The sequence below is a fragment of the Delphinapterus leucas genome, chromosome 1 (genome assembly GCF_059928025.1).
Source record: "Delphinapterus leucas isolate spDelLeu-1000000601 "Yukka" chromosome 1, BTC_Dleu_Yukka2, whole genome shotgun sequence".
In the NCBI taxonomy this organism is placed as follows: Eukaryota; Metazoa; Chordata; class Mammalia; order Artiodactyla; family Monodontidae; genus Delphinapterus; species Delphinapterus leucas.
The window spans coordinates 55718569-55960109 of record NC_143129.1 but is presented as its reverse complement, the minus strand read 5'-3'; the positions used below and the strand labels follow the sequence as shown (position 1 = coordinate 55960109).

General features: G+C 37.7%; 1 protein-coding gene across 9 annotated transcripts; it reads right to left on the bottom strand.

Moving 5' to 3' along the window:
- Positions 1–8480: 8480 nt before the first annotated feature.
- Positions 8481–232493, bottom strand: ACBD6 (acyl-CoA binding domain containing 6). Of its 9 annotated transcripts, XR_016392982.1 has the most exons (10): positions 231961–232491; positions 225213–225277; positions 216317–216413; positions 165987–166069; positions 149698–149803; positions 147607–147636; positions 144117–144169; positions 135171–135260; positions 36518–36548; positions 8688–8768 (listed from the first exon to the last, which is right to left on the bottom strand). XR_016392982.1 is itself a non-coding variant. In XM_022556601.3 (9 exons), the coding sequence occupies exons 1-9, from the start codon at positions 232180–232182 to the stop codon at positions 8614–8616; spliced, it is 879 nt and encodes a 292-aa protein (XP_022412309.3). In that variant the 5' UTR covers positions 232183–232486; the 3' UTR covers positions 8481–8613. The 9 variants fall into 9 exon arrangements, 6 of the variants coding, with proteins under 6 accessions (XP_022412309.3, XP_089766569.1, XP_022412310.3 ...); XM_022556601.3 differs by lacking the exon at positions 144117–144169 and having other exon boundaries at positions 8481–8768; positions 231961–232486; XM_089910461.1 differs by lacking the exon at positions 36518–36548 and having other exon boundaries at positions 8677–8768; positions 231961–232493.
- Between the last annotated feature and the right edge of the window lie 9048 nt (positions 232494–241541).

Genomic DNA, 241541 nt, shown 5'->3' with positions numbered 1-241541 from the left:
TGTGCCCTATGCACCATGTCTCTAGTCTGGTGTTCTCAAACCCCTCATCGCCAGCCTGTTTATGTTGAGTCTTTGCTTTCCATACACTAACAATTGTTTTGAGTGTATCAGGCTGACAATTCATTGGACCATTTCCACTTTGTGCTCTAGTGTACACAGTTCCCACCACAATGGTAATCTAGTAACTTTTTGGAATTATGAAATGTGTTCTCAGCTCACAAAGGACGGAGAGGGAGGATGTGGTCCTTTTTAAGTTTTCCTTTGGTTTGGTCACTACAGACCAGCTCCTGAGCAGTGTGATTCTCCTGACAGTGGCTTTGCAAAAGGACAGTTGTTTAAAGACAAATAAAGGAAAGAAATCACTGGCTAGAAAGAATGAAATAAGACGCAAACTCAGGAGATCAAAGGCTCAACAGTCAGCGTTTTCCACCTCTTTCCCAGCTATACAGCTCAAATCAGAAAAGGATGAAAAGCAATCAAAGGCAAGTCAGTATGTTGTAAATTTTAACCAATTGCCAAACTACAAGTAAAATCGTGAGAGGTGATCCTCAGTGTATCTGAATGTATCTTCTCAGATTTGATATTTGAGACATAGTTTAAAAATTGTCCTTTACAGTCTAAATGGAAAATTGTTGCATCCCTTTGCCAAGCCTCCTAGAAAGGCTATTTCGGTTTTATCATTTGGAACTCCTGGTGCCTCTCCTCATTATGGCTGTGCTGTGAGCGGGGAGGGATGGAGCTGGGTCTGGATGCTTATTTGGGTCGTGACTGCCTCAGGGAAATAAGCAATGGTCAGCCACTGCTGCTGGGGAGACCCTGTGAGTTAGGAGGGAGGAAAGAACCCCACAAAGTTTATAAAATGGGGCCAAATCATTAGGAAAGAGGGAACTTTTTATTTTCATAATTCTAAAAGAAGTAATAAAAATAACCCATCCAAACTATTAAATTAAGTCTTCTAAATGATCATCTGCTGCCCTAGGAGAGTGTATTACATCCTGTCAGAGAAAGGGGGTATGGCTTCTGCATGTAACGTTTGTCCCTTTGTCACTCTTTCATTTTCTTCTCTGGTTTTTGTCCAATGTGACTTCAGGATTTTCCTTTAAAACCCTTTCCTTTGGTGATTCTTCCTTTGGCCATCTCCCCTGTTAAACACAAAGACTGAATTTAGGTATGTTATTAACTGGTATGTTATTCTGTAATTAAACGGACCAGTCACAGGCCATCCCTGACAGAACCCATGTTTTCCCTTCTCATGGAAGGGGCTCCTAGGAGAAAAAGGTTGCCTCGTGACTTATTCATCCTTCAGGTTGTCTAGCAGACCACTGAAATGGTCAGAACTTCCAAGGCTGACACAGGCGAGGCTGCCTCTAGAGTTGGGGGAGAGTTTTTTGGGTTTTTTTTTGTTTTGTTCGTTTGCTAAGATTTATGTTTCTCTCACTTGCTTGCCAACCCTGGACCAGGATCTCCTGTTGGTTGGGAGGGGCTTGGGGATTTTGGAAAGGCTGGTTATTGCTTCCTGAAAGATATAATATAAACCCCCAAAAGTGGTCTTGGCACACACCTGGAGTTGGAAATAAGCAGTATTTTTTCCCAAAGGCCATTAAAATGGTAAATAGGTTTCAACAGATGGCTTCAGCACAGCAGTGGAAAGCCCAGGCAAGGACTTTGGGGTTAAATCTCATTATTTTAGTCACCTGGGACTGGCATATTATTCCAGAAAAACCAACATTTATAAAGTTGACAGCTCTCTCCTCATCTCTAAAATAGAGACGGTGAAGGTTGTCTTCTCACTGGCAAGCTGATGGGGGGGCTGCCTGTGACCTAGGGAATTGAATGTCACGTTTTTTGACACTTGTCAAACTACAGCTCACTCAGTCTACAGGAATATGGTAACCAAGAACCTGTATTACTGATGGGCCAGGACTTTTATACTCAATATGTTGCTGGCTTTATTATTTTTTTCAGAATCATTTTAACATTTAATGCTTCTCAATTAAAGTGATTTCCTGGAGTGGATGCCAAGCTTCGTTTAGAATGCGCATTAACCACTTTCTGTATCGGTAGTTAAAGGCACTGAGGGATTTAAACAGCAATCCACAAGTCTGTTCAGTCAAGGTTTGGCGGAATAAAGCAGATTATAAACAATAATATATGTCTTTCTCTTCTTTTTTTGGAAGGGTTCCAAACTCACAAACAGAGCTAAAGTGCTATAAACATATCCAGGACTAAGCTTTGGGCTCTGCAAATGTACTCCGTGAAAGCCACGGGCACTGGCGGTGCCACTTTTTATCCTGTGTGTGTACGTGTGCACGTACTTTAAAAGAGCTTTTTATTACACAAAGTGTCCATCAACTGAACTTACCTTCTAAACATTAAAATGGGAACCGGGATTGCTACACAAGTGAGAGGAAAAATAAACCCTGGCTGAGCGTGGATGATGAATTTGCTGCTGCTGCTGCTGCCCAGGGCAGCCCACTGAAAGGCACCTCTCTATTCCTTAATGCCCTCACAGTCCTTTAAGTTCAGCCACTGCATCCAGTAGTTTTAGGTTCAAATGGTCTTTTTCCACCTATAAGAGAAACTCACACACTGAGTGCCTAGAGTTCTACCACGAGGCAGATGCGTGTTATAGGGGCAGGTCCTTGGATGTTTCCCTTCTGGTTTTAACCTCAGTGTTCTAGTTGAGAACTCATGTTCATTCCTTCTAAGACATGTAGGAAGGAAACAAGGACGATTCTGTCCTGAGTGTAAACGAGCATGTACCTTGTGAACATCCTGATCTGGTTTTTAGGGCTGGGGGCTCTCTATTGCTGGAAGAAGGAATACTGCCCTCAGAAATGACTCCAGTTCATGAATTTCCAAAAGAAGAGAGAGCAAAATTGTAAAACAATCACTTATTTTATAACTGTGCGAAGAAAAAGTGATGTAACAAAACCCAGGAAAGAAAAAATTGAATAATTTATATATAAAAGTAAAAACAGTAATAAATAAAAAACTATGAATTCCTAATAACTATGATGATCCGTACAAGGATTAAGCCATTAAGTTCTGTTTTTCAAGTAGGAGCATGACAACAATATTTCAAGGGTAAGTGAATAAAGATGAGATCAAATAGCTTTTCCTGTTCAATCCTTTAGTGTAATGCCAATTAATGCATATTTGAAAAATTGATCATACTTGGTGCATAATAAACTTTACACGATAAGTATAACAGGGAAGCTTTTTTTTTCTTCAGTCTGATAATCACTATACTTTGACCTAAACCCCTCTGATTAAGTAGCTGTGTATGGTTACTGAAATAATTAAAGATGCTCAAGGTAAAGCTCCAGTAATGATCATAATAATTTTTCAAATCACATGATTATAAAAGACTGCATTGAAGGCTTTTTATGCTATAAGGAGGAAGTCCAATATGTATACATAAAATCCATGAAGAGGCCTTATAAGGCCCCTCTGAGTGTGGTTGCTTTTGTTTTCATTTTCACTCATCCTGATAATGTGGTACAGGGAAAACTTTCGGACTTGGTATTACAGGTTTGGAAAATCGCCTTGATTCTGGAAAAATAAGATCATGTATATTGAAGTGTTTTATATTTATATAATAAAGCTTATATAAAGATGGGCATTTCTACTGTTTCTATTTGTATAACCTTGGACACTTTCCCTAACAATTCTGAGTTTCAATTTCCTCATTTGTAAAATAGAGAAAATACCAATTATTTCTACTTTTATAATTATTCTGAGGTTCAGATAAGATGCTTGTGTATAAAGTCCTATACAAGGTAAGATGTGATTACGGTTAACATCATTGAAGTTAAGATGTATTGACTATAAGATACATTAGTTTATGCATTACTAAGAAAAAAAATGCTGCCAATTCAACTATAGCATTGTTTGTAAAAGACATCCAATTTTGGATACTTTAAAATGTGAAAAAACGTGCATCTTAAAAGTCATCAAATATAGTATTACGACTACTATTGAAACATCTGACACAAAACGCCTTAGGGGTTGGGATTTAAAATTCACTCAATAAATATTTAAACTTGATATTTTCATTACTGAATTGTTGGTGGGTTACATACCTTTTTGTGATAAACATTTACTTATGAAGGGCATTTTTAGGGACCTGAAGTTTGATGAAAGCCTTCATGTTTCAACTGTTAAATGCTAAATAAGCATTTGAAAGTCTTCATGTTCAGCTGAAGCATGTATTAGCCTGGGTACTAACCCTTCTGCAACCCAAGCTCAGCTCTGTTCCCATCACACACCTTGTTCATTAATCCTCAGAGATGCCATATTGTACACGGAATAATAACCCATAGCCGAGTAGTTAAGCCTGGCAGGAAGCTAAGAAATACCTATTTAATGGAAAGGTTCACTGGATTATGGCAACCCTTTAGCTGGAAAATGCTGAAACATTAAAAAAAAGCTATAATAGATATGATTCTAGATATTATACTTTGGTTGTTACCCTTCTACCTAACAAGCATTAGAGATAACAGTATGTGTTCAGTTGGCTGACTTCTTATCTCTTTATTAGAGACATAGTTATAGTAGGTTTAAAAGATTTACTTTTTGATTAACTTATTAATTTCTATGAGACTTTTCAAGATATCTTATGCTATATCTTGAGATAACATCATATAAGTACTTCTAAATTTCCATGATAATGGGAAAAGGGAATGACAGTGGCCTAGAACAGTGCCTGTCATTTAGAAGGCTCTCAAGGAATATTTGTGGATTGAATGGAGGAGGAGCTTCAAAACTTCACATGAATTTTGTGGTCTAATAAAGGGCTGAGATTCAGCAGACTTGGTCCTAACTGTGGCTCTACTACTAGTCTGAGACTTTGGGCAATTTAAGTAACCTGTTAATGTCTCAGATTCATCCTCTTAAGTGGCCTTAAGAGCCCTTGCACTACCTACTCTACAGGGTTACTGTGGAGGGATGACAGATTAGATAATGCCCGTGAAAGCATTCTGAAAAGTCAAAAGAGCTAAATGCGTATAAAAAGCCATCATTACTCACACAGAACTGAACATGTGGGCTCATTTCTGCCCTGCAGCAGAACCAGAGGTCAAATAGGTCAGGGTCCAACTTTTTGGCCAGGGCCTCTTTAAAAATTTCCAATCGTGGTGATCAGTGATAAAACTGTATGTGTATTGTTGGAATGTTGACCAATGGTTTAAAAAAAAGATGCACTTCTCTCATTCTTTCAAATAGGCACAGCAAGACCCCATACATCATCCGGTAGAAGCACTTAAAACTGTGAAAATTGGTTCAGTCAACATATTACTGTATTTCATTCAAGAATAAAATACTGTAACAAGAAGCCAGAAAAAAGGGGTTCTATATGGGACTCACAGACCACCGTGGAGTTCAGAGATGGGCTTCAGGAGATCCTCAAAATTCCATGCGCAACACTGTGTTCTAGGGGGAGAGTGATCTGGAACTCCGCAAGAGTTAACACTGATTTAGCTGACTCAAGCAAGAGTTCTGAAGGTAACAGTGATTCCGATGCTTTTCTTTGCCTCCTCTGTAATGTTTGTTTACATGATTCTCTTTTTATTCCTTGTTTTTCACTAGTGTGTATCAAGACTACTGTGAAGGCAATCAGGGCCTCTTAGATCAGTTGATAGAGGGCAAAGTAAATGACAGCATTGAATAAATATTAAATACAGAAAGCCATTAGCGTTGTTCTGATCACAGTATCTCCAGGAAAGAAAAAGAAGAAAAAGCAACAAATTTCCTTTTTCACTTTATTAAGGGCATAGGAAAATGGGGTTAGGTATGTTTTTATGTGTAGACACACGTCTATAGAGGTGGCTGGAGGACAAGACAATAGAATAAATGTGGAACCGAGAAGGAGGTTAAAGTAGAAAGGTAAAATATAAATAGTCTGGAAAATGCAAGTTGTAAAGTAGCAAAAAGCAACTATTCACAACACTGACAAACGTCTTTAGTTACCCACTACCTAAAGATGCCTCCAAGCCAACTGGTTTCCAGTTTGGGAACACAATGGAGACTCAATTTTTAAAATTCTCATGTACACTAAAAATAGCAAATCAGAGAGTTTGAACCAAGGATGAGGTAAACAAAATCCCAATCCCAGTAAACATTAAAAAAAAAAAAAGGCTGAACAGTTATTCTGAAGTTCTAGTTGAATCATGACTAGAAATGAACCTTCAGGGAATTCCCTGGTGGTCCAGTGGTTAGGGAATTCCTTTCACTGCCGAAGGCATGGGTTCAATCCCTGATCGGGGTTGAACCCATGCCATGCAGCTTGTGGGATCTTTGTGTTCTTTGCTTGGTGGTAACCGCTGCAGCTGTGGCAATGGAACTCATGATCTGGCTGAAGTGTGATGCACTTCATAATAGTTCAGTAATTTAAGGGGAATGAAAACAAACCAAGATCCGGTTTTCTCCGACATTTATGAATGAAATCTTCCCCTTAATAAGGCACAGGGAGATGATCCATAGATTGTTATATACGACAGTAAGGTTTTTGAAAATTCAGATACGGGCAACAAAAGTATAGATTTTGGAACCTGATTTTAAAATGCACTTGAAAATGTTAAGTTGATGACTTTTTTTTTTTTTTTTTTGCGGTATGCGGGCCTCTCACTGTTGTGGCCTCTCCCGTTGCGGAGCACAGGCTCCGGACGCGCAGGCTCAGCGGCCATGGCTCACGGGCCCAGCCGCTCCGCGGCACGTGGGATCTTCCTGGACCGGGGCGCCAACCCGTGTCCCCTGCATCGGCAGCCGGACTCTCAACCACTGAGCCACCAGGGAAGCCCGATGACTGTTTTTAGTGATAGCTTTCAATGCAAATGTGAAACCTTAAAATAAAATGAATAAAAACCAAATTACATTCTTTATTTAAAAACCTGTTTTAGATGTGGCAAAACAGCTTATTAAAAACTTGTCTAATACATACCCAGGTCGAATTACAAAAGAGAAATGAAAAAAGGAGTTCCTTGATAGCTTCTTGCTCAGATAACTACCCTGTAAATTGGAAATGAATAAACACTTTTTGATTTGCTAATGTCCGAAAAATGCACAAAGTAATATCAGTTAAAAGCTTCATGCAACATCTTGGTCACTTTTACTGTAACTAATGAATAATGTTACTTAAAACACATTCAATTAATGTGCAACATGAGAGAATTTAGCTGAACAGTAGGTTGCCATGTAGCTGGGACTGTGGGAAAAGAACAGATAACGAAGAGAAAGCTCTGCTAGAATTACAGTAACCTTTCAGTATGTACTAACGTGCTCATCACTTCCACAGATAATTAAGAAGTCATTTAAAAAATGAATAACCTTGGTGAGTGGTTTTGGTTTACATCTCAGAAAATAAGAGGTTAGAAAAATCACAAAATAAGCAGCATTAGTAATATGCCTCATTTCTGCTCTGGAGGGGCTTGTTCCAGAAGGACAGGTTAGCTTGAGCTAATGAAACTCTTGTCCATTGTTGAGGGCTCCACTAAACAAGTTTATTACTTGCTATCTTAGGAGTGACACGTTAGAAAAATTATCTTTTAAATGGTCATCTTGGCATCTCAACTTGTTTCTTCATTTCTCTTCCTATGACAACTATCTACTTTCCTCACATAATAAGAAATGTCAAGGAATTTCCCAGATGGAGTTCTTGAGGCTTAGAGGGGGAAATGTAGGGAGCCAGTTTCACCAGTGGCATACTTGTCTATCCTTTAAATAAAACCTGTGGCGTACTTGTCTATGTTTTTAATAAAAAACAGAAGTGCTCCAGAAATAACTTCAGTCACACCTAAGTACTGGGGCATTACGGCTGTTTCATATTAGACCCAAACAGGCCTAACAGTTCAGGCCTGAGCCAGTTACAGAGACTGCTGCCATATGCGACAGGAACGTGATAGCCAATTAAAAGGGCCCTAGGGAGGTTCCTCCCTGTTTTGTAAAGGTGAGTTTAAGGAATCCTGACCTAACCAGTGCATTCTTCTAGAATCTGTGTTTCCGTCCTAAAATGTCCAAGATTCGGAGGTTTTTCCGTAAATCTAGTTGTTCCTCTGATTTCTATATCCCTTACGTGACAAAACTCTGCCCTTTCTCTCTTTTGCTTTCTTAACAGCCCTCTTCTTTCCTATCTTCCCAATTCTGTCTGACAAAAGAATAGATGTTTTAGCTACTTATTCAGACCAGCTGTACCAAATGCCACGAGACCGTGTGAGCTCCACCATATTGGGATTTCATGGAACTTTCCCTGTCAGTGTAGTACTGCCGGTTCTCCTTCCCTTCTCTATGTTTTTTAAAAGAGCAGTCATGTTTAATATTGTGAAATACGATGCATCTCCTCCTCTCCCAGCCTCTAGAACAGTGATAAATTTCAGAGCGCGTTCAGCGGAATTGGATTGTATTATGCACAGAACACATGTTCATCACCAAACGGTACTCGCTGGAATATATGTAAGTAGAAGGAATTGCTGAGACTTCAAAACCCCAGTTTCTCACAACTGATTTTATTAGCCAGTGTATACCAAAGAGGGGTGGCAAAAGAAGTGTTATTTTTGAAGTTTTCTTTCACCACCGAAGCCCTGTGCTGTTATAGACTGTGGGTTTCCAGTCTTTTGATTAAACCTTGCCAGTCGTGTGCTGCTGTAACATCAAAGTGACCGCTCTGCACCCTGTCGCCTCCTCCGGCAGGCAGCCATCCTGGTCTCGGACTGTGGGGTCGGCGCCGGACTGGAGCAGCAGCTCAACAATGTCCAAAAACTCACAGGCAGCAGCTGACAGGAAAATCGACAAATACGAAAACCAAGTTACCATGAGACACAGAGTACTAGACTTCAGCAGGAAAGGCAAGTGCTGAGCAATAAGGAATCCTGAACAGTGGGCGATGGGACAGTGGCTGGGGGTGACGAGGCCTTGTAACGGAACTGCGCCGTGACGGTGGGTTTGCCGGTGTTAGGAAAATCAAATTTGCCTTTGTGGTTGCCCAGAAGCTAACAAACAAATACATTTTTTTAAATTGTGAGGCTTCTGGACTCTATTCTTCAGGATGGGATGAAGGGAAGGAACAAAAATAGTTTAAGTATTTCATTTGCTTTGATCAAAATGATAGGTTTGTAGGCTAAGTCAAAAGGCTCAAAATACTGTAAATGTCGAAGAAAGGATTTTGTTTTGTCTTTGAAGAGGGGATAACTGGGTAACTAACTGAACTTTAAAATTCGTAAATGAAGAAAGAAAAAAAGGTGGACTAGTAATCAGACAATCCTTCTAAAGCAACCTTAAAAAAACGGCACCAATCACACAAGACACAGGAAGAGGAAAAGGGCCTACAGATATCAAGACTTATTATGAGGATGGTATGGTACTGCCCCCAGGATGGACAAACAGACCAAAGGGCTAGAAGAGAGAGCCATCCATTCTTTTGCACACGTACAGAAACTTGATTGTGACAATGCTGGCATTGAAGATCAGCGAGGAAACAAAGCTCCATTAATTAGATGGCACTGAGACAACTGGGCTAAAGTCAAAAGTAGGCATTTCACACAAGATAAAACATAAATAGCAACAAACATATGAAAAGATGAGCAACCACATTAGTAATCACGGAAATAAAAATTAAAACCAGGAGATACCATTTCACATCCACTAGATAATTGAAAACTAAAAACTGAGACAATACCAAGTGTGGAGGAGGCCAGGAGCAAGGGAGACTCCCCTCTGGACTGTGGAGAGTGTACACTGTGCATCACATTGGACAACACTTTGGACAACAAGTTGGCATTACACGTTAAACCTAAACAAATGCCTACCCTTGGACCCAGCAATTCTACTCCTAGTTATACTCTCTAGAAACCTTTGCATGTGTTCTCCAGGAGACATCTACAAGAATGTACATATAGTAGCCCTGTTTGTGATAGACCCCAAATGTAGACAACTCAAATGCCCATTAAGAATAACATGTAAAAATAAAATATTGTTTACATATACAATGAAATCCCTTACCAAAATGAAAACTAATGACCTATAGGTTCATATAACATGAGTTTATCTCTAGAACAATGTTGAAGGGAAAAAGCAAATTAGAAGAATACATACAGTATGTTTCCATTTAAACACAATTTTAAAAACAGGCAAGACTAAACACCATTGTTCAGAGACACAAATACGAAGTGAAACTCTAAGGGAAAATAGTGGTATGAAATTTTGGATAGTGCTAATCTGGGGTGGGGGGTGGTATAGGGAAGGCCATATAATTAGATAGGCACACACACAGGGGGTTTCAAAGATACTGGCAATGTTCTCTTTCTTAAACTACGTGGTAGGTATACAATTTTTTAAAGGTACATTTTAAATTCTTCATATACATTTTATATACAATTTTGTAGTGTGATATATTACACAACAGCAACAACAAAAGGTTTTTAAAAGAAAGGGAGAGCAAGAAGGGTAAGTAGTTTGATTCATTGAGTATTTTACTGAATACATACCATACCAGTCCTATCAAGGATACAGGTAAGATTCCTGCTCTAAGGAACTTCGAAGGATGAGTAAACACTGTGGCAGGTGGGGACACACACACACACACACACACACACCTGCAAAGGTGAGAGGGATGGGGAGAGGAGGAGGAAGCTAAGGAATCAGGAAAAATACTACAAGTAGGTGGTATGTAAGCTGAGCTTTGAGGACAGAGTAAAATTCCAGGTAAACTTAGAAGAAAAGGCATGCAGAGTGACAACATTAAGAGAAGCAGGAGAGCACAGGGAATGCTGAGAGAACTGTCTGCTGGCTCAGAGAAGCAATATAGAGCGTCAAAAGCAGAGGCTGGATTTAAGTTAAACTATACAAAGCCTTGAAAGCCATACTAAGAAGTTGGGCATTTATGAGGAGGGGAGTAGCATAATTTGACCTCTGTGTTAGGATGATAATTCTAGAGTGACTTGTAGAACCTAGGCATTTGTGGCAGTTAAGAGACTGTGGTAGTCCTTTTGGGGGGCTTGATATTAGCTAGTGTTGGCAGGAGTATAAAGAAGGGACTGATAAATAAATGCTGGAGAGGGTGTGGAGAGAAGGGAACCCTCTTGTACTGCTGGTGGGAATGTAAATTGATACAGCCACTATGGAGAACAGTATGGAGGTTCCTTAAAAAACTAAAAATAGAACTACCATATGACCCAGCAGTCCCACTACTGGGCATATACCCTGAGAAAACCATAATTCAAAAAGAGTCACATACCACAATGTTCATTGCAGCTCTATTTACAATAGCCAGGACATGGAAGCAACCTATAAAGATGTGGCACGTATATAAAATGGAATATTACTCAGCCATAAAAAGAAACAAAATTGAGTTCTTTGTAGTGAGGTGGATGGACGTAGGGACTGTCATAGAGAGTGAAGTAAGTCAGAAAGAAAAAAACAAATACCATATGCTAACACATATATATGGAATCTAAAAAAAAAAAAAGGTTCTAAAGAACCTAGGGTTAAGATGGGAATAAAGACACAGACCTACTAGAGCAGGGACTTGAGGATATGGGGAGCGGGAAGGGTAAGCTGTGACGAAGTGAGAGAGTGGCATGGACATATATACACTACCAAACGTAAAATAGATAGCTAGTGGGAAGCAGCCGCATAGCACAGGGAGATCAGCTCGGTGCTTTGTGACCACCTAGAGGGGTGGGATAGGGAGGGTGGGAGGGAGGGAGACGCAAGAGAGAAGAGATATGGGAACATATGTGTATGTCTAACTGATTCACTCTGTTATAAAGCAGAAACTAACACACCACTGTAAAGCAATTATACTCTGATAAAGACGTTAAAAAAAAAGAATAAAGGTAGAATTCTAATTAAAAAAAAAGTTTGTGAACACTAAATTTAATAATTAACGAAACTGATATAATGTCATATTTGTAGACACCTAGCTAAACATTTAATTATTTATATTTTGCAATTTTCTTTTTGTTTTCTGGAGCAAAGATATTTTGTTTCAGATTTCAGGTACTTTTATAGGTTTTTGAAAAGCTCTTAGGCCCAAGGCCTGTGATCGTAATGTTTACTGAATAAAACAGCCTGAGTATTTCTACACTTGATAAAATTACTGATAAATCTGATTATATAGAAACCTAAAACTGATAAATTTGAACACAAATTTAAAACAGCTATACCACACACACAAAAATACTATATACAAAAGTAAACCATAAACTGGGAAACATATTCACCTACATAACACAGATAAGAACTAATATCCTTAATATTAAAACAAAAAAAAAACTTTAACAAATCAATCCAATGGTCAAAAGAATTAGAAGAATCAAAGATGACACCTATGTTTCTAGTCTTGGAGAACACATAGATGCTGGTGACATCTCTAAAATAAGGAACCAGAAGAAGGAAGAGCAAAGTTTTTGGAGGGGAACAGAAGCAGAAAATTATGGAGGGGTAGAAATAATATTGTTTGGGACATGATAAATATGTGGTACTAGGGGATATCTATATTGATAAGCTCAGTAGTAGGGAGGTAAAATTTGAATCTGAAAAAAAAAAACCCACTCACCCCATACACACTACTATCTCCATTTTTACTGTACTGTGTGACTTTCTGAAGACATGTTTTGGGCTCAGGATTTTTAGCAATTTTTCTGGATACTCTTTAAATATATTTATATTACGTGATCACTCTGGCCAAAGAGCTACCTACCTAAGGTGGTTTCCCTTACCATGCTGGAGAAATACATTTGAAAGAGACATACAGATTACTGAAAATTCCTAATGGTGTCCTTACCAGTAGACACATTTATTTGGTTGGGAAATAAAAAGCTTAAGAGGCAAAGACTGTTAATGCCCGTTATTAAATTTTCACTTGTAATTTTTACTACAATTTACATTCATCCACTTTGGTTTTCATTGTTGATCACTAAGCATGTTTTACTAATTATTATTTTACATTATCTCTACTGGGTTTTCTTCTCCCTATAAGCAGGCTTTAAGACTTCACTAGCTCTCTTTTTTTAAAATTAATTTATTTATTCTTGGCTGCGTTAGGTCTTCGTTGCTGCACGCGGGCTTTCTCTAGTTGTGGCGAGCAGGGGCTACTCTACATTGTGGTGTGCAGGCTTCTCATTGCAGTGGCTTCTCTTGTTGCGCAGCATGGGCTCTAGGCGTGCACGCTTCAGTGGTTGTGGCATGTGGGCTCAGTAGTTGTGGCCCATGGGCTCTCGAGTGCAGGCTCAGTAGTTGTGGCTCACTGGCTTAGCTGCTCTGCAGCATGTGGGATCTTCCTGGACCAGGGCTCAAACCCATGTCCCCTTCAGTGGCAGGTGGATTAACCACTGTGCCACCAGGGAAGCCCCACCAGAGAAGCCCCACCAGCTCTTTAAAAGCGCCATTATCAAGCCTACTTATAATGATTCTCCTTTGCCACACCTGGCCTTCTCTCTCCACCAGGCTTTCACTAGACTCTACTGCAGTGAGCCTGCATCAGAATCACCTGGAGGGCTTGTTGGACCACAGACTGCAGGGTGCCACCCCCGCAGTTTCTGATTGGTAGGTTTGGAGCAGGACTGAGAATTTACATTTCCTAGCAGGTTCCCAGGTGATGCTGATACTGATGATCTGGGACCTCACTCTGAGACTCGGGGCTCTACCAGCGTGCCTCCTGCCTCATACTATTGGTCAATTTTCACAGCTAGAGCCACTTAACTCACACGTATTGATAATGCCCCACACAGGTAAGAAGGAACACAGGCCTCTCATTGGTTCAGTGCGACGTAACTTTACGTCGGATGTGACGTGGGTAGCAGAGCTGAGCCTTTGCTGAGTTTTCCAGCTCCCGTACTTCATCCTCTCCTGGATTCTTTGCTGAATACGCTATTTCCTCTGGCACTAGGACGCTTTGATTTCCCTTGCTCCGTTCCTTCTGGAAGCGGAAGATGAGCAGGTAAGTTCACTTCCCACATCTGGGAATATACCTGGTTGCCTTCTGGACATTTGTGACGGTGCTGGTTTGCCTGTGCTGATTTTTTTCCGTTGTTTGTTGTTAAGACTTTGAAGTTTGCCTTTTCTGTGCCAGTGAGTCTAGTGTCCTGGGTCTGGCGTTCCGGGCCTGACTTCAAATACCCCAGGCTACCTTCTTCTCTGCTTTTCAAACAGTTGAACAATGTTGTTGTTATTTCTATGACTGCTGCGCATTCTTTCCCTATCCTGATTTCTGTATGTATTTCCAGACCCCTCAGCCCCGGGCTCCATCTTCCTAATGCTCTGAGACTCAGGTCTGGCTTGGTCTTTTTTCTCTATGAATGATTACTTTTCTGGTAAGATCATGAACCTCGGCTGGAAGGTTTTTTTTTTTTTTGCGGTATGCGGGCCTCTCACCGTGTGGCGTCTCGCGTTGCGGAGCACAGGCTCCAGACGCGCAGGCTCAGCGGCCATGGCTCACGGGCCTAGCCGCTCCGCGGCATGTGGGATCTTCCCGATCCGGGGCACAAACCCGTGTCCCCTGCATCGGCTGGCAGACTCTCAGCCACTGCGCCACCAGGGAAGGCCCGTGGCTGGAAGGTTTTTTTTTTTTTTTGCGATACGCGGGCCTCTCACCTCTGTGGCCTCTCCCGTTGCGGAGCACAGGCTCCGGACGCGCGGGCCCAGCGGCCACGGCCCACGGGCCCAGCCGCTCTGCGGCACTTGGGATACTCCCAGACCGGGGCACGAACCCGTGTTCCCTGCATCGGCAGGCGGACTCTCAACCACTGCGCCACCAGGGAAGCCCGGCTGGAGGGTTTTAATGCCACCTACATGCATGACTTAGAGCCTAGTAAGTCAACTCTATTTTTTCCTTTTTAAACCTGTGTCAAGGAGGTCTATGGGCTTGCCATGCAAAGTGTAGTCTGAGGATCAGTGGCTTTCAGCATATTAGGGGAGCTTGTTAGAAATGCAGAGCTTCAGGCCTCACCTCAGATGTACTGAGTTAGAATTCATGGTGTAACAAGAGCCACAGGTGATTTTCATGCACATTGTAAAGAACTGATGTGTGGTATAGTGCCTATAGGATGAACTGCTCCCACCTGAGACTAATTATTATGACTCTCAACCTTACCAGTCACTACTTTTTCCAACTTCCTTATTGCTACTGATGTAATTCTACAAACCTGTGTTGGGTGAGTTTCCTGATGACAATGTGAACTATGACCTACAACCCATGATTCTGTAGGAACCCAGAGTCTCTCTGTGTATACCTCACATTTGTTGTTTCTTAGTATATCTTTTGCACAAGGCCTTTTCAACTATGTCAACACACCAAAGGAATATTGGCTTTTGGCCATGATCTGATGTGGGCTCGGATGACAGGCAGCCTGAGGGTCTGGGGCGGATAAGAACCACTCAAGTTCAACAGTAAATTTTAGGTGCTTAATGTAATGCTGGCCCACAGAAGGTGACCATCCAAATATCTCTCATCAGTGTTTACTATGGAGAAGGTGTTGAAAGTAGATCAGGCTGAGTGAACTAACCCCACCCTTGGGCTTTGGTGGTGGGCGGGGCCAGCAGTACTGGTCTGGACAGTCACCACTGAATGGCCTTGTTGCCAGAAACCCATCCCTGAAGGAGCAGGACTCCAGCCAGTGACCTAGTCCACAAGTCAGGTCCAACCACTGCAGGGGGGTGGGGCTAGTAAGATATATAGGGAGCGTCAGAACCTCAGTCAAGAATGCCTACATTCAGAATAGGGATACAGCTCCAAAAGGAGGAAACTGCCACATTAACCTGGAGACCCAGGTGGACAGGCCCTCATAAGTAGTGCCACAGAAAGAACGTGGATTCTAGAATCCAAGCTGGGTTTGTGTGACCTTGAGTAACTATCCTCAGATGGTCTTCCTAGGCAAATGAAAATGCATGGCCAGGGTCTACTAGAGGACTCAAATAGTAGATGCTTATTAAATGGTAGCTACTATTATGTTTAGTATAGAGGAAATCACATTCTTATGTGAGCCTATGGACCTCAAGGCTGCTTCAGGTTCTCTGAATTCTGATCCGCCTGGTTGGAGGGCTGGGTAGCTAGTATAGTACCTCATTCAGGATTTGGGCAGAAGGAAACACGTATGCTCAAAGCACAAGTGCTTAGCTAGGTACATTGGAGTATTTTTTTTTTCCCTTTCCTCTTCTGTTCTCTTGTCATTTGATGACTAACTTTAGAGTTGTGTTTGGGTTCTTTTTTCTTTTCTTTTTTTGTGTTTATCTATGGTAGATTTTCGGTTTGCAGTTACCATGAGGTTTTGATATAGCAGTCTATATATAAACAAGATTGTTTTAAGTTGCTGGTCTTTTAATTTCAAATGCATTTCCAATATCCTGTATTTGTACTATCCTCTTCTCACAGTTGCTGGTTTTGATATCATATTTGTGGGTGGATAATTTCCTACCTTTACAGTATGTTCACCTTTACCGGTGAGCTTTCCCATTTGTAATTTTCTTTTTTCTAGTTGTGACCTTTTCTTTTTCATCTAGAGAAGTTTCTTTAGCATTTGTTGCAAAGCTGGCCTGGTGGTGCTAGATTCTCTTAGTTTTTGCTAGTCTGTAAAGCTTTTGATTTCTCCATCAAATTTAAATGAGAGCCTTGCTGGGTAGAGTATTCTTGGTTGTAGATTTTTCCCTTTTATCACTTTAAATATATCATGCCACTCCCTTCTGGCCTGCAGAGTTTCTGCTGAAAAATCTGCTGCTAGCCTTATGGGAGTCTCCTTGTATGTTATTTGTTGCTTTTCCCTTGTTGCTCTTAATATTTTGTCTTTAATTTTTGTCAGTTTGATTACTATGTGTCTTGGTGTGTTAATTCTTGGCTTAATCCTGTATGAGACTCTCTGCGCTTCCTGGACTTGGGTGACAGTTTCCTTTCCCATGTTAGGGAAGTTTTCAGCTATTACCTCTTCAAATATCTTCTCAGGCCCTTTCTCTCTTTCTCCTTCTGAGACCCCTATAATGTGACTGGTAGTGCATGTGATATCCCAGAGGTCTCTTAAACTGTCCTCATTTCTTTTCATTTTTTCTTTATTCTGTTCCATGGCAATGATTTCCACCACTCTGTCTTCAGCTCACTGATTCATTCTTCTACCTCATTTATTCTGCTATTGATTCCTTCTAATGTATTTTTCATCTCATTACTGTATTTGTTAACTCTGTTTGGTTGTTCTTTATATTTTCTCTTTGCTAAGAACTTCTTGATCTATGCATCCATTCTTTTCCTGAGTTCTTGGATCATCTTTATGATCATTACTTGAAACTCTTTCTCGGGTAGATTGCCTATCTCCATTTCACTTAGTTGTCCTTCTGGGGTTTTATCTTGTTACTTCGTCTGCAGCATATTCCTTTGTTGTCTCATTTTGTTTAAATTTCTATTTGTATTTTTGTTTCTGTGGTAGGTTAGTTACATTTCTCAACCTTGGAGAAGTGGTCCTCGTCCCAGCAGTGCATTCCCCTCTCATCACTCAGAGGCAGGGACCAGCTGTTCCCAGGGTAGGTTCTGACCTGAGTTTATGGACTCAGTTCTGCAGGCTGTAGGATCATAGTTTTCCGGTGTTTGTCCCCTGGTGGGTGAGGCTGGTCTGGAGGCTTGTGCAGGCTTTCTGGCAGGAGGGACTGGTGCCTGCCCACTGATGGGTGGAGCTGGGTCTTGGCCCTCTGGTGGGCAGGGCCATGTCAAGGGACTTATCTAGAGGTGGCTGTGTGCTCAGGAAGTCTTTAGGCAACCTATTTGCTGATGGCTGGGGCTGTGTTCCTGCCCTGTTGGTTGTCTGGCCTGAGACGTCCAAGAACTGGAGCCTAAAGGTGGTTGGGTGGGGCCAGGCCTTGGTGCTTATGACCCAGGCAAGATGCCTGCCTTCAGTGAGAGTTCATGTAGATGACACTGTCCAATATTTCTGCCACTGCCACCAGTGTCCATGTTACCAGGGTGAGCTACAGCTGCCCCCCCCCACCTCCCCAGGAGACCCACGAAGACCAGAAGGTAGGTCTGGCCTGGGCTCCTACCAAGTCACTGCTTTTGCCCTGGGTCCTGGTGTATGTGAGACCTTGTGCGCACCCTCCAAGAGTGGAGTCTCTGTTTCGCCCAGTCCTGTGCAGCTCTTGCGATCAAGCCCCTCTGGCCTTCAAAGACAGGTACTCTGGGGGTCCTCCTCCCGATGCCAGACCTCTAGGCTGGGAAGCCTGATGTGGGGCTCAGAACTCTCACTCCTGTGGGAGAACTTCTGCAATATAATTATTCTCCAGTTTGTGGGTCACCCACCTGGGTGGTATGGGAATTGTTTATATCACGAGTTCGCTCCTCCTACTGTTCTGTTGTGGTTTCTTCTTCGTGTCTTTGGATGTAGAATATTTTTGGTAGGTTCCAGTCTTTTTAATCAATGGCTGTTCAGCAGTTAGTTGTGATTTTGGTGTGCATGTGAGAAGAGGTGAGCTGAAGGTCCTTCTACTCCGCCATCCTGTCTGTCCCAGATTCTTCATCCACTTTGGATTGTGCCAGTTAACATACAGAGCAAGATTCCCTGGTTTTTCTCCCTTTTTAAAAAAACTGACGTAATATTCTTCTTAAAAATTTGAATTCTGGCAAATGTGTCTACTTGTGTAGCTACCATTACAATAGAGACATAAGACATGTCCATAACCCCCAAAAGTTCCTCCTGGCCTCTCTGCAGCCAATCCTCTTACCCCCACCCATTGCCCCTGGCAACCACTGATCTGATTTCTGTCCTTAAGTTTTGCCTTTTCCAGAAATGGAAATCATACAGCCTATAGTCTTCTGTGTCTGGCTTCTTTCATTGAGCATGATGCTTTTGAGATCCATCCATGTTGCTGCAGGTATGAGTAGTTCTTTCCCTTTTGTTGCTGACTAGTATTCCATTGTATAAAAGTATGTAGGCATCTGGCTTGTGTCCAGTTTTTGGCCATTATGAATAAGATCCTATGAACACCTGGATACATGTCTTTGTATGGATCTTTTATGTTTTCACATCTTTTGGGTAAATATCTAGAGTGGGACTGCTGAGTCACATGGCAAGTGAACATTAAACTTGAAAAAGAAGCTACCAAACTTCCAAAGTTTGTATTCCCACCAGTATGTATGAATTCTAGTTGCTCTGTATCCTTGTCAGCACTTGTTATTATCATTAAAATTCTTTTTAGCCATTCTAGTCATGTCTCTAGTATGTATAGTATAGGTACTATATAGTATAGTCAGGTCTTCTTATTGTGGTTTTTAATTTACATTTCCCTAATGTCTACTGATGAACATCTTTTTACGTACTTATTTGCCAGTCATCTACCTTTGGTGAGTTATCCAAATCTTTTGTCCACTTATTAATTGGGGTGTCTTTTTAATAAAGTTACAATTATTCTTTATATATTGTTGGATATAAGTTTTTTTCCAAATGTGTTTTATAAATATTTTTTCCCACTCTGTGTCTCGTCTTTTATTAACAGTATCTTTTTTTCTTTTTTTTTGTGGTATGCGGGCCTCTCACTGTTGTGGCCCCTCCCGTTGCGGAGCGCAGGCTCAGTGGCCATGGCTCACAGGCCTAGCTGCTCCGTGGCATGTGGGATCTTCCCGGACCGGGGCACGAACCCGTGTCCCCTGCATCGGCAGGCCGACTCTCAACCACTGCGCCACCAGGGAAGCCCAACAGTATCTTTTGAAGGGTAAAATTTTTAAATTTTGAATGAAGTCCAATTTATTATTTTTCTTTTATGTTTTGTGCTTTTTGTGTCCTATATAAGAAGTCTTTGTCTATCTCAAGATCACAAAGATTTTCTTGCACATTTTCTTCTAGCTCTTTATTTTTTGCTCTTATGTATAGATCTCTGATCCATTTCAAGATAATTTTTGTGGAGGGTATGAGAAAAGGGTTGAGGCTTTTCTTCCCCCCAGTATGTATGTCTATGTCCAACTGTGACAGCACCATTTGTTAAATAGAGTATCCTTTCCTCCATTGACTTACCTTGGCACTTCTATCAAAAATCAATTACCCATGTGTGGTTTGGCCTATTTCTAGGTTATTTATCTTGTTTCATTGATCTATACACCTCACCCTACACCAATATCACACTGTTTTGATTTCTGTATCTTTATAGTAAGTTTGTAGTAAGTAATAATACATTGGTCAAAGAAAAAAATATCAAAGAAATTAAATTATCTTGAACTAAATGAAAATGAAAACACAACTTATCAAAATTTATGGGATGCATCAAAAGCAGTGCTTAGAAGGAAATTTATAGCATTGAATGCATGTATTAGAAAAGAAGAAAGATATAAAATCAATAATCTAAGTTCCCACCTTAGGAAACTGGAAAAAGAAGAGCAAATTAAATCCAAAGTAAGCAGAAAAAAAAAGAAAAAAAAAGAATTACAACAGAAATCAATGAACTTGAAAACAGGAAATCAATAGAGAAAATCAATAAAATCAAAAGGTAGTTCTTTGAAAAGATCAATAAGATCAATAAGCTTCCAGCCAAGCTAAATAAGAAAAGAGAGGACACAAATTACTAATATCAGAAATGAAAGAGGGGACATTACTACAGGTCCAATAGACATTAAAAGGATAAAAAGGAATACTACAAACAATGCTATGCCTACAAATATGATAATCTATATGAGATGGACCAATTCCTTGAAAGACACAATTTGCCAAAATTCACACAAGAAAAAATATACATTCTGAATAGGCCTGTAACTAGTAAAGAAATCGAATAAATGATTAATAACCTTCCAAACTAGAATGTACCAGGCCTAGGTGGGTTCACTGGTGAATTCTACTAAACATTTAAAGAAGAAATTATACCAGATCTCTACAATCTCTTTCAGAAGGCAGAAGTAGAGAAAATATTTCCTAAATCATTCTATGAGGCCGCCATTACTCTAATAACAAAAAACAGACAAAAACATTATAAGAAACGGAAAAAAAACTACAGACTGATATCTCTCGTGGACATAAACGCAAAACCCTCAACAAAATATTAGCAAATTGAACTCAACAATGAATAAAAAGAATTATATACCACAGCCAAGTGGGATTTATCCCAGGTGGGCAAGGCTGGTTCAACACTTGAAAATCAATTAATGTAATTCATCGTATCAATAGGCAAAAAAATAAAATCATATGATCATATCAACAGATGTAGAAAAATAACATGACAAAATCTAACACTCATTTGTGATTTAAAAAAACCTCTCAGTTAACTAGAAATTGAGGGGAACTTCCTCAATTTGAGAAGTTCTCAGCTATTTCTTTAAATAAACTTTCTTCTCCCTTCTCCTTCTATTGCCCTGCTGGGATACCTATTATCCTAATGGTGCCCCTCCTGGAAGAGTGAGATAGGTCTTGCATAATTTCCTCATTTTTAAATGCTATTTCTCTTCCTCCTACTTGTATAAATTTTAGATTTCTATCTTTGAGCTCTCTAATTCTCTCTTCTATGTGGTCTGCTCTGTTTCCAATTTAAAAAAAAAACAAAACATTTACTTTTGGCTGCATTGGGTCTTAGCTGCGGCACATGGGCTCTTCATTGCGGTTTGCAGGCTTCTCTCTAGTTGTGGCATGTGGGCTCTCTAGTTGTGGCGCAGGCTCCAGAGCATGTGGGCTCTGTAGTTGTGGTGCACAGGCTCCACAGTACGTGGGCTCTGTAGCTGCGGCATGCAGGCTCTTTGGTTGTGGCGTGTGGGCTTAGATGACCCGCGGCATGTGGGATCTTAGTTCCCGGACCAGGGATTGAAGCCGCATCCCCTGCATTGGAAGGCGGACTCTCAACCACTGGATCACCAGGGAAGTCCCCTTTCAATGCTTTCTAATGCATTCTTTATCTCATTTATTGAGTTCTTCAGCTCCAAAACTTGTTTGGTTCTTTTTTTAGAGTTTAAATCTCTTTGGCAAAGTATTAGTTCTGTTCATTCATTTTATTCCTGAGCTCACTGAACTGCCTTTCTGAATTTTCTTGTTGTTTGCTGAGTTTCTTCATGTTCACTCTTTTGAATTCTCTATCAGTTAGATCGCAATATTCCATGACTTTAAGTTTGGTTTCTGGAGAACTATCATTTTCTTTCTGTGGCAGTGTTACTCTAGTTCTTCATGGTGCTTGATGAGTTGTTCCTCTGCCAGCACATCTGAAGTAGCAACAGGTCAGAAATCAGAGGCTTTCTGTTTACCAGTAGGTGGCACTATAGCATAAGTTTTTGGTTTCTCTTACCTGAGCTGCCTCTTGTTACATTTGAGAGTTAGCACTTTCTACCCTGTACTGCCCATAACATGTGGCCCCCTGCCCACATTATCAGTTCTTGCATCTCTGGGGTCACTGGTGCCTTCTGCCAGTGTTGTTGGCATCACTACCTGGTGTACCAAGATGGTGGGCTCTCCCTTGTGTCTGGGATCCCCTGAGTCACAGGCTCTGCCACTGCAGGGGGAGAGTAAGGGAAGGGGGGAAAGCAGGAGTTGTGAGGGCACCTCTTCCGTGTCTGGTATTATAAAGTTAGTGGGCTCTGCCGCTGCAGATTCGGGGGGAGGGGGCAGGTGGCTGGAGTGGTGGGCACATCAGTGGCTGGAGGGGTGGGGTCCCAGGCCCCACTACTGCTGTTGCCCAGTTGCCTGTGGCCGCAGGTGTTGTGTAGCTGGAGTCGTGTGCACTGCCTCCCCGGCTGCTACTGGGTTCTCTGGGGCTGTGGGCTCAGCTGCTGTGGTGGGAAGGCCAGGACTACAGGTACCACCTCCGCTGTTTCCTTGGTTCTGCCTCCTATATGTGTTCCAGTCCACTGACCTTTAGATGTACATATGTGTGGAATTCTCTAGCATCCTGGTGTGTTGGGCAGAGCCACCTTTGTTGAGTTATGAATGTTTTACTGGTTGCAGATTGAAAGGGAGAGACAAAGGTAGCTTTTCACTCCACTATGTCGCTGACGTCACTCCTCGGGAACTTCCTCAATGTGATAAAGAACATCTACAAAAAGCCTATAGCTAAAATCATACTTACTGGTGAGAAACTCAAAACTTTCACACTAAGATCCGGTATAAGGCAAGGATATCTGTTCTCACCACTCCTTTTGAACACTGTACTGGAAGTTCTTAGGTAATGCAATAAGACATGAAAGGGAAATAAAAGATATACAGATTAGGGAAGAAGAAATAAAACTGTCTTTGTTTGCAGATGACATGATAATCCATGTGGAAAATCCAAAAGAACTGACAAAAAAACCTCCTGGAACAAATAAGCAATTATAGCAATGTTGCAGAATATAATGTTAATGTACAAAAGTCAATTGCTTTCCAGCAATGGACAAGTGGAATTTGAAATTAAAAACATAATACCATTTACATTAGCACCCCCAAAATGAAATACTGAGGTATAAACCTAACATGATATTTACCAAGATCTATATGAGAAAAACTATAAAGCTCAGAACAAAATCAACAAACTAAATAAATGGACAGATATTCCACATTCGTGGATAGGAAGATTCAGTACTGTCAAGATGTCAGTTCTTTCCAACCAAAATCCCAGCAAGTCAGGCTGTGGATAACAACAAACTGTACAGTTTATATGGAGAGGCAAAAGATCCAGAAGAGCCAACACAATATTGAAGAAGAAGAACAAAGCTGGAAGACAGACACTGTCTGACTTCAAGACTTATGATAATGCTATAATAATTAAGACAGTATGGTATTGGCAAAAGAATAGAAAAACAGATCAATGGAATAGAATAGAGAGCCCAGAAACAGACCAACGTAAATACTGGATATAAATATCATGGAGTAAGTCTCTCCAGGAAGGCAGTAAAGGGTGCTGGGACCCTTCCATTGCCTTAATGCACTAGCTAGAACTTCCAATACAATGTTGAATCAAAGTGGAGAGAGTGGACAGCTCTGCCTTGTTCCCAGTCAGAAGGAAAGCATTCAGCACTTTACCATTAAGGATGATGTTAGCTATTGATTTCTTCAGGCTGAAGAAGTTCCCTCTATTCCTATTTTGCTCTGTTTCTTTTTGTTGTTGTTCTGTTTTTGTTTTTTGTTGTTTTTTCCAAATCATGAAGGAGGTTGAATTTTTCAATGGCTTTTTCTACATATATGGAGATGATCATATGTTTTATTTTTGGTTTTGATTTGTCTGATATGGTGAAATACAATGATTTTCAGCTGCTGAACCAACTAGATTCCTGGGATAAACACATTTGGTTATAATTACCCTTTTTGTATATTGCTATGTTCAATTTGCTAACATTTTATTAAAGATTTTTTGCATCTATATTCATGAGACATATCAGCCTGTAGTTTTCTTTTCCTCTAGGGTCTTCTTCTGGTTTTGGTATTAGGGTAATGTTGTCTCACAGAATTAGTTTGGCAGTGTTCCCTCCTCTTATTTTCTGGAAGAGTTTGTGTGTAGAACCAGTATTATTTCTTCCTTAAATATTTAGTAGAATTCACAGTGAAGCAATCAGGGCCTGGAGATTTTGCTGTGGGAAAGTTTTCAGTAACAATTCTCAGTCTCTTCAATAGATATATGGCTATCTAGGTTCTCTATTTCTTTTTGAGAGAATGTTGTTAGTTTGTGTCTTTAGGAAGTGTGTCCATTTACTCTAAGTTTTCTAATTTATTGGTAAAAAGCTGTTAATAATGTTCCCTTATTTGCTTCATAATACCTGTAGGATCTGTGTTGATGATTCCATTTCTGAAATTAATTTGTTTTTCCTCTTCTAAATTGGTCTGGCTAGAGGTCTATCAGTTTTATTGACCTTTTTAAAGGTTTTCAATGGTTTCATTGATTTTTGGTTTTCTATTTCAATGATTTCTGCTCTGACCTTTATTTTTATTACTAATGCTTATCTTGAGATTACTTTGCTTTTCTTTTTCAAAAAATTTTTAAGGTAGAATCTTAGATCGTTGATTTGAGACCTTTCTTTTTTAATAAAAGATCCAATTTTCCTCTAAGCACTGTTCTAGCTGCATCTCACAACTTTTGGTGGCATGTTTTCATTTCATTCAATTCAAAATATTTTATTTCTCTTGGAATTTCTTCTTTGACCTATGAGTTCTTTAGAAGTGTGTTGAAGTTTCATACAATTAGGAATTTTCCAGATACGTGTCTGTTATTAATTTCTAATTTAATTCAGTGGTGGTCACAGAGCAAACTTTGTATGATTTCTTTTATGCTTGTTAAGGTTAGTTTTATGGCCTAGAATATGGTCTGTCTTGGTAAATGTTCCATGTGTACTTGAAACAATGTATATTGTGTATATTAGGTGTAATGTTCTATAAATGTCAATTAGGTCAAGTTGCTTGATAGTATGGTTCAAGTCTTTCAAATCCTTGCTGAACTTTTATCTAGTTGCTCTATCAATTACTCATTTATTGCTTGAAAAGGGCTGTTGTTTCCGTGCTTTCTTGAATGCAGAACATTGTGTGTAGGAGGACAGAGGAGGCTGAAGTAAATAATACTATTTACACCCAGAAATGGTCATGCCTTTTCTTCTGTCATGCCATCAGTATGGGTGTTGAGTCAATCTAGTCAGCCGTTGAACCGGGTTTGGTTTTGTTGTTACTATGTATAACCTCAGCGCATCACACACTTAAATTCCTCCAGCTGTGGGCTGCTGCTACCTTACGCTTAGTGTGAGGCCCGGGTGCCTGAGGGTGTTTTTTTTTTTTTAGAATTCTCACTCCACCCTCAGCTTTCAGTTGTCTCTGCACATCTACCACAGAGGGAATCTCTCTGTACTTTTTCTCCTCATCCATCGATAAGACTGCTACTGCTTATTACTCAGAGTGAGGCTCATGGTGAGAGTGAGATAGAGTTCTTTGTCCTTTTAGTCTAGTCTCAGTCTTAGGCCCTCAGGGGTGGCAATTTCTCAGTGTTCTTGCATCCTCCCTGCCCCCACAAATGTCAGCCAAATTCTGCCTTGTGTGAAAGAAAACATGTCTTGAGTGGGAACTCCCTGTCCAGCCCCCAGGGGCAAGAGATCTCTGCTTTGTGTCAGCACAGGATCTGGAGCCCAGGGGCTCCCTGTCCTGCCACAGTGGCAGACAGGGTTTGCTTTCACTCCTCCTCCAAAGGCAGTGGATATCTGCCTAGGCCCAGGAACAGGAAGAGAGAATAGAAGAGCTTTCTGCTTTTCCCCCAGTGGCTTAAGGATTTTTCTTTGTATGAAATAAGGGTCTAGGGAAGTGGCAGGATTTCATGCCTGTGTGCCACTGAGGAGGGATCTCTCTGTTCTCAATTTGTCTTACAGCACCCAGTTAATGAAAAAAAGTACATGTGAAAAATCTTTTTGGGTCTGAGGCTCCCAGTTATTCTAAAATGTCACCTTAAGAATTTGTTAATTTTAGCTGTTTTCTTCTTATCTGCTTTTATGGTGGCTGCCTATTCCTTGGGTGCTCTATCAAAGGTGAAACCGTTGGTGTATCTTATAGGGGCTTGTCATTCTTTGGAATTCGGTTTACTTTGCTGACACGCAACTTCTACTATCTGATGGGTTTAAGAAAAGTTACGATTTTGTAGACTATCTAGCATTTTCTTCTTGTTAGTGTGGGAGCAACGTTCTGTTGCAGTTTTCTCTGTCTTAAGTGGAAGCAGAACTCTCCGGGAGTTTCGTCTTAAATGATTTAGTAGTGACGTTTCTTCTTTTGCACTTTGTTGGTACTCATGTATAGATAAAAGAGCTTCTTTCTATGGCTCCCTCGCCTGTCTTCTCTCCCCTGGTGGGTGCTTTCAGCTCAGGGCTCCCTGGCTATATGCTGTGAAGTGGGCATAGAGCCAAGAGCCAAAACCAGGTTGTGATAAGTTACAAATTTGTGACAGCTTTGGTGATTCTTTATATTATCCAGCCTGACAGACTTAGGTACCAAACTCTAATTTATAATAGCACAGACTCAGAGGTGGTTCTAAGGGAACAGTGGTGGAAGGCAGAAATTTTTCTGAGCTAAAATCAGACCATCTGGCAACCCTATCTCTCTGCCTTTAGTGGGATTTCTTAGAAGGCTACTAGAATTATAAATGTTAAATTAATATTTGAATAAGTGAATAGAGAGTAGGAGAAAAAGGTACAGAAAGGCAAATTTGCCTATTCTAATCCTGGGACAGGTGTTAATGGACTGAGATCATGTTTTGGGGTATGCCTTAGATAGGAAGGAAGGCAGAGACAGGATATATTTACCAATAGAGTGTTTAGGATTATAACATCCCTTTGAGAGTTTAAAATCATCTCCCCAAATAATGAACATTTTTATTTTACATTTTTGAAAGGTTTTACCATGAATCACTGTACACCAAGTTAGATTCCAGTGGAAGACAGTCTCAAGTTAGATTCCAATGGAAGACAGTCTCTTAGAAAACATAACAAAGTTAAAGACACATTGCCAATATCAAGTAGCTGTGAATAGAGGATATTTATCCTGTTAAAACTAGCTACATGACATTTATATTTTAAGGAATAATCATTTAACATTCTTGCCACAGCTGTCAGTCTCAACTTGTTATGAGAAACACTTGGTTAGGTTTTAAAATTGGAACTTTTTTTTTTAACATCTTTATTGGAGTATAATTGCTTCACAATGGTGTGTTAGTTTCTGCTCTACAACAAAGTGAATCAGTTGTACATACACATATGTTCCCATATCTCTTCCCTCTTGCATCTCCCTCCCTCCCACCCTCCCTATCCCACCCCTCTAGGTGGTCACAAAGCACCGAGTTGATCTCCCTGTGCCATGCGGCTGCTTCCCACTAGCTAGCTATTTTATGTTTGGTAGTGTATATATGTCCGTGCCACTCTCTCACTTTGTCACAGCTTACCCTTCCCCCTCCCCATATCCTCAAGTCCATTCTCTAGTAGGACTGTGTCTTTATTCCTGTCTTACCCCTAGGTTCTTCATGACATTTTTATTTTTTCTTAGATTCCATATATATGTGTTAGCATATGGTATTTGTCTTTCTCTTTCTGACTTACTTCACTCTGTATGACAGACTCTAGGTCCATACACCTGACTACAAATAACTCAATTTCGTTTCTTTTTATGGCTGAGTAATATTCCATTGTATATATGTGCCACATCTTCTTTATCCATTCATCTGATGATGGACACTTAGGTTGGTTCCATCTTCTGGCTATTGTAAATAGAGCTGCAATGAACATTTTGGTACATGACTCTTTTTTTTTTTTTTTTTTGCGGTACGTGGGCCTCTCACTGTTGTGGCCTCTCCCCTTGCGGAGCATAGGCTCCAGATGTGCAGGTTCAGCAGCCATGGCTCACGGGCCTAGCCGCTCCACGGCATGTGGGATCTTCCTGGACCGGGGGCACAAACCCATGTCCCCTGCATCGGCAGGCGGACTCTCAACCACTGTGCCACCAGGGAAGCCCCCATGACTCTTTTTGAATTATGGTTTTATCAGGGTATATGCCCAGTAGTGGGATTGCTAGGTCATATGGTAGTTCTATTTGTAGTTTTTTAAGGAACCTCCATACTGTTCTCTATAGTGGCTGTACCATAAAATTGGAACTTTTAAAGCAGTATCAGAGGAATGAATTTCCCAGTGTATAAATCTGTGATACACGGTAACAACTACTATGGTCTGTCAGATCACACTTTAGCTCAAATCTAACCCAACACTTGAGACTGCTAAGCATGAAGATCAGGCTAAGTAGCTGTGTATTATGGCTGAAGACACTAAGCTGGCCATCTCAGACAAAGGGGCATTAATTTCATACAAATCTGTATGATGATGTGACTTTTCCAGTAGTGAGATATGGTATAGTCTATGAGTACTAACCCAGGAATGGAGCTTAAATTTTTAAGTTTCACATGCAGAGGACTACTGCCAACCAGCTGAGAAAAGGCTTAACTGGGCTGTATAACAATCCCCTAACCTAACCAATGTAAATGAAATTTTAGCTCAACTGTAACTATAAAGTGAGATTTAAATTTGGAATTTAAGGGTTGCAAAATAGTACCTCAGAGTAAGGGATATGGTACCCACAAAGAAAGGAGTTTTATTAACAAATGCCTGGGTTTATGCAAAGACAGACTGATATGAGAGCAAAAGCAATCAGGAAGTTGTAGTAGAAAAAAAAAGACGGGAAGAGAAAGACTGATTTAAAGGACAAGGGGAAAGCACACAGGTGAATCTTACCCCAGTATGAGGAGGGCATTTGTAGTACCTCTTGAAGAGTCACTGTTGATAGGCATCAATTATGTTTATGTTTAGCATAGAGCCTATGGCAGGTATAGGTGCCCAACAGACAGTTTTTGAAAATATATGCTCTGTGCTCCCAATTAGATGGTGAGCTGCTTGATTATATGCTTTTCTATATTCTCCTCCTCATCTAACACAGTATTAGGGATTAGTATTTGCTCAAAATTCATTAGTTAATTGATTTCTCTGCCTTTGGCATCGTCAGTGAAGCACAGTTCACAAGGCAGAGTCCTCTTTCAGAAATGTATGAGCTGCCCTCCCCCTCAAAATGGACAAAGACAAAGAAGATGACAGCGGGATGAGAAGGAAAGGGTGCTAACATTTTACCAAATTAATGAGGGGATACTGGTGCCCACAATGTGCTGGGAAATACAAAAACAGTCATAAGCCCATCTCGGAAAAGCCTGAGCAAGCCTATAGGGATTAGAACAGTTGCTGAATTTACGGTACCCTGGGAACCTCTATTTGTCAAGTGCCATAGATGCAGCCCTGACACTGGCACAGGTGAAGATGAATTTTCATTCAGAGCAGTGAGCCTTCTGACTCCATTAATCCTCAGGGTTTTGATGATGAATTTCTTTCTTTTTTTATTTTATTTATTTTCACTCTAATGCCTCCTCCCACTGCCCTGTAACAGCGTGCAAGGAACAGAACAGATGGTGCTTTACGTGGAAGACCAAGGGCTCACGAGGATACAAAGCCTGCCCACTCTGAAATCACATGACTGCACGTGCAAGGAAAAGCCCTGATTTCCCCTGGGAGACACAGATGCAATGATGTTAGTATTCCCAGTGGAGGGGGAGGAGGGGAGGGCTAACAGGCCATTTACAAGGAAGCCCACACTTACACTAATATACTCTTCAGCAGGGACCATGTTTAAGTCACAAAATAACGGGAGGACCAATATCTGAAGATTCAGAAACACCAAAGGAAAACAGAGGCGAATGAAGGTTTTAGTATGCTGCTACGCAAAGCGCATGTAGAGCGAACTAGTAAGGACATACAGTAGTAGAACACTGGCCTCTAGTTAACCTGCCATTGGCTCTGACCCAGTTTTAATCGGAAGAAGGCAGGATTTACAACCTGCTTAAGAATGGAGTTTGACAACTGCTATAATCAGAAGAGCTGTCAACACAAGGACAGCTGTCAAGCCAAACTGTAATTCATAAAAAATAATAGCTAAGCCCCCAAGACATCCCCAACATTGTCTGCAATCACTGGATTTAACTATATTTATAGTGTTATGAAAGTTCCAAGAATAGATTAAGGGTCCTAAAATAAAATAAAATCAACAAATAGCTATTGAGTGCCTATTAAATAAAAAGATTAAATAACATTAAATGACCAAATGGATAAAATATGCCCAGCAGATTCCCTGGCATATAGTAGGTGCTTAATAAATGGCAATTATTATTATTGTTATATGCCAAGCTCTGTTTTGACAACCTTAAAATTGGGCAAAAGTCTAGTGACCTAGTAAGAAAATCTAAATTAAAAATTAATCACACCTAAAGTGATCATTAAAGTATTAATTTCACAAAACATTCCTGAGTTGTCAGAATATTTTAGTTTTATATATTTGTAATGCCAAAACCTCTAACTAATGATATTACTGGAATGTTTAATTATCTTGATTATAACATATATGGTATTTGTTTTGTTCTTTCTACAATGAATAATATAATCTGAGAGATAGATAGAAATAGAAATCATTTTACTAGATCAATTTTGGGCAGGATTCCTGAATCAGGGATAATTTTTGATTGTCTAAACTCTCAGTGAACAGAAATAGGAATATGCAGGTGCACAAATGGACACATATATATGTGTTTACTCACAAGTACAGTTTTGAAAAATAGCCTGACCCACTGACCAAGGTGACCAACGATAAAAGACTTTCATTTATTTCTATAAAAGACTATCTTCCACAAAATAATGTGTGCTTTAAAAGGATACTAGGACTGTAATTATTTACAGAGTTATGAAAAGACGACTGGAAGTGGAATCAGAAGACCTGGACAAGTGTCTTGGCTCTGTCACCTACAGCTTGTGTTACCCTGTCAATGTCATTTCACCTATCTGGACTTCAGTTTTTCATCTGCAAATGTAGGAAAACAAGGCCTAGCTCAGACATCTGTTGGAAAGGTTAGGAGATTTTATATATGAAAACAGTAACACCACCATCTTATATCTGCCTAGGTCTGGATTTTTTTTTGTATGTGTCTAAACTTTATTAGAGTATAAAATACATACAGAATAATACCAAAACAATAAACATAAACTTTCTTAAGATAAATTTATCCATGTAACTAGCACACAGATCAAGAATCAGCTCATCATTAGAATCTCAGAAGCACCCCTGCCCTGTTAATCCCTTCCAAATGCCACCTACCCAGTTCCCCAAGGTGACCATTATCCTGTCTGCTAATGCTGGAGATGAGTTTTTCCTGTTTTTGATCTTCATATAAATGGCAGCATATAGTACATACTGAGTTCAGGATGCCAGATACAAAACAGTACGTTCGTGAGATTCATCATTTTACACTCAGTGTCTCTTTTACAATTCCATTGCATTATCTTTCTGTACTGCCTTTTAGAACTACCTTTCAGTTCACCATAATTTTTTTTGTGCCAATTCTGCACTTTAACCTATTCATATTGTAAGATTTCTATATTTTTTCTCTTATTGAAGTTCTATTTGATTCTCTTTCAAATCTGCTTGTTCTTTTTTGGAGTGTCTTGTTCCTGTGTTCTTGATTCCTTGATTTTATACAATCTTTTTCTGATAATTTCTATCCAGTAGTTTTACTTAAATTCCTTAAAGTCTAATCCTGTGGTTTACTATGTCTGCTGACATTCACTCAGGTGTAATCTGTAATTCCGGATTGTGAGCTCATTTTCAGCAGAACTTCTTTGTGTAGGAATTTTGTGCTGCATTGGTTGGGGATGTGTCTCTCAAGAGAAGTTTAGCATTTGCTTCTGCCAGTTCCTTTAGGGGTAACCAGCCTAGTACACTTATGTTAATTTCTCAACTTGAGAATTTCTGAAACAGAGTATAAATTTAAACCCCAAACTTGCATGAGGTGGGGCTTTTCTTCCACCCAGATTCTGGTCTGTGGCAGATAAGCTTGTTTTCTTTCCTTACAACTAGTGGGTCACCTTTTTCTAATCTAATCTAATTTAACTTTTTTTTCCTACCGAGGATGCAGTCCTTTGAAAGTGCTGGCTTACTCTGGATGCAGGTCTCAGTTCCAACTTCCCATTACTCAAGAAGCAACATTTCCAGGGTTTGCTGGCATTGAAACCCAAGCCCACAGTTTCCCCAGATTAGACAGTGTTAACTCACACACTAGCATTATGGTTATCGGGTCCTTGTTTATTGGCTGGGAGGTGAAGGACACCCAATGTCTGGGGACACCTGTTACCTTGAAAAGGATGTTTGGTATATTTTATCCAGCAAGTAGTAGGTGCTCATTAAATATTTGTTGAATGAATGAAATATAATTAAGTTGTATTTATAGTACTAATAGAGCCTATGATATTTAGATTTAAAATAATTTAAATTTGAAATAATTTAAACTGAATCTTCAAATAGATACATGCATACAGTTCCAAACACAGAAGTCATTACAGGGTTTATAGGAAAACACTTTTATCCTGTGCTTGTATTCTAGCGCCACACTTCTTCCCTTAGGCAACCAACATTCACTTTTTGTGTATCGTTCCACTTACTAGCAAATGTGTACAGATATATTCATGGTAGCACAGCATATGCACTGTTCTGCACCTTATTCCTTTCACTTAACAATATATCTTAGAGACTTTTCCATATCAGTACATAAAGAATATACAGCTTATTTTGAAGCCAGTCAGAAAGACCTTTGAGGGACTTTCCTGGCGGTCCAGTGGTTAAGACTTTGTGCTTCTGATGCAGGGGGCGTGGGTTTGATCCCTGGTCAGGGAACTAAGATCCCACATGCCGCACGGTGCAGCCAAAGGGAAAAAAAAAAAAATCCCAACCCTGCTGCTATACAGAAATGAAGTTTACACATATCAAACTTAAATGGACACATTCCCACATCTGTAAAGGCATTCACCCCTAACGGTTAACTAAGGATGACAGAGTGACTCATCTACATTCTCAAGGGCATGTTTAGTCTGGTTTAACTGTTTCTACAGTTTCTGGATGGAGAAATGAAAGGAAAACACAAAACATGCCACAGAGAAGGCACTAAAAAATGTCTAATGAGTGAATGAAAGAAGGAATGAGGGGATGAAAATAAGAACTGATTTAGCACAGCACGTGGTTGCATTGGTGGAGTTGTCTTTCTAAGCCGAGCAGTGAACTCTGGACCTTATGCATGTATATTGAATTAAAAAGTTTGCCTGGCTTCTTGAAGCTAGGCATCAGGAAGAAGGCGCAGCTCTGAATTTTAGGCTGAGGGCCTCACAACCACTGTTGAAGAGTTTCCTTTTTTCCCTTTCAGATTATCTGTGGTTGTTTGACTAATGTCAAGTTCAAACAGCTAGGGAGGTAGCTGAGAAACGTTTTTTCCTGGGTCGAAAATTCGAGTTAAGAGTAGCCAGCATTTGGTGATGTCAGAGGAGCTATCTGACAGAATTCTATAAACACCTTTGCAGAGTGAGAGATGTGAGTGCTGTGGAAGGAGGCAGGGGAAGGCATTTGTTTTTCTCTCCTTTCCTGGTAAATCTAGATATATGGGTTTGAATCTCTGGCTCCCTTAGGTAAGTTTATTAACTTCTTTGAGTTTTGATTTCCTCATTTATAAACTGGGGAAAACAATAATTACTTCGGAGGGCTGTTCATAGAAAGGAGCCTAGTGATTACCTGTATACTGTGATAGATATGCATTCTTTTTTTTTTTTTTTTGGCTGCCTTGGGTCTTTGTTGCTGCACACGGGCTTTCTCTAGTTGCGACGAGTGGGGGCTACTCTTTGTCGCGGTGCACGGGCTTTTCATTGTGGTGGCTTCTCTTGTTGCGGAGCACAGGCTCTAGGCGTGCCAGTTTCAGTAGTTGCAGCACGTGGGCTCAGCAGCTGTGGCTCATGGGCTCTAGGGCACAGGCTCAGTAGTTGTGTAGCACGGGCTTAGCTGCTCCGTGGCATGTGGGATCTTCCCAGACCAGGGATTGAACCCATGTCGCCTGCAATGGCAAGCGGATTCTTAAGCACCGCACCACCAGGGGAGTCCTGGATATGCGCATTTTCAATGGCACACCTTTCAAAGGCATTTGGTAACACAGAATATACATGTATGCATATATGTGTGTATATATATGCAATTTAAAATAACTATTTTAAGTACAGAATACAGAGGATATAAAGGCTAATTAAACAAGTTTTTGGCTATTACAAGTAATGCTACAATACATGTTCTTAATTATGTCTCATTATATACATTTTGGGGAGTATTTCTAGGGAATATACTAGAAGTGAAATTGCTGGATTGTATGGTACGTGTACCTTCAACTTCACTAGACTTTGCCAAATTCATCTCCAAAGTGATTGCAACAGTTGACACTCACAACAGCAATGTACGAGAGTTCTTGTTCCTCTGCATCCTAATGCTAATCTTTGTAAATGTTTACATGTTGCCAATCTGTGTGAAGTTATATCTAAACGTGTTAACCTGCATTCCCTGATTATCGTTGGGAGACAATTCTCCATGGGACTCTCATGTTTCTGCACCCCTTGTGAGCAGAGGTAATGACAGCTTTTATTCTGGACTGTCTTTCCAAAAATGTTTATATAGTGAACAGCCTTCAACAACAGAGGTACTGTTTATTTCCAGAGTGGAAGGCAGGTTTGTTTATTGTCCAGTACAGTAAACATATGTGTTCTCCAGAGCAAAGGTTGAGCAGGTCTTCTGGCAGCTTATTATAAAAGACTAGAGTTCCCTAAGCTTAGGATTTCTAAGCTATGACACATTATGTGTGCAGGACCTACCTGGGCTTTTCTTCATAGCTCCAGTGGGACTCAAGGGGAAATAACACAAACACAAAGCTCATGCTGCTTGCTGTGCTGTGAATAATAGTCTTTTGTCTCTGATCCATGAGTTGTGTGTCTTTTGCCAGCATCCATAAGACTGTACCAAGCTAATTTGTTGGTCTGCAAGCAGAGTACAATATCAGACTGTTCATAGTTCTTGAAAGTTACTGGTGAAGGTGAGCATCTTGTTTATCGGTTATTTGGCTCTTCCCATTTATGAGCTGACTATCTGTTTTTTGGAGTCTATTTTTTCCATTTGATTGTCTTTTTTTTTTTAAATAAATTTATTTATTTAATTTATTTATTTTTGGCTGTGTTGTGTCTTCATTGCTGCACACGGGCTTTCTCTAGTCGTGGTGAGTGGGGGCTACTCTTCGTTGTGGTGAGTGGGCTTCTCATTGCAGTAGCTTCTCTTGTTGTGGAGCATGGGCTCTAGGCGCGGGCTTCAGTAGTTGTGGTGCACGGGCTCAGTAGCTGTGGCTTGTGGGCTCTAGAGCGCAGGCTCAGTAGTTGTGGCACACGGGCTTAGCTGCTCTGCAGCATGTGGGATCTTGCCGGACCAGGGCTCAAACCCGTGTCCCCTGTGTTGGCAGGCAGGTTCTTAACCACTGCGCCACCAGGGAAGCCCTGATTTTCTTCCTTACTGACTGGGAGATGTTCTTGATATATTCTGGTTTAAATATCGATGGCTGTCTTTTATTCAACCATATTCACACCCAAATAGATTAAAAGTAACAACACTTTTTCTGGTACTTTACAGTTTACAAAATACTTCAATATCTTTTACCTCACTGAAATTACCCAGTAGCTCTTTGAGAGCCATATTATTTCCATTACAGATTATCCTCTGTTTTACAGATTACTTAAGTGAAGATTAGTTAACCACGCTAATCAGCTAATGGGGGAAATAAGTTAAAAAATAAAATCTATTTTTCTTCACTTCAACTACATCAAGAAAGCATTTCTTATAGGAGAGATTCTAGCCCCTAAGTGACAGTGATTAGCATCTTACTTGTCACTGACAGTAGCAAGAATGAAATAATAAATTTTCAAAAGGAGACTGGAGGAGCCTCCATTTCTATTGATTGTATAGAAATGCTCAATTTACTGTGAATGTGTCCATAAGAATTTTAACATATCTCCAACTTTACAGGTTATTAATCTGTTTTTTTTCTTTTTTTTTTTTTTTTAGTTATTGTATTTCTGCTAGTGGCTAGGCATTTTTCTAAGCACTATGTTGGGCTGGACAAAATTGAGATAAACAAATAGAAGTCAAATATAATTAGTAATAATTTAAAAGCATCTTACCATAATGTAGAGCTGTTTGACCTTCATTGTCCTATAAAAGAAACAAACAGTATATTTTAGAACCTAAGGTATTGCAAAAGTATGAAGGTACATATGCTACAGCAAATATATATGATATACCAAAGTTCCATAGGTTTAAAAGATACAGAAAGGAAGTCAGTTCTCTGAGCCTCACAGTAACTTTTGACCAAACTCTCCATCTAGGAGAAAAGGAGAATGCTGAATGGTGACTTGTACACTACAGCAGCTACAGTTAGAATGACAGGATGACCAGACCTGCAGTTAGTGGCAGAAAAATGGACTCTGTATATCACTTATCTTGCTAGTATTATAGTGTGTTTTTCTAAGCACATTCCCAAAACCTATCTAAGAAGTCTATGATTTACAGTAAGAGTTAGTAGCTTTTTAATCCCTTTTCAAAGATTCACTGATTCCAGGCTTATAACACTAGGTTTCCCAATCATATCAAATATCATAAATGTGATTTCAAAGCACACAAAGTCCTACAAGTTGTTAAAGTCAAAAGTTCCCACATATACTCAAGAAACTCCAACTGTTCAGTTAATTTTTTTATTCCTTTAAAACCAAGATACTCTAACTACATAAACTGGTTATAGCACAGATAAGTCTTTTTTAGCAATGCTATTTCTTTTAACTTAATTTTAATTTTATATTGGAGTATAGTTGATTTACAATGTTGTTAGTTTCAGGTGTACCGCGAAGTGATTCACTCATACGTATACCTATATCTATTCTTTTTCAGATTCTTTTCCCATATAGGTTATTACAGAATATTGAGTAGAGTTCTCTGTGCTATACAGCAGGTCCTTGTTGGTTATCTATTTTATATATAGTAATGTGTCTATGTTAATTTCAAACTCCTAATTTATCCCTCCCCCCGCCTCTCCCCTTCGGTAAACATAAGTTTTTGAAATCTCTGAGTCTGTTCTGTTTTGTAAATAAGTTCATTTGTATCATTTTTTTGGATTCCACGTATAAGTTACAACATATGATATTTGTCTTTCTCTGACTTCATTTAGTATGATAATCTCTAGGTCCATCCATTTTGTTGCAAATGGCATTATTTCATTCATTTTTTTAAGGCTAATATTCTATTGTATATATGTACTACGTCTTCTATATCCATTCCTCTGTTGATGTACACTTAGGTCGCTTCTACGTCTTAGCTACTGTAAACAGCGCTGCAATGAACACTGGGGTGCACGTATCCTTTCAAACCATGGTTTTCTCCAGATATATGCCCAGGACTGGGATTGCTGGGTCATATGGTAGTTCTGTTCTTAGTTTTTTTAAGGAACCTCCACACTGTTCTCCAGAGTGGTTGTACCAGTTTACATTCCCACCAAAAGTGTAGGAGGGGTTCCCTTTTCTCCACACCCTCTCCAGCATTTATTGTTTGTAGACTTTTTGATGATGGCCATTCTGACTGGTGTGAGGTGATTCCTCATTGTAGTTTTGATTTGCATTTCTCTAATGATTAGCCATGTTGAGCATCTTTTCATGTGCTTTTTGGCCATCTGTATGTCTTTCTTTAGAGAAATGTCTATTTAGATCTTCTGCCCACTTTTTGGTTGGTTTTTTTTTTTTTTTTGATATTGAGCTGAATGAGCTGTTTGTAAATTTTAGAGATTAATCCTTGGTCGGTTGCTTCGTTTGCAAATATTTTCTCCCATCCTATGGGTTGTCTTTTCATTTTTATTATGGCTTTCTTTGCTGTGCAGAAGCTTTGAAGTTTAATTAGGTCCCATTTGTTTATTTTTGTTTTTATTTTCATTACTCTAGGAGGTGGATACAAAAAGATATTGTTGCAGCTTATGTCAAAGAGTGTTCTGCCTACGTTTTCCTCTAAGGGTTTTATAATATCCGGTCTTACATTTAGGTCTTTAATCCATCTTGAGTTTATTTTTGTGTATGGTGTTAGGGAGTGTTTTAATTTCATTCTTTTACATGTAGCTGTCCAGTTTTCCCAGCACCATTTATTGAAGAGATTGTCTTTTCTCCATTGTATATTCTTTCCTCCTTTGTCATAGATTAGTTGACCACAGCTGTGTGGGTTTATTTCTGGGCTTTCTATCCTGTCCCACTGATCTACATTTCTGTTTTTATGCCAGTACCATACTGTTTTGATTACTGTAGCTTTGTAGTACAGTCTGAAGTCAGGGAGCCTGATTCCTCCAGCTCTGTTTTTCTTTCTCAGGATTGCTTTGGCTATTCAGAGTCTTTTGTGTTTCCGTACAAATTTAAAGCTTTTTTGTTCTAGTTCTGTGAAAAATGCTATTGGTAATTTGATTGGGATTGCATTGAATCTGTAGATTGCCTTGGGTAGTATAGTCATTTTCACAATGTTGATTCTTCCAATCCAAGAACATGGTATATCTTTCCATCTAAGCAATGATATTTCTTAAGCTGAGAGCAGGTGATCACATTACATGAGCAACACATAATCATGATTAAGTACAGGTGAAAAGTAGAATTTAGTAGTTTAGTTTATATGCATTTAGTATGTGCATGGCCATTATTAAGCCCCTGGTAATTAAGAATAAATGATTAACCATTATTGTGAATAACTGAGACAGGGTGGTATTATGATTTAAATCAACTACTCTTGGACAAGCCATATCTACCTTTCCCATTTCCTAAAAGCTGAATGTGGCAGTTGGTTCCCAGAAGGTTTTGGGTGTGGTTCTTTCTATTTAATCTCCTAAGAAGAAAAGCAAAAAGCTGCCACAGAGAGCTTATTTTCTGGTTCAGATAGGTAGTAAGAAAAAAGTCATGCCTTAAGGGCTTTTTAACACCTAGAGAAGCTTGGCAGGGATAACAGCTGGTGGGGGTAGAGAAACAACTTTGAGGCAATACAGTTTAATTAAACTGTTTCCTACCAGGGAATAAGAGTTCTCATTGGATTTGGAGGTGGGGGGTGGGTGGGTGGGAGGAGATATGAAAGTAATTTTGAGGAACCCTGTGAGTAGGGTAGACTCGTCTGAGGTGCAACAGTGGCTATGTTTGGGATGCCCATTAAACATCATAAGGATAATAATAAACTCTAAGGGGAGCAGAAGATGGAAAGCAGCATCAAGAAGTCAGGAAGAGATAATTTTTGTCTACTACTTTTTTGTGTTTTTCAATACAGCCCCTACTGTGCTCCCAGCTCCTCTCTGCCTTGCCCTGCCCTTGAGGTTAAGGGCAGGTAGGAGAAGAGAGCTGAGGCAGCTACAGTAAACAGGATTGAAGAGATGATTATGTGGGGCAGCACAACAGTGTGAAGTTGTACTCCAGAGTATTGGACTTGCCTTGCCTGACTATGGCCAAGGGCAGTTTTGAAAGAACTGCACTGCCCATTATGGCTTTAGACTCATATCTGCTTTGCTAGTTTACAGAGTTAATCTGTAAAAGTGTGTGTGTGTGTATATGGGTACACACATTTGATGGGTTTATACATTCACATTTATAGCTTCAATGCCCAGAATCAGAAAGCAATTTCAGAAAGAGTTTAATCTATTGCAGTTTCAGGACTCTAACTCATGCATCCATCATGCCAGGTTATATTTTCCACAATTATCCTCTTTAGAAACTAGTTCTCTTGCTATTTGTGCATAACTTTCTTGTTTAATCACTGTGTTCATATATACTCAAAGTTCAGTTTCATTCTATTTGTAACTGTTTATCTTCACTAGAGAAGTGGAAGGCATAATTAACTTATTTTAGTCACTTTTACCAAGGAATACTAAATCTCTATCTCCACCCCAACTTCCAACTGATTAATTAAAAATGTTTATTAAGCTCCTACTATGGCCCAGGCACTGTTCTAGGTACTGGGAACAAAGAGGTGACAAAAACAGAGAAGGTCTTTCATGTTATAAATCTTACATTCTAGTGATAGGTGAAGTAGTAAGCAAATAAATCTATTCTATAATAGGTAGTGATATGTGCTCTGGAAAAAAAAGGCATAATAGAGTCTAGTGTGATGTGGGATGCTATTTTATTTTTATTTTTTGTTTTGTTTTTTTGCGGTACGCAGGCCTCTCACTTTTGTGGCCTCTCCCGTTGCGGAGCACAGGCTCCGGACGCGCAGGCTCAGCGGCCATGACTCACGGGCCCAGCCGCTCCACAGCATGTGGGATCTTCCCGGACTGAGGCACGAACCCGTGTCCCCTGCATTGGCAGGCAGATTCTCAACCACTGCGCCACCAGGGAAGCCCTGGGATGCTATTTTAGATAGAAAGAACAAGGAAGAGCTTTATGAGAAGATATGTACACACAGACAATTGAGGAAGAGTCTAGGGTAGCCATGGAACACAAGCTGAGCAAATCATAGCATCCATCATCCTCCTGGTCTAAAAGTAAGCAAGTCACTCAAGCCAAATCAATTAGAGTTTTCTCTCAGGATTTAAAAAAATGGAGCTAGGAGACAGAAGTGTGTATGCAGAGAAGGTCTTTTGCTCTCTGGTCAAAAGAAAATGGTGTAGTGAATAAAGACAAATACAAAAAGATAAATATTGTAGCATCTCACTTATATATGAAGTGCTTAGAGTAGTCAAATTCAGAGAGACAGAAATAGAATAGTGGTTACCAGGGGCTGGAGGGAGGGAGGAATGGGGAGTTATTGTTCAGTGGGTACAGATTTTCAGTATGGGATGATGAAAATGTTCTGGAGATGGGTAGTGGTGATGGTTGCACACAATGTGAATATACTTAATGCCACTGACCTGTGCACCTAAAAATGCTTAGTTAATTTTCTCATGTATATCTTAACACAAATTTTTAAAAAAGAAAAAAAAAAGTAAAAGATGTGGGCCAAAAACTTATACAAGTAGCACTGTTCTCCACTTTTTGGAGAAAACTGGTCTGCGGTAGGAGAGAATGAAGTATCCACAAAGAAGAAAGTAGTGGTGAAAAATCCAGAGAGAGTGAGTCTCTGGTTCTTGTCATTCCAGCTACGCCCTTGCCTTTCTTGGTTAGGTGAGCCAACAACGAAATACCCTCTAGGCAAATGTGATTTTTTTGTCACTTGCAAACAAGAGTCCTGACTAATACAGAACTCAAGGCCATTTGTGACCCAAGCCTTGGTCATCTTCCTCCCAATTTTGTGACTGCTGATTCCCAGTAAGAATACCTATCTCGACTCCCACAGCTGTAAATGCTCTTCACTCTGCTTGAAAACTTTCCTCCAACCTTATAGTGTTTTGCTCTTTTCTCCTATTTTAAAAGTCATCTTTGATATATTTAACCATTTTAAGTAGACCTACAGTCCCTAAATTTCTTTTATTTGAGCTCAGGGAGAGGAAGCAGGTGGTGCTACACGTGATGTTTGTGGTGCTGCCTGAGATTTGAGTATTATTGATTGCTTCCTGTGTGCTTTATAATTTTAGACTGTAAATTCATTTTAAGTGGGGTTTTTATCTGTGAAAAATTCTGTGCTGTATTCTCTGGATAGAGATTCTGTCCCTCCAGAATGATTTTGCTTTTGTTTCTGCCAGACACCACGGAGATATTAGCAGTCTGAACACTTTAAGTAGTGTAAATTATTTTTAACATCTTTATAGGAGTATAATTGCTTTACATTGTTGTGTTAGTTGCTGCTAAATAACAAAGTGAATCAGCTATATATATACATACATCCCCATAGGCCCCCCACTTGCGTCTCCCTCCCACCCTCCCTATCCCGTCCCTCTAGGTCACAGAGCACCGAGTTGATCTCCCTGCGCTATGCAGCCGCTTCCCACTACCTATCTAACATTTCGTAGTGTATATATGTCAGTGCCACTCTCACTTTGTCTCAGCTTACCCTTCTCCCTCCCTGTGTCCTCAAGTCCATTCTCTACGTCTGCGTCTTTATTCCTGTCCTGCCCCTAGGTACTTTTTTATTTTTTAGATTCCATATATATGTGTTAGCATATGGTATTTGTTTTTCTCTTTCTGACTTACTTCGCTCTGTATGAGACTCTAGGTCCATCCACCTCACAACAAATAATCCAATTTCTTTTCTTTTTATGGCTGAGTAATATTCCACTGTATATACGTGCCACATCTTCTTTATCCATTCATCTGTTCATGGACACTTAGGTTGCTTCCATGTCCTGGCTATTCTAAGTAGTGCTACAATGATCATTGTCGTACATGACTCTTTTTGAATTACGGTTTTCTCAGGGTATATGCCCAGTAGTGGGATTGCTGGGTCATATGGTAGTTCTGTTTTTAGTTTTTTAAGGAACCTCAATACTGTTATCCATAATGGCTATACCAATTTACATTCCCACCAACAGTACAAGAGGGTTCTCCACACCCTCTCCAGAATTTGTTTGTAGATTTTTTGACGATGGCCATTCTGACTGGTGTGAGATAATATCTCATTGTAGTTTTGATTTGGATTTCTCTAATGATTAATGATGTTGTGCATTCTTTCATGTGTTTGTTGGCTATCTGTATATCTTCTTGGGAGAAATGTCTATTTAGGTCGTCTGCCCCCTTTTGGTTTGGGTTGTTTGTTTTTTTGATATTGAGCTGCATGAGCCGCTTGTATATTTTGGAGACTAATCCTTTGTCAGTTGCTTCGTTTGCAAATATTTTCTCCCATTCTGAGGGTTGTTTTTTCATCTTGCTTATAGTTTCCTTTGCTGTGCAAAAGCTTTTAAGTTTTATTAGGTCCCATTTGTTTATTTTTGTTTTTATTTCCATTCCCCTGGGAGGTGGGTCAAAAAGGATCTTGCTGTGATTTATGTCACAGAGTGTTCTGCCTATGTTTTCCTCTAAGAGTTTGATAGTGTCTGGCCTTACATTTAGGTCTTTAATCCATTTTGAGTTTATTTTTGTGTGTGGTGTTAGGAAGTGTTCTAATTTCATTCTTTTACATGTAGCTGTCCACTTTTCCCAGCACCACTTATTGAAGAGGCTGTCTTTTCTCCATTGTATATTCTTGCCTCCTTTATCAAAGATAAGGTGACCATATGTGCATGGGTTTATCTCTGAGATGTCTATCCTGTTCCATTGATCTATATTTCTGTTTTTGTGCCAGTACCATACTGTCTTGATTACTGTAGCTTTGTAGTACAGTCTGAAGTCAGGGAGCCTGATTCCTCCAGCTCCGTTTTTCTTTCTCAAGATTGCTTTGGCTATTCAGGGTCTTTTGTGTTTCCATACAAGTTGTGAAATTTTTTGTTCTAGTTCTGTGAAAAATGCCATTGGTAGTTTGAAAGGGACTGCACTGAATCTGTAGATTGCTTTGGGTAGTATAGTCATTTTCACAATGTTGATTCTTCCAGTCCAAGAACATGGCATTTCTCTCCATCTGTTGGTATCATCTTTAATTTCTTTCAACGGTGCCTTATAGTTTTCTGTATACAGGTCTTTTGTATCCCTAGGTAGGTTTATTCCTAGGTATTTTATTCTCTTTGTTGCAATAGTAAATGGCAGTGTTTCCTTATTTTCTCTTTCAGATTTTTCATCATTAGTGTATAGGAATGCAAGAGATTTCTGTGCATTAATTTTGTATTCTGCTACTTTACCAAATTCATTGATTAGCTCTAGTAGTTTTCTGATAGCATCTTTAGGATTCTCTATGTATAGTATCATGTCATCTGCAAACAGTGACAGTTTTACTTCTTCTTTTCTGATTTGGATTCCTTTTATTTCTTTTTCTTCTATTATGCTGTAGCTAAAACTTCCAAAACTATGCTGAATAATAGTGGTGAGAGTGGGCAACCTTCTCTTACTCCTGATCTTAGTGGAAATCGTTTCAGTGTTTCACCATTGAGAACAATGTTGGCTGTGCGTTTGTCATATGTGAGCTTTATTATGTTGAGGTAAGTTTTCTCTATGCCTACTTTCTGGAGAGTTTTTAATCATAAATGGGTGTTGAAATTTTTTGAAAGCTTTTTCTGCATCGATTGAGATTATCATATGCTTTCTATCCTTCAATTTGTTAATATGGTGTATCACATTGATTGATTTGCATATATTGAAGAATCCTTGCATTCCTGGGATAAACCCCACTTGATCATGGTGTATGATCCTTTTAATGTGATGCTGGATCCTGTTTGCTAGTATTTTGTTGAGGATTTTTGCATCTGTGTTCCTCAGTGATACTGGCCTGTAGTTTTCTTTTTTTGTAACATCTTGTCTGGTTTTGGTATCAGGGTGATGGTGGCCTCATACAATGACTTTGGGAGTGTTCCTCCCTCTGCTACATTTTGGAAGGGTTTGAGAAGTATAGGTGTTAACTCTTCCGTAAATGTTTGATAGAATTCACCTGTGAATCCATCTGGTCCTGGGCATTTGTATGTTGGAAGATTTTTAATCACAGTTTCAATTTCAGTCCTTGTGATTGGTCTGTTTATATTTTCTTTTTCTTCCTGGTTCAGTCTCAGAAGGTTGTGCTTTTCTAAGAATTTGTCCATTTCTTCCAGGTTGTCCATTTTATTGGCATAGAGTTGCTTGTAGTAATCTCTCATGATCCTTTGTATTTCTGCAGTGTCAGTGGTTACTTCTCCTTTTTCATTTCTAATTCTATTGAGTCTTCTCCCTTTTTTCTTGATGCATCTGGCTAATGGTTTATCAATTTTGTTTATCTTCTCAAAGAACCAGCTTTTAGTTTTATTGATCTTGGCTACTGTTTCCTTCATTTCTTTTTCATTTATTTCTGATCTGATCTTCATGATTTCTTTCCTCTGCTAACTTTGGGGTTTTTTGGTTCTTCTCTAATTGCTTTAGGTGTAAGCTTAGGTTGTTTATTTGAGATTTTTCTTGTTTCTTGAGGTAGGATTGTATTGCTACAAACTTCCCTCTTAGAACTGCTTTTCCTGTATCCCATAGGTTTTGGGCCATCGTGTTTTCATTGTCATTTGTTTCTAGGTATTTTTTTATTTCCTCGGTGATCTCTTGGTTATTTAGTAGCGTATTGTTTAGCCTCCATGTGTTTGTATTTTTTACAGTTTTTCTTTTTCCCTGTAATTGATATCTAGTCTCATAGTGTTGTGGTCGGAAAAGGTACTTGATACATTTTCAATTTTCTTAAATTTACCAAGGCTTGATTTGTAACCCAAGATGTGATCCTGGAGAATGTTCCATGAGCACTTGAGAAGAAAGTGTATCCCGTTGTTCTTGGATGGAATGTCCTATAAATATCAATTAAGTCCATCTTGTTTAATATATCATTTAAAGCTTGTGTTTCCTTATTTTCATTTTGGTTGATCTGTCCATTGGTGAAAGTGGGGTGTTAAAATCTCCTGCTATTATTGTGTTACTCTTGATTTCCCCTTTTATGGCTGTCAGCATTTGCCTTATGCATTGAGGTGCTCCTACGTTGGGTGCATAAATATTTACATTGTTATATCGTCTTCTTGGATTGATCCCTTGATCATTATTTAGTGTCCTTCTTTGTCTCCTGTAATAGTTTTTATTTTAAAGCCTATTTTTTCTGACATGAGAAACTGCTACTCCAGCTTTCGTTTGATTTCCATTTGCATGGAATATCTTTTTCCATCCCCTCACTTTCAGTCTGTATGTGTCCCTAGGTCTGAAGTGGGTCTCTTGTAGACAGCATATATACAGATCTTGTTTTTGTATCCTTTCAGCCAGTCTAGGTCTTTGGTTGGAGCATTTAATCCATTTACATTTAAGGTAATTATCAACATGTATGCTCCTATTACCATTTTCTTAATTGTTTTGGGTTTGTTATTGTAGGTCTTTTCCTTTTTTTGTGTTTCCTGCCTAGAGAAGTTCCTGTAGCATTTGTTGTAAAACTAGTTTGGTGGTGCTTAATTCTCTCAGATTTTGCTTGTCTGTAAAGGTTTTAATTTCTCCATCAAATATGAATGAGATCCTTGCTGGGTAGAGTAATCTTGGTTGTAGGTTTTTCCCCTTCATCACTTTAAGTATGTCCTGCCAGTCCCTTCTGGCTTGCAGAGTTTCTGCTGAAAGATCAGCTGTTAACCTTATGAGGATTCCCTTGTATGTTATTTGTTGCTTTTCCGTTGTTGCTTTTTATGTTTTTTCTTTGTATTTAATTTTTGATAGTTTGATTAATATGTGTCTTGGCGTATTTCTCCTTGGATTTATCCTGTATGGGACTCTCCGTGCTTCCTGTACTTGATTAACTATTTCTTTTCCCATATTAGGGAAGTTTTCACCTATAATCTCTTCAAATATTTTCTCATTCCCTTTCTCTTCGTCTTCTGGGATCCCTATAATTCGAATGTTGGTGTGTTTACTGTTGTCCCAGAGTTCTCAGTGACTGTCCTCAATTCTTTCCATTCTTTTTTCTTTATTCTGCTCTGTGGTAGTTATTTCCACTATTTTATCTTCCAGGTCACTTATCTGTTCTTCTGCCTCAGTTATTCTGCTACTGATTCCTTCTACAGAATTTTTAATTTCATTTATTGTGTTGTTCATCATTGTTCGTTTGCTCTTTAGTTCTTCTGTATCCTTGTTAAACGTTTCTTGTATTTTCTCCATTCTATTTCCAAGATTTTGGATCATCTCTACTATCATTACTCTGAATTATTTTTCAGGTAGGCTGCCTATTTCCTTATCATTTGTTTGGTGTGGTGGGTTTTTACCTTGCTCCTTCATCTCCTGCATATTTCTCTGTCTTCCCATTTTGCTTCACTTACTGTGTTTGGGGTCTCCTTTTCGCTGGCAGCAGGTTCGTAGTTCCCGTTATTTTTGGTGTCTGCCCCCAGTAGTTAAGGTTGGTTCAGTGGGTTGTGTAGGCTTCCTGGTAGAGGGGACTGGTACCTGTGTTCTGGTGGATGAGGCTGGATCTTGTCTTTCTGGTGGGCAAGACCGTGTCCAGTGGTGTGTTTTGGGGTGTCAGCACTGGAGCTTGCTGGTTGTTGAGTGGAGCTGGGTCTTAGCGTTGAGACAGATATCTGTGGGAGAGCTGTCGCCGATTCATATTACATGGGGCCAGGAGGTCTCTGGTGGTCCAGTGTCCTGATTTCGGCTCTCCCACCTCAGAGGCTCAGGCCTGACACCTGGCTGGAGCACCAAGACACTGTCAGCCACACGGCATAGATAAATGTGGTAAAAATCTGACTGGTGTCTTGGATTTCTCTTTGCTGGGAAGATTTATCCAAGCCAGGTTCCCTTTGTCAGAAACACAGCAAGCCAAAATGCTGAGACACCCAAGGTTTGCAGTGAATACAGTGCTTATTCACAAGGCAGCCAAGGAGAAAACAGGAGAACAAATCTCCAATCTGGCTCCTGGAAGACAAGGGGCTAGCGTATTTATGGGATAAAGAATAACGTAGCAGGGCTGTCTGAGGTGTAGCGAGTGTGGGGAGCATGGGGTTATGTGGGGAAAGGTGATTGGGTAAGGTGTGGTAGGTGTGGTAACCCAACAGTGTAAATTTAAAAAGGGCAAAACTCTCTCGATCCCACCTCCCACTACTGGGATTGGAGTACAGGCCAAGAAAAACTCTCCATGTCAACTCTGTGTTGGTGGGCAGAGCTTTAAAGTCTACTTCTTCCTGATGGTGGTTGCTGTTTTTAGAGAGATCTCTACCTCATGGGTACTGAGACTGGCCAATCCTTCCTTTCACGGCAGCCAAGTGTTGGTTTAAACTTACCATTTTCTTTTTAAAGCTTTGGGCTTATTAACAATTTAAGGCTTACTATTGTAGTTTGTTTCTTAGCTGTGTTTGTTTTGGCCCTCCGAGAACTACCCTGTATTTTTGTAAGCTCTGCTATGCATTTAAAGGGATTTTATTCTGCGTTTCTGGGTATTTTCTAGTGGGAGAATCTTCAGATTATTTAGTCTGGAATCTTGTAAGAAAAGGAAATCCCCTCAGTCTTTAAGATTCAGTTCATCTTCTTTAGGAAACCTCCTCGACTCCTTAGGTGGGGTTGGGGCCCCTCTTTTCTACCACTGCAGCATAGCTTACACTATATGTACTTATTTGTCTCTTCCATTAAGACTGTAAACTTCTTGTATGCAAGTACTATGCCTTTCATGCAGTGCCCATCACAGTGCCTTGCGTAACATGTGTGCTCAATAAATGTTCATGAAATGAGAGAATGAATATATTAATCTTTCCTTATTGGTTTATTCTTTAATCTCTTGACTGACCTTTTTTTTTATCTGAACTTAAAAAAGAAGTCCCTACATATTTCCTACAGTGTAGAGCATAATGCCAGATGTAATAATCCTACAAGGGCCCAAACAGTCATGAACAGGAGACTCAGTTTACAGTTAACTCTGAAAAATCTATTACTTTCAGTTTGACTTTCAGATTCCTTTTTCTCCTATGTGAAGAGCACAAGTTGGTCTCTCTTGAATTTATACAGGTTATTTCTTTCCCCACATGTATTCTACACTAATTCTTTCTTACTTTCTTATTTTTAATCATTATCTCCATTTTATCAGTAATTATTTTCTTTAAGGACTAAGTTTTCTCTTCAGATTGGGCATGCTATCAAATATAAGTATGTACATATATATTTAAATTTTATTTACTGTTATTTTTTAATTGAAGTATAGTTGATTTACAATGTATTAATTTCTGCTATATAGCAAAGTGATTCAGTTTTACATATATATATATGTATACACACATTCTTTTTTAAAATATTTTCCATTATGGTTTATCATAGGATATTGAATATAGTTCTCTGTGCTATACAATAGGACTCTGTTGTCCACCCATTCTATATATAAAAGCTTACATTTGCTAACCCCAACCTCCCACTCCATCCCTCTCCCAACCCCCTCCCCATTGGCAACCACTGGTCTGTTCTCTATGTCCATGATTCTATTTCTGTTTCATAGATAGGTTTATTTGTGTCATATTTCAGATTCCACACGTAAGTGATATCATATGGTATTTGTCTTTCTCTTTCTGACTTACTTCACTTAGTATGATAATCTCTAGTTGCTGTAAATGGCATTATTTCATTCCTTTTTATGGCTGAGCAGTATTCCATTGTATATATGCACCACATCTTCTGTATCCATTCATCTATAGATGCACACTTAGATTGTTTCCATGTCTTGGCTATTGTGAACAGTGCTGCTATGAACATTGGGGTGCATGTATCTTTTTGAATTATAGTTTTGCCTGGATATGTGCCCAGGACTGGGATTGCTGGATCATATGGTAATTCTATTTTTAGTTTTCTGAGGAATGACCATACTGTTTTTCACAGTGGCTGTGCCAACTTACATCCCCACCAACAGTGCAGGAGGGTTCCCTTTTCTCTACACCCTCTCCAGCACTTGTTATTTGTAGACTTCTTAATGATGCCCATTCTGACTGGTGTGAGGTGGTACCTCCTTGTAGCTGTGATTTGAATTTCTCTAGTAATTAGCAATGTTGAGCATATTTTCATGTGCCTATTGGACATCTGTATTTCTTCTTTGGAGAAATGTCTGTTTAGGTCTTCTGCCCATTTTTCAATTGGGTTGTTGTTCTTTTGTTGTTGTTGAGCTATATGAGCTGTTTGTATATTTTGGAAATTAAGCTCTTGTCAGTTGCATCATTTGCAAATATTTTCTCCCATTCTGTATTGTCTTTTCATTTTGTTTATGGTTTCCTTTGCTGTGTAGAAGCTTTTAAGTTTAATTAGGTCCCATTTGTTAATTTTTGTTTTTATTTCTACTGCCTTGGGAGACTGACCTAAGAAAACATTGGTGCAGTTTTATGTCAGAATGTTTTGCCTATGATCTCTTCTAGTAGTTTTATGGTGTCATGTCTTATGTTAAAGTCCTTAAGCCACTTTGAGTTTATTTTTGTGTATGGTGTGAGGGTGTGTTCTAACTTCATTGATTTACATGTGGCTGTCCAACTTTCCCAACAACACTTGCTGAAGAGAATTTTCCCCATTGTATATTCTTGACTCCTTTGTCGAAGATTAATTGACCATAGATGTGTGGGTTTATTTCTGGGCTCTTTATTCTGTTCTGTTGATACATATGTCTGTTTTTGTGCCAATACCATGCTGTTCTGATTACTGTAGCTTTGCAGTATTGTCTGACGTTTGGGAGTGTTATGCTTCCTACTTGGTTCTTTTTCTTCAGGATGGCTTTGGCAATTCTGGGTCTTTTATGGTTCCATATGAATTTTAGGATTATTTGTTCTAGTTCTGTGAAAAATGTCATGGGTAATTTGGTAGGGATTGCATTAAATCTGCAGATTGCTTTGGGTAGTATGGCCATTTTAACAATATTAATTACAAGTGTTTTTTTAAGTTCTACCAAATGAAGTATTGATAAAAATATTAATTTATTAAGTCACTGATAATATTGCTGTTTTCTGTACATAAAACTCTGTATCAGCCAAGTCCTGGTTTTTTTCTACTGTTAAATGCATTTTTTTTTTTTTTTTTTTTGCTATACACGGGCCTCTCACTGTTGTGGCCCCTCCTGTTGCGGAGCACAGGCTCCAGATGTGCAGGCTCAGCGGCCATGGCTCACGGGCCCAGCCGCTCTGCGGCACATGGGATCCTCCCGGACGGGGGCACGAACCCGTGTCCCCTGCATCGGCAGGCGGACTCTCAACCACTGCGCCGCTAGGGAAGCCCTGTTAAATGCATTTTATTAAGCTGACTCAAGAGCCTCATTTCCAAGTCTAGATCTATCTGTCTAACTATCCATACACACACACATATATATTTTAGTTATAGAAATAACATGCTTCCTAGATGTTCTCTGTGAGCAGAAAATTCTCCTGAGTGTCACTGGGTTTCCTTTTCTTTTCTGTGAGCATAGTGACATTGATACTCTAATTCAGATCTGATCTACCATCTCTACCAATGTTACTTCTAAAGATACAGTATGCAGCATGAACCATTAAAAGAGTAATAATAGAGCTGCATAGAAGGGACAGATTTTCCAGTGTGACTAATGGGATTTTGTTCTTCTCCAGTAATTTGATATTTAGAATATAAATTCTATTTTAGTATTATTTCAAATGAATATATGATAAGGGAGGCACTCAAAATAGGTTGTGAGGAATTAGAAGTAGTGATAAAAATTCTGAGCTAGTAATAAAATTTTAGATAATTTTTAATATTTCTAAGCTTGGAATGTATTGCCTCTCCTAATATGTGAGATCTGTGACTCTATATTAGAATATGATTAAACTAATCTGACAATTTAGATGTTAGCAAACGTTATTTTATGATTATTTTTCTAAGAATTTTTCTGATGCATGAGTTAAAGCCTTCAGTTGGTTACAGGCATACTCCTTTCTCAAAAAAGAAAAAAGTAGGTATAGTAAACACTTCATTTAACTTGCACCTTTAGAGAGAGAAAAACCTGTCAGCAGTTTTTAAAAATAATTGGAACATTACTCTTTGAGCATGCAAACATTAAAAACACCACCCTTATTAACTTTCCAAGGCATATTCTCCTTTTCACTCTACATGGAGAAGATGGGAGATGATAAAACCTCTTCTTGATGATTCAGATTTATCATAAACTGATGATGTCTCTCAGTGTCTTGCACCAAGTAAATGTCTGGGCATATGAGTGAACAGAAACATTTATTGTACATGTTACTCTATGAATGATGCCTTCACAGGGCATCAAGGTATATAAAGCTCTTTGGTCTTCCACTAAATGGCCCCAGACTACTTTTGCTTATTACTGAGTTTTATTTACTTATTTAAAGCTTTTCCTTAGTCATCGGATTATCCAATATCCTAGACTCCTGATATTTTCTACTTCTGCTGAGGGTTTCTCAAGTTGTGTCTAAAATTAGGAAGTCTCTGAGCCATGGTCTGTGATGGTCTCACAACATGATCTGCTGTATTTTGTCACAGATCTGTGTATTTTATCTTGGTTTTGGGCTATATTCTCCATCAGTGGTTTTCAATGTATGTATATTTTTTACACTACAGAAGCTTTTGTTCATTGGAATCTGGAATGACAAGTAATTGAGGCAAATATGAAGGTGGTACTGCTTTGCCTGAGAAGGGGAGCAACCTGGAGCTGTTCCGCTGCACACTTGCATTCTTGCTTCTCCACCAGAAGGGGCTCCCACTGTGCAGTTTGATCACTTTCTAGAGACTTGAGGAGGCTGAGTAATAAGGCTCTGGTTAAGTTATATGTTATGTCTCACCTGCTCTCTGTCTCTGGACACCCATCTAATCCACCACAAAACAGGGAAACACAATAAGAAAATAACTGAAAGGAAAACAACCAAAGGCAGCACTTACTGATTACTCACTCCTTCTAAGGCAACAAAGCAGATTCACATCTACACAAATGTTCTCAAGAACAAGTTTGCCGGGATTTCCCTGGTGGCCTAGAGGTTAAGACTCCATGCTCCCAATGCAGGGGGCCTGGGTTCGATCCCTGGTCAAGGAACTAGATCCCGCATGCGACAACTCAAAGATTCCACATGCAGCAACTAAAGATCCTGCAGGTGGCAACGAAGATCCTGTGTGCCGCAACTAAGACACAGTGTGGACAAATAAATATTAAAAAAAAAGAACAAATTTGTTTTAGGAACTGAAGCTAAGATGACTTCATTGACTTCAACATGTTATTAAAATTGCTGGAGAGAGAGGAATTGGAGTAAAGTAGGCACAGTATAAGTGAGTAGCTGAAACTAAAGGATGGATAATGTATGTGCTATGCCCACAAGGTGGTCTTCTTAGGTTCATGTAATCATTCAGACTCATAAGACTACTACTGAACACACTTGGCATCAGTTTACTCAGAAGGATGGTTCTGTCTGAACCATCAGAACCAGACAGAAACCATTCAGAACTTGCCATCAGGGCAGTGTCAGACTGGAGTTCTTGCAGTAATTCATGTGACAGCTTGTCCAGCCATCCACGTGCTATCTTCTCTCTAGGAGATATAGCTCAGGGGTGAGGAGATCCATATTGTTAGATGTGGGTCCATCTTGGTTTGGAGAACCTGTTGCTTTATAGGAGCCATTGTATCTTGTAACAGTAGCTTCTAGGGTCACACAATGGATATCCCAATTATAAGAAACTCAGGACAGTCCAAAGTGCAGTGTCACCGTCAGGAATTTATCATTCCTTTGTAGTTCCTTCCATTCCAGATACAACTTACCAATCAGGAGGTCATTTTTATCTTAAGTAATGTTGCTTAGTAATATAAGTGACATCCTTAACCTCATCATGTTACCAGGGAACTTAAGACATTTTTACCTAAAGCCAGCTTTTCATCCAGCAGGGGAAGTTGTAATTAATCTCATAACATGGTTATTAAACTCATATAGCCAGATTTCCTATCTAGAAGTTTAATTTGAAATACTTTGATATCTCACTGGACTTTACCACTTTGATTATGAGAAGTTCTTCCATGGCAAATGTTCTTACTATTTTTACTTTCTTATTGTCTAAGTTCTTTGAATTGGTCTACAATATTATATTTTACTACATTTGATTGTTTATATCAGGAGGATCTGATAGAATAAACCTAAATAATATTAAACAATACTAATAAAGCTAACTTATCTAGAAGAATAAATGCATGAAGATACTTAAGAAAATGGGGGCCTGGCAATTTCACTTCTGGGAATTTATCCCCCAAGGAACATGGTCTCATCCCCAAGTGTTCATGTCATTTGGCTCTACTATTTATCTAGCTTCTCAACTCAGAAATGTGAGTTCCGTCCTTATTTCTCTGTTTCATCACCTGCATCTATTCCATAAGCAACCCTATTGGTTCTACTTCTAAAATACATATATGTCTTCACCTCTCTTCATCCCCATTGCTACCACCTGTTATGAACTGTGTTCCCCCCAAAGACATGTTGAAATCCTAACTCCCAGCACCTCAGAATATGACCTTATTTGGAACTAGATTAGAGTGATGCATCCATAAGCCAAGGAATGCCAAGAATTGTCGGCAAACACTAGAAGCTCCAAGCGGCAAGGAAGGACTCTCCCCTATAGGTTTCAGAGGGAGAGTGACTGTACTGACAATACATTTCTGTTGTTTTAGGCCACCCAGTTTGTGGCACTTTGTTATGCCAGTTCTAGGAAACGCATACACCCTCTCAGTACAAACCTCCATCATTTCTTACCTGGACTGATGCAGTGACTTCATATTTGTCCCCCTCCTCCCCCTCCCACTGTCAGCCTACTACAGTCTATTCTTCAGACAGCAGTGAGAGTAGCCTTTTCAAAAGTTAAGTTAGATCATGTCATTACTTTGGTTTAATGCCCTTCAATGACTTCCTATTGCTCTAAGAATAAAGTCCCAAATGCTTGCTATGGCCTAGGACAACAGTTCTTCACCTTTTTAGTCTCAGGACCCCTTTACAATAAGTCTTCAAAATTACTGAGGACCTCAAAGAGTATTTGTTTATGTAGTTTAAATCTACCAGTACTTACCATATTAGAAATTAAAGTTGAGAAATTTTAAAAACCATTACGTTACTCTAAGTAACTTAATTTCAAAAATGAAAATAAATATATTTTCCAAAAGGTAAGAAAGCATAGAAGAGTGGCATTACTTTACATTTTTGCAAATCTCTTTAAAGTCTGGCTAAACAGAAAATAACTGGATATTCGCTTCTAGTTCTGCATTCAGTCTGTTGTGATACCTGTCATGTGGCCTCTGGAAAATGCCACTGAATGCTCATGAGAGAATGAGTGTGGAAAAGAGTACATAATAATGTCTTAAAATTACTATGAAATAGTAATGACTTTATGGACCCCATGAAAATATCACAAAGACCCCCAGGGGCTCCCAGTCCCTACTTTGAGAACCACTGGGCTAGGAAACCCTGCAACATTTAGCCCCATCTAACTTTCTAATCTGAGCTCATAAAATGTTTTTCCTGCTCTTCACATGCTGGCTCCTACCTCATCCTTCAAGTCCCAGCCTGTCATCTATGTAGAGAAAGTCCTCTTGGACTATTTGCTTCAAAGAGGTCACCTCCTATTGTTACTCTTTAGTTCAATCCCCTCATTGTTTCTTCACTAGCATTTATTACAATTTATAGTTAAAGAATGTACTTATTTTTCATTTGATTATGCGCTCCATAAGGTTAGGAACCATGTGTGATTTTTTTTTAATTTATATTTTTAGATTTACTTATTTTTGGCTGCTTTGGGTCTTCGTTGCTGTGCGCGGGCTTTCTCTAGTTGTGGCAAGCAGGGGCTACTCTTTGTTGAGGTGCGCGGGCTTCTCATTGTGGTGGCTTCTCTTGTTGCAGAACAAGGGCTCTAGGCACGCGGGCTTCAGTAGTTGCACCTTGCGGGCTCTAGACCGCAGGCTCACTAGTTGTGGCGCACGGGCTCAGTTGCTCCGAGGCATGTGGGATCTTCCTGGACCAGGGCTTGAACCCGTGTCCCTTGCATTGGCAGGCGGATTCTTAACCACTGCGTCACCAGGGAAGCCCCCATGTGTGATTTTTCGACTGTTATACTCCTAGCACCTTGCATAGAGTCCGATACGCAGGAAGCACTCAAACATTTTACTGAGTGAATGAATAAATGAATTATGGATTTGTACAAATATTTATCTGCCAAGGATGTTCACTGCTTACATTCACTCATTAACAGTTATTTCCTGAGTACCTACTGTGTGCCAGGCACTGTTCTAAGTGCAATAAATAAAAATAGACAAAAATCTCTACCCTAGTTTTGGAGCAGGGGGATATAGAAAATAAACTAAGTAAGTCAAATACATAATATGTTAGATGATGATAAATGCTATGAGTTTCAAGTTAAAATAAGGTAGTCAGTGTAGGCCTTATTGAAAAGACTACTGAGAGTGAAAAACCTGAAGGAGGCGAGAGAACAAGCTGTATGAATATTTGGGGGAAAAGCAATAGAGGAAGCAAGATGAGCAAGTACCCAGGCCCTGAGATGGTTATGTGCCTGGCATGTTTCAGGAACCAAAAAGAGGCAAGTGTATGGCTGGGGCCAAGTGAGCAAGTTAGATTGGTCATAGAAGATGAGGTATGAGAGGTCTGAGGGTCAGATGGCACAGGGCCTTGTAAGCCATTGTAAGGATTTTGGCTTTTATTCTGAATTCAATGGGAGGTTGCCAGAGGGTTTTGAGCAGAGGAGTAACTTGACTTCATTTATGTGTTAAGAGGATCACTCTGGCTGCCAGGTTGAGAACAGACTGAAGGGGGTAGCTTATTTCAACCATCCAGATAAGATACGGTGGGGACTTGGGCCAAAGTGCTAGCAGAAGATAAGGCGAGAAGTAGTTAGATTCTGGACATATTATGAAGGTAGAAGTAACAGAATTTGCTGATAGATTAGATATTCATGTAAGAACAAGAGAAAAGGTTAAGGATTCCACCAAGAATGTGGCTTGAGCAACAAGGATATAATTGCCATTTACTAAGATGAAAAAGACTTGGGGAGAAGCAGGTTTTGTAGGTAAGGTCAGGAGTTTGGTTTTGGACATAATAATAGTTTGGGATCTCTATCAGGCAGATATAAGAGAGAGGTCAAGCAGGCAGTTAGATATATGGATCTGAAGTTCAGAAGAGAGGTATGGGCTGGAGGTATAAACTTGAGATCCGAAGACAGATATTCAAAGCCCAGAGACTGGAAGAAATCACCAAAGGGTTGAGTATAGAAAAAAGAAGAGATTGGACGATTGAACTCTGGGGCATTTCAAGACAGGAGGACAAGAAAAGGAGCAAGCAAAAGGGACTGAGAAAGAACTACTGATGAAGAATGAGCAAAAGGAACCAAGAAGGCCAGTAAAGCAGTCAGAAAATCAGTGTCCTAGAACACAAGAGAATAACAGAACACAAGAGAATAAAGTATTGAAAGAAAAAGTAATCAGTTGTACCAAATGCTGCTGATAGGTCAGGTATGGTAAGGACTGAAAAGTGGTCACTAGATTTAGCAAAATAGAAGTTACTGACCTTCTGATAAGAACAGAAAGAATGACAGAAGTGAACACCTAATTCACGAGGGTTCAAGAAATAATGGGGAAGGAGGAATTAGAGTATAAACAACTTTCACGGAATTTTGCTGTAAAGAGGAGTGAAATGGGGCAGCAGTCTGACAGTTAAGTGGGGTGGAGAGACAGCAGCATATTTATATCTGAGGGAACCTATACAGAAGATGGAAAACTGATAATGCGAAAAAGGATACATGCAGTAAGGTCTTTCGGTAGGATGGCACCTAGTACATTTGCAGAGGGGCTGGCCTTAGAAGCACAGATAGTTCACACATACTCATAGGAGGGGAAGTGGGCTATGTAAGTACAGATGCAGGCAGGTAGATAGATAAGATGGTAGAACTTGTGGAAGTTCTTTTTTAACGACTCTTGTTTCACTTCAGTTAAATGGGAAGGAAGGTCATCAGCAGAGGATGAGGAAGGAGGTGTTTGAATTTTGAGGAGAGAAGAGAACGTATGAAAGAGTCATCTAACAGAGGGAAGATATAATGGAGTAGGGAAATGTAGTGTCACTGCTTGGGCAGCACTGAAGGCCCACATGAGATTAGTGCTTCTAAGCCTGAAGTGAGCATGGTTATGTATTTTTCTCCTGTCATGTGTAGCTGCATAGGTACAGACATGGAAGAGTAGAAGAATTAATTTAAACACCTATTTTCTGAAAGCCTACTATATATCAGGGACATAGTGATAAATAAACCAGTTATAGTCTTTGCCTTCATGGAGTTTACAATCTAGTTTATATACTGCAAAAGAGAACAACCTAAACATCTAAACAGTGGAATGGCTACAGTATAATATACTTGTAGGATGGAATACTAGGCAGCCATCCTAGAAATTGTGCTGAAGAAGAATGTCTGATATGCATATGAGAAGATATTCATGATAAGTAAATAAAGTAGGATATAAAACTATGTACAGTATGATCCCATTTTTGTTTTTAAAATGTATTATCTACCCATAGAAAAAAGATAAGGAAAGCATCCAAAGTGCTAACAACGGTTATCTCAAGGGTAAGACTATGGATGACTAAAACCTTTTTCTTTATACTTATTATTTGTATTTTATAAAAATTTCTAAAATACATTGATATCACTTTAAAATAAGAAAAAGTTACTGCTCATTTGTCTCTCTCTGAATCTGAATACCATCTATACATTTACAAACATTTTTCAGTGATTATTACTTGGCTATTGCCAATAAATACTGATCAAACCGATTAAAACTATGATCAGTTATAAATGTCTACTTACAGTTACAAGCATGATAGGGTTACCTGCCTGCCTGTACCTCCCCCCACCCCCATCCATTTCTTGTTTGCTATGCTCCTCAGATCACCATGCCTAATTTGGGGCTTTTGAGTTCAGAAGTTGTGGACTGAAGTGTTCTTGTGTTTAATGTGAAATATTGAGATTTTGGATCTTTCAACTTAGTGTCCACCTAGAAATCAATTAGAGCAGGAGCATGAACACGAGAACCTTGACTGCAATCACAGAACTGATTGGCAAGTGGGGAACAGAAAGATAGAGGAGGACAATCAGGTTGTCTTCTAATCCTATTAACTTTTCTGTCTTCCAAGAGTACCAGAGAAAAGGATCAGGCTGTAAAAAGACATAAAAAATTTTCCTCAACTCTGAATTGTTTATATGTCCAAGTACCTTGACATGTCTAAAGAATAGGTATGTGGGTAAAACAAAGAAAAGATGATTATTTAAAATTACTCTCTAACCAAATTGTAGTCTTTAGGGACCCAAATGTAAATTCTTCTTCTTTTATTCATCTTTTGTATGCCTGGCACATAATAAGCACTCAAGAAATGTTCGATCAATAAACTTGATGATTATGACTCACTTAAATAAAGCCTGTTCGGGTTTTAATCATTATTAATAATTATTTTAAATCGACTACTATATTACAATACTCTTAGTATTATGATTATGATCTTTTAATAATACACATCATCTTGTATCTGCAAAATCTTTCTCTCTGTTATTCCTCTTTGTGTGTTAAAGTGGAGTTTGTATTAAAGCATGAATATGACTCCAAACAGTTTTTTCTTGGTAACCTCAAAATAGGATATAGGAACCCAAACCTTAGTCTTTATAAACATTCTGTTTTAAAGTATATTACAAAGAATAAATGGAATTGAATGTCAAGAATGAGTAAGTGAAAGCTTTTACTCATCTGGTTTACAACTTATATCAGCTAATTTTTCTAAATTTAAGTTAATTAAATTTTTTGGTTGTTTCATTTCAAATGACCACACCAGAAGAGGGTTGTTTGTCATGGTTATTTATGCTTTTCCTTTCCACTTTAGCTTAAAGGAAATGTTCAAATTTAATAAATATGGAGTTGTTATAAACAGCAAAAACAATTCAAATAAATTAACATTGGTCATACATTTGAAATCATTATAAGAGATTATACATTAGGGTAAAGTAAAAATACTCAGTTGAATTAAAAATAAAATCATATAATAAAGTTAAAATGTAGAAAAATCCAACCATGCTTAAAAATCAAACTATAAAAGCATAGAAATGTACACCCCCTACACTATACCTACATATCCTTTGTTTCCAAATAAAAATTCATAAGGAACACAAATGAATGACAAAGTAATACAGGGAATTTAAAGACACAGACTCTCAAATAAGAAAAAATGTACCCATGTGACTCCTTACCTAAGTGATTCTTTACCACTATCTTTAAAATGGTAGGGAATCATGAAAGCTCCCCTCCCTCTGACCTGTTCCCCTGTTCTGACGCTTGCGAACTCTAAGCTATCACCCACTACTCTGAGATCGGGTTCACAAGCTGCCACTCTTCTTTATAACTTGAAGTAGAACGTTGAGCCTTCACAATCCATACTTAAAACTTTCCCTCATCCCCCTTCATCTTTTACCTTGTATTATTTATGAATATGCTTGTGTCCTTCTGATCTTTTGAAGGTAGGAGCTATAGCATAGTTTAACTTTACAGACCCCTAGAGTTCCTTCATCCCTTCTGTCTAGCACAAAACTTGGCATAAAATAAAAGTTAAATGAGACAAAAATAAACTACTTGCAGGAAAATCAAATATAGTTATACCTCACTGATCTAGGGGCTTGGTTTTTGGCATTCTCAAGTACCTGGAATAGGGCCCACCGTACAGGGGAAAGATGCTGATAAGAATCATATTAAAAAAGTTGTGACCAGTTGGCTCCTGTATAGAAGGATGCTTCTAGCTGGGTTGACAAGCAACGAAAGGCCAGTCTTTGTCTATGAAATATGAGATGCAACAGGAGGCAGAAGAAACACGGAAAATGAAAAGTGAAGGAAAGCAAGGACTAGAGAGCAGAAACGGTAGGAGGGCCAGCAGAGCCTAATGGTAATTAGAAGAAAGAATGGGGGCAGCAGTAGTAGCAGCCAGCAGAAATCAGAAGCTGTGACAGAGGTGGCAAGTTGCAGACATTTTAGACCACAGAGAATAGCCAGCCATAAAGAGGGCTGGGCTGCATGCCAACCAGTAGATTTTAGCAATCTCAAGAGGGTAAGAGAAGCTTTGGCTCTATGCTTCACCACCTATAAATACCTGTGGTACAGCCAATGATTTAAGAAGGAGGCAATGAAGTATAGAATATATTTTAGAAAAAAAGATTTTATAGAAAAAGTTAAATAAAAAGCAGAATGTAACTGTTCAGCTATTTGAAACCCACACTAATCTAGAATGTTTAACTTTGCAAAGTGTGCTACACAGTTGAGGATTTATTAGAATAAGGAGAGAAAAGGGAACAAACATTGGCTGAATACCTATTGTGTGCTGGAAGCTTTATGAACATCATTTTTTTTTAATCCTCACAACAACCCTTAACATAAACATTATTATTCCCATTTCCAAGCTGGGTAAAATGAGGCTCAGAGAGGTTATATATATAACTTGCCCAAGGCCCAGCATCAAAATACATGTTTTCTCAACTGTACTATGCTACTGAAAAGGAGCAAGGGGAGTCAACACAAACAAATACAATGCACAGAAGAAATGCAGTTAAAATTTTTCTTTTTGTTAAAGACAGCAGGTAGCCTAAATTACAGTCTCATATCTAGCGTGCTTGTGTAATTCTTATTAACCATAATCTCAAAACTGACATATCACATTCAGAGAGTGCATAATCTTACTCTTCAGGACCGCACATTTATTTTTACTTCTCGTTGGTTGATTGCTGTACTTTTTCAAGTATGCGTATTTTGAGAAGCTGTAGCTTAGTCTATATATTTTTAGGTACATGAGGGAACAGAGCCAAACTATTTTCTCTTCTGAAGGGTGTTTTGCTTACTGCATGACTGTTTCTATAATACTATACAGTTAAAGCTCAATATACTTCAGTCTACTCGATTCTAAATCCCTCCTATGGTAAATAATTAGACGTACAGCGGAGAAATCCAAGAAATGATTCTTTCCTACTCATTCACTTTTCACTTTCACAATGAAAAAAGATTTTTTTAATTGAAGTATAGTTGATTTACAACGTTGTATTTCTGCTGTACAGGAAAGTGACTCAATCATACATATATATTTTTTCTTTTTCATATTCTTTTCCATTATGGTTTAACCCAGGACATTGAATATAGTTCCCTGTGCTATACAGTCGGACCTATTGTCCATCCATTCCATATGTAATAGTTTGCATCTACTAACCCCAAACTCGTAGCACATCCCTCCCTCACCAACCCGTTGGCAACCGTAAGTCTGTTCTCTGTGAATCTGTTTCTGCTTCGTAGATAGGTTCATTTGTGTCATATTTTAGATTCCACATGTAAGTGATTTCATATGATTTTGTCTTTCTGACTTAGTTCACTTAGTATGATAATCTCTAGTTGCATCCATGTTGCTGCAAATGGCATCATTTCATTCTTTTTTATGGCTGAGTAGTATTCCATTGTATATATGTACCACGTCTTCTTTATCTATTCCTCTGTTGATGGACATTTAGGTTGTTTCCATGTCTTGGCTACTATGAACAGTGCTCCTATGAACATAGAGGTGTATATGTCTTTTTGAATTAGTTTTGTCCAGATATATGCCCAGGAGTGCGATGGCTGGGTCATATGGTAATTCTATTTTAGTTTTCTGAGGAACCTCCATACTGTTTTCCACAGTGGCTGCACCAATTTACATTCCTACCAACAGTGTAGGAGGGTTCCCTTTTCTCCACACCCTCTCCAGCATTTTATTTGTAGACTTTTAAATGATGGCCATTCTGACTGGTGTCACAATGAAAATTTTCACAGTCTGCTAGGTCCACAAAATAGTTCCATACCCACAGAGGGTGCTATGAAATAGTCACTTTCCTTTTGGTATCTGGGAAATTAGTTAATAACTTCTGCTGTTGTTACTCAAATATAAATCCTTTATCAATTCATATCTGAATGAACAGAATGGTTTCTTCACTGCTATTCTTCCCTGTTGCCTTTCTCCCTAGTAGTAGTACACCATCACTAGATTAATCATTCTAAAAAAATCCATTATGTTACTCCTTTTTTTTTTTTTGCGGTACGCGGGCCTCTCACTGTTGCGGCCCCTCCCGTTGCGGAGCACAGGCCCCGGACGCGCAGGCTCAGCGGCCATGGCTCACGGGCCCAGCCGCTCTGCAGCACATGGGATCCTCCCGGACCAGGGCACGAACCCATGTCCCCTGCATCGGCAGGTGGACTCTCAACCACTGCGCCACCAGGGAAGCCCTATGTTACTCTTTTTAAAAACACACACACGTGCATGCACACACACAGTAGTACAAATTCCTTAATCGAAGCATCCATGCTCTGGATCCACTTTATCCAATTATTCTTCATGAAAAACACATATCTAGATTGAGCTGTTTCTGCTACCTAACCCTATTCCCACCTCAGTGGCCATCAAATAGCACCTAGCTTTTACAGTTCATGATAGGCCACAATTCCCTCTTGAAGATGTCTCTGACTACTGTGGCTAATACTGATTTCTCCATTTTCTTCCCCATTACCTCTCCCAAAGTACTTTCAGAATATCTCATACTATGGCACCTGATTGCATTCTGGCTCCTAATTGCTCTTTTTATTTAATGAGTTTCTTATTGTCTCACTTTTTAAAAAATGCCACTGACTTATTATAGAAAGGGTCCAGTCGTTCAGCAGAATGTCCCATAGTCCAGATTTGCCAGTTTACTTTCTTTTGATGTCATTACATCATTATCACATGTATTTAATAGGTTTTACTAAATCTGGGTTCAACTTTTTTTGGTAAGAATACTTCAAAAATAGTGCTCTGTGCTTCCTATTGAGACAGGGCCTTGAAGAGCACATGGTATTTGAAAGGGTGAGGATGTATGTATGTGTGAGAGGATAAGGGTGAACATTACCGGCAAAGGAAAAACATGTGCAAAGGCACAGATGGAAGTAGGTAAGTATGTGATGTACTATTCAAGGGAGGAAACTATCTACACTGGCTGGAGTAGGTTTTCCATACTGTTCATGGCACTGGATGCACAGGTTTCATCCTATCCAGCCCTGCCGAACCAGGATTTCTAGAGCTAGAGGCTCAGATATCTTTATATTTACAGAGTTCCTAAGGAAATTCAGATGCTTTGCCAGGCCTGAAACCCTCTGGTCTGGGGAACAGCATACATATAAGTAGTCTGCTCTTGGTATGTCAAGCTCATTCCTGTTTCAGGGATTTGGGGCATGACTTACAGCACCTTCTCTCCATTGAAGTCTCTGTTTAACTATTACTTCCTCAGTAAAGTCTTACTTGATCACTCTGTTCAAAGTAACCAACCTACTTCACTTATTTCTTAGTGCTTATCTGATAGCGTCTTATTTATTGTTTTTGGTATATTTCCCTCACTAGAACGTATGCTCCCAAGGAGTGTGGACCTTGTCTGTCTTGTTCATGGTGGTAATTCCAGTGCTTTTTTTTTTTAGTTTTATAAATTTATTTTATTCATTTATTTTTGGCTGCTTTGGGTCTTCGTTGCTGTGAGCGGGGGCTACTCCTTGTTGAGGTGCACGGGCTTCTCATTGCGGTGGCCTCCCCCATTGTGGAGCATGGGCTCTAGACACATGGGCTTCAGTAGTTGTGGCACGCAGGCTCAGTAGTTGTGGTGCACGGGCTGAGCTGCTCCGCGGCATGCAGAATCCTCCCGGACCAGGGCTCGAACCCGTGTCCCCTGCATTGGCAGGCGGATTCTTAACCACTGTGCCACCAGGGAAGCCCAGTTCCAATGCTTAAGAAGAGTCCTGGGTATAAAAGGTGTGTGTTATATACGCAGGATGAATGGATAAAATTGGCAAATTTAGGAAATTCTTTTTGGAACACTCCTACGTAATGTAGATAGAAAGCAATAAAATTATCCTTTAAGCCTATTTTCACTAAGATTGGGGTTGTAAGTACCTTCTTTGAGAATTCCTCTTTGTATTTTGGATATTTTGCTTTATGATAGCTCATTTCACCTTACTGTTTAAAAGGAAAAATTGAGATAGCATTTCATAGAAGGCAACAGCAACCCTGAACATCTGTCTAATCAGTTCAATAATAATTTCCAAATGTACTTAATGGACTATTAAATCAGTAATTAGAAATTAAATTTTGCTAGGCTGCAAAAGATGTCAAAATTATGTATGCTCAGACTATGATATTTTAAAATTAAAATTTTATTTAATTAGCATTCCTCAGAGAAAGATATTTTAAAATTAAAATTTTATTTAATTAGTGTTCCCATAATCTATATTAAAATTTACTTCTACCCTGATGACTTATAAAAATATAGGCAGGGCAGTATAAATACACAGAAAGAGCTCATGGTGGTTAACAAAATTCACTGATATAGAATTGTTAACAACAACCAAAAAAAAAGCCCACAGAAAAAATGATTTAGGGTTTGAGGAGTATGGAAAAAATATGAATAAACTTTTATATAAGCTGTTTTGTGGGGTGTTTGGAAGCATTGCTTCCTTTCACCCACACTTTTGTGAGCTAAAGTTAATGGATTTCTATTGCACTCCTGTTGTCACTACTGCCTAATGCTTTCCTATGGATGAAGCAGGCACCTGGTTATTTAAGAAGGAGGATAAATGGGCCAAGGCAGCTTTCCCTATCCCCAATTCACCAGGGAGCGTTTGAGAATTCCACCTGACATGAGGACAGCACTGTGCTCTTAAACAATCTGCAGTTTGATCCGATTGTTCCCCAGTGGGGGAGGTAGGCCACAGCTCACTCAAGAGTCATTGATTGGATTAACAGCCTAATTCCCAACAGATGAATAGAATACTGATGTCTTGTCAGCCCAGATCACAAAAGGAAAACACAATCTGCTTCTACAGCTCAGAGATTTAACCCCCTATTTCCCCTGAAGCTACAATTTCAGTTTTTCATACTGTAATTTCTTCAGAACTATTTGCCGATAAATATAATCAAATGGTGGCTTTTATCACCATCCACACACTTTCATCCTCTTTTAGAATAATTTTTTAAATCTTTAAAAACATGGAAAGACTTTTACTTCAGTTTTTACTGTCCACATTAGTCCTGATGCCTAAATTCTTTCCTGGGTATCCAAAAGAAATATTACATAAGCTGTTTTCTCGGGACCCAATAAAAAAGGACACAGCCTATGGGAAGAGAGGTAGCAAAATCCACATATTCAAAGATAAAACTATTCTGAGCTGTTTTTCTGGCATAAGTGACTGATTTTATTAAGGGGAATGAATGATTGTATTAAGAGTCTCAATAAATGTTCGCTTTAGTTTATTCCCCTACTCTACCTCTACCTCCCAACTGTAATTTAATAACTTTTGTGTATGGCTGTACAACTAAGAGTCAAATAAAAAGGTATTACTTCTGGTATTGATTTAAAAATAAGAACAAAAGACTTCAAGTCATCTATGAATTAGAATTCTATAATAAAGATATACATGCCTTGTATGAGTAGCAAAACAGACAAAGATGTAGTATTGTGGGCAACTTTAATGATAGTTCATTTTGTATACCTTTCTGCCTATAGCCTGCCAATATAGCAAGAAAGACTGATTTTAGTCAGTTGTGAGTAAAAACAATGATGGTAGTAGCAAATCTGTTTACTGCACTAAGCAATTTATGTGTTCTCTTATGTAATCCACGCAACAACCTCATAAAGTAGGTATTAAGTTATCTCATTTCACAAATGAAGAAACTGAAGCTTAGGCAGGTTAAGTAACTTTGTCTGAGGTCACAGGATTTATAAGGTGCAGAGCCAGAACTTAAATAAGTCTCTGGCTTCAAAGCTTATGCTCTTAAACACTACTGGGGTTGTACGGGTTTCTCTGTATATCTTCATATTTATATGGAGACTTTTCAGTATCTGAGATTTTAAAAAAGATTCAGCCTTCTCTTAGAATCTGTTATTCTTTTGGAAAAACATCTCTGTGTGTACAAATGTTCTCTTTTGGCTTCTCTTTTTCTTTAGGACATTTTAAATGAATTTCAGGATAGCCCCCTAAAGTTAGCCACATCAAAACCAGAAAACTTTTTTGCCTATGGCTTTGGAGTCATATTCAACCTATCCCTTTTCTTTACCTCTTATACTGTCCTTCATCAAGTGAAGTTGATTGAATTCTCCTTCTGTACTGTATCTGATTCTTTCTTTCTCTACAGTAATGGACCATAACCAGGTCCTAACCTTCTAATCCACTAATTCCTACAAGAGCCTCCCTAATAATTTATCTGGTCTCCTATCCCTTTTGCAAGCGCTGTCCTAAGCATGCCATTCTTCTACCTGAAACTTTGAAGCATATTCTAATTGTCTTCAAGTCAGATAAGAATTTCTAACTAAGGATTTCCCTCGCTTTTAATAGAATTTGGCACATTTTTATGGTTTTAAAAATTAACATTGTACATATAGGAAGTTTAGATCAGTTCAAATATGAGAACATATTATACAAAATAGATTGTTTATATTATTCAGTATTATACTATTACATTACAATCTGATTCGTTACGGTAATATATGCTTCCATAATACCTATTATTGAAAAATAACAGTTACAGGAAAGAGAATTCATTTTTTGGAAAGACCAAGGAAAAAGCTCAACTAACACCAATTAAAATGCATTCACAAAATATGTAGAGCGTAAAAGATCTTTATGCTACTCCCACAGATCTTATTTACGTATCTATGTATGTACTTAATTCGGACATGTTTTCTTTCTAAAACAAGTAGTTAGAAGATACAAATATCATGAACACATTCTAAATCAAGACAGGCCCTATTAGAGGTTCCTTAGAAGGCGGAAGACCTTCAGGAGGATGATTCCCAAAGAATTCCTTTCCTAGCTATTGGAAAGAAGGTGCAATAGAGTGCATGAAGAGGCAGAAATGCTGCCTTGCATGTTAAAGACAGAAGCACTTCCATGGTGGCTAGAGACGTGATGCTCCAATGCCACAAAGGATAGTTCATAGCTATTTTTTTTTAATGAAGGATTTTTTGTTCTTTCATACTGTGTGGACTCAAATTTGAAGGAAATTTTGATAGTCCTCAATAATATAAATTGGAAAGGCAGAAATCTCTGTTCTGGATGCCCTGGTCAGGCATAAAGTTAGCTGACAATGCTGGAAACCGTGGTAGGCATGTCCACTAATCAATCTTTAAAATATAATACCCTGAAAGATCTATTGTTTTTTAATAATACCGAGAGGTTTTCACATCCTACAGTCTACAACTTTAGATTCCTATCATGTAATACAAAAACAGCATTTTAGCAGATATTCTAAAATAAGTCATATTAACTTTAGTTATTCTCTCAAACAGTAATGTTAATAATATCAAACAGAAACCAAAAACCAAACCAACCAAAAAACAAATGAATAAAAAAACCCCAAACAATTTCAGTAACAAGGAAAATCAAATCAATGGTGTATCCTTTGTGGTAACAGAGATAGACTTGTCTGATTGTGGAAACCAGGTTAAAGACAAGGGCTTGGACAACTGTGCCCTGAAACAAGCAGACTGCAGGTTTTATAAATACATACAGAAATAATTAAAATATAAGGGGTTTAGAGGGATTAATCTCCTTTAAATAATCTCTGCCACAAAGCCTGTAAAGACACTGCTGGCACCAGGCCCATGTGAGACCAGCTGTCGGATATCAGAGCAGGAGAGAGATTAACTGCTCCCACTTCTGCACTGACCTCCTCTGTGCAGTCTTCTCTGGACTCCATCTTCAGTACTCACTGCACCACAGGGACAGGTCAGCAGAATATACCTGCTACCATGTGGATCATTATCATTTGACTTGATTACCTATCCTTAGCTGAGGAGAAAAACCAAAACAAAAGAGAAGGTTGGTGCTGGAAGGGAATCACAAAATGTAGGCTCAGGACTCTAGGGAAATGCAGGAGGGCTCCAGAAAAGTGCTGATTACCCGATTCCATTCATTTAACCCATGGAAATTTCAGTCACCTTTAATTATTTTCAAACTGAGTTTTAAGTAATGCAGATAGTACCCTTACTCCCAAAGCAACTGATAACTCTTTAAAACAGTAGCATTTGGCGGCTTCCCTGGTGGCGTAGTACGCAGGCCTCTCACTGCTGTGGCCTCTCCCGTTGCGGAGCACAGGTTCCGGACGCACAGCCCCAGCGGCCATGGCTCACGGGCCCAGCCGCTCCGCGGACATGCGGGATCCTCCCGGACCAGGGCACGAACCCGGGTCCCCTGCATCGGCAGGAGGACTCTCAACCACTGCGCCACCAGGGAAGCCCCAACAAATATTTTTAAAAGGTGACAGTGCAATGAATAAAACAAATCAGATAGATTTTGGGGGGCCTCCTCTATATTATATGGTATTTCCATAACTTTAAAAGGAAACCATTAAAAAATAGACAATAGCTTCGCAGATTACATGAATCAATGTTATGTAGAAGTCTTTTTAAAAATATAGTGTTATAAAATAAGATATAAATATTTTATGAAAAAAGATTTGTTTGAATGGAATTTACTTGGACAGATAGAAGAAAATAAAAGTGTGAAACAGAAGAACATTATGAATCACTATAAAGCATTTACACACTGTAAGAACAGATATACATGTACGGATTAGCATACGTATTCTTCCACCAGAAGAAAATGAGACTGAGTGCTGGACTACCTTCTTTAAAAGGGTCTATCTAAGGTTCCTAAGTTTCTTTCTTTCCAGTTTTGCCTCTATGATTTTCAGACACCAACAAATCTCTCTGCTATTATAATTTCTTCTCGTCAAAAGGTGATTATTTTTGGTCTCCTATTTACTTCACAGGTACATTTTAAGGACAAATGAATAAATAGTATCTAACTCTCTAGACTCTTGAGTAAAAGTAGGCTATTAGATCAATTCTAAGTATTTCAGAGGAAATACTGCTGATATAGCTAGAGTGAAATACTCTGGATAACACAATTACCATTATTTCTTACACAAAAATCAAGTTTCAAAGAATCAGAATATCAAATGTAATTTACTTTTTAAAAAAATAGTAAGAAGGTGCTTTGAGTTTTTACATAAAGGGCAGAAGTTCTCATTAAAAAGAAAAATTTAAATATCAGGATACCATAAACAACAGCTTCATTCTACTATCAGGCAATGGGTCATAGAAAACTTATGTTCAGTTTCTATTTTTTTCAGTAACATAGAGCTCCCATACTTTTCTCTCCTGCACTGTCTCTAAAACGAAAGCTCCCTCATCTTTATGTTTTCCCTCCCTTTGTAATGGGTTTTAAAGACTGCCAAAGAGAAGGCCAAATGTCAAACACATGCCTCTCCACTCAAGACTATATTGATGCCCATCAACACATTTTTCACACATCAGAGTGCTCTCAGATGTTAATGACTTTCAGGCTAAGTGATTTGATTCAAATTTTGAACCACTGATCCAGAGGTGAGTATCTTTTCAGATCCCCTAGGCCAGTGGTTCTCCAAGTGTGGGCCTCAGAGGAGCAGTATCAGTTCCACCTGGAAACTTGTGAAAAATGCAAATTGGCTCCACCCCAGACCTATGGAACCAGAAACTTGTTTTAACAAGCCCTGGTGATTCTTATACTAGTCAACATTGGAGGACCACTGCCCTATGCTAGTATATTCTCTGTAAATGAGCACCATCTTTTGGACAAATAGAAGTAAATATCAACAGCAGTGAACAAACTGAATGTAACAAAAAGTTCACTAAATTATTTAAACAATTTATCTTTTCCTTAATTTTTAAATTTAAACATACTTGGCAGGATTTCTTTTCATCTTCCAGGGAAAGGCTGCCCATCAGAAAGACCATTATAGTCTGGTGCACTGTTTTTATAGTTCTATAACATAAACTGACATTTATTGGAGCTTCACATAAGATTTTTCCATCAACGGATGTGTTGGAAGAGCAATAACCAAGTATGCTGTGTTGGGCAAGTACCTACACATCAGGATACTTTTCAAAGCCATCAGGCAAAGGGGGTCAGTTGAATTTTTTTACTGCACAGGCTAATGCTTTAAAAGTGTCTTGATGGAATCAAGGAAATTGGATTGTCCCCCCATTTGCTGGGCTAAAACAAGCCTTTTTTACTTATCCCATTAGAGGAACACAAGAGAAACCTTTTAAATGTCACTAAAAATTTCCCTGCATGGCAGAACCCAGTCAAAAGGGTTTTAATTTTCTCTGAGAATTCTTAAGTAATGCAGTATGTCAAGGTTTAATAAATTGTAGGTGGGGATAGTTTTTGTTACAGGCAACAGGCATCTTTATTTTTTTTAAACAGGTGCTTAGACATCTCTCTATTGAGAGAGGTTAGGGCACTCAAACAGTAGAGAGCTCAACTTCAGTCCAAATAACAAAAAAAATGAACCATGATGGAATCTATAAAATAGCTGAAACAAATTTTTAGGACACTTACAAAAAAGAAAATATTTTAAAATGTACTGAAAGTGATGGTTAATCTTTTTATATGTGATATTTTCGTATTGAGCTTCTTGAAAAATTTCTTGAAGAATTTGGCCTTGAACAAAGCCCAAGGAGAGCACAGAGATCAGGCATTCAACCTTCTCTCAAAAGAAAGAGGTACTGCAGAGCGAAGACTGTGTATTCCCAACCTGTAATGGGGTAAAACCCCACATTATACAACTTTCAAAATACTGCAGAAACATCAATTAATAAAAACAAGTTGATCTATGTTATATGGATTGCACACATCTATAGAAATATATGATATATGAAATATATGAATATCTACCTTCTACGATCATATATTTATTTTGGTGTATTTGTTGAATGGATATAACCATTAAACATTATGGGATATTTTTGTTGTTGATTCTTTCCCTCTTCAATAAAATATTAAAAGTACTTCCAACCATAACATAGAGGGAATGCCAGAATGGCGGACTTAAAAAAAAAGGGGTGGGGGCTATCTATAAATAAGGGTGGTTCCTTTCTGAATCATCACTTTAATAGAAATATTTTTAACCATACTCAAATGAGTATCATACACCTTACTCTGTCCCCTAGCTCCCCACACAAAGAAGAAAAAGAGGAGAAACCATGCCAAAGAGAAAGGATAATATATCTATTATTTTGAAATAAAATTATTAATTAAATTATGTCAACTATTCCTCTATTATTATTACCTGCTTTTAAAAAATACTTTTAGCTCACATCAGGATCAGATGGTATGGGGTTCAAAAACAAAATAGTTCTACAGGGGAATCCCGCATGCTTTACTAACCGCTCATGTTTTGAGTCTACCCTCTGACCACAGCTATTTCAGAGGGAGGCTTAGTGAAGTACCTACCAGCTGACAAAAGAAGGATGTGAAGCAGGTTGGGAAAAAGAAGGATTACCCTTTTGTCATGTCCAATCAGCCATCCCTACAGTTCTGATAAATATGCTTTATTAATTAAAATTTGTACTTAAAAGCTAGTATCCTCTTTAATGGAAACTTCAGCTTTATTAAGTTCTTAACAACTTAATGCATTTCATTATTATTTATTCTATCCTGGATATATAGGGAGAGATAGTTTTCTTTTTTTTTTTAGCTGTTAGCAATAACTCAGAAGCTCTGGATGAAATTCTAAGTTGTTAGGCCTTGAGAGTTGAGTCACTGAATGTCTCCCAAGTCTGTCAACTTTTGTAAAAGAACCATCAATTATAAGAAGAGAAACTAACAAGCAACCAAAGGGAAAAGAAGCTGAAAATGGCAGTAAGGGAGTATATTATGAAATTCTATAACGAATATTTAATCATTAAAAAACCCTGTCATTGGCTTAACTTTACTGTTGCTTTCATAGGAGGACCTTTGCTAATCCCAAATCCTTACATTCATGTGAACAGAAAAGCTGAGAAAATTCAGTGTTCTTTTTGCTGGAATGCAGGAATTCTTATTCTGGATTCTTAGATTCCTAGGACATCCGTGGAAGGGCTTCAGCAAGTATATGAACGTATTAAAACTGTTTGCGAAAATTCTACATCCATATCCTTTGGTGTTCATAGCTCTCCTTATATTCTTCCTAAAAAGGTTAAAGACCACTATTGTAGGGTAGAAGTATAGATTAAAAAGACTGGCCATGAATTGGTAATTGCTGAAACTGGATGATGGGTACATAGACGTTTGGTGGTATATTATTCTCCCTAAGTTTGCACATGGTTGGAGTTTTTGTAATTAAAAGATTATTTTTTAAAACACTTCTGTGAAAGGAATTCATTGTATACAAGCCAATTCTTGATAAAAGGCTGTGGTAAATCTAAGCAAATTGCTAATGTAAGTGATAATTCTATCTCTCCTTACATCATAAGGTAAGTCAAATGAAGGTAAGGGATTTGGAGTTTTATAAAACATAAGTGTAGAAAACATAAGTGTGGAAATGGCAAAACTTTCAATGATGCAAGTTACCTTACTTTTGAAATCATTATTCTATTTCACAAAATGTCAAAATTTGACACAAAATCACGAAAAAAGAGAGAAAAGGTAATTGGTAAAGCAAAGACAAAGGAGGTGGTGGTTTGGTGCTTGAAGGGGAGGGGGAAAACTGAAAGGAATAAAGTGGTGGGTTTAATCAAATCACTTTTAAAAGCTGCAGCCTCTCAGAGTTAACCTTGCCAATCAGAGTAAGCAGAAGCAGAAGCATGTTTGTGCACATTAAACTTTGCCTGTGTCCTTGAACCTATGGTGCACTTCCTCCTCTCAAGCAGCCTGGGAAGGCTTCATAATGCTCACCCTTAGAGAGAACCTTGAATTCCATTAGAAAGCTCCACAGGAAGGAGAAACCCTCAAGCGGCAGCTTGAACCACGTAGACAGCTCATACCCTTTACTGATATTAGAAGTGAGCTCATGGGATTAAGCCTGCAAGTCCTGGAAAATTAAAAAAGTATGAACACACTGACAAATGCCATTATACAAACAAGATATCTTTAAGTCGTCTTTCCTCTTTTTTTTTTACAGAAATGGCAAATATTTCCAATGATAACATAAAAACTGGTTACTAAGTCTACAATGAAACTCTATAACTGGTCTGGCTACAATCTAACTAATATTATAATGGTATTTACATCTGTATCATGCTTTGCTATAAAATCATTCACCCATTTGATGGCCTAGTACATTTTACACACAAACTATACTTTTGAATAAAAGGAAGTATGAAGGTAGATACCTTGTCTTTCATATCACATCTATTAAGTTACTATAGTTCTACTTTGTTCAGTACTATGAGAAAGTATTTTATACAATGTACAGTTTTAGTACTGCATGTAGGCCAACTCAGACTCAAGGTGTAGAAGTTTCTAATAGCTAGAACTTTCTAAAATGGAACAGGCTTTTTACTTTGTGAAGTAAACAGAAATGCTCAAACCGAGGCTAGCTGGCTTAACCACCTTTTGAAAATTTAGCAGAGAGAATTCCTGCATTAGGCTGGAAGTTGAACCAGATGGTCTTTAAATTCCCTTCTACCTTTAAGATTTTACAATTATGCTTTATTCAAGGTCACACAATTAGTAGCAGAATAGAAACTGGAATCTAGGTAACCTGACTCCAAACCTAGTCTTTCTAAACATAAGGTTATAGAACCCTTATATGTCCTCAGGCAGTAAACAGAAGAGTGAGGTTATTAATTGGGTCAGGGAAGCAATAGTGGGGGGTGATGGGAACTGGAGAGCTCAAGGGCTGTCAACAGAGGGCAGTAGCTACTCAGCTCTACCTGATTGTTGTCCTATGGGAATTTGTGCACGATTACCATATTTTCAGATTTTTCAAGAGAATCCTAATATCTGTATTTTATGTGAAATCAACTGACAGTTAATTATAAATAAACTGTGTTGTAACACTATAGGTGCTAAACAAAAATAGATCTTTGGGCTGTATATGACCCATGCCAGTTTGTGACCATGAGACTGTCCTAAAACATTCCATTTCCAAACTACTGATTTTTTGAACTGTTTCTCTAGATTCTTCAAATTTATCAACACCCTTTATGAAATATAAAAGTCTAAGTTTTATGCTTTATATTAACTATAGTCAGCTACATATATAATAGTATTTTGCTCTGGTTTTTTATAGATATTCGTTACTACAGTGGTGGTGTTATGTTGGCTTTTCTAAGAAACACTACGTTGCAGTCTCATTGTTCACCTACTGTCCACAATAACTGCCAAATTTTCTACAGATAACATTTGTGCATAATCAATCTCTATACCTGTGCATATGAATTAGTCCATAAATATTCGATAGCACTTATTTTACAGAAGGATCACCTTTTCTTTAAAGAATCACTTTTTTTTCCTGAATTCTTATTCCCATCTTTCAGGCGTTATTAACCACTCTCGGAGTGTATCAGTTTGATCATCAAAATGGCAAGCTCACCATTTCCAGACCTTATTCTGTTGACTCATTTGGGAGCATTTTGTTACTTTGTGTAACTCCCTCACCTTTAATTCATCCTCATAATGTGACATTTAGAAGAATATTTTAGTCTCAGCAACACTGAGCACAGGGAGATATATTTTATAGAGGCAGGGACAAGATGGCAGAGTGGCAGAGTAGAAGGACGTGAGCTCACCTCTTGCAAAAACACCAAAATCACAGTGCTGAAAAACCACTGACAAAATGCTGGAACCTACCAAAAAAGATACCCTATTATCCAAAGACAAAGAAGAAGCCACAACGAGACAGTAAGAGGGACACAATCACAATAAAATCAAATCCCATACCCACTGGGTGGGTGACCCACAAACTAGAAAATAACTATACCACAGAAGTTCTCCCACAGGAGTGAAAGTTCTGAGTCCACGTCAGGCTCCTCAGCCTGGGGGTCTGGCAATGGGATGAGGAGCCCCTACAGAATTTGGCTTTGAAGGTCAGTGGGGTTTGATTGCAGGAATTACACAGGACTGGGGGAAACAGAAATTCCACTCTTGGAGGGTGCATACAATGTCTTGTGTGCACCAGGAGCCAGGGAAAAAAGCAGTAGCCTCATAAGAGCCTGGGCCAGACTTAACTGCTGGTATTGGAGGGTCTCCTGTGGAGGCGGAGGATGGTTGTGGCTCACTGTGGGGACAAAGACATTGGCGGCAATAGTTCTGGGACTACTCATTGGTATGAGCCCTCCTGGGGGCCACCAATTTCTCACCAAGACCTGGCCCCACCCAGCAGCCTGTAGGCTCCAGTGCTGGGTTGCCTCAGGCCAAACAACAGGGCGGGAACACAGCCCCACCCATCAGCAGACAGGCTACTTAAAGTCTTCCTGAGTGAGTACACAGTTGCCCTCTAAACACACCCCCTGACACAGCCCTGCCCACCAGAGGGACAAGACCCATTCCCTCCTACCAGGAGGCCTGCACAAGTCTCTCAGACAGCCTCATCCACCAGGGGGCAGACAGCAGAAGCAAGAAGAACTACAACCCTGCAACCTGCAGAACAAAAACTGCAATCACAGAAAGTTAGACAAAATGAGACAGAAGACGAGTATGTCCCAGATGAAGGAACAAGATAAACCCCCAGAAGAACAACTAAGTGAAGTGGAGATAGGCAGTCTACCCCAAAAGAATTCAGAGGAATGATAATAAAGATGATCCAAGATCTTGGAAAAAGAATGGAGGCACAGATCGATAAGATACAAGAAATGTTTAACAAAAACCTAGAAGAACTAAAGAACATACAGAGATGAACAATACAATAACTGAAATGAAAAATACACTAGAAGGAATCAATAGCAGAATAAGTGAGGCAGAAGAATGGATAAGTGAGCTGGAAGACAGAATGGTGGAAATCACTGCCATGTAACAGAATAAAGAAAAAAGAATGAAAAAAATGAGGACTGTCCCAAAGACCTCTGGGACAACATTAAACGCAACAACATTCACATTATAGGGGTTCCTGAAGGAGGAGAGAGAGAGAGAGAGAGATAGAAAGAGAGAGAGAGAGAAAGAAAGAGAGAGAGAACCTGGAAAAATATTTGAAAAGATAATAGCTAAAAAATTCCCTAACATGGGGAAGGAAACAGTCACCCAAGTCCAGGAAGCGCAGAGTCCCAGTCAGGATAAACCCAAGGAGGAACACCCTGAGACACATAGTAAGCAAACTGACAAAAATTAAAGGCAAAAAATATTAAAAGCAACAAGAGAAAAGAAACAAATAACATACAAGGAAACGTCCACAAGGTTATCAGCTGATTTCTCAGCAGAAACTCTGCAGGCCAGAAGGGAGTGGCATGATATGTTTAAAGTGATGAAGGGACTTCCCTGGTGGTACAGTGGTAAAGAATCCACCTTCCAATGCAGAGGACACGGGTTTGATCCCTGGGAGGAACTAAGATCCCACATGCCACGGGGCAACTAATCCTGCAGGCCACAACTGCTGAGCTGAGGCACCTCAACTAGAGAGCCCACATGCCACAAACTACAGAGCCCACGCACTCTGGAGCCTGTGCGCCACAACTAGAGAAAAGCCCATGCATCACAACAAAGAGCCTGCGCACTGAAATGAAAGATCCCGCATGCCACAACTAAGACCCGATGCAGCCATAATAAATAAATATTAAAAAAAAATAAAGCGATGAAAGGGAAGAACCTACAACCAAGAATACTCTACCAGCAAGGCTCTCATTTAGATTCGATGGAGAAATCAAAAGCTTTACAGACAAACAAAAGCTAAGAGAATTCAACAACACCAGGCCAGCTCTGCAACAAATGCTGAAGAAATTTCTCTGGGTGAAAAAGAAAAGGCCGCAACTAGAAACAAGAAAATTACAAATGGGAAAGTTCATCAGTAAAGGCAAACATATAGTGAAGGTAGGAAATCATCCACACACAAATATGAAATCAAAAACAGCAATTATATGGGGGCTTCCCTGGTGGCGCAGTGGTTGAGAATCCACCTGCCGATGCAGGGGATGCGGGCTTGTGCCCCGGTCCGGGAAGATCCCACATGCTGCGGAGCGGCTAGGCCCGTGAGCCGTGGCCGCTGAGCCTGCGTGTCCGGAGCCTGTGCTCTGCAATGGGAGAGGCCCGCGTACCGCAAGAAAAAAAAACAATTATAAGAAGAGAGTACAAATGCAGGATATTGGAAATGCATTTGAAATTACAATACCAGCAACTTAAAACAATCTTATTGTTTATATATAAACCGCTATATCAAAACCTCATGGTAGGGACTTCCCCACTGGTCCAGTGGTGAAGAGTCCACCTTCCAATGCAGGAGACGTGGGTTCGATCCCTGGTTGGGGAGCTAGGATCCCACATGCCACGGGGCAACTAAGCCTGCACACCACAACTACTGAGCTCATGCACTTTAACAAGAGAGCCCATGAGCTGCAAACTACAGAGCCCACGTGCTTTGGAGCCCACGTGTCACAACTACAGAGCCCATGCGCCCTGGAGCCCACAAGCCACAACTAGAGAGAGAAAACCCACACACCACAACTAGAGAGAAGCCCGCGTGCCGCAACGAAGACCCAACGCAGCCAAAAAAAAAAAAAAAAAAAAAACCAAAGGAAATACTAAAAAAAATAAGATTAAAAAAAACCCCTCAAGGTAACTGCAAACCGAAAGTCTACCATAAATTCATACACAAGAAAGAAAAAGGAGTCCAAAGACAATGCTTAAGTTAGTCATCAAATCACAAGAGAACAAATGAGGAAGGTAAGAAAAAAGACCTACGAAAACAAATCCAAAACAATTAACAAAATGTAAGTAAGAACATACATATTGATAATTACCTTAAACGTAAATAGATTAAATGTTCCAACCAAAAGACAAAGACTGGCTGAATGGATACAAAAACAAGACCCATATATATGCTGTCTACAAGAGACCCACTTCAGATCTAGGGACACATACAAACTGAAAGTGAGGGGATGGAAAAATATATTCTATGCAAATGGAAATAAAAGGAAAGCTGCAGTAACAATACTTGTATCAGACAAAATAGACTTTAAAGACTGTTATAAGAGACAAAGAACACTACAAAATGATCAAGGGATCAAGACAAGAAGATATAACAAGTGTAAATATATAAGCACCCAACAGAGAAGCACCTCAGTATATATATAAGTATATAAACATACCTCAAGCACCTCAGTATATAACAGCCATAAAAGGAGAAATCGACAGTAACACAATAATAGTGGGGGACTTCATCAATGGACAGATCATCCAGACAGAAAATAAGGAAATAGAGGCCTTAAGTGACACATTAGACCAGATGTACTTAACTGACATTTATAGAGCATTCTATCCTAAAGCAGAATACATCTTCTTCTCAAGTGCACATGAAACATTCTCCAGGATTGATCACATACTGGAGCACAAAGTGAGCCTCGGTAAATTTAAGAAAACTGAAATAATATCAAGCATCTTTTCCGACCACTGCACTATGAGATTAGAAGCCAGCTACAAAAAAAAAAACCTAAAAAACACAAACCCATGGATGCTAAACAATATGCTACTAAACAACCAATGGATAACTGAGGAATTCAAAGAGAAAATAAAAAAATATCTAGAGACAAATGAAAACAAAAGCATGATGATCCAAAACCTGTGAGATGCAGCAAAAGCAGTTCTAAGAGGGAAGTTTATAGCAATGCAATCTTACCTCAGGAAATACTGGGTTGGCCAAAAAGTACTTTCGGTTTTAAAGTAAAAAAGACACGTTTTTCATTTTCACTGAGAACTTTATTGAACAATGTATTCACCCTCTTGTTCCACTCTCTTCTGCCATTTTTCAGGCAACTTCATAATTCCATCTTCCCAAAACTTTTTATCTTTTTGAGCAAAGAACTGTTCCAGGTGCCTTTTACAGTCTTCCAGGGAATTGAAATTTTTTCCATTAAGAGAATTTTGTAAAGACCTAAATAAATGGAAATCTGAAGGTGCAATGTCTGGTGAATACAGCAGATGAATCAGAACTTCCCACCCAAGCTGTAACAGATTTGCCTTGTCGTCAAAGAAACATGCAGTCTTGCGTTACCCTGACGGAAGATTATGCATTTTGTAGAAGTTGACTAATTCTGGTTGCTTTTTGTTGAGTTCTGCTTTCAGTTGGTCTAATTGGGAGCAGTACTTGTTGGAATTAATCGTTTGGGTTTTCCAGAAGGAGCTCATGATAGAGAACTCCCTTCCAATCCTACCATATTCACAATATCACCTTCTTTGGATGAAGACTGGCCTTTGGTGTGGTTGGTGGTGGTTCATTTAGCTTGCCCCACGACCTCTCCACAATCTCTTCCATTCCTTATTATTGTACAGTACCCACTTTTCATCACCCATCACAACGTGTTTTAAAAACGGAACATTTTCATTACGTTTAAGTAGAGAGTTGCATGAGGTAATATGTTAAGAAAGTTTTTTTTGCTTAACTTATACATGGAACCCAAACATCAAAGCAATAAACATAACCAAGCTGGCGCAAATGATTTTCAGTGCTTGATTTGGATATTTTGAGTATATTGGCTATCTCCTGTGTGGTATAACATTGATTGTTCTCAATTAATGTCTCGATTTGCTCACTATCAACTTCTACTGGTCTACCCGACCATGGAGCATCGTCCGGTGAGAAATCTCTAGCATGAAACTTCACAAACCACTTTTGACATGTTCAATCAGTCACAGCACCTTCTCCATACACTGTACAAATCTTTTTTTGCATTTTGGTTGCATTTTTACCTTTCTTGAAATGGTAAAGCATAATATGCCGAAAATGTTGTTTTCTTCCATCTTCAATATTAAAATGGCTACACAAAAATTCACCAATTTTGATGCCTTTCTTTAAATGCTCGCCAATATGACAGCTGTCATATACAGTCTAACAAAACTGTTTCGAATGATGTTAAAGACAACTAAGTCTTTAATGTTAATGACGTTAATGTCTTAATGACGTTAAGACAACTAACTACTGCCATCTTACGGGAAAAAGCAAACCAACCTTTTGGCCAACCCAATAAGAAAAATCTCAAACAACCTAACCTTACACCTAACGCAACAAAGGATCATAAGAGACTACTACAAGCAACTGTATGCCAATAAAATGGACAACCTGGAAAAAATGGACAAATTCTTAGAAAGGTACAATCTCCTAAGACTGAACCAGGAAGAAATAGAAAATATGAACAGACCAATCACAAGTACTGAAATTAAAACTGTGATTTAAAAACTCCCAACAGGGCTTCCCTGGTGGCGCAGTGGTTCAGAGTCCGCCTGCCGATGCAGGGGACATGGGTTCGTGCCCCAGTCTGGGAGGATCCCATATGCCGTGGAGCGGCTGGGCCCGTGAGCCATGGCCACTGAGCCTGCACGTCCGGAGCCTGTGCTCCGCAAAGGGAGAGGCCACAACAGTGAGAGGCCTGCGTACCGGAAAAAAATAAAAAATAATAATAATAAAATAAAAAAATAAAAACTCCCAACAAACCAAAGTCCAGGACCAGATGGCTTCACAGATGAATTCTATCAAATACTTAGAGAAGAGTTAACACCTACCCTTCTGAAACTATTCCAAAAATTGCAGAAGAATGAACACTCCCAAACTCATTCATTGAGGCCACCATGACCCTGATACCAAAACCAGACAAAAATACCACAAAAAAAGAAAACTACAGGCCAGTATCACTGATGAATATAGACGCAAAAATCCTCAACAAAATACTAGCAAAGCAAATCCAACAATACATTAAAAGGATCATACACCATGATCAAGTGGGATTTATCCCAGGGATGCGAGGCTTTTTCAATATCTGCAAATCAATCAGTGTGATACACCACATCAACACACTGAAGCATAAAAACCACATGATCATCTCAACAGATGCAGAAAAAGCACCTGACAAAATTCTACAATAAAAACTTCAGAAAGTGTGCACAGAGGGAACATACCTCAACATAATAAAGGCCATATATGATGAACCTACAGCTAACATCATACTCAGAGGTGAAAAGCTGAAAGCATTTACTCTAAGATCAGGAACAAGACAAGGATGTCCACTCTTGCCATTTTTTACTCAGCATTGTTTTGGAAGTCCTAGCCATGGCAATCAGAAAAGAAAAAGTAATAAAAGGAATTCAAATTGGAAAAGGAGTAAGACTGTCACTGTTTGCAGATGACATGATACTTTACATAGAAAATCCTAAAGACAAAACTAGAAAACTACTAGAGCTCATCAATGAATTTGGTAAAGTTGCAGGATAAAAAAATTAATACACAGAAACCTGCTGCATTTCTATACACTAACAGATGAAAGATCAGAAAGAGAAATAAAGAAAAATCTCATTTACCATCGCATCAAAAAGAATAAAATACCTAGGAATAAACCTACCTAAGGAGGCAAAAGAGCTGTACACTGAAAACTATAAGACACTGATGAAAGAAATCGAAGATGAAACAAACAGATGGGAAGATATACCATGTACTTGGATTGGAAGAATCAATATTTTCAAAATGACTATACGACCTAAGGGAATCTACAGATTCAATGCAATCCCTATCAAATGACCAATGGTATTATTCGTAGAACAAAAAATTTTACAATTTGTATGGAGACACAAAAGACCCTGAATAGCCAAAGCAATCTTGAGAAAGAAAAATGGAGCTGGAGGAAGCAGGCTCCCTAACCTCAGACTATACTACAAAGCTACAGTAATCAAGACAGTATGGTAGTGGCACAAAAATAGAAATACAGATGAATGCAACAGGATAGGAAGCCCAGAAATAAACCCACGCACCAATGGTCAATCTATGACAAAGGAGGCAAGAGTATACAATGGACAAAAGGAGGCAAGAATATACAATGGAGAAAAGACAATCTCTTCAACAAATGGTGCTGGGGAAACTGGAGAGCTACATGGAAAAGAATGAAATTACAACATTCTGTAACACCATACACAAAAATAAACTCAAAATGGATTAAAGAACTAAATGTAAGACGTGATACTATAAAACTCTAAGAGGAAAATATAGGCAGAACACTTTTTTTTTTTTTTTTAATGGTACACGGGCCTCTCACTGTCGTGTGGCCTCTCCGTTGCGGAGCACAGGCTCCGGACGCGCAGGCTCAGCGGCCATGGCTCACGGGCCTAGCCGCTCCGCGGCATGTGGATCTTCCCGGACCGGGGCATGAACCCGTGTCCCCTGCATCGGCAGGCAGACTCTCAACCACTGCACCACCAGGGAAGCCCGGCAGAACACTCTATGACATAAATTGCGTATCTTTTTTGATCCATCCCCTAGAGTACCAGAAATAAAAATAAACAAATGGGACCTAATTAAAATCCAAAGCTTTTGCACAGCAAAAGAAACCATAAACAAAACAAAAAGACAATCCAAAAAATGGGAGGAAATATTTGCAAATGATGCAATTGACAAGGGGTTCATCTCCAAAATACACAAACAGCTCATGCAGCTCAGTATCAAAAAAAACAAACAACCCAATCCAAAAATGGGTGAAGACCTAAATAGACATTTTCCCAAAGAAGACATGAAGATGGCCAACAGGCACATGAAAAGATGCTCAACATCACTATTAGAGAAATGCAAGTCAAAACTACAATGAGGAATCACCTCACACCAGTCAGAATGGCCATCATCAAAAAGTCTACAGACAATAAATGCTGGAGAGGGTGTGGAGAAAAGGGAACCCTCCTACTACACTGTTGGTGGGACTGTAAACTGGTGCAACCACGATGGAGAACAGTGTGCACGTTCCTTAAAAAACTAAGAGCTACCATAAGATCCAGCAATCCGAGTCCTGGGCATAAATCTGGAGGAAACCATGATTTGAAAAGATACATGCACCACAATGTTTACAGCACCATTTACAATAGCCAAGATATAGAAGCAACCTAAATGTTCACTGACAGATGAAAGAAGAAAGAAGATGTGGTACACATATACAATGGAATATTACCCAGCCATTGAAAAGAATGAAATAATGCCAGTTGCAGCAACAGGGATGGACCTGGAGATTATCATACTAAGTGAAGTAAGACAGAGAAAGATAGGAGGAGCTTCAAGATGGCAGAAGAGTAAGACGTGGAGATCACCTTCCTCCCCACAAATACATGAGAAATACATCTACATGTGGAACAACTCCTACAGAACACCTACTGAACGCTGGCAGAAGAACTCAGACATCCCAAAAGGCAAGAAACTCCCCACGTACCTGGGTAGGGCAAAAGAAAAAAGAAAAAACAAAGACAAAAGAATAGGGACGGGACCTGAACCAGTAAGAGGGAGCTGTGCAGGAGGAAAAGTTTCTACACACTAGGAAGCCCCTTCGGGGCGGAGACTGAGGGGGGCAGAAGCTTCGGAGCCATGGAGGAGAGCGCAGCAACAGGGGTGCAGAGGGCAAAGCAGAGAGATTCCTGCACGGAGGATTGGTGCCAACCAGCACTCACCAGCCCGAGAGGCTTGTCTGCTCACCCACCGGGGTGGATGGGCGCAGGGAGCTGAGGCTCTGGCTTCGGAGGTCAGACCCCAGGAAGAGGACTAGGGTTGGTTGTGTGAACACAGTCTGAAGGGGGCTGCTGCACCACAGCTAGCAGGGAGTGTGTCCAGGAAAAGGTCTGGAGCTGCCGAAGAGGCAAGAGATTTTTTCTTGCCTCTTTGTTTTGCGGGGTGTGAGGAGAGGCAATTAAGAGCGCCACCTAAACGAGCTCCAGAGATGGGCACGAGCCACAGCTATCAGCGCGGACCCCAGCGATGGGCATGAGACGCTAAGGCTGCTCCTGCAGCCACCAAGAAGCCTGTGTGCAAGCACAGGTCACTATCCACACCTCCCCTCCGGGGAGCCTGTGCATCCCGCCACTGCCAGGGTCCTGTGATCCAGGGACAACTTCCGCAGGAGAACACACGGTGTGCCTCAGGCTGGTGCAACGGCACACTGGCCTCTGCCACAGCAGGCACACCCCACATTCCGTACCCCTCCATCCCCCGGCCTGAGTGAGCCAGAGCCCCTTAATCAGCTGCTCCTTTAACCCCCTCCTGTCTGGGCGAAGAACAGATGCCAGAGGGCGACCTACACGCAGAGGTGGGGCCAAATCCAAAGCTGAACCCCAGGAGCTGTGCGAACAAAGAAGAGAAAGGGAAATCTCTCCCAGCAGCCCCAGGAGCAGCGGATTAAATCTCCACAATCACCTTGATGTACCCACCATCTGTGGAATACCTGAATAGACAACAAATCATCCCAAATTGAGGAGGTGGACTTTGGGAGCAACGATATATATATATATTTTTTTCCTTCTTCTCTTTTTGTGAGGGTGTATGTGTACACTTCAGTGTGTTATTTTGTCTGTATAGCTTTCCTTTTGCCATTTGTCCTAGGGTTCTATCTGTCCGTTTGGTTTTTTTTTATAGTTTTTAGTGCTTGTTATGATCAGTGGATTTGTCTTTTGGTTTGGTTGCTCTCTTCTTTCTTTCCTTTTTTTATTACTTTCTAAGTTTTTTATTTTTAATAATTATTTTTTATTTTAATAACTTTATTTTTTTAATTTATTTTTTCTTTTTTTCTCCCTTTTATTCTGAGTCGTGTGGATGACAGGGTCTTCATGCTCTGGCCAGGCGTCAGACCTGTGCCTCTGAGGTGGGAGAGCTGAGTTCAGGACACTGGTCCACCAGAGACCTCCCAGTTCCACATAATATCAAACAGTGAAAATCTCCCAGAGATCTCCATTTAAATGCCAAGACCCAGATGCACTCAATGACCAGCAAGCTACAGTGCTGGACACCCTATGCCAAATATCTAGGAAGACAGGAACACCACCCCAAACATTAGCAGAGAGGCTGCCTAAAATCATAGTAAGGTCACAGACACCCCAAAACACACCACAGAACTCAGTCCTGCCCACCAGAAAGACAAGATCCAGCCTCATCCACCAGAACACAGGCACTAGTCCCCTCCACCAGGAAGCCTACACAAGCCACTGAACCAACCTTACCCACTGGGGGCAGACACCAAAAACAACGGGAACTACGAACCTCCAGCCAGTGAAAAGGAGACCCCAAACAGAGTGAGTTAAGCAAAATGAGAAGAAAGAGAAATAAACAGCACATGTAGGAGCAAGGTAAAAACCTACCAGACCAAACAAATGAAGAGGAAATAGGCAGTCTACCTAAAAAAGAATTCAGAATAATGATAGTAAAGATGATCCAAAATCTTGGAAACAGAATGGAGAAAAGACAAGAAATGTTTAACAAGGATATAGAACTAAAGAGCAAACAAACAATGATGAACAACACAATAAATGAAATTAAAAATCCTCTAGAAGGAATCAATAGCAGAAGAACGGATAAGTGACTTGGAAGGTAAAACAGTGGAAATAAATACTGCAGAGCAGAATAAAGAAAAAAGAATGAAAAGAATTGAGGACAGTCACAGGGACCTCTGGGACAACATTAAATGCACCAACGTTCGAATTATAGGGGTCCCAGAAGAGGAAGAGAAAAACAGAGGGACTGAAAAAATATTTGAAGAGATTAGAGTTGAAAACTTCCCTAATATGGGAAAGGAAATAGTTAATCAAGTCCAGGAAGAGCAGAGTCCCATACAGGATAAATCCAAGGAGAAACACGCCAAGACACATATTAATGAAACTATCAAAAATTAAATACAAAGAAAAAATATTAAAAGCAAGGGAAAAGCAACAAATAACATACAAGGGAATCCCTATTAGGTCAACAGCTGATCTTTCAGCAGAAACTCTGCAAGCCAGAAGGGAATGGCAGGACATATTTAAAGTGATGAAAGGGAAAAACCTACAACAAAGATTACTCTACGCAGCAAAGATCTCACTCAGATTCGACAGAGAAATTAAAACCTTCACAGACAAGCAAAAGCTCAGAGAATTCAGCACCACCAAATCAGCTTTACAACGAATGTTAAAGGAACTTTTCTCGGCAGGAAACACAAAAGAATGAAAAAACTTACAATAAGAAACCCAAAACAATTAAGAAAATCGTAACAGGTACATATCGATAATTACCTTAAATGTAAAAGTATTAAATGCTCCAACCAAAGACACAGGCTTGCTGAATGGAAACAAAAACAAGACCCATATATATGCTGTCTACAAGAGACCCACTTCAGACTTAGGAACAAATACAGACTGAAAGTGAGGGGATGGAAAAAGATATTCCATACAAATGGAAATCAAAAGAAAGCTGAAGTAGCAATTCTTGTATCAGACAAAATAAACTTTAAAACAAAGACTATCACAAGAGACAAAGAAGGACACTACATAATGATCAAGGGATCAATCCAAGAAGAGGATATAACAATGGTAAATATTTATGCACATAACACAGGAGCACCTCAATACATGAGGCAAATACTAACAGCCATAAAAGGGGAAATTGACAGTAACACAGTCATAGTAGGGGACTTTTAACACCCCACTTTCACCAATGGACAGATCATCCAAAATGAAAATAGATAAGGAAACAGAAGCTTTAAATGATACATTAAACAAGATGGACTTAATTGATATTTATAGGACATTCCATCCAAAAACAACAGAATACACTTTCTTCTCAAGTGCTCATGGAACATTCTCCAGGATAGATCATATCTTGGGTCACAAATCAAGCCTTGGTAAATTTAAGAATATTGAAACGTATCAAGTATCTTTTCCGACCACAATGCTATGAGACTAGTTATCAATTACAGGAAAAATCTGTAAAAAATACAAACACATGGAGGCGAAAAAAACATACTACTTAATAACCAAGAGATCACTGAAGAAATCAAAGAGGAAATCAAAAAAATACCTAGAAACAAATGACAATGAAAACACGACGACCCAAAACCTGTGGGATGCAGCAAAAGCATTTTTAAGAGGGAAGTTTATAGCAATACAATCCTACCTCAAGAAACAAGAAACATCTCAAACAACCTAACCTTACACCTAAAGCAATTAGAGAAAGAACAAAACACCCCCAAAGTTAGCAGAAGGAAAGAAATCATAAAGATCAGATAAGAAATAAATGAAAAAGAAATGAAGGAAACAATAGCAAATATCAATAAAACTAAAAGCTAGTTCTTTGAGAAGATAAACAAAATGATAAAGCATCAGCCAGACTCATCAAGAAGAAAAAGGGGAAGACTCAATTCAATAGAATTAGAAATGAAAAAGGAGAAGTAACAACTGACACTGCAGAAATACAAAGGATCATGAGAGATTACTACAAGCAACTCTATGCCAATAAAATGGACAACCTGGAAGAAATGGACAGATTCTTAGAAAAGCACAACCTTCTGATACTGAACCAGGAAGAAAAAGAAAATATAAACAGACCAATCACAAGCACTGAAATTGAAACTGATTAAAAATCTTCCAACAAACAAAAGCCCAGGACCAGACGGCTTCACGGGCAAATTCTATCAAACATTTAGAGAAGAGATAACACCTATCCTTCTCAAACTCTTCCAAAATATAGCAGAGGGAAGAACACTCCCAAACTCATTGTATGAGGCCACCATCACCCTGATACCAAAACCAGACAAAGATTTCACAAAGGAAGAAAACTACAGGCCAATATCACTGATGAACATAGATGCAAAAATCCTCAACAAAATACTAGCAAACAGAATCCAACAGCACAATAAAAGAATCATACACCACGATCAAGTGGGGTTTATCCCAGGAATGCAAGGCATCTTCAATATATGCAAATCAATCAATGTGATACACCATATTAACAAACTGAAGAATAAAAACCATATGATAATCTCAGTAGATGCAGAAAAAGCTTCAGAGAAAATTCAACACCCATTTATGGTAAAAACCCTCCAGAAAGTAGACACAGAGGGAACTTACCTCAACATAATAAAGGCCATATATGACAAACCCACAGCCAACATCATCTTCAATGGTGAAAAACTGAAAGCATTTCCACTAAGGTCAGGAACAAGACAAGGTTGCCCATTCTCACCACTGTTATTCAACATTGTTTTGGAAGTTTTAGCCACAGCAATCAGAGAAGAAAAAGAAATAAAAGGAATCCAAATTGGAAAAGAAGAACTAAAGCTGTCACTGTTTGCAGATGACATGATACTATGCATAGAGAATCCTAAAGATGCTACCAGAAAACTACTAGAGCTAATCCTAAAGATGCTACCATAAAACTACTAGAGCTAATCAATGAATTTGGTAAAGTAGCAGGATACAAAATTAATGCACACAAAGCTCTTCCATTCCTATACACTAATGATGAAAAATCTGAAAGTGAAATTAAGGAGACACTCCCATTTACCACTGCAACAAAAAAGAATAAAATACCTAGGAATAAACCTACCTAAGCAGACAAAAGACCTGTATGCAGAAAACTATAAGACACTGATGAAAGAAATTAAAGATGGTATCAACAGATGGAGAGATATACCATGTTCTTGGATTGGAAGAATCAACATTGTGAAAATGACTATACTATCCAAAGCAATCTACAGATTCAATGCAATCCCTATCAAACTACCAATGGCATTTTTCATAGAACTAAAACAAAAAATGTCACAATTTGTATGGAAACACAAAAGCCCCCAAATAGCCAAAGCAATCTTGAGAAAGAAAAACGGAGCTGGAGGAATCAGGCTCCCTGACTTCAGACTATACTACAAAGCTACAGTAATAAAGACAGTATGGTACTGGCACAAAAACAGAAATATCAATGGAACAGGATAGAAAGCCCAGAGGTAAACCCACGCACATATGGTCATCTTATTTTTGATGAAGGATGCAAGAATATACACGGAGAAAAGACAGCCTCTTCAATAAGTGGTGCTGGGAAAAGTGGACAGCTACATGTAAAAGAATGAAATTAGAACACTCCCTAACACCGTACACAAAAATAAACTCAAAATGGATTAAAGACCTAAATGTAAGACCAGACACTATAAAACTCTTAGAGGAAAACATAGGCAGAACACTCTGTGACATATATCACAGCAAGGTCCTTTTTGACACACCTCCTAGAGAAATGGAAATAAAAGTAAACAAATGGGACCTAATGAAACTTAAAAGCTTTTGCACAGCAAAGAAAACCATAAACAAGATGATAAAACAACCCTCTGAATGGGAGAAAATATTTGCAAATGAAGCAACTGACAAAGGATTAGTCTCCAAAATATACAAGCAGCTCATGCAGCTCAATATCAAAAAAACAACCCAATCCAAAAATGGGCAGAAGATTTAAACAGACATTTCTCCAAGGAAGATATACAGATTGCCAACAAACACATGAAAGAATGCTCAACATCATTAATCATTAGAAAAATGCAAATCAAAATTACAATGAGATATCATCTCACACCAATCAGAATGGCCATCATCAAAGAATCTTCAAACAATAAATGCTGGAGAGGGTGTGGAGAAAAGGGCACCCTCTTGCACTGTTGGTGGGAATGTAAATTGATACAGCCACTATGGAAAACAGTATGGAGGTTCCTCAAAAAACTAAAAATAGAACTACCATATGACCCAGCAATCCCACTACTGGGCATATACCCTGAAAAAAACATAATTCTAAAAGAGTCATGCACCAAAATGTTCATTGCAGCTCTATTTACAATAGCCAGGACATGGAAGCAACCTAAGTTTCCATCAACAGATGAATGGATTAAGAAGATGTGGCACATATATAAAGTGGGATATTACTCAGCCATAAAAAGAAATGAAATTGTTATTTGTAGTGAGGTGGATGGACCTAGAGTCTGTCATACAGAGTGAAGTAAGTGAGAAAGAGGAAAACAAATACCATATGCTAACACATATATATGGAATCCAAAAAAAAGAAAAAAGAAAAAATCATGAAGAACCTAGGGGCAGGACGGGAATAAAGACGTAGACCTACTAGAGGATGGACTTGAGGACACAGGGAGGGGGAAGGGTAAGCTGGGAGAAAGTGAGAGGGGGCATGGACATATATACACTACCAAATGTAAAGCAGATAGCTAGTGGGCAGCAGCCACATAGCACAGAGTCATCAGCTCGCTGCTTTGTGAACACCTAGAGGGGTGGGAGGGAGGGAGATACAAGAGGGAAGAGATATGGGGATATATGTATATGTATAGCTGATTCATTTTGTTATAAAGCAGAAACTAACACACCATTGTAAAGCAATTATACTCCAATAAAGATGTTAAAAAAAAAGGACAAATATATGATATCACTTCTATGCAGAATCTAAAAAAAACTGATACAAATGAACTTATTTACAAAACAAACACACAGACTTAGAAAACAAGCTTATGGCTATCAAAGGGGAAAGGTTGGGGGGAGGTATAAATTGGGAGTTTGCGATTGACATATATGCACTACTATATTTAATATAGATAACCAACAAGAGCCTATTGTATAGCACGGGGAACTCCTCTCAATATTCTGTAATAATGTAAATGGGAAAAGAATGTGAAGAAGAATAGATACATGTATATGTATCAGTGAATCACTGCTGTACACCTGAAACTAACACAGCATTGTTAATCAACTGTACCCCAATATAAAATAAAAACTAAAAAAAAGGAAAGGGTAAATTGTAAGGTTCATTAAAAAAACAATAGCAATAAGGGGAGACTTAAGTAACCATATGATAAAAATATACAATAAAGACTCATTAGTTAAAACTGACAGAACCAGTTTTAATTTTTTTTGATATTGAGCTGCACGAGCTGTGTTATCATACATATAGATAGACCAATGATTAAAGTTTAATATACTGTAAGTCCACAAATTGGTAGTAATGCATAAAATACTTAGGTTTCGATAGAGGCGGCATCTCAAATTGTGGGAAACAGATCTGAAATGGCATTTGAGATTTAAATGACATTGTGACAAATTTGAATCTGTCCTAAATATAGATCAGGATAAATTCCAAATGGATCAGAGATTTAAATGTAATAGAAAATGAAACTATAAAAGTAATAGAATAAAATGTAGTACATTTCTTTAAGAAAAAGATTTTATAACATGCATACATTTAATAAATTTCAGAAATCATCAATGAGCCACCATTTCAACACTCAAACTAGTTTTTTTTTTTTTTTAACATCTTCATTGGAGTATAATTGCTTTACAATGGTGTGTTAGTTTCTGCTTTATAACAAAGTGAATCAGCTATACATATACATATATCCCCATATCTCCTCCCTCTTGCGTCTCCCTCCCACCCTCCCTATCCCACCCCTCTAGGTGGTCACAAAGCACTGAGCTGATCTCCCTGTGCTATGCGGCTACTTCCCATTAACCATCTCTTTTACGTTTGGTAGTGTATATATGTCCATGCCACTCTCTCACTTCATCCCAGCTTACCCTTCCCCCTCCCTGTGTCCTCAAGTCCATTCTTCAAGTTAGTTCTTTTAAGGCAAATGATGGATCCATTTCTTGAGTTCAATGAAGAAGAACTGCCTGACTTTTTAAAAAGTTACAAAATTATAGAATTAATCCATATTGAGGGCACAATCAACTTTAAAGTGTACAAAATGTTAAGATTCAGCTGTAGGTAGTAGCTGAGATGTTCAGAAACCGTTACGATAAAGTGGATTGCCTGGGGATAAAAAACCAGTTCTTTTGTTTTCAAGCTTATGAAAGCATAAGATGTCAACAATTTCTGGTTTACAACAACAGCAAGAGAAAATGTAGCCAGGGGGCCATTAAGAAGGAGCAATTTACTATACCAGGTCATAACACTTTGACAGTGTCCTATAATTCAGTTAGATGTAAAAATAAGATGACACTGGGCGTTCTCTGAACTCAAAGTAATTTGAACTTGATTCACACTGTACTGTGAGCCTCAGATACAAACTCCGCAAAAGAAGCGACTATTCGATATAAAAATGACAGAATAACTTATTAAAGAAAATTGTGAGCGGTAAGATTAGAAACACGAATTAAAAGTCACACTAAAGGGGAAAACTGGTGAACAAAATGTCTACATAAAAGAATTTCATTATAAGTAAGAAAATATACGACACGAAGAGCTTATTATAATCCTCATAAAATGCATCAGATGGCTATGAATTCTAAAAAGCACTGAGGCAGTGTGATAACAGTATGACAGCAGCATAACGCAGGGAAAAAGCATGAATGAATCTGCAGTCAAAATACCTAAGTGTGAACTCTAGCTATCCTACTTATTAGCTTTGTACCCTCAAGCTATTCCCATAACCTCTCTGAATTCTCAGTTTAGTGAAATGAGTATAATGCCACACAGGACTCCTGTAAGGATAGAATGAGTTAATATATATAAACATATTTTTAGAATAAAACATGATAAAGATAATTTGGTCTTTAAATACTGGTTTAATTATCCTTGTTCACAATTCTCAGGCTTCTTTTGTATTGACACGTCTTTCTCTGTTAACCCAGAAAACTCTGCCTACATTTTTTGGAGGTGTAGAGATTTCTTTGCATAAGGGGATGAATACATTTGTTTTATTATTCAAAAAATATTCACAAAATGCCTCCAAAGCTCCCAGGACTTAAATAATACTAAAGCCTTGGTACACAGTGAGGACTGACTAGACTTAGTCTCTACCTTCATAATCTATGACAGGGGAACTCTTTTAAAAAACAAAACCTTATTCAGAAGGCTAATCTTAAAACAGGTAAAAGTTGAAGCCGGTGTGTGTGTGTGTGTGTGTGTGTGTGTGTGTGTATTTCTAGGTACCTTTGGGGAGACTGACAGAGCACTTTGAAAACCACCAAGCTGGTAGGTAGGCCTCCCTAACATTTGTGCACCCAGGGCAAGAGTACAAGTGGAGATCTCCAGAACTCCTTCTTTACCCACCCCTGGCTCCATCCTACATCACAAAGGGCCTCACAGACATGAGTATAGGCATAGCTCCCATTTCCAAGCTCAATCCATTCCCTCACCTTCCATTCACTTGCCCCTTAGCCACGCTTCAGGCCTAGGGGCACACATGCTGGCAGCAAGATCTGCCCTTGGTTTGAATCCTGGAAGTAAACTGGGCCATTTGGACTGGTCTCCACATAAGTCAATTGCATCCCTGGTGGAAGATATGATTTAAAAGTACAAAGTGGATGTAAATTTTACATTGTGGGAAAGGGAAAAAGAGAGACGATTATCTTACACCTCACCTCTTTCTTCTTACTACTCTAGTCATAAACACCTTCTACCATAGTTTTAAGAGATTGTCTACAATTCTTTCAATCCACTCACAGTTTTAAAAGGTCAGTTAAAAAAAGAAATTGCATTTATAAAAAATAAAGAATGGTCTGAAAAAGATAACAGCTCCATGAATGAGTCCACTGCCAAGATATGTCAAGTGCAATAAGTAACTTCAACACGGGCACTGTGGTTTCATAATGCATAACCTGCAATTAAGAGTGCATCTACCTTATCTTCAGAACAAACTCTTTAGCATCTACTGCCTTAGAATGGCTACCTGATATATGTTACAACGTATTTGTTTAAGCCTGCCACACTCAAACAATTCTTGCAGAACAAAGCATGTTCACCAGATCTGTCGAGAATGTCATGAAGTATGCATATAACCTTGTTAAGATCAAGTTTTCCTAATCTAATTTCATTCCTTTTATTCTTTCCATAAATTTCTAAAAGACATCATTTCTTTGAGGCATTATTATTTCTATCCTAAATCGTTATTCTTTATCAAAAACACACTAAGTGACATGTCAAGTATTATGTTAGGAGTTGGGAATGTAAAAATATCAAAGTTCCTACTCTCAAGGAGCCTAGAATCTTATGAATGGAGATAATTATAATAAAACATCATATATTCTATGACAGATGTAAAAAAAGTATAGTATAGGAGTGCAAAAGAGGGGGTGTCTAAAGAGAGGTTGTGGTTGGAGAAAAAGGAGGGGGGTTAGGTCAGGGTCTTCCCAAAAGAGGTGATGCTTTAATGAAAAAGGATAGGGAAAAGGATTTTGTGTGTGTCTTTCTGTGCACACTCACAAACATGTGTATGTGTTTCAGGTTTTGTATTTATCTACAAAGGAACAATCATTTTTCAATATTTTATAATATTTACTGAATGTATACTATATGTCAAACATTATGCAAGAGACCACTAGGAATACTAAAGAAAGAGAAAACATGATCCCCTGCACTCAGAGAACTCACAACCAACTGGAGAGACAACACACAGTGGATAGTAAGGTAAACACAATTAATACAATAACACTAGTTCAATAAAACTGCTGGAGAATATTCTATTTATATAGTGTAGTTTTCTTGAGAACTGAGGATCCTTTTCTTTAATTTCACCTTCCTAGGTCAGGAATTTTTCTACCACGCTTTCCTGAACTCAGGATAGATAGTCTCTGACTACATTTGGCTTCCAAATGACTCTTAAAAGACTACACCTGTGTTCTCCCATTTGCCATCAGAGTTGTTGTTGTTTTATTATTTTGGTGCATACATGAACTTATAGAAAATATGGGGTTTCCAAAATGAACAAAGGGAAGAAACTGTAGAAACAGGCTAGAAAATGACCTCATGTTGGACTGCCTTGTTATTTGTTCTGCTTAAAAATATCTTCTCTAAAAAGCCTTGATTTCACTTTATTTTGATAAACTAGCTGAAAATTCACTAATCATAGCTCATTTGTTATTGGAAAACTTGGATCTGAATCTTCACTTTGCAGTAGCTGTGTGACTTTGGATTATTATACAGAAAAATTCATTTCACAGGATTATTATAAGGAAAAACGAGACCAAACATGTAGACATATCTTGCACAGCTATTTGAAAAACAGCAAGTGCTCAGCCAGTAAGATTATGTCTAAATTTGCCTCCCTCCTTTAAAAATGCAACTATATCTGGGAATTCTAACCAGTTGTTAGTGATTCATCATAGGAATGAATTAGTTCAATCTGATTGTTTTTATCCTAACTCCTACTTAAGATTAGGAAGCACTGAAGGACTGGCAGGTGAATAGAGGGTTTAAAATTACAAACCTGGTACTAGAGAATTAGGTGTAGATGTTTATAATTTTGAAATTATCTTCCCAATGCCCCTTACCCCTGATTTACCTACTGAGTAATCATAATTTGTAGAGCTGAGGCTTATTTTTAAAAGATCTATAGTTGATTGTGATGATCCAGGTTTGGGAACCTCTGGGATATACAAAGTGAGCTCACCCACTTCATAAAGTAAAGAACACTAGATAAAACAGTTTAGTCATAGAGATGGGGCTTTGACAGTAACAATAAAAGTTGAGAATTGATTCATAGATAAGAGACCACTGGAAGTATTTTTTATCATGGAATCATTTAGATACTGAAGTAACATTTAGATAATGGCTTTTTTTTTTTTTTTTTTTTTTTTGCGGTACGCGGGCCTCTCACTGCTGTGGCCTCTGCCGTTGCAGAGCACAGGCTCTGGACGTCCAGGCTCAGTGGCCATGGCTCACGGGCCCAGCCGCTCCGCGGCATGCGGGATCCTCCCAGACCGGGGCACAAACCCACGTCCCCTGCATCGGCAGGCGGACTCTCAACCACTGCACCACCAGGGAAGCCCTAGATAATGCCATTTAAGGAAGACTAATCTGTCGTAATTATACAGAATAAAAAAGTGACATTAATAAGTTGCCACAATAATATACACATGAAGGAGTGATAATCTGGACCAGAGAAGTGTCAATGGAAATGGAATATATACTAAGCTCTTCGTACCTTACGAGGCCAACACTTGCAGATCTTAGGAGTCCCTTTCCCACTAAGTAAGATAGTAGTTGAGCCTGAGTGGCAATAGTGTTATTAAATGATGAACGAAATGCCAAAGTTCTGTACTAATTAATTATTATTATTATGGTTAAACAATAATATAATACATAAAATGGTCCAGTTTTTGACAACGAAGTAGAAACTGAAAATATAAATAGAATGGGACAGAGGGAAACTTTTCCTAGTAACACACTAGCCTAATGGTTTTATTGCACATGGTTCTTCTTTGTTATTACTTTTTATTATGAAAATATTTATATATTTAAGAGTAGAGACTCACTACTCATATTTAATCATTGTTAATATTTTGCCATATCTTCTTTTTCGATTTTGTTAAAGCAGGTTAAAGAAATTACAGACATCACTACTCATATTTAATCATTGTTAATATTTTGCCATGTTTTTTTTCTTTTTTGTTAAAGGAGGTTAAAGAAATTATAGACATCATGACATCTTGTCCTTAAATATTTACTGTGCACCTAATAATAAATAAAATTCCTACACAACCACAATACCATTATCACACTTAAAAGAGTTAACACTAACTCCTTAATGGTAATGTAACATGGTCCTCTTAACTTTTACACTTACCTACAAATTAAGACAACACAGGCTTGTATTATGTTCTTCCCCCAAAGTAATTCTAAATACTCTTTTTGAATTATTAATGGGAAAGTTAGCTCTCATGACTGATCAACTTTGCAAATCGTTTGGATCTTACTGGTAATGTGATAGAAACTACTCTCTCATTAAAAAAAAAAGAAAGTATCATTAGAGAATGTACTTTTGATTGCAACAAATAGAAGTCACTTGGAGTTTCATACATGGTGCTTCCACAAGACTTTCAAAGAGTTCTTGAGAGTATTATTTACTTCTTTCCAAGTGTCATGGATATGGACTGAACATTAGCAAGAAGCATGACATGCTCAAGACTTTGCCCTTAACAGAACCAAGAACTCTGGCCACTGTCAGATAATCTGTCACTATAAGCTACTTGTATCCAAGCCAGATATTTATTGCTATTGATCTGCCTGGTCCTAGCAAAAGACTTTTGTTCTCCCAGACTGGGACTTTGACCTCAATTAAGTTATGAATTTCAATCCAATAGACTGCTCCACTTACCCTACTGCTCTCCCTGACTGGATTAATTAGAATTAGCTAGGTCGAGAGTCACCCCAAGCTCCTCATGGATCATGTTATTTTAATAATAAATAAAGGAATAGCAGCAATGTACAAGAAGTATTTTGAAAGATTGCTCATCTAAGAACATCATTCAGAACCTGCCAATACCAATTTCTCTGACTTTGATTACCTCATTTACTTTTTACTTCTTTTCATCCTTTGGAATTCCCCCTTTTATTTCAGCTTTCTAAACAAGTTCTTTGCATAGAGAAATAAAAGTACTTGCATTTTAGCATTTTACTGCTATTTTAGAGTTTCATTAGAGAGTAACTCATCAAAGCAATTGTTTTCAAAAGTGTAACTTAAAACATTGAATAATCTCAGAACACGAAGGAAAAAAACACACCATCATCTATGAAAAATACTAGTTTTTAGCAAAAAGCATTTCTCTATTGCTAGTTAGTGCATTAAAAGCAGAGAGATCAGAATGTCACTGACAAGGCAATAGCCAAGCTTGCAAAAAATAAAAATGTACAAATATAATTATTTTTAATCCATAACCCATTGGGACAGATTACATACTGGCCAATGAGAATTTTAAACCATGTTGATTTCAAGAATAGTGGAATCAGGATTTGCTAAATACACTGTTCTAACTTTATGACTTACCCCCTAAATATAAAAAATTATTTTAAAATGTAAAAAATATAAAAATGTTTGCATTCTGGGATGTAGTGTCTAGTATTTGATACTGAAATCGTAAGATTTTTAGAAAGTATAAAGAGAATCCTAAAAAGCATATACATTATCAATTGGTGTTTTGATAAGTAAACTGCTTTTACTTGTTGATTATTGAAACTTTGAGTTTTCATTGGCTCTAGGGTCCATAAAGAAAAGATTTAATTAGAATGCTAAGTTTAACAGTGAGTTCAATACTAAAAGCAATGCAAAATTAAACCACGAACTCTGCCCTCAAAATGCTAAGAATTCCATGTATATTGGAAGACACATTCTGAGTATAAAAGGTTATACCATAACATTGTAAATCAGTGATTTATCAAGGCTTTAAGAATGAAAATGTTCTTATCAAATAATCTTGGAGGAAAGAAATAGGTACACATGAAAATGATTCTTATAATTAAAAATAAAACAATTATATATTTTTAAAGTATAGCTATTGGATTTAATTTCCATCCCCCGACGTCCCCCTATCACGTACACATTCACTTAGGTTCTGTAGATTATATAAAACTTCATTCATTTTAGAGAATAGTTTTATATTTTCCCATGGAAACATTCTAAGCTCAACTACTAGTAAACATTTCTTCCTCAGCACCCAAAACATGTTAGTAATCTAGGAAGAAAGTAAAACTGGTATGAGAACTGGACTCTTCACAACGTGTGAGAGAATCAAGGATTAAAGTAATAATTTGAAGACTAAGGCTATTTTCATAATGATCTACTCAGCAGGAAAAGAAGATCAAATGACAAAATGTGTTTTGGCAAACAGCGTCTGTTTTCACACCTGACTTTCATTAAGTTGCAGCATATTCTTAAGTGGAATTAAAGCAATTCTCTAGCAAATCATACAGGTGATTTAACACATTAGCCCAGGCTTTTCAAATGACCCCTTAATTAGGGTCACTACTACAATATGTAAGGGAAAACAAAAATTTAACCATTTTATGCCTTCACTTACAGTTGAAATATTTGAAATGTAGACAGTGACTTAATGCCATATAAATGGTATGGGAACTACATTAAAGTAAACAAATTAGAGATCTGAAAGTCTCAAACATTATTTGGAAAGCTCACAAATAGTAAACAGTTTACAGCAACAAAGTAGATAAATATTTAAGAATAAATTTAACTAGAAATGTGCAAAACCTTTAAGAGCAAAAATTTTAAATACTCCTGAAAGATGCAAAAGTAGACTTGATCAAATGGAAAGACATCCCCTGTATTTGGATAGGATAAATCAATATCATGATTATGTCAGTTCTCCCTAATTTATAAATTCAATGAAATCCCAATAAAAACACCAACAAGCTATTTTATGGAGTTACACAAATTGATATTAAAGTTCAGATAAAACAAACAAACATGCAAGAATAGCCAGGAAAACATTTAAAAAGAAAAACTATGAGGGAGAAATAGTTGTTCCAGACTTTAATACCTACTATGAAACCTCTTTTTAAATATTGTTGTATTGGTACTTTTAGACAAATAGACAAATAGATCAGTTTAATACACTAGAAAATCCAGAATTAGACCCAAATATATATGAAAATTCAGTATATGACAAAGCTGGAATCTCATATTACTGGGGAATGGACTTTAAATAAATGATGCTGGGGCAACTGGGAGGCCATTTGGAAAAAGACAAAACTAGGTGCATTTCTCATACAATATATTTAGGGATCTAAATGTAAACTATGAAACCATACAAGTACTAGAAGAAAACATAGGTGAATTACTCTTTAACCTTGGTATAAGAAAAAGCTTTTATCCATGACTTAAAATCCAGAGGCAATAAAAAGGCTGGTAAATCTATGTTAACATTTAAAAAAATTATATGACAAAATATACCATAAGCAAAGCCAAAAGACAACTGAAAAAGCTGGGGGGAAATATCTGCAACATAAGCCACAAACAAAGGGCTAATACCCCTAATACATACAGAATTCTTAAAAATTGAGGTATAATAGGCCAAAAACCTGACAGAAACGTGAACAGACCACACACAAAAAAGGATATAAAAATGGCCCTCAAACATATGAAAAAACATAAAAATTCACACATGCAACTAAAACAAAACTGGGATACCACTTCTCTACCAGACTGGCAAAAATGTAAAAATATGAAGAATACAGTATACTGACAAGACTGTAAGGAAAAAGGCACTCTCATATATTGCTAGTGTGAATGCAATTTGGTACAACCCTTCTGGAGAGAAATTTGGCAACACTTAAAAATACTATGTATGCACTTGCCTTCTGACCCAGTAATTCCACTTATAGGAATCTATCCTGAAGGTACATATCCAACAATATGAAAATACATATGCACAAGGTTATTAGTTGTAGCACTGTAAGCGCAAAATACTGGAAATGACCTAAATGCTCATACACAGGAGAGTGGTTGAATAAACTATGACATATCCACACAAAGAGTACTATGCAGCTACGAAAAAAGGAGAAAGATCTCTATGAAATGATATGGAGTAACTTTCAGGACCTACTGTTAAATGACAGAAATGAAGTGCGGAAGAGTATCTATAGAATGTTACCTTTCATGTAAATTAGAAGAGGATAAGTGAAAATGGTCATGTATCTGCTCATTAGTGCAAAAGAGATATGGGAAGGATAGGTCAGAAACAAAAGAGACTGGTTACCTATACGGAATAGATAAGAAAGTAGTAGAAATGAAATACTTACATGCTGACAACTATAAAACATTAATAAAGGAAATTAAAGAGGATTCAAAGAAATGAAAAGATATCCCATGATCTTGGATTAGAAGGATTAATACCGTTAAAATGGCAATACTATCCAAAGCAATCTACAGATTTAATGTGATCCCTATCAAATTACCCATGACATTTTTCACAGAACTAGAAAAAATAAGCCACAAAATTGTATGGAACCATAAAAGACCCAGAATTGCCAAAGCAATCCTGATGGGAAAAAAACCCAACAACATAGCAGGAGGCATAACCCTCCCAGACTTCAGACAATACTACAAAGCTACAGTAATCAAAATGTGGTACTGGTACAAAAACAGACATATGGATCACTAGAACAGAATAAAGAGCCCAGAAATAAACCTACACACCTATGGTCAATTAATCTTCAACAAAGGAGGCAAGAATATAAAATGGGAAAAAGTTTCTTCAGCAAGTGGTGCTGGGAAAGTTGGACAGCTGCATGTAAATCAATGAAGTTAGAATACACCCTCACACCATGCACAAAAATAAACTCAAAATGGCTTAAAGACTTAAACGTAAGACATGACACCATAAAACTCCTAGAAAAAAGCATAGGCAAAACATTCTCTGACATAAATCGTACCAATGTCTTCTTAGGTCAGTCTCCCAAGGCAATAGAAATAAAAACAAAAATAAACAAATGGGACCTAATCAAACTTACAAGCTTTTGCACAGCAAAGGAAACCATAAAAAAAAAAAAAAAGACAACCTATGAAATGGGAGAAAATATTTGCAAACGATGCAACTGACAAGGGCTTAATCTCCAAAATATACAAACAGCTCATACAACTCAACAACAAAAAAGCAAACAACCCAATCGAAAAATGGGCAGAAGACCTTAACAGACATTTCTCCAAAGAAGACACACAAATGGCCAGTAGGCACATGAAAAGATGCTCAACATCACTAATTATTAGAGAAATGCCGATCAAAACTACAATAAGGTACCACCTCACACCAGTCAGAATGGCCATCATTAAAAAGTCTACAAATAACAAACGCTGGAGAGAGTGTGGAGAAAAGGGAGCCTTCCTACACTGTTGGTGGGAATGTAAGTTGGTGCAGCCACTATGGAAAAGAGTACGGTGGTTCCTCAGAAAACTATTAAAAATACAATTACCATATGATCCAGCAATCCCACTCCTGGGCATATATTTGGACAAAACTATAATTCAAAAAGATACATGCACCCCCATGTTCACAGCAGCACTATTTACAATAGCCAAGACATGGAAACAACCTAAATGTCCATTGACACATGAATGGATAAAGAAGATGTGGTACATATATACAATGGACTACTACTCAGCCATAAAAAAGAATGCAATAATGCCATTTACAACAACATGGATGCAACTAGAGATTATCATAGTGAGTGAAGTAAGTCAGAAAGAGAAAGACAAAATCATATGATATCACTTATATGTGGAATCTAAAATATGACACAAATGAACCTATTTACAAAGCAGGAACAGACTCACAGACATAGAGAAGAGACTTATGGTTGCCAATGGGGCTGGGGGAGGAGAGGGATGGACTGGGAGTTTGAGGTTAGTAGATGCAAACTATTACATTTAGAATGGATAAACAACAAGGTCCTACTGTATAGCATAGGGAACTATATCTAATCTCCTGGGATAAACCATGATGGAAAAGAATGTAAAAAAGAATGTATACATATGTGTAACTGAGTCACTTTGCTGTATGGCAGAAATTAGCAAAACATTGTAATTCAACTATACTTCAATTTTAAAAAGAAAAAAAGAAAGTAGTGGAAAGAAGTAGGCAGGTGGGACTGGGGTAGCTGGGATGAGAAGGAAGGAACAATTCTCTGAGTATATCTTTGTATACCACTGTGACTCTTAGAATGATAGTAATGTTTGATATAACCCCAAAATAAACAAAAAATTACAACCAACTAGTATGTGGGGAAAATCTAAAATGATAGATACACAAACACTGATGAATGAACCCGACCTAAGTAACACAATCATACTGAATGTGGTAGGGAAGAAAACTAACTTAAGTAACTCTAGAAACCAGTATCTTGACTGGATACTCTAAGGCTAGTGGAAAATGAACTATACAAAAATGTTTTAATCTAGTTAGTAAATGTGTTTCACAGACGTACGGGTTAGCAATTGTGAAACTACTTTATGTGTACACTAGAGTTGAACAAAATAATGAGGATGACAGTTTTTTATTGGAGAAAAAAGTAACAAATAAAGGGTAAACTAAACTCTGTAGTGTTGGATTATAATTGAAGCTATCAATAAACACAGTATTCAGGGCTCCCCTGGTGGCGCAGTGGTTGAGAGTCCGCCTGCTGATGCAGGGGACACGAGTTTGTGCCCCAGTCCAGGAAGATTCTCACATGCCGCGGAGAGGCTAGGCCCGTGAGCCATGGCCGCTGAGCCTGTGCGTCCGCAGCCTGTGCTCCGCAACGGGAGAGGCCACAGTGGTGAGAGGCCCACGTATAGCAAAAAAAATTAAAAACTAAAATAAAAAAATAAACACAGTATTCAAAATATATACAGATTGATGCAGAAATACAGTGTACATATAAGCATGGATTAGTATACAAACATATATTTCCTAAATCTACATGTATTTCCTAGCCCTACCTGCTGACTGAACCAAGAAGCAGTGATATTCCAATAGGAATGAGCATACCTGGCGCCCAGATCTTGGTTTCAAAACACCATTCTTAAGTGCCAGGGGGGGTTGGGGGGGGATGAATTGGGAGGTTGGGATTGACATGTATACACTAATATGTATAAAATGGATAACTAAAAGGAACCTGCTGTATTAAAAAAATTAAATTAAAAAAAAAACAGCATTCTTCAATTAAAGGAACCAGAGATCCTTGGAGAAATGGTTGATTTGGGGCTGAGGTAGGGGAAATACAAGATGAGCCTGGAGAAGAGGAAAAGGGTTGGTTCCTCTTTACAGAACTCCAATTAATAATAAAGGCGCAAGGAAAGAGGAAGAGAGAAAATCACCATTAGGCAAACACCACAATAATAATTGTTGCAGACAACATCCACTGATGGATGTTAAAATTAGTGGGCAGAAGTTTGAGGAAAAACAAGATTTGCATAGTCTCAAAGTACCTCTCCCATGAGTATTAACTAAAAAGGACATACAGTACTTTGCAGCAGAGAAACCAGACAGATGCTTCCTTAACAAAGCGCTCACCACTAACATAACAGTGATAAGATATATTGACATTAAGAACCCCTTAATACATGACTGAGAAGGGCATATCACTTTTGTGATATTCTGGTCAAAAATGTACAACATAATTCCAATCAAGAGAAGACATTAGGCAAGTCCAAATCCAAAACAGCTGATCTGTTCTCTTTAAAAGTGTCAAGATCATGAAAGACGTGGAAAGGGTGAAGAACTATTACAGATGGCAGGAAGAAATAATAACTAATACCAAACCGGATAGGACCTTAAAATGGAAAACATTTTCAACACTAGTAGAAAAACTGCTGAAATTCAAATAGGGTCTGTAGTTTAAATAACAATATCATACCAATGTTAATTTCCTGGCTTAGACAACTGTATTATGGATGTGTAAGAAGTTATTGGGGAAATCTTGGTAAGGGCCACACAGAAACTCTGCACTGTTTTTGCAACTTTTAAGCTATAGAGCCTAAAATTATTTCCAAACAAAAAGTTTTTAAAAATCTAGCATAAACTGTTAATGTTGGTGTTGGGAAAGGCAGTCTCATTTGGGCAGTCTTTCGAATCCCCCACTCAGCTGCGGAAGAATGGGCCTTACCAAGAGACAGAAAGCCCATCACAGGGCTCTTATCATCTCGTGTAGAAATATCATTCCTTGTTTCAGGCTCAATAAGTAGTCTTTGATCTCTCCTTTAAGCGTGTATGTTGGCACCTGGATAACCCATTACTGTATCTGTCCTCATTGGGGAGGGGATGGGGTTCCTTCCATTGCAGCTAGAGAGGGGTGTGCATAGGCAAACTGCCATGCATTGGACACCTGGAGAGATCTGCTGGCCATGGGGGACCAACAACCACTACTGAAGCTGATATTGCTCTATCTCTTTGCTATGTAAGCAAAGTATTGTTCCATCCAGTACTTGACTGTGTTGTGACTTGCTTGGTGACTCTGATACCAAGATGCAACGGACAGAAGTGTTTGGATTTCTATTCCTGGTAGGCGGCACAGTGATGACGTTTGCTATCCTCCATGTAGTTGGAGTCCTCCCACGGGATTAGTAATCAGTGCATGGTACCCTACACCCTTGGGATTGATAACCAGTGCACAATACTCTACTCAACAGTTGGATTCAAACAAGAAAGTAACCCTGCCTTGAAGAGGTTTTTTTGGTCATACACACACACACAAAACTATGGAATAATAGTCATTCCTCTCATTTCTATTTTTGTGCCTTTCTTCATAAACAATAATTTTTTGTTTCAATAAGCAATTATAGTCATCTTCCTGAAAATATTTTAGATGGCAATTAAAGCCAACATAACAATGAATGTAATTCAACTGAAGCAACAATATTAACAACTAACTTCATTCAAGCACAGGCAATGACAACTACATTATTTGGTTAACGGTGACTGTAAGATGTATCTCAATTTCAAGATGTTAAAATATTTAAAAAGTCACCTTAGAACTTATTTAATATGACATAATTAGTTTAATGTCATTCCAATAAGAATGCCATGGCCTCTGGGACTTTCCTAGCAGTCCATTAAGACTTCGCCTTCCAATGCAGGGGGTGCAGGTTCGATCCCTGGTTGGGGAGCTGAGATCCCACATGCCTCGTGGCCAAAAAAACCAAAGCGTAAAACAGAAGCAATATTGTAACAAATTCAATAAAAACTTTAAAAATGGTCCCCATCAAAAAAAAAGAATGCCATGGCCTCAAGGTATCTATCACTACCAGTAATTCTGAGACTCAAAATTTAGCTCTTATGATTTATAACTTCTCTCTCTGTATGTCAACTACAGTCAACTACATATATATTTGTAAATGGGTTTATAAATGTATGATAATTTAATAATTTGAAAAAGTAAATAATTTAAATATTCTTTGATTAGTTTACGAAAAGATTACTACCTAAGTCATTTGCTAGTATATTCTACTTTTTCTTAAACGTCTAACTTTTGCAGTCTAATTTAAATATTTGCTTTAATCCTGCAAATAATAATAGTGTCTACATATACAATAAAGAAAAGATAGTAAAAAGGAGAAGGCAAACCTTTTCTATTTCCTAGGGAGAATTTTTTTAAAAAGCAGACAAAAAAGAGAAGATCAATACATGTCTCCTAAAATTAGAAAAAGAAACTACTTAGTGATATTTACATACTTGAATACTGAGAAAAAGAGAAGAAACATAAGTCTAAATTAAAATCTACTTCCTCTTGGGAGAAAAACTTGAAAAACAAGAAAAAGGAGGAATATCTTAAGTGACTGCACGGCCTTGTTGAAAACGTGAAATTTCCTTGAAGTCTTGTTTTATCTAAATAATTTGTGTGCATTTTATATCCTATTCCACAATTATATATCCATGTCTGTTTACGTATCAAATGATTTTTGGAGCTACTTCTGAGTTAAATTGTTTGTATTCCCCAAATCTTCAAGGAAAATGAATAGTCTGGAAAGATGCACCACATTTATCTTATTGTTTCTCATATATTCTTGCACACTATAAGGCCCTCAGTTTGATGAGCTATTAAAAAAAACAGTAACAGGGGCTTCCCTGGTGGCGCAGTGGTTGAGAGTCCGCCTGCCGATGCAGGGGACACGGGTTCGTGCCCCGGTCCAGGAGGATCCCACATGCCGCGGAGCGGCTGGGCCCGTGAGCCATGGCCGCTAAGCCTGCACATCCAGAGCCTGTGCTCCGCAATGGGAGAGGCCACAACAGTCAGAGGCGAGAGGCCCGCGTACTGCAAGCAAAAAAAAAAACATTTTGAAAAATACTGAATGACATGGAAGAATGGTCACTATATAACATTAAGTGAAAAAGAAGTACAAAAACCAAAAGCTGTTTTCTGGTTCCAGGTAGGATGGAGGAAGATACAAGAAAGTAACTTTTCTCAACCCAACAACTAAAAAAGAAGTTGGGTAAATTGAGAAAATTGTATTTCTAAAGCTATTTGAGAGTCATGGAAACAAAAAGGACTGAGTAAACTAAATCAGAGAGCTATTTAAAGGAGAACAGGCTCTCTCCTGCTGCTTTCTGAACTGGGGGCATTTCCTGATTCTCTGCATAGGCTGAGGATGAACGTGGCTCAAAAGAAATGATGACACTCGGGAAAATAAAATCGGCAAAACTTTTGGAGGCTGTGTGGGGTGGCTCAACAATTCAAAAAATTTAAAAGTCCCAAACACAAAATGCTATTCCCCACATGGTTTATTTTCTGAATTCAGGGGTTGCGTGGGAAGCCAGAGTTTCTAAAAAAGCACACAGGAATCTGCTGTCTTGCAATATTTGAGACAAAGTTCTGCTTGAAGAAGGCGGCCTGCCTCAAACAACAAATCTCAGCTTGAACACATATGCCAAAATTTGGAAGCAGTGTGAGGCAGGAAGCTGGAAAAGAAAGCTCAAAGCAGAAAAAAATCAGACTGAATTTTGACCAGTCTTTCAAGACAGGCAGATGCCCATAGGCTCATAAGCAAAATCCCAAAGAATCACCCCCAAGATATGTAGGAAAACAGAGGACTAAGTTCAACCCAGCCCCAGCCTAGCTCAATTCCTCAGTGACCTGGCATGATCAGCCACTCAAATTATATATCTGACAGAGGCTAAGGAGTGCCCTCTCTTGGGGAAAATAACACCAACTTCAGTCTCTATAGTTCTTTATACATAATTTGCAACATACCGTAAAACATTATGAGATACAGCTCTTCTTCTTCCTTTCTTGAACAGTTCAGTTTTGAAGCCGTAAGTTATGGCTGAGTGAGGCAGATGTCTTTGTGGGAGTGGAAAGGTAGAGAAGAGGGGAGTTGTAGTGGTCCAGAGCAAGGTGATCCAGAGCCTAACTGGGATAAGGAGGGTGTCCACCTGGAGTGGTAGCAGCCTAGTGTGAGGTGTCAAAACTCATGCAGGATGAGGAGGATGTACACATAGAAAGACAGTTCAGTACAAAGTGTCAGAGACCAAGTAGAATGAAGAAGATACTCCCACAAAAGGTTGGCATGGTATTAGATGCTGAAGCCTAAGCTGAGTGAGGAAGGCACTGACATGGGAAAGTGACCTGCCTCAGGGTGTCATAACTGAGAGGAGGGCATCCTGTAGAGAAGTGGTCTGAGCAAACTGTCAGAGGCTCAGTATAGTGAGGGTATCCATGCAGGAGACGGCGTGGCAGCAGAATGAGAAACTGGTTACACACTGGGAGACTGATCAAATAAGTAAATATGATAAGATAATGGGAGCCAGGGTCCTCACTGTCAGATAAGAGAGTTACAAATATAGAAAGGAAAAACTTAATGAATCCTGTTTTATTGAACTGGAAGAAGATGTACTGGTGTAAACTTATGGTACACACACACACACAGGAGAAATGAACACAGATTTTAAAGTATATATGTATACATATGAGAGAATCTGGGAAGAATGATAGCCAGTGGTAATGAGCACACCTAATCCTCAGATCTTGGTTTCAAAATACCATTGTCTACTGAGGTGAACTGAGCTCTCTGGAGAAACTGCTATTTCCACGGCTGGAAAAAGGAAAAGTTCAAGATGAACCTGGGACTTGTTATGCCAGAAAGTGAGAAAATTCTCAAAGAATTATGGACACATGTCAACAGGACACAGAGGCCAGATGGAAGTGGCTCCCATTGGCCAAATCTGGAATACTTTGAGCATAAAATTAAATAATGATAATATTATAACACTGAATAAAACATGAAACCATGAATCCAAACTGATGTAAATAAAAGTATGAATAAATTGAAATTTTGATGAGGACAAGTATCTCCACACAAAACAGTAATGAATTACAAAGGGACAAAAGTAATTTTACTATGAAGAATCTGGCCAGGCACCACCTTATTCAAGTGAACAAAATAAACAACGTCAGTAATGGAGTAAATTGGAAGTCTGTGCCATCAGATACAGGTTCCAATGAGAATACAGTATCACTTCTACGATATCCCTGATAAAGATGCACAACATAAACATCATCAGGAGGAAACGTCAGACAAACTCAAATTGAGAAACGTTCTGTAAAACAATTGGTCTGTAATCAAAGTCATAAATGTCAAGGAGAAGCTGTATAACTGTTGCAGACTGAAGGAGATCTTTAGTTTCTTCCTTTAGGCTCTTTTAGACATGATAAATGAATGCAATGTGTGATTCTAAACTGAATCCTTGTTATAAAAGACGTTCTAGGGCCAACTGGCCAAACCTGAATGATGTATAAAGATTAGATGGTTGTAATATATCAGTGATGATATATCTTGATTGTGATGGTTGAATTGTGGTTACATAGTAGAATGTCCTTGTCTGCACAGGGGTGGTAGGGCATAATGTTTGCAAAATACTCTTCTTCAAGGTTTAAGATTCAGACATACTCTTATTGTCTGTATAAATTTGAGGTTGTTTCAAAATGAAAAAAAATTTAATTTAGACATGTGGACAAGTAGGAAATTGTGATCCATAAACAAAAGAAAAAAAGCCAAAAGAAACAGCCTCAAAGATGATTCAGCTATTTGAATTAGAAGGCAAGAACTTTACAATGATCATTATAAATATGTGAAAGAAAATAGAGGAAAAGATGGAAATTTTCAACAGAAAAAGGGAACAGGTGAAATTAATCAAATCAAATCATTCTAGACATATAAAATTACAATATCTGTAATTAAGAACTCAATGTGGAGCCCCAAGCAGAATTTAAGAAACAAACAAACAAAAACACTTAGCCACTGCTGGAAAATGAAATATAGAAAAAATCTTAAATGCAATCAGAGCAAAAAAGACACACTATTCTTAGAGGAACAACAGAAGAATTGTGGCTAACTTCTCAAAACAAAATATGAGAGCTAGAAGACAACAGAATGATAGCTCTAAAGGGCAGGAAAAAATAAACTGGCCAACACAGAATTCTCTTTCAAGCAAAATTACCTTTCTAAACTATAAGTGGAAAAGACATACTCAGACAACTGAAGCTGAGATGATTCATCACTAGAAGTCAATACTATAAGAAATATTAAAGCTCTTCAGGCAAAAGAAAAATGATACCAGATAGAATCAGGAAAGTGCAAGAAGTCAAAGAGCATCAGAAACGGTAAATATGTGAATAAGGGTAAAAGACTATTGACTATTTAATGCAAAAACAGTATCTTCTGAGGAATGCAGCAAATACAGAAGTAAAAATAATATCACAATTACAGCAACACAAGCAGGAAAAAAACTAAACAGAATTAAACCACTTTAAGATTTTTACAGTGCTCAGGGCATGGCAAAAGTATTAATTTAAGGTAGACTTAATAAGTTAAGGGACTATTTTGTAGTTTCTACCATAACCACTAAAAGAATGATTCTAAAAGGAATAACAAACACCCAATAAAAAAGGTAAAATGAAGTAATTAAAAAAATACTCGACAAATACAAAAGACACTGGGAAATGCAAAACAAAGACAAAAAGCAGGTGAGACAAACAAAAATAAAAAACAAAAAGAAAGGTGGTAAAATTAAACAGAACTATACCAGTAATTACATTAAATGTAAAAATATTAAACACTGCAATTAAAAGACAAAGATTATCACACTGGATAAAAACTAAGACTCAACTACATGCTGTTTATAAGAAACGCACTTTAGGAAATTCCCTGGAGATCAAGTGGTTAAGACACAGTGCCTTCACTGCTGTGGGCCCGGGTTTGATCCCTGGTTGGGGAGCTAAGATCCCACAAGCTGCACGGTGCGGCCAAAAAGAAACACACTTTAAATATAAAGACATAATGTTAATAGACTGAATTGTGTCTCCCTCTCCACCCCTCCCCCCCCCAAAAATTCATATGTTTAAGCCCTAACCACCAATGTGACTGTATTTGAAGACAGGGCCTTTAAGGAGGTAAAGTTAAATGAGGTCATAAGAGTGGGGACTTGATCTGATAGGACTTGTGTCCTATAAAAGGAAGAGACATCAGAGATCTCTCTCCACGAGGGCACTGATAGAAAGGTCATGTGAGCCAGCTAGAAGGGTGGGATAGGGAGGGTAGGAGGGAGGGAGATGCAAGAGGGAAGAGATATGGGGCTATATGTATATGTATAACTGATTCATTTTGTTATAAAGCAGAAACTAACATACCACTGTAAAGCAATTATACTCCAATAAAAATGTTTAAAAAAATTGTTAAAATATATTGGGAAAAAAAAAAGAAAGGTCATGTGAGGATACAGTAAAAAGGCAGCTGTCTGTAAGGCACTACAAAGGTCTCACCAGAAATTAACCCTGCGAGTACCTTGATCTTGGACTTGAAGCCCTCAGAGCTGTGAGAAAATGGCTGTTGTTTAAGTCACCCAGTCTGTGGTATTTTGTTATGGAAGCCCAAGAAGACTAACACAGAGATAGAGCAAAAGTAGAAGAACAGAAAAAAATACACAAGGCAAACACTATCCACAGTAAAGCTGATATGGCTATATAGCACTGGACAAAGTACACTTTAAGGCAAGAATGAATACTTTAAAATGGCCATTCCTCAATGATAAAAGGGTCAATTCAACAGTAAGAGAAAACAATTTTAAATTTGTATCTAATAACATAGTTCAAGATATATAAAAATGAACAGAACTAAGAGGTAAAACAGATAAATCATAATTGGAGATTTTAACATAATTCTCAGTAAGTGATAAACAAGCCAACAAAAAACCAGTAAGAATTCAGCACACTCGACTAACACTATCAACCAACCTTCCCTAAATGATATTTGCAGAAGTCTAGAGCAAACAATTGTAAAATACAGTCTTCCCAAGCAAACATGCAACACTCCCCAAAATATACACTATAATGGGCCAAAAAGCAAGTGTTAATTTCAAAATATTGAAACTCTCAAGCATGTTCTCTTATAATAATAGAATCACACTAGAAATGAATATAAAAAGATAACTATAAAATCCCCAAATGTGGGGCAATTAAACACACATCTGATAACCCGTGATTCAAAGAAAGAAACTGCAGTGGAAATTAAAAAATATTTTAACTAGAGGATAATAACAATACGTAAAAATTTACTAAATGCATTTAAAGTAATACATATAGAGAAATTTATACTCCTAAGTACACCTATCAGAACAGTTGAACAATGATCTAAGCTTCCATGTCAAGAAGTCAGAAAAAGAACAGCAAATTAAGTCCAAAGATAGTAGAAGGAAAGAATAAAGAGCAAAAATCAATGACAGACACCAAATATAAAATGGAAACAGTCAACAAAGCTAAAAGCTCATACTTTGAAATGATTAAAGTTGATAAACCCTTAGCAAGAATGGTCAGTAAAAAAACAGATTATCAGTATCAGAAAATTTTTAAAAAGGGATAGCACTATACACCCTAAAGATACTACAATGATAGCAAAATGATATTATGAATAACATCAGGTCAATCTTTTATAACTTAAGATGAAATGGACAAATTCCACCAAAAACCTGCCTTATTAAAACTGACATATGTCAGTATACATATATGTATTAGTCTTTTCCCTTGGAGTGTAGGCCTTTGCTATACAGAATGCTCTAGGTGTATTTCAACATGGTTATTCCCCCCTCCTCCTGCCAGAAATAAGGTTTTTTCCTCAGATCTTCACTGTGAGAACCTGAAGGAGGGTTCCTGAAAGTAAAACTCATGAAAGAGTGTAGGGCACACCTAAGACTGAACCCCCGAGGAGTTACTCCCTCTCAAGCCAGTCCATACTTAGCCTCCAGCAATTCATCAATTACCACTTGTGTTCCTATCAGTTTATGGTTCCAATGGGTTCTGCTCCAGGCGATCTGAGCTGTGATTATTTGTGTCTGTCAGCCTCTTCAGATATCGGGGTGGCACTTATCTGATGTAGCCATTACTTTTCAGTTTGTTCAACTACTGTTGTAAAGACTGTTGTTGTAAGGATAGAATAACAATTTCTGTTCTTTACACGTTGAAGCTGAAACCAGAATTCCCCTCCTCCATCCTTTATAATGTTACTCTCTTAAATTTCCTGACATTGAGCACTACATCAGATGATGTTAACATTTTCGATTCAACGGTCAAATGCAATTTATAAAAGAAATTCATGTTTACCTCTATTTTTTACCCATTCCGTTGTTGTTTCTCTTTGTTGTTTATGTTCCAAGTTTCCTTCTATTATCATTTCCTCTTTATTTAAAGAACTTCCATTTAGCCATTTTTTAAGAGTAGGTCTGCTGGTGACAATTTCTCTTAGTTTTCCTTCATTTGAGAATGCCTTTATTTTACCTTTATTCCTGAAGGATATTTTAACTGGCTATAGAATTATGAGTTGAGAGCTTTTCTTTCAGCACTTGAAGAATGTGGTGACACTTCCTCTGGCCTCCATGAAAAATCATTTGAATCACTGTTCCCTTATAGATAAAATGTATTCTTTCCTACTAGCTGTTTTCAATGTTTTCTTCTCTTTAATTTTCTAAAGTTTGATTTTGAAGTATTTTGGCATAGAGTTTTTCAGGTTTATCTGTTCAGGGTTCACTCAGCTTCTCGAATCTGTAACATCTTTCATCAGACTGGGAAGTTTTCAGCCATTATTTCTTCGAATATTTTTCAGCTTCACACTCTTCCTCTTCTCCTTCTGGGACTCCAATGATGAGAAAGTTAGATTTTTTGGTAATTATCCCACAGGTCCTGGAGATGCTGCTGATTTCTTTTCCATCTACTTTCTCTGTTTTTCCAATTAGGTAATTTCTGTTGATCTGTCTTCAAGTTCACTGATCCTTTTCTTTCTCGTCTCCATTCTGGTATTTAGCTCACTCAGCAAATTTTTATTTCCGTCATTGTATAACATCTTCAGTTCTACAATTTCCATTTAGTTCTTTTTTTATCTTCTATTCCTTTGCTGAGATTTCCTAGTTTTTTTTCATTTCATTTGTTTCAAGAATGTTCATAACTGCTCACTGAAACATTTTTATGATTAAACAACTGTCAGATAATTTTAACATCTGAGTCACCTTGGTGTTGGGTGTGTGTTGGTTGCCTTTTCTCATTCAGGTTGTGATTTTCCTAGTTCTTGGTATGATGAATAATTTTCAATTTGAGTATGCTATGAGAATCTGGATCCTATTTAAATCTATTTTATTTTAGCAGGCAATCTCCCTATATAAGTTTCTCATGCAGGTCCTGTCCTACTTTTATGACTTGTGGGTCCAATGACAATTTAGTTTTCAGAGTCCTTGAAGTGAGATTCTGGTCTGCTTTGTTTTCGTGCTACCTAGAGGTCCATGTGAAAACCTGGGCAGTGTTCCACACTGTAGTTCAGTTTTCAAACCTTTTGTTGTGTTAATTCCAGTCAGTTTAAGGTGTGAGTCACTTTGGGATCTTCCTAGGACTCCATACGTAAGTTTAAAGAACCCCATTCTCCAGCTTCCTCTTCTCTGAAATACCGCCACCCCCACAGCACCACTTTTTATTTGGAAAGGGGGGTAAGTACCATTTTACTACTGCTTTTATTTCTAGAGTGGGGGGGTAGTTGTCCAAGTTTACCACTTGGCTTCCACTGATACCACCCTTGCAGGAGAAGGGAGCACTGCCTGCTACTTTTGTGCAGTAGGTGCAAGTCCAGGATTCCTGCTCAGCCTCTGTTAATACCACCCTGGTGAGGAAGGAAAGCATTGTCTGCTACCAGCCAGGGGATGTCTAGGCTTCCCTCTTGACCTCCAAACATTGCAAAGGGTGGCACATGTCTTTCTGTATGGTGTTTGGCTGGGGTAGGGTGGATACTATAGAAAAGTTCCGTTCTGCTAGACTGCCTCTTTCCCTGTCCTTTGGTGAGAGAAAACAGGTTTTTCTTTTCTATACCTGCTGGCATTTCTGGGATGTGGGTTTCTCGAGAGCCCAGTTCAGGTTACATAGGAAGCAAAAAGAAAACTCAAGAGAAGTCACCACAGTGTCATTCCTCAATTCTCTAGGTCCCCAATCTGATTTTCACAGTTGGGTTTTTACCTGTACTTAGGAGGAAGAATAGGGAGAAATGAGTCTTGCCTGGAACTGAAGACCCCTTACCTAAGATTTAAAGGAATGGCTAATAATAATCCTAAACACATTCTTTCAGATAATAAAGAAGGAATGTTTCCCTTCTAGTTTTATGAGGCTAGTATAACTGATAACAAAACCTGATAGGAACACTACAACGAAAGAAAATTACAGGTCAATCAGTATTCCTTATGGTTACAGATGCAAAAACTCTAAATAAGATATTACCAAACTAAAACCAGCAAGTGAGATTTATTCTAAGAAAGCAAGGCTAGTTTAACAATTAAAAATGGATCACTACCCTGGTGGCACAGTGGTTAAGAATACACCTGCCAATGCAGGGGACACAGGTTCGAGCCCTGGTCCGGAAAGATCCCATATGCCGCGGAGCAACCAAGCTCATACACCACAACTACTGAGCCTGAGCTCTACAGCCCACGAGCCACAACTATGGAGCCTGTGTGCCACAAATGCTGAAGCCCACAACAAGAGAGGCCACTGCAATGAGAAGCCCATGGACCACAAAGAAGAGTATCCCCCACTCGCCGCAAGTAGAGAAAGCCTACGCACAGCAATGAAGACCCAATGCAGCCATAAATAAATAAATAAATAAATATTTTTAAATGGATCAATCCCAACATCATTCTTTTTTATTTTGTGGTACACGGGCCTCTCACTGTTGTGGCCTCTCCAGTTGCGGAGCACAGGCTCTGGACACGCAGGCTCTGGACACGCAGGCCCAGCGGCCATGGCTCACAGGCCTAGCCGCTCCGCGGCATGTGGGATCTTCCTGAACCGGGGCACGAACCCGTGTCCCCTGCATCGGCAGGCGGACTCTCAACCACTGCGCCACCAGGGAAGCCCCCAACATCATTCTTAATGGTGAAAGACTGAATACTTTCCCTATAAGATCAGGAACAACACAGGGATGTCTGCTCTTGCTACTTCTACGCAACATTTTATTGAAGGTTTTAGATAAGGCAAGTACGCCAGAAAATGAAATAAAAGGCATTCAGATATCTTTATTTGTAGATGACATAATCACGTATATAGAACACCCCACACACAACCTATTAGAAATGTGAGTTCATCAAGAATGCAGGATACAAAATCAACACAAAAAAATCAATTGTATTTCCATACACTAACAATTAACAATCACAAAAGAAATTAAGAAAACAATTCTATTTAAAATAGAGGTATAAAGAATAAAATACTTAGGAATAAATTTAACAAAAGAAGTGTAAGACTTCTGCACTAAAAACTACAAAGCACTGAAAGAAATAAAATAAGATCTAAATGAATGGGGAGACACTTCATGTTCATGAATTAGAAGACTTAAAATCTTAAAATGGCACTACTCTCCAAATTGATCTACAAATTCAATGTAATCCCTATAAAAATCTCAGCTGCCTTTATTTTTTTGTGGAAATGAACAAGTTGATTATAAAATTCAAATGGAAATTCAAGGGACCCAGAATAGCCAAAACAATCTTGGAAAAAGAAAAAAAGAACAAAGCTGGAGAACTCACACATCTCAGTTTCAAAACTTACTACAAAGCTATAGTAATCAACACAGTGTGGTACTGGCTTAAGGGTAGAGATATCAATCAATGGAACAGAATTGAAAATCTGGAAATAAACCCTCACATTTATGGTCAACTGATTTTTGACAAGGGTACTACAACAATTCAATGGGGGAAAGAATAGCCTTTTCAATAAATGATGCTGAAACAACTGGATATCCATATTTAAAAGAATGAAGTCAGACTCCTATCTCACATCATACACAATTAATTCAAAATGAATCAAAGACCTAAACATAAGAGATAACACTATAAAGCTATTAGACGAAAAAGGCTTAATCACTGTGATCTCTGATTAGGCAATAGTTTCTTAGAAACACCACCAAAAACACAAACAACAAAATTAAAAAATAGATAAATTAGGTTTTATCAAAATTAAAAATTTTTGTGTTTCAAAGGACACTATCAAGCAAGTGAAAAGACAATCCACTGAATGGAAGAACATATTTATAAATCATATATATATATATATATATATATGTGTGTGTGTATATACACACACACACACACACACACATTTTTTTTTTTTTTGCTGCACCGCACGGCACACAGGGATCCTAGTTCCCCAACCAGGGATCAAACCCCTGCCCCCTGAAATGGAAGTGCAGAGTCCTAACCACTGGACCACCAGGGAATTCCCTATAAATCATGTATTTTGTAAGGGATTTACACTCAAAATATGTAACTCTTACAACTCAATAATAAAAAGACAAATAATTCAATTTTTAAAATGGGCATAGGCACTGTTAGTAACTGTTTGCTCTAGTTGTTCAAGGTACAGAGACCCTTAAGGAATTAGATGAATCCATGAAACTACCCTAGTCCCTGTTCTTTGAAGGGGGGTGGGGGGTGTCTCTCCTAATGGTGGGTAGGGAATTTAGGGTTTTTTTAAAAATGCCAAGAGCAAAATAAAAGGTCTGACTCAGTTAGTCTTCATTCATCCCACTACTAATAACATCACCTAAGCAAAGCTTCCAACCTACTCCCTTGTACTCACACCTTTTAGGCATCTGTTGTGACATATTTTCCCTCTGAGGTCACCAATGGTAGTCCTCAAAGCTGACTTCACCCAGGTAAATATCTCAGACAGATGAGAGGATGGTAACATGAGTCACAAATGATGATTTGCCTCAAAAGGCTGGCTCTGAGTCCATTACATCCCTCAACAGATTTTGCTTCTAGAGAACCTTACTGTGCTTCCTATGTCTTTTTTTTCCCCACCCAATTAAAAATAAAATGGGCACAGGATCTGAATAGACATTTACCTAAAGAACATATAAAGGGACTTCCCTGGTGGCACAGTGGTTAAGAACCCGCCTGCCAATGCAGGGGACATGGGTTCTAGCTTTGGTCTGGGAAGATCCCACATGCTGCGGAGCAGCTAAGCCCGTGCACCACAACTACTGAGTCTACGCTTGAGAGCCCGTGAGCCACAACTACTGAGCCCATGCGCCACAGAAGCCTGCATGCTCTAGGGCCCGCGTGCTGCAACTACTGAGCCCGTGTGCTGCAACTACTGAAGCCCATGCTCCGCAACAAGAGAAGCGACTGCAATGAGAAGCCTGCGCACCACAACAAAGAGTAGCCCCTGCTTGCCGCAACTAGAGAAAGCCCGTGCGCAGCAATGAAGACCCCATGCAGGCAAAAATAAATTAAAAAAATAAATTTATAAATAATCATGAATCATATACTATTAAAAAAAAGAACATATAAAAATGGTCAGTCAGCACATGAAAAGATGCTCAACATCATTAACCACAGGGGAAATGAAATTCAAAACCACGATGAGATATGCTAGGATGGGTGTAATCAAAAAGACTGATAATAACAAATGTTGACAAGGACGTTGAGAAACTGGAACTCTCATACATTGCTGGTGGGAATGTAAAATGGGGAAGCCTCTTTGAAAAACCATAGCAGTTCCCCAAAAGGTTAAACACAGTTATCTTACCACCCAGCAATTCTACTCCTAAGTATATACACAAGAGGAATGGAAATATATGTGTATATGTCCATGTTCAAGAATGTTCACAGGCACTTTATTCACAGTAGCCTAAAACTGCAGGGACAGAAAAAAGCCCCTAAAAACTAAATATCCATCAACAGGAGAATGGATATATTGTGGTATATGCATACAATGAAATGTTACACAGCAATACAAATAAAGGAACAAATGAAATACGTAACAACCTGGATGACTCTTACAACTGTTTTATTGAGCATAATAAGCCTGATCCAAAAGAATATTATTATAATATTCTAAATACCTGAATTTCAAGAAGAGACAGAACTAACTGATGATGATGTAAGTCAGAATAATAGTTACCTCAGAGCGGGGGTGGAAGGATTGATAGTGACAGGAAGTAGCTTATGGAAACAAACCTGCAAGGGGTTCTGGAAGTATTCTAATTTGATATAGATGGCAGTTGCACAGATACACACACACACATATATAACGCATTAGGTTGTATACTTAATTTTTTGTATTATATGTACCTCACTGAATGTATTTTATATCTCAGTATTTTAGATAATTAAGAAAAACTACTGTGTGCAATAATGTACCAACTATCTTTAAAATATGTTATATACATGTAAGCAGAAAAAATAAAGATGAGAAGGAAATGTACTCAAATTTTACAGAGGAGAGGATAAGGGCTTGGGCTTTGGAATCAGAACATGTTCAAGTCTAAACTTTGTCACTTACTAACTCTATGCCTTCTGTTTCTTTATCACGAAAATGCAAATAATATACCTACGTTATCAGATTAATGTGATGACTATACATAAGATGCTTGGTACGTGGCAAATACTAAAAAACTGTTTTATATCCTACCCCCCCCAACACACACACAATAGAATTACAGGTGGTTTTATTTACTGCTTTATATACTTTTCTCTTGCCGCCGCCCCCCCTCCCCCACAACCCATGATAGAGAACTCTGAATTTAAATCTACAGAGTTTGGAATTCATTCTATAAGCAGGGAAGTCATTAAAGAGTTTTGAACAGGTCAGTGACATAATAAACAGCAGTCTTGGGAAGGCTCTACTGGCAGCAATATGCCTGGTGAACTTGGGGAAGAGCAGACTCGGCCAAAGAACAGTAGGCTAGCCCTGAGGTAGAGGAGCTGCTGTCATCATTTTAAGCCCCACAACACCCTGGAGTAATCTAGAATTCTCATTATCCCCATTCTTTTTTTTTTAAATATATATTTCCTACTTATTTCATAAAACTATATCTGCATATAGCATTTCTTCTTTTCAGATTCTTTCATTTCACAAGTATTCTTTATTAAAACTGAGATATAACTGACATATAACATCATATTGGTTTCAGGTATACAACACAATGATTCGATATCTGTATATATTACAAAATGGTCACTGCAATAAATCTAGTTAAATCTCATGTTTTTTGAAATTTTCTATAACACACAGTCATGAAGGTATTCAGTGAGAGGGTATGTAGCTCTGTGCCATTATATAAACCGTAAGTTTATGTAATTTATAAATCACAAAGTCCTTAAACATTTCAGTAACACTCAAAATATTCTTCTTTGGAAGTGCTTAACACCCAGGACACGGTGTAGACATCCAACACCACAGACGCTCCCACTTCTCCCCCAACCTCTCTTATTTCCTTAACACTACTATAAATCTGAGAAGTCTAGCAATAAATCTAGCATTCGGATACTTTAAAATGTGCTTTTAGAGTGGTTTTAATCATTCTCCAGGACTTAAAGATCAAACTTACTCAAGAGGTCTGGTGGGGGTGGGGGTGGGGTGTGTATTTAACCCATATCCTAATCTCAAATGTAGTTAAGGACCTAACTTCCAGAGCTGAACTAAAAATCAATACCAAGCAGTGGAAAAGACAAAACTGTGTCCATAATACTGCCAGATAACAAATGAGATCTATAAGGGATCTTTCTCAGAAATAAAATTAAAAGATCCAATTCCATCAGAGTCACAGAATGCAGAAACTGCAGTGCAATAAAAGTATATATGAGATATACTGAAAGGTAAAAATGACAGGAAAACACAGAGTAGACGTTGACATATCTTTAATTACTACTCCGTTTCAGGCTAATGGTAAAAATTAGTCTTCAGATACTAGATAACATCAGCCTGTCTCTGCTGCGTTAGTACCAAGATCTGTGGCCAAGCAAATACTTCTAATAAAATTGATTTTCCTTTTTGGCAACCAATAGGCCAGTCAATAATAATGTTGTTTCAGAAAGACTGAGTCATGAAGGAGATGAACATTTCCTTCCATTTATTATGTTTGTATTGTTTATATTTGAAAAGAGTTTTCAATAAGGAAACCTAAGAAGAAATTACAAGGGGAAAGCTATTCTGAGAGTTAATCTCCAAAAGCCCTCTGATTTGGAAGCATGTTAGCAACCCAAACTGACAAAGCCAAAAGCATTCCCTTAACTGAAGCTAGATCATATGGATTAGGACTGTCAATAATAAAGGAAAACCAAGGCTAGGGGCAACACAGAGTGGTCATATGAAAACAAAGAGGGCAAGAAAAACACTGGCCAGGCATATAGTCCCAACTGATCCATCCTTAAAACCTACGTGGAACTTTTACTTTGCATTAAAGTTTAGTGTTAGGTAAAGAGCATTCTATAAAGCCACGTACAGCAGTTTTTTGTATTGTTTGTCTTATAATACTCAAACAAATAGAATACAAGAAATCCACCAGCAAAAACTTCAGGCTGAGCCTAAACTAGGGACACTTCCCTCTAAAATACTACCCCCGACAATGCAAACCAAATAAAAGTCATGAGTGCACCAATAAGTTTTTGTTTGTTTTTTAACTTAGTGTTGGTGGTCACTGGGGGAAGTGAGGGTTGGAAAGATGATTTTAAAGTTCACAAAGAAAAATAAACAAGCAAAAATAATAGAGAATATTCTGAATAAGTAATTAAGTAATCTATCCTGCCAGGTATTAAAACATATTTTGAAGCTACAATACTTAAAACAGCATAGCACAAGTACATGAACAGAAAAACAGAGCAACAGAACAGCCGAGAAACACAGTGAAATATGTAGATGAAGTAAGACTATAAAAAGAAGACACTTCAAATCAGTAGAGAAAAGATTATTCAATAAACATTATTGGAACAACTAGCTAATCATCTAGACAAAAGCAAAGCTGGCAACATCTGGACAAAAATAAAATTCCTATTGCATACATGTGACACAAATTAATTCTAGATGGATCACAGAAACCATGAAATGATGAAAGTACTAGAAGAAAAGTTTTAATAATAATTATATCACAATGAAAATGCTAATATTCCTTAAAACATCAAAGTTCTGAAACAAGGATAGGAGAAAGAATTATTTAAAGTTAGTCTTTTGCATTTTTTGAGTTTTCTTTCCTTTGTATATATACAAACTACTAAAAAAAAATCAGTGAAATATATATGGCTTAAGGTTATGAGTTTGACCTATGACTCGAAGCTAGGGAACTGGCTCAAGAAGAATGCACACATGTCTAACAGGGAAAGAAGTATTTATTCTAATAAAATAACAAGGATACCCCAAAGGTTCTGGTAAATGCTTTGGTCTTTTCTGGTTGTCATGATATATTTTTTCTAACATTTTGTCAACTTCTTTATAAGCTGATATTCCTTTGTTCAATATTTACTGAGCACTGACTGTATGTCAGACATACGAGGCACTGGTCATACAACCATACTCTGGTACCTGTATATGGTGGTGCTGAGGACAGACATGTAAACAGTGAATTACAAAACAAGGTGACTGCACTGTGGTAGCTCTTTGATGAGCTTAAGAACAGGGAGCTATATAAGTGGGGGTGTCTATCTGGTCAGAGTGAAGGAAGGCTTCCTGGAGGAAATGATGTGTAAACTGAGGCCTAGGAGGGAGAACAAAGGAGACAGAAAACAGTATCTAAGAAGACCAACAGGAGGACCTTCAAAACAGCAGAAGAGTTAGATGTGGAGATCATCTTCCTCCTCACAAATACATCAAAAATACATTTACATGTGGAAAAACTCCTAGAGAACACCTACTGAATGCTGGCAGGAGGCCTAAGACTTCCCAATAGGCAAAAACTCCCCACGTACATGGGTATGGCAAAAGAAAAAAGAAAAAACAGAGACAAAAGAATAGGGACAGGACCTGCAACTCTGGGAGGGAGCTGTGAAGGAGGAAATGCTTCCACACACTAGGAAGCCCCTTCACTGGCAGAGACGGGGAGTGGGTGGGGGGGAAGCTTCGGAGCCATGGAGGAGAGCGCAGCAAGAGGGGTACAGAGGGCAAAGCGGAGAGATTCCCGCACAGAGGATCGGTGCCGACCAGCACTCACCAGCCCGAGAGGCTTGTCTGCTCACAAGCCGGGGCGGGCGGGGGCTGGGAGCTGAGGCTCGGGCTTCAGAGGTCAGATACCAGGGTGAGGACTGGGATTGGCTGTGTGAACACAGCCTGAAAGGGGCTGATGCACCACAGCTGGCTGAGAGGGAGTTCGGGAAAAAATTCTGGACCTAAGAGGCAAGAGACCATTGTTTCAGGGTGCACGAGGAGAGGGGATTCAGAGCACTGCCTAAATAAGCTTCAGAGATGGGTGCAAGCTGTGGCTATCAGCGTGGACACCAGAGACGGGCATGAAATGCTAAGGCTGCTGCTGCAGCCACCAAGAAGCCTGTGTGCAAGCACAGGTCACTATCCACACCTCCCCACCTGGGAACTGTGCATCCCGTCACTGCCCGGGTCCCGTGATCCAGGGACAACTTCCCCAGGAGAACGCACGGCACACCTCAGGCTGTGGCAATGTCACACCAGCCTCTGCCACTGCAGGCTCACCTCGTATTCTGTACCCCTCCCTCACCCAGGCCTGCGTGAGCCAGAGCCCCCTAATCAGCTTCTCCTTTAACCCCCGCCTTTCTGGGTGAAGAAGAGACACCCTCAGGCAACCTACATAAGAGGCAGGGCCAAAACCAAAGCTGAACCCCAGGAGCTGTGCGAACAAAGAAGAGAAAGGGAAATCTCTCCCAGCAGCCTCAGGAGCAGCAGATTAAATCTCCACAATCAACTTGATCTCCCTGCATCTGTGGAACACTTGAATAGACAATGATCATCCCAAAATTGAGGCAGCGGACTTTGGGAGCAACTGCAGACTTGGGGTTTGCTGTATGAGACTGACTACTTTCTGATTTATATGTTTATCTTAGTTTAGTTTTTAGTGCTTGTTATCATTGGTGGATTTGTTTATTGGTTTGGTTGCTCTCTTTTTTTAATTACTTTTTATTTTTTAATAATTAAAAAAATTTTCATTTTAATACCTTTATTTTATTTTATTCTATTTTTTTCTCCCTCTTCTTCTGAGCCACGTGTCTGACAGGATCTCAGTGCTCCAGCTGGGTGTCAGGCCTGAGCCTCGGAAGTGGGAGAGCCAAGTTCAGGACACTGGACCACCAGAGACCTCCCGGCCCCATGTAATATAAATCGGCGAGAGCTGTCCCAGAGAGCTCCACCTCAACGCTAAGACCCAGCTCCACTCAACGACCAGCAAGCTCCAGTGCTGGACACCCCATGCCAAACAACTAGCAAGACAGGAACACAACCCCAAACATTAGCAGAGAGGCTGCCTAAAATCATAGTAAGTTCACAGACACCCCAAAACACACCACAGAACTCAGTCCTGCCCACCAGAAAGAAAAGATCCAGCCTCATCCACCAGAACACGGGCACTAGTCCCCTCCACCAGGAAGCCTACACAACCCACTGAGCCAACCTTACCTACTGGGGGCAGACACCAAAAACAATGGGAACTACGAACCTGCAGCCTGTGAAAAGGAGACCCCAAACACAGTAAGTTAAGCAAAATGGGAAGACAGAGAAATACGCAGCAGATGAAGGAGCAAGGTAAAACCCACCAGACCAAACAAATGAAGATGAAACAGGCAGTCTACCTGAAAAAGAATTCAGAGTAATGACAGTAAACATAATCCAATATCTTGGAAATAGAATGGAGAAAATACAAGAAATGTTTAACAAGGATATAGAAGAACTAAAGAGCAAACGAACAATGATGAACAACATAATAAATGAAATTAAAAATTCTCTAGAAGGAATCAATAGCAGAATAACTGAGGCAGAAAAACGGATAAGTGACCTGGAAGATAAAATAGTGGAAACAACTACCACAGAGCAGAATAAAGAAAAAAGAATGAAAAGAATTGAGGACAGTCTCAGATACCTCTGGGACAACATTAAACGCACCAACATTCGAATTATAGGGGTCCCAGAAGAAGAGACAAAGAAAGGGGACTGAGAAAATATTTGAAGAGATTATAGTTGAAAACTTCCCTAATATAGGAAAGGAAATAGTCAATCAAGTCGAGGAAGCACAGAGAGTCCCATACAGGATAAATCCAAGGAGAAACACGCCAAGACACATATTAATCAAACTATGAAAAATTAAATACAAAGAAAAAATATTAAAAGCAGCAAGGGAAAAGTAACAAATGACATACAAGGGAATCCCCTTAAGGTTAACAGCTGATCCTTCAGCACAAACTCTGCAAGCCAGAAAGGAGTGACATGACATATTTAAAATGAGGAAAGGGAAAAACCTACAACCAAGATTACTCTACCCAGCAAGGATCTCACTCAGATTTGACAGAGAAATTAAAACCTTTACAGACAAGCAAAAGCTCAGAGAATTCAGCACCACCAAACCAGCTTTACAACAAATGTTAAAGGAACTTCTCTAGGCAGGAAACACAAGAGAAGGAAAGGACCTACAATAACAAACCCAAAACAATTAAGAAAATGGTAAAAGGAACATACATATTGATAATTACCTTAAATATAAATGGTTTAACGCTCCAACTGAAAGACCCAAACAGGCTGAATGGATACAAAAACAAGACCCATATATATGCTGTCTACAAGAGACCCACTTCAACCTAGGGACACATACAGACTGAAAGTGAAGGGATGGAAAAAGATATTCCATGCAAATGGAAATCAAAAGAAAGCTCGAGTAGCAATTCTCGTATCAGACAAAATACACTTTAAAAACTATTACAGGAGACAAAGAAGGACACTAAATAATGATCAAGGAATCAATCCAAGAAAAAAATGTAACAGTTGTAAATATTTACGCACCCAACATAGGAGCACCTCAATACATAAGGCAAAAAATGCTAACAGCCACAAAAGGGGAAATCAAGAGTAACACAATAATAGCAGGGACTTTAACACCCCACTTTCACCAATGGACAGATCAACCAAAATGAAAATTAGTAAGGAAACACAAGCTTTAAATGACACATTAAACAAGATGGAACTAACTGATATTTATAGGACATTCCATTAAAAACAACAGAATACACTTTTTTCTTAAGTGCTCATGAAACATTTTCCAGGATAGATCATATCTTGGGTCACAAATCAAGCCTTGGTAAATCTAAGAAAATTGAAATCGTATCAAGTATCCTTCCCGACCACAACGCTATGAGCCTAGATATCAGTTACAGAAAAAAAAATGTTAAAAAAATAGAGGAGCTTCCCTGGTGGTGCACTGGTTGAGAGTCCGCCTGCCGATGCAGGGGACACGGGTTCGTGCCCCAGTCCGGGAAGATCCCACATGCTGCGCAGCGACTGGGCCCGTGGGCCATGGCCACTGGGCTGGTGCGACCGGAGCCTGTGCTCCGCAATGGGAGGGGCTGGAGCAGTGAGAGGACCGCGTACCACAAAAAAAAAAAAAAAAAAATACAAACACATGGAGGCTAAACAACATGCTACTAAATAACCAAGAGATCACTGAAGAAATCAAAGAGGAAATCAAAAAATACCTAGAAACAAATGACAATGAAAACACGATGACCCAAAACCTATGGGATGCAGCAAAAGCAGTTCTAAGAGGGAAGTTCATAGCAATACAATCCTACCTCAATAAACAAGAAAAATCTCAAACAACCTAACCTTACACCTAAAGCAATTAGAGAAAGAAGACCAAAAAATCCCCAAAGTTAGCAGAAGGAAAGAAATCATAAAGATCAGATCAGAAATAAATGAAAGAGAAATGTAGGCAATGATAGCAAAGATCAATAAAACTAAAAGCTGGTTCTTTGAGAAGATAAACAAAATTGATAAACCATTAGCCAGATGCATGAAGTGAAAAAGGGAGAAGACAAATCAACAGAATTAGAAATGAAAAAGGAGAAGTAACAACTGACACTGCAGAAATACAAAGGACCATGAGAGATTACTAAAAGCATCTATATGCCAATAAAATGGACAGTCTGGAAGAAATGGATATATTAGTAGAAAAGCACAACCTTCCAGGACTGAACCCGGAAGAAATAGGAAATGTAAACAGACCAATCACAAGCACTGAAATTGAAACTGTGATTAAAAATCTTCCAACAAACAAAAGCCCAGGACCAGACGGCTTCACAGGTGAATTCTATCAAACATTTACAAAAGAGTTAAGACCTATTCTTCTCAAACTCTTCCAAAATACAGCAGAGGGAGGAACACTCCCAAAGTCCTTCTACGAGGCCACCATCATGCTGATACCAAAACCAGACAAAAATGTTACAAAAAAAGAAAACTACAGGCCAGTATCACTAATGAACATAGATGTGAAAATCCTCAACAAAATACTAGCAAACAGAATACAGAAGCACATTAAAAGGATCATATACCATGATAAAGTGCGGGTTATCCCAGGAATGCAAGGATTCTTGAATATATGCAAATCAATCAATGTGATACAGCATATTAACAAACTGAAGAATAAAAACCATATGATAATCTCAACAGATGCAGAAAAAGCTTTCAAAAAATTCAACACCCATTTATGATAAAAACTCTCCAAAAGTAGGCATAGAGGGAACTTACCTCAACATTTTATAAAGGCCATATATGACAAACCCACAGCCAACATCACTCTCAATGGTGAAAAACTGAAACCATTTCCACTCTCATCAGGAACAAGACAAGGCTGCCCATTCTCACTACTATTATTCAACATAGTGTTAGAAGTTTTAGCCACAGCAATCAGAGACAAAAAAGAAATAAAAGGAATCCAAATCAGAAAAGAAGACGTGAAACTGTCACTGTTTGCAGATGACATAATACTATACATAGAGAATCCTAAAGATGCTACCAGAAAACTACTAGAGCTAATCAATGAATCTGGTAAAGTAGCAGGATACAAAATTAATGCACAGAAATCTCTCGCATTCCTATACACTAGTGATGAAAAAACTGAAACTGAAATTAAGGAAACACTCCCACTTACCACTGCAACAAAAAGAATAAAAAACCTAGGAATAAACCTACCTAAGCAGACAAAAGACCTGTATGCAGAAAACTATAAGACACTGATGAAAGAAATTAAAGATGATACCAACAGATGGAGAGATATACCATGTTCTTGGATTGCAAGAATCAACATTGTGAAAATGACTCTACTACCCAAAGCAATCTACAGATTCAATGCAATCACTATCAAACTACCAATGGCATTTTTCAGAGGACTAGAACAAAAAAAAGTCACAATTTGTATGGAAACATAAACGACCTCGAACAGCCAAAGCAATCTTGAGAAAGAAAAACGGAGCTGGAGGAATCAGGCTCCCTGACTTTAGACTGTACTACAAAGCTACAGTAATAAAGACAGTATGGTACTGGCACAAAAACAGAAAGATAGGTCAATAGAACAGGATAGACATCTCAGAGATAAACCCATGCACATATGGTCACGTTATCTTTGATAAAGGAGGCAAGAATATATAATGGAGAAAAGACAGCCTCTTGAATAAGTGGTGCTGGGAAAACTGGATAGCTACATGTAAAAGAATGAAATTAGAACACTCCCTAACACCGTACACAAAAATAAACTCAAAATGGATTAAAGACCTAAATGTAAGGCCAGACACTATCAAACTCTTAGAGGAAAACATAGGCAGAACACTCTGTGACATATATCACAGCAAGATCCTTTTTGACCCACCTCCTAGAGAAATGGAAGTAAAAACAAAAATAAACAAATGGGACCCAATGAAACTTAAAAGCTTTTGACAGCAAAGGAAACCATAAACAAGACGAAAAGACAACCCTCAGAATGGGAGAAAATATTTGCAAACAAAGCAACTGACAAAGGATTAATCTCCAAAATATACAAGCAGCTCATGCAGCTCAATATCAAAAAAACAAACAACCCAATGCCAAAATAGGCAGAAGACCTAAATATACATTTCTTCCAAGAAGATATACAGACTGCCAACAAACACATAAAAGGATGCTCAACATCACTAATTAATAGAGAAATGCAAATCAGAACTACAATGAGGTATCACCTCACACCAGTCAGAATGGCCATCATCAAAAAAACCTATAAACAATAAATGCTGGAGAGGGTGTGGAGAAAAGGGAACACTCTTGCACTGTTAGTGGGAATGTAAATTGATACTGTTCTCTATGGAGAACAGTATGGAGGTTCCTTAAAAAACTACAAATAGAATTACCATATCATCCAGCAATCCCACTACTGTGCTTATACCCTGAGAAAACCATAATTCAAAAAGAGTCATGTACCAAAATGTTCATTGCAGCTCTATTTACAATAGCCAGGACATGGAAGCAACCTAAGTGTCCACTGACAGATGAATGGGTAAAGAAGATGTGACTCATATATACAATGGAATATTACTCATCCATAAAAAGAAAGGAAACTGAGTTATTTGTAGTGAGGTGGATGGACCTAGAGTCTGTCATACAGAATGAAATAAGTCAGAAAGAGAAAAACAAATACTGTATTCTAACAGATACATATGGAATCTAAAAAGGTTCTGAAGAACCTAGGGGCAGGACAGGAATAAAGATGCAGACGTAGAAAATAGACTTGAGGACACGGGAAGGGGAAGGATAAGCCGGGACGAAGTGAGAGAGTGGCACTGACATATATACACTATGAAATGTAAAATACATAGCTAGTGGGAAGCAGCTGCATAGAACAGGGAGATCAGGTTGGTGCTTTGTGACCATCTAGAGGGGTGAGATAGGGAGGGTGGGAGGGAGGCTGAAGAGGGAGGGCATATGGGGATATATGTATACATATAGCTGACTCACTTTGTTATACAGCAGAAAGTAACACAACAATGTAAAGCAATTACACTCCTATAAAGATGTTCAAAAAAAAAAAAAGGCGGCCAACAGGTGAGCAGCATGTCAAGTTCTTCAGAACCAGTGGAACTCAGCATACCATAAGCTAGGAGTGTGCTGAGAAATAAGTGGAGAGGTAAGCAAGGTCCAGATCATGAAGGGTTTTATAGGGCAAATTAAATTTAGATTTTACCTTAGAATAATAAAAGTAAACAAGAGAATATTTGAAAATTAGCATTTCATTCTTTTTTCCCCCTATTTATTTATTTATTTTTGGCTGTGTTGGGTCTTCATTGCAGTGCGTGGGCTTCTCATTGCGGTGGCTTCTCTTATTGCGGAGCACGGGCTCTAGGCGCACGGGCTTCAGTAGTTGTGGCTCGCGGGCTCTAGAGCGCAGGCTCAGTAGTTGCAGCGCACGGGCTCAGTTGCTCCGCGGCATGTGGGATCTTCCCGGACCAGGGCTCGAACCCGTGTCCCCTGCATTGGCAGGTGGATTCTCAATCTCTGCGCCACCAGGGAAGCCCCTGAAGATTAGCATTTTAGAAAGAATCTCCAGATGAAAAGTGGGAAATGTATCGAAGGACATCAAGATTAGAAGCAGGGATATAGTTGAGAGCTGCTGAAATAATTTAATAAGCTTAAACTAGTGTGTTGGCAATGCTGAAATAGAGAAGTGGATAGATTTGAGGTACACTTAGCAGGCAGAACCTATAGGACTTCAGTGGTGTGAAAATGAGAGAAGAATAAAGGATGAGTCCTGGAGCACTGGGTGGATGCTGATGCCAATTACGGGGGGGGGGGCGGGCGGGGGCGGTGGCTGTTGAGAGATGGTAAGTTCAGTGTTAGACACTGTGCATTTGAAGTGTCTGAGGGGTGTCCAAGAAATATATGTTGCTGCAGCTACTGGCTGAGAGACAGGCTGGAGATAAAGAGGTCTTCTATTTTGTCTGTGAAATAAGGGAAAATGTGAGAATAAGAAAGACCGTAAGACTTGCCAGTCAAAATTAAAGATGGATACAATGATTTATGATAATATCCAGGCTGAGTAATTTTTTTTTCTAGCTTTGCCCAGACCCAGAGTGTAGCTGTATAGAAGGCAGGCGTTTTGCCAGGTGGCTACCATAGCTGAAAAACAGGGAATGGGAATGAAGGTGAGGATAATTGCATGAGAGTGGACAAAATGAACTAAAATGGGAGAAGGCAGATCAGTCAAGGGACTCAGGATTTCCATAAAGTCAAATAAGAGATTTAGAGTGAAATGAATTGGAGAGTATAATTAGAACTGAAAATTTCAGACTTGATGAAAAGTTCAGGGTGAGCCCAGGAGGCCGAGGGGACTAAAGTGGAAGGGATATGCCAACAAATATTACGTAAAGGAAAAGCATTTTGTATCTATCTTTAGTATAATTTATACTAAATTAAAAAGCAAACTCCTAAATAAGACAAGGATGCCCACTTTTACTACTTTTATTCAACACAGTACTAGAAGGTCTAGTCAGAGCAGTTAGGCAAGAAAATGAAATAAAAGGCATCCAAGTTGGAAAGGAAGAAGTAAAATTATCTCTGTTCATAGAGAACATATCTTATATGTAGAAAACCCTTAAGATTCCACAAAAAGCTGTTAGAACTAATAAGCAAATTCAGCCAAGTTGCAGGATAAAAAAATCAACACACAAAAATCACTTGCATTTCTAAACACTAACAATGAATAATCAAAAAAAGAAATTTAGAAAATAGCTTCATTTACAATAGTGTCAAAAAAGAATAAAATACTCAGGAATAAACTAAACCAAGGAGGCAAACGTACTGTATACTGAAAATTATAAAACAATGCTGAAAGAAATTAGAGACACAAAAAAAGGCCATTCCATGGATTGGAAGACTTACCATTGTTAAGATGACAATACAGGTATCTCGTGCTTTTCAAAAGTCTGCTTTATGCCACTTCACTTTTACTAAAGACCTACATTAGTACCTGTTTTTGCTAACCGAAAGAAATCTGAAGACGATTTTTGCTTTTACAAAAAAAGGTGAAAACCAGTGCTCGCCCTTTGTTTTGCAGCTGGCTACTGTAGAGGCAGCGCGTACCCTGAGCACTAAGAGCAGCACCATCTAGCCCCTTCTTCAGGAACTACACTGTGCATCTCAGCACGAAGCCACCATAACTTTTAACTGTGTGAGCGTCTGTGCATTATCTCAGTTTACTTTGTGCGTTCGTTAGCAAGATGTGTCCTAAGGTAATTGCTTCTTTGCTTTACATCATTTTGGCTTACAAAAGGTTTCGTAGGAATGATTTACTTTCAGAGAGCAAGGGAAACCTGTACTCCCCAAATCGATCTATAGATTCAATGCAACCTCCATCAAAACCCCAATGACTTTTTCGTAGAATTAGAAAAATCCATCCTAAAATTCATATGGAAACTTAAGGGACCCAGAATAGCCAAAACCATCTTGAAAAAGAAAAACAAGTTGGAAGTCTCACACTTCCTGATTTCAAAAATTACTACAAAGCTACAGTAATCAAACCAGGGTAGTAGTGGCATAATGACAGACATATAGACCAATGGAATAGAATAGAGATCCCACACTCTTGCATATATGGTCAAGTGATTTTTGACAAGGGGTGTCAGGACCATTCAGTGAAGAAAAGACAGCCTTTCAATAAATGGCGCTGGGAAAACTGAATATCCACATGCAAAAAAATGAAGCTGGACCCTTACGTTACCTTTTACTTGGGTCAAAAAACAAAGCTAAAATTATAAAGCTCTTAAAGAAAACCTGGGAAAAAGCTTCATGGCGTGGCATTTTGCAATGATTTCTTGGATATGACACCAAAAACACAGGCAACAAAAGGAAAAATACATAAGTTGAACTTCATCAAAATTTTAAACTATTGTGCATCAAAGGACCCTATTATCAGCAGAGTGAAAGAAAACCCAAAGAATGGGAGAAAATATTTGTAAACCATGCATCTGATAAGGGGGTGATATCCAGACTATATAAAGACTTCTTACAGCTTAACAACAAAAAAACCCCAAACAACCCAATTAAAGAATGGGCAAAGGACATGAATAGACATTTCTCCAAAGAAGATATACAAATGGCCAAAACTGATTGTTCAACATTAATAATGTTCAACATCATTAATCATTATGGAAGTGAAATTAAAACCACAATGAGATACCACTTCATACCCACCAGGATGGCTAATATCAGAAATACAGAAAATAACAAGTGTTGGTAAGGATTTGGAGAAACTGGAACAAGTGTGCATTGTTGATGGGAAGGTAGAATGGTGCAGCCACTGTGGAAATGGTATGGTGATTCTTCAAAACATTAAACGAAGAACTACCATATGATCCAGCAATTCCACTTCTGGGTATATACTCAAAAGAAGTGAAAGCAAAGATTCAAACAGATATTTGTTACCCATATTCATAGAAGTATTAATCACAACAGCCAAAAGATGAAAGTCACCTAAGTGTCTGCAGATGGATATCTGGATAAACAAAATATGGTATACACATACAATGCAACATTATTTAGTTTTAAAAAGGAAAGAAATTCTGACACATGCTACATCAGGGACGAACCTTGAAGACATTATGCTAAGCGAAATAAGCCAGTCACAAAAGGACAAATATTGTATGATTCTACTTGTATGAGGTATCTAGAGTAGTCAAATTCATGAAGAGAGAAAGTAGAATGGTGGCTGCCAGGGGCTGAGGGGGTGGGGTGGGGAATGGGGAGCTAGTTATGAGTACAGAGTTTCAATTGGAGAAGATGAAAAGGTTCTAGAGATGAATGGTGGTGATGGTTAAACACCGTAAAAGTAGTTAATGCCACAGAACTGTACACTTAAAATGGTTAAAGTGGTAAATTTTATGTTATATATATTTTGCCACAGTCAGAAAAAAAGAGAGAAAAAGAAAGAAAGAAAATTTCGGGGTAAATCTTAATGACCGTGGATTTGGCAAAGGTTTCTTAGGTATGATGCCAAAAGCACAACCAACAAAAGGAAATAGATACACTGGACTTCATCAAAATTAAAAACTTTACATGCACCAAAGGGCACTATTAAGAAAGCGAAAAGACAGCCCACGAAAAGGGAGAAGATATCTGCAAATCATACATCTGATAATGGTCTAATGTCCAGAATATATATAAAGAATTTTTAGATCTTAAATATAAAAGACAACTCAGTTTAAAAAGGGGTAAAACACTTAAATAGACATTTTTCCAAAGAAGACATATAAACTGTCAACAAGTACATGAAAAGATACTCAGCATCATTAGTCATTAGGGAAATGCAAATCAAATCCATACCATGATGAGATATCACTTCATGCCCATTAGAATGGCTAATGAACAGAAAAATAATGCGTATTGGCGAAGAAGTGGAAAAACTGGAACACTCATGAATTGCTGGTGGGAATGTAAAATGGTGTAGCTCCTGTGGAAAAGTTTGGAGGTTCCTCAAAAAGTTAAACATCAAATTATCATATAACTTAAATTCTCCTCCTAGGTACAGAACCAAAAGAACTGAAAACAAGTGTTTAAACAAAAACATGTACACAAATTGTTCACCGCAATTATTCACAACTGCCAAAGGGTGGAAACAACCCAACTGCTCATCAACTGATGAACTGGTAAAATGTGGTCTATCCATACAACAGAATATTATTTAGCCACAAAAAGGAATGAAGTACTGTTACATGTTACAACATGGATAATCCTTGAAAATATGCCAAGTGAAAGAAGCCAGAAACAAAGGCCACATATTTTATGACTCCATTTATATGAAATATCTAGAAGAGGCAAATCCACTGAGAAAGCAGATTAGTTGTTGCTAAGGTCTGGAGTGAGGGGGAAATAGGGAGTGACCACTTAATGGGTACAAAGCGTACTGCTGGGGTGATGAAAATGCTGCAGGACAAGACAGTAGTGATGGTTGCACATTGTTAAATGCCACTCGACTGTACACTTTAAAATTGTTAATATGGTAAATTTTATCTTATGTGGATTTTACCCCAATTTTTTTAAAAAAGCTCCCTTTTTATCACTCTTACCTGACAGTTAATATCAGCTCTATGTTGTAGCAGGACTGTGACTAGTTCCTTATGTCCTCGATCACAAGCCCAATGGAGTAGAGCTCTGCCCTAAAAACACAGAAAAAGATAAATGAATTTGTTAATCCAGTGTGGGACCATATAAAAGATATAAGGTCTGAAGAAAGACAGAGTAATATGCAAAAATGTAGATTAACTATTCTAAGAATGATTGATATAAAATGTTCTATGGGAAAATCAGCAGACTGGAAATCAATAGAAAGTCCTGAGTTCTACTTCTGGAATCTGTTCTGTACTAGCCCAGTGACTTTCTTCAGCCTGAACAGCTTCCTCACCCACAGCGTGGGGGTAACACTAACAACAATAATACCAATAACATTTGTTGAATGAATGAGTTACAAAATAATGCTTTGTAAATTTTAAAGTACTCTATAAAGGTCAGAGATAGTTTTAAATTATGTCCACTTCTGGTGAAAAAAATCCTATGGATAAAAAAAAAAAGTACTTAAACCTAGGTAGAGATCATAATCTAAATGCAGTTTATCTAAATTTACTCAAGTTTATTCCTTAAAATGTAAGAAAATTTAATCACTTTGAAACTAAGCATTTCCCCTTCATATCCCAAATTTACACCCTGAAATATCCCCAAAACATTAGTAAAGTCTGCTAGTGTTTGTCTTCAAATGCTGACTGTGAAAGCCACTTGTAAAACAGAATAGATATTAACTGTCAGGAGACAAAAGTACTAAATATGAAACATTAATTTTAACTGTTGTCTACCAAGGATGAACGGTTACTCTCAATGTGTTAATTCTTTTCTCCACTGTCAGACATCTTGGTTTAGTTAATGAAAGGAGCCTACTCAGTCCAAAGAATAAACAAAACCCCCAAAGCTAAGGGCTTTTCTGAAGAAATGAGTGATGTATGGCTTAACACTACTTTTTTCAGGGTGGTAGTGATGTCATTTTTTAAAGAATGGAATGTTTTTCCAAATTAAGTTGAAATCCCTGCTTTATGTCATTTTAGAAAAGATTTAAGCAGATATAAGCTGGGACAAAGATGACTTTAAAGTAAAAAGCACTTTTCAAGAAAGCTTTTCTAAACTCACACACTTCACCTTACAGACTCTCTTCACATACCTATTAGTTCAACTAATCAAACCAGGAACTATTCGTGAAACAAACAAACAAAAAGTAAGACAACTTCTTCCTTACAAATTGTCCTTTTCTTTTTCTTTCATTTGCTCAATTTATTTTTACTTACCTGTGAATATCTGTTTTGCAATAGGCTTACACAAAATCCAAAGAGGAAGGGAAGCAAAACATTTTAAAACGTGGGCAAACCATTCACAGTTTATTGTAACAGCAAAACTACTTTGCTCAGAGCCCACTAAAAATTTTTTAAATGGAGACAATTCTAAAAGCCAAGTAAAAAATGTATTGTGGAGTAGAGAATAGAGTTGCCTATGTTAAATGTTCTCCAGCTCTAATGTGTACTGATTTAGTGTTACTAGAGCACTAATTTCAAAACCCTCTATACGAATAGATAGATATTCTAATTAGACTCTCAGAACTAATACCAATGTATAAAATATTTTATAGTTCAATGTAATTGTTTCACAGCTTTTACATTAAAATAATCAGATAAAATGTCAAAGTCTGTATCATTCTTAGTTCTAATTTTAACTGTACATTTTATGGCTATTATGTTAAATTATTAACAAGAATTACTACATAGTTAAAATGATGCCTGATAGACTTATACAGGGAACCTACCAGAAGTACCTAATAGTTAAGTAAGAAAACATAATATTAATATATCTAGTATTTTTACTACAAGATATACAGATAATTTCTATTTCTCAACCAGATTCCTGATTTCTCCTTAGGTTTAACCCAATAGGGTTACATAGACTAATGCTAAATTATAAATCCTTAGCTGTTTCGGTGGGAAAGCAGACAAGCAACGCATTTTACTGTTAATGGGGAGTTATATTTTAAATTTCCCATATGTGGTGCCAAAAATTTACTTTAGACGAAACACCTATGACTGGACCTCAGTAGTGATTTTCACTTTGGATATATTTTCTAGAAGGGTGGCACTTGTATAGCAATGTTTTAAGGAGGATGATGTGCTCTCAGACATTTACACTATGCTTTTTAACAGGTTTTCTGACCTGCAATGTAATTAATTTTTGTAACACATTATTTTAATGGTACACTAATTAACCTTGAATTAGAATGAATTCTCTGATAATGACTTTCTGCAGAAGGGCTGAAGATAGCTACATTAAGACCACCTAATGATTAATATTTTTATGCAGCATTAAGAAGTTCAAAAACAAGAGCAGGATTAAACATACTTGTAAATAAGCATAGATAAAGTAAATCAGGCTTTGGAATTTTTGCCTTCAAATATCCTGCATTTAAATGAACAAAGATCAGCACAACCAGGTATCTGAATGTGATAACTCTTTACTTCTTCAAATTGTAGAGTTCCTGTAAACATACTCTAAGATTATTAGTTCAAGTAATAAATAACCAGTAATTTGCAGAGAAGATATCTGCATATCTATCTATCTATCCTCATAACCCCTACTGATAAAATCAGTAAATAACACCTGTGGTTTCTCTCCTTTCTCTTTGTTAGCCATAAACATATATGGACCAATATAATGCAATTATTAAATTTACTAAATTAGTTTAGATACAGGATTCCATAATTTCTCTTCCAGAAGGAAAACCATCAATTAGGTGCACATTAAATTTATATTTGCTTAAAGATTTTATACAAACTTATGAGATACTTTACGTATTTTTAGATATAATTGTTTTATCTTCTATGAATGATATAATCTCTTACAAATTTTCAAGTTAAATTTATTTTTACTGTTACCACAAAAGCTGACAATTGTTTGTCTGCTTCTAGTTTTAATAACTTCTGAAAGAATATCGCAGAACTATTTGGGACATTTGTGGGGAAAGCCATTATTAAAAGGAATCTTTGTTAGGTCAGCAGAAAACCACAAGCACTGTTTGGAGAGCTCCGGATAAATTCTGGACTTCAAATACAGTAAAACATAGCGGGGAAGAAAGAGTTCCCATCTGTTAACCAAGGGTGCAAATACCGTCTTACCTCAGACAGATGAATGACTCTAAAGTGCTTGGAAAGTGCAGGGTGGCAGCTAACCTATTAAGTGGTATTACTTTCATACCTTCTGGAAAATACAGAGTGAGTCTTAATATTTTATATGCTTCTTTGATATCCTTGGTTACTTGTTCTTAAACCATGCAGAATTTTTAAAAATTAGATTTCTCCTGGATATCACAAATTAAATGAAAAGAGATGGTATTATAAAATGACTCGATGTTCTTAGGGTATTTTGAGAACAGATACAAACAAAGCATGTACACCATACATACAGTAGACAAAAACATGGCAAAGTTGGTATGTTTAAATTTGTTAAGAGTTGCCATTTTATCAAAGATGGTATGGTATAGTACTGTCTAATTACTAAGTGAAATACTGCAAATAGGTTGACTTGAATTTCTCTCTCCAAAAAATTGGGTTTCAATTTACAATTGATTGACTTCAGCTACCAATAACCTGTAGTGTCTCTGCCTCCTCTCTCCTATCCCTATCTTCTACCCTTTGCTGCTGCCATTGTAGCAGCTGGCTACAGTGAGAACTCCCCCACCTGCAACCACCAGAAACTACACAAAGCCTCCTACCTCCACCCACCTCTCATTAGTGAACCAACAACGTTCTTTCAAAAACTCAGACAGCAGTAGGACTGGGTGGCAGTTTATGATCGCAAGATGTGGCTAGCATGGAAGCTAATACACATTTAAAATAAGTGAATACTTGATCTCCTTCACTGGTTAAGATCTAAGGTAAAAGGAAATGGTATTCCTGAGCTATCAGGGAATTCAGAAGGATTTTAAATACACTACTTTAGAAACTCCCTTTATAAGCATTTACTAAGCCATAATGTTAGTAACTAAAGGGTTAAGGAGTAAGCAAGGGAGATATTACTTCATCCTGTATAAAATAATAAGTAATCCAGTGATAATAATAAGGCAGCCAGGTGTCCATCAGAAGATAATGGATAAATACACTACGATGAATTCATATTCATACAATGGAATATTAGTCAGCAATATAAAGGAAGAATACTGATCTATATGACAATATCAGTGAACTTCAAAAACACTATGCTAAATGAAAGAAGCCTTACACAAAAAAGTACATATTATGATTCCATCTATATAAAGTTCTAGAACAGGCAAAACCAATCTATGGTAGAAGAATTATCAGAACAGTGGTTACCTTTGTACGATTAGGAGAAAGAACCACCTGGGATGGGGCATGAGGGAATTTTCTGGGGTGACAGTAACATTCTATATCTTGACAGGAGTTTTGGTTACACAGGTATGTGCATTTGTCAAAATTAATTGAATGTGCACTTCAGATTTGTGCATTTCATTGTATATATACACGTTACCTTAAAAGAAGAACCAAACTAATACTGAACTCTAGTTAATGATATGTATGCTGAAGCATTTAGAAGAAAATTTATTGTCTATAAAATACTCTGAAATGCATCAAAAACATAGATCAATTGATGGATGGAGAAACGGCTAGATATTGATAAAGCAAACATAGTAAAATAACTAGTGGTAGAATCTAGTGGTAGGGATATAGATGTTCACTGTAAAATTCTTTCAACTTTCCTGTATGTTTACAAATTTTCATAATAAAGTGTTGGAAAAAAACAAAAATTTGCACACCCACATTCACAGCCACATTATTCACAATAGCCAAAATATGAAAGCAACCCAACTGTCCACAGATGGATATTTAGATAAACAAAATGCAGTATATACATACAAATATCATTCATTTTTAAAAAGGAAGGAAACTTTGACATGTTATAACATGGATGAACCTTGAAGATATTATGCTAACTGAAATAAGCCAGTCTCAAGAGAGCTTGTGTATGATTGTATGATTCCATTTACACAAAGTACCTAGAGTAGTCAGATTCACAGACACAGAAAGTAGAATGGTGGCTGCAAGGGGCTGTGGGAAAGGGAGGAATGAGGAGTTAGTGTTTAATAGGTCCGGAATTTCAGTTGGGGAAGACGAAAAAGTTCTGGAGATAAAACGGTGGTGATGGTTAAACAATGTAAAAGTACTTAATGACACAGAACTGTACACCTGAAAATGGTTAAATCTGTGAATTTTGTTATGTATATTTTACCATGATAAAAAATTTAAAAAAAAAGTATGCTGCCAAAGCTCATAAGATTTAAATGACTTTCACTATTTTCTCATTTTGCATTAAGTACGAGTTTCTGGTGTAAAGTATTACCATAGGCTTGATTTTTAAATGGTGCTGCCTGTATTAATACAAATGAGCATAATTTGACAGTTTAGAATGCATTTCTCAATTATTAGTGTGAATAAAGTTCCTTCAAATTAATATGTTAATCAACTACATAACCAAACTAACATATACTCAAGTGTAGAAAGTTATTTAAGAGGATGCATTTTTTCCTTCCTTTCTTAAATAGAAGCATAAATTGAGCCTTAGCACACTGACTCTGCCTCTTAAACCTTTTGCTTCTTTGTTAGGTTAGTACTGTCTGTTTTGCCAGATTTTGCAGCAGTTTCTCAAACCAAAAGCATGTAAACTGTATTCTGACATGAGCCACAAATTTAAAACAAAGCAAGTGCAGAACGGAATGGAGTCAAGAGAAAGGTGATCTTCTTCAAAGTATTTGAAAGAATCAATAAACATATGGAAAATAGTATAAAATTAGACCTTCAAAAGGACAGAAAGAACTTAACTAAAGTAGCAGCTCAATAAAAGAGGAATTTTTGAGTGTATTAGACAAAAATCTATGGAAAAACCAATGAATTGTATGAATGCTTCTGGGGGGAGTGATGATAGCTGCACTGGAATAATGTCATCTAATTCATTCAAATATTATTATATTGCTACATTTGTTCTAAAACAAATTTAAATTAATGTAAAAGTTTAAAATACTATTTAAGGAACTTCCCTGGTGGCAGAGTGGTTAAGAATCCACCTGCCAATGCAGGGGACATGAGTTCAAGCTCTGGTCTGGGAAGATCCCACGTGCCACGGAGCAACTAAGCCCATGCACCACAACTACTGAGCCTGCGCTCTAGAGCCTGTGCGCCACAACTACTGAGCCCATGCGCCACAACTACTGAGCCCGTGTGCCACAACTACTGAAGCCCACGCACCTAAAACCCATGCTCCGCAACAAGAGAAGACACCGCAATGAGAAGCTCGCCCACCACAATGAAGACCCAACACAGCCAAAAATAAATTAATTAGAAATAAATAAAATATTATTTAAATATCACTAAGAAGCACGTATTCAGTGTCTACTGTATATGGCACTAATCTGAGAAATAAACTGTGTGACAAGAATTGTGCAGACATAATATGTGCCTGATGACTGATAAGAAATATTCTGTTCATACATTAAGTACACTTTATAAATTATTTAAATCATCCAAGATATTTTCTTGGAAGAACTATAAATATGTGGCATGTGTGAAGAGTTATATTAACTGACTCAAAAAATAAAAATTGAAGCACCATTTTAAAAAATGTATAAGCTTTTAGATCTTCACATTTCTCTTCATATTATCTACACCTCAATTTCCAAACATTTCTGCAAATGATTAAAAAATTTAATAAAAGCTGTAATTTAAATAACAAATGAGTACACAGAACACCATGATGCTATAAACTTGGAACCTATAGCATCCTGAATAGTAAGTATAACTACAAAACTGTTTTTATTACATGAAATATAGACAGCGTCCTAATCACCATATCAGTAGGAAACACCACGTAATTTCCTCAAATTAGAAATATATGCCTTACTATATCTGTAGCAATTACAACTTAAATAAAAGATACACACCAGGAACTATACTTCTGCATAATAAAATAACTTCATTATAGAATAGGAATATTTTAAAAGGTATTTTATATATATATATATATGTTCATGTGCTATGATAGCTATAGATTCTAAGCATTTTAGGCAATATAATTATGTTTATTTCAATATGTGGGAGTGCAAATGTGGCTTATCGTGTTATGACTATAATTAAAATTTCTCTATGTGCTCACAAAAAATTTTAAGTGCAATAAATGTAATTTTTAATCATCTCAGGGAAAGACTGAAATGGGCTGAATCTGCTGAATGAACATTTTAAATAAAGTCGTATACCATTCCAAAGAATCTTAGGCAATGAGTAGTGAAATAACTCAAGCTCAAATATTAGACAAACACCTAGAAGACCAGGATATCCTTTCAAAATTGTAATTGTTACCCAACTTATTATAGTAGGGAAATGTCTTTTTTCTGATAAAGGGGTTAAAAGTATTTAGCTAGCAACTTAACTTTGAGATTATATATTTTTAATCCATCATCAAAGCTTGCAAACTTGTTTTATTTGCTAGAGCTTTAAGTGTCATGAAGCAGTACCCTTTATTTTATTTACGATGTTAATTTTAAGCTCCCACCTCCCTCACGTTCTTAAATTAATTCATACAAATCCCTGATTAATAATAAAAGGACTTGCCATCAGTATTTAGAGCCCAGCCTGAGTTGTCATGGCTGAAAGGGCAGAAATCTGCTTGGAGCAATGAGAGAACCCAACTGAATTCTGGGCGTCTCAGTCTATGAATGTGTAAGCACTTCATCTGTTCATGGAAACACAAGTGTTCTGGCAGACTTGGGGGAAAGGCAGCTGCATGGGTAACAAACTAGAAGACCTGGGAAACCGTACTATATCAAAGTCACTAAATGACAGAAGCAAGATATTTTACAAGTGTTACTTTTATTTTCACACAAAAATGGTGTTGTTTAGTGTAAGCTATTTGAGTTCTAGACATTTATTTTATCCCTATCACTGCTGCCCAATGATCCTTGCAGAGGTCACAGGTGGATTTGACTATTTTATAAAAGAAATTGTTGCAAATCAGAGCACAACAGTAGCAGGGTTGACTGGAAACTGATTATACTTCTTAAATCCAGTGGTGGAAAGAATACTCTCTCAGACCTGCATTTCCACTTAGCAGTTATATGTATTCGAACAAGTAATGTGTACATCTCTGAAATAGTTCCTGTCTGTGAAATAAGGATAACATCTACCTTACAGGGCTGTTGTAAAGACAACACGGTAATAAGTGAAAGTACCTTACAGAGTTGTAAATGTGGGGAAAGTACTCTGTAAACTATAACCCACACTGTATAAAATAGTATTATTTGAAAGATGGAGAATTCTAACAGGGTTAATATAGTACATACACAATCATTTCCAGTGAAAAAGTGACCGTGAAAAGTTAAGTGGGCTTTTCGTTTCCGGTTCCATATATAAGGAGCTAGGAAGTTGCCACTCCATCCTAACAAACAAACAAAAAAGCTGAAGAGACTGAAAAAATCAACAATTCTTAGATCCATAAGAAAGGGAAAGACACAGGGCAAACCACTGCCCCTGAGACTAGAGAGACAGATGAATTCGACATCCCGGAGCAGAGCCTCACAAGTGGAAACCACCTGGGGAACCAGAGCCAGGTAAGAAAACCTGACTGTAATTAATGAATTGCTGGAGGCACAGTGCAGACAACTCTGAGGGTTAAAAACTCCAAGGGCATCTACTCAACCCCTCTATCCGCACCCCCCCCAATAGTGTGAGATTTACTTCTAGGAGCTTGACGAGGTTCCCACAATAAATGTCAGAGAAACATTCCCTCATGCTTCTGGCAGGGGGAAGGGAAATTAACCATTCTGAAATATGCCAAAGCTCTATTGTTCTCAAAACCGCCTGCCTTCAGGGGAAACTGGTTAACCAGCACCTAACCTGTTGGGGTATTATCAGAGCCTAACTGACCTGGGGGTTAGGAAAATACCCAACTCCAGTCCACTCCAGCCATTCTGTCCCAACTAAAGGGGGAGGAAAAAAAAAAGAGAAACATTTGTGAGATTCCCAGTCCAGAGGCATAGGCTCACTACAAAACTGAGACCGAGCCATAGGACCATAGAACACTTTCTCTCCCCAACACTTCACCACCACATTACTAAGGGCCTGTTTATAGCAGTTCCTTTTATCTGATATATCAAGTCCAGCTATCAGTAAAAATTACAAGACAAACCAAAAGGCAAAAAATCCACAATCTGAAGAAACAGAGTAAGCATCAGAATGAAACAGGGCAGAGATGTTGGAATTATCAGGTTGGGAATTTAAAACAACTATGATTAATATGCTAAGGGCTCTAATGAATAAAGCAGACACCATGCAAGAACAGACAGACAATGTAAGCAGAGAAATGGAAATCCTAGTAACCAAAAAGAAATGATAGAGATAAAAAAACCACTGTAACAGAAAGTTTAAAAATGCCTGTGATGGGCTTATTAGTATACCAGACATGGCTGAAGAAAGAATCTCTGAGATAGAAGATATATCAATAGAATCCTCGAAAGCTGAAAAGTGAAGAGAACAAAGACCGGGGGAAAAAAAAAAAGAAAACCCAGAACAGAATATCCAAGGGCTACGGGACAAATACAAAAGATACAATGTATGCATAATGGGGATACCAGAAGGAGAAGAAACAGAGAAAGGAACAGATGAATACCTGAAACAATGACTGAATTTCCTCAAATTAATGCTAGACACCAAGCCACATATCCAGGAAGCTCAGAGAACACCAAGCAAAATAAATGCTTCAAAAACTACACTAGGCATATCATTTTCAAATTACAGAAAATCAAAGATAGAGAAAAACCCTGAAAGAAGCCAGAGGAAAAAAAACATATTGCTTATAGAGAAACAAAGATAAGAATTACATCAGACTTCTCCCCAGAAACCATGCAAGTGAGAAGAGAGTGGAGTGACATATTTAAACTGTTGAGGAAAAACCCCTGCTAACCTAGAACTCTGTATCCTGAGAAATTATCCTTCAAAAGTGAAGAAGTAAAGACTTCCTCAAACAAATATTGAGGAAATCTGTTGCCAATACACCTCCCTTGCAAGAAATGTTAAAAGAAATTCTTTAGAGAGAAGGAAAATAATGTAGGTCAGAAGCTGATCTACATAACGAAAGAAGGAGCATCAAAGCAGGAATAGTGAAGGTACAATAAAAACTTTTATTTTTCTTACTTTTAATTGATCTAAGATAACAGTTTGTTCAAAATAATAGCAACAATGTATTTGATTATACATGCTTATGTATCATATATATCTTATGTGTGTACTAATATACAAACATGCATATATAGTATGCATATATACATGCTTATGTATGCTTTTATGTAAGTGAAATGAGTGACAGCAATGATACAAGGGACAGGAGGGAGGAATTAGGAATATTTTGTTTTTATAAGGCACTCATGCTACCCATGATAGTATCATGTTATTTGAAAATGGACTTAGATTAGTTATAAATGTATATTGCAAACTCTAGGACAACCACTATAAAAGGTCAAAAAAAGCATAACTGATATGCTAAGAAAGGAAAGAAAATGGAATATTAAATGCTCAATTAAAACCACAAAAGGCAGGAAAAGAGTGGAAGACAAAAACAGGAACAAAGAATAAGGGCAACATATAGAAAACAGTAACAAATATGGTAAATATTAATCCAACTATATCAGTAATCACTTTGAATGTCAATGGCCTAACTGTACCAATTAAAAGACAGATTGTCAGAGTGGATCAAAAACACAACCCAACAATATGCTGTCTCTAAGAAACCTACTTGAAATATATAGGCACATATAGATTAAAAGTAAATGGACAGACAAAAAAATACCATGCTAACACACAACAGAAAAACAGGATTAGCTATATTAATTTCAGTCAGAGCAAACTTCAAAGTAAGTAAAGTTATGAGGGATAAAGAAGGGTATTACATAATGATAAAGAGGTCAATTCTCCAAGAAGATGTAACTATTCTTAACGTGTATGTACCTAACAAAAGAGCATCATTCATGGATGGGAGGAATACAAGATGGCACAGCCATTTTGGAAGACAATTTGGTGGTTTCTTAATAAACTAAACATACTCTTACCATATCATCTACAAATTGTACTCTTTGTTATTTATTTACCCAAAGGAACTGAAAACTTACATCTACACAAAACGTGCCCATGGATGTTTATAGCAGCTTTATTCATAATTGCCAAAACTCAGAGGCAACCAAGAAAAGTCCTCAGGAGGTGAATGGATAAATAAACTGTGGTACGTCTAGACAATGGAATATTATTCGGTGCTGAAAGGAAACGAGCTCTCAAGCCATCAGATATGGAGGAAACTCAAATGCATATTACTAAGTGAAAGAAGCCAATCTGAAAAGACTACATACTATGCAATTCCAACTATATGGCCCTATATGGCCTTCTGGAAAAGGCAAAACTATGGAGACAGCCAAAAGATCAGTGGTTGCCAGGGGGGTGGGGGATATTAATATTCAGAGCACATAGGATTTTTAGGGCAGTGAAGAGTCTGTATGATACTGTAATGATGAATATTTCATTATACATTTGTCCAAATACATAGAATATACAACACCAAGAGGAACCCTAAAGTAAATTATGGACTTTGGATGATAATGATATATCAATGTAGGTTCATCCTTGGTTTTAAAAAAAAAAAGTACCATGTTAATAATGTTGGGTCATATGGGAAATCTCTGTACCTTCCTCTTCATTATATCATCATCCTTCATTCATATTATTCACTAAGGATAATCAAGACAGCTAACATTTGAGTGCTTGGCATGTGTGTTTCAGGTACTGCTTGAGTGCCTTATATATAATACTCAAAACAATTCTGACACAGGTACTATTATTATTCCCATTGTACACATTAGGAAACTGAGACAGAACAAACTTGACAAAGGTCATATAGCTAGGAAGTGACAGTGCTAGCACTCAGACCCAGGTAGTCCAGCTCATCACCATTATACTATGCTGCTTCTGCTTATTCATTCACTCATAATTCATCAAATCTTTATTGAGCATATGGAATACACCAAGAGCTCTGATAGAAACATTTTCAACAAGGAATATCTCAAAACATTTACCCAGGAAGCTACTAAAGGAAATGCTCCTTCAAAACCAGGAAATAAATAAAAGAGGACGCTAGTGGAGGAGACACTCCATCAAAACACAGAAGTAAACGATAAAAGATGAAGACCTGGGATCCACAAAATAGAAAAATCCAGGAAAAAGGGGAAGAGAATTCCAAAGACAGTGGTAAAGCATAATCCCAGAATGACATCTATGCGAGAGGCCTAGAGAACAACCAGTCCAGTTTAGAGATGAAGAAGGAAGGAGGGTTCCAGAGGAATATTGCTAAAAAAAAAACCATGGGATTGATTACCTGATGCGCTTGACTGTACAGAGAAGACCTCTACTGGGCAATTTGAGGAAAGAATTGCAATAGGAACACAGAAGAACAAGAAAAAAAAAAAAGGCCATTATTAACCTTAAGAAAAACAAAATGTTGTACCATGCTATGTAGATTGCATTATTCATAATTATATAATTTATTCATTCCCTTTCCACCCTTGCCTTGCTTCCCTGCAATCAAAGCAGACTTCCTACTATAGTGACCTGGGGCTTGGCCTTGTGACTTGTTTTAGACAAAGGAATGTGAGTAGATGTGACACATGCTACATCCAAGGAAAGCTTTAAATGTATTTGTGGGGTCTGGTTCTGTCTGCCTTTACGTCTGCCCCATATAGGGTCTATCTATCCATTGGGATTAGATCTCAGAATGAGAAGACATATGAAATCAAGATGAACTGAGCACAAACAAGGCTAGTAGAAGCCAGCAGAGTCTCACCTGGTTCCAAGGCTTTTGAAATATGAGCAAGAAATAAATGTTGTTAGCCACTGAAATTTGGGGTTTTGTTTGTTTTGTTTTTACTACAGCAAAAGCTGACTAATACACATAGTACAGTCCATAGCTCAGCAACAAACAATATTTACATAGTCATAATAATATAGTTACATTATAATCATAATTGACTATATTACATTAATTATAGTATAATTTGTAATAATAATAAAAACACGGATATAATAGAGATGCAATCAGAAAACTGACACTAAAAATTGTGATATAACTATGTTAAGAGGGTGGGGAGAGAGAGGGGGAAGATGAGTAAAAGAGCTAAATCCTAATATAACATAGAAGAAAATCAATAATGTTTAGACTTGCAAAATCAAGAGATACAAGTATATTATTTAGAATTATGTAGGTAAATTGCAAAAGAAACAACTAAAAGCACTGAAAGTTTTTGCCTCAAGGGAGCTAAAATCAAATGAGAAGGATGCAGATAAGGGAGTACATTTTTTGTTTTAAGACTTATAGTACTATTTGATTTCCTTTGAACTATCTACATGTATTAACTTCATAAAAATCTTAACTCATGAGCACAAACATTAAAAACGACAATAAAATCAAGAGAAGCAATCGTGCCTGACTGACTAAAATAAAATGTATTCTGATCCTGAAAGGCAAAAAAAAACCTAAGTGGGAATCAGAAGAGCCGGTGTTACTGTTTCACAATCTGGCTTCCACTTTTCTCTAGCGACATCTTTCTTGACTCCTTTCATTATTTATAGGAGAACAAACTTTACTGTAGAATTACAGTCTTACATTTTCAGTTCCAGATGTCACTGAAAATATACTATAGGAAAGATGCTGCCTAAAAGTGAGATAATATTAAGGGCTAACCTGTACAGAGAGCCCTCAATTAATACAGAAGTTGATCATCTACTCTACGCATCATCTACGATCACTGCATGTCCTCTTCCTAACAATTGCCACCTTCTGGTCATTTTGATCACCTTCACTGCATTATCAAAGAATGAGAAAAATGATTAAAAGTGATTAGTAAATTTTGCTCCTTTTTAAACAACTATAATTCAGGGACAGTTTAAGCTCAATATGTGAACAGTTTTATTCACAAAATAAATAAATTAATAAGTAATATATTTTACAAAATAATTTAGTATAGGATCCCTTTAAATAGCGGGCCTGCATTTAAATGATTGGATTTACCAAAATTTTGACAGTTTTCTAGAAATACAGTTACTGGGCAAAGGACAATATACTTGTTTCAGGTGTAATGACCGAAGATACTAAAGCTATTTATAAATATTTTAATATTACCTATAGATTTCACATAAATATGTTAATAGCCTCTCCCTTTAACATGAACAAATATAAGTTATTTTCCTGCTGCAAGTTGCAGCTAGTAACTTCTATAATGGACAGAAATATGATGGATACAGATACAGAAAGTATCTTAACTGGGTGACACCATCTCATTTAGATATTCTGATATACTCTTAACCATAATGTGGTTTGAGTTGTAGTTCAGAGGCCTGCTGTGTAGAAAAAAAGCACTGGGGCAGAACAACAAAGCATAAGAAAATAATTAACAGGACATGTTTTTCATACCTCTTCATCTTTCATATTCACATCCACGTTTTTTGATTTGAAGACTTTGGTTATATGGTCAACGTTGTTTTCTCTGCAGTAATCAAATATGTTTTTGTCTTCTTCCCTAATTAGAGTAAAAAAAAAATAGTGTTTGTCTTACTAGGTAATACATAAAAGTTACATATTTTTAATACAACCTATTTGCTGCAAACATTAATGGAATCTGTTTTTATAAAGAATTTTACATGAACAATACTGGATTTTCAGTAAGACGTAATACATCCAATCTCTGAAAAGACTAAAGTTCCTAGCAACTATAATTATACAGAAGAGCTTCATCTGCTTTAACAAGTTACACTAGTACACTAATATAACATCTTGAGTAGATTTTCTCAGTGCTCTTTTTCTCCCCAGTTACTTTTACACACTGACAGGCACATATATCCTCTGACTCAGAATTTTCAATTGTAGCACTGCAGTGAGAAGGTCATTTACTGTTGCCTGTATAGAGGTAGCAAAAGATCAGGACATAGCTTACTACTTCTCTTACAGAGTAACAGAATGATAAGTTGGTTGCTATCCAAGTTTTTAAGAAATTACACACACAACACGAACATATATACACACACACCAAAGTAATTTTCTTAAGGGAAAGATAATTAGAGCATCACAAAATTCAGAAGTCCTTCATGAGATAATAAAGACTGGGAAGCACAGTATGTACTCAGCACTATTCTAAGCATATCAATGTACTAATTCACTTAATCTTATCCAACAGCTGCTTCACTTCACAGATAAAGAAATAGGTAAGGAGAGGTTATATGACCTGTCAAATGGCATCACATTTATCAAGGGTAGAATAAGAGCTAGAACTTACTCAGATCAACTGATTTTGCATATAGTCCATTTTTCTATTATATCAAGCTACATCTCAATTAGTAAGCTGTAGTCTCTTCCAGAATCTAAAGCAGAAGTTCTTAACATGAGGTCTATGAGTTCTCTAAAATAGTATACAGAATTATCTGTGCAGATGCATAACGCATTTTTCTGACTGTGTTGGCAGTGGGTAGGTGGGGAAGGGGGAGGTAGCTTCAGTGAGGTTCTCAAAAGGATCTATGATTCCCAAAAGATCAGTAATTTGGAATATTAATAATGAAACTATTCTACATTTTCTAAACAATACAATTTGAGTTTCAAACATTATAACTAGTATGTTCTACAACCTGTAAGGCCACAGCTTCCATTCATCAGAAAAAAAGCATCTGACCATAGGAGTCCTTCTATCTTAAAAGCCAATACCTTATACCCTATAAAAAGTTATTTCTAGGGGGCTTCTCTGGTGGCACAGTGGTTGAGAGTCCGCCTGCCGATGCAGGGGACACGAGTTCGTGCCCCGGTCCGGGAAGATCCCACATGCCGTGGAGCGGCTGGGCCGGTGAGCCATGGCCGCTGACCCTGCACGTCCGGAGCCTGTGCTCCTCAATGGGAGAGGCCACAATAGTGAGAGGCCCGCGTACCACAAAAAAAAAAAAAGTTATTTCTAGTCAGAGGTAATTAACTTAAAACACACTACTTTGGCATTAACAGTCTAAGCCTTCCTTACACATGTCATGTATTTAATTGAGCACCTACTACATGCAAGGCACTGGACAAGATTCTGGTGATAAGAGATGATAAGGATAAGCAAGAAACTTTGCATTCAATACATGTACAGTATGGTTGAGATGATAAAAATCTATATACCATTAACATAAGGTAAAATTGGATCTTTAAAAAGGCCTATCAGAAAACAGAGGAGAAACAGCCTGCTTCAAGCTGGAGAAAATGAGCTACGTTTCCAGGAAAAAAATCATGTTTTAAAAAAAAAATAGGGTCTCTTGAAAATGTTCATTTGCAAAAGAGAAAATGCTTTTCCAGATCACTTATTGTGGAAGAAAATAGTGACGTCTGAGGCCAAAACCCCTGAAAGGAGAAGTCTCATTTTTTAAATTAAGGCTGCATATAATAGTATTTTAGCTATTATTTAACTATCACAAAAAATACTTTCTATGAAAAAGTGCATTCAGCATTCTGACTTGGGAAAGAGAGGGACCTATTTTCCTTCAATACAATAACAGAGACCCCTCTAATTCAAGAGGCAGAAACTTCAACTGTGAGAGAAAGTATTGCATCATTTTAAGTCATAATAAAAAATACACTACTCACCAATTGTTCTGGATTTGAAAATAATGGGGAGTTGGTGGTGGGACACAGAAAGGAAAGTATGGAGGATCCTTGGGATGTAGGTTACCCACACCCAGTAAAATGCAAGAATAATTCAGAGATGGGAGGACCTTCTGTGTGGTCCTTTTTCCTTAATTCCAAATGTGCATGTACACTTATGCCATAAGCAATATTATTTAAAATGTTTATACTGCTTAATATATTCTCAATGTTTCTTATATGTATCATTTATATCAATTATTTTGTTTTGGTATGTGAATTTTTTTGAAGTAGGGGCACTTCTTCATCTGTATACCTGCTTATCAAATGCAGTTTATCATTGCTAAGTATGTTAGGCACACAGAGGTATTTATAAAATACTTCAGGGTAGAGTACACAATGTAAATTAAATATAAAATGGGAAAGTCAATAAAAGTCACCACACCTGGAGGGGTGAGACAGGGAGGGTGGGAGGGAGGGAGACACAAGCGGGAAGAGATATGGGAACATATGTATAACTGATTCACTTTGTTATAATGCAGAAACTAACACACCATTGTAAAGCAATTATACTCCAATAAAGATGTTAAAAAAAAAAGTCACCACAAATGTGCTACAAAGCTGTGTGACTAATATTAAAAAATATTAAGTGATACTCTTGGGCTTAGTTTTTAAATATAGTTATCTATCCCCACTTCAAGTTTTGACTATCTTACTTGCCAGCAACCAAGCTGTCTTTATACAATATCACCACCTAGTGGCCAAAATGGAGAAACATCTGGAGTAACGTCTTTCTCTTATCTCCTTTCTTGCCCCCAACAAGATTATGTACAATATACAAATCAAATTCTGTCTTTTTCCCTCTGTATTTTCCAGTTAATACAGTCTTCCACAGGCAATTTTTCTCTGTATATCTATACTTAAACGAAACAACAGGTGCAAACAAATTCAACCATTACCAAATACAGTAGAGACTTAATAAATGTTAGTGCCCTTCTACATCTTCTCACTTTATCTTCCCTTCTCTTTTGATTCTTAGCCGGTTATCTTTTTCCTTCTCTCTGATAAATGTAAGTGACAAAATTATCATATCCACTCTCTACAGATGAGTATGAATTATTTTCATGATGCTACCTATCCTCAAGAATGTCCCATATTATCACAGCACAGGACTCTCTTTAGATTACTCCAAATTTCCTAAAATTGACAGAAAATACATTTATCTGAATGAAAAAAACCACTGCCTTTCTTTGAAATTCTTTTGAAATATAAGGGCACACACTTGTGGAAGAGAGGGATGGTGTTTAAGTATAGCTGTCTTTCATCAGAATCACGGGAAGAAGAGATTCTTGCCCACTCCTAAAAATGCTATCTGCATCACTTTCTACAAAGACTGCATTTTCCTGTCAAAAGACTATTTCAGAGAGTTAGCCCTCTAAAGATGGCAAGCCATCTAAAGTCCATTTAACTACTTTTCATCTACCTCACAGAATTAAAAAACACATTTATGGGGCTAGCTCAGAAATCTAACTATTTAATAGACACATTCAGTAAATACTTCAATTCAATTCATGTATTTATCAAGCAACTGGCAATCAGATATAAAAACAGTATTCCAGTAAATAGACAAAGAAAAAGTATTTATTGAATGAATGAAAACACAAAGAAGGGTAAGCCAATACTTATACAAATATAAACAACTGCCACAAATTCCTCAAATCAAGGAATGTACACCTGTGGGCTCCTGGGGTACAGAAAGACCCAAAAGAATATGCAGGAAAGGAAAATTTTAAGAGAATCAATTTCAGCTAAACTTCTAAATAAACACATTCTTTCCTAAATTGATCTACTTGAAAGCGTTCCTGTGGTAAATATTTCATCACCATTCCCCTTTTCAACATTCCCCCTGCTCAACCATTCTCCTAGTTCATAAAATAAAGGCACACACCTCTCTCCATACTATGGTATACTTCTAGGAAACATAACCAAAAGACTTTACTAAGATTTAGCAAATGACTATTAATTAAATCTGTTACTCTTTTGCTTAAAAGTACTCTGTTTAATATACAGACCAGCCCCCCACAGTCAAAAATAACTGTTAATAGTTAATCCACCAATTAACTTTACAGTCAGCCCACGGTATCTGGGGGTTCTCCATCTGAGGATTCAATCAGCCATGGATTGTGTAGTACTGTAGCACATATTTCGTGAAAAAATGTAAGTGAACATGCGCAGGTCAAACTCATGTCATACAAGAGTCCACCGTGCTAGGAAAGGTTTGGGGAAAAAAAATTAATCCCAGGTTGTACTTCCCCAAGATATAAATTGTCCATGGTACCAAATAAAGGGACAATTTCCGTGAAAAACTGGTTTTGGGAAGCCCTCCTATAACTAAGGTTAGAGGATGGAAGAGGTGAAATAAAACAAAAAAGACTTGATGCTAGGACTTCCCTGGTGGCGCAGTGGTTAAGAACCCACCTGCCAATGCAGGGGACATGGGTTCAATCCCTGGTCCAGGAAGGTCCCACATGCCATGGAGCAACTAAGCCTGTTCGCCACAAATACTGAGCCTGCACTATAGAGCCCATGAGCCACAACTACTGAAGCCCACGTGCCTAGAGCCCGTGTGCCACAACAAGAGAAGCCACTGCAATGAGAAGCCCGTGCACCACAATGAAGAGTAGCCCCCGCTCACCACAACTAGAGAAAGCACTGTGCAGCAATGAAGACCCAACGCAGCCAAAAATAAATTAAAAAAAAAAGACGATGCTGAACTCTGTCTCATTCTAATAAAATAATATTCATCTGTTAAATAAACTATTTTTAACATTAAGCCACATTTCCAATAAAATTTTAAGACACGTTTCCAATAAAATTCTACTTATGCTTAATAATTATTTAACAAAATGTATAATGAATGTTGATCAGCTGTATAGAAATAATAGTTATAATTCAAATGAGAAAAATTTAATGCTTGAAGCCTCTGCATCACAGAAAATTAAAATTTTAACAATTCCCACTTAATACATATTTCTGTTGCAAAGAATTGATAGTGTACTAAGACTACACAAAAATATATTGCTTTAAAATAAAAAAAATATATTGCTTTAAAATAAAATGGTGTGGGAGAAGTGCAATTAAAGGAGAAAAAGGAGTGATGTAAAATTTCTAACTATTAAAGACCTTATTCTATATTTTAAAATCAAGATCAGAATTTTATTTATTTTAATTAAACTTTCTATTTCAAGACAATTGAAGCTTCATGTGCAGTTGTAAGAAATAATACAGAGAGCTGGTAGTATTTTCCCAGGTTCCCTCAATGGTAACATGTTGATGTATTTTTAAAAACGGATTTCATTATAGTATTTAGATTCTATTGGATACATCTAAATCAGTAATCTGTTTATTTTAAAATTCCATTATTTACAAAATGCCAGAAATTATGCCCTTTGCAATTATTTAAATTTTTAAATAAAAATTTTAGATGCTATCATAAAAATATAAGAGGGAATAAATAGTCTTCCAAAATTTTCTTAGGAACTACATCAGCAAAGGTTTTTTAAATATCACTGCTTTAACCCAATATTCTATAAAGTAGAGGCCCAAACCAAGGAGTGGGCCATTCAACCAAGGATGATCAAAGAAGGTGTTACAGAAGAGCTGACATTACAACCTAGCCTTGAAGGATAAACTGACAACCCAGCTAAGTTACTGAAGGATCCAGAAGAACAGAAGAAAAGGAAAAGCACAACAAAATGAGGTGTTCAGGGGAACTGCAAGCAACTGGTTACGGCAGGGTGTTGGGAGATAAAGTTAAAGGGATAAGGTGGACAACAGATCACAAAGAACCTTCTTGGTATACTGCATATAACGTAAGTAACAAATGTTAGTAACAAATTATTTGGGGAACAGAATATTTATCCACCTTCCAAAACTTGGAGTAAAGGGTAGTAGAATTGTCCTCTTATTTAGCTAAACAAACTAAATAAAAGCTACTAATGAGAGGAGAAAAGAATGTCTCCTAGATAACTTGAACAGCTACTTGATTCAGACACTAACCTTAACACATCTAAAAAAGCAAAACAGTGAGACAACTACCATGAGTAGGAGGTAGCAATGGTTAGCAATGAACCATAGGAGGAAGCAAAAATCTGTGAAGCCAATTTTGAACACTGCCCAAAAGAAACAATTAATCGAAGGCAAAAAGGCATTCTGAGGTATTTCTCTGCTGGGAGACAGTCTGTTCTAGAGGCATCATTAGGACTTTGGCTAAAGCAAATCTAAAAATAATTCCCCCGGGCTTCCCTGGTGGCACAGTGGTTGAGAGTCCGCCTGCCGATGCAGGGGACACGGGTTTGTGCCCTGGTCCGGGAAGATCCCACATGCCGCGGAGCGGCTGGGCCTGTGAGCCATGGCCGCTGAGCCTGCGCGTCCAGAGCCTGTGCTCTGCAACGGGAGGGGCCACAGCAGTGAGAGGCCCACGTACTGCAAAAATAAAAAAAATAAAAATAATTCCCCTTCTCTCACTCTATTTAACATTCACAAATGGTCACCTGTCTTTTTGGGTTCCTCAATACTCAGACTGAGGGTACACAGGGTATCAAAGCATTTGGATCGCTATAAAGATATATATTGGTAAATAAATAAGCCATTTAGTTTACACATCAGTTTCAGATAAATTTTATTACTGCTACATTGTTTCTGAGGGTCTGGTCATCTATGTGCCTTTTATTTAGATCTTTGAGATTGAAGAATGGACCCTGACCTATGGTAAATTCACCAAAAAGCCACTCTGTGAAGCTCCTTAGGAGCCAATCTTTCAAGGATGAAAGCCTGCACATGTCTTACAAAATTCAGCAGTACTGCTGGTGAATACTACTTCTTTGTAGGAATTTAAGTTCCTAATTTATTTGTTGGATGTGGGACCAGAAGTTGTCAATCAGAAAGGTAAAGGGTTATTACTCTTCTGTTCAAATACAATGTTAGGAAACAATGATATCATCTCACTGATCTCATTTGACTATGATTTCCAACATCCTACTATGTACGCCAGATACAAAGCACAAAGCCTATTGTTGATTCTTTTTTATACAACCCTGATATACAGTTGGCCTTTGAACAATGTAGGTTTGAACTGTGCAGGTCCACTTATATGTGGATATTTTTCAATAGTAAATACTATAGTCCTACACATTCTATGGTTGGTTGAATCCACGGATGCAGAGGAACTGTGGATATGGAGGGTCAACTATAAGTTATACTTGGATTAACCCGCACCTTGTTCAAGGATCAACTGTATAGATATATATAAAATCTTTATTTTATATATACACATATAAAATCTTTATATAATTTTTGATATGACTATAAACCATTAATATTCTAGAAGTTGAGATAAAATGTCTACAAAAAAATTAAGCTACCCTCTGTATTTTTTAAAAAAGCATGTTTTAATTTACAAATATAAAAAAATACAGGCATATTTTAATTTTACTTACAGCTGTTTCTCTCCCTGAAAGAATCTATTCTTACTCAAAGGTTTTTTACGGAAGCTGGTGTAAGGAGCAAAACAGGTAAAGTCAACTCCTAACTTAAGGATTTAATAGTAGTCATAGTTTTCATACTTAGCATATTAAAAAATCTCCACTTTTAATTAATATCTAATTAAAATTTTAGATGTTAATATCACCTTGTAAAACACTGTTTTTGAGTCTCAATCTTATCAAAGACCATAAATGAGAGTCTATACTATGATCCTCAGGTAAAATTTTACAAATAGCATCTCCTTTCTGAAACACTTTGGTCCTAAGTCCTGGAAGAGACAAAACACTGCTTCAGCAGTAACAATGCTCGAGAAGCCTAGCAATGAGATCAAAGCACTAAGAAAGTGCTTTATGTTGTTTGTTAAGTTGTTCTTAAAATAATTCTTGAAATCCTAGGTACCAAATAAACACCTAGAAATTGTTTACTAAGTTGGCATATTTCACTGCCAACTTGGTAAACACATATTTTTTTCATATTTTAACATCTCTGATGGATCTTATAACCTTCAGCATCTTACAATTAATTAGTGACTTTTTTTTTCTTAATGGTATTTAAATAATGGTGTTCTAAAACCAATGGTGTTTTAATCAGTAAAGTAATAAGGTAGGTTCCAAATACACAGTGACAAATGGACAAGTGAATGAGAGAATTCATATATATTGAATCACAATCCTCCCACTCAGAGTGTTACTATAGCCACACTTGGTTTCAGACAATTATAGGAAATAACCAGTTGGTTTTCCCACTTCCTATTATGTGGTAATGGCAACATCTTTCACCAAGTAATAACTATTTTCAGACTGGGTTGTATATGTAGTGTATTTAGTTCTAGGACCATAGAATTCTTAAAAGCCTCAAATAAAAAGTTCCATTTACTATCTTACTTATGTTGATAAGGGTCCCTTCAAATGAAACCACTTACATTTTAAAATATTTTTCTCATATTTTTTCAAACGAGCAATGACAAAGGAAAGATCAATGCCCCAGGTACTTCTTGTAGATAACTTGTTATACTGGAAAAGTTATTTAGCCATAATTTATAAAAACACTAGTTACTAAAAATGCATTTTCACCTGTTAAAAAACCTGGTTAACTCTAAAAAAGTCGACTGAAAATTTCTGATACTCTAAATGTCCATGAGAAAAAACATAGTTCAGTTCTGATCAATCCCTCTAAAACCAGTGCCCACATCAGAAAAATCTATAGAATCCCTTGGCTACAGAGATGAGTTACATTCTCAACCATTAAGGTAAGTCTAAAATCAATAAAAACAATTAATCTAAGGGAAACATCATCATCAGTATATTGATAAATGAAAGACTACAGTCTCTAATTTTACCAGTGAAGCACATTTTTAAAAACACTAAATGGAAAAGAAATTTAATTAAAAATGTAAACTGAAGATACTCACTATATTAATATAATAACAACTATCAAATTCAATTTCAATAACTGGAGATGACAATGATTCCTCAAGTATCTCAGAAGCAGTACAGTGTAGCAGTTAAGAGCAGAGTTACTAACCATGTAACCTTGGACAAGTAACCTAATTTGAGTCTCAGTTTCCTCATCTGTAAAACAGGGATATTAATAATACCTACATCTCACAGGATCATTCTGAAGGTTAAGTGGAATAATATATATAACACATGTGGTATAGTTACTAGCATACAATAAGTGGTCAATATATATTAGCTGACAGTTCTATTACCTTAAGATTTTAGCATATATTTTAAGCTGGAGTCATTTTTCATATTCATATAACACTCTCCATCAATTTACCTAACAAATATTAATTGGACCTTCAAGGAAATAAAAATAGGCCAATTGGTTGGAGCAGAGTGAACAAGTTGGGGGGGGGGAAATTGGCATTAGATGAGACAATGAGGGGCCCTGCAAGACATGTTAAGGATTTTAAAATTCTATCCTAAGTGCTATGGGAAATCATTACAGGATTTTATGCAGGAAAGTGCTATGAGGTTTGAGTTATACATCTGGGGAGGAGACAGAAAAGGAAGTGAGGAACCCAGTTTGCAAATCGTTCTGTAGTGTCCTGGCCAAGAGAAGATGGCTGTTTAGAGTACTGATGGTAATGCAAAAGGCATGATAGCAGTGATAATGAGAAGCAGATGAATTTGGATTATTTTGAACATGAAGGAAACAGAATTTCTGATGTGTTAGGAGATGTGAGAGACAGAGAAGACCAATACGACATATAGACCTAGGAATGACGTACTTTACATGAAATACTGTTAAAAATACTTACCTAATGAATATATAAAATTTTATAGTAGATAAAAATTTTTAAATAAAAAACCATGTAATTAATGTAATAATGCCTTTCTCACACAGAACTCAAACTTCAATAAACACCAGCATTTATTAATATATACAATGCAATCAGCAAAGACCTCATAAATTGAAAAGCAATGAAATGAACCAAAATTGCTTGCTTTCAGCATTGAGAGAATAGCTGGTAACAATTCAATGGGAATTAAGACGATGACTTTGTCTATCACACAAAACTTACATCTTTGCTAACACTTTTAAAATACCTTTCTTTAAATATATCTGTAAAGCATTTTAATAGGAGAAAACATTTGTTTATATTATCTGTAACACATATAACCACCTTTTATTATAACATAGTATATCCATAACCATATGTCTTTATAATTGCACGTGCACGCATGCACGCACAGACACACGCTTAAACAAGACTAAGTGCCTAGCATTTCATAGGTACCATATACGGATAAGGATATAAGAAAGAGAGAAGGAAAAGATTAGAAAGGGTAGAGTGAGGAAAAGGATGATGCAAAAGGAAAAGAAAGAAGAGAAGCAGAGAGGAAGAGAAGATGATGGTTTTAGTTGATGAATGACCTCTTGTTCAGAAAGGGCTGTTGATCTGCAAACAGGTAGATTTGCCTATATGCTTGGTTGGCATCATGACGCTGAGCACACAGGAGCTAAATAAAGCACGCAAGAAAAGGGTGAATATGAGAGCCAGGAGACTCTTACAACAGTTATTGTTTATGTCAAGACCTGCTCATCCCAAGGGACCCATTTTCACATAATCTATAATTATCTCTTCGCTTTAATCGGCTTGTCATTCCTGAGGCTCTCATGGGCACTGGAAGAGGAAAAGCTCATTAACTAAACCTTTTCTCCTCTCTCCAGCCACCCATGGCTTTTAATTGCTTGGTGTGTTATTATCTAGGGGTGCAACTGGGATCATTTTCATAAGAAAGGGAGTAGAGAGAAGGAAGGGAGCCATGAGTCCCTGAGGTATGCACCACAGACAAACCTTTGCTTTCTCAATTATTTATGCCAGCTGAGGTTTTACAGGCTGAATAAATCCATAACTCAAGTTCATTCTGAGCAGTCACATTCTCAAGGGCGAGTTGCCCACTTGCCTATACACACTTGTGCAGACCTCAAAGAATAACCAGAATGTAACAAGACATATGTCATCCATTTTATCACCTATCACCAAAGTGTTAACACAATGTTGATCACAGGCAACACGGTGAAACAGGGAAGGATTTCACTACTACCAGCCAAACAGATGGAGGGAAGCAGGATAATCTTTTTGGTGCTAAGGGCAGTGGTATCAATGGGACAGTAGTATCCCAGAGTGACCCAGCCTACTAAAAGCATAAAAATCCAAATACTCAACTTTTTAAATACAAAGTATGTGTAATACATACTCTTGGTGTTTCAGAGTCTTAAATAGATTTGTTAAAAACAGGTTGTTAACAATGTGAAGCTTTGAATAAATAACTAAATGGAATTTTATACTATTTGATTCTATTAGTCACATTAAACCATGTAAACCAAAGCTATGTTGTAGCTTTTTTTCCAATCACATCTCTTTCAGGAAGATTTTAGAGTACAATTTATGTGTAAGTGACTGGCTTTTATGCTACTTTTATTTCAGTTCATATTTTCACCAAAAATACAAAATTAAAGCATCAAATTATCACTTTCATTCTAGTTTATTATACTTACAGTTTACCATTTTATAATCAGGACTAGAGAGCAACCAGTGAAAAAATATTTCTAAAATATTTTCAAAATCTATTATGGTTTAAAAATTTTAACTTTGTAAGTCAATGATGAAAGCATCTCTTTAAAATTCTACAGGCTCTTGTGTCTGACCACAGCAGTGACCTCTGGTATTTTCTGCCAAAAGAGTTCATTTGTCTCACAGAACAACTAATCAATTCCAGAGTCCATCAATCACTTTAGTTGTATACTGGTCTGGTCTTGCTTAAAGAAGGTCCAGATGGCTGCCTGTGTAAGTGGGATTAATAAGATTCTGATAGATTACATAGCATCAAACTACAAAATATAACAGGGAAGATCAAATGTTATTGCAGGGTGGGTTGGATACTGTACACGTTTCATTTGTTGTATTTTTAAATCATGTCCTAATTTCTCAATTTATGTGCCAACGTCGAGGTGAAACCTTCTCAGTTATACAAGTCACTGAAAGTGATTCCCTGTTAAGTGAGTCAGTATATGTAGTACAGAAGCATTTGACTCTTTGCAAAGCCCTATACTTATTAACCAGACCTTTTTCTGCCAGTCTGCAGTTTAAATGAAACACAACTGATCTCAAGACTAGAGTCACAACATCTGTTACTCTCTTGTTTCTACAGTTCCAAACTCAGATCTAGTAGCATTGGTCTCCCTTCCCGGTTTGCCATTTTCTTCTGCAAAAGCAAACAACCTGTACCTAATTCCATAGTTAGGTGATTTTAGCTCCCACCATCAGCCCTGTGCCCTGAGTATCCACTGTGGGGACTCTATGCTTAGTAACAATACTAATAAAATTAATAGTTACAAAGTAACTTATTTTGTGCCACATACTATTCTAGGATGCCTGTGTATAAGTATTCATATAATCCACAAAAATGCTATATGAGAAAGCATAATATACTATAATCATCCCCATTTTATAGATAAGTAACTTGTCCAAGGTCACAGAGCTAATAAGAGATGGAACCACCATTTGAATTCCAGCAGGCTCCATAATTTTTTGTACTTAATTAGCCTCACCTTATATCTCCTCCATTATACTACAGAACAATTAACTAGCTTCAGAATGAGAAATTGGTGTCAGGGCTCTGGAATATTAACAAAGAGATCTGTACCTATGACATTATATTGTCACTTTCTGTGAAAGAGTGGAAATAAAGGTCAGAACCAAAACAGTCAGGGAGCAAGCTCAGAATTGGCCCCAGTGGCCCTTGGCCCAGGAACATTTACAATAAAAATAAAATGGGCCCTTAATTTGTCACCTACAATGCATATTAGTCAGGAAACTGCCACAACAATGGAGCCCAAGCCCTAGTAAAGGGGTTCATTAGATACTGATTTTCCTAACCTTCAGAGATGTGGAGGGCTTCCCTGGTGGCGCAGTGGTTAAGAATCCACCTGCCAATGCAGGGGACACGCTCGCACGCCACAACTACCGAAGTCCGTGCGTCTAGAGCCTGTGCTCCACAACAAGAGAAGCCAAAGCAATGAGAAGCCCGTGCACTGCAACGAAGAGTAGCCCCTGCTCGCCCCAACTAGAAAAAGCCCGCGCGCAGCAATGAAGACCCAACGCAGCCAAAAATAAGTAAATAAATAAATTTTTTTAAATGTGGAAAAAATTATAAGTTTATATATTAAAGTATCCAAAACAGACCTTCAAAATACATTTTTATGTTCTTTTTAATGGTTCTATACAAGAAAGCTTTTCCTTTCATCCAAGTTTACCATTTGATGTTTCTAAAATTATAAAACCTACTGTCACTTTCACCTCAGCTGAACATTAATTCTGCCAAGAAACTGCAATTAACCTCAATTAAAGCACAATTTTCTCTTCGAAAAATAAGACACCAGATATTAAATTAAATCTGAGTCACTTCTTTAGGAATTGGGTAGAGGATAAGCAGGTAGGTTAACTTTTCCAGTTTAGTTTAACTCTTAGAAATACTCCAATTACCCAGATATCTACTATCACATCAATAGGAGTACATTTGATTTGCTTTCTGTTCTGCAGAGCTACTGTGATCAGTCATGTCACTGGATATTACAAAAGAAACTGTATTCAACGTGTCATTTTGAAAAATACTAGAGTCTGGGAGCCCTTAAGGAAATCAGTACACAAAATAAAGATCACTATTTATAGATAAGTGATTGATATTATTAGAAAGTTAAGTATAGTGATTTTAAAAAAGCAAAGTTAAGAAACTATCTCCATTTAATTATCTAACTAGGAAAGTGGCCTATACATTTCTTTAGGAAAAGAGGTGAGGATGGGCATGTCTGATTTATGATAGGGCCACTAGGCTAAATGTGTGAGCCAGTCACTAAACTTTCAGCCCCTTGGGAGAAGCAGCTGTGGATACCTCCCAAGCTCTGGGCATTTTTACTAGGTACCTACTAAGTTCTGGGAACTTCCCCAGATACTGAGAATACACAGATGGATAAAATACTACCCTTGCTCTCCAAAAACTAACAGTTTAGCAGAAAGGACAAATTTTTAAAAATTATAATCCAATGTAGCGTAACGTCACAGAAGCTATAACAAAAGTGTGAATGAAAGACTATGGGGGGCTTCCCTGGTGGCACAGTGGTTGAGAGTCCGCCTGCCAATGCAGGGGACACGGGTTCGTGCCCCGGTCCAGGAAGAACCCACATGCTGCGGAGCGGCTGGTTCTGTGAGCCATGGCCACTGAGCCTGCGCGTCCGGAGCCTGTGCTCCGCAACGGGAGAGGCCACAACAGTGAGAGGCCCACGTACCGCAAAAAAAAAAAAAAAGACTATGGGAACACAGAGAAGGAATGACTAACCTCCCCTCCTAGAAAAACGACTCTAAGGGTTTACTGACTTGATTTGAACATTTAATAAACTTTGATTAATATGGTTACGGGGCTTCGCTGGTGGCGCAGTGGTTGAGAGTCCACCTGCCATGCAGGGGACACGGGTTCGTGCCCCGGTCCAGGAAGATCCCACATGCCGCGGAGCGGCTGGGCCCGTGAGCGATGGCCGTTGAACCTGCGCGTCCAGAGCCTGTGCCCTGCGATGGGAGAGGCCGCAACAGTGAGAGGCCCACGTACCACAAAATAAATAAATAAAAATAAAAAATCTTTTTAAAAAAAAAAAATATATGGTTACGGTTCTAATACACCATTTTTTAGAAGCTCTAAGTAGAGAATATACAAATTAAGAACCCCCCAAACATGTTCTGATTCTATAAGGGTTAAGGGGAAGGGGGAGTTAAACTCTGAAAATGTTTTTTAAACTGTGCTTCCTCAAAACTACATGGGCTTCTCAGAGCTTTCAGGGTACCTCAAGGGATCAGGGTGGCAAATGTACTCCAGGCCAGCAGCATTCTTAAACGGTATCTTTATTTCCCTCAAATCTCCATCAGTCTTCCACTATATCACCCCAAGTAGACATTTAATCTTAGTAAAAAATGATGTGCTTGCTATGCAAATAGATTCAAGACAGGGCCCTTAGTATTAGCTGGTCATTAAGTAGAAACTATGAGCATTTGAAGTTTTTGATTCATAGGGGTATCAATAGCTTTCCTTCTAGAATGCTACCTGGGAGTTCTTATCACTAATTATGTGGTGAATAATGTCAGCGACTCTTTTGCAAGAGTGAAGCATAAAATTCTGGTACAATTTCCTCTTCATTCTATGAAGATAGATATTTCCCTTCAATTTAGGTGAACTCAATTTTCCACTTGAAAATTAGGGCTCATTTATTTCATGTTAATAATAAGTGAGAAAAGTAAAGCTCAGATGACGCAGAAGGGGAAGAGCATCAGAAGTTCCTATTTCTTGTTTTTGCTTGTAAAGTAACAATCTTAGAAGAATGTGTCACGTGGCTTTAAAGCAGGATAGAATCCTTTTTCTGATTTACACAGTGTGTAAAGAAAACAATAATCCAAGAAATTTCATACATAACATACAAAATTTAAGGACCTTTGTTAAATAATGCAAAATGACCTTTAAAAATTTTTTAATTTTGTTAAAAATACATAAAATCTGTCATCTTAACCATCTCTAAGTGTCCGGTTTGGTAGCATTAAGTATATTCACATTGTTGTGCAACCAGTCTCCAGCACTTTTTCATCTTGTAAAGCTGAAATGAATTTTAACTTGTAGCTAGAATAAACTACAGAAATTAAAATATTTAAAAGAAATAATGATATTTTGAGGAAAACTAATGAGAACAACAACAAAAATCCATAGCTTTAGATTGAGACACAAAACCTTGACCTACCAACTACTTATGCGGGAGAAAGGTTATTACCTGGCACTGATTCAGATACTTACAGATTTTAAAGATTATACACATAAAAATTTATTTCCTGCCATTTATTATCCTCCTAGAGATACCACCAAATCGGTTTCATGTTAAGAAAAAGTTCTTCAAATGAAAGTTTTGGGTATTAAATAAATAAATTTATAAACACACACACAATGTATACATACACACACATACTATACATATATGTATATACCCCTATTGTTGAAGACCAGAAAAGAATTTACCTGATGATTTCTTCGTGATACAGAGAACTAACAACTGGCCCACCAAAACCAGTATTTGCTTCTTTTCCTTTCTTCTCTGGTGACTGTGGTTGGGGGGGGGGGGGATTGGTGGGAAAAAAGACACATGGATTAAAGCAGTGTGCATTTAAACCGGTTACAAAATACTACTCTGTTAAGGAACACTAATATTTGATGATCCACCATTTCTCTAAGGCCCTAGTGACAATTTTAGGATGGCACCAGAAAGGCAAGAGGACTCTCAGGTCATCACAGCAGCAGAATGAATACCCTCTATCAAGCTAAGGTTATTCCACTACTGTCTTCTGGAGCCACCTAAGAGCCATTCCCCTAGCTGATTATGTTAGCTATGTTCACTGTGGAAAACAGAGACATTCAGTGTGGAAAAATGAAAACAAAATATGAAATATAAATACCAGACCTGAGTGTGATCAGGAAAATCATATCTAGGTTAACAAAATTAAAGTTCCCAAATAAGCAACTAAATTGTAATAAAACTTAAAATTTAACCATAAAAAAATAAAGAAAATATTTTTAGGTGGCAAGAAGGAAGGATGAGAAGGTAGAAGGGAGACAGGAAAGAGGTTGAGATCTAAAATAAAAGAAAAAAAGCAAACTTATGGAAACGCTTTCCAAAATCAAGTATTCAGTAGGCTCTGTCCCTCTATGTTCTCAAAAAGCACAAGGTTAAGATTAAATTTAAAAATAAGATTCTTCCAAAACATGTATGTAGAAGCAGTGAACCTGGATATTACTGTTGTCTGAAAGATCAAATTGCAACCTGTGCAAAAGCCCACATCTCTTGCAATATTGACAGTTTTTAGGCCAGGATACCCTACAAAAATAAAAACTCTGATTCTGAACATAAGTATTATCTTAGAGTCAAAATTACTTTTATTATTTAATTTGACTGCAAAAATAATTAGTTTCACTTCAGAAAAATATAGACAGTTCCCCTATACGTGTTTTTTTTTTCTTACTTTAAAGAAGGGGTTTTGCTTTATTGTTGTTACTTTTTTTGTTTGTTTCTTTTGGTCTGTGAACCACTGGGCTGAGGAAAAGATCCTTTAGGCAACATATTCTGTCAGTTCGTAACACCATTACGAGGAACTAAAGTTTCAAGAAATGGTGCAGATTTTTGAGGCGAAGTCGGTTATCAATTTATGACAGAAACAAAGGTATAATGTCATAAACAACAACTACCATCATGATTAAATAATAAAGTATATAAAGTACAATAGCCTGATGTTGGCAAAAAAGAAGCACAAAGTAAATGCAAGTTCCCTCTCTCCTCTGAGGACCAAGTCTTCGAGCATAAATGCTGCAAAGAATTTTCAGGATAGAGAATGTTTTCCCTTATACTAAAAAAGCACAATCCAAAGGGAGAACTTACTTTATTTAATTCAATTACATTCTGAATACATACTCCATTAGTAGGATAAAGTTGAAACATACTTGCTGCCCAAGAGATGCTTGCTAAATGAATAACAAAATTGGAAGTGAAAAAACTGGATACCAAAGGAAAAAAAGAGGGAGAGAGAATCAAGTATAGAGTGTCAAGCACAGTTTCCTGAAAAGGAACTGACTCCAAGAAGATAACATAGCAGAAAATCTAGGTGACCTTAGGTTTGCAATTACTTTTTAGAAACAACACCAAAACCATGATCCATGAAAGAAAAAAACTGATGTTAGTGTTTATTAAAATTAAAAATGTCTGCTCTGTGAAAGACACCATTAAGAGAATGAAATCACAAACTGGGAAAAAAACCTTTGCAAACACAAATCTATTAAATGACTAGTATTCAAAATATATCTCAAAAGACTCTTAAAACTCAACAATAAGAAAACAAATAGAAAATTACAGGCCAATATTGATGGTGAACATAGATGTAAAACTCCTCAAGAAAATATCAGCAAACCAAATTCAACAAAACATTAAAAGGATTAAACACCATGATCAAGTAGGATTTATCCTAGGAATGCAAAGATGGCTCAACACCCACAAATCAATCAATGTGATATATCAGATTAACAAAATTAAGGATAAGATCATATGATCATCTCAACAGATGCAGAAAAAGCATTTGATAAAATTCAATATCTGTTCATGATAAAAACTCTGAACAGAGCGGGTACACAGGGAATGTACCTCAACATAATAAAGGCCATATATGACAAGCCCACAACTAACATCATACTCAACAGTAAAAAGCTGAAAGCTTTACCTCCAAGATCAGGAACAAGACAAGGATGCCCATTCTTACCACTTTTATTCAACAATGTATTCGAAGTCCTAGCCACAGCAATTAAGCAAGAAAAAGAAATAAAGGCACCCAAATTAGAAAGGAAGAAGTAAAATTATCTCCTTTCATAGACAACATGATCGTATACACAGACAACCCTAAAGACATACTCCCCCCCAACCAATCAATCTGTTAGAGGTAACAAATGATTCCAGAAAAGTTACAGGATACAAAATTAACATACAAAAATCATGTCATGTCTGAGGGAGACAGAAGATAAAAAGGTTTTCTAATATTAAAAAGTGATGAGTGCTATAGAAAAAAAATTAGTGTAGGGAAGAGGGTTGGAATTTTAAATAAGATGGTCTGGGAGGGCCTCACTGAGAAGGTCATTTGAATAAAGACATAAAGGAAGTAAACAAGTGAGTCCTGCACATATCTGGGGGAAATTGTCCCATGAATAGGAAACAGCCATTGCAAAGGCCCTGTGGTGAGGGTATACTTAGAATGTTAGAGAACTGAGGTGTTCATGTCTTTTGCCAGAAAGCAATTAATGTATTTTAGGGGGCAAGACTAGAAGCAAAAACACATGGTTGTTCACAAGAGAATCATAGTTTCTATCAGTGTCATTCACTGAAACCCTTAACATGAAGTAGGCAATTCAGAATAGATACCTGTAGTTTGCTTGGTAATTATTTGCTGTGAAAATACATACTACTAATTAGGAGTTATATGGTATTGGAAAGGGATGAGTATATTTCTTTCACTTAGTTAACAGCCTTTATTTTTTAGAGTAGTTTTAAGTTTAAAGAAAAATAAGCAGAAGGTACAGAGTGTTCCCATATACCCCTCTCCTCAATTTTCCCCTATTATTAACATCTTGCGTTAGTGTGGTACATTTGTTACAATAGATGGGCCAATATTAACACATTGTTATTAGTTAAAATCCACAGTTTACATTACGGTTCATCTTTTGTGTTGCATATGGGTTTTGACAAGTGTATAATAACATGTGTCCACATTACAGTATCATTCAGAATAGTTTCACTGCCCTAAAATTCCTACGCTCCAGTTATTCATCCCTCTCTCCCTCTGAAGCCCTGGCAACTACTGATCTTTTTACTGTCCTCATAGTTTTACCTTTTCCAGAACATCACACAGTTGGAATCATACAGTATGTAATCTTTCTTTCACTTAGCAATATGCATTTTAAGTTCCTTCATGTCTTTTCATGGTTTGATAGCCCATTTCTTTAAAAAAAAAAAACACAAAACTCTTATTAGTTTTTGGGAAAAAAACCCATAAAACTTACCATCTTAACCATTTTTATGTGTAAAGTTCAGTAGTGTTAACTATATTCTACTTCCCCTGTATCAAAACAAAAAATTTTTCTCCAATCTTCACCATAAGAATGTGGTGGGCCCTGGGGGTCAAAACCCATGAAAGCAGGGGGCCTTCCTAAGGCTGAGCCCCTGGAAAGCTTTTAGCTCTTCAGCTAGTCCACACTCACCCTGCAGCAATTCATCAATTACCATTTAAGTGTTCCTACCAGTTCACGGTTCAAACAGCTTTTGTTCCCAATAAGCAGATCTCGAGTGTGATTCTATGTATTCACCTGTCACCATTTGGGGAGTGGCAGTTTGCCCTGTGAACTCAAATCTCAGATTAATCTAAGAATAGTCCATGATTTTCAGTTTGGTCAGATTTTTGCTGTTGTTGAAGACAGGAGAGATGATTTCCAAGTTCTTTACATGTCAGAGCTGAAACTGGAAGTTCAATTGTCTTTTGAAGACATTTTAAAATAAAAAAAAAAAAGGCTTATATTTACCCACATATTTGTCACTTCCAGTTGTCTTCATTCCTTTAAGCAGGTCTAAATTTCCATCTTATACACTTTTCCTTTTGCCTGAAGAAGTTCCTTTAACATTTATTGTAGTGCATGTCAGTCAGCAACGAATTATCTCTGCTTTTGTCTGAAAAATCTTTCTTTTTCCCTTACTTTTTTTTTTGTATTGACATGAGATTCACATAATATAAAATAAGCCATCTAAAAATATACAATTAGCACAGGGAACTCTACTCTGTGCTCTTTGGTGACCTAAATGGGAAGGAAATGCAAAAAAGAGGAGATAAATGTATACATATGGCTGATTCACTTTGCTGTACAGCAGAAACTGACACAGCAGTGTAAATCAACTCTACTCCAATAAAAAAAATTTTTTTTAAAAAGACAAAATAAACAGTTTCCCCCTTTTAAAAAACAAAAAATATATATACAATTGAGTGGCACTGACAATGCACAACTGACAATGTTGTACAACCACCAGCTCTATTTAGTTTCAAAACATTTCCATCATCCCAAAACAAATCCTTGAGCCCATTAAGCAATCACTCTCATTCCGCTTCCTCTTAACCCTAGCAACCATCAATCAGCTTTCTGTCTCTATGGATTCACCCATTCTGGATACTTCATATAAATGGAATCACACAATATGTGATCATACGTGAGCAAGTATCAGTACTTCATTCCTTCCTATGATTAATACTCTAAACGTATATATATATATATACATACTCTATATTATATATCCATTTATCAGTTGATGGACATTTGGATTGTTTGTACCTTTTGACTATTATTGTGCTATGAACATTTGTGTACAGCTATTTGAGTACCTGTTTTTAATTCTTTTGGGTATATATACCTAGGAGAAGAATTGCAGGGTCATATGGTAATTCTATGTGTAACTTTTGGAAGAACCACCAAACTATTTTCCACAGCACCTGCACCATTTTACATTCCCACCAACAATGTAAGATGGTTCCCATTTCTCCACATCCTTGCCAACGCTTGTTATTATCTGTCTTTTTTATTATAGTCATCTTAGTGTGTGTGAAGTAATACCTCCCTGTGGTTTTGATTTGCATTTCCCTAATAACTAATACTTCATGTGATTGTGGGTCATTCTCTTTGGAGGAATGTCTATATTCAACCCATTTATTAGTTATCTTTTATGAGTTATTCGTATATTCTGGATACTAGATCTTTATCAGATATGATTTGCAAATATTTCCTCCCTTTCTGTAGAATGTCTTTTTACTTTTTTGGATAGCAGAAAAGTTTTAATATTGATGCAGTCCTGTTTACCATCTTTTCTTTGGTTGCCTGTGTTTTTGCTGTCATATCTAAGAATCCATGGCCAAATCAAAAATCACTGAGATAAGTACATATTTACTTCAGTCAATATAGTTCTCATTCATATTTTTTTAGGTCGTTGATCCCTTTTGAGTGAATTTTTGTATATAGTGTGATATAAGAATGCACCTTCATTCTTTTGTATGTGGATATCCAGTTGTCCCAGCATCATTTAAGAGATTCTTCTTCTCCACTGAATGGTCTTGGCATCTTCATCAAAAATCAACTGACCATAAATGTGAGGGTTTATTTCTGGACTCAGTTCTATTCCACTGGTCCATGTGCCTATCTTTGTGCCAGTACAACACTGTTCTAATTACTGTTATTTTGTAGTAAGTTTTGAAATGGCAGGTGTGAATTTTCCAATTTTGTTCTTTTTCAATATTGTTTTGATTATTTGGATCCCTTTATAATTCCATATATATCTGAGGATCAGCTTTTCCATTTCTGCAAAAATGTTAGTTGGAATTTTGATAGACTGCATTGAATCTGTAGGTCACTTTAGGTAGTACTGCCACCTTAACAATATAAAACCTTTCAATCTATGAACATGGGATGTCTTTCCATTTATCTAGGTCTTCCTTGTCTCAGCAACGGTTTATGGTTTTCAGTGTAAAATCTTTCACCTCCTTTTAAAACTATTCCTGGGTATTTTATTATTTTGTATGCTACTGTAAATGGAATAGTTTCCTTAGTTTCCATTTTGGGGTGTTCACTGATGGTGTATATTAACCCAACAGATTTTTGCATGTTGATCTTGTATCTTGCAAATTTGCTGAATGTTTATTAACTCTAGTAGTTTTGGGTGCTTTTTTTTGGATTTTCTGTATTTAGGATGATGTTATCTGTGAACAGTTTACTTCTTTCTTTCCAATTTGGATGCTGTTTATTTTCTTTTTCTTGTCTAATTGCTCTGGCTAGAATTTATAGTACATGGTAAAAGAAAGCATCCTGTCTTATTCCTGATCTTAAGGGGAAAGCTTTCCATTTTTCAGCCTTGAGTATGTTACCTGTGAATTTTTGGTAAGCAAATCACCTTCATTTCTGAAAGCTATTTTAACTGGTATAGATTATAAGTTGATCGTTTTTTCCTTTGATGGTGCCTCTATTGATCTATTGAAGAAGTCTGCTGCAGTTCTTACATTTGTTCCTCTGTATCTTTTTTTTTTTTGGTATGCATGCTTTTAAGAGTTTCTCTTTTTCACTGATTTTCAACAATTTGATTATGATGTGTCACGGTATCATTTTTATTTACGTTTCTCCTGCTTGACATTCATTGAGCTTCTTGTTCCATTGGTTATGGCAGTGATTCTCAACTAGGGGAGTCTTTCTTTCTTTGTTTTTTTTGCCCCTATCCTCCATTTGGTTGTCACAAGTGGTTGGTCTTATTGGCATCTAGTGAGTAAAGACCAGGGTTACTACTAAACATCCTACAATGCACAGGAGAGCCCTCCACAGCAAAGAATTACCCAGCCCCAAATGTCAATAATGCAAAGGCTGAAAAACTCTGGTTTATGGTTTCATCAAATGTTTAAAATTTTCAGCCATTATTTATTAAATTTTTTCTGTCTTCTCACTTTTTCTCTTAAGGGATTCCAATTATATGTATATTTGTTCAGTCTTTTTATGCTCTGTGCTTCATTTCTGTTTCACCTGCTATATCTTCAAGTTCACTGATCTTTTCTTTTTTTTTTTGCGGTACGTGGGCCTCTCACTGCTGTGACCTCTCCCATTGCAGAGCACAGGCTCCGGATGCACAGGCTCAGCGGCCATGGCTCACAGGCCCAGCCGCTCTGCAGCATGTGGGATCCTCCTGGACCTGGGCATGAACCCGTGTCCCCTGCATCGGCAGGCGGACTCTCAACCACTGCGCCACCAGGGAAGCCCCACTGATCTTTTCTTATGCAATGTCTAATCTGCTGTTAATTCTTCCCAGTGTATTTTTCATTTCAGATGTTAACTCTCATCTCCACAAGTTCCATTTGGGTCTTTCTGTATCTTCTGTATCTCTCTCCATTGTGTTCATGTTTTCCTCTATTTTCTTGAATATATAGAATATATTTATAATAGCTGTTTTTCATCTTTATCATTTCTGTATCTGCTTTCACTGACAGGTTTTTCTCCTGGTTATGGATCATATTTTCCTGCTACTTTTGCATGCTTGAAAGACTTTTACCGTAAGCCAGATATTATAAATTTTACACTCTTGTTTGCTGGATTTTGTTGTGTTCCTTTAAATTATGTTAGACTTTGTTTGGGCATTAATTCAGTTACATGGAATCAATTTGATCCTTTCAAGGCTCATTTTTAAGCTTTGTTAAGGCAGGGGCAGAGCAGCCTTTAATCTAGAGCTTAATTTAGCCCCAGTACTGAAGTTAAATCCTTCAGAGGCCTCTACCATATGCCCCATACACTACATTTTCTTTCCACTCTGACAAGTAGGAAATGAAAGAGTCTCAGTCCTATGTCAACTCCACGAACTGTATGGCTTGCTGCTTTCTTGTATTTCATTCTCCAGCCTGTTAGTTTCCTCTCACACATACACAGATTAGTATTCAGCCAGAGAGACCCTTCTATAGATCTCTGGAACTCTCCCTTTGTATGCAAGAGCATCCTCTCTAGTATGTAGCCCTGTATATTCAGTCTGGCTCAAATTGACAAGGTGGCCAAGCTCTTTTGGATACCCCCTCCCTGAGCTGAAACTGCTTCCAGATAATAAGCTGAGGAAACTGTAGGGTTTACTTTGTTTCTCTTCTCTCATAGTTTCATACGATTTTCAGTGCATTGTCTGAAAATCATTATTTCAACTACTGTGTCTTGTTTCCTTCCTGTTTTAAATAAAAGGGTAAATCTTGTCCCTATTATACCACCATGCCCAAGAGCAGAAGTTCCAAAAACATTAATTTAAAAACCAGCATAATATTCCATGAAGTGATGTACCATAATTTACTTAACCATTATCTGACAACTGTCTATTTAGGTATTTTCATTTTTTCATTCATAAACCAAGATATGATGAATACCTTTGTACATAAAGCATAATACAGTTTTAATTAAAATCTTCAGGGAAAAAACTGACTCTATAATTTAATTATAATGCATTCTAAGTATATTTCTTCCTAGGATTAATTCCTCTTTCTGCAGCAACTGCACAGGCATATTAGAATGCTGGTGACAATTTTGGGAAGGTGAGGTGGGAGATTATATCTGAGGCAAAAAAAATTTTTTTTAATAATCTGCCATTATCAGATTGAATTCAGAATAAAGGTGCCAAAGATGCATTAGTTTTGTTCTCCATCCACTTCATCTATAAGGGCCAAACTTTGGCTACTTCTACTCTCTTGATTTCCACTCCAATGAAATGCTTCTCACAGAGGTTTAAGAAGTTTATTTCATTTCTCTCTACTCAAAATCCATTAAGTTATTTTTATGTTGCATCAGCAGTTAAAGAAAGAGACTCCAATTTGGCAGCCAATAAGATAAAACTTGCCAATTCTTATATTGCCTGAGACTATATTATGTGAGACACTGAAATGCTCCTTCACTCAAGGGGGAAAGGTATGTTGTTGGCTGAATCTTTATCACTTGATTCAGATTCTACCTTAGTCAGTTGCTGGGTTGGGTCAAGACGTAAAACCTTGTGAAACTTTCTATCTGAAAAATAACTGTTCCAAAGATTATCAGGCTAATATATGCAAGGAGGGAGTTTCTTGCTTCCATGTGCTACCTTTCTTGGCTTCTGCTTTATTGGTTTGTTTGCTTAATTTTTTTATAGGTCTAGCTACAGGAATTTGGGTAAATTAATCTCTCTGCCTCAGTTTCCTCATTTATAAAAATAAAAGTAATAGTACCTATCTCATATGGGTGTTTCCAAGATATAAAACATATATGTAAAACCAATAGTGCCCAGCACAAAGTAGACACTATATAAGTGTTAGCTGATATATAATTATTAGTAGTAGTCACAATATGGCCATTTCTCCAAAGTGAAAATGTCTCAGCAACACAGATGCAAGGTATTTTGATGTGGTGACCAACAATATAGAACCACAAGTCTTTATCTAATAGTTTTAAACAAGTTAATTACCATCTATATATGTTTGTATTTATGCAGAGATGCACAAATAATTATTTTTATTCTGCTTAGTCTAGAAAATAATTAAGATAATCTATAATTAAATAATTATATAATAAAGCTACTGCTATAAAAATGGATACATCTGAAGTATTAAAAACAGGTGAGACAATTTAAAACTATCTGAGCTAATATTTCTCAATGTGAGGTCTATGCTGATTCTCCTGGTTAAACAACAAATCCCCAAACCAACCAACCAACGACACTGTCATTAAGTTGGGGTGGGGGGGAAGGAAACTAGGACTTGAGGAGCATCTTCCATGTGCTTTGCACTTTATATATATTATCCAATTCCAACTTCAAAACAATTCTATAAAATTGGCATTTTTACTGTGTCTCATGCAATCTAAGACATCACCAATTATAAAAAGTATCATTATTTTCTATAATGCTAAGAAAGACAACACAGCCAATTAAATATAGTACTCCATCAATTTTAAAACACATCTATAATTTTTAAAATGTTAGAAACTGAATGTTTGCCTTATATTTGATAAAATATATCTCCATTTTACAGATTAGAAAACTGAAGATAAAGAAAAGTGAAATACCCAATGCCTCATAGTAAGTGCAGAATTGAGTCCCAAACCAAGATCTTCTGGTATCCAAAGACTATGCTCTTTCTATTAAACTATGCCACCTCTCCAAGCTATTTTAGAAACCATTATCAAATATTTACAAATATTCTGATTTAAAACCTGTTCTGTCTCAAGTGTACATTTAAAAGATTTTTAGGGGCTTCCCTGGTAGCGCAGTGGTTGAGAGTCCACCTGCTGATGCAGGGGACGCGGGTTCGTGCCCTGGTCAATTTAATGCTGTTTTTAAATGCCTATCATGGAAGATTACCTTCAGGTTATTATAACTTTCTACAAATGTAACTGATCAAGATTTAAATGTTCTTTGGAAAATGATTCTGAATATAGTATTTATCATACTATGAAGAAATTGTAACTTTTTCTTAGATTTTAAGCACCAAAGAAAATCATAAAAAACAGATTCAAGTACTTAAACTGGCACTTCTGTAATAATGTAGTAAAAAATAAATAAGATGGAACTGCATTTTAAGCAAATAAAATGAATGGCTAATATTTCTATAATATTCTAAGCAATATATTGAAATGATCTCATATGTAAGAAAAACATTAAGATTCAATGGATAACAGACCACGGTTATGAGCAGGCAACAATTCGTATTTGAAGTGACACAGAGGTTTAGGATTTTAATCACGTACATACATAAATATCAATAATGTTATATCACTACTTGGAAAAAAGTTCAACATCCATAATCATTTAAGAAAACGCAGATTAAAACAACAACGAGCAACAGATTTTAAACTAATTCCATTAGGGTAACAAAATTATCCAAATTGGCAAAACAGTAGTAAAACAGGCACTATACTAAGTTAATGGCCCTAATGCTCTTGTAAAATGGTATTACTCTTTTGGAAAGCAATATTGCAATCCTACCAATACCCATAAAAATATTAGCACACTTTCATTATTTTAACCATTAATACAGCTTCTGGATATTATAAGAAAAAAGTACAATTCTGAATTATAGTAACTTTGTATAGGTTTCAACCATAATTCTTTTTCTGTTGCTCATCTTTACGTGAAATTAATGTTTTTGAATTTTTAAGAGAGAAATGTGAATCAGGATATAGTTTTAGGTATATAAGTCCCTTTTCTGTTATCTTCATGAAGTAATTAAAAATCTGGCCCCTAGGATACTTTCAAGATCACTTGGCTCTGGTCCCCTCTCCCAATTCTTTCTTATCTGGTTTCTTTTTCCTTTTGTCTTCATTGTCCTTGTCCTGCTTGACTTGTCCTGCAGATTCCTCTTAGTGTGAGGCTGTGTACTGGAAGGGAAGTTTTGGCTGCTTAATTTTGGAACTCTAGAGCTCCAGACAGCTCTAGAAAACCTTACCATAAACCCCCTGTACTCTTCACCTGTGGGCAATTTTAGGCTTCTGCCATTCTCGGGTCAATTAGACTCCCTACTGTTTCCTTCTGCTTCGTCCTACAGAGATGCCAATGCTACACAAATCTTGGAGCTGTTGATAGTTTGTCCCTAGTTTCTCTGATTAACTAGGTTTTGTTACAGATATTGCACAAGTGCTTTTGGTTATGCTATCCTAGTTATTCTGTTAAGGATTCGGGAAAATTCAAAAACTACGCTATAACCACTGTCATCATCCCCGAATTCCAATAACTCTGAATGATTTTTGACAGAATGCATGAATGGGAATACACAAATGAATAGATTAGTATTGCTAAACTGTTTCCATTCCATTCTCTTTTCCATTACTTTTGCCTCCATTCAACCAACTATCTTAATAAAATGGATGATTTCATGAAAAAGAGGTGCAGAGACTGATAAGGCAAGACAAGTTTAGTGAATAAGGACTTTAAATTGGTAAAGGAGTGAACTACTCGGTTAACTGAAAGAAACAATTCCTATTCATTCCTCCTGGATGTTATTCTGCAATATCTGCATGGGTCAGAGACAGTTACTTAAGATACTTTTTGATTACTGTTGGGGTTCTAAAATATACTCTGGGGAAATGCTACTTTATTTATCTTTCTATGCCCCATGTATTGCAGTCCTGAGATAAACCGTCTGTCTGTTTTTAGCTTATACTTAAATAAGATTAGCCTTACATAGGCAAGGAAATTTTTATTTTGAGCCCTTTCTTTCTATTCATCAACATCCTGTTTGATGAAACAAGAACAAATTCTTCTTTTTTTTTCAAGTGAAAAGCCAGAGAATCCAGTAAAAGTTAAGAATATATATCGATATTTATCCTCAGTAAATTTCTTCTTGAGTGTTGTTTTTTTTTTTTTTTTTTTTGGCTGTGTTTGGTCTTCGTTGCTGTGCACGGGCTTTCTCTAGTTGCGGCGAGCGGGGGCTACTCCTTGTTGCGGTGCGTGGGCTTCTCATTGCGTTGGTTTCTCTTGTTGTGGAGCACAGGCTCTAGGAGCGTGAGCTTCAGTAGTTGTGGCACGCAGGCTCAGTAGTTGTGGCTCATGAGCTCTAGAGCTCGGGCTCAGTAGTTGTGGCACATGGGCTTAGTTGTTCTGTGGCATGTGGGATCTTCCCAGACCAGGGCTCGAACCCGTGTCCCCTGCATTGGCAGGCGGATTCTTAACCACTGCGCCACCAGGGAAGTCCTTGAGTGATTTTTAATTCCCAAAAGAACACAGTAATTTAAGTTTCCATTTCAAGAAGCTACAAAAAGAACAAAAAGTTAAATATAAAGAAATATAAAGATAAGGGGAAAAGCCAATGAAACAGAAAGCAGATGTTCACTAGAGAAAAATAAGCAAAGCCAAAAACTGGTTTTGTGAAAAGATCAGAAAAATTTTAGCAAGAATGATGAAGAAAGAAGAGAAAAAAGACAAAAGACCAATATCAGGAATGAAAAGGGACATCACTACATATCTTAGAGAATCAAAAATTAATAAGTAAATCTTATGAACAACTTAAGCCAAACAAATTGGTTATTTGGAAAAAATGGACAAATTTCTCAAAAAAGTACAATTTACCAAAGCTGAGTGAATAAAAAGTGAAACATCTGAATAGTCCCGTATCTATTAAAGAAATTGAATCTTTAATTAAAAACCTTACTGCAAAGAATACCGGATAGCTTCACTGTTATATTCATTCAATCACTTAGGTAAGAAATAATGCCAATTTACAAAAATTTTTCTGGAAAATAGAAAAAGAGGGAACACTTCCCATTTCTTTTTATAAGATCAGAATAACTTTGACACTTACGCCTGGCAAGAATGATACAAAAAAAGGAAGATAATTGCTCTCATTAACGTAAGTGAAAAAAATCCTTAAAAATACATTAACAACAGACTCACAGATACAGAGAACAGGCTTGTGGTTGCCAAGGGGGAGGAGGGGTCGGGAAGGGAAGGGATGGATTGGAAGTTTGGGATTAGCAGATGCAAACTATTATACAGAGAATGGATAAACAACAAGGTCCTAATGTATAGCACAGGGAACTATATTCAGTATCTTGTAATAAACCATAATGGAAAAGAATTTTAAAAATAAAGTAGTTCACTCCTTTACCAATTTAAAGTCCAAATGCCACCCTTTTCAATACAGCCTACCTTTACCACCCTATTTAAAACTGTAACCCAATACCCCCTTCATTCTACACTCCTATCCTTGTCTTCCTGTGGTAGAATTTAAGCTCCACAAGGGGAAAGGTTTTTGTTCATTTCTGCTCAGTGATATATCCTAGGAACTTAGAACAGTGCCTGGCACATAGAAGGCACTTAATAAATATTTGCTGAATGCATGAATAAATGGTTAAGAAAAATAAGGTGTGACTTCAAATAAGGTTGATTTTCACATGAGAGTGAATTTTAGTTAAGTATAAATTTTAGAATGACAGAGACTATTCAAATCCTACTCTACCAGTTATTAGCTGTGTAACTTCAGGATGAATTATTAACTTCCCTAAGCTTCAGTTTTCTTGTCTAGAAAATACAGATAATAATAGCGTCTGGGGCTTCCCTGGTGGCGCAGTGGTTGAGAGTCCGCCTGCTGATGCAGGGGACACGGGTTCGTGCCCCAGTCCGGGAAGATCCCACATGCCGCGGAGCGGCTGGGCCCGTGAGCCATGGCCGCTGAGCCTGCGCGTCTGGAGCCTGTGCTCCACAACGGGAGAGGCCACAACACTGAGAGGCCCGCGTACCACAAAAAAAAAAAAAATAATAATAATAATAGTGTCTGCTTTATAGGATTGTGGTGAGGACTAAATAGAATAACATATCTAAAGCACTTAGCATAGTGCATGGCTCATAGTAAGAGCTCAGTAAGTACAGCTAATAATTTTTCTTTCCTGTCTTAAGCTTGCTTCAATGAAATAAATAAATAAAGTTAATTTACAATATTATGTTAGTTTCAGGTGTACAGCAAAGTGATTCAGTTATATATATGTATATATTTTTTCAGATTCTTCTCCATTATAGGTTATTACGAGGTATTGAATATAGCTCCCTGTGCTATAAAGAAAATCCTTGTTGTTTATCTATTTTAAACATAGTAGTGTGTATCTGATAATTCTATACTCCAAATTTATCCCTCCCCTCCTTTCTGCTTTGGTAACCATAAGTTTGTTTTCTATGTCTGGGAGTCTGTTTTGTAAATAAATTCATTTGTATTAATTTGTCAGATTCCACATATAAGTAATATATAATATCTGCTTTCTCTCTCTGATTTACTTCACTTAGTATGATATTCTCTAGGTCCATCCATGTTGCTGCAAATGGCATTATTTCATTCTTTTTCATGGATGAGTATATTCCATTGTACATATGTACCACATCTTCTTTATCCATTAACCTGTTGATGAACACTTAGGTTGCTTCCATGTCTTGGCTATTGTAAATAGTGCTGTTATGAACACTGGGGTGCACATATCTTTTCGAATTAGAGTTTTCATCTTTTCTGAATATATGCCCAGTCGTGGGACTGCTGGATCATATGGTAGCTCTATTTTTAGTTATTTAAGGAACCTCCATACCGTTCTCCATAGTGGCTACACCGATTTTCATACCCACCCTTTTCTCCACACCCTCTCCAGCATTTATGCTAATAATTATTTTTATTATTATTGAGTATCTAACCAAAAGTCATGTATAAATGGATCAAAAATCTCCAGTTAAGTTTCTAGCAGCAAAGTCAGTCTCTGACCCTATCCATATTATATACCACCTTCATCAATAGCTGACTTAAGGACTTGCCTGGTGGCGCAGTGGTAAAGAATCCGCATGCCAATGCAGGGAACACGGGTTCAATCCCTGGTCCAGGAAGTTCCCACATGCCGCGGAGCAACTAAGCCCATGCACCACAACTACTGAAACCCACATGCCCTAGAGCCTGAGTGCCACAACTACTGAGCCCATGCGCCCCAACTACTGAAGCCCGTGCACTCTAGGGCGTGCACACCGCAACTACTGAGCCTGTGTGCTGCAACTACTGAAGCCCATGAGCCTAGAGCCTGTGCTCCGCAACAAGAGAAGCCGCCATAATGAGAAGCCTGCGCACCGCAACGAAGAGTAGCCCCCACTTGCCACGACTAGAGAAAGCCTGCATACAGCAACGAAGACCCAAGGCAGCCAAAAAAAAAAAAAAAAAAAAAAAAGTTGACTTGTGGTACAAAAAAGCATGCTAATCAAATTTCCTGATGACAGGGTCATCAAACCTAGATGACACATTCATGATCCAAAAGAATATCTTAATGTTGGAATAATACGATGAATCAAGTAAGCGGAATTTAATATTGAGTACACATAAGGTAATGAACTTAGTACAGAACAAACATTACATAACAGAATGTGTGAAAAAGATTTGAGATTTTAGTTTCCTGAAAGTTAAAGAATTAACATTGTAATGTGGCTACCAAAAATGTTAAAGTAGTTTTAAGCTACATCCCTAAAAGTACAGTATTCAAATGAGAGAAAAGTTTTATTCTATAGTGGTCACACTATATCTCAAACAGTCTGTTCAATTCCAAAGCCAGGCTATAAGGAAAGTTATTAGAAACTGAAACTTGTTCACAAAGAATGATTGGGATGGTGGTGCGACTTGATGGTGATGGAATGAAGAACAATTTTAGAAATTAGGAATATCTAGCCTGACGAAGAGGAGATTTAAAAGCTGTCTTAAAACAATGAAGGACTCTTATGAAGATGAAGAACTGGACTTATACGTAGGCCTAGAAAGCAAAAATAGAAGAAATTTAAAAACAACAACAATAACAGCAACAACAACAAAAAAACAATGTACCAGATTTTGGCCTACTATAGAAAGAAGCTTCTAATAATTAGAGTTGTTAAAAAAAATTGGGGGAACTTCTTCAGAAACAGTGTATTTCCATCATTAGTAGTCTTCTAATAGAATCTAAAAAACTGTATGTTGGAATAACCTGGAGACAGAAAATTAGTCTAGACAACCACTAACATTCTTTCTAACAATAAGAGTACAGCCCTAAAGTAAGAGAAGAGAAATATAATAATAAAAAAGATAATACACAAATGGCCAATAAGCACATGAAAGGATGCTCAACATCATTAGCCATCAGGGAAATGCAAATCAAAACCACAATGAGATACAACTTCACACTTATTAGGATGCCTATAATCAAAAAGATAAAAAATAATGAGTAGTGACAAGGATGTAGAGCAATCAGAACCTTCATATACTGTTGATGGGAATGCAACATGTTGCAGCCACTTTGGAGAAAAGTCTGGCAATTCCTCATACCCATGAGAAACGAAGACATACGTCCACACAAAAATTTGCACACGAATGTTCTTACAGTGTTATTCATAATAGCCAGAAAGTGGAAACAACCCAGATGTCCATCAACAAAAGAACAGAGAGACAAAATGTGGTATATCCATACAACGGAATATAGACAAAATGTGGTATATCCATACAATGGAATATTATTTGGCCATAAAAAGGAATTAAGTGTTGATACATGCTGCAATGGAATATTATTTGGCCATAAAAAGGAATGAAGTGCTGATACATGCTGCAACTTGGAAGAATCTTTGTTCTTCCATACTAAACTAAATGAAAGAAGCCAATCACAAAAGATCACATATGATTCTATTTATCTGAAATGTCCAGAATAGGCAAATCTATAGAGACATAAAGTAGATTACTGGTTGCTTAGGGCCGAAGGAAATCGCGAGGTTGAAACTGATGGCTAAAGGATATGGAGTTTCTTTTTGAGATGATGAAAATGTTCTAAAATTGATCACGGTGATGGTTGTACAACTTTGTGAATATGCTAAAAACCACTGAACTGAACACTTCAAATGGGTGAACTGTATAATGTATGAATTATGGCGTGTCTCAATTAAAAGAAAGGCACCCAAAAGAGCACAAAGTTTCAAGATAGTAGGTGAAGACATAAAAAATCCATACCCTGGGTTTCCCTGGTGGCACAGTGGTTGAGAGTCCACCTGCCGATGCAGGGGACACAGGTTCGTGCCCCAGTCTGGGACGATCCCATATGCCGCAGAGCGGCTGGGCCCGTGAGCCATGGCCGCTGAGCCTGCGCGTCCAGAGCCTGTGCTCTGCAATGGGAGAGGCCACAGCAGTGTGAGGCCCGCGTACCGCAAAAAATAAATAAATAAATAAAATAAAATAAAATCCATACCCTAACTAACCTTTAAGCTCATGACATTAATTTTCTTTTCTTTTTTTTTTAACATCTTTATTGGAGTATAATTGCTTCATAATGGTGCATTAGTTTCTGCTTTGTAACAAAGTGAATCAGCTATACATAAACATATACATATATATATCCCCATATCTCCTCCCTCTTGCATCTCCCTCCCACCCTCCCTATTCCACCCCTCTAGGTGGTCACAAAGCACCTAGCTGACCTCCCTATGTTATGTGGCTGCTTCCCACTAGCTTCACAATGATTAGTAAATGTAATGATAATCCTGTGAGGAAAGCGATAAAATGTGCTTAGTAAATTATGTTTAAAGAAGCTAGAAAACATGATTATATTAGAAAAGGTTTTACCTAAAAATTTTAAAAGTTTAGCTATTTTAAAGAATACATCTGGTTAGCTGAAAAATTCACCCATGTGGAACAGTTCATCCCCAGATCTGAAATCAAGGAGGCATTACTATACAATAGGCAATCTCCAATCTAGAACCACTAGATTATGGTCTTATCCTATTACTACAATCACAAAAATCTAATTAATTCAAGATTGTGTAGAGCTTTAACTAGTATACATACTTTTAAAAAAGGAACACCAGTTTAGCATTATATTTCCTGAACTGTGGCCAATGTGGTGCCAATGCATAAAGGAAATGTATTCATAATTAATTGTTCAGAAATACAGTTACAATCAATGAACCTTCAAATCTTTTTTGTTATTCTTCTCTTATTACTGTCAGACTTAATCAGGTCTTCTAAAAAATAAAAAGGCAATGTAGTTTTATAGTTTAAAATTTTCAAAGTAGATATAAGTAAAACCTTCAAAAAGTTTCAGAAACTCTCTTTGCATTTTCTAACTCTATACCAAGGCATGGCACGACTGCCCCCAGGGCAAGAAACCTGGGCAGACAGTAATTGTATTTGACAGCAGCAATTACATGCAAGGTTGGAGATTAGAAGACCATTAATGTGTGTGCAATAATTGCTCTGGTAATTTCTGTTACTACTGAGGGTCAGCCTGAAGAGACACAGTAAACTTTACCTTGGATGTATCTGATCCAGAAATTCTGCCCTAAGAAAGCGGGTGAAGAGCGAGCACAGTGGTTACAGTCACAGCAGGCATGCACAACATTCTTTTGATAAGAATGATACAGGAACAACTAATATGTAATTCTAAAAGATATTTCTGTATCTTTTATACCTATACCTTTCAACTAACTATGAAGAATATCAGAAAGACTCACACAGTGACTATGACTAAATGTTGATCTTTAGCAAGAGTCCAAATAAATTATCTTTCATAACATCACACTATAACAAAAGTTTTCCATATTTGGAAACTATATCAAACAGAGAGCCTTGAAAACCTGGAAACTCTGGAAACATCAGAAAAACAGCAGAAACAGCACACTTAACCTAAAAACAATAATAGGAAGCTGGTAGACTAAACACATAGCCTTGGTTCCCTTGCCCTCCATATAACGTACTGAAGCAACGCAACTAAAACAAATCTGGAAGAAATTATGGTATACCTAAAAGGAGAGGGTGTGGGACAAGAGATCCATAGGCCCAAAGGTTAGGATAGAAATTTACCATGGCATAAAAAGAAACGAAATTGAGCTATTTGTAATGAGGTGGATAGACCTAGAGTCTGTCATACAGAGTGAAGTAAATCAGAAAGAAAAAGACAAATACCGTATGCTAACACATATATATGGAATTTAAGAAGAAAAAAAAATGTCATGAAGAACCTAGGGGTAAGACAGGAATAAAGACATAGACCTACTGGAGAACGGACTTGAGGATATGGGGAGGGGGAAGGGTGAGCTGTGACAGGGTGAGAGAGAGTCATGGACATATACACACTAACAAACGTAAGGTAGATAGCTAGTGGGAAGCAGCCGCATGGCACAGGGATATCGGCTCAGTGCTATGTGACCGCCTGGGAGGGTGGGAGGGAGGGAGACGCAAGAGGGAAGAGATATGGGAACATATGTATATGTATAGCTGATTCACTTTGTTATAAAGCAGAAACTAACACACCATTGTAAAGCAATTATACCCCAATAAAGATGTTAAAAAAAATGTTTTAAAAAAAAGGAAAAAAAAAAATTTACCATGGCAGTAAAACTAAACTTCAGGGGCCCAACCACCTGATAAAGATAAAAGAAAGATTCCCTTAGCAAGCAGAGAGGGATCACACCCACCACATGCTATATGGTCCTATACATGGTGAATCCTGTTTACTTTGGCAGTCCTAACCCAGCCTGGTAGACTAAATCTCTTCGTTTGAGAGGGACCTACCATTTCTCAGCATTCTCCTAAGAAAAGAAAGGTCTCTTTTACATCATCTCACCTTGTCTCAGTAGAGAAATCAGAGCTCATAGGTCTATTAGACTAGAAAAAAAAATTACGTCTGCTTTGTTTGTTATTGCTCAAAAGACCTCGACGATCAGATCAGTGCTAAGGAAACCTAGTATCAGTAGTCAGAGAAAAATTATAATCATTTAAGGAGGGGGAGAAGCTAAGATAAATCAGAATGAGTGGCTTCTTTTGAGGTAGGCAAAATTAATCGAAGGAACAGAAGAGAGCTTTCATACAATAAAATACAAGGACACAGACATACATGAACACTAAAGGTATTATTCCATAAAAGTGTCCTGTACTACAAATATTAACTTTTTATCAATGTTGATAATGTACATGATAGTTTAATATATCTCTCCCATAGCATGGCTCAAAATAGCCCTTCAATGAATAAGCATGATTCCACAACTAAAACGTTTTCAAAAAGACAATGAAAAAAGACACCTAATCGTTATAACCACCCTCAAAAAGCACACATGCCATATTATGAGGCATAATTTATGTTAATAAATATCCCCAACTTTTTTCAGTTCAACTCAACACTGTAAGTACTTTAAAGCACTTACTCTCTTATCACTGAAAGGTATACTAATTGAGGTAACTGCTGTCAAGACACTGAGTATTACCAAGGATTTAGGCTATGCTGTCACATAAAACAAGGTAAGAAACAATATAAATCAAATAAGATCAAATATTAAAATGTACACTATAAACAATAAGTGTGATAAATTTATAGAAAGGGTAAAGTTAGTACGGACTGGACTTCATGGAGTAAACAGGAATTGATCAGAGATTAAAAAAAAAACAAATACACAGAGGTAGAAATGGTTAAAAAAAAAAGCATGTCAGGAAAGAGCATGAGGAAAGAAAGGCATAATAACTTCACTGTATTTGAGGGACGATGAGGAAGCATGTCAGATGGAAGTCAAGTTTACAGTGGGTAAAGTTAGAGATAAATCTGGAGAAGCTGGGGACAGAGATACAAATTACAGAGGACTTGAAAGTAAGAATTAAAATCTTAGATTTGAGCTAAGAGTTCCTAAGGATTTTGGTATAAAACTAATTTTTGTCATTTTCCTGTTAACCTTCATCATAAAGAGAAACATATGTTCCAGTATAAAACTGTTCTCCATATGTAACACAATCACACTTAGAAGGTACCAAATTTTAAAACATATAGCTTCAAACATTCTAGTAAAAGTAATTATAGTTTTCAGGATCTCCGTAGTATAACCACTAAAAGTAATTCATATTATAAAACTAAAAAATTATTCATCACATTAAGACACTACGAGTGAAAGCTCACCAGGCAATCTAGTAGTATAATAGAGAGCTTAAGATATTATAGTTATTTAAGAGAAATTTCTAATATTTTAGTAATTTGGCTCCAGTTCACCTTAATATTTCTAATTTTGAAACTACTGTCAATAATCTTAACTTTTTTTGCACTTTCTCCATAACTATAATTTACTGTTCTATTTCCTAACATTTCCCCCAATTTTATCTGTACAGTTTGTTAAGAGTATCCTTGGATGTGGGGAAATCATTCATAAGGCCAGAGACTGAAATGTTCAATCCTAGCTTTGCTAAGGAGATCCAGGTCAAATTAGGTAGAACTGACAAACAGCCAACGAAATCTGATGATGATAGGCAAATGAGAAAACTGGTCCTTGGTGACTATTCTATTCCCAATATAAAGGTCTGTTTACTAGGGACTAGGGATCTCACTAATAGCTGTTAGTACATGTTAAAAAAATGTTCTCACACATTCACTTCAGTTTAACTGTAACACACACAGTTAAGAGGACTTCGGCACTCCATCTGGTAATATATATGTGCAGTGCTAAGATCCTCAAGTTCCAAGGGGAAGAGGAAAAAACTTAAGTCAATTTTTAATTTAATTCATAAATTCCTCTTATTCAGAATTCTATTAAGTGAGGAATGCTCGTACAGGAAAGGATTGTTACGTATCTAGTTGTATTTTTACGACACATAAATTTTACAAAAGGAAAAATCAAACACACATGATCTCAAGAAAATATTTAAACCTGGTAAACCACATGTGTTTACTCAAGATGCTATTCTGGGGGTAAAGGTTTAATTTAGTAAGCTTTGACTCAAAATGTAAAATGAAGCCATTAGCATGTTATTTATTCTAATTATATTCAATTTTAAAGCAGCAAACCAACAACGTAAAATTGAAATGTAAATATAGTATATTCAAGAGGGATTTCCTGGGACCATTTATGACCATATTTCTATAAAAATATTTACTATGTGCTTTGAAAGCAGTTTCTCTGCGGTGGGGTTGTAATCTCTACAACAATTAACAAATTTGGAGTCATTTATTTTCAAAGTACCCATATTTTGTGATTTAAAAGAAACTTTCATAGATGATGTAAACATAAATGATAAGCATTATAGTCTAAGACAGTTTTTTTTTTTTTAAGACAATTATTTTTAAACTACGCTGGCCAAAACATCACAATTCCAAAAGGAAACTCTTAAGGTTATTTTCAAGTTATCCTTAACACGCAGCCTAATCCGGGTCTGTTTTATCGCTTCCAAAACTGTCATAAGGAAGGATACTTCCAGGCTATATCAAAAAACATCTAGGGGGCTGCCCTGGTGGCGCAGTGGTTGAGAGTCCGCCTGCTAATGCAGGGGACATGGGTTCGTGCCCCGGTCAGGGAGGATTCCACGTGCTGCGGAGCGGCTGGGCCCGTGAGCCATGGCAGCTGGGCCTGCGCGTCCAGAGTCTGTGCTCCGCAACGGGAGGGACCACAACGGTGGGAGGCCTGCGTACCGCAAAAAAAAAAATAATAATAACATCTAGGAGTTTTATAATCCTTAAAAAAATAAAAACACACTAATCTGAAAGAATTTTATCCATCGTAGTCAATACTCAACACATGAGATAAAACTGGTAACCTAAACTGCCAGCCTCTCCAGAATATATCTTCACCTAATTGGGCATTTGTTCCCTTTCCCTGAATGTGCTGACAACTGTTCCCTTACAGACTAGAGTGATAGCTGTTCCTTCTGACATCCCATCCTGGCTAATATGAGTTCTGACAGAATCTAGTAATGGTAAATATGGACTATCTCACAACAGAATTGAAGAAGCAGACTGTATTGGACACCAAAGGTTAATGAAAGAGAATCCTTCAGAAATTGGTAAAACAGGCATAACACAATTGAAATTAAAAGTTTAAAAAAGAAAACATCACTGACAGACTGTTTCTATTTTTATATCTTGATAAGTATAAGTACACTAAAATCAATGGAAAAAATGAACATTTAAAATACTGTGATTATTTAAGAATGCATTTTAATTTATACTGTTATTGTGAGAGTGTATATTATGTTATTAAAATATCACATTCAGAATTTGAAAAAAAAATAAGTTTTCTTTAAGAATATTAGACCTACATATCACTGTGTAATCTTCCTATAGCAATCTAAAGCACTGAAAATTGAAAATTTAAGCATCCAAGATACATTTATACTGCTCTAACGTACCTCTTTATATCCTTTCAAATCGAGTCATAAAATCTAGTTCTTCCACATATGCATTTTTCTAGATCACTATCTAAACATCTTACTTAATCAGGTTCAATTATTACATTAATAATTCTCAAGCAGTAATACAAGGTCTACCAAGTAGTGAGCATCTAAATATCTTTAATATATGAATGAATTATAAAATTTAAAAACAAAATAGTTTTTTTCTTTTAAAGAATAGTAAAAGGTAGTCTCTCCTCACTACAAAAGGAATTTCACAATGCTGATAAAAAATGACCTAGCAGTGCTAATCTATCCATCCATATTTTCCTAACCAATGATCCATACACATTAAACTTCTCTCCATTTTCTAAATATGCCAAACGCTCTTATGCATCTACTCTTTTGTACCTGCTGCCTCTGCCCAAAATGCTGTTCCATCCTCTTCTTCCTCTAATAAACCTACTCAAACCCTAAGACCCTGCTTAGAAATGACCTTCATGGCTTTCTGTCAACAAGCAGATAGTCATTCCTGTGATTCCACAGCCCTTTGTTCATAATGCTATTAGTATTCTTCAAACTCCACCACAATGATCAGTTTAAATTTTTTTCTTTCACCTGATTTTGATCTGAGAAAAAAGATTATACCTTATTTACTTTTGTATCCCCAAATCTAGCACAAAGGCCAGGCAAGCTGATTGAATGATAAGTAAATGAATAAACGAACAAGCACGTTATTAAATCTTTCCTTGTAACTGAGTAGCTACAGCATAGTACTACAATGCAAATTACAGGAATTTAATATTTTGTACACTACCCGAACACCTACTGAAATAGAGAATCTCATGATTGGGAAGAACATTAAAGAACATTTAGAAAGGAAATAAACTATTAACATAATGAATAAAAACAATAATAATAACGAAACAATGATCAATATAAAAGTTTAAACCAGGTCTTTGAAATTTAACCATTTTCAAACATTTTCAAAGGTGAGGGATCATCATACTTTGTACAATAACAAAAATATCAAGTAGATTCAACTAATTATTCTAAGTATCCTTTAACATAAACGGTATTTTAAATATTCTAAATCAAAATTTTTTAAAGTTCATAGGTTTTTGGTGGTCACTGGCAATGAATCAGGTCATCTGTAGGTAGTCTGGCAGTTTGGTTATAATGCTTATTTACTAAGAGCCTTATACTTTCCCAGTACTTGCTGGTTTCCTTGACTTGCTGGAGAAAGAAATTAATGATGTATTAATGGGTGTATTTAAATTTCAAATAAAAACACTTTGTTTTATTATTAAAACAATTATGATGAATCTTCATTAAAATTTACCTTTAATTAATAGTTTGCTTATGCAAAAAAGTAACAGACCATGGATGCCAAAATACTTTCCAATTGATCCAGAAAACCTGCTGCTTGTGATTTTTTCCTATTTTCTCATAGCTATAACCAAGATTATTTAACATTTACTATTGAAAAGTGAAAGATGAAACATCTATACAGAGATTACCAGTGATAACTCAGAACAACAATCAACATAAAAGAGGTAACAACCATCAAATACCAAGAAACTTGCCATCAATTTTATAGGTATTCTTTACTCTCGATCCTATCTAACTACTTGTGGTCTTAAGCTATTCATTTGTAATCTGGCTAAAGTAACTGGTAAACACTCCTTTGGGGCATATCATTTGTAATACTGATTTATTGGTCTGCCATCTCCCAGTATAGGTCTGACCCTGAGTTTATAATTAGGCTGCATAATGTGGAAACAGAATGATAGTTCACTATCTCGCTTTATGAAATGGTATGAACATATAAAATGGTACGGCTTAATTAAATGAACTGAGAATGCTGGTTTCATCTATATAGGTTTTTTTTTGGCTGCGTTGGGTCTTTGTTGCTCCGTGCAGGCTTTCTCTAGTTGCAGCTAGTGGGGGATACTCTTCGTTGCGGTGCGCGGGCTTCTCATTGCGGTGGCTTCTCTTGTTGCAGAGCACGGGCTCTAGGCTCATGGGCTTCAGTAGTTGTGGCTCGAGGGCTCTAGAGCGCAGGCTCAGTAGTTGTGGCACACAGGCTCTGTTGCTCCGTGGCACGTGGGATCTTCCCGGACCAGGGCACGAACCCGTGTCCCCCGCGTCGGCAGGCAGACTCTCAACCACTGTGCCACCAGGGAAGCCCCGCAGATAATTTTTTAAAGAGGAAAAAATCAAGAATAAAAAAGTGATTGGGCTTGCCTGGTGGCGCAGTGGTTGAGAGTCTGCACGGGTTTGTGCCCGGGTCCGGGAAGATCCCACATGCCGTGGAGCGGCTGGGCCCGTGAGCCATGGCCGCTGGGCCTGCATGTCCGGAGGCTGTGCACCGCAAAGGGAGAGGCCACAACAGTGAGAGACCCGCGTACCGCCAAAAAAAAAAAAAAAAAAAAAAAAAAGATAAAACGAATGAATATAACAAAACAGAAACAGTCTTGACAAATATAGAGAACAAGCTAGTGGTCACCAGAGGGGAGAGGGTATGGGAGAGGGGCAAGATAGGGGTAGGGGATTAAGAGGTACAAATTACTATGTATAAAATAAATAAACTACAAGGATATACCTACAGCGCAAAGAATACAGACAATATTTTATAATAATTTTAAATGAAGTATAATCTATAAAAATATTGAATCATTATGTTGTACACCTGAAACTAAAATAATATTGTAAATCAACTATACTTCAATTTAAAAAATAGTAATAATAAAAAGAAAAAGAAAACAGCTGAACATCCAAACACAGAATATTGGCTAAATTAAATGGGGTTTATCCATACAATAGCATACTATGCAGCCATTAGAAATTTACACACACACACACACACACACACACACACACAGAAAGATGAGTGTGATAACTGGCAAGTAAAGCAGATTTTAAAAAACAGTCTGAGTAGCATAATCCCATTTGGAGAAAAAAAATTTTTTTTAATTCTAACTATAAGTGTAAGTGACTATACACAGAAAATTTTCAAAATAAACACCAAAATGTCAACAATGGTTATTTTTAAGACAATCCTTATTTTCATCTAAAAACTTGTCTGTGTTTTCTGAAAGTTTCTATAAAATTTTTACATTTGGGGAAAAAAACAATTTCCACTTTGATTTTTTAAAAAATCCATTTCAGGCTTCCCTGGTGGCGCAGTGGTTGAGAGTCCACCTGCCGATGCGGGGGACACGGATTTGTGCCCTGGTCCGGGAAGATCCCACATGCCACGGAGCAGATAGGCCCGTGAGCCATGGCCACTGAGCCTGTGCGTCCGGAGCCTGTGCTCCACAACGGGAGAGGCCACAACAGTGAGAGGCCCGCGTACCGCAAAAATAAAAAATAAAAAAGTAAAAAATCCATTTCCCCCGAGCAAAGACAATAAAACTTGGCTACCTATGTCAAGTAATATGCAGACAGCTTTACAATCAGATCATATATAGGTTGTGATGACTAATACTATAGGACTGAATTAGAAACAGTATGGTTAGAACCTCAGGCAGAGGTTAGAGCCTCAGGAGTCAGGCAATATTAGTTTAATTTCCTAACCACCACTGTTAAACCTATATGACGTCAAAGGTTTTGCTTTTTGTGTTTTTTAAACGTTTTCTAGCCTTGGGTCCCTAATCTGTAAAACAGGAATAATAACAACACCTACCTCACAGAGCTATTGTGACCAGTAAATAATATCCATAAAGCACTTTGAATAATGCCCCAGCTTACATCAAACGTATCTATATCTATATACATACACACACACACACACACTCTCTCTCTCTCTCTCTCTATATATATATGTATGTATATATTTAATAAACAAAGTTAAAAAGTTAGTTTCTTCATGATCCCCCAAGATTAATATTGGATGAACTAAGCACTCTGATATGCTTTCTATCTCCTAAGCATATTTATTCTCCAGTTTTAATAATTATCCCATTATCTATATGATTTAAGTAGCAAGTTTTTCCCATTGTTTCATTACATATTCAATGTAGAAAAATTCAATTTTATAAAAGTGTGTAAGGTGAAAGTAGAAATCCCTCTCTTTCCTAACTTAACAACATTCCCAATTCTACATTATTCCTTTCAATACTGTACCTGTGCCTATACCTGATTTGTTTGGTGGCTTAATTTCCCCAATTGGGATCAAACTAAACATACTGATCTGCACTCTGTCTCACACAGTATATCATGGAAAACTTTCCATATCATTCTTTTTATTGCTGGACAGTATTCCACTGTATAATATATCATTATTTAACCATTTCCCTATTTGATGACCATTTAGATTGTTTCCAACTTCTCAGTAAAGCAAACAATGCTGCAATGTACATCCACATACACAGATCTTCCAGAACCTGCAAATATTTTTATAGAGTCTCTGAAGTGAAATTGTTAGCTTCTCAGCCTACATTTCCTAAAGAACAGAGCCTGAGGCAAACCTTCCAAGTTAAGAAATTCTTGGGAGGTAAAATCCCAGCATATGAAGAAAGAGAGAGAAAGAGAGGTGACGCAGGTAAGGAGGAAAAGCAAACAAAAGATGGTACTGTTACCAAGCTGGCTTCACTGACTGAGGTCACACAGTTAGGCTAAATGGACCACCATGTCTCAGAATGGGAAACGAAGAAAGGCAAGAAAGGAAAAGCAATTTAACTGCCAGTTTCTTCCCATCTCTTGCCTCTTCTTGGTCAAAGTCTGTCCCCTGAACTTCTGGGCTTGCCACCTAACCCCTCTAAGCAGCTGTTGGGGACAGAGCTTCTGCCACACACCCTGAGCCCAGAAGGAAGAGAAGGAGTCAAAGTTTCCACGACACTGGTCAGGTAGGAGGTCCTGCTGAAGCTAAGCCTCACAGCAAAAGCTAAGTGGGCAGGTGGTTTTAGGAGGTGAAGAAATCATCTCCTAGAAGATTGCTGCCAATCCATGCTCCACTAAAAGTGCATGCCTGTGCTGACTTCCTTGTGCTCTGCCAACAAGCCTTTTAATTCAATCTGTCAAATGAAAAGTAGTATACGTTGCTTAAGCTTACATTTCTTCGTCATTAGTGAGAGAGAGCATCTTTCACTATCAACTGGCATTCATATTCCTTCTGGGGATGGCTTATTCTTATACATTTCAGGTGTACTTTCTCACCCTTCCGTTAGGAGTCTATAATTAAACTACTGAATTCTGTTACTCTCAGCTCTGCGCTGTTTCCTAAAATTATTTTGGGTTACCTATGAATCAGACACTTAAGGCTATCAGCTTAGAGTACCATAAAATCTTTGCTGGTTATCCTGACCATAGAAATAACAGAAGAGTACAAGGCAAGAACATGACAACTTCCTTATCCCAGGTTCCATAATTACTTCTCACTCTATCAGGGAAACTTCCGCATAGAAGACAAGTTTACATTTCCAATCAGCTTCCATGTTACCTCAAGCTCTAGCCAGAATGCCCCAGTATCAGTCAGAACAATGACCCCTGCTAGCCATCATCTCTGTCTCTAAGCCAATCAAGCTCATTGCCAATGTCCAGTTGGAATTTTCTTTTATCACTGTCGGGTTCTGACCGTAACATAACCTCCTTCAATACAGAACCTTTTCTTCATACAAAGACAGGCACCAAGAAATTCAGACTCAAATTTCTGACATCTCTCTTTCCTCTTATGCTTTTTTTCCTTTTAAGAATTATCCTGATTGGTTTTTTTTATTTGACTTCTGCATTGTACCCAAGGGTCAATCCATCACCCCTCTGTCTCACCCTTTTCATCTTTGTCATACTCTAAAAATTGAAAGACCAACAAACATATGGTAGCTATTGACTCTAAAGCTATAGTTAGTAATATATTTGGTCTCAAATTGGAAACTGTGTCAAATAGCTGGAAGTCTTACTTCACATGCACTGTAATATGAATAAAACTATTCTGCCTCCAGAAGGGAGTTACTCTTCAGTGAGACTGAAAACAATGTAGTATTCAGATAGTGTTTTAAACCCAAGTCTTTGTAATAATTTTTTTTTAAAACAAATGTATTTATTTTCAACTTGGCTAACAAAATCTAATTCATGCAGCTGACAGATTCGATATATATAGAAAAAAACTATTTTCCAACTCTAAATTACAGGAATATGACTTAGACTTAACTAAATCAGTCCTATATAATTTTAGGCATGATATGGTACAGCCACAAAGGAAATGTATTAACTTTTCCCTCTGAATAATTCCTCTATAATTTCAACCTAGTTATTTATTCTACATAAGCTACCATGTGCTATGTTATCACTTGCTAATATCCCCAGCAACACTAACACTGCATCCCGTTTATTTTTTCGTAGCATATTAATAAAATTCTTGCCTCTGTTCAGTATAATAGTTGGTATAACAATAAAAATAATTTATATTTGCATTACACTCTACAGTTTACAAACTCTCTTCTACATATATAATCTCAATGAATTATAATCTTCCTTCACGACTTTAAAACATGACAATATACTACAAATCTCCAAAAGCAAATCACATCAAATATTGTGAATAAGATTATAACAATAAAACACCAACAGAAGTATAGAGAAATTAACCTGCCAGTCCCTTCTTACTTTGCTCCACATTAGCACTGTTGGTTCATTTTCCCAATTTAAGCTTTTAAAAACTACATACTAAATTTCCCTATATTGTATTTCAATCAGTTGCCAAAGCTGAGATGACTATGTCATAAATAAAGCACCGGATCATAAATTTCTCAAAAGACATAAAATCAAAGACACCCTAAACCTACAAATTAAATGCAAAACAACACAAACTAAACAATGAAAAGGAATTACTATATGAAATTTAAATTGATCAGCTAGTTACCAGTCTATTCTGAACAGACTTAGTCTTTATTCTCAGTACTGATATTAAGATTATAACCATGCACCAAAATCATTTTGGTCTAGTCTTTTCATTTTATGTTTTCTTATAAATTATGGATCTATGGAAAAAAGTCAATCTGCAAAAGCACTACTTAGAATAGCAATGATATGAGTTATTTAAATACAGGACTGTGCATGAAATGAGGGCTATCTATAAAAGGGCACACACTTAAACTAGCGTATATATTACAACATTTCAAATGCCTGAAGATCCCAAGCCTCCCATGATTCTATATTTACACAGCTGATGAGAAACTCCAATATATACAAAAAAAATTTTTAAGGGCCTAGAAATGATAGCAACACAGATTTTAACATTTTCATACAAATACTACATCTTATTATCTAGGCATTAAGAGGGCACTTTGCTTTTGCTCCCTATAAAAGACATTTTAAAAGAATATTTAAAGTTAAGTTGAACTGATTTTAAAAGCACAAGACTGAAGTAGCATTTAAAACCAAATATTATTGCTTGAAGATGGGTAAAAATACTTAACTGTTAAGCTTTTTGTTAAAATGAACCCATTTCTTAAAAGTGTTATTTGAACAAAAGTATATTCTAAGTTTTCCAAAATTTCAGAGCTTTTTGAATTAACCTGTGAAAACAACTTAAATAGAAAGTTGCAACTTAAGAACTGTTGTCCTGTTGTTTGCAATTGGTATTTTCTTGTTCCTAAATGATACAAATAATTGAAAGTTAATCTGTCATCTTGGAAGAAAAGATATAACTGACACTTCACTCTTTTCCAACAGGCATAAGGCAGTCAAAGACTGCAGGTTTTATCTAAGCATAAAAATGATCAAACAAAAAACAAGTGTGGTTCGTATAACAAATTATTCAAGATGCATGGTTTTCGGCCTCAGCAGAGGTTTATACCAATGTGTTTCCTCAAAAACCTCTCTCACACATGCACATACACACAGAGACACATACAAAGCTGTAAACACTGGACAACGCTTACATCTCTAATTACTAAAGTTATACATTTAATGATATTATTTCTGATGTGCTGAAATTTTAGGAACTTTTATATACACATGGCAGGGCCTGATCTGAGGGTTCCAACTACAGTGTCAAACCCTCTGGGGTCATTTGGGTACCAAATATGTTAACTCTTCCATTACTTCGTTACTCAGAGTTGATTTGTATGAGGTGACACCTGGCAAAAAGCTAGACTATGAAAGAATTGCTACACACCTTACTGATAGGCAAGAATGACTCAGATTATCAGAAGATGACAGTATCATGACTCAGGGCAGACTCAGTTGAAGCACCCCTAGAAACTCTGGATAAAGCCAAAGGAGGTTAGCTATTGGTCGAAAGGGAAATGTCTCCAATTTAAATTTCCTTGAAAGATACCACAAACACAAAGGCATATAATATATATATCACCAATAATTGCAAAAAAAAAATCATAAAATCTTCTAATTCAGTTTTTTTTTTAAGTCACAGCCCAATGACACAGTAATTTAATTGGATGATTTCAGGATTTTACAATGATCAGCAGAAATGCTAGAGGATGGATGATTTCAGGATTTTACAATGATCAGCAGAAATGCTAGAGGAAGGAGGTAAAAACTAAGTGATTTGGCATCTTGAGTTTACTGGGAAAATCATATTCCAAAGTACATCAATTCCTTAAAAATTTCAGAAGATGACATATAATTAATCATTATTATTGTAAGATTTCAGCAGGATTACAGCATTAGTTTATGCTAAGTAATGCAGCCTGAAAAAGCTCAATAAATCTTAGCTGAACTGAATCTCAAAGGACAAATTAACACATTCACCCCTAGTTTTACAACACAAATAGATCTGAAAAGAAAACAAAGACTGGAAGCACAGAAATCTAGTACAGTACTAGAGTAATGAACAAGAATATAGAATAATTTCATGGAATAAAACATATACAAGAGAAATGACCCATGGGCTATAAAAATTAAAGATTAAAATAGTAATAAAAATCATTTAGTCAGCTATAGTACAAAAATATTAAACATTTAAAACATTCAGTCTCTCGATATATAAAACTTTCTCACACAATCCAAATTTGGGGAGATGGGAAGGGAAATCAACCTCAAAATTTACCCATTTAGGTTTATAATACTAAATTTTAATATCCCAAAATGTTAAGAATTTTTAAAACTTTCAAAAAGGAGATACACTGAATTGTCCAAGCAGTTTTTTCTTAAGTAAATGGGGAATAAAAAACTATCTCCCTTCACTGGATTTCAAATCCAATTAACAAATTTTGAGGCCCTACATTTAAAATGGCCCAGAGTTGGGACTTCCCTGGTGGTCCAGTGGGTAAGACTCCGCGCTCCCAATGCAGGGGGCTGGGGGTCAATCCCTGGTCAGAGAACTAGATCCCGCATGCATGCCACCAACTAAGAGTTCACATACCACAACTAAGAGTCCGCATGCCACAACTAAGAGCCCGCACGTCGAAATGAAGATCCCGCGTGCTGCAACTACCCGGTGCAGCCATAAAGAAACAAATAACAATTTAAAAAATGACCCAGTGTCATGACTACTAGAGAGTGGGGAAACACTATGATAAGACCTAATTATATATTAAAAAGAGTAACTGGGACATTTAAAAAAGAAAAACAACTTATCTTTCCTAAGTATATTTCCGTTTTACTTCAATTAAAATTATACGTTACTAAGAGTTTCACTAAATTTTTTTCAAATATATAGAATATTCAACCTAAGAATAAACTGGAAAACTGTGACATGACTACACTATTTATTATGACTAGGTGCTATCAGAAGAAATATCAAAACTAACACCCATCATATATTAAAATCAGAATCTGGTTCCAATGCAACCCTATCCCACCAATATCAATGAAACTCTAGATGTTTATCTATCCCAAGGTAATTTTATATGACTTCACTAATGCAAAACTATGGTGTTATTTAAAGATGGAACACGAGTCCTAAAAGTATTCACAAGTTTCGTTTAAGTTATACCACTAAACTATGTTTTTAATAAAGAATGAAGCTGTCACTCAAAGTTTTTGCATACACACAGGTATGTGCACAGGTTTACATACTGCTTCCTTTCTTCAACTGGCAAATGTAACAGGAGAAAACTAAAAAAACTCAAAGACAAGTAAATGCATGGAATGAATGTGAAAATACCCAATGAATGTACCAGATGAATATCTATTTGTTAATTCTCCTCTAAAACTAACCAAAACATATATTTTTTAACCACAAATAGGGACCACTGGATTACTGGCAAACACACACAAACACATACAAGCATTAAGCATTCAACAGTTCCTAAATATTGTGCAACCCTTTGTGAAGTCAGTAGCACAGTCCATTTTATTTTTTACTAATACACCATGCTTTTCTGTATCAGAAATTAGCTGTTCATGGAAGCTAACAAATTTGACCCAAAATATATTCACTCTTTGTTCCCAATAACAAAACATGTTATAACAGAATTCTGCTATTAGAACAGTTTTTCAGTAGAAAAAAATAATCTTGTACTTTTGAAACTAGATTAAAAGGCAGTTTTAATTAGTAATTCCTAATTAATAAATTTAAGTCGTTTTTTGAATCAAAATAAATCTGAAAAACAATCCATCCCAAAAGACCTACTCCTCCCTATTTCTTCCGCCTATGGCTTTAATATCATAATTCAGTTAGTCTACTCAAATGTGTAACTGCTTTACTTACAAAGAAATATATCCTATTCTATTGCACAAATAAGGAAGTCTTAAGCATTCTTTTGTAAAAGAAAATTTTGGTTACACAGGATACTAATTTCTCCAAACTGTCTAATAAATTTAGAGTACCAAATAAAATTTATGTTGCTTATTTTTCTTAATTTATATGAATTGAACTGGACAACAAAATCTTTTCCCATTTTTATTTCTCATCTATTATTCCAAGGCACCAACATTTTTAGATGCAAAAATAATATGTTCTTTATTTAAAGCACATCTTAAATCTTTCATTGAAACAGTATATTTGGGGCTTCCCTGGTGGCGCAGTGGTTAAGAATCCGCCTGCCAGTGCAGGGGACACGGGTTTGAGCCCTGGTCTGGGAAGATCTCACATGCCACGGAGCAACTAAGCCCGTGAGCCACAACTACTGACCCTGAGAGCCCGCGAGCCACAACTACTGAAGCCTGTGAGCCTAGAGCCTGTGCTCCGCAACAAAAGAAGCCACTGCAATGAGGAGCCCGTGCACCTCAACGAAGAGTAGCCCCTGCTCGCCGCAACTAGAGAAAGCCCAAGCACAGCAACGAAGACCCAATGCAGCCAAAAACAAAATTAATTTAAAAAATAAAATAAATAAAATTTACTGTAAACCCCCCCCAAAAAAACCCAGTATATTTTGATTTATTAAATACAACAAGAAAATTCTTCTAACCTTGCAGTTATTGTAGTTTGTGTCTATAAGGGAAACAAAAACGCAAAGTAAGCACAATATAGGCAAGTGTATTTGAAAATCACAGTCACTTTAAGCTGTAAAACACTGCCCTCTATAGTCCACTGATCTAAAAGACAATTCAATTTACCTAAATCACAATATAATCCAGCCAAGGAATTTTGGATTTTCCTGCCTTGTTGCTGAAGCAAAATTCTTCTGCTCTTTTTTAAAAGCTCTTTTAAAAAAACAGGTTTATTCTAGAGAAATGTCTATTTCAAATATTCTTCAACTTCTTTTAAAGTCTCTCCTCCCCTCTGACTCACCCAAATTTCAATTTGCAGTTAAATATGGCATTAACTTTCATGTTCCTGCATAAGGAATACAGTATTTAACCCAATTAATGTTACCCAATTAATCCAGACAAAGCAAACCTAAGAAAACACAGACACGGGACTTCCCTGGTGGTGCAGTGGTTAAGATTCTGCACTCCCAATGCAGGGGGTCCGGGTTCGATCCCTGGTCCGGAAACTAGGTCCCACATGCATGCCGCAACTAACAGTTCACATGCCACAACTAAGGAGCCCACCTGCCACAACTAAGACCCAACACAACCAAAGAAAAAAGAAAAAAAAAAAGGAAAGAACACAACACATATAAAAAAGGAATAAAGATACTGAATTCAGAATTCAATTTACACAAGGCCTTAACCTGATTTTCCATTAACTTGGCATTTAATAATTGGGAAAGCTATACACAGCAAAAACAAGCAGAGGTATAGCACACACAAGTACTCAGGTAATCCAGGCAAACTGCACTTTTAGCTATATGGACTCAAACTCTTCTTCAACCCCTCCCCTGCACCACACGCAACACAACTGCCTGATCAGTCCAGTCCAACATTTACTGATCATCTTCTGTTTCAGATACTGTGCTGGTATAGCAAATATAAATATTAATAAGACATAATCTTAATTCTGGAAAAGTTTAAAGTGTAGTGGAAGAGAAAAATAATCTCAATTCAAAATGGTAAGAACAATGAAAGCAGGGGACCACAAAGAACAGTCACTTTGCCTATCTCTGTATGGTTCAAGGAATGGGGAAAAGATTCCTAGAGGTGAAAATACACTGAACTTAGTCTTCAAGGATGAGCATAAATTAATCTAGTAAACAGAGAGAGTTCTCCAAATAGAGAAAAAAACTTGAACTAAAATCAGAAGATGTAAAGCAGCAAGATGTAGGGCAGTAGACACTGACAACCTCAGGCTGCTTCAAAGTGATTGGTGAGCCATTAAAACAAAACCAAAACAAATAAACAAAAAGGGATGTCAGGACCCTACCAGTAAATTTTAAGTAAATCTGGAGTGAAGATTATGCATCTCTATTTTTAAAGTTCCCTAAAGGGATTCTGACGCACAGTCAGGATGGTGAAACAATATTTTAAGTCTGATAGTACCGGAACTTAAAATAAAGATTGAAGAGGGGTAGGAGGTGGGATTGTAATATAAATATGAAACAGATTATAGTGGAGTTTGTATACCATACTAATATAGCCTGTAAGTAAAAGGGAATCACATTTAAACTGGGAAAACATGGTCAAATATGTATTTTAGATAAGTCATTTTAGAAGCAATGTAGAGGACATGATTGAATGGGACCAGATTCAAAATAGGGAGGACAGGTAGAAGTGCCACTGCAACACTAAAATAGAAATACTCAGTGAGTATTTTGACACATGAACCTAAAACAAAGTCAAAAGGTAGAGCCCTTAAGATTGAATGTACCTGTACGTGTATTTGATTTGGCTCACACTGTATTGCAACAGCCTATCCAACTTCAACTTTCTTCTTTTAAAGCCTCATTCAAAAATCAAGACATAGCACAATAACACCAACATTTCATATCTGAACTGGCACTACTGGGCACTCATAGCAATAACCGGCTAGAGCAAAGGTCCATTTCCCTTGTTTATATAGGCATGCACTCCCCTGTAAACCACAATTCTCATGACTATATATATATTCCAACCCACTTCATTCATTTATATTAATGGTCTGGCCTCTGCAGGCATTTCACTTTTTAAAAAATATTTTTTATGATCCTGCTCTAAAAACTCTGAGCCCTGATCAGGATCACAGAAAAGGTTAGGGCTAAAAAATAAATTTAGAATCAACATAGGCAGTAGTTAAAACTGCAAGAATAGTAGGGAGAAACATCAACACAGGCTTGGGCAAAACAATATTTAATCATGCAGAGTTTGTGCTTTATGATATTCCTATCACCTTAAAAGTGGCCTTTACCACATTCACATTCAAATTTTTTTTTTTTTGGCTGCGCTGCGCAGCATACGGGACCTTAGTTCCCCGAGCAGGGATCCAACCCATGCCTCCTGCAGTGGAAGCATAGAATCTTAACCACTGGACCACTAGGGAAGTCCCTCACATTCAAATCTTAATTCAGAATTTACTTTCTCCATGTCTGTATATTTTAATCTCTTTGGCACCATTGTTAGTCCTCAACAATAAATGCTAAACTTTCTATTTCCAAGTAGTTTTTTCAGGAATTAAAATAGCATCCTGCGTATCTCATGCTTTATAAATGTTTTCTGAATTAAATAATCTCCTTAATACTTAATTTCCAGAGTATAAGTTATGCCCTGGAACTTGAAGAAACAAGAGAGGAGCCAGAACAGGGTCCTGTCCTAAGAGAGAAATGTAAAGGAAGTAGTGCCATTTGAAAAGGAAATTAGAATAATCTAAGAACTACTTGGTAGGTACCTTCTGTGGCATTGCCCTGTGCTAAACATTGTAGGCAGTATGGTCAAAATACAAAGATGAGGGGCTTCCCTGGTGGCGCAGTGGTTGAGAGTCCGCCTGCCGATGCAGGGGACGCGGGTTTGTGCCCCGGTCCGGGAAGATCCCACATGCCGCGGAGCGGCTGGGCCCGTGAGCCATGGCCGCTGAGCCTGCGCGTCTGAAGCCTGTGCTCCGCAACGGGAGAGGCCACAACAGTGAGAGGCCCGTGTACCGCAATTAAAAAAAAAAAATACAAAGATGAATCCAACACGGTCCTAGGCTTTGAAGTGCTTATAGACTAAATGTAGTACTATATAAAGGTTAGATGAAGTTCTGAGATAAGAGTTTTCATACATGAAAAAAGGTAACTTATAGAATTATCCTCCAGCATCAGGCAGCTAGAGAAAAGAAACATTTCAATACCAATACCTGATAGTCTACAAAAATTAAATATGAATGACAAGGAAAAAAATCAAAGAAGATAACTTCCTGGTCAAAATATACATATCTGCCTAACTATTAAATATAAATTTCAAAAATGATGACTACCTTTTAGGTAAGTATACTATATGTATGAATTTATCTATTCTAATATTCAATGAATATTTATAGGTAAAAGATAAGTAGATGATGCTGCAAAACCCACAGATGAATAGCAGCAAAATTTACAAATGGCTACTACACAGCTATATAACCACTAAGAACAAAAGAGAGTGTCAGTTCTCCCATCTACGCTATTTATCTTTATGGACAATACACAAAAATAATACAGTGGATGCTAACCTAAGAGTCATCAGACCAGTAAGGTGAAGAAAAATAAAGTCACTAGTAAGATCCCAAGTACATATAAAAATTTTAAAGATCTAAGGAGTTTTTAAAAAAGGCAAAAGAGTAAATGGCCAATGAGAAGCAAGGTTTTAACAATACTACTGAAACACACAGAAAGCCCTAGAAATTCCTGAGAACAAAATTCTCATTTATAATGAACTTTGCTCCCTCTGGTGGTCACAAGAGGCTTTACTACGTGTGAGTAGAAACGGAGGTACATGGCAAAGAGGAATGAAACTGCAGGAACTATCCTGATTAACCTTCACCTGTCTGTCAGACAAATAAATGTTCAATTTACAAAGAACGCTTTTTTAAAAGAAAAAAACTTAGATGTTAGTGCTATGGAGGTAGCAGTGCAGAATTACAGAAACAGTTACAAGTGGATAGGTCTACTAGGAAATAGGACTGAATGGTATATGATGTATGGGACAAAGAACTTTATAAAGTTTTATTTTATACCCCTTCACACTGTTTGAATTTCTATTTCCATATGCCCGTATTACCTTCATTAAAATACTATTTACTGGGCAATACAGAATATCTATATCTTTTTACAAGTTTACAATCAAAGTGTATTTCTCTTCTCATTAGAATAAAAGCCATAATCCTTATAACAGACTATCCCATGTGCTCCACCCTACCTCATTTCCTATTTCTCTACCCTGCCCCCATTCCCATATACCTATTCAGTCCTCCTAGAAGTTTCTAGAGCACACCAGGCATGATCCTGCCTTAGGGACTTGCACTGGCCATTTCCTCCATACAGAATGCTCTTCCCCAGATACCTGTACGGTTCACTCTTTCACTCCTTCATATCTATGCTCAATGTCACCTCTTCAGTGAGCCTTCCTTGACCATATCATTTAAAATTGTAACCCCCAGACTTCCCTGGTGGCACAGTGGTTAAGAATCCACCTGCCAAGGCAGGTGACATGGGTTTGAGCCCTGGCCCAGGAAGATCCCACATGCCACGGAGCAACTAAGCCCGTGTGCCACAACTACTGAGCCCACGTGCCACAACTACTGAAGCCTGCACACCTAGAGCCCATGCTCCGCTACAAGAGAAGCCACTGCAACGAGAAGCCCGCGCACCACAACGAAGAGTAGCCCACACTCGTCGCAACTAGAGAAAGCCCGCGTGCAACAACAAAGACCCAACACAGCCAAAAATGAATAAGTAAATTTATTTTTAAAAATTAAAAAAAATTGTAACCCCACCTCCCATATATGTATCCTTCTCCACTGCTTTCTCTCCATAGCACTGATCACCTTCTCACACATTATAATATTTACTTATTTTATTACTTATGCCTGCCAAACTGTAAACTCCCTAAGAACAGAGACGGTTCTCCTTTGTTCACTGATACATCCCCAGCCCCTAGGGCTATAACCTATACACAATAAGTGTACAATGAAATGAGTAGAATGAATGAAAGACTAATATCAATACTACTTTAACAGATGTCCAAAAAAAGGACAAAAGTCCTCATTTTATATTTGGTTCAACATGAAACAGTAATCTATGACAGATAAACTTTAATTAATATATGCAAAATACATGATATTGGTCTTTTAATAAGATCTACAAAGAGGTCATTAAATGCTTTTTTTCCTTTTTTGGCCTAACGTGTAGGACCAGCAGATACCAAATAAACTCATATTAAATCATCTTGCTATTCATACTCAAAAGCCTTTACAGAGGACTCAAAAGAAATGCTATTCATCATACTATGCAGCTTGGAGTAAGAATCTTCTCGAAAGGGCTATGGAAATACATCAAGTATTAACTAGGAAATACAGAAAAACACCTAATTCTTTCATTTTGAAAATGTCCTCTTCTAGAACTAATATATTTTTCAGGCTATAAAAACACATCTTTGTGTCCATGTTATCTATTTAGAAGCAAGGCAGCCACTTGAGAACAGAGTTACTTCATGGGACAGGGCATTCACATTAAAAAGAATCTTAATCTTCCAAATGACCATAGTCAACTAGGAAGTGGTCATGAAAAACAAGGTGACTGAGATGCAGTTATTTTCCAATTTTATCAAAGTTTTTACAAAACTTTGAATATTTGTTAAAACGTCAAATTATACACTTAAAATTTGAGCATTTCACCTTATATAAATTTTACTTTAAAAAATAAAAAACATAAACAACCTGTAAACAAATAGTCAACTTGAGTTAGTAAACTTGCTTTTCTTTCACAGCAGTATAGATTAGCAATTCTGAAACTGCTTCCTGTGTATTCTAGGTCATATAATGAGTAAATATAATGAGAATATTAGCAGCCAGGGTTCTGTTGTAGAAAGGAGTTACAAATATGGAAAGAGGGACGACTACAATGTACTCTATAGTGTTGGGTTGGAATCAGAGGTACCAATATGAACTTGTGGTTTTTAATATGTAAGTAAATAAATATAAAAATACAGACATAGGATACATATGTTAGAGAGGGTTATGTAGGTGTGTCTGTGTATATACACACGTCTGTGTCTACAATGACTATATATCTGTGTGTATGTACATATCTGTATGCATACATATGTATGTGTGTACACATGCATATATGTGTGTATGTATGTTAATATATACATGCATTTGAGCATATGTATTTTTCAGGTATGTCTGCTGAGAGGACCTAGAAGTAATGACAGTGGTAGCAATGAACATAACCAACACCCAGACTTTGGTTTCTAAATATCATTCTCCACTGAAAGGAACCAAAGGGAAACAACCAATTCTAGGATAAGGACAGGGAAAGATGAGCCTGTGTAGTGAGTTGAACTGTCCCCCCGCCAACCCCAAAGACATGTCCAAGTCCTAACCCCAGGTATCTTAGAATGAGACTTTATTTGGAAACGGGTCTTTGCAGGTGTCATCAAGATGAGGTATATAGTCAACTAATATTTGACAAGGGAGCCCAGAATACTCAATGGAAAGGGTAGTCTCTTCAATAAATGGTGTTGGGAAAACTGGATAAGCACATGTAGAAGAATGAAATTGGACCCTTATCTTATACTACCTACAAACATTAACCTGAAATGGGTTAAGAACATAAGCATAGGGCTTCCCTGGTGGCGCAGTGGTTGAGAGTCCGCCTGCCGATGCAGGGGACACGGGTTCGTGCTCTCGTCCGGGAAGATCCCACATGCCACGGAGCAGCTGGGCCCATGAGCCATGGCTGCTGAGCCTGCACGTCCGGAGCCTGTGCTCCACAACGGGAGAGGCCACCACAGTGAGAGGCCAGCGAACGGCAAAAAAAAACAAAAACAAAAACATAAGCATAAAAAAAAAATCATAAAGCTCCTAGAAGAAAACATAGGGGGAAAGCTCCTTGACACTGGTCTTGGCAATGATTTTTTGGATTTGACACGAAAAGCAAAAGCAACAAAAGCAAAAATTAATAAATGGAACTACATCAAACTAAAAACTTTCAAACAGCAATGGAAACCATCAACAAAATGAAAAGATAACCTACTGAATGGGAGAAAATATTTGCAAATCACATATGTAATAAAGGATTAATATTCAAAACATATAAAGGACTCATATAACTCAACAGCAAAAAAAGAAAAAAATCTGATTTAAAAATGGGCAGAAATGAATAGACATTTTTCTGAAGAAGACATTTAAATAGCCAACAAATACATGAAAAGGTGCTTGACATCACTAACCATCAAGGAAATGCAAATCAAAACCACAGTGAAACATCACACCTGTTAGAATGGCTATCATCAAAAAGACAAGAGATAACAAGTGTTGGTGAGGAGGTGGAAAAAAAAAAACCCTTGTGCGATGCTAGTAGAAATGTAAATTGGGGACTTCCCTGGTGTCGCAGTGGTTAAGAATCTGCCTGCCAATGCAGGGGACACAGGTTTGAGCCCTGGTCCGGGAAGATCCCACATGCCACAGAGCAACTAAGCCCATGCACCACAACTACTGAGTCTGCGCTCTAGAGCCCGTGAGCCACAACTACTGAGGCCTGCGCACCTAGAGGCCGTGCTCCGCAACAAGAGAAGCCACTGCAATGAGAAGCCTGCACACCCCAACAAAGAGTAGCCCCCACTCGCCGCAACTAGAGAAAGCCCATGCGCGGCAACGAAGACCCAATGCAGCCAAAAATAAATAATTAATTTAAAAAAATGAAAGGAAGAAATGTAAACTGGTACAACCACTACGGAAAACAGTATGGAGGTTTCTCAAAAACTACCATATGATCCAGCAATCTCACATCTGTGTTTATATCCAAAAGAAATGAAAACTGGATCTTGAAGAAATATCTTTACTCCCATGTTCATTGCAGCATTATTTACAACAGCCAAGATATGGAAACAACCTAAGTGTCTATCAACAGATGAATAAAGGAAGTATGAAATATATTATTCAGCCATGAGAAAGAAGGAAATCCTACCATTTGCAACAACATGAATGAGCCCTGAAGGTATTATGCTAAGTGAAAAAAGTCAGAGAAAGACAACTACTACATAACATCACTTACATGTGGAACCTATAAAAGCCAAACTCATAGAAACAAAGAGTAGAATGGTTTTTACCAGGGGCCTCGGGGGTGGGGGAGAAATGGGGAAAATGTTGGTCAAAGGTACAAACTTCAAGCTATAAGATGAATAAGTTCTGGAGATCTAATGTACAGCATGGTGATTATAGTTAATAATACTGTATTATATACTTGAAAGTTACTAAAGGAGTAGATCTTTAATGTTCTCATCACAAAACAGAAATAGTAATTATGTGACATGATGGAGGTATTAGCTATGGTGGTAATCATTTTGCAATACATATGTGTCAAATCAACATACTGTACACCTTAAACTTACACAATGTTATATGTCAGTTACGTCTCAATAAAGCTAGGGGAAAAAGTTAAGATGAGGTTTAAGGTGAGGCCTAAATCCAATGACTGGTTGTCCATATAAGAGAAAGTAAGGGAGATCTGGAGACAGAGAAGGCGGCCATGTGAAGACAGAGACAGCAATTGGAGTTATGCTGCCACAAACTAAGGACTATCTGAGGCCATCAGAAGCTGGCCGAGGCAAGGACGGATTCCTCCCTGAAGCTTCCAAAGACAGCATGGCTCTGCTAACACCTTATTTTCAGACTTCTGGTCTCCAGTACTACAAGAGAATAAATTTCTCTTGTTTTAAACTACAAAGTACTAGTTTGTGGTACTTTGTTACGGCAACCCTAGGGGACTAATACAGCCTGAAACATCTTGTGCCAGAAAGTAAGAAAGTGCTCAAAGAATGATGGAGACATATCAAAAGGACAGGGAAGCCATCTTGAATGAGCTCTCAGTGGCCAAATAATGATGGTAACTGACTATTACCCATTGAATAAAATAGAAATCTATGAGTATATACTGGTATATATTGGGTGAGGCAATCAACCATGGGCCCTGAGCATCCCTATACATTCATGTTCAGTATGCCAGGCTCTAACCACTCTTTTTCTTTTTTTTTAAGCTTTATTATTTTTTTAGTTAATTTATTTTATTTAGTTCTGGCTGTGTTGGGTCTTCGTTGCTGTGCACGGGCTTTCTCTAGTTGCAGCGAGCGGGGGCTACTCGTCATTGCGGTGTGCAGGCTTCTCATTGCGGTGGCTTCTCTTGTTGTGGAGCACGGGCTCTAGGTGTGCAGACTTCAGTAGTTGTGGCTCGTGGGCTCAGTAGTTGTGGTTTACAGGCTCTAGAGCACAGGCTCAGTAGTAGTGGCACACGGGCTTAGTTGCTCCATGGCATGTGGGATCTTCCCAGACCAGGGCTCTAACCCGTGTCCCCTGCATTAGCAGGCAGATTCTTAACCACTGCACCACCAAGGAAGCCCTCTGACCACTCTTTATCTAGGCCTTTTCTCAGGGTTGTACGTACAGTAAGCCACCTTCAGGGATGACATCACGTCTTCCCAACCCCTCACAAATAGCAGGCTTGCTTCTACCTGCTATAAAAGTGGTGAATCCTCAAAGCTCAGTGCTCCTTCCCTATAGCACAACCCACTGCATATGCAGGAATCCATCTAGGCCCACCTACATCATACCTGTGGGACTTAGGGGACACAAGAAATAGATGCAAATCAAATGAAGCTCATGCAGTTTGCCATGCCGTGAATAATAAAGCCCTTTGGCTCAGACCCAGGAGCCTCGGCCAGCACCTAAGAAACAGTAACAGGCTAACTTACTAGCTTGCAAGTAGGGTACAATCCTACACCTTTCACAGTTCTTTAAAATGAATAAATAAATAGGGGAGAAGAGAAAGCCCACCCTTACAGTGGAGTGCCAAATAATAAATGTAGAAGAAATGATGGAGTTAGAAAATCATTAATGGATGTTAAAACTAGTCAGAGAAATCTGATTAGGAAAAGGATATTTACATAGTCTCAAAGTATCTCCCCACAAATTACTCATTAATTACAAAGGGGGAAAAAGGAAAGTTACAGTAGAGAAATCTGGCAGACACCACCTTAAGCAAGTGATCAATGTTAACAACCAATCTGGGGGCAAAGAGACATCATGTATGTCCTGGTATAATGCATTGAGAAGAATTCTGTGGTATTCCTCTTAAAAATGTATGATCTAAATCTACTCATGAGAAAACAGACAAACAAATTGAGGGGCACTCTACAAAATAATTGGCCTATACTCTTCAAATATATCACAGTCAAGAGAGAAAAAGAAAGGCTGAGAAACCATTCCAGATTAAAGGAGACTAAAGAGACATGACAACTAGATGCAATGCATGATCCTGGACTGGATGATGGATCAGAATTTTTAAAAATAACTATGAAAGACATATTTTAGATAAATGATAAACTTGAATATGAATTATGGATTTGACAGTAATATTGAATCAATGTTAAAATTCCTGATTTTGAGAAAAGAGAATCATATATTATTGGTAGGAATGTAAATTGCTATAGCCATTATGAGAAACAGTATGGAGGTTCTTCAAAAAATTAAAAATAGAACTCCCATATGATCCAGCAATCTCACCTCTGGGTATACATCTAAAGGAAATGAAATCAGGATCTCAAAGAGATATCTTGCCCTCTCATGTTTTTAGCATTATTCACAATAGCCAATATATGGAAACAACCTAAGTGTCCATGTATGGATGAATGCATAAACAAGATATAGTGTGTGTGTGTGTGTGTGTGTACACACACACACACCAGAACATTATTCAGCCATGAGAACGAAGGAAATCTTACCACTTATGACAACGTGGATGAACCTGGAGGACATCATGCTAAGTGAAATAAGCCAGAGAGAGAAAGAGAAGTATTATATGATCTCATATATAGAATCTAAAAAAATTAAAAAGTGAAATTCACAGAAGCAGAGAATAGAATGTTATTTACCAATGGCTAGGGGAAACAGCAAGATATTGGTCAAAGGGTACAAAGTTGCAGTTATGTAGGATGAATAAGTCTAGGGATCTAATGTACAGGCATGATGACTACAGTTAATAACACTGTACTGAATACTGGAAGTATGCTAAGAGAGTAAACCTCAGGTGTTTTCATCACACACACATAGAGAAAAGGTGACTATGAGAGGAGATGTTATATTAGTTAGCTTGACTAATCATTTCACTATGTATATATACATCAAATCATCATATTATATACCTTAAATATACATTTACAATTTTTATATTAAAAGAAATATGTATACACACACATATCTACACACATACACACACACATGCATGCCCTGTAGGAACTCTTGAGCCCAGGGTTCTGAAAAAAAAAGAATTTCAAAAGAATTCATGACACCAAAAAAAAAAAATTTACCCATTTTGATAACTGCAGTATAGTAACACATTGAAGTATTAAGTAGTAAAGGGACATGATGTCTATAACTTTTAGTTCAAAAGTAATAATAAAATAATTCCAAAAAAACTTATTTATATGTAGTATGTATGTATTTATGAGTAAATAGAGAAAGAATGCTAAAACGAATGTAAAAAAAAAACTGGTGTAACTAGACAAAGGCCATCCAGAAGCGTCTTGTACTATTCTTGAAACTTTACACGTCACACACACACATAAAACCATGATAAATATGGGAGGTGAGGGATAAATTAACTAGTTTTACTGTGATAATCATTTCACAAGATATATACCAAACACCAAAACATCACATTGTATACCTTAAATATATATAATTTTTATTTGTCAAAAATAATAGAAATAGGGCTTCCCTGGTGGCACAGTGGTTGAGAGTCCGCCTGCCAATGCAGGCAACACGGGTTTGTGCCCCGGTCCGGGAAGATCCCACATGCCACAAAGCAGCTGGGCCCGTGAGCCATGGCCGCTGAGCCTGCACGTCCGGAGCCTGTGCTCCGCAACGGGAGAGGCCACAACAGTGAGAGGCCTGCGTACCGCAAAAAAAAAAAAAAGAAATAAAAATTATACCAAAATTAAAAACTCACCCTTGGGACTTCCCTACTGGCGCAGTGGTTAAGAATCTGCCTGCCAGTGCTGGGGACACGGGTTCGAGCCCTGGTCCGGGAGGATCCCGCGTGCCACGGAGCAACTAAGCCCGTGCGCCACAACTACTGAGCCTGCACTCTAGAGCCCGCGAGCCACAACTATTGAAGCCCCTGCTGTGCAAGAGAAACCACTGCAGTGAGAAACCTGCGCACTGCAACAAATAGCCCCCGCTCGCCGCAGCTAGAGAAAGCCCGTGTGCTCCAGCAGAGACCCAATGCAGCCAAAAATAAAAATAAATAAATTTATTAAAAAACAAACAAACAAACAAAAACTCACCCTCTCTGCCTCCCTCCCAAAAAACTATGTAAGTAGAAGCCAAAGAATTGCCTTGATTATATTAGACATTCAACAGTACATTCCTGAGAAAGACGAAACAAAACAGAAAACAGGCAAAGGGTAACATTTTAAAGCACTATTCATTTTATACTTCAAGGTACCACGTAGCTTTGATTTAAAAAGTAACTATCTTGGGGGCTTTCCTGGTGGCGCAGTGGTTGGGAGTCCACCTGCCGAGGCAGAGGACGCGGGTTTGTGCCCCAGTCCAGGAGGATCCCGCATGCTGTGGAGCGGCTGGGCCCGTGAGCTGTGGCCGCTGGGCCTGCGCGTCCGGAGCCTGTGCTCCATGGCAGGAGAGGCCGCAGCGGTGAGAGGCCCGCGTACCGCAAAAAAAAAAAAAAAAAAGTAACTATCTTGGGCTTCCCTGGTGGCGGAGTGGTTAAGAATCATCTGCCAATGTAGGGGACACGGGTTCGAGCCCTGGTCCAGGAAGATCCCACATGCCATAGAGCAACTATGCGCATGTGCCACAACTACTGAGCCTGTGCTCTAGAGCCCGTGAGACACAACTACTGAGCCCACACACCACAACTGCTGAAGCCCGCACACCTAGAGACCATGTTCCTCAACAAGAGAAGCCACTGCAATGAGAAGCCCACACACAGCAACAAAGAGTAGCCCTGCTCGCCACAACTAGAGAAAGCCCGCGCTCAGCAGCAAAGACCCAACACAGCCAAAAATACAATAAAATTTTAAAATAATAAATTTAAAATAAATAAATATCTTTACTTGAATTTTCCATACACTTAAGTTTACATGCTTTTTTTAATACACATAATGTCAGCTATAGAACAGATAGCAGAGTGATTAGGGGTGGGGATCTGGACTCATATAAGCATAGGTCCAAATCCTGGCAACACCATTCATTAGCTGGCTAATCTTAGAAAAGTTACTAAGCCTCTCTGTGCCTGAATTTTCTCTTTTTTAAAATACAGACAATAATAGTTCCTAATTCTTAAAATTCTTATGAAGATTTCAAAGGGCAATACCTGAAAAGAACTTAACACACTCAGCATGAGAGTCGTTATTATTTCATCATTTTTAGAACAAATATCAAAAGAAAATGGTTCTTTTAACCTAAAAGATAATGAACCAAATACCAAATCTCTTGAGATTGAGATTATGATCTGCCCCATACCAATCAAAAACAAGGCGGAAAAAAAGCTATGAGTCAAAGGGACCAGCTCAGAATGTTTAAACTAAAAATTAAAACGTAAATGAAACGTTAAAATTCCTGTTTACAACTAGATTATGATGTTAACATATTTTTAGAACAATGTATTAAAGAATCATTTTTACTTGAAAGTATCTTTGTCCAATGAAGATGTTGAAAAAAAAGAAAGAAAAGAAAAAAAAAAAGAAAGTATCTTTGGTTCTGCTTAGTCTACTCAAGTTTTATAAGTTCAATAGGTAAGATTCAGATATTTTTAAAAACATCCTTAATGCCTGTTTGGGTTTCCCTAAGGAAGAACTACCTAACTACATGGACTGTGCATTTGTAAGAGTCATAGTTAACGTAATTTTACTTAGTAATTAAAGTATTGAAGGTAAGAAATCATAAATTCTGTCATTTATCAGAAGTTATCAACTCAAACACCTACATAAGCCAGGCATCAGAAACAGTCAAGTATAAGTCAATAAGGAAGAACTGAGACCACAGCGGCTGGACCTGAAGAGTAAGGACTCACTTAAAGGCATGCAGTTTCAAGTCTTGTTTCTGTTTTTTTTAAATATCGTGCCACAGGGAGATCAGCTCGGTGCGTGCTTTGTGACCACCTAGAGGGGTGGGATAGGGAAGGTGGGAGGGGGACGCAAGAGAGAGGGGACATGGGGATGTATGTATATGTATAGCTGATTCACTTTGTTATACAGCAGAAACTAACACACCATTGTAAAGCAATTATACTCCAATAAAGATGTTAATAAATAAATAAATAAATAAATATCATGCCATTTGTGTTCAGGCTGAGTTCAGCTCAGAGATGCACCTGTTTTTACCAGTGAATTTCAGAGTTTAAGTCCTTACGACCTTTATGGTATATATCTGTATGCAAACTTGACATTTTATAAAAGATATTAATAAAAAGGAATGTTTCTGAGAATGAATACTCATGCACATCAAAAACATCAGGAAATGTTTCAATGATTTCCAAAAGGCAGTTGTATCATTAGAGCTATCCTAACTTGGTTATCTCTCCCTCTTTGTACTCATAATTAAGATATACTTTTATATGTCATAACATATAAATCTTTAAGATTCCTTACAACTCTGACATTTTAAGATTCCATCACTGGTGGAACAAAATTCCTTCATACTGGTAATAAATATGTAACAATGTAATAACTGCCGCCAAAGTCCAAAGTAATCTGTTCTTCCACTGGATACCCTAGCATTCGCATTATTATTGTTTTATACTGTTACTCTATTTTTGATACGTTTTATATTCTATAAGGTACTTTACATAATGGCAGAAAGCATGTCATTCATATTTTACCCCTATCAACAAGCATTTTGTACTTTCATAGAAAGTGCTCATTAAAAAAAAAACCTTCCATTTCTCAAGATAATAATATGATCTCAAGTTAAACTCTTTCAAATTCTGAAATGAATTGAGTTTTTACACGACTGAAATTACAATTATGCTTTTAAAAATGCTCTACAATTCAGAGAAGTTCTCAGTATCAGTAGCTGATTATGTTAACATATAAGCAATATTTTTAGAAAAATGCTGCAATAACTTTATAATCTTTTGATTTGAGAAAATAAAACTTTAAGGATGTTATTTAAGCCTAAAGCTTAGTTTTAAACATTAATTTGAGAGAAAGATAATATGTTATTGGAAAATATTATTTACAATCATTCGGTCTTACCTGAGGATTCCAACTTGGATCTAATTTTTTAACTACAGCAATATACTCCTGCATTGCTCGGCTGGGGCTTGAATCACCAAGTGCTTTCCATGCTTCCCTAAAGTAGAGAATACCCAAAATGACCTATCATTAACTATGTAAGGAACACAAAACAGTATATTTCTTCTTTTTATTATTAAAAAAAGGCACACACATTTTAAGGGTCAGGAGATACAGATATAATAAGCCATATATGAGTAGCCTTCTCTTTTTGCATTTCATTGGTCCACAGCAATATAGACCTTATCACCCCACCTAAGAAGCCCTTTTAGACATTTTTTCCCTAATCACCCTCCCCCATGAAATTTTAAATTTACACGTATATTGCACATCTGCTGAATTTTGGAAGATGACACACTATTGTACTATCTAAGATTTTTTTTATTTTTTATTTTTTTTTACTATCTAAGATTTTAAAACTCCCCCCAACCCAAATTTCAAACCCCTGTTGAGAATGTATGGTCTACAAATAGGAGTAGTTCCCATCTTATGAATTAACTATGTTTGTGTCATTTCAGTAATATGTTAACCGTCACACAAAACAATATTCTGTGGGAAATGCTTCAAACTTCTCATTTTAAGATGTGAGAAATATACCTCCCCTTCTGCTGTTATCTCATCTCTAAGCTGCTAGTAGTAGATACTGAGGCTTTGGGCAGGGACATCAAAAGCAAGGGGAGGGATTTTTGGTTCTAGGCGGCAGAGTAGAAGGACGTGCTCTCACTCCCTCTTGCGAGAGCACCAGAATCACAACCAGCTGCTGAACAATCATCAAGAGGAAGACAATGGAACTCACCTAAAAAGACACCCCCACATGCAAAGACAAAGGAGAAGCCACAGTGAGACGGTAGGAAGGACGCAATCACAATACAATCAAATCCCATAAGTGCTGGGTGGCTGACTCGCAAACTGGAGAACAATTATACCACAGAAAGAAGTCCACCCACTGGAGTGAAGGTTCTAAGCCCCACGTCAGGCTTCCCAACCTGGGCGTCCGGCAATGGGAGGAGGAATTCCCAGAGAATCAGACTTTGAGGGCTAGTGGGATTTGATTTCAGGACTTCAACAGGACTGGGGGAAACAGAGACTCCACTCTTGGAGGGCACACACAAAGCAGTGTGCACAGCGGGACCCAGGGGAAGGAGCAGTGACCCCACAGGAGACTGAACCAGACCTACCTGCTAGCGTTGGAGGGTCTCCTGCAGAGGCGGGGGGTGACTGTGTCTCACCGTGAGGACAAGGACATTGGCAGCAGAAGTTCTGGGAAGTACTTGACGTGAGCCCTCCCAGAGTCTGCCATTAGCCCCACCAAAGAGCCCGGGTAGGCTCCAGTGTTGGGTCGCCTCAGGCCAACCAACCAACAGGGAGGGAATCCAGCCCCACCCATCAGCAGACAAGCACATTAAAGTTTTACTGAGCTCTGCCCACCAGAGCAACAGCCAGCTCTACCCACCACCATTCCCTCCATATCAGGAGATGTGCACAAGCCTCTCAGATAGCCTCATCCACCAGAGGGCAGACAGCAGAAGCAGGAACTACAATCCTGCAGCCTGTGGAACAAAAACCACATTCACAGAAAGATAGACAAGATGAAAAGGCAGAGGGCTATGTACCAGATGAAGGAACAAGATAAAATGCCAGAAAAACAACTAAATGAAGTGGAGATAGGCAACCTTCCAGAAAAATAATTCAGAATAATGATAGTGAAGATGATACAGGACCTCGGAAAAAGAATGGAGGCAAAGATCGAGAAGATGCAAGAAATGTTTGACAAAGACCTAAAAGAATTAAAGAACAAACAAACAGAGATGAACAATACAATAAGTGAAATGAAAAATACACTAGAAGGAATCAATAGCAGAATAACTGAGGCAGAAGAACGGACAAGTGACCTGGAAGACAGAATGGTGGAATTCACTGCTGCGGAACAGAATAAAGAAAAAAGAATGAAAAGAAATGAAGGCAGCCTAAGAGACCTCTGGGACAACATTAAACGCAACAACATTCGCATTATAGAGGTCCCAGAAGGAGAAGAGAGAGTGAAAGGAAAATATGTGAAGAGATTATAGTCAAAAACTTCCCTAACATGGGAAAGGAAAGAGCCACCCAAGTCCAGGAAGCACACAGAGTCCCATACAGGATAAACCCAAGGAGAAACATGCAGAGACACATAGTAATCAAACTGGCAAAAATTAAAGACAAGGAAAAACTACTGAAAGCAGCAAGGGAAAAATGACAAATAACATACAAGGGAACTCCCATAAGGTTAACATCTGATTTCTCAGCAGAAACTCTACAAGCCAGAAGGGAGTGGCATGACATATTTAAAGTGATGAAAGGGAAGAACCTACAACCAAGATTACTCTACCCGGCAAGGATTTCATTCAGATTCAATGGAAAAATCAAAAGCTTTGCATACAAGCAAAAGCTAAGAGAATTCAGCACCACCAAACCAGCTCTACAACAAATGGTAAAGGAACTTCTCTAAGCAGGAAACACAAAAGAAGAAAAGGACCTACAAAGACAAACCCAAGGGCTTCCCTGGTGGTGCAGTGGTTGACAGTCTGCCTGCCGATGCAGGGGACACGGGTTCGTGCCCCAGTCCAGGAAGATCCCACATGCCGTGGAGCAGCTGGGCCCGTGAGCCATGGCCGCTGAGCCTGCGCATCCGGAGCCTGCGCTCTGCAACAGGAGAGGCCACAACAGTGAGAGGCCCATGTACCGCAAAAAAAAAAAAAAACAAAAAACCCAAAGCAATTAAGAAAATGGTCACAGGAACATACATATCGATAACTACCTTAAATGTAAGTGGATTATATGTTCCAACCAAAAGACACAGGCTGGTTGAATGGATACAAAAACAAGACCCATATATATGCTGTCTACAAGAGACCCACTTCAGACCTAGGGACACATACATACTGAAAGTGAGGGGACGGAAAAAGATATTCCATGCAAATGGAAATCAAAAGAAAGCTGGAGTAGCAATTCTCATGAGATAAAATAGACTTTAAAATAAAGAATGTTACAAGAGACAAGGAAGGACACTACATAATGATCAAGGGATCAATCCAAGAAGAAGATAAAACAATTATAAATATATATGCACCCAAAATAGGAGCACCTCAATACACAAGGCAACGGCTAACAGCTATAAAAGAGGAAATCGACAGTAACACAGTAACAGTGGGAGACTTTAACACCTCACTTACACCAATAGACAGATCATCCAAACAGAGAATTAATAAGGAAACACAAGCTTTAAATGACACAATAGACCAGAAAGATTTAATTGATATTTATAGGACATTCCATCCAAAACAGCAGATTACACTTTCTTCTCAAGTGCACACAGAACATTCTCCAGGATAGATCATATCTTGGGTCACAAATCAAGCCTCAGTAATTTAAGAAAATTGAAATCATATCAAGCATCTTTTCTGACCACAACACTATGAGATTAGAAATCAATTACAGGGAAAAAAACGTAAAAAACACACACATGGAGGCTAAACAATACGTTACTAAATAACCAACAGATCACTGAAGAAATCAAACAGGAAATAAAAAACTACCTAAAGACAAATGACAATGAAAACACAATGATCCAAAACCTATGGGATGCAGCAAAAGCAGTTCTAAGAGGGAAGTTTATAGCAATACAATCCTACCTCAAGAAACAACAAACATCTCAAATAAACAATCTAACTCTACACTTAAAACAACCAGAGAAAGAACAAACAAAACCCAAAGTTAGTGGAAGGAAAGAAATCATAATGATCAGAGCAGAAATAAATAAAATAGAAACAAAGAAAACAACAGCAAAGATCAATAAAACTAAAAGCTGGTTCTTTGAGAAGAGAAACAAAATTGATAAACCACTAGCCAGACTCACCAAGAAAAAGCAGGAGAGGACTCAAATCAATAAAATTAGAAATGAAAAAAGGAGAAGTTACAACAGACACCACAGAAATGCAAAGCATCCTAAGAGACTACTACAAGCAACTCTATGCCAGTAAAATGGACAACCTGGAAGAAATAGACAAATTCTTAGAAAAGAATAACCTTCCAAGACTGAAGCAAGAAGAAACAGAAAATATGAACAGACCAATCACAAGTAATGAAATTGAAACTGTGATTAAAAATCTTCCAACAAACAAAAGTCCAGGACAGATGGCTTCACAGGTGAATTCTATCAAACATTTAGAGAAGAGCTAACACCCATCCTTCTCAAACTCTTCCAAAATTCTGCAGAGGAAGGAAAACTCCCAAACTCATTCTATGAGGCCACCATCACCCTGATACCAAAACCAGACAAAGATACTACAAAAAAAGAAAATTACAGACCAATATCACTGATGAATATAGATGCAAAAATCCTCAACAAAATACTAGCAAACAGAATCCAACAACACATTAAAAGGATCATACACCATGATCAAGTGGGATTTATCCCAGGAATGCACGGATTCCTCAATATATGCAAATGAATCAATGTGAGACACCATATTAACAAACTGAAGAAAAACCATATGATCATCTCAATAGCTGCAGAAAAAGCTTTTGACAGAATTCAACACCCATTTACGATAAAAACTCTCCAGAAAGTGGGCACAGAGGGAACCTACCTCAACATAATAAAGACCATATATGACAACCTACAGCAAACATCATTCTCAATGGTGAAAAACTGAAAGCATTTCCTCTAAGATCAGGAACAAGACAAGGATGTCCACTCTCACCACTATTATTCAACACAGTTTTGGAAGTCCTATCCACGGCAATCAGAGAAGAAAAAGGAATAAAAGGAATACAAATTGGAAAAGAAGAAGTAAAACTGTCACTGTTTGCAGATGACACGATACTATACATAGAGAATCCTAAAGATGCCACCAGAAAACTACTATAGAGCTAATCAATGAATTTGGTAAAGTTGCAAGGATACAAAATTAATGCACAGAAATCTCTTGCATTCCTATATGCTAACAATGAAAGATCAGAAAATTAAGGAAACACTTCCATTTACCATTGCAACAAAAAGAATAAAATACCTAGAAATAAACCTACCTAGGGAGACAAAAGACCTGTATGCAGAAAACTATAAGACACTGATGAAAGAAATTAAAGATGATACAAACAGATGGAGAGATATACCATGTTCTTGGATTGGAAGAATCAATATTGTGAAAATGACTATACTACCCAAAGCAATCTACAGATTCAAAGCAATCCCTATCAAACTACCAATGGCATTTTTCACAGAACTAGAACAAAATATCTTAAAATTTGTATGGAGACACAAAAGACCCCAAAGAGCCAAAGTGGTCTTGAGGGAAAAAAACGGAGCTGGAGGAATCTGACTCCCTGACTTCAGACTATACTACAAAGCTACAGTAATCAAGACAATATGGTACTGGCACAAAAACAGAAACACAGATCAATGGAACAGGATAGAAAGCCCAGAGATAAACCCATGCACCTATGGTCAACTAATCTATGACAAAGGAGGCAAGGATATACAATGGAGAAAAGACAGTCTCTTCAATAAGTGGTGCTGGGAAAACTGGACAGCTACATGTAAAAGAATGAAATTAGAACACTCCCTAACATCACACACAAAAATAAACTCAAAATGGATTAGAGACCTATATGTAAGACCAGACACTATAACACTCTTAGAGGAAAACACAGAACACTCTTTGACATAAATCACAGCAAGATCTTTTTTGATCCACCTCCTAGAGTAATGGAAATAAAAACAAAAATAAACAAATGGGACCTAATGAAACTTAAAAACTTTTGCACAGCCAAGGGAACTACAAACAAGACGAAAAGAGAGCCCTTAGAATGGGAGAAAATATTTGCAAATCAATCAACGGACAAAGGATTAATCTACAAAATATATAAACAGCTCATGCAGCTCAATATTAAAAAAACAAACAACCCAATCCAAAAATGGGCAGAAGACCTAAATAGACATTTCTCCAAAGAAGACATACAGATGGCCAAGAAGCACATGAAAAGCTGCTCAACATCACTAATTATTAGAGAAATGTAAATCAAAACTACAATGAGGTATCACCTCACACCAGTTAGAATGGGCATCATCAGAAAATCTACAAACAACAAATGCTGGAGAAGGTGTGGAGAAAAGGGAACCCTCTTGCACTGTTGGTGGGAATGTAAATTGATACAGCCACTATGGAGAACAGTATGGAGGTTCCTTAAAAAACTAAATCTAGAATTACCATATGACCCATCAATCCCACTATGGGCATATACCCAGAGAAAACCATAATTCAGAAAGACACATGCACCCCAATGTTCACTTCCGCACTATTTACAATAGCCAGGTCATGGAAGCAACCTAAATGCCCATCGACAGACGAATGGATAAAGAAGACGTGGTACATATATACAATGGAATATTACTCAGCCATAAAAAGGAACGAAATTGGGTCATTTGTAGAGACGTGGATGGATCTAGAGACTGTCATACAGAGTGAAGTAAGTCAGAAAGAGAAAAACAAATATCGTATATTAACGCATATATGTAGAACCTAGAAAAGTGGTACAGACGAACCGGTTTGCAGGGCAGAAATTGAGACACAGATGTAGAGAACAAACGTATGGACACCAAGGGGGGAAAGTGGCAGGGGAGGGGTGGTGGTGGTGTGATGAATTGGGAGATTGGGATTGACATATATATACTAATATGTATAAAATGGATAACTAATAAGAACCTGTGGTATAAAAAAATAAAATAAAATTCAGAAAAAAAAAGCAAGGGGAAGTGAAGACAGAGATAAGAATACAGTGAGTAAGAAGGTAGGGACCTCCTGCAGTTTAATACCAAGGGCAATATTTTAGTCCTGAGCCTCCTTCTGTGTTTTCCTTTTCTTCTTTTTTGCCAGCTGCTAGGACAGGCCTCCTTCTTGGCTTTTCCCTGCCAATTCTTTCTACCTCCAACCGGGAAGTACAGCCACTGATCTACTGTAAAACAGAACTCAGTCCCACAGTTTTCTCACTACCTGCCTGCTCCTATGATGAACAGAACATCTTTCTGAGGTTTCCTAAATTTATTTTTGCTGAATCTCTTGAAAGTTACTTGTATACATCATAACACTTTACCCCAAATATATATTCTTCAAAGTGAAGAAACTTAATATCAGTACTATTAAATAAACGTATATAGACCATATTCAGATTTCCCTGACTTCCCCAAAAGGTTCTTTATAGCTTTCTTCTCCCAGATGAGGAGCCAATCAAGATTTACACACAGCACTGAGTTTCATGTATCTTTAGACTTTTTGTCTTCCATGATATTGCTATTTTCTAAGAGTCTGAACCAGCTGTTTTATAAAATATCTTTCAATTTGCATTTGTCTGATTGTTTCCTCACCTACAGAGTGTTCTTGCCAAAAATGATTAATCATGACTAGAATCAGGTTAAATATTTGGCAAGAGCAACATATAGGTGACATGTCGTTTACAATTCATCACATGACAGCAGTTTGTCCCATGGTGATAGGAGTCAGGACTTAGTAAAAGCAGTATCTCCTGGTTTCCTCTTTGTAATTAATAAGTAAACTGTGGATCAGATTGTGTGAATATTGTTCCCTAGTAGTTTTTCATCTAATGATTTTAACATCCATTGATGATTCTTGACTGGATTATTATTATAATGGTTGTAAAGTCTAAACTTTTAAAAATTATTAAAAACAGTGAGATAACAGGCAAACTTGGGGAAAAAAATAATGGTGAATTATAATTCTTAAACTAAAACAAAAAACTCACAATAAAATTTACATCAGGTATTCTCTACAACAGTAATAAAATGCCAGTCAGAGAACTTTTTGTTATCATCAGCAAAGAAAACCTGCGCCAGAATGAAAATCAAAGCACTGCTTCCTTCACTGAGAATGTCTTACACAAAAAAAAGTCAGCTGAACTAAACAGTTGTGCTTAATGACATTAATATTTGCATTCGGGTTCAAGCTCTACATCTCCTCAGAGCTGAGTAACAAACATTTCCTAGACAGGCAACTTGTGCAGGGGACCACATTGTGAAATATGCTTCTTCTCTCTATAACCATATTTCATCTTTTCTTTTTAAACCCTACTCTCTCTACTTTTAATTCTAAGGCTGATGCTCCAAAGTCCTTCCTTCTATAACTAAGGTTCCCTATTGTATGCAATTTCTCTCTTTTCACTTAGACAAGGTAAGAGGAAATAAGGCCTCAAATGATAAGAGGTAATCTCTGAATTATAAGTAAAAAAATCTAGGAGGGCATAATCTTTTTATGTATTCAGGAAAGAAGTAGACTCACTATCTATTTTTTCCCCCTTCTGCCCAACAGGGTATTATACGCACTTCTTCACCATGGTGTGGGTGGGCAAGGAACAGAAGGGCACTAGAAATGAGCAGATAAAATTGCGAAGGGGAGAAGAATAAAAAAATTGGGATTTACCCTGCTCTTCTACCTTCCCATCCTCCTGGCCTTCCTCCAAAGATCCCTCCAGAGGGGAGAAGTGGTGTCCCATTAGGGGCTGTATGACAGGGAAGGAAAATTCCAACCAATAGCTCTTTTGGTCACTCTCTAAGAAGCAATTCATATGTAAGGAATGTGTGTCTGCTGTGAACTACTTATATACCAACATCATGGCATAAGAATCCTTTAGGAGATTTAACTAAAATCGGATTCTTTTAATCTCTCTCCCAACTGCCTATCATTAGCACAGTCTACAGCAGAAAGAGATTAATAGAAAACTAATTCTTTAATCTGCTCACTACTTTCTAATTCCTAAACACCTAAGCCATTTACAACAACCACATTAGATCCCAAGAATTTCTTACCATTTTTGCTTTCCTTCAAAGTCAAAGAAGCTTGGTTTAGGAGTATTGCAATTTCCAACTTTGACCTAGATCAAGCGGGAGGGGGGTAAAATCAAGAACTTATTTTTCAAAGAAATGTCAGAGAAACTAATTTTTAAATCTATTATGTATACTTCATAACTATAGGTTAGAAAATATCTGCATCATATAAAATAACAAAATTTAACATGCTTTGCAAAAGCAAACCAAAAAACAAACTTTAAATACAGGCTGCTTTGGCTTACTGCATAAAAAAACTGTTATCTAACAGTGTAATACATTAAAAAAAAAAAAGGGTGACAGTGCATTCCTAAATTAGTAGACAAATTATATATATGAAACAAATTATAAATATAGATTATGCAATCCTTATTACCATTTGTAATGTAGAAGAATTTTTAAACTTGCAATAAACAAGCTTTAAAGTACAGTTTATCAGGATTCATCATACCGTCTGTCTGTGTTGATTCTCGTAACACTATCAGCATTTTATCTCTCTCAAATTCCAGGATAAAGCACACTATTTTTAACGTGCCCTATTATGAAACTAGTCAACATAAATTTAGATGCTAAAAGCCACACAAAAAAAATTTCAAGGTTTCTCAATAATATAAATTCTATTTATTCCACAATAATCTTCTCTTGTTTGTGCTCAATACTTATTTTTAATCCTCAAACATTTGTAGTTAAACTACACAGTAATTATTTTCATTGTGAATAAGCATAAGTGAAATTCACACAACTGTAGAATTCACTACACAGCTCGATTCCCACTGTCAGCAGTAATCTCCCTTTCTGATGAACCCTCACAGCACTTACTCTATACCTCTCTGATGGCACTTTTCACTTTTACCTTGTGTTAGCAAGGTTTGTGTAGTCTCATCTTACTATTAGAATATAGCCTCTAAAAAACCATTCTTAAGTCGCTCATTGCACATAACATAGTGTCTAACTTAAGGCAGTAAAAAAATGTTTGTTGCATATAAAATGAATACATTAGGCATGTGTTCAATAAAATACCTATTTTCCCTAAAGCTAAATACCACAATCTGGACCCCATCTACTTCTCAAAGACTTTCCCACTACCTCCTTCTACTCTTACACACTTGCATTTTGCTAAAATCAAACTGATGGTCTACTCACTAACCAGACTGATCTACTCACTGCATTTAGAATTTTTATTCTATTTTGCTCATGTTATTTCCCTCACCTAAAAAGACTTCTCTTCTCTCAGCTTTTCAAAATGCTAAATCTCCTTGCAGTCCCACTCAAGGTTCAAATTCTAAGAACCCTTTCCACCTACAATGATCTCATCCATCTCTGAGTTCCTAACAACCATCATCTCTATCATTTGCTTAGCCATTAATCACATGGCCCTCTGGCTGTTATTAAAATGTACATTTACACAGGGGCAGCCCGGTCATGATGGGACGGGGGAAGAAATGATGAAAGAGCAGGAGCTGCTTTTCTTGAACAATCACCATAAACCAAAAGTTTCACATATGTATGTCAAATGAGGCACACAACAATCCTGTTAGGCTTGCCATTACAAATTCATTCTATAAATGAGTACAGAGGAGCTCACACATGAGTGAATCTTGAATTAGGAGTCAAGACTTGACTCCAGGACTGTTAGACACCAAAGTCCAATATTACTCTACTATACAACACTCTTTTATATGCCACATAGAATCTAGGCTTCAGTTCTGGCATCTCTAAAATCACTTGAACTACTGTGTTAGAAATATGAAATGAGATAAACTACTAGGCATCATAAAAATAGCAGTTATTACTATTTGTGGTTTTTTTATTCAGACAACAGCCAGTGGCAGAAACAAATACCAGTATCTATCCTTCCTCTCTCTTATGGTAATAGAAGTCTCAGCCGGACACATGGTCATTGAGCTGAACACTACATGTGGCCACGCAACTTCTGCCCAGGTTCGGGGGGCTGGATGTATGTGAAAGTGATATAAATATCTTCCTTAAAAAGAAAGGGGGGCTTGGGGTTTCCCTGGTGGCACAGTGGTTGAGAGTCTGCCTGCCGATGCAGGGGACACGGGCTCGTGCCCCGGTCCAGGAAGATCCCACATGTCGTGGAGCGGCTGGGCCCGTGAGCCATGGCCGCTGAGCCTGCGCGTCCGGAGCCTGTGCTCCGCAACGGGAGAGGCCACAACAGTGAGACGCCTGCATACCGGGGTGCGGGGGGGGGGAAGAAAGGGGGGCTTGTTCTTACCTTTCCCTCTGCCCTGGCTAGAACATGCGTATGGTGAGCTATCTCTGGCCATGGGAAGAGAATCTTAGGGCAGCAGTTCACAAACCGTTTGGTCTCATAATCCCTTTACACTCTTAGAAACTGATCCCCCCAAAGAGCTTTTGTTTACGTGGGTTATATCTATCAATATTTACCAGATTAGAAATGAAATTTTAAAATATGTATTAATTCATTTAAAAATAATAAACTCATTACATGTTAACATAAATAACAAAAATTTATGAAAAATATATATTTTAAAGCAAAAAAAATTTAGTGAGAAAAGTGACAGTGTTTTACAATTTACAAATCTCTTTACTGTCTGCCTTAATAGAAGGCAGGTGTATTCTACTTCTGCATTCAATCTATTGCAGTATATGCTGTTTTGGTTGAAGTAAATGAAGAAAATTCAACTTCACAGAGATATGTTGTTCGAAAAGAAAAGTATTTTAGTAGCATTTTCAGATAATTGTGGATACTCGTCTTTGATATCACACCAAAACTAAACAAGTGGCAGTTTCTTTAAGGTTAATTGCAATGTGGAATCTGAAGTGATACCAACAAATTTTTCACACTGTTACATTAAAATCCATTGGTCTGACCTGCACTTTCAATGTATCTTTTATCCACACGTAATTTGTAACCTCACTCCCTGAAATATTTGAAAAAACAGTTCACTGAGTTCCGCAGATCTTCCAAATGGCACAATTCATTATACATACAATACCGGAAGTTCACAATCATTAAAACCTCCACTAATCTTATCAAAAACGTTTTTCAGTATTAGGAAGCCGTCAAGATCGGGTGGCAGATACAGATTTTCCAAACTTAATTTTCACTTGAAGGCTCAAATGTTGTCACTGGCAACTAATACTGTCAGTTGTTTTCCTTGAAGTGACAGGCTGACTTCACTCATTTTCAAGAAGCTGTATGCCAAATGCTCAAATCTGAATAAGCACAGTTTATCAGTGAGTTGCTCTGTTAAGTAAATATCATGTTTCATGTGGGTAGCTCAACTTGCAACCAAAAATTACACAGGTGTTTTTCCTCAAAACAACCAACATAATTCAGTATGCAGAAGTATTTTGTGTGTACCCCCATTTCATCACACACAATAGTAAAAAGATGTGTACTCAACAGTTAATACTGAATAAAAATCAAAAATTTTCACTGCTTCATCAAAGACATTTTAAAGTGAAACTGGCCTTTTTTTTTTTTAACTCAGAGTACATAGTGGTTAAAAAAAAATAACTACTAGTACAGTCTGCTGCCACTGCCTTGATTCATGCTAACACATCAGCAGTTTTATCTGCCATGACAGCACAGAAAAAAGGCAAATACAAGCATATCTCGTTTTACTGCACTTTGCTTCATTGTGCTTTGCAGACACTGCGTTTTTCACAAATTAAAGGTTTGTGGACACCCTGTATCAAGCAAGTCTATCGGCACCATTTTTCCAATAGCATTTGCCCATTTCATGTCCCTGGGTTACATTTTGCTACTCCCAGTATTTCAAACCCTCCACTAGCGAAAAGGTTATGAGTCACTGAAGGCTCAGATGATGGTTAGCATTTTTTAGCAATAAAGTATTTTTTAATTGAGGTATATACATTTTTCAGACATAACACTTTTGCACACTTAATGGACTACAGTATAGTATAAACATAACTTTTATATGCATTGGGAAACCAAAACATTCGCGTGACTCACTTTATTGTGCTATTTGCTTTATTGCAGTAGTCTACAACTGAACCCTTGATATCTCTGAGGTATGCCTGTAGTGTCTTGGTATTATTATGAAAATAGTTTTGACTTTATATTCTGTGAAAGTCTGAGGGATTATCAGGGGACCATAGTTTGAGAACTGCTGCCTTGAGGGATGGCTGAACTACAAGATAGACAAAGACTAAGCCCCTGGATGATCACATGAAACAGAAGCACCCTATCAGCCCTAGATCGCCTACCTCCAGACCATTATGTGAGATGAAAATAAAAGTTCAGCAGCTGACCCAGTGTCCTCACTGATACAGAAGCTTTTGTATTCCCAAATTCAAAGAATAGTTCTGGATCCACAAAGACTGGGAAAATAAAACTGCAGGATTTTAGGACATCGTAAGTAACAGTTTCCTAATCAGGGATGATGAATCCTAAGCTATGAAACAGTTATAAAATGCAGCACTTTAACAGAGCATCATCTAAACTCTGTTCTCTCTGATATATGTATGATGTATCAGTGCCCCTGAAACAGAATATTTCAACAAAGTTTGCCAATGGTAAATGCCAGTGAATCAAGTGTACCCAGGTTAAAGTAGGAGAACACGCTGAGTATCCCCACCTGTGCTAGTGCTGAAGGTTCCTCAACAGGAGCTTGAAATTTTCATTGTCCTCTAGTTTCACAGGTGTCAATTAGTTATCTTTTGCTGGGAGAGTGCAGGCTAATGCATGCAGGACCAAAAAAACCCTGTTAATTGGTGTGATCTTTCTGAAACTTCACTAAAAGATAATTGTGCAGTCATAGGCTTATCCAAGACTAAAAGAGCTATTATGTTATGTTAGGGCTCTGCCTGAGAAAGTAAGGTTCACATCTCAGCTTATTTTCAGCCTCTTCCTGCTGACAAAATAGAGTGCTATTTGGAATAGAAAATGTAATTATTTTATGATAAAGGTTGATTTTATGAGAAATGTAATTATTTTATGAGAAATTCTGATCCACCATACAGGAATTATATTGGACTTTCAACTTTGTTATTCTATCAAAGATGCTATTTTTAATACTGCCACAGAATTCCGATAAAAACAAAATATTTAGAAGAGATTGATAAACACTGTGTGCCCTAACATATCTAAGTAAGCATAATCTTATTCTCTAATTCTCTAATAATTATTCTCCAATAACGAGGAATTTTATTTCCAGAAACAGAATATCTCTAACCACACTAATGTCAAGAGGGTGAGGAACACACGCCTCTTCCAGACTATCTGGATGAAGTATATTTGAGACAGATGGTTGCCAGCTGACAGGTGACTATAGTTCACTGATGACCCCAATATCAGATATTTAATAATGATGAGGCTAATATCAATAAATACATGTCATAGAAAGAAAAACAATGCTTTTAGGGAATTTGGAGAAAATTAGTCTTATACTGCCCAGAGAATCATCAGTCAGCCATGTTACTGGTCCAAGCGCAATGCTCAATAAATTCTTGTTAAATAACTGAAAGTCTCATTTTAATGTTATTAGGACAGGATAAATGACCAAAGAGAAAACAGATATCCAGGACTTCTGCATGAAAACAAATTCTGAGGCCAATTCAGGCATATTTTCATTCAACACTATAATTTATACCATTTGTTCCTACCAGCTATATCTCTCAGGTCACTTTAACAGATATTCATGAATCTTCAAAAGAAGGTTCATCTCTACTTAGTATATTCAGTTTAAGAATACAGAGGGACCCCACAACATTTTTTTTTTTAAAGAATACAGGGGGAAACAGATACCAAGAGGCATAAAATGGGCTGTTATCCAGAACTTCATTCCTTCCAGTGTTCCAAAGAGCTGGAGTTTTCCTGAACTGTTATTTAACTCTCGTGAGCGATTTTTCACATGTTTAAATCTAAACACCTCAAGTAACTTTATAAGTCTCTTGATGGCAAGTGTCATGATGCTTTTGCTTCTCTGCATCCCCCACAGGCATAACACCCAAGTGTTTTGCCATAAAAGATGCTGAACAAGTATTTGTCGATTATGATAAAGCAATTATTTTTCTAACCCAATTACTCTTTGAGGATAAATTAAAGATGTCTCATATGACATTATTATTATTATTATTTCCATACTTCCAGGTAATCTTTGAAGCCTTAGAGTTCTCTATGACCCTAGGCAAGTTATCTCCTCTCTCTGGGTTTCCTTATTCCTAAGAGAAGGGCATTATTTCATCTGGTGTTTTCTAGCTCTAAAATTTTCATAACTGTATCTAACACAAGCATATTCAGCCAAAACATAAGTCTAAGATATTTAGGGTTAAAAAAAATCACAATAATAAAAGTAGTAATACTTTACTTTGCATTGCATCACCCTCTTTATTACAATCATATTATTCTCAGAAATGTTTTTTTAACATTACTACGTTTACTTCCAAACGACCCTCTGGCAAGAGTGAACGATAAATCTTGTTTTGTAAATGTTCTGAAGCTGGTGAAAGCGTAAGTGCAAGGCCACTAAGCAAGTCAGAGAAGACACAGAAAAACTGTCATTCAGGGTCAGCTAAATATCACTCGGATAGCAGACAGGTCCTTTCCATGTCCAGAATGATGCTAATCCTTACCAGATGATTAAAAAACAACACACACACACACATACAAACTTCATTACACCTAGCCATTAATCAAGCACGTTTACTATCTGTTTTTTGGAGGAAAGAGAAGGCCTGTGGTCGCTCTCCCGCATCCACCCCATCCCTGCGACTTTACCTGCTTGTACCGGGCATACAGGTACAAGAGCTGCTCCCTGCTGGCCCCTTGAACCAGGCCTCGGAAGTGCGCGGCAGCCTTCTCAAACAGCTCTGTCAGCCTCCTGGACGCCTCGGTCTCCGGGCTCTGGAGGGATTCCATATCCACGGAGTCGTCCCCCGAGCTCAGCTCTCCGCCGCCGTCGCCCGTAGTGGCTCCCGCAGGCAGGAATGGCGAAGCCATGTGACCGCCTGTCTTCTTCAGACGGGGTGTGACGCCGGCTTGGGGTCCTGGCCCACCAGTCTCGGTCTTGAACCAGAGCTCAAGTCGGACCCAAGCTCCCTTTCTCGCACTCCTCGCTTAACTCTGCCTCCCTCTCTCCCCCTGCCCTCCCCGGGCGTACGTGGCGGGCTCCGCCACCCTCTGCAGCTCTCCCCCGCTGCCCGGCCTCTTCCGGTACCCCTGGCTAACAGCGCGCTCCGAATAGCTCACGTCCCTCCAGCGGCGCGGCGGGGGTCCGCGAGCAGCACAGCAGGAAGTCCGGGAGAGAAGGAGGCGGGGCGGCGTGGGCGCGGGGCGGCGTGGGCGCGGGGCGGCGTGAGCGCGGGGCGACGTGAGCGTGGGGCGGTGTCAGCGACAGAGCACGCGCCCGGAGCTGCGGCCGGCGGCCTCTTTCTCACTGGGCGGGGGAAGGGTGGGTGGCCCTTCTTTGGGCACCGCCGCTATGTTGCGGGATTCATGCGACCGCGCTGGGGGAACGCTGCTTGGAGAAACAGTCCTCAGTTGTTGAGGTGTCTGTTAATCGTTTCGTTGAAAATACTAGGCCATCGGGGGTGGGGGAAGGAGGCCGTGTATTTGGTAGTGTAGCGATAGAAGCGGAGTTGTGGGAAACTTGGAGCTGAGGACGAAGGTTCCGCCTGCGCCCGCCTTCCAAGGTTAGGTGTCCCGAGCGCCCCAAATGGGCCTCGGATACCTGCATCCATTGCTGGAGAGTTTGGTTCTAACTTGAATAGTGAATGGAAATTTGGGAGATGGGGCCTTCAGCGCCCAAATTGTGTGATTGGTCCAGTCTCTCCGTGTCTTGCTTTGCATGCGTCCGTGACCCCCATCTCGCTGAACTTTATGGGACCCCACCCACACCCCAGGGCCCTTAGCGCGGTGCTTCTTCCCAGCTCAGCCTTTGCCACTGTGCTTTGGCAGACCCTGAAAAGTGAAAACAAAAATGTACTACATAGTTCTGCCCTGGACGAACTCAGAAAACTGCAGCAACTATAACGTGATTGTGATAGTGTCAAAGAAAATAGTCAATAACCTGTAATAGGAGTAGAGGAGAGGACTTCCCTGGTGGCACAGTGCTTAAGAATCTGCCTAACAATGCAGGGACACGGGTTCAAGCCCTGGTCCGGGAAGATCCCACATACCACGGAGCAACTAAGCCCTTGCGCCACAACTACTGAAGCCGACGCGCCTAGAGCCCATGCTCCGCAACAAAAGAAGCCACCGCAATGAGAAGCCTGCACAGCAAAACAAAGACCCAATGCAGCCAAAGAGAAATAAATTTAAAAAGAATAGAGGAGAGTTTTATTTGAGCCAAACTGAGGACTGTAGTCCAGGAGTTAGCCTCTCGGTAGCTCTGAGGAACTGCTCTGGAGAAGCATGGTTTTCAGCACAATTTTATGTTCTTTCAGAAGAAAGAACAGCAAACCTGATAAGAGTACATTCCTTCAAAGTTAAAAACAAACAAACAAAGAAACAGATTAGCTTGTACACAGCAAGTTAGTATGGCTTTGGCACCTAGGAAAGGAGCCTTATCATCAAAGGAGTACTAGCATGGATGTCCCAGAAAGGGAGACTTTTATCTCTGTCTTCAGAAGGGACATTCTTTACTTCTGGACAGTGCACTCTTCTTTATTGGTTAGAGCAGATATACAATGCGTGTTGATGGGCTACAAGGCAGGCTGTTCTAGATAGCATAAAATTCAAGCTAAATCAACGTATAAGCTAGAGTGACTTCCCTATACCTCAATATGTGAAAATTTCTTCCATCAATAGTTAAGTTTTACTGAGTGGTTATTATGTCCTAAGTGTTGTTAAAAACAACAACAACAACATTATATTCATTTAGTTCTCAAAACACTGTAATAAGCACCCTCAGAATGGTACAAAGAAAGTGTTCTAAAGAATGGTTATTCACTGTTTGGGATTAGGCTTTAGATAGGTGGACAGGGGAGAAGGGGTAAACAGGGTGAGAGAACAAAGAAAAAAGGCAGGAAGATGAGAAACCTTGGATCAGGATTCAACAAACATTCCTTGAGTATCCCAAATGTACCACTGTTAGTCCCTGCTCTCAGGGCACTCATGGTCCAATCAAGGGATGGCTGATGAACAAAGTCTCGTAATTAAAAAGTGTTAATAGTAACTTATTGATTCCCTTACTGTTTAAGGGAGTTAATTCTTACTGCTTAAGGTAGGTACAGTTATTTCCAGTTTAGACAGGAAATTAGCACAGCGTGGTTAGGTAACTTGCCCAAGGCTGCACAGTTAATAAGTAGAGAAACAAGGGAAAAATCAAAGTTGTACGTTGTTTTAGTCAGAAATTAGCCTGCCTATGGTGTAATGATAGATGATGAATCTGAAAAGTAGACTGAAGGGAAGGTACATGGACATTTATATATCTCTGTGGAATTTTTATTAGAAATGGGAATTAAGTATTATCAACAGTTTTTTCGGCAGCCCTGGAGATTGTTTTTTCTACTTTAATCTTTTGAAGAAAATATTAATAAAGTTTCTATTTCAATGAATTATATGAACAACGATATTAATAATTAATAGGAACTTAATGAATTATATTAACAAACACTAATAAATTAATATAAATTTTAATGTGTTATGTTAATAGATTTCCTGATGTTGAATTACACTTCTATTCCTGGAATAAACTCACTCTGGTCTTGGTCCTGATTTTTTGTTTGTTTGTTTTTTAATTATTTCTAGGTTCAGTTTGCTAATATTTTCTTTAGTATCTCTACAGCCCTATTTAAAGATGACTGACAGTTTTCCTTTTTGTTCTGCCCTTTCTCAATTTTGTGTCAGGGTAATAGTAGACCTGTAGAATATATTTAGAAGTTTTCACCTTTTTCTGTATTCTGCAACAGTATAAATAACATGGGAATAGAGCAAGCACAAATCTCATGGCTGGTGGGAGTGTAAATTGATACAACCACTTTGGGAAAATGTTTGGTACTATTTACTAAAGGTAAACATGACCAATTCTACTTCTACCCAGCAAGCATGTAATATATGCATTCATCCAAAGACACGTATAAGAACATTCACAGCAGCACTATTCCTGATCTCCCCAAACTGGAAACACCCAAATAGCCATCAACAGTAATAACAATAAACTGTAGTGCGTTTACACAACAGAATACTATTCAGCAGCAAGAATGAACTAATTTACAATCAGACACAACATATGAATGAATCTCATAAACATAATGTAGAGCCCAGGAAACCTGACAACAAAGAGCTAATTCTGTACGTTTCCATTCATATACAGCTCAAAGTCAGGCAAAATGAATCTATGATGTTAGAAGTCAGGATAGTGAGTAGTCTTGGGGTTAGTAATCTGAAGGGTCCATAAAGGGGGCTTCTGGGTGTTGGCGATGTTCTCTTTCTTGAGCTGAATTCTGCTTGCACAAGTGTGTTCACTTTATGAAAATTCACTTTAAAATTTTGTACTTTTCTGTGTATAAATTATATCTGAATGAAAAATTTAAGAACAAAACAAAAAGAAAGAAAGAAAGAGCTCCTGATATTCAGAAGCTGGTCTAGTACTCACAGCTAAACCATATTATTCTCCTATTAGATAGACATAATCTCATGAAATACCAACCTCAGACAAGGTCACTCTGAGACCATGATAAAATGAGACAAAGTAAAGCACTTCAGAAGTTTGCCTAACCATAGACAAAAACAAGATCACTCTGCCAACCACAAAGTACCACAAGATACCCTTTCTCTTGGCCACCATGTGTGACTATTACTTATTTGCAAATTATAGCTTTATTCTCATTCTAGTCTTCCCTCTGTATAGATAAGACTGATTGAGATGCCCAATCATAAATTGCCCCAGCTGCCTGACAGCATCCAATAAGAACAAATCTCCAATTCCTTAGATTTCTCCCTCAAGTCACCAACCAAAGCCCAAATCCTATAATAGGTTACTTCTTAACACCTTACTGAGACAGCCCATTGTTCTCCATTTATGTGTTCTTCCTCACTATAGTAAATCCAACTTGGTTACAGGAGCCTGAAGAGCATTAAAGCCCGAGAACGTTTGATTTCTTGACGATTCAATTAAAACACCCAAACTATCAGGATCCGATGACTTAGAGGGAAGAGAGCTTTTACAATCAGTGTTTCCATTCAAGCATTTCTTGGGAACTGTAGGAAACTGTATATGTTTTTCTGAATCTCAAGAAAAATCAGCTGAGAAATCAGGAAGACAGGGGAAAATATTATGATTAGAATAAAAGCTTAAACAATCAGAATTCAAGTTTGACAATCAACATAGAGAAGGTACTGATTCAAAGGGATCCACTGACAAGTCAAAAGCAATAGCAGGATATTGTTAACACCTGGAGTCCAAAGTGAGCCAGGGAAAGGAGCAGGCAGGAGAATATCTAATCAAGATCTAACCAGTCTTCCAGAGTTGCCATTTTACACATGTGTTCGTTGCGCCTGCTGATAACAGTGCAAATGAAATAAATATTAATAAGATTATATGCATAGGCTACTTCATACAGATTCTGTGAGTGATGTTCTGAGAAATAAGTTCTGGAAGCAAAATAAGTCCTTAAACCGGCGGCTTCTTTAAGTGATGCTGAGTATTGCTGCTGTTACCTTTGCTAAGAGATCTGAATGTTAGGTTACTAGGGTACTACCCAACATTGTTTGCCAGCATTTTCCAGTGTTTGTATTCACCAAAGGCTACAGTTCTTTATAAGTACTTTCACAGAGGAAATGCAAAAAGAAGATGTGGATGTTTTTGTGAAATACTCCAACACAACATCCTGAAGGGACCTGAAATCTGAATTAACAGAAGTCACATCTGTCTCAATGGCAAAACCAAAGTCTAGGCAAGCAGAAAAGATATTTTTGTTAAAAATACCTGGATTGAATTTAGTACAATTCACATTTTGTGACATATTGGCATTTTTTTACATTGCCATCAAAATATTCATTAATATGTTAACTCCCAATACGTTTCAGACACAGTACTAAGCCCTAGGATACTAGGATGAATGTGATTATTTTTCCCCTCTCTCACTCTACTCCAGTTACATGGGCCTCATGTGGCTTCTCTACAAACCAGGCATAACCCAGAATACTCCCATCTTAGTGCCTTTTCACTTGCTAGTCCCTCTTTCTGGAACACTTTATCCTCAGATATCTACACACATGATTTGCCCTCACCTCCTTCAGGTCTTTGCTCACATGATACATTAGTCAAAACTTCTTTGACCACCTGTTAAAAATCACAACCCCATCCTCACCATCACTCTCTATCCCCCTTCTTCAGCACTTATCGCCAGGTAAACTACAATATATTTTACTCATTTATTACATCATTTGTATATAAGTTCCATGAAGACAGGGATTTTTGTCTGTTTTTATCACTTCTGTATTCCCCAGATCTGGCAGGTAGCTAAATCTTTACTGAATAAGTAACTGAGTGAATGTATAAAAGACACAGTCATTGTTCTTTAAGGGCTGAATAGTAAATGAATAAGGACAATAAAATATTAAAAGTGATGTGGAAAAGGGCATACCAGGAAATAGACATAGCATGGGCAAAGGCACAGTGCCATTTACTTACATTAGTAAATGTAAGTACTTTAAAAATAGCAAGCAATACTGCTATAAGCAAACAGCAGAACTATACTTAACTGTTCTTCTCTCTTACCAACCATAAACTAAAAATTGGAATATAAGTTAACCTACTCCTAAGAGGAGAAACCTTGCTTAACAAAGGCCACGTTATTTTGCAAATATTTAAAAGAATAGAATTCTTATAGATCAGTGGCTTCTTTTTACAACAGTAAATTAAATTGTTAGTATTTATCGAGGAATAATCTTCTAGGAAAACCCTGGCCTTTAATCCAACTCCTTAAGCGCATTAGTGGGACTCCAGCATATAGACAGATAAGCAGGTAGAGAGAGAGATTACACTGCATGATTTAATTTGCATGATTTAATTTAACTTGAAGCCCATTCGACCACCTTCAAATAGAATAACCAGCAGAATTGTACTAAATCAGGAATCATGACAGGAAAATCAGAGTTCTGACCTTGGAGTGTCTGTGAGATCTGTATCTGAGAGCAAAACTTAATGAAAAAAAGTTACACCCTCAAGTTCGTAGGAATAGTTAGATATTCCCTACTAAAAAATAAGCGGGGAAAGTGATTAATTTTGAGACCACCTCAGCAGAGTCTGTTTGACGATAGTGGACAACTTAACTCAGAACAAGTAACAGAAACTTCTGGGGGATGGGTTTATGCGTTTAGAAACTGACTTTATGATAGAATTTTGTGCAATGCAATTTATCATTATATGGATACAATTAGAAGGGCAAATCACACGCCACAAAGCAAAACAGTATTAGATAATAAAAGCCTAACATATTCTTACAAGTCAATACTAAAAGGGTTCCATTCTGCTTGATAAATCTGGACCACAGAGCAATACAGAAAATCAGTGGACTTAAGTGTGTAGAGCTGGCTGACTTCTGCGCCAGGTCTGAAACATTTCGTTGTTGTTAATATAGTAGCTAGTACATTAGTGGTGCTTAATGAGTATTATGTATTAGTAAATGTAAGTACTTAAAAAATTTCATACTGTTATTTTGACTTGCTAAAAATTAATCAACAATAAATTAAGTGCTGACATTAATCTTTCAGATAATATATAAAAATAAAGTAAAAAGTACACAGACTGAAGAGTCTGATATCATCCTTACCATCAAGTAACTTAAAGTTAAGTTGTAGAAACAAGATTAGGACTCATGAAACAATTAGAAAATCAAATACGACTAACATTAAGTGCTAAATCTTGTGATGCAACCTGAAGTGAAATACTAATAGGAATTTTTTAGCTGAATACTCTCACCATAAAAGTCCTCAATCGAGGGACTTCCCCGGCGGTCCAGTGGGTGAGACTCCACGCCCCCAGTGCAGGGGGCCCAGGTTCGATCCCTGGTGGGGGAACTAGATCCCGCATGCATGCCGCAACTAAGAAGTATGCGTGCCGCAACTAAAAGATCCGCTTGCTGTAGCAAGGATCCCGCATGCCGCAACTGAGACCCGGTTCAGCCAAAATGAATAAAAAAAAAAAAAAAAAAAGTCCTCAGTCGAGCACCATTATTTTTTCAGAAGAGGCTCTTTAAACAATAAGTGACTTGTATCAGGCCTTACATTTAAGTGGGTGACCAGTGTACCTAACACCCAGGTCTCTAAGCAGTCCGGGGCTTTTACATCAACTAAAACAACACACTGTGCTCAGAATTCATTAAATGGCAAGGGAGCTATTAGTCAATTGTCAGAAGCTAATGTGAACTATTTGCGGGTGCATCAGAAGTATAGATCTTTAGGGAAAATATCTCCAAACTTGAAACTAAGAAACTGAATATTTTCTGATCCATCTCTGTAATCTTTTTCTGGATACAATTACTGGTTTGAAGAATAAAGAATCCAGAAACAAAAAGCATAACTAACACATTGTTCCTTCATAAAGCATAATTTCTTTATAGAAAAAAATGAGTCCTGTGAGTTTAAGCCTCCTCTCTGAACGGTTGTAGAAAACATCATCTTGTTGGGCATCAAGAGGAGTGGAAGCGTAATATACATATTGACCACATGATGCCGACAAAGAGCAAAGTTTGTTTCCTGCCACTGTGACGGGCTTGCTGGATTATCTTTGTCCTTTGGGTTTTCAGGCTTAGGAAAGACAGACCTTACACGTCCTATGGCACAGTGAATGGAACAATCGTTTATGTAATTATATCTTTATTTTAAACAGCAGTCAAGCACTAATTCTGTTTCTTATTTAGACTCAGAACCCAAGAACTAAGAGTGAAGAGGAAAGCAGGCTGTGTTAAGATATGCTTGGTTAAAATGCTGGAGAGGGTGTGGAGAAAAGGGAACCCTCTTGCACTGTTGGTGGGAATGTAAATTGATACAGCCACTATGGAGAACAGTATGAAGGTTCCTTAAAACACTAAAAATAGAATTACCATATGACCCAGCAATTCCACTACTGGGCATATACCCAGAGAAAACCATAATTCAAAAAGACACATGCGGGTTTCCCTGGTGGCACAGTGGTTGAGAGTCCGCCTGCCGATGCAGGGGACACGGGTTCGATGCAGGGGACACGGGTTTGTGCCCCGGTCCGGGAGGATCCCACATGCTGTGGAGCGTCTGGGCCCGTGAGCCATGGTCGCTGGGCCTGCGCGTCCGGAGCCTGTGCTTCGCAACGGGAGAGGCCACAACAGTGAGACGCCCGCGTACCGCAAAAAAAAAAACAACAAAAAAAAAACTAGGAATTGTTTTCATCATCAAGAAAATCTGGTCAGGCAGACACAATCACATGTAAACAGTTTCATTTATATTACCTTAAAAATAGAGGATAACATCCAAGTAGTTTTGAATGTAGTACTTTTTTCTAAGAATATCTTTAGATTAAAAATTACTCATTTATTTTTCTAGTTGAAGTCTTATAGTAATTTTTAACTTCCATCTCTTGAAATGTCAAATGACCATGTATATTAGGCCTTTATTTGGCTGTAGAATTAAACCTCTCCTCCTTTATTCCCCCAAATGTGTCAAGAAAATAGTAAGATTTCTTTATTAGAGTGCATCAAAGTATTGCTCTGAAATAACAGCACTGTAAAGCTTACCAACAGACCACATGCTAATTACCATTTCTGATTCTATGGGTATATGGGTACATAGAAGTATTATACACTCATGCAGACACATAAACATCACTGGCTTCTTCCTTTCTTTCTTTCTTTCTTTTTTTGCGGTACGCGGGCCTCTCACTGTTGTGGCCTCTCCCGTTGCAGAGCACAGGCTCTGGACGCGCAGGCTCAGCGGCCATGGCTCACGGGCCCAGCCGCTCCGCGGCATGTGGGTTCCTCCCGGACCGGGGCATGAACCCACGTCCCCTGCATCGGCAGGCAGACTCTCAACCACTGCGCCACCGGGGAAGCCCCATCACTGGCTATTTTAATTGGTCTGAATATTGATGTTCCTGCTTCTGATTTTTTTTCATGATAAATTTTTTAAACTCAATTGTTTAGTATTAACATTTTCAAATGTACAGAAAAGTTGAAAGAATACTGATCACCCAATTATCTATCTGCAGGATTCAATAATTGTTAATAATTTGCCATATTTGCTTTATCTATCTACCTATAATTTTTTGATGAACCATTTGAAAATAAGCTGCAGACATCATAATACTTCAAAACCTAAGTACTATAGTATGTATCTTCTAAAAATAAAAAAAAATAAAATATGTATCTTCTAAAAAATAA

Coding starts and splice junctions, on each gene's coding strand:
- ACBD6 (XM_022556601.3), bottom strand. CDS start 232,182: ATGGCTTCGCCATTCCTGCCTGCGGGAGCCACTACGGGCGACGGCGGC. Junction 147,637..149,697: donor TGAATATGAAAGATGAAGAG/GTATGAAAAACA, acceptor ATTGCCCAGTAG/AGGTCTTCTCTGTACAGTCA. Junction 8,769..36,517: donor TCAAACAGCTCTACATTATG/GTAAGATGCTTT, acceptor TTTTCCTGTCAG/CTGCTGCCTGTGAGTTTTTG.